Genomic DNA, 276650 nt, shown 5'->3' with positions numbered 1-276650 from the left:
CCACAGCCGGGAACGGAAGAACAGGCAAGACCCAAATGTGAGTGGGAAGGGAAATGCAGATTAGATTCTGAAAAACAATAAGAAGCCTGGACCAAGAAAGAACTTCTTGTGGGGTGGTGGCAGTTAAAACACATTTGTCTCCTGGACAGTATGACATTCTGCACTGCCATGCCAAAGCTGCAGGAAGGGGGGGAAAAAAAATTCCTCTGATTTTCCCTCCAGTCTACAGCCTGGGAAAAGGCTTGGACACAACATGGGCTAGACAGCAGAGCAGACAAAAATCAACTGCTTCAGCCAGGGCCTCAGTGCCTGAGGTGCAGAATGGGATAGCTCTTCTTTTCAGAACACAACCATGAAAACAACTGAGGTGGACCTGGACCAAAGGATCTTAGTCAAGCACACGCTGCCTGCCAGCAAATCCCTGACAGATTGAAGTGCAGCCACTTAGGATCCTCCTCCCTTTCACCACACCGAAAGCCTGCTGCACATTTTGGACACAGAAAACTGTTAGTCAACAGCTGGGTTGGAAAGAGCATTGCCTGAGAGGCAGCTCCGTGTCCCGTGTGAAAATCATCTGCAGTCAACCACATGGATTTATCTGTGCTCTGACAATCAGCTATCTGACCCAAACCTCAGCTATTGGACTTGTTTAATGAGAAAAAAAATCAAACATTCCAGTTTGCTTCTGATGCTGCAAGCCCAACCAAGAGTGCAGCAGTTCCCACAAGGTGGGAAGCTGCTCTGGGCAGACAGCTTGAGAAAAATCAGAGCTGTCAGATCACAGGGGATCAAAACCAGACATCAGCTCTGATGACACAGCCCAGTAGAGTTAAAGAGAATAACTTCAACTTGAGGGGAAAAAAAAACCCAACCTAACCATGTCAGCAGCTGCCACTCAAGGACCATTTATAGTAGAATCAGTTTTTATTCCTGCTTCTTTTAGAGCAATACATCTCCAACAAAGGAATGTCTGGAGTCAGGGAGCACTTGCCCATGTATCTGAAGGGGGCCTACAGGAAGGCTGGGGAAGGACTTCCCAGGATCTCAGGTAGTGATAGGACTAGGGGGAAAGGAATGAAGCTGGAGGTGGGGACATTCAGGCTGGATGTGAGGAGGAGGTTCTTCCCCATGAGAGTGGTGAAGCCCTGGAATGGGTTGTCCAGGGAGGTGGTTGAGGCCCCATCCCTGGCTGGCTGGCCCAGGCTGGATGAGGCTCTGGCCAGCCTGATCTAGTGTGGGGTGTCCCTGCCCATGGCAGGGGGGGTTGGAACTAGATGATCCTTGTGGTCTCTTCCAACCCTGACTGATACTATGATACTGTACTAAAACCTGGCTCTCCCTCTCTGATACTTCCTCCTCAATTCTAAACCACATGGTGAATGAATTCAGCTATGGGATATGCCAAAAATGACCTTAAGGAGAGAGAGTTGCCACTTCCTTGACTAATTTCTGCAAACATTTTCAAGTCTTCCATGTCTGAAGCAGGGACAAACTGGAATACACTAAAACATGAAATCATCAGGAATGGAGGGTAAGCAAACTCGCTCTGCTCTCACAAAGGGTTGCACACTGTCTAGAACTTACAGTTCTGCTTCCCTCACTTGCCAAGCTCTAAAGCCATTTAATCTCCCACCCTAAAAAGGCAAAGCAGAATGGGAAATAGGAGCAAGGTGCCACACTCTGTGCATTATTTTAAGCACCCATTAATGCAGGTAGGTCGTGGGGAGTTGGAGCTGTGAAAGCAAAGATGTCCTCTTTTGGAAAAGAATAACCACAGAATCCTTGAGATTGGCAAAGAATAATGCAGGGTGTGGATGTTGCTGCAATTAAGTTATGACTCTTAACCTATTAACCAGTGACATTTGACACTTGCAACACTTAGAGTAGTGAGAATCCCTATTAAGGAGCTCAAATGTGAACCAGAAATGCAAATGGTGATGGAGCAGAAGCCAAAGCAAGCCATGGAGGTTTGCATGGCAAGCAGGTGATATGATTTGTCCAATGTTTATAACTTCATTATATTTACCTTTCCTCCTTTGTTTTACCTTTCCTCCTTTTTTTTTTTAATGTTAGGAAAACAGAAAAGTTAGCAGTAAAAAGAAAGTAGTTCCAAGAACTGATCTGAAAGACCAGAAAGATGTTTAGCCCCAAGAGGGGATGCTGATATTTCAATCAACGAGCTAAATGCAAAACAGCAGTAAGAAAAATGAAGCAGGCAAACCAGAAAGAGCACCAAGGCTGGAAAAGTAAATACACTGAATTTCTATATTTAGGGAGCTGACATTTTTGCTCCTGAGCAGATGTCACAAGCTGTTGCTTGTTAAAAGATGTTGCTGATCACAGTGCACATAGCAGTGCTACCTGAGACCTCAGCCACAGGCCTCTGCTTCCCACAGGAGCTTCGGAAGATGAACAGATGGCATAAAAAGCAAAAACTCAGATCATGGCCCTTCCAAGTAAGCTTCTCCCTTGACTTCCAGATCAGACTGAGCAGGTGAGACTGCAGCAGAAACTCAACACTGGCCTACAGGTAAGAGTCAGGGCGTGCTTGTGCTCCCCACCTGCCGCAGGAGGTGCTGACCCTGTGCCTGCAGCTGCTGCTCTTTACAGTGAGGGTAGTAAGACACTGGAACAGGTTGCCCAGGGAGGCCACAGATGTCCCCTCCCTAGAGGTATTCAAGGTCAGGCTGGATGAGGCCTTGAGCAACTTGGTCTAGTGGTGGGTGTCCCTGTCCATGGCAGGGTTGTTGGAACTGGATGATCTTTAACGGTCCCTTGCAACCCAAATCATTCTATGGATTGCATGAAACTGCTGTTGTGGTCCCCTCTGGGTGCTTGCATCCTTCCATCTCTCTTACACCAATACTGAGAGTCTCACACTCTTGCTCTGCCCTTCCCCCCTCTCCAGATATTCCCACCTTCTCTGCTGGATTCCACACACCCCACACAAGCCTCTCAGACTATTCTGTCTTCCAAAGATAGTAGAACTTTCCATCCAGAAGGAGCACTCCAGTGCATTCCTAGGGCATGCGGAGGGCACTTCCACACCCACATGTTCTCTCGCAGAGTATCAAGCACCACCCCAGACAACATCACATGGATCAAGCCTACAGCATTTTCTCTATGTCCACTGCTGTACAGCGGTTTGCTGGCTTCTCCAGCTCTCCATGTAACAGAACAACAAGACTCTTGAGCACCATCTGCTCCACCTTCAGGTGTGCTGCCACAGGGAGGGCCTAGGTTGGTCCCCCAGAAGCTCTGCGCTTTGCTTCATCCCTAAGGTCCTTTCTCAGTCAGTGGTAAATACTGGAAGCATGCAGGGATCTCTAGGTTGAGCAGGTAAGGGATACTCCAGCCCCATGCTAACTCTTCTTTGACAGTCAGAACTGCTTAAGTCTCCAGGCATGACGTTTCCAATCCTTTTCCTAAACTGGGTAACTTTACCAATTAAAGCCTTGGACATTCTTAGCCAGGCAAAAGCCCACACACATTTATTTTTAATACATGTAAGGTTCCCTCATTCTCAACCTCAGCATCTCCCAGTGTTAGTGAATCCTCTGGCCCAATTATGCACTGTATGAAAACAACCTTTGCATCCCTTTGGCAACTTCTAACTTAACTGAATGTCCCTCTTTCTGTGTCGCAACACAGCAAAAGGGAGCTCACAACCTGCCTTCTCTGTGGCACTGCTGCATGTCATTAGTTTTTCCTCCTCTCTTACTCATCCCTTTTCTCAGGTAACAACCCCAATCCTCTCAACCTCTTGCCACATACTCATTTTCCTAAGCTCTGCGTGGTTGTCCTGCAATACAGAGCACCAGACCCAGGCTTTCTGGTTGCTGCTAAAACATGGCCAAGGTTTGGCTGAAGCAAATAAACCCTGGAGAAACTGAGTCTTTCAAAGCAGGGATTTCCTGCTGTTGCCCAGGGTGGCAGTCACAGAGGAAGATGCCCACATCCCTGGGGAAGACACAAGCAGAGCCCAGCACAATACATTCACATCCTCATGCCCCTTCCACTCAAGCAAAAGCTCCACCCTTCCTTCTCCCCTAACCAGACCATGGCTTTCCCCCTCTTTTCCCACCTTCTCAGCTCTTACCTTGGCTTCCTCCCCAACACACCTCTCCCCATTATCCTATTTCAACCCTTTTCACACAACTTGCCAATGAAAAGGATTCCTGCAGAGCAGGCTGAAACGTTTCACTTTCCTGCTGAAACTGAAACCTGGCAAATTTCTCTCCCTTCTTCTCAGGCTAGATTCATCTGAAAGCCACCCAAAAACAAGCTGAATCAATCTTACCGCGGCTCTGAACCTCATCTTTGCCTCCTGGCAGCTCCCACAGCACTTGCAGAGACTGAGTTTGCCCTGCTGCAAAAAGCAGGATCCAAGGACGAGTTCTCTCTTCTGTCAGTTGCCCCCTATTTGTTTTTTTTCACTCCACAACATTTTCGGTGCTGTCAGAACTCCCTCCCTCCCACCAGCTCCTACTGGAGCCTCCTGGAGAGGGCGTTTTCCAAGGAGGGAGAGGAACAACTCTCCTCCCCTCCCGTAGAGGAGAGACCTACAAGCACACACAGAGCGTGAGCGGCAGTTCAAGCGAGGAGCCAGCTGTCCTCTGCTCGCAGCCTGCCTGCGGAGTCCCGGCTGCCCAGTGACAGGGAAACACGGAAAGAAAAGCAATCACAGGCACTGGAAAAGCTGGTGCAGAGCCCAACGTGCAAAGCCACAGCACACAGGGCAGGAAGCGATGTGTTCCATCAGGCAAATGTTTGCACTGCAACAGCAGCAGCAGCCCAGAGCTTCCTGAGCCTACTCCCAACTCATCCCAACCACCACAAAACCTCTTGGGCTTGCCATTGCCGCTGGTGATCGCTCTCTCGGCGAAGCAAAGGACCACAGAGAGTCCAGGGGCAAGGTGTAAGTTTGCCTTACAAAACCTTCCAAGGACTTATCATACTGGCTCAGCAGTATTTTATTCCTGAAACATTTTGAGACCCCCGCCCTCAGAACACCCAATTCACTCTAGATGGAGGTCCCTGAGCTGCTTATCACAAGTAACCTGCACTACACCAGGGAGCAACCTTCCTAGTCAGGCACAGCCATAGAATCACAGAATTGTTAGGGTTGGAAGAGACCTCAAGGATCATCTAGTTCCCCTGCCACAGGCAGGGACACCTCACGGTACATCAGGCTGCTCAGAGCCACATCCAGCCTGGCCTTACAAACCTCCAGGGATGGGCCCACGGTCAAGCCACTGTTGCCCTCAGTCTCCATCCCAGAAGCTACAGAAGCAGCATGTTTAGCTGTCTCTGAAGCCACTGACACCACATGAAAAAAAATTAATGATCATAGCTACATCAAGAGTGTGAAAAACCACTCCCACCACCCAGAGCCCAGGGCATGCTGACCAAAAGCACAACGTCCATGCAGCCTTCACCAGGAACAGGTGGAAAGTGAAAGGACAGGAGGTAATCTACACAAGATGGAAGAAGGGAAATTCCAATGAGAGATTAGGAAAGTTCTTTCACCACAAGTGCTGTCAAATACTGGACTAGGGGCCCTGAGAAGTTGTGAAACTCCATCCCTGGAGTTATTCAACACTCAACTAGACAATGCCTGAGGAACCTCATCTAAACTGGCCTTGCCTGGACGCAGGCTTAGAACAGACAACTCCACAGGTCTTACAACTTAGTCTGTGACTATGTGAAATATTTTGCTCCTCAGTGGTCCCAAGCTTGACAGCTGATGCTTCATGATGGGCACTGCCTGGAGTCAGCTCTGCTTGAAGGGGGCTGTTGGTGCTTTCTTCTCAAAATGCTTGTTTTTCAAACCCTATCACAGAAAGGGTGAAGCCAAGCTTTAAAGTAAAAGCATTTTAAATCAAAAGCTACTTGCTTTCCTTTGAAGTGTTCTGAAGTAAAACACGGCCATGCATGGCCACTGCTCAGATGGGAGGCTATTTAAAACCCCAGAAAGGCAGCAGATGTTGTCAGTGGTTCAGTGCAGCACTCCTCTCTAATTAGCTGTGACCCAGAGATCCTGTGCTGTGGTGGATGCCATTCGTCACAAGAAGAAGGCGCCAGCGGTAACGAGGATTTGTCTTGATGCTTCTGCAGAGAGCTGTGGTGCCACCAGCTCCTCTGCCCTCATTAGATTCCATTTGGTAAAATTACTCATAGTGCCTTTCAATTCTTGCACAACTCTCTGGCATGATTCTTATTCACTTCTTATCACCAACCAGCCGAGGAGGTGGGTGAATTATTAACAGAGGCAGCCTCGGGATACATTTCGGAGGTGGGTTTAGCAGTGGTTTATTTCAGAGCACTGAAAGAAACCAGCAATACTCCAAAGCCCTGCTCAGTGCAGGAGCACAGGTGAGATCAAAGGTAATCTAAGCTACATTTCCCAAACAGAGCCACATTAGCCATTGCTGAATCACAACAGCAAGCCCTGAGCCGGGAGTTTACCAAGTATAATCAGAGCTGCAGCCTGGCAGCTGTAATTCTCCAGGAGGAGAATGTCACTTCTCCAGCATCATTTCCCCAATCAGCTTAGTTGTAGCCAAACAACAGAGTCAATAAAACTCACATTACAACTTTAAGTTATGTATTAGCAGAGAGTTATCTTCACAGGAACAACTTCACCTTTTCCCTAGTCCCTATCTCCTAACACAGCTCATCGCTGAAAATGCCACAGAAGAGGAGAAAATACAAGAGCCCAGGATTCACAAGTACACTTTTTACACATTCTCCTTAGCTTTTTTATTATGTAGGAGAATCCTTTTAGTTATTTATTTAATGGGAAGCTCTTTACTCAAAACTTTTTTTTGGAGTCAAACCACTGCACAGCTCTTGATGGTGAGGAAACTACTCCTGCCTGAGTTAGCCTAAATCAGGGGGGAAAGGGGGAGAAAATAATTGGAAAGCAGACATAATCAACATAATTTTGATTTAAAAGACCTTGATCTCAGACTATTAAGGTGATAAAACCAGGCTCTTCCTTTCCAGCAACAAAGCCCAGCCCTTGTGTGTGATTTCTGCTGAGGATGGCTGGCTAGGGCTGTAGCACTACTACAGGCAACTACAAGCAGAGGGATGAATCAAGTTTTCCAGGCCTCACCAGTTAGAAGTGACTCATATAAATCCTGGATTAGAGCACTGGGATTGCTCTGCTGGTTGCTGATAAGCAGCTGATTCCCTGCATACAATTTCACATTCAAAGCAAGGGGACTGGAAACCTTTCCTGTCAGCCCTGCTCCGGCAGGCTCCCAGAGCAGTGCGTGACTTGCTGAGCGACACCCGCAAGCAGCGGCCTTACTGAGAAAAACACAACAACAGAGAGTTTGGCATCAGCAAACAGCCTTCTCCTCTGCTCTGCTCTCAGTACAAACCTGGAGGTGAGAGGTACTGGCTTGGCTTGCCACTATTCCAAGACCAGTGTGGATCACATCTGCGTTATCCCAAAAGCAAAAGGCTGCAAGTTCCTCTATCTGTGCCTAATTATTTCTTTTTCCCCTGGATTTTGATGATAGTCATTATTTCTGTCTTGCAAAAGAGCTACAGAATAACACACATTCCATAATTAGAAAGCACTTGGCAAAGATACCATGGGAAACAAACCACCCTAAATAGGCCAGGAATTTGAGAAGCCCTTCCTCTCACAGGTCAGAGGAACATCTTAGAAAACAGAAGTTTCTTTAACCTGTCTGGTGTGTCCTCCTGCCCAGACTGCACTGCTCTAAAACTGATTAAAATGCCTCTCATTCAAAAGACAACCCACAGCAGGAAGTGGATGTTCTGCAGGACGTTTGGCCCACTGGTTAGGAAAAGCCCTGTTCCAGCACAGAGTGAACATCTGACACACAGCAACTGGAATAAACCAATGGCCTGCCCAAGAACTAACACTCAATATTTTAACAGCCTCCATAACGAGGCAGAGCCTCTTCCCCATGCCACTAGCTCTGCTAAGAATTGTCTCTTTTCTGTCCTCTCTCTGGTGTTACTCATTCATCTCCTCTTTCCCCATGCAGACAGTAGCCAACTGTCTCCCAAACAGGTAGTGAGGAACAGAAGCCCGGACAGAGAACACTGATCCCTGGAGATGCAACACTCCTGGGTGGTTATGAAACCACAGACCTGCAAAGGTTAAATCCAAAGCCCATTGTACTCACTCAAAAGCTGTCTCAAGCTCTCTAATTTTACTGTGTACTTGATGACATCACAAGTTCTCTGAGTTCTCAGAGTTCCCTCTGTGTGTGATAAGAGACAAGAGCTGAAAAATACCTTAGGTGTGGCCAAAAGGGTTCAAAACCCAGAAGACAAAGAATATTTCAATGATTTTTGGGGGGATTCTAATTGATGTTTTGTAATGCCTAAAACTCTCAGTACTGGTTTGGTTTGTTTCAAGAAAGCTTCAGCAGTGTGAACACCAAACTTCTTTTCTTCCCAAGCTTAGTCTTTCACAAATAAACAAGAATTTAACCCACAAAATGGACTGCAAGAGATGAAGGTGGAGATGCACACCTCCCCTTGGACTACTGCACTCTCTCTGGAATCAGACAATCATAGAATCAATAAGGTTGGAAGAGACCTCAAAGATCATCAAGTCCAACCTGTCACCCAACACCTCATGACTACTAAACCATGGCACCAAGTGCCACAACCAATCCCCTCTTGAACACCTCCAGGGATGGTGACTCCAGCACCTCCCTGGGCAGCACATCCCAATGGCAAAACAACTCTCTCTGGGAAGAACTTTCTCCTCACCTCCAGCCTAAACTTCCCCTGGAACAGCTTGAGACTGTGTCCTCTTGTGCTGGTGCCTGGGAGAAGAGACCAACCCCCTCCTGGCTACAACTTCCCTTCAGGGAGTTGTAGACAGCAATAAAGTCTCCTCTTCTCCAGGCTGAACAACACCAGCTCCTTCAGCCTCTCCTCATAGCACTTCTGTTTGAGGCCTCTCCCCAGCCGCGTTTCCCCTCCCTGCACACGCCCAAGAGTCTCAATGTCCTTCTTAAATTGAGGGGCCTGTAAGCACTGCTCACTGTCTTGATCCCTCTGCTGACAGATGCACTTGAGGCAGAGCAGATGAAAAAGCACACATACAGTGCTCTTACTTAGTTATGGCTCCCGCACACACACAATAATTCTGGGCCTGTGACGTGAGCGAAAACAGAAACTGGGTTAATCTAGCAAACCAAGATACATTTTCCTTGTTGTTGCTCTCTGCTGAACCAGTGAAACAGAAATGGGTGACTGGCTCAGACCATCAGAACAAAGTCCCACTTTATAATTACCAGATGCCCTTAATATGATGCCAGTTTGTCTCATGCATGTGGCTGCTCTTCCTCCATCCCGCTTACAGCTTGCCCTGTGTCACAGCTCTGCTGCAGGACTTCAGCTGACTTTACAAACACACTCTACCCACTCTGAATCCAGCAGCAGTTGTTGAACTAGCTTCAGGAGCAAGAGTATAAAAGCAACAGTTAATTCAGTCTGATTGCTTTGCCCTTACTTTGATACAGTCATTTTTTAAGCAGCTCCCCTGCAGAGTCCGTGGCAAGAACAAGAAGAGCCGTTCTGAGGAGCTGGTAATACAAACAGCCTGACTCAGTTCAGCTGATGTGCATTCCTCCCAACTGACTTTCTAAACAGTCACTCCCAGTGGCAGGACCTACATCTTCCTTTTAAGGGGAAAAAATGTTTTCACAGGAAAAATGAAGTGTTCAAAGCCTGTGCATCTCTCTGTACTTTTGGTGACCAATCTCTCCTCAAAAAAAACCCATTCTCACTGCACACAAAACAAAGCCTTCTGCCTGCTTTCATATAAAGTTGTTCCTCTTTTTTAAACAGAGCCCTTTGCTTTCTATCAACACCCTGGCAGACTCATGTGAAATGCCCCATCAGAGGTTTGGGGTTTGTTTGTGGTAGGATTTTTTTTTTCACTTACACAAGGCAACATGAAAAAGAGAATTTCCAAAGCATCAGGAGAGAGAAAAACGGGGCTGAGAAAGCAGAGGCAGAACTCACAGGCTGCAGACAATGCTCTGCAGCTCACATTGGTGCCTAACAGTTCCTAGGCCTTCAAATTTCTTTTCCTGTATTTCTGAAAAGAGGCTTAGTGTTAGAAAGGGCTTAAGACTGGAAAGCATATCATAACAAAAACTTCTTGTTCCATCGACACTAGATAAGGAATGAGTGAACACTGGTGCTTTGCCTGCATGTTAGATGAAGGAAACAGGATTTCCCCCTGCTACTCCCTCAGCAAGATCCCAAGGAAATGTTTCTAATAATAGGAAATTACTATATAAGGCCAGATCAGCACTAAACTGTTTGCAGTCTGGAAAAGAAGAGCACATAAAAATACTGAGGAGGGACACAGCTGGCAGGGGAGGGCTCTTCACACTGATCATCAGTATTCTCCAGGAAGGCAGCATGCAGTAACCTAAAGCTCTCCTCCACAGAAACAGACAGCATTTAACCTGTGACTTCTCTCCTGAGCAAGCCAAAATAGAAAACTAAAAGTATGAATCAGAGCTGCTGGATCATTTTTCTATCATGCCCTTGCTTTTCTTCACAGGAGAGAAAAAAGACAGAAATAACAGACTTTGAAATCTACAAAACAGCTCCTGCAAAGCAAGGCTGAGCACATCTCTGCTTTGGAAAGGGCAGGGAAAGGTACAGCCATGTCCTAAAGCATGGTGTGGGCAGTGCTGGTGCAGAAGGCTGGCTGGCAGCTCCCCTACCTGCTCCTACCATGGAGCACAACAGTTTGCTGCTGCATTTCACGTGGGTCTCAGCAGAGCTCTCAGACTGACTCCTGTTTGCAGCTGTCATTGTAGCTCCAGTGCACACTTTTTACTTCACTCCAGCAGACACAAAACCTGCAAGCCCAGTTAAAAGACAGATTTTCCTCCTCCTTATATACAAATGAGAGGGAGTTCCTGCAACCATGCCATAAAGATCTCGTTTGGATAAAGTGATATAACTGGAAAGTTTCCCTGTGATCCCCAGTGAGGGCTATCTTTCCATCTCTGCTTTGTCTATGGGTAAGGGCAGAAGCTCTCAGCTCCCAGTGCAGAGAAGCTTGCTGAGCAAACACAGCCTGACACAGTCCCATGGCTGCCACAGATGTGTACAATATAAATTCCTAGACAGATTTAGCACCCACATTTTGTTTCTGACAGCAACAGAAGTTTGTGACAAAATGCACAAACGATTTTGCAGCCTGTTACTCACACACCCACCCCCTCCTGTCTGCAAGCACAGCCCCTGCAGAGTTGCACAGCTTCTAGATGAACTTGAGGCCAAATCCCAGCCAAGAATTTCAACATGTTAGCTGGTAACATCTCCTTGAGCTTAAACAGTCAGCTTGCCACAGTCACCTCAGGCTGACTGCCTTAAAAAAAAGGCAAGCTAGGACAGAGAGACTCATTGATGAGACATGAAGAGTTCTGCCTGCAGCAGCACTCTTCTACACCACAGCATCAGGAGCTACATGGTCCTGAGGAGAATATGGCTGAGAGTTACACTTCCCTGGATTGTCTAGGACCTCCAGTTGTGCCAAGGGAAGACCAGGCTGGATATTAGGAAGAACTTCTTCACTGAAAGGGTTATCAGGCAGTGGAACAGCTTGCCTGGGGAGGTGGTAGAGTCCCCCATCTCTGGAGGTATTTTAAGAGTGGTGCAGATGTAGTGCTTAGGGATATGGTTTAGTCAAGGACTTGTCAGTGTTAGGCTAAAGATTGGACTCAATCTTAAAGGTCTTCTCCAGTCTAGGCACTTGTGTGGCTGTGTTGCAGAGGATTGCTCCAGTGTAAGCAGGCTCTCAGGTCCATTCTTCACCAGCTGCTCATACCTTGCCCTTGTGCCTGTAGCACTCAGCCAGAAACGAGAAGGTACTCAAGGGTGTGTTAAGCGCTCTGGGGCACACAGCAATTCCGCCCCAGGAGGATGTTTCCTATCTGCCTTATCTTTAGGGACATCTTGACTCTGAAGAGTTTTAAACTGACCTTTCATTTTTGTCCAGTTAGCTACGTCACATTCTTGCCTGTGCAGCGAGAGGGCAAACAAATGCAGGTGACAGGCAGGGGTTTGATCAGAACCAGTTAAGAGAAGTGGTTATGACTCTTAGAGAAAAGCAACTACAAGCAAGCATTTATGTTAAATACCCTTATGGCTCATGTCTCCTAACTGTTCCATGATAATTACAAAGCAATTCAGAAAGATGGCCTCTGCTGTGATCAGTGGTATCTGGAAGTTACTTAATCTTGGGGGGCAGGGAGCTAGTTCCTAGTGCATTAAGAGGATCACAGAATTGGTTAGGTTGGAAAAGACCTCTAAGATCATCAAGTCCAACCATTGACCTAACACCACCATGGCCATTAAACCATGTCCCAAGTGCCATATCCACATGTTTCTTGAACACCTTCAGGGATGGTGACTCCACCACCTCCCTGGGCAGCCTGTTCCAAAGCCTGACCACCCTTACACCAAAGACATCTTTCCTAATCTCCAACCTAAACCTCTCCTGGAAGGTTTAAGTCAACGTTTAAGTCTGGACCCTGGAGCTGTTGTCAGTAAGTAGCCAGTAAGTTGCTTGCTCAATTTCAAGGAGCCTGCTCCAGGAGAAATAAGATCATAGAATCAGCCAGGTTGGAAAAGACCTGAGAGATCATCAGGTCCAACCTACTACCTAATACCTAGCACCTCATGACAACTAAACCTCTAAACATAAACAACTAAACCAAACTAAACTTGACATCTCCTACTAGATCAGGTTGCTCAAGGACACAGACAGATATCCTAAGCAAAAGATTTCTCTCCCCCACAATAAGGTGGTCAATTTTTATTTGGTTATGTAGTCATAACTCCAAGTTATATCTGTCTTGGCTTTAAAAAGTGAGGAGCATCCCAGGTATGAGACTAGGAGTCTAGAAGCAGAGATCAACCATCCCTACTGATGTTGTACTCACAGGACCCCAAGTTTCCTCCACGACACCACCACCAATCTTTACATCTTCCTTTAACTGTAAGAATTGTCTGTTTAGAACTGCTGCCACCAGAACAGTAAGCTTGAGCTGCTTGATTTTCTTCAGCAGGCTCAAGCTGGAGAAGGCAATCTGAAGGAGGTTAGTCTTGTGTCAACATCTATCATTGCACAGAAACACAAGCAACAGATTTACCTCCTCTATCAGAGTGCTTTATAGGAAACAACTGAACTTGACTGCCTTGTCCTTTTTTTTTCCTTCTAATTGACAGCTTTCATCGATGCAGTTTTGCATTAGGACAAACCACACCCAAACCCAGACCCTTTGGTACTGTGAAAAAAAACCCCAAAGACCAAACAAAACAACAAAGCACCCAGTTTAAAAAGGAAACACCTCCCTCCAAAACAGCCAAATGAAAGTGTTGATTGTGTTGAACCTGAAGCTTTCGCCTTTTCATGAAGTCTAAACAAAGCTGTTGGTGCACTCTTGGGTCTGCTGACCAGGATGTAGCTTTTCTGCTACGTGGAGCTGGGAGCACAGGTAGTCTCTAGATTTGATTAGTGTGTTCAGGCTTCCAGTGTTGGAAAAATGAAGGTCAAATGGCCAAAACCTGCTTGAAAAGCACAGGAGAGAGATCACACATGGAATAGATATCCTGAAATTCTAAGGTGTTTTGAAAATTACCTTGGCCAGCCTGCTCCAGTGTGGGGTGTCCCTGCCCATGGCAGGGGGGTTGGAACTAGATGATCCTTGTGGTCCCTTCCAACCCTGACTGGTACTACTACGATACTAAATGAGTGATGCCTCAGCAACTCCTCTTACTCCTTCTGCTGGTGTCATGACAGAAATCCCTAGTATGGAACCTTTACAGCAGCATACAGATGGATAGATCAGGATGATTTGTGCCCCATATTCAGGGCAATGTCAATGTGAGCAACATTTAATACTACAGTGGCATCTGTCACTATGGGCTCCTTTAGGAAAGAAAATCCAGGCCAAGCCCCAAGTATTCTTGTGACATTCTGTTCTGATGCCAGAAGCAGGTGATTCCTGGGAGAAAGGAGTTCTTATTTTCCTTCTGGGTGTGACTCCTTTTTAATGCAAACTTAGCAATGCTGTAAGCAAACTGCAAACCACAAAGCAGAGCCAAGTTCTGCAAGCCCAGAGAAAGGGCACACTCAATCCTTCAGACATTCAAACAAGTGGAGTCGTTTTTGAGTTGATGATTTATAAGTGTAGAGTTTACAGGCACAGTTTGTACTTCCACCACTTTCTTTTTCCCCTGTCCCAAACTGACTTTGTTGGCCTAAGGCAGGCAGTTATTTTGGGACAGTGAAAAGTTCTAATTAAGTTCTAATAAAGCTATTAGGAGCACATATGGTACTGAACGGCTTTCAGACCCCTCTTTGTGAGGGAACAAAGAGCGTTTTGCACTTATTGTGGTGGCCTAAGTCCCCTATGAAAAGTTTAAGGAAAGGATCTCAACAACAGTCTGGAGTAAAAGTGGATCATGAAGCCCAAATAAGAACATCCAGTGATCCATAGAAATTCCAGATTGAGCTGAAAGAAATGGCCTAAGCAGCTTCCAAAAGCAGAGGGAAGAAAAGTAGACACAGAGTGCAGACTGGCTCGCTGGCAGCGTGTCAGGTTTGAGGCCTGGCAATCAACAGGAGCACGTGGGCAGATGATATTGCAGCTGGCTTATGTCTGAACTGCTTCCCTTTACCCTGCCTGTGCTGTTGCTTCTGAAAAGCAGGGGAAAAGCTACCAGATGAAGGGTATTGTCTGAGGGGATCTCCTTCTGACCAGCCTGACAGTATCCCCATCAGCCCAGAGTGAACAGAGGCTTCAATATTAGTATGAACTGCAAACATTTTTATGCTAAAATAGATATACTCCTCAATCAACAGTAAACAGGGAATGAGGAGATGCCATTGTGTGGGCAAAGATATTCCAGGATGCCTGGAAAACACAGACAATTTCAGAAGGACATCCCATAGGCATCAGCTTGCACTCAAACGATCCAGAGTCACAGAATCTTAGGGGTTGGATCCAGAGATCATTGAGTCCAACCCCCTCTGCCAAAGCAGGCAGCACAGGAATGCATCCAAGGGGGTTTTGAAAGTCTCCAGTGAAGGAGACTCCACAGCCTGTCTGGGCAGCCTACTCCAGGGCTCCAGCATCCTCACAGTAAAGAAGTGTCTCCTCATGTTGAGGTGGAACCTTCTGTGTTCCAGCTTCTACCCACTGCTCCTGTCACTGGGCACCACCAAAAAGAGCCTGGCTCCTTCACCTTGTCACCCACCCCTCTGATAATGATAGACATTGATAAAATCCTCTCTCAGCCTTCTCTTTTAGGACTGAAGAGCCCCAGGTCTCAGTCTTTCTTCACAGGAGAGATGTTCAAGTCCCCCACTCATCCCTGTAGCTCTCCACTGGACTCTCCCCACTAGGTCTCTGTCTTCCAGCATTTTAAAAATGGGTACTCCTACTCAAAGCTACATTACATTGAGATTATTTTTTGCAAGTAGAAGTAATCACATTGATGCTAATTTTTATTTCAAAGGATTAACTTGCAGCTGAATGAGCACCCTTTGAAGTGTGAGGAACCTCTCATCTCTAATGCCCTGCTTGCTCAGGAGAGCTGCACTAGCCTGCCACAGCATTCTCAAGATTTTCTGCATTATCAGGGACATAGGTTTAATCAAAACCAAAGACAAAATACACACTGAAGAATAACCAAGAGCCCATTCCTTTGTGGTTCCCAGGAATGCACGTTCCACATCTGGATAAACACGGGCCTGTGCAGCGAATGGAAACATTCATTCCCCAGCTGTGGCTAGGTCCAAATCCTTTCTCTTTCTCTGATTCACTTAAGAGTCCTCACACAGGGTGGCTGAAAAACTGTGGGAATGCTGCTGAGGCTGACAAAACAGGTAGTCACAGGAAGGCCCAGCAATCTTCCTGCTGACCCCTTACACCTACCATACAAACAAGAACTTCCCCTGGGCTGGGATCTCCAACTCAAACAAGAGATCCTGAAGGAGTTCCCAGAGCTCCTGCTACCTGGGTACAATCAGCTGGTTGTGACAGTTGTGGCACTAACAAAAATGCCACCTGTTCCACAGCACTCTGCTATCCATCAGCAGATGAAGACTGGCACCCCTAGGAGAGCAGGGAAGGGGAGGCATCCATTTGTGCTGAAGCAGATCATCAGCACATCCCCATCAAAGCAAAGCATCCTTCTGCCTTGAGGCCACCAGTGTGTAGGTGGGAGTCCTTCCCACACAAGGCCACATCCTGCTAGAAGTGCACAGATTTGGAGATCTCATGGAAGTTGGATGTCTTTTGATCTTTGATTCTAAGACACTGTCTGAGCAAACCTTACTGTCCATGATGACAGGAAGTGCCACAATTTCCATTCTGCTGGGAAACTAAGACTTTCCTTCCCCTGATCCAACAGCCATAGATTCTCCAGGTCTCCTTGGGGAAAAGCAAGAGATCCAGGGCCATGAGGGCATCCAAGCTCCTCAATGACAGAAGGGTCTGAGAGTCTCAAGAACAGGTATCTCCCATAGAAGATGCCATCATCAAAGACTAGGACATAAGAAATGCATACCCAAGGCAGGCAGCAGCTTTGGTTCCTTTGCTTACATTTTCTGTCCTGACAGCTCTCAGACCCTGCCAGGGCAGCATCATTTGCTGTTGCAGAAACAACATGAGCCCAGCCTTAGCCACTCTGCAACAATGAGCCTGCAAAAAGAGGAGAGCTGACACAGTGAGCACACAAACCCTAGATTAACTGTGCTTCACTGTGGGCAGTGGGAGCTCTGCCATCAGCTTCAGCTGTGTTGGAGGACACCTGTGGCAGGAGGGGGGGAAAAAAGGTTAAGCTCTTTTAAATGATCTAAAGAAAAAGCAAAGCATCATAACTTGAGGGATTTGTTTCAGGAGCTATTGTTTGTATTGCTGAACTAGAAAAACAGAGGCACACAGGAAGCTCATCATGGTAAATTATTGATCTGCTGCTTTCTAGACATTGAAACTGGTAATTAAACAAATGGTAAAAAGATACTTCATCAATTATAGAGGTGCCACTTTAAATTACACTTGCTCCAGGATGAATAAAACACAGAGGCTAAGTGCTGTGGGTACTTCCTCACTCAGGCTTCTTGTTCAAAATCCTCCCTGCACCACTGATTCTGACTCTCTTACAGCACTGCTTCAGAGCTGCAAGCTCTCTGCACATCTATTAAACAAGGTAAGGGGAAACAAGAGGTTTTGTTTCACCAATCTTCTTCCCACTATGTGCAGAAAGCAGAATCCCAGGGCCAGGAGAGAAGATTTGGAGCTGAGATAAGCAGGATCCCCGTTGCTGCTCAGCAGGATCAGTTATGTGACCATAAGCCAAGGCCACAGCCCCTGTGAAAACAGCTCCCCCTCCAAAATCAGACAGAAAGAGTTTTGTCCACCAGCAGGCAGTTGTGAAATCAGTGGAGTACAGGGCAGACATTTGATACTGGTTTGTAGAAAATGTATACATGTACACACCCTCCCCAGCCTGAAATAACACTGGCAAGCTGCTTCTGAAGCAGGATGAGGACAAAGACACCCCTTTAAGGAGAAATCATGTCACAAGCACAATGACCACTCTGATTCCTGATACATTTGTCTATCAGGGTGCATGCCTCACTGCATCAAGCATGAAGTTATCTCAACTTCATGTTCTGAATGTTATGTCAATGCAAAGATGTGCTTTGCTCCAATACTCATTTTGAAACAAAAGCATCTAAAGAAGATCTTGGTCATCTTGCAATTACTGGCACAGACAACCTCTAGAACCATTATTGCATCTCTCAAATAGGTTTTACTCCAGGACAATATTTATTGAAGGCTGAGTGCATCAATTGGTTGAGACAGGTCAGGGAGTAGAGATACTGTAAGGCTGCAGATGCAGCACAGGCAGACAGCTTAGAAGCACATGCAAAAAAAAAAATCCCCTAGCAGGGGGACACAGTTGGCATCCTTCACTGAGCAGAAGCAGCAGTGAAACAATAATGCCAAAAAGCAAGACCAGAGAAACACAAGCTGCTGCTGGAGCCAGAACAATCCTAGAAGTCAAACAACTTGTGATTGCCATGGTGAAGTGGAAAAGAAGCAAAGGGATAGGCAGGTGAGAGTTCAGTCCAGAAAGGAAAGAGAGAGGCCAAGGTGAATATGCTGTGGAAGCTGGAGACAAATGCATCATCAGCTGATGGAAACAAAGTGGGAAACAAAGGCTGGACAGTAGAAGTGCTGCAAAGGAAAGAAGCAAGGCTCCTGGTAGCAAGACAAAGGAATCAAAAGCTGAGCTGACTCTCCCTGCTGCTCCCCAAATAATGAGGCTGAAGCACAAGGAGAGCAAGCTCTCCTGTGGGCCTGATGCCAGGTGCTCTATGAAGTTCTCCTCACCTGTTCTGAGGGGAGTTACACAACACAAGGCTTCATGAATAAGTGCCTGATGGCATCCTGGGTACACAACAGCTCCTACCAGCAGAGCAGTGTTTGTGGGAAACGCTAGGAAGAGTGTCTAAGAGAGATAAAGCCTTTGAGTTGCAGACAAAGCTGCCAGTCCTCATTTCCAGCTTGTCAGAGCAAGTCCTTCTTGAAGTCAGCAGCCTGGAATGAAGAGAATCTGGCATTTGTGCATGTATGTATGGCTCAGCCAGCCAGGGCGGAGCGCCTGACTTTAATCACACTTTCCACAATGGGGGAAGGGGGGGAAGTGGCCAAGCACAGCGAGGGATGGACCTTATCAGCCATACACTCACAAATTCCTCCTCTTTGACTCTGTGTTTCAAGCCTGACCTCCCTTCCTCCTTCCACTAGCCCCTGGAGGAGGAGGGGAAGGGCGAGCACACCGAGCTGGAATTTGAGAGTCCATCACATTCTCAGGATTCCTGGTGTCTGTGATAGCACAAAGGCAGTGCACACTTGTCTGGTGACCTGACAAATTCCATGTTCTGGAGAATCACTGCAACAGCTGATGGCTCACAGGGGCAGCTACATGCAGGTACTACCCTTCTCTGCAGGGAAAATCCCACTATTCCCAAATCCACTAGCACAAGAGGTGTTCAAGAGGGGATTGGATGTGGCACTTGGTGCCATGGTCTAGTCAGGAGGTCTGTGGTGACAGGTTGGACTCGGTGATCCTCGAGGTCTCTTCCAACCTTAGTGATACTGTGAAGAGCTAACCTATTCCTACCTCTGCTGCTCCAGCTCACCTGCTGGGTGATAACCTCTGTGTGCAGTCCAAACATTTTCAAGTTGTTTAATTATTCCCCCTCCAGAATCTCTCTTTTCTAGGGCAAATAGCACATCCACAAACATGAGCTTGTGTTAGCAACTGCTGAGCTTGTGTAGCTTGTTATGAAGCCTCTTTAACAAGAGTGCTGTATGGCATCAAAAAGGAGTGAAAGCTCTGAAATGGTTTAATCCAGCTGCCCACCACAATGTCAGCAACAATACTCTAAAAGAATTCCACTTCAAACCACTTTTGGTTGCCTTCTACCCTCACAATGAGGCTACAGTCCACTGAATCACATGGAGCTTCAATTCCATCTGGAAATAGCCTCTTGAAGTTTCAGCTGCAGGGTGGAATGCCTACATTTTGTTTGCTTGGGTGCCACTGCTGGTGGTGACAGCAATAGCAGGTACAAATTGCAGGAACCTGCATGCATGCCCAGAAAGGGCACAGGTCCAGACCCAACCTCTTACACGAAAGGCTTTGGCAGCAGAACAAATTCCTTCTCCTCACCCTTTCTGCCGGTGTCGATCACATCACGCTGGGATACCACAACGCTGCAAGCCTGTCCTACTGCTCCACACAAATACCTGCTCAGAAAGCCCCACAGGGTCCTCAAATCCCTTGAATCTTTAGACCTGTTGCAGAGCAGTGCAAATGTGGGCATCTCTGCATGCTCAGCTGGGCAGGGTTCCTCCGTGCCCCCACTGCACCGGCTCTCTCCCAACATCCTTCCACACAGCAATGCTCTGGGAAGGGGCAGAAGTGTTTCTGCTCCACAGAGAGCAAAACACACCAATGCTGAAGTGGACCCTTCTGACTTGGGCTGTGCTGCCTGCTTTGAACCCCAGCCATCCTGCATGCTGCTGAGGCAAGGAGGAGAAGAGGCACCAGCTTCTCTTGGCTCAGTGGCTGTGTTCACCCTGCCTTGATGCCACCTTACTGAGCAGCAGCAAAGCAGGCACTCCGCAGGCTGATGCTTTAGGAGCTGTCATAGGTATTACCATTTGGGAATCCCCATTACAAGAAGTGAAGTAGAGATAGTGTGGTCTATTAAATGTTAATACAGCCAACATTTAGAAGACAGCTAATCACCACTTATGTTCCCAACAGCTGGCCTAGCTCCACATCCAAAGGCTGGGAGCTTTGAGTGCCAATCAGCCCACACACCAGGGCACAAAAGTCACACAGTATGACCGCAGAACCTTCTAGCAACCTCAAACTTGTCCTCAGTACCCTCAAAACCCAGTAGCCTAAGAAGAGAATGGCTACACAAGCCACCATTCCCACAGCATTACACCACAGGCACTTCTCCAAGCTGAAAAGAGCACAGAAATTGCCCTCTGAGGTGCCAGAGGTGCCAGTACTGCAGTCCTAGGCTGCTGGAAGTTGACCTCAACAGCTGACATTGCTGTGATGCAGCCCATCCTCTGCCCTCAGCTGTGCTTGCCCTGGCCCTCTCCCTCTGTACTGGGAGTGAGATCTGTTCAACTCTGATGAGACACTTCAGGGAGAAAAGCAACCAGAAAACTTCTTCCTTCTTTTCTCTTTTCTTCTTCATCATTGTTCATCATTGTTCATTGTTCTCCCAAGTTTGTTTCAATTGATTCATCAAAGGGCCAAATGGATGCTGGTTCAGGTACAAGGCAGAGAGCAAAACCAATTGAAATAGAACTTCATGCCAGTACAAGCTTGCCTTAGATACTGGGGGAATATATCCTCCTGAAGGACAAGTGAAGAAAGGGCATTTCATTGAGAGTGGCACAGATGGCTGCTTGCTTCTCCTCTGCCTTTTACACATGACTCCAAATGTTTAAACCCTTGAGCAGTGATGCACATAGATCATCACCACCTCCAGCAGCCTCCAGGACAAGCCCAGGAATGACACTAGAGGCTACAGACTGCCAGCTGTAAGCATTCCACCATCAGGCAGTCAGCAACAGAATGCCTTAACCTGACACACGTGTATCTGTGTCACAGCAGACTGGCCAGCAGAAACCTGCCTGGCTCCTGCCCTCTTATCCAACAAGACCATGAACAACTGACACTTTTTGGCAGGTGTTTTAGAACTAAGGGCTGCTGACTGCAAGCACCCAGGAGGGTGAAGCTCCCTGCACACACTCATCACTGTGCCAGTTGCTGACCCAAATGAGCCTTCTTCCCTTTCCCTATCAATCCACAAATCTCACTCGAGCCCACGCTAAACCCTGATTGATTTTCCTACTCCAACCAGCGCTGGGTCACATTTGTGTCGACTAACCATCAGGTCAGATAAGTGGTTTGCAATTAAGATAATTTGGTTTGGGGCCAGTGAAAGGATGGCCTGAAAAAACACTTTTGAAGAGTTCAGCACAGTGCCAGAGAGATTAGCCAGAGAAATTCACTGCTCAGAACAGACAGCTGGGTACCAAGCTGACAGCTACTTTTAGATCTTCCAGGAATTTACCTTTCCAGCATACTGAAAATAAAAAGGAAGATTTGTCACAACAAAACTTCTCCTTGGCAAGCAACAGCTTGCCTGTACAATGCTTGTACAAGGATTGCTTTCCAGACACATGTACTCAACCTGTAGCAACACTGATTTTCTTCTACCCCCCCACTTTCACTCAGCTGGCAACATGATCCTTTCACAGAGGCCACCTACTTCTGGTGGCAAACAATTAGCATCTCAGTAAAATCCCAGCTAGGACCCCTCAAGGAGGCTCAGGGGAGACCTTATTGTTCTCTACAACTACCTGAAAGGTGGTTGTAGCCAGGAGGAGGCTGGTCTCTTTTCCCTGGCAAACAGCACCAGAATGAGAGGACACAGTCTCAAGCTGCACCAGGGGAAGTTTAGGCTGGAGGTGAGGAGAAAGTTCTTCACAGAAAGAGTTGTTAGCCATTGGAATGTGCTGCCCAGGGAGGTGGTGGAGTCACTGTCCCTGGAGGTGTTCAAGAGGGGATTGGACATGGCACTTGGTGCCATGGTTTAGTAGTCATGAGGTGTTGGGTGACAGGTTGGACTTGATGATCTTTGAGGTCTTTTCCAATCTTACTGGTTCTATGAAAAAGATGTTCAGTGGCAAACAACTTACCTGAAGCCTCCTGAAAAAACCAAACAGTTACACAAGCACAGCTTTAGAGCTCCATGGGCTTCAGCCTGGACATAGCTCACATTCTCATCCTACACAGAGCCACTTGCAGAATTCCTCTCATTGCAAGCTGAACTAAGAAAGTGGTTTGGACAGCAGCAGTTGCAGGGCTGGAAGGAGCTCCCTTACGACCCCACCTAGACACAGAATGTCAGAGCAGAAACAGACACTTGGCAGCTCACCAGGTTTCAGTTTAAAGAGACACATCAAACACCCCCTTGAGCTCTGCAAGGGGTTTTTTTGCATACAGGACTCCACATCCCTTGCAACATTTCCTCTTCACATGGTGCCCTCATGACCAAGCTGCCAGAGCAGCACAACTTCTGCACCTGGCATCCCTTGCTCTGGTAGCTCTCACAACATAATCAAGAAAGGTTTCAAGGTGATCACAGTCTACAACAATCTCCAAGAAGCATAAATCATCTCTGACTCTTTTTATTTGCTTGTTTTGCTCTCCTTTATACTTCTACCTTCTATCAGCACAGAGAGGAGTTCATACTGGAGTCAATGTCTGAAAGCTTTACTCAAATATATCAGTGGCCCATAACCATCAACCCAAGAATTCTTTAATCATAGCAGGCAAAAAGACAAGACTTTGTGCTGACATGATGACGTCATCACATGCTTTTCTTCAATAATCTAGGGACTCTAACACACCTGCTTCAGAAATACCTCATAAAACTGCACAAATTACCCCTTCCATTATCCCACACCACTCCCAGCTTTCTCCAATCCCTGCACAAGCACTCACGGGAGCTCTGTTTCTCCTATGAGTTGAGGAGACATCATTGTGGTGATCTTAAAGGGACAGCATTTTAAGGCAGCCACCATCTTACTGACAGGTAGCACTACTGCTCCTCTGTACTTATAGTTTCATAGTTTCATTCAGGGTTGGAAGGGACTACAAGGATCATCTAGTTCCAAACCCCCTGCCATGGGCAGGGACACCCCACACTAGATCAGGCTGCCCAGAGCCTCGTCCAGCCTGGGCTTAAACACCCCCAGGGATGGGGCCTCGACCACCTCCCTGGACAACCCATTCCAGGGCTTCACCACTCTCATGGTAAAGAACCTCCTCCTCACCTCCAGCCTGAATCTCCCCACTTCCAGCTTCATTCCATTTAAATAAATGCTTCCTACTGGACAACTAAATTGTACATGCTGAAACTAAGCACCAGCTGAAACAATGAGAGCCAAGGCAATAGGCATTTGGCCCTAAGTTATTAAACAAGGCTGAGCTTTAAATTTTCTTCAGCTAAATAATCTGTGGATTCCACTACTTCAGGAGGATGCAGAAACAAAAAACCAGAGCAAAATAAGATTGGTTGGATCTATGACACAGGCTTATTTTGGCCTCCCAAACTTTTTCTGCCTTCCATGTCTCTTTATCCTCCTCCAACTTTCCCAGCCTGCCCTTCTTGGCCCCTGTTTTTCTTGCTGACCTCCCACACCATTTTGGCCTCCTACTCCTTGTTGGTCTCTGCTTTTCTCATTGGTCTTGCCCTCCTTTTCAGTCCCCACTTTTCTTTCTGGCTTCCCACATGTTTTTCAGCTTCTAGTTTTCTTCCAGACTCCCAGCCCTTCAGTCAGCACATTAATATTCAAATCCCCTCAAGGTTATGAATATGCAAGTTCAGTTACCAACCAACACTATCTCACCTTGATATGTGCATCCATACTTTGACTTCTTCTGTACCCTAGCTGACCAGAAACAAACTCACTTCCAGCCAGACATCCCACAGCATGATTTCAGGCCCAAGCAAACAAGCAGACTCCCTCAGTAACTCCAAACCCTGGTAGGACTCCCACTGCACAGTTAACAGTTAGTTAGGTTGGACTTGATGATCCTCGAGGTCCTTTCCAACCTAAGTTATACTGTGATACTGTAACTCTGTTAATGGAGGTACAAAACTAAAACACAAGAAATTCTGAGATGGTAAAGACTAGCATTCCAGAGCCACACTTTTCATGAAGTCATGGGGTGGTGCAAGCCCCCACCATGCTTACTCTACATAATAGATGCTCTAGATTTGGTAACAGCTTCACAAGCTACTGTTCCCAGTTCCTATCCACCAGCCTCCCAGACAGAAGATCAGCCAGATTAAAGTTAAAAATGTCATCTGCACTCCCTCAGTGTGCTGCTACCAGGCACACAAAACCACACTCTGTACTTCTCTGCAGAACTTGCTTTTGTTCCCCTCCCTCGACTGGAAGAGCAACAAAACCATGCACAAATCAAATGGGAAATTTGGTAGTCACATCTTTTGTCCTTGCCCTCATTTTTCACACAAGACCTTAAGTCTTCCCCTTCTATGTTTGAACAAAAATGTGGTCAAAAAAGAAAAGCAAGCTTGTGGCTTTAGAAGAAATCAACAAGACGTGGTCTGAAAACACTATTCAAAAGGCAGGGTTTGGTTGGTTTGAGAAATGTGATAGGTACCTTTTTTTTCCCCCCCCTGTTGTTGTTGTTGGTTTTGGAAAGGTGCAACAGGTATCAAAGCAGCTCTTCATTATACATGACTGTGCTTTGCCAGCAGTCACAGTGCTCTGAATCCTCTCTGAGCTGCACTGGTTTTTTAATTAGGTGGCATTCAGCAGCTCTGAAGGAAAACGAGAGAGAACTGACCACAAAACTCAGAAATGCATGCATTCAAAGCTTCAAAAGTTACATTTTAACAGTGCAAACATTCTTCCCACACTGTCCCTTCACATGCAAGTCAGGCACCCTTAGCTGCCCCCGCTTCATTCCCCAGGGATAAACTCTGTTACACTGCACCCTGTGCACTGGGTGGTGTTTGTTCTCTAGAGCCCCTGTGTACAGACCCAGGTCATTGTTATCATCTTCATAGATGCAGTGGGTGGGTTGGAAAGCTACCTCTTAAGATCCCTGAGAAAATAATGTACTGACTCAGAACAGTCAAGGAAAGGTGAAAATCTGCTCACGACTGAACTTCAGCGCTGGCTCACGTAAAGTAAGGCACAAGAAACATCTGGTTTGCTGTCTAAGTTCCAACTCTGTTAGAGAGAATTCCTGGCTTCCTGATGCAAAGGTGTGGCTTTCCCTCACAAGATGCAGAAGAGGCAATTCTGAACAGACTCCAAACATCCTAGGAGTGTAAGACAACCTGTTATTTAAAACAACAAGACAAGAGGACAAGGCTTGGTGACGTCTGATTTGGAAAGTTCAATAACACTCTACGAAACAGAAAACAAAACCAAACCAAAGGAAAAAAAAAACCAACCCAACAACAACAATTTGGGACAATCACCTTCCCTCTCCTCAAAACTGCAATCATCTTCCCTCTCCTCAAAACTGCACCACTGGGCACATCAGCCTTTGCTGCAGATCAAAACCTGAATGGCAGAATTGCTACTTAGAAAGCAACCTCGTGTGGTGTGGCAAACCTGTATCAATTTTTGTTCTGAAAGAAAACCACCCCACTGATTACAGTGTGCTGCCTTGTAATGTGTGGAACTGCATAATCTAGTTATTAAAGTTAGCAAACAAGTCTGGCTGTTGAAAGTCATTTCCCTGAGTAAACAATGACTCAGTGTGGACTGTATAATGTGGAGGTTATTAGTTAGCGTTAGCAAGTTTAAAAGACCCAGCTCACAACTCTACACAAAGACACACTTCAGACTAGAAAATAGTTTTCCCTCCTACTTCTATGCTCCCAGTTAGGCTGTTTCAGTGGAATTTAGTTTTCTAAAAAGCTAATGAGATCACTATCTCCTCATTATGTAACTGCACATTGACTTAACTGGCCCCTTCGGCCACAAACGATAAGAGCGCTGAGTTCGGCCTCTTCTCTGTTCTCAGTTTGTCATTATAACTCTGAAGCAAAGATGATTCTTTCTTGGACAGGAATATCCCATCTAGACCAGGCAGCAGGTGATAATGAGAACAGACATAAGGACAAGCCTCAAATACTGGTAATGAAGAAGGAAGTAAGAAAAAAAAAGCAACTGCAAGCTTACCAAAATCCTCTGACAAACACTGGCCTCTGGTTGAATTACAGCTCCTTCAATAATCCTCCTCCTCTTCATTAGTAAAATGGCCAAATACACCTGGTGATTGTCAGCTGGCATAGAGCCCTGCAGATCACTCTAACTAATGAACTGCAACCTCAGCTGCTGAGACACAAAGGTTTCCTTCAAGTCTTAAAACCACTACAAAGGTTGCTCTCCAGCTATGAGCATGTTCTCGCTCAAAGATTAGGACCACATCTCTCTATTACCTTTTGTGAGGGTGCAATCCCTGGTCAGGTGTAAGAGCACTCCAAGGAAAGAGAGTCAAATATCCATGGTGAACTTTTACTGGGAAAGTGCCTCTAAAAGAAATTACCAACATAAATTTGAAGGCCTTTTAGAGCAGCTATAACTCATGAGGTCCAGCCTACACGAAAACAGCAGGCTGAATGCCATCGTAGCTGTGGGTTTCTCCACATGTATCATTTTCTTGAGCAGCTATTTCAGAAAGCTCTTTTATGGAGAAGGAAAAAAACCTCAAGCTGTTTAGGACAGCATGGATGGAAGATTTTTTTTCTTTTGGTCATTCATAGATTATCCATTTCCTGGCCAAACAAAAAAAATCAGAACACACTTTGACATAACATTCTTTGCCTTCGACATGGACACTGCCCATTTATTAACAAACCTTTCCAACTGCTGCAGGCTGCTTTATCTTCCAGCTCCAGGACCTTATCACCTAGAAGGCAAACACCACAGCACTCCAAAGGGGCTGCCAAAGGCTGAACATTTATGTCCATTTATTACCAGCTGCCAAACTGAAGCACAGGAAGGGCGGTGGCCGAGCTGGACCAAGGTCAATGTACAGGTGAAAGGGCTGCAAGGGTCCTAGAGAAGAACAGCTCACTGGTCATTCACATGTGCTAAAGAAAAAGAGTCTGACAGGGAGAACTATCCATGCATGCATGAATGTCACAGGAGTTCTCACTACTGACCTTTACTGCCTTCCAGTATGGGAATTTAATATAGAACAGGCCCCACTGAAAATGTATATTAACAGAAAAGGGACCAGCCCTGCTGCTCCTTAATGTATTAAAGAGTATTTCAATAATGCAGGGCAGGACTTTAAAGAATACAAGGCCTTCCACCCCCACAGAACATGACTCAGTTGCAACAAATTACTTAGAGATTTCTTCACTCAGAACCTCCTGTCATAACAAACTTTGTCAGCCTCTCTCATCTACTTACACCGCTTGTCTACATCGTTATTAATGCTTTCTGGGAAGTGCTGGCCAACTGCTCCCCTAATGCATCAGCAAGGAGCAAAGCATGCAAGGGAGGGCACAAAATACAGAGCAGGATATTTTCCAGCAGAGAGATCATTCAATCCAGACAGAGGCACAGCGAAAGCAGTTCCCTCTGGGCAGCAAAATAACTGCATTACAATCTCCCAGGAACACAACCCATGCAAACCTCATCCGCTAGCAAGGCTGATAGAAGCTTAGATGTATGGTTTCTGTTGAAGTCAAGGATAGCAACCTAAGTCAAAACCAACCACATCACTCACAAGTTGGTTATGAAGCAGTATGTAACACAGTAAAACCTCTGATGGAAGACAAACACACGCTGTAATTGCAGTTGCTTTATGCCAGTACAAAGCACTGCTGCACCAAGAGAGCAGCCCCCACCTGACCCCAGCCATTTCTTCCTGTGCCATCCCATTCTTTGTGCAGGAGAAGTTCATGTGCTTACACCATGAGCTGCACTGGGAAACTGCTCCAGGTCATCTACCTCTTTGTTTAGCCTACTCAGTTTTAACTGGGATGGGTTCTGAAAAGGTGACCACGTTTGACTATCACCAATACAGGGAAGCCAAAGCACAATATGAATGGGTTTCCCCACAGCAACAGTTTAGAAGCAATAGAATAGAATAGACCAGACCAGACCAGACCAGAAGAGACCTTCAAGATCATCACGTCCAACCCATCAACCAATCCAACCCACCTAATCAACTAAACCATGGCACTAAGCACCCCATCAAGTCTCCTCCTGAAGACCTCCAATGATGGTGACTCCACCAATACACCTTCACAAATGGTTCTTTAGCTTGTATGAAAGGACAAGTGACTTAGCTCCATTTGCATCCCTCACAAAGGGCAGTAGGACACACCAGCCCTAGGAAAACCTGCAGTACCTAGGTTCTCTCCACCCCCTTTTCTGCAGCACCAGGAACAATTTGCATTCTCCCAAATATCAACCTGTCCTACAGAAGGCATTAGTTATTTGAAAGCACCTTGGGAACAGTCCTCACCCATCACTCCTTCAAACTGGGAAGCAGTGCTCCAGACCAGTGATCCTCAACATTTTGCATGCTGGAACTATTCAAAACCACCAGGTAAGAACACTGGGCAGAGGGAAGGGAAATGGACTGAAACATGCAAGAGCTGTGGTTTATTTGCTGCTCTGTGACTGTCGCCAGCTGCTACGGCTTGCTTCTCCTGCCTTTGGTGCAGACAGCCCCTTCTGACAGGGGTGGGGGGATTGGTGCAGTTCCTAGAAAGCATGCAGCTCCCCACACAGACAGGCAAGATCCTACAGCAACATGACATCACAAACCACAGAGAAATCCCTAATCTCTGAATGCTACCAGAAGAGGACTGAGACCTTTGCATCAAGGCATCCACAGGGCTTGAGCTTCTTTGTAGAAAGAAACACCCTATTTAATCTGTTATTAAGCACTCTTGGCCCCTACCTTTTCAATGTCCTTCCTCTACTGGGCTTAGTTCAAAATGAATAGAGGGGGGAAAAAAAAGTCTTCTCTCTGGCTTGGAGAATTTTGCCAGAATCTGGATAGTTACTATAGTTAGCTCTAGTTATTATACATTCTGAAGACATATCATTAATCACAAGTTTCTTTACTGTTTAGGTATGCAGAGAACAGACATTGCACGCTCTGAATCCCAAGTCACACAGCATCTCTCTCACTCCCCTTTAGCATATTCAGGCTTTTTTTTTCCCCCCTCTCATTAAAAAAGAAGATCTATCTTCTATGTCATAATCAATTAGGAGAGCATGTGTACAGCCTAGCACTCCACTGGTCCCTGCCAGGCAGAAGAGAAGGCGAGATTCATATTTACACAGCCCCTCCCTACAGCACAAGATTATACCCAGGATCAAAACTGAATATCCTTAAGTGTTATGACAGTGGTTGCCATATCAGGGCCTACTGTAAAAAAAAAATAGGAGCTCATCAGTTCTGCAAGCCTAAGGCAGTTTCTAAAAGAGTTTTGAAAAGGTGCTGACAACTGGTAATTGTCTATTGCTCCAAAAGCAGATGAAAGAAAAGTGCCTTTTCTTCCCAGTTACTCTGCTCTCCTGGCCTGTCCCACCAACCAAGCTAATTTTTTTCCCCATTTGCCATTTTCTAATGCTGCCTCTCTACAAGTAGCTCTGGAGGAGCCTCCCACCTCAAGCAACCGTCACAGAAAGAATAAACACCAGAATAATCTCTGTATTGTAGCTCAGAAGCATTTTTGCCTTCTGTAATCCTCCCAAACATGAGGACACAAGGCCACAGATCTTACTTGGACAGTTCAAGTTACTAGAATGAGACATTCATTCAGCAGACTCCCTCCATAAATCACTGTCGCTTACTTAAAGAAGCTAGCTCCAGGTAGACTGGCAAAGGGGGGAAACTGGCATAGAAAGTGGTACAACAGATGAGGACCCCCACATTTTAGTGGGCATGCAGACTTGTGGTGCAAGCTGGAGCAGTTATGGTGTTTGACAACACCTCCACGTAGGAGAGAGGACTAAATACCACGGCCTTCCTCATGAAGTGCTGTTAGGCACCTGTGCAAGCACTGCCAAACCAGGCTTACTCCAGTACAAACGTACTGGAGAATGTATCCACAGCAGGATGTTATCACCAGTAAGCACACAATATAGAACAAGTTGTGTATGTACCGAAAGTCATTCTTCAGAAGTCTAAGGCTGGACCTCCCCGGCACACCGGCGGTGACACGGCCACGTTTCAGCTCTGGAGCAGGCTCTCTCTTGCCCCCACGCCCAGCCACGCCCTTTCTCACTCCAGCCCCGGCTCCCCAGGCGAACCTCGGGAGGATTCATCCCGTCCCGGGCTGGAGCCGGGAACTCGCTGCATTTGGGGATGCAATCAGGGAAGCGTTACCGGAGTGTATTCGGTAACGTTACGGAAGGGGAGGGCCGGAGACACGCCGTGCAGCCGGCAGGATGCCGGCTGCTCTGAAAGGGTCATTTGTTTCTACCGTGGAAATTTTAAGTTTCCGGGAAGGTCGCTTGACTTCGCGGGGAACGGCCAAGCGGCGGCTGTCCGCCCTCCCCGGGGCGCCGTCTGCTGCCGCTCCTCGCTCCCCGTTACACCTCCCGGTACAGCCCCGGTGCCGGCAGCGTGCTCCCGGCAGCCCGCGGCCATGTGGCCCGAGCCCCGGCGCTTTTCGGCGATCACCGGCGACGGCGGATCGCGGCCGCGGCTACCTCCTCCCCGGGGCAGCAGCCGGCCCGGCCCGACCCGGCCGGCCCTGGGCGCGCCGCTGTCCTTCCACTTCCCCCCAGCCCCGCTCACCTGCGCTCCGCGCCCGCCCCGGGACGCGCTACTCGGGGCCCTGCGGCGGCTCCGGGAGCGCCTCGGCGCCGACTGCCCACGGGAGCCCGCGCCGCGCCGCTAGTGAGCATGTCCGAGCGCCGGGCATGCGGAGTGCGGGCGGGGAGGCCGCGGCCCTGCCTCCGCCCTCACCTGCCGTCAGCTTCGCGGGGCGGGCCGCGGAGACCGGCAGCTTGTCCCCGTCTGCTCCCCAGCCCGCGGGGGGGAAGCCAGCCGTGGGGAGTGGGGAGCGGCGGGTCCCGCTGCACCGTGACCCCGGGGACGACGACATTGCTCGGGACAGTGGCATTCCTGCTGCCGAGCGGCTGCACCGCACCGGCCCGCGGTCCCGCTGCTCGGACCGACAGACGCACTTGAGACACCGATGATTTTACCGCTGACTCCTGTCTGTGGGAGCCATCAAAAGCTCATCTTTCTGAGGCGAACACAGGGTGAAGTTCACTCTGCAGCGATTGCCCAGAACCAAAGTGAGTTCTGTCACCAAGTTTAGCTAACCATCCATCCACATCTTGGCTCATCTCAGGTACATGCACAGCACAGCCCAGGCGAGCAGGCAGCCCAGCCAGGATCCACAGAGAACTCTGCGTGTGATTTAATCCTAACAGACTGCAGCATACGGAACGGAAATAGCAAAGCTCTGCTCCTTCCATTCCTGCTGCAAAGTATCTCCAACTATAAGCTTCTGTTTGTATCAAACCACAGCAACGACTTTTCTCTGGCCATCGCTGCAGCACCAGCAGTACTTGACAAAACACCAACTGCTGTTCTCAGAGTAGCAAATTGCAGTTTTATGAACTGTTAATGACTATTCAAAACTTTTTAGAAAGCTGAACTAAAAGCTTTTCTCTCTCTGATGTCTCCCCCAGGATCCTGGCACATGCTGGTCGGGATAAGGTTTAAAGGAACAGTTCCCCCTGGGAAAGCCAACTCGGTCCCTCCAGTGTCTTCCACTGTCACTACAAATAAGTCAGTAACATTCCTCTGGATCGTTTACTGAAAACCAAAGAACACCAGAATCTCCTCTTCCAGCAAGGCAAAGCTCTCAGGTCTTTCTGAGGTAAAATGACACCACTGAACAACTGTGCAATCCTCACAGTAAATGTCTTAGCTAATTTTCAGATCGAGTTTCTGATTACTTACTAGAAAGACAATGCTAGGAAGCAGCAGCAACGTGCACAGATGTGCGCTTCGGAACACCACGGCTCTGCCCAAAGCAAGCTGCTATCAGAACTGAAGGTCTGTTAAAACACTTTGCAAGTATCTACGACAGACACAGATGCATTTAAACACAAGCAGGATTCACAAAGGTTTTTGCACAGCTCCCTTAGATTCTTCATTGACAAATATATAAACCCAGTTAGGAAACACTCTGAAGCAAACCACAAAGAATGGCCACTTGTTCCAAGCACTGAAGACTGAAACTGCTCTTAGAAGATTACTGTCTTTTAAACTATTTCCATCTACCATGTCAAACCAGAAATAATCTGCTCATGGATTTCCCACTTGCTTAGGTACAAACCCTGAACCCAAGTCAATAAAAGTCACAAGTTAACAGAGCATTCAGTTGCTCCAGATATTAGTAACAATCTGTTAGCATGGTCATTTACCACTGTTGTTTTGATGTGTGAATCTTCCTTTAACATTCAGGACATGAATCCAGTGGCAGCATGGACAATCAATACTGGAGAGGATCAAACACTCTCTTCAAAGCTCTTTTCCTCCCTTTGTAGTTTGAAAGTGCTTCCAGAATTCTGACTGAACAAAGGCAGCCAGGCCAAACACCAACTGCAGGACGCCCCAAGGACTGCAGGACGCCCCAAGGACTGCAGGATGCCCCAACAACCGTAGGACACCGACATATTTCTACAGGAAACACACTTTAATCATTCTCTAACCTCCCAATCACTTAATATTGACATTTGTGGCTACTAATTTCTCTCCAGTGAGATAAAACCGTTCACAACACAGGTACAGCCAGTCACTCCCATGACCAACCAGGCTTGCTGAAGCCCTGTATTTTGGCATGGGCACTTCTCAGCTCAGGACAAGGGTGACTGGGTTGGTCATTGTGTAACTAACACGACAAGAAGGGAAGAGAACAAGAGAAAACAGGCTTACAGTCTTGCGCTGTCCACTGCGGTCAACCACGCGGATGATTTCTCCGGTGGGAATACGTTCAATCTGCAGTTCCATCTTCCCAAGGTAAGTTTGTAAACCTCTCTATTTTTATTTTAATGGGTAATTCCAATTTCAAAGCACAACAGCAGAACTCCCCAAGCAGGCTGAGAGAAGACCGTGACTAACTGCAGAGCCCTGTTGCGAGAGGAAGAGACGAGCTTCTGTATTTATGCTAAGTGTAAGTGTGAACTGAAACAACAATTAAGTTCAAAACTAACTTCCAGGAGTTACAATGTGTCAAGACAGTTCCAAGAAGCCTAAATTTATGTTGGTGTTTATTGCCTGGACTTTGTTGATGTTCCACTTCAGTCCCAGCAGACTCAGAAGTGTCAGGCGGCAGCGGATGCGGTCTCATAGGTATTAGCACGAAACAACCACACCATGGACCTGACAAAGGTACCAAGAGATTTTATGTAGAAAACATTCTTCATCTTCACTTGGTTTAGAGAGAGAGCAAGAGAAAATTCTGATTGCTCCCATGGTAACTACAGGAAGTTCTTCAAATTGCTGCAGAAGGAAATCATTAATTGAATCCTTGAGTAGCCAACTAATCAGAACAAAGGAAACTCACTTGCAAGCTACTGCACAAAAATTCCTACTATGAATATGATAAAAATAATCTGATGAACACTGGTGCAAGTGCATTTGCTGAGCTGTGCTACAGCCATGTCATCCATGAATCTCCTATGAGGACAGACTGAAGGAGTTGGGGCTGTTCAGTCTGCAGAAGAGAAGGCTCCGAGGTGACCTAATTGTGGCCTTCCAGTATCTGAAGGGGGCCTACAGGAAGGCTGGGGAGGGACTGCTCAGGATCTCAGGTAGTGATAGGACTAGGGGGAATGGAATGAAGCTGGAGGTGGGGAGATTCAGGCTGGATGTGAGGAGGAAGTTCTTCCCCATGAGAGTGGTGAAACCCTGGAATGGGTTGTCCAGGAAGGTGGTGAAGGCCCCGTCCCTGGAGGTGTTTAAGCCCAGGCTGGATGAGGCTCTGGCCAGCCTGATCTAGTGTGGGGTGCCCCTGCCCTGCCCATGGCAGGGGGATTGGAACTAGATGATCCTTGTGGTCCCTTCCAACCCTGAATGATACTATGATATGATACTATGAATGCAATACTGCACCTATGACCCCCACACACACCCCCCATGAACCTGCCTGGGACTGGGCAGGGGGAGAAGATCAGACTAAATTTCAGGTGTTTTAAGGCTTGCTGTTAAGGGAAATTTCCTTCAGTCTGCTTGGAATAACCAATTTTAAGCTTTCAACCCTACTACAGGTGACAACTGCTTGTCAAAAAAAACCTACTTGATGTTTAGCTGAACAAGCACTTGGCCATTCAAGAGCTGACAGAGAACACTGTTCTGCTCAGTAACTGGAAAGAAATGGCCTATCACTGTTCCTCCTATCTGGAATTATTCTTACACTTCCCCTAGCTGTTATACACAAGATCATTCCAGGCCAAGAATTCTTTCCTTGACCACTTCCCAATATAGGGTTCTACTGAAACAGAGATTGTATCACATTAAAAAGAACCACAAACCCCTCACTTGTCACTTCCCCAAACAAAACCATCCTGCTCAGTAACGTAGAGCAGAGCTTAGCCTATCTTATCTCCCCTCCCTCTACAGAGTAATTGCAAAGATTAGCAGGCCAGAACAGCAGAGCTGGGTAACAGGAATGAGTTCTGTGACGCAGATAGAAGAATTGTGTGCAGAAACATCTTGGTCTCTGCCAAGATCAAGCAGCACACTTTAAAACCAATGTTGCAGCAAAGCTTGCGTTTGATAAATGATGCTGAAACTCTCCCTGCAAGGGCTGACGTCTCTGCTTTCGATAGCTGCCAGTGAAGCATGGTTAACAGGTCAGAATGTTTGCCATTATGTTTGGCTTCTTTTTGTGATGCCAGCAAATTCTTATTTTCTGAGTTGTTCCTGCACCTCTGCGTTTCCTCTCACCAGTCTGCAGCCCCAGATTTCATCCTTCCTCCAACTTCACTGTTTCCCAACCTATGCTCCCACACAGATTTCTCTTGCTACTTCCTAGATTGCACAGCTGAGATGTTCTTTTAACTGCAGAGATCTTCTAAGGGGAAGATGATAGTTCCACTGTCACACAGGAGGTGGGATGTATGCACACACATACACAAGGGTTTTTAAGCTGAAGCCATGGACAGACACATTCAGTAAGCTTCCAAGCACCATCAGTTTCCAGGGTTAACTCCATGTGTACTGCACAGGTTCATCAGGTGGTGAATGCCACTGCCTTGGCTGAACAAAACAGCCACACAAAGAAGAGCTCACTCTGCACTGTGTACAGCCCAACTCTCTAATGTTTGAGGTTGAGCCTGGAAAGATAGTTAAAGACAAAAGCAAGCTGTGCACACAACTGGCCTCAAATACTTCGACTTCTACACAAAAACCTTTCTCTCTGTTCAAGATTGGTATAAACAGGTATAAGAAAATGAGGATATCTGCTTGATGCATGAGCTGAAGTTAAATAACATTGGATGTGGCACTTGGTGCCATGGTCTAGTCATGAGGTCTGTGGTGATAGGTTGGACTCAATGATCTTTGAGGTCTCTTCCAACCTTAGTGATACTGTGTATTCATGCAGTGATGAGTACCAGGAATTTCCTGTGATCTCTACATCTTGTTATCACAGAAGAAATTGCTTCAACTTAATCCTTTTCAAACAGCAAATGCCCATATCCAAGGGCACATAGGGCCATCGGAAATATTCCTGTTAATAACGCAGAGCTCTCAAAAAAGGCTTCGTTTCCTCTCTCAAGGAAAACCTAATTCAAGCTTTGCTCAGCTGACCTTTCCACTGCAGTATATTAATTAAGACAAGTTCATCTGAGTGTCACTTGGTGTCCAAGAGCAGAGAAGGAAGTAGTGGTAGTAGAAACAATAGTCTTTATCATAAGGTATTTTTAGGGTCTAGCAAACACGCAAAGACATCTTAGAAATATTTCCTGTTTACACGGAGCTGTACTATCTGTGTGCAGTGATACACTGCACATCCTGAGGTTAGCAAGGAATCAGAAGTATATGGCAGTTAAATAAGGCTCCACTGGACAATATTCCTTGGGGGAAGACACATCCTATTTTAAAATAAACTCTCTCCCAGCAGGGAAGTATGAAAAGTTACCCTTCGAGGGAAACGAGCTGACAGCAAAGCTATATTAAACCCTACAGAACTTCAAATATGAAGCATAACGCAGCAGATCCTTCTTAAGAGATTGAAAAAAGGCTATCTCCAATCCCACTGTGAAAAATTCACAGTGAAAAGAAGTGAAATCTAAAGGACCTGTTCCTAAAAACGAAGGAAGCCATTTAAGTGGCTTGAGCAGTAGTGGCTTAGCAGTAGCGCTGGGATTGTGAGCTCTAGGTGAGTGGTTGGACTTGATCTCAAAGGTCTCTTTCCTACCTCAACAGCCCTATGATTCCATGATTTTTTTACAAGGTAAATATCAAAACCTCCTTAGTGGGGCAGGTAGAACAGAAAATCCAACAGGGGAGTCCATTTAATACTGGATTCATTTAAATAGGAAAAGAAAATAATAAAGAAAGGATTAAACTGCTTTGTCCAATAGGAAAATAGTATCTGTCCCTGCCCTTCTTTTGCAGCCCCAAGCCCCACCACATATGTTATTACTGACACCTTTTCCTTCTAAAACACTGCTGTGCCTGTGCATTAAACATGACCAAAGGCTCTTGGAGAAAGGTTACCATGCAGAAATCAGTCCTCCCCACCTGGAGCAATGTTGGTTGTTCTCAAATTAAAAGAGGCCACGTAGAACACGTCACTGTCAGGATTTATTTTAGTGGTACACGAAAAGAGAACACATGAGTATAAAAACATTTCCAGTGATTATAACATCCAGTTAAAGGTGTTTTAAGAAAGATAAATTTCATCAGAAATTGCATCATTACAGGTCATGGAATAGTCTGAAAAGCTACCATAGGTAACAGTAGTAAACAAAAGTGCCACTGTGTGCATAATACTTAAGAAAGAAGTAGAGAGTTCTGTGCAGCGTCCTACTAATGCACAAGCAGGTTCAATCACAGCTGCTGTGGGTATTTGCAGTGAAGTCCTGTGGTTCAAAGGATTGGTTTACAGAATGCAGCTTCTGTGTCCAGTGACTGAGAGAGTTATCATCTCTCATGTGTTAAGGATCTTGAGTTTCTTGCCCACATAAAGCGGCTGTATGGCTCCCCCTCTGAGCTGCTCATGAACAGCAGATGCACCCTGATTAGCAGAAACTGGATCTTGGTCCACAATGAATGAGCCAGCTGTGGTCTGGAATTCAGAGACCACTGTTCTTTGAGCTCTCCACAGAATCTCCTTGCATGGAGTACAGTCATACAGTTACACAAGTGAAACCCAAACCAGAGTCCAACTCAAGAGCTGCAAAGGTTCTTTGCAGTTCAGTAGGGATTTGTCTGATGCACTAATTGCCACCAAAAAAAAAAAAATCACACACCTGAAAGATGTAGTGCAAAACAAAATCTTGTAAGAGCAGTACAAATGTGAAAACTGTTCCTATTGTTGTTCCAAAGTGTAACAGGAATGTACAGACTGTAAACCCCCGAGGCAGGCCCCATCCATGCAATGAACACACAATACCCTCTGAACCTGCCCTCACTACTTCACAACTGGAAACACTTCCCAACACCAAGCACTAAGCTGAGATACAACTAAGCAAAATGTAGAGAGGCTAAGTGCTCTCAAACCCCACACTGCAACCATCCAACCAGTTAACATATGCCATAGTTTCCACGGTACACAAAGACAGCCAGACCGCAGAAGATTTTAGACAGTGAATAAGCAACTCATTGCAAACCAAATGTCACACCAAGGTGTTAACCTTCTATCTCAAAAGAAACCTGAAAAAAACTAAGGCTTTGAGGAAAGAAGCAAAAAGGAATCAGCCCATTCAGTTCTGAGGCAATTTTCCAACCCAAGGACACCAACACACTTTGCTTTGCAGTTCCCATTTGAATGCTCTCTTTTCCATCCAAAACCAACAGTGATTAGTAACTAATGTTACTTACCACACACAGCAGGAAGCTTGAAGCTGTGTAGCTAGAACATGGGATACTCACAAGTGCTCTCTTCCAGCACAGCAGCCTAAGATGCTGGGGAATCTTGGTGCCTCTTCCAACCCTGTCTGAAAATCTCCATTTCCTCATCCAGAAACAAACCAATGTCTAAAGCTAGCTACCTTCCGGGTTTTCAAAGGTATATGATCCTTCCTATTTTACCTCCACCTTCAAGTGCACAGGATATATGAAGGTCTAAGCACCTCTAGAAAACCAGAAATTTTGCAGATCAATTGCTATAAATTGAAAAAAAAAAAATTACCATTTTGGTACCATAGATTATGCTGTAAGAAAGAAATCTGTTGCACTGAAAGAATTCATCTCTGTAGTAATGATGTGGCAGGATGGTATCAGGGAAGTAATTAAGTAAGGGTTCAGTTTTCCATATTCAGTATGACAACAGAAAATCAAGGCTAGTACCACAATCATTAGCTCTTTGCCAGCAAGTGCTTCATGAGCCTGCTCACCTACATTAAAGCACTGCTCAGTTTAAGTGTGGGATCCTGGTTAACTCTGAACCAGGGACTAGTATAAAAAAATGGGTTTATTTTTCTTTCCTTGAAATCAGAGGGATAAAAAGCAACAGACACGTTGCTAAATTGTTTCATAGAAGAAGAACTTTAAAAACAAACAAAAAAAAATTAAGACCAGGGAAAGGGTGTTTTGAGAAATCTATCTCAGGGTGGAAAAATGTGAGAGAAAATCCTAAGAGCAGTCACCAGTAAGGCATGAAGGAAGGGATCTGCTACCAAAGGAGAATTACCACTCCAAAGATTTTTGTTTCCATGTGACCTGCTGCCACATGTTTTCCCCAAAAGGTAATTAGCTGAAGCTTGAAAGTCCAATAAAGTGTAAAACCAAGCTAACTAGCTGTGTCTAATAAATAATTGTTTAAATAACTTAATTTAAACTCAACATTTGGAAGTCAGTGTTAAAGTGGCTACGCGGTCAGCATTGTATTGTGAATAAAACAGCTCCTACCAAAACAAAAAGAGCAAACCTAAATATCTATTGCAGATCACAACCTGTTTAGGTTAAACCACTGTATTAGAAATCTATCACCTTCAAACATACAGCATTTATTAGGTGCTTTTTTAATAGCTCTCATCCAGTGCAAGAGACTTGCTCTCCCTGTAACAATAAAATATCTTCTTCCACAATAAATTATCTTCTAAGACCTTAAAGTTTCTGAACAATCCTACCTGTCTTGCACTGTCTTACTCCATCTTCTAAGAGTAAAAGCTTATAATGACTAAAACAAAGAACCATCTGACTCCTGAATCAGGACTACTAAATGCCCCTTTCTGCCTTCAGAACTCTTCCCGTGATTCCAGACTGTCCGGTTTCCGTGTCCAGCTGTTCTCCTCCTGTCTCAGATCCCCTCCTATTAATGTTCTGTTGGGCTGAATCTAGAAGAGAGAGCAGTTCACCAGTTAACACATTCAGAAACAGTGTCTTGCTCTAGATTATCCATACACTATTATAGAAAAGTCTCACACACTTATTAGAAACTTGGGGGGGGGGAATGAGAAGTGATGCAATTATGAATTAAATAAATAAAAAGTCCATTAAAATCCACTAAATTGATACCAAAACATTAAATGCCATGCAAAAAAAGAAAGGCCTATGGTGAGCTGTATCCACATGCAACTGACAATCATCCTGCAGAGTTTGTGGTAGATCTTAAGCTCAGAGAGAACAGAAATACTGGACAAAGAACCATGAACCATGCCACTGAGGTCAGTGACACAGTTCAGTATCACAGCTCCACTGTACCCCCTAAGGTACCAGAGTGTCACAGTCCTCTAAAACCTCTTTAACCATCAACAAAGCAGCATTTCCATTTTCATCATTCTACAGCACACTAACATGGCCATGACAGCATGGAAAATCATGCACAAACAAAATCATTTTGGCACAAATTGCCTGTGCAGAGGCAGCAAGGCCTGGCTGCTTCACCTGGTCTGTGCAGGTGAAGTCACCCTCTCAGAAGTTAAAAGCAGCAGCCTGTTAAAGAACTTGAGTGCCAGCTGCCCTGTCTTTCCCAGATTCAAGTGGCAAAATATACAGGAAGCATTTCTGTGCAAATCTACCCCAGAATGGAACACAAAGAGTTCACTTAGAACCTGTCAGAAACTTGGCAGCATTTGAGATGAGTTCTCATCTTTACAGAAACTAGGGGCCTAACTGACAGAGCCTGAAGTTCCAAAAAGGAAGGCTGAGATCAAGAAATCTGTCTTATTTCATTCCAACAGTGTGCTGCCATAATAGCTGCTCAGAGTCTTTTAGCATATCAGCAAATTCTTTTAGGGGATGTGAGCCAGCACGTATCCTTTCTGCAACTACTTCTGCCCACCACCTCCCCCAGGATGAACACAGCAGCACACACCTATGTTCAGTGACCTGTGAAAGCAAAAGGAATACAAATCACATCAACATTACTCAAAGCTTCCAAATATATTACCTGGAAAGGTTGGCTGATACCAACTATTGACTGCAAATTGTTGCTGTAATAACAAAGCACGAATTCTCCTCCTATATCAGGTATTTCTGCAGCACTCATGTAAACCTGCCAACAAGAATGAAAACAGGCAATGGGCAAGCTCCATAGAGAAAGCACATCTCTGTCACTCAGGACACCATAAAAATCAGGATTTAGTATTTACAGGCAAGTTTTAAAATGTGAGCTAAAAAGGAGGACAGAAATAAGTCAAGAAACCATCTCAAAACTGAATCAGGGCAGGAAAGTGAATATCTGTCACTATGTTAGCAGGCTGACTGGGCTCAGCAAGGAGCAAGAACCCTGGAGTTGCTGGAAGGGAAGTGACAAGGTCACACAAGCAGCAGGCAGGGAGATGAGCTGCCTCCTGGTGGCCATACAGCTGAGCAAACCCGACGCCTCAGTTCTGAAGTGTCCTAAAGATCCAGGGCTAACTGCAGCCTACAACATCCTGCTAAAACAACTACTTAGATGCCTAAGATGAGTGATAGAAAACCACGAGATCAGAGAAATGCTGACATTCAGAATATTGATACAATGCAATCTGGGCTCCTGTGGTAAGGCTTGGTGCCAACTTAGAAAATCTCCATCCATCCTGGTACTCACTGCCTCCTCAAAATCAAATTTGAGTTTCTGTTTGTTCAGATAAATACCTCTGGAAAGAGGCCACTTGTAGTAATAAATAAATAAGTATATCTTTGTTTGAAATTACTTTAGGCAATCACTACTAGAAAGCTATGTGTGACACAGCAGTTATTAAAGAGGGACCAGAACACTCAACAGCCAAAATGAAGACAACTCTAAGAAACTCCAACCTGCAGCTTTATTAGATACCTGGAACTAACTGTGTTAGTATCAGCAGGTACTTCCAACTGTAACAAAAATCACACAACAAATATTTAGGATACATTAAGCAACTTTGACAATCAGGTTAAAAAATAGCCAGTTACCTATTTTCAGTGGCAGAAACAGGCCAAAATATACAATGAGAGTAGGGGTTTTTTTTTAAAGCAATGAAAGAACAAATTGCTTTTCCTCATTTCTCTTAAGCAATATGATCAAACCTGAAAAGGTACATTAGAATACCTGGAAATTGATGACAATTAGGAAGAGGGACTTTAAACAACAATAGCACTCTGTCAATGGGCAAAGAGGACACTGAACCTTAAGAGAAAAGGGATGTGGAATAAACAGACCTTGAATGCTACTCTATGGGAAGCTACAACAGAAAGAATCCATCTGGCTTACTTGTTTACTGTCTTTGTTAGAAGAAATTTCATCATCTTCTACCCAAGCATAAGTAACATAGTCATTGGCATGCCTGAAAGTCACCTGCAAAGAAAGATGTAAACCATCAGCCTTCTGAAGGAAAGAGAGATGATGTTTACTACTTCACAGAAGGAATTAAAACATTTCACTTTCAGCATCAAAACATTCTGGGGGCATGTATGAATATTTTGGGTTTGATGTGTGAGTGCTCTGTTCTCTCACCCTTCCATTCACTCTGTTATTGCTCTTTCTTTGCTGTACAAATCTTCTGAACTGCAGGCATTAGAGGAGGACAATTCCTTTTCACATCTTCTGCATCATTTTACTTAAATAAATCACCATATGATCTTAGCAGAGAATGTAAAGGGTGTGAAAGAGTTTGCATGCCATGCAACTGAACTGCCAGCATACAGAACCTAACAGCATTTGAGGATACACAACTATTTCAGAGCGTTCTGCACTCCTCTAGTCACATTCACCATCTTCACTCAAAAGCCATGATGCAGTAACATTACCTTGAAGAGTCCAATCCAGTCCCAAGCACTGCTTGGGAATTCAGGCACTGCAGAATAGTTGATCAGAACGTCATGTTCTGCACTCCACTCACCCTCAGGACTCAGAGTGACTAAAGGCTCTGATAGAAGAGGCTTCAACTAGACAAAAGAACAGAATTTGAAGTCAGTCAGGTCAAATCTTTCCTTTGTTCAAGTTACTCTCTGCCACACCTGCTGTGGGACGCTTTAACTGAATGGAAATAACCTGAAAGCAATTTGCTGCCTTCACTATAATCAGAATGAAATAGAGATTATGACTCACAAAGTGTAAAAAAAACCAGCATCTGTAAGGCAAGACTCAATAAACCAAACTTTTTCTTGACAACAGAACTGGGACAGCACCTCAAGGCCAAATGTTCCTGTAACAGGTTTGTGATCGCTGATGCCATAGCTCATGTGACTGATATAATTATTCAAAGTAACAGAAATTGTCTGCTCTTCTTCAGAGAATTGGCCCTCTTTGGCTGCATGCTGGCAGAGATGTTTCACTCTCCAAAGAATTCTGTCAGTCCACGCTGGCTTTCTTTTCTTCTCACTGCAAAAGTGTTAAGATAAAAGTGAAATGAGAAGAAAAACATTGGCCAGAAACTCAGGATGTTGTGAAAAATCTACTCAAAGTTGAAAGACTGTCAGAGAAATATTAATAGAAGGCAGCAATCACATTCAAGCTTCATTTTACATCTCTGTTAATATGCTTTACAGCCAAAGTTTCCTTAATTTGAACTCAAGACCACTGACCAGGGTTTCTGCAAGAGAAGTAAAATGAAGGGGAGAAGGGCATTTCAATGGGTTAGTCAGCTTCATACAGGAAATGATGCTTTCTCCTAGAACACTCCACAAAACCACATGCAAGGACACTGAGACAGCTGCCCCAAGCTTCAAGTATAGAGTTATTCTGAGAAAAGGGGCAGGAAGTTAAGGAAGATGTAGACAAGAGCCTGAAGGATGTTTGAAATTATTGAAAATGTTTTGAGAGCAAGTTTCTTTTAACAAGAAAACCCCAAGCTTAGGTAGCTTACACTAATCACAGATGACACAGCGATGATTTAAAGTGTCTCTAACTTGTAATAGCCTGCATTTCAGGTTTGCAAGCTATTGCTGTCTTGTAACAGAAGGCTTTTAAAATTCCATTGGGCCTGCAACTTGCAACTGTGCTACACATCAACTGTAATCAAAATTCAGAGGTTCCTTTTATACCATATCAATAACAACAGATGACATGAGCCTTTCGTGGTTCTCTCTGTAGTGGGAGGAAGACTTAACAGCACCTCTCTGTATGGATGTATCCCTTCAAATTGAAATGGAGAAAAGATCATACCCTATGGAAGAGGAATTAGAATGGACTGGATTGAATCATAAAAGTTAATGAGCAGGATATGTGCAAGGAAAACTGTCAGTTTAATAACTCTGAATATCAAAATCACCATAAACTGGAAATGCCATTTCGTTTCATATTGAACATAATTTTGGCTTACCCCTTTCCCATATGCAAGTCTGACTCACCTTCAATAAGGTGGAAAGTCATATTTTAAATGACTAAGGGGCCATACCCCACTGACTCCAGTGATTATATAAACCGACAGAGATCTTTGTGAGCTGCCGTGTGTCTGCTCTGCTGTGCAAAAGAACAGCTCCAGTTAATTCACTCACTTCTTTTTTTTTTTAAGAAAATGGCATATTAAATGGGAAACAAAACCTCAAAATCCACACTGAAAAAGTATCAAAGACAACAAAACACTGTGTGCTTGCCTGCAGGTCTACTGATCACCACCCACCCGATCAAAATCTCTCTGCTAGCTTTCCAGCAGCAGAGCGCACACAGCACGCATCAGCACACTTTTTGTTCTCTAAATGAGCCAATACAGACACCCAGGCTATGGATCATTCTTAGAATGTCTAGGCTTGGATTATTAGAGGTATTCTTTTGTTAAGAGGATTTACTTCTGTTCCCATTCTATCTCTTCACACTCAATTAAGGAGCAAAATGTCTTCTGATCCAATGGAAGTGATTCCGATATCCAGTGCAACAGCAGAGTAGGTAACGCTACAGCTTTCGGACAGGTTCAGAAAATCCCTGAGGAAAATCAGCTGCCATCTGATTTTCAAATATTTCCACAAAAATCAAATCAACAGCTCAGGAAGGAGCCTTGTTTTGATTTGGAAATATTTACAAGTCTATAAAATCCAGAAAGTTTTCTTCTTACTTAAACCAAAAGAAGGACTTCCGCTCTCTGGAAGCAAAGAAAAAGATCAGTACAAAACCCTGTCTGGACAGGAAATTATTCTTCTTTTGCAACAAGACTAATAACAATAAACATTATAGTGTCAAAAAAAAGCTTTGGGAACTTAAGCTACTCCATTATAAATAATCTTAAGTAGAAAAAGACATTTAGATGTATGTTCAAATACCAGCAGTATCAAATCATATGCTTAAACAGAGAAGGAAAACAAAAATGGCAGACAGTTACTCTTTTCCTTCTGTCCACTTCTGACAATCAATGAGCACTTTTAGTGTTAAAGAACAAAAAAGAAGAGGCTTAAACAAGTGCTGGTTTATTTGACCACTCTAGTCTTTCCCAAAAGGAAGCTGGGTTGTTTCAGTATTCCCCTCATGCAGTCAGCAGACTCAAGCTTCTGCATCCAGAAATATTCACATCCTCAGATCTGATCACTCAATGAGCTGAAGAGAAGAGCTCAACAGCCTCAGTTACCCAGCACATTCAAGAAATCCAGATTTGCTTACTGAAGTGAGATGTAGTCAAGCACCACAGCCACCCTAATATTTGATGTCTAAACTCAGGTATTTGTGCTTTTACCTTGTATCATACACATCTGAATACAGGTCAAACTTGTAGGTGGGTTTAAACTGCAGAGGACCCTCTATGAATTCCTGAAGAAATGCTTCCTTCTTTTTGGCCATATTTAACTGCAGAAACAAAAAGTAACTTTTAAAGATTATGCTTAAAAAAAAGTCAGAGCTGAAAGAGCAATCAGGGAAGGAGATGAGAAAGCAAATTCCAAGGATTCAACATTCCAGCCCAGGACAACAGATTTGGAAAGGTAATTTCAGAAGTGCCTCTCTGTTACCGCAAGGATTTTTGATGCAACGTAGCAACCCTACTCTAAACCCAATTCTCTTGAAAGTAATTCTTGAAGAAAAAAGGAGGAGAAATGAAGATGAGCTACAGTTCACAAGTCATGAAGTTCAATGAAAGCTTCAATCCAACAGGAGCAGGACAAGTGAGTGAGAAACTAAACGAAGAGCAGAAAAAGTCTGCAATTAATTGAGGCTCGTGACCGAGAAGCGAGTGAACAGTGGGATGACTCAAGAGGTAATGTTAACTACCTGTTGTGTTTGCATGCACTGAAACAAAACCAAACCTCCAAAACAGATTAAAAGAAGGTACCTGGTCCTTTTCCCACAGCAGACTGTAACGCTTGTTGTTGATCGATTCACGGACAAAATGTATGCCGTAATCGGCTATCCGGAAATTCAGATCCCCGAACCAGAAGAGGACACTTGAAAAACACAGGAAGGTTTGCAAGAATCCATTAACACAAGGGAAGAACTCAACAGAATAGAACTCATTACACTAATTAGGTGCTCTAATCACTTACATTACTTAGTCTAAACAGGTCAAAACCACGCACTAAGTAGGTCCAGATAAGCTTGCAAATGAAAAACCTGCTGCTCAACAAAACACTGAAAAGGAACTGAAATACTAAATTAAGTCTCTTGCATTCTTGCCATTTGCTCATTAGTGCCTGGGTATTAACTCCTCCTGCATCTCCTGATGACTCACATCTCCATTACAGACAGATTTAGGATCAAATTTTAACAGCAATTTACAAAACTCATGGCCTGCACACCAGTTGGTTATGTTAAGCCACTAACTCTGAGCTCTGGTTCTGTGCCTCAGGAAAGAAGGGATGCATATTGGGTGTTCTGTTGTTATCAGGAAAGAAAGTTACTGCTATGAAGCCCTGGAGTGTGATCTCAGCAATGTTTTAAACTGAAACATGTCTCTTCAAGTGAATTAACTTCTCTCTGAAAATCCTTGCTTCCAGCATTTTGTCCAGGGGAGGATACCCCAAACTTGTTCTCAGGGAAACAAAAACTTTTCTTTTAATGCCGTTGGCAATTTGCAATAGGAAAAGGTCTGAACAACTCACTCGTGATCCAATGTACTTGGAACATTCTCTCCTTCAAACTGCATTTCCAGAATCTTCTCAAAGTCATCCAGTCGCTGCTCTGTGTTCTCCATGTGAGCTGGCAAGTGGCAGTTCATGAAACAAATGGTATGGCCATAGAGGGACATGCGAATGGTGACTCCTCCTTTGTTCCCCTGGTGTGGAAGATGAGCAACATCCTCTGAAACCAGTCAAAAACTGCAAACCTAACTAGTAACATCACCTAGAAACGACTACATTTTGCTATTTAGATGTAAATGGATTTCTTACTACATAAGTTGCTGTGGATCAGCTCATAAACTGGCAAAATTACAGTCTCTGCTGCAGACTTGCATACAATGTCCAAACAAATATCACTGCTCGAATGTTTATTCATTTTTAAGTAAATAATATACCCTCTTCTCCAACTACGAAACCATTTGGAGGCACACACACCACAAGGAGGTTTAGGTTGGATGTTAGGAAGAAGTTCTTCATAGAAAGAGTTATTGGCCATTGGAATGTGCTGCCCAGGGAGGTGGTGGAGTCACCATCACTGGAGGTGTTTAGGAAGAGACCTGATGGGGTTTTAGGAAGAGACCTGATAGGGTGCTTGGTGCCATGGTTTAGTTGGTTAGATAGTGCTGGATGATAGGTTGGACATGATGATCTCAAAGGTCTCTTCCAACCTGGTCTGGTCTAGTCTATTCCTATTCCTATTCCTATTCCTATTCCTATTCCTATTCCTATTCCTATTCCTATTCCTATTCCTATTCCTATTCCTATTCCTATTCCTATTCCTATTCCTATTCCTATTCCTATTCCTATTCCTATTCCTATTCTATTCTATGCCTGACTAACCAAGGTGATTCCATCTCTGCTCCTTCCTTACCCAGTATCCATAGAGGCCTGTGCGGGTGTAGTGGGTATGAATGTCCCGTATGAAAGGAAGGTGGACGTGCTTCACAAAGATCAGAAGCAGTAATCCCTGCATGCGAACAGAGGAGAGCTGGAAGAGATATGAAAGAGGGCATGGTCATTTCCAGGGAGGTGTTTGGAATTCTTTAGGTCTACTTCATAGGAGCTTTTAGGTGGAGAACACCACAGCAGAAGTCATGCCCTCACCAAGCCTGGATTCAACATTGTGACATAGGAAATAGGTTGCCCAGGGAGGCGGTGGAGTCACCATCCCTGGAGATGTTAAAAGAAATGTGTGGACATGGCACGTCAGGGCATGGTTTAATGGCCATGGTGGTCTTAAGGTGATGGCTGGACTCAATGATGTTAAAGGTCTTTTCCAACTGAAACAGTGTACTGAAATCATGGGTAACAATTCCTGCATATGCATGCAATCAGACATTTGGTGTTTACCAGTATTCTCCTTCCCATGGTAATGTTAATGAGGTACCAAGATCTTTCAGACCCTTATTTGCTACATTTCTTTCTCCTGTGAGCCAGTCCACAGATGTTTCTCAAGATCCATATCCAACTTCTTCTCCCTGTAGATCTTGAACATTAGAACACAGTGGATTCCCTCTCTGCTGAAAGTAGCACTAGGCCCACCAACAGGCAGGGCCAAATCAAGCAAAGACCTTTTACAGAGAGGACAAAATTCTATTCCTGGTGAAAGAACTGACTGCAACCAACTTACTGCTCTGAAAATGGCCCTTGTTATTGCAAGGAGAGAATGCCCTGGGGATGACAACTACCCTTCCACACCCAGCCTTGTCACAGCTCAGCAAAGAGGGCATAACTGTTCTCTCCCCTTCAGCCATCCTCCCAGATAAATCCTAGCATAAGATCTCCTCACTGCCTGGTTTGATTTTGACCTGGTTTGACAGTCCCCTCTTATTGTTAGCGCTAATCGAGTCCTGCTGAAAACCTTTAGGTGGCAGCATCCATTCATTAGTGTGCCCAAAGTGCCACATTTATAAATCAGAATTCAAAAGCAATCATGCATAGGGCTGGAATTTTTCTTAACTGTTTGTTTGCAGGGCCTGAATAGCAGCCCAAGACACGTTTTGAATCTTCATCAGCAATGACTTACACTAGAACGAACACAATGTGTTGGGCTTTTTTTCCCTTCCCTTTTTGTAATTCCCAACGGGTCCTTTGTTCTGTTTAATTACAGTTAAAAGCATGGCTCTGACTACCAGGTCTGATTAGCATGCAAATAATACAATCATCTCAGCAAAATCACCCTGAAATAATGCTTGATTTACAACACCAATACCACACTCAAAAGGCTTTTAATCTCTCTTTAGAAGAGAAATTCAGGATATCTTCCTCCATTTATTGCTTGCATTATTAAACCAGCTGGTACTCCAGCTGATCTTATGCCCCAGATACCACAAAATAGAAAAACCCTGTCATTTCAACTACCACACAGTGCTCTAGGGCTTGAATCAAAAAAGAAGTCCTCAGAAAATTAGCTATGCAAAGCAGGATTTCAGTGGGTATGCATGCAATTTGTTTTCACCTGCAAACGAGTTTAAAAAAGGAAGGGGGGAAAAAAATGGAAAAGAAACCTCAGCAACCTTAAGGAAAATCTCTGCCCCTGCTTGGATAGCTGCAGTGAAAGCAGGCACTTAGGCAGACTATGTCAGAAAGCTTTAAAAAAAACAGTTGTACAGAGCAAAAGGAATATTCTGAAAACAAGACAGAGACAGGGACATTGTGTCCATAAGAAATAGGCTGTTGAGTCTGTTTGCCTACTTCATTCTGAACAGCTTTCCTTGAGACTGACTTTTTTATTTTGATGGAAGTGGTTTTTCTACTCATCAGATGTTTCTGCACTCACAGGCCATGGTCAGGGTATCCCTCTAGCAGCTGAGCAGCAAAAGCATCAAAACTCCCCAGTCAGTCCAAGTGAGAAGTGAAAAGCTCTGTCCAATTTCTACTGCTAAAATCAAAGGTATTATAATAGAGAAAAACCAGAATTGCCTTTATCAACAAACCAAGACTCACTTCTACTGTGTGTGTCCCTATGAAAGTGACTGACATCTCCAAAAATCATCAACTTATCTTCTATGGAGAGCTGGGGGGGGAGGGGGGAATGTCTGAATGGAGCTGTGACACTTAAGAGACGTAAACAATTACCTTGATGTAGCCCAGTGGAGACAATACGGTCATGAAAAAAATGCTCCATGGATCATCAAACGCCAAGTCAGACAGAAAATTTGTGATTCTTGAGTTCACCTCCTGCAAGCTGAATACATCAAGATTACTGACACTGTATTGCTTGGTTTTGACAGAATTCACAGAACCTTTTCAGCTCACAGAGCCCAACAACCTAACAGATCTGTCTCAGTGCAAGTCAAGAAATCTCTTGCTATTCAGTTTCTCATTTACAAGCAGTTTAACCCACCCACAAGTATAACACATCTAAGGCTGAGAAAAGCAAAGTTAAAGAAGCTTATATACACCTGAAGACAGAGTTTGAGACAATGCTAGACTCCAGACATCATAGTATCATTCAGGGTTGGAAGGGACCACAAGGATCAGCTAGTTCCAACCCCCCTGCCATGGGCAGGGACACCCCACACTAGATCAGCCTGCCCAGAGCCTCATCCAGCCTGGGCTTAAACACCCCCAGGGATGGGGCCTCAACCACCTCCCTGGACAACCCATTCTAGGGCTTCACCACTCTCATGGGGAAGAACTTCCTCCTCACCTCCAGCCTGAATCTCCCCACCTCAAGCTTCATTCCATTCCCCCTAGTCCTATCACTACCTGAGATCCTGAGAAGTCCTTCCCCAGCCTTCCTGTAGGCCCCCTTCAGATACTGGAAGGCCACAATTAGGTCACCTGGGAGCCTTCTCTTCTGCAGACTGAACAGCCCCAACTCCTTCAGTCTGCCCTCATAGGAGAGGTGCTCCAGCCCTCTGATCATCCTTGTGGACATGTCATCACAAATAATCTGACTGTCAGATTCCAAGGAAGTTTGGAAAAGATGATGGCAGATTGTGCCTAATAAGCTTGTGCTAATTTCTTTTAAACATGCTGCATTTTGCTTAAGTTACATATCAAAATAAATATGTCTCTAGGTGCCAACAAAGAACAGCAGAGCCAAAAAACTTAGTGTGTGTGTGTGAGATATGCTGTACTTTGTGGGAAAACAACATCAGAGAGAAGCTTCTCTTGCTGTAAATCACCTCTAAGTCACTAACTCCACTCTTCCCCTTCTGCTAGCAATCATGTTAAACCACAAACAAGGCAAGAAGCTGTTGAGATTTCAGAGTTTTACAACAAAATTACAAAGCCAGCCCTCTAATATATACTTACCCTATAACATACATATCCATAGATGGGCCCAGAGAATCGAGCTGAAGCAAACTAGTGACATCAGGAGGTGGAGAAGCTGTGCCTACATTCCAGGTAACTAAATGTAGTCTACAAACAAACACAAACCACACAAACTCAGTGCTAAAACTGAAACATGAACAGGTAACCAACTCTAACAGTATTAGGTCAAGGGATAATGGATATAAACTACAGCACAGGAGGTTCCACCTCAACATGAGGAGGAATTTCTTCACTGTCAGGGTCACAGAGCACTGAACAGGCCGCCCAGAGAGGTTGTGGAGTCTCCTTCCCTGGAGACATTCAAGACCCATCTGGATGCATTCCTGTGTGACTTGTGCTTGACTCTATGCTCCTGCTCTGTCAGGGGGGTTGGAAAGGATCTTTGAAGGTCCCTTCCAACTCCTAACATCCTGTGATCCTGTGAAACCTTGGTATTGTATTCCATTCTATTCTATCCTGTCCTCAGAGGTTCCTTCCAACCCCTAACATCCTGTGATCCTGCAAAACCTTGGTATTCTATTCTATTCTATTCTATTCTATTCTATTCTATTCTATTCTATTCTATTCTATTCTATTCTATTCTTCTATCCTTTCCTATTCTATCCTATCCTATCCTATTCTATCCTATCCTCTCCTCAGAGGTCCCCCCTTCCAACCCCTAACATCCTGTGAAACCTTGGTACTCTATCGTAGTCTCACCTCGCCTCTCCTCTGAGGTCCCTTCCACCCCGTAACATCCTGTGAAACCTTGGTATCCTATCCTATCCTATCCTATCCTATCCTATCCTATCCTATCCTATCCTATCCTATCCTATCCTATCCTATCCTATCCTATCCTATCCTATCCTATCCCCAACCCTTCACACCCTGTGACCCTGTGTAATCTCCCCACAGAATTTCTATCTAGAGACTCTGAAGATTTCCTGCTGCTTTTCATCGCTCAGCAATCTACGTCTCAGCTCCCATTCCAAGAGCCCCCAACCCAGCGCTACCACAAAACTGATCAACTAGAAGGAACAAAACCTGAATTCTTGCCACTTATCCTTCATCTTTTTCCCCCAGAGAAGGAAAGCTTCATCTAGGGTGCGAGACACTTCTTCATGGATTTCATCATCGGAGCCGATGTCCTCTACACAAGCCATAAGCTGGGCGACTCGCTGCCGGAGCTGCACGCGCCCGCTGGAGCCTGTGCTGCTGACGCTCGCCGAGCGGCTGCGGAAGTTCTGCAGGCTCTCTAAATCGTTTAGGGACAGGGCTGCCGAATCTTGGAGAGCATCTTCACCGCTGAGGGATGCCATTTGCTCAAAAGAAACAGAGTAACTACGCTCCGAAGGACCGGCCCATGGAAAATCCTCAGCGTTAAGAGAATCAGAGGTGAAACTCGGGCGAAAATTCAGCTCAAAACGTCGCTGAAAACAAACCCCCCCAGCAGCGCTGCCACCGCGCTCGATGGCGTGTTGCAAAAGCTGCAATCACACAGTGAATTGTTTCCTCATAACAGATCTCATGTGGTTAATTCTAGAAGCTCAAGATTTAAAAGAATTCATTGTTGACTCGGATCAATCATGTGCCTCCATCTGCAGGGCTCCTAGAAATATAATCTCCAGCTCCCAGCCATACAAATACAGAGTGCTGACAAAAACTGAGCAGAGCTGCTGCTCCTCTCCAGCACTTTGAGAAGCATTCTTGCGACACAGGACTTCTCTGCTGTTGCTTTATAAAATGGTAATTTCATATCAAGGGCTTCTAAAAAGGGATTCACTTTACCATCAGCCTTGTTACATGTCAGACAGGTTGAAATAGAAAAAGAAAATTAAGCTGTTCATTTTCTGTCCACCTTAGGGTCCTACACAAACACTGACAGTTAAATTAGAGTAGAGTAGAGTAGAGTAGAGTAGAAGAATAGAATAGAACAGAACAGAACAGAACAGAACAGAACAGAACAGAACAGAATAGAATAGAATAGAATAGAATAGACCAGACCAGGTTGGAAGAGACCTTCAAGATCATCAAGTCCAACCTATCATCCAACACCATCTAATCAACTAAACCATGGCACCAAGCACCCCATCCAGTCTCTTCCTAAACACCTCCAGTGATGGTGACTCCACCACCTCCCTGGGCAGCACATTCCAATGGCCAATCTCTCTCTCTATGAAGTATTTCTTCCTACCATGCAGCCTAAACCTCCCCTGGTGCAGCTTGAGACTGTGTCCTCTTGCTCTGGTGCTGGTTGCCTGGCAGAACAGACCAGCCTCCACCTCTCTACAACCTCCCTTCAGGCAGTTGCAGAGAGCAGTAAGATCTCCCCTGAGCCTCCTCTTCTCCAGGCTAAGCAACCCCAGCTCCCTGAATCCCACTCACAGATCCATTATCAAAGCCATATTTCTATTCCTCAATCAACTGCCTGCTCAAGGTGACACACCATGTGTGTGGGAGAGATGGAAAGTGACCTTGCATACTGGGTTAAATGATCTGTAATTTCTCTCACCAATAGTTTCTCTTTGGCCAACCACACTAAAGGCAGCCAAAAGCTATTCTAAAACAAATTTCTAGGGGGGGGAAAAAAAAGAGGGTATGGGGTATGACTGGGGGGGAGTGAGGGGTTATATGTGCTGCAGATCTGATTCTGCCACCAGAGATGGATCACTTGGGAACACTCTCGTTACTAATTTTGCAAGACAGCTTTCTGATGAAACAAAGCTGAAATAATACTGAAGTCAACTAAAATCCTCCAAGTACCCAGTATCCACACTACAGACAGGAACACAGGAAAGACTGCAGTGCTAGAATGTAAAACCAAACATTTCCCCCCCAAAAAATGGTCACAAAAGTTTCGAGAACATCCTTAATAATTCAGTTTCACTGCAGATCATGAGTGTGTCCAAGGGGGGAAAAAAGCTTCATGAGGAATGCACATGCATCTGCAGAGCAACCCTTATGCAATCCCAAAGATCTGATGCCCCCAACTACTTCACAAGACTGCACAAGTACTGCCCTCAGGAGATGGTTGTAGCCGGGAAAGGGGTTGGCCTCTTCTCCCAGGCAACCAGCACCAGAACAAGAGGACACAGTCTCAAGCTGCGCCAGGGGAGGTTTAGACTCGAGGTGAGGAGGAAGTTCTTCACCGAGCGAGTCATTCGTCATTGGGATGTGCTGCCCAGGGAGGTGGTGGAGCCATCGTCCCTGGAGGTGTTCAAGAGGAGACTGGACGTGGCACTTAGTACCATGGTCTAGTCATGGGGTCTGTGTTGATAGGTTGGACTCGATGATCCTCGAGGTCCTTTCCAACCTAAGTTACACTGTGATACTGTGAGGGGAGATTAGAGCCACGCCAGTTTTCACCTGGTGCCACAAAGAGCCTTTGCCAAAGGGAGGAGGATGCTGATCAAGCCGTTCTGGACTTCCAGCACCACCAGAATCCAGTCTCAAGCCCGTTTGGTGCGGACACGTTCGGAAACGCGAGCAAGCTGCTGGTGACAATGTAGCCTGGCCGGCCCCCGAAATGATCCAACAGCAGGGAACGCCTCAGGGCCACGGTGCTCGTAACACGGCGCTGAGTTTTAACATTCGTGTGTAAACATTGGCACTCATTGGCCGATTACTTTATTTTCCTGTTACAGCTTCCCAACCACTCCTCCAACAGCTCTCTCTCGGAAGCCGAGCCCACAAGGGAGGACACGGCAGCTCGCCGGCACACAACGTGAGGACACGGCGTAAATAGCACCGTAACAGCAGCACCCAAAGGCTTCTCCGAGCCTCCGTCCTCCTCAGGAAAAGTGACCACAACTGAGGCCCCAGCTGCACTGACAGCACGGGCAGATCTAGAATCGTTCTGCCTGACTCTGCCTTGCCCTCATTCAACCTAAGTAGGTCTCTGGAAAGTCCTCAGGACCCAAGCACCACTCAGTAAGCCTCCCTGAAACGCCTCCAGTACCGAGGCGTTCAAAGCAGCTTTCCTCCCCTCTTTCGGACGAGTACGCAACACCGCCAATTAGCATTAACTCCCTGTCAGTAAGCACAAGCATAAGTTTCGCTAATTCTGAGCTAAGTGCGTCACGCCTTAGCTACTTTTCTCCAGTGCTGGCAAAAGCAGCCCCTCAGACCCGCGCCTCACGCCGAGCCGCCGCCCTCCGCCGGCTCACCTCAGCTCCCTCAGCGCAGAGCGGTGCGCCGGGCCCGCAGGCTCCATCCCGAGTGTCGCCGTCAAGAAACGGTGCGAAGGGGAACGGCAGCCGCAGCGGCCTCCCGGCCCGGCCCGGCCCGGCCGCGGCCTCCTCGCTCCCCTGCACCGCACCGCGCTCGCTGCCGGCAGCGCCCCGCGCTCGTTGGCCCGCGTGACGAGGGCGGGAACAGGACCGCGGAAGGAGGGAGGCGAGCTCCGCCTGCCGGGCGGGAGGACCGCGACCGCACCAAGCGGGCTCCTGCACCCCTAGCGCTGCAACCCCAAAGCCCCCCCTTATCCCAGCAGCACCCACGACAAAGGAGACGGAGGCACAACGCTCTGTCTAGTATTTTATTAGATTTCGTTTCCAATATGCCTGTATTGGAAGATTTAGGAGACAAAAAAGGCACAAACTCACATTTAAAGAAACAACGAGATAATCTAACCCATTCTACAAAGTGTGTGTTGCCAAAGGAAAGAGCAGGATGAACCCATCAGAACGCGTCGGGGAGGCCCAGCGGGGATGAACCCGGAGAGGTGCAGGGAGTGGGGGGGACAGAGAAGAAGCCCTGCCGAGGCCTGAGCCAGGCTGTGGCAAGGTATCTGCCTCTGGCCCCCCAAACCCACCCAGCGTGGGCTGGAGAGAGGGGCACAGCACAACCATCGCCCTAGAACAGAGAGAGAGCCCAGGGGTCCCCCCGCTGGGCAGGTTGAGGGGTTCTTGGCAAAGCTGATGAAAGACACAGCACGGAAATGCTGCGTGATCTTCACTATGCTCACTAGCAGGAACCAAGCATCGAGACTGAAAGGTCTTTATAGGATTTATCTATCCCAAGGCAGAGGGATGCTTTCACTTTGGATTAAATTGGAAAGAAAGAAAAGCAAGGGGCACAGGGAGGGGGGAAATATTCAGGCTGGAGTTCTTGGAGCTTTTTATTTCTTTCCTCCCCCCCCCCCCCCCTCCAGTTTTTCCACTAATCAGGAAAGCTTTGTGTAAAAGCTCTTACTCTGAAATCAGAGGATCAAAAAAAAGGATTGCATGGAGGAATGTAACAATCTGCTTCCACAGCGATTAGTGTCATCAGATAGAAAGCCTCTTGGATAACACAAACTGAAAGAACAAGTGTGCTATGTGTGTTCTCAGGTTGTCCTCAAGTGTAAGAATCCCTCGAAACCTAACTGACAAACAGGAACAGAAGTCAGTGCATAAATTCTGTTAAAAATACTTTGAACTGAAAGAACCAGAAGAACTGGGGCCTACACTCCTAGAATACTTCTTGAACAGCTATAGAAGACGCCATGAAACATCCTGGTCCCAAATAATCCTCATAGATTAAAATTTAGTTTCTTCATCTATTTTACAATAAATGTGTTTGTTGCTTTTGTTTGTTTGTTTGTTTACATCTGCCTGGTGAGACTGCTAAAAAATCCCTCAAACCCCACCCCCACCCCACAAAACCGTCTGAGGTCACTGAGAAGAGCCTGCCAGAGTTACTGGTACGATTCAGAGCTTATTGCACTTAGACATGAGTAAGGCAAAATAACAAACTAAAAATAAGGGGATAAACTGCCCCCTCCCCAGAAACCAAGCGCCATCCTCTTCCCCCTCCAGAGCACGCCTCATCTTCCCTCACACGGGAAACAGCTCAGGTCCCAGCACATCCTTGCCCAGCGTGGCATGGGATCCTTTCAGGATCTCCTGCTTGCAGGAATGTGAAGGGCTGAAGGTGTTGGGTGTATTACAGAATGCCAAGACGACTCCTCAAAAGTGGTGGTACACCCACGACTGTGTTTGGCATTCAGTGTTTCACGTTAGTGCTGCCAAACACAGAAGGAGAAAATAAAGTGATTACTACTAGAAAGAACAAAAAACCACAAACACAAAAAGAAAGAAAAACCAAACATTGGGCCTTAAGCACAAGCAAAGAAATTGTTTTGTTGGTTTTTTTTTCCTCATATGTATTTAGTAAAGCAGCATTTCTTCGATCCTGTTCTGCTTATTTGATTGTCTAAAGCTGATATCAATATAAGGACAGCTACAGTAAGTATTTGGGTTTATTAAATAACTGGATCTCTTCATGTTTTTGAACAGTATCCTCTATGATCTAGAGCAACTGACAGATATCCTAGAAAACAACTGCAGGACTTTGTTGCCTTTTTTCATAGCACAGAAGGAGATAATTTCAGTCAGTCTTGCAACGGGAAGAATATTATTGCTGAGCAGAACCACCAACCCAGGCACCTGGATGTAATCAGATACCAAGACTTTACTTTGTACACCAGCTTTTGCTACATCCAATTTTTTTTTCCAGGGAGAATGACATTATTATCAGTCAAAATTGTTTTAGCTTTGTAAAGTATGGGAAGTCCCAGTGAACAAAGAACCAGGAAGTTGCAACATATGCCAAGCGACTTGTCATAATGATTTTGTAAGACTGACACAGACAGATGAAGGACAACACAGCTACATGGGCCCAAGGCACCATCTACCACTAAATTGAAACTCAACAGTTATGCCCTGGAAGGCCCCAGCTTGGGGATGCTGGATGCAGCTTCTGTGCAGTCTTTAATTCATGTATGCTAAGACAGAACAAAGTAATGCCGTGCAGAAGCCACAGAGCACGATTCATCGCAGACCAAGAACTATATCTGGCTACTCCTGATTATGTATTAAGATTACATGCCACTAAATTTCTTACCCTGGGAGCAAGGGTCTGAGCATAGCATTTTGTGGAATAGTTTTGCACTCTAAAATACAGACAGTTTCCCTCTCCAAACAGACACTCAAAGAATGGTGAAGGGGCTGGGTAGGAACAAAGGTGGCAGTTTATCCCACTTGGAAAACAAAACCAAACCAAACAAAACCCAAAAAGGAAGAAGAAGATGAAGAAAATAATCTAAGTCACCACATCACAAGACTATTTTAGCTAAAAATGTCACTTGAAAAATCAAACAGGGCCACATGGAAATTGGTCTGAACACAATGAAAAAAAACAAAACCTAACAACAAAGGAGGGAGGAGTTGTAAATACAGAGGTCTCTAAGTCACACGTCTGCGAGGAGCTGGCTCCCTGGCACACGTGCTAACGTTGGAGTGCTTAGTACCAGACGGTCTATTTGCTCACAATATTAAGGGGCACCTAGAATTAGCTATGGGAGATTTAAAATCGCCTGCCGATTGGATATAGAAAGGCTTGATCCAGAGATGGTCCGTCGGTCAAGGGTGTGGATTCCCCGGGCCTTCCTGACGACTGTCTTGCAAACTACAATAGAGACAACAGGAAAACGTTTTAGAACCACTTTGGAAGAACAAAGCGCCAAAAGAAGCGTCAGACTGAACCTTCACAATGCAAATGTGAGCCACGCTGTCGCCGGTGCAGGCAATGGCAACGCACCACAGCATCGCCACGGCTCGGCAATAATTCAGAGCAGAGTTGTTCCAACATAGCCTGGAAATGACAATCAGAAACTGTAAGGCTGACAGGCTGAGGGAGCTGGGATTGTTCAGCCTGCAAGAAAACCAGGCTCCAGGGAGACCTTATAGTGGCTTTCCAGCATGTGAAAGGGGCTACAAGAAAGGTGGGGAGAGACTTTTCACGTGGGCTTGTTGTGATACATCAAGGTGAAACGATTGAAGCGGGTAGATTCAGACTGAATGTTACAAAGAAACTCTTTACAGTCAGGGTGGTGAGACACTGGAACAAGTTGCCCCGGGAGGTTGTGCATGCCCAGTCCCTGGAAGTATTCAACACCAGGTTGGATAGGGCCTTGAGCAATCTGTCTAGTGGAAGGTGCCCCTGCCATAGCAGGGGCATTGGAACTATGATCCTTAAGGTCCCTTCCAACCCAAACCATTCTATGATTCCAGTGCTCTAATTTAAACAATCTAACAAGTCCAGATGCTGCAACGCAATCCAGAGGACCACCAACTCCTTCCTGTAAGAACTAGAGAAAATGCCAATGAAGAGGAAATTGAAAATGTATCTACCAGAAGACACTCCTTCAGACACTCCCTCACCTTGTGTTCCCCCCCTTCCACCAACCAAGCAGCATACAACAAAGACAAGCAGAGGGAAACAGTCAGTCCTCAATAAAGCTGTGGTTCTGCTCCATGCCACTCCTTCCAAGGATAGCTAGGGTGGCTTTCCAGAAAAACTATGGCTTGTCACTTGGACTTCTCTACATAAATGGACAATCTCTTATTTCTCCTTGCCTTCCCCAACATTATGCCCCAGTTTTGTATAGTGTCTAATTAAAATTTACCAAGCTGATTACACAGTTGAACAGAGTAAGGTCCAACACTCTCAGCATGTTAGCATCCAGTGCACTCTCCAGAGTACAGGACCTGGCCAAAGGCAAATTCATATATGCTCCCCTGTATATGCTCTCCCTTGCCAGATTAATTATGAGCACGCTAAACAGATTAAAAACAAGTCAAAAAGCTTTAAAATTGTCATTGCTGCTTTTCTGCAATGTACAAGGGTTGCTCCAGGCCTTGGCCCATTAGCAAATGCTCTTGACAAGCAATGTGAGAAATGCATGCTGAGCACATTCAAAAGGAATTCTCAACCTCCAAATGTATTCTGAGTATTTGCAAGTCCAACTTACTCCTTTCGGGACTGACGAAAGTTTCTCTGCAAGTCATGCAAGTAACACATGCATTACAGAAATAAGAATAGCAGCAAAGTCTGCAAAATGTTCTAACACATTTTCCTTACACTTTTTCTTCAGAATAGTTCTGAAACAAGACAGCAAATTCACTCCTCAGCCTGTCAGCGAAAGAGCTTCACCATAAAAACAATTCAGACCACAGGGTTTGTCTGTCAGAAGCTATGAACAGGATAATTTCTTATTCAAATATATGGTTTTTTTCCCCCCTCCTAAACAGAGCAATACAGAGTTCTGTTAAACTCCCTTGATACCTACAGTGCACAGGGAAGAAGTCACATTAGTCATCTGCAGCCGACATTCCTTTCAATGGATCTTTTTCTCTCATCTAGAAGAGGAAAACACTGTTCAAGTATTGATTCTTACAATGGCAGTACCTCAAAATGTATTGGTATGGAATACATTCAGCTGCCTCCTTTATGTAAGGGCCTGATTACATCTGAGCATCCTGAAGCAGCATTTGTGCACATGCACGTGCAGGCACCATTTCTGGTTAAGCTGCAGGTCTGCTAGGGATCAGGAACCATTATCCAAAGGACAGAGTGTACACAAAACTATAATGAAATATCCTGAGGCATGAAGGAAGAGAAGGGTGCAGCGCAGGACACAAATCACAGAACAATGTACTCATTATTACCAAATTCCTGTTTCTCATAGTAAGCACCCTGTTACATGCCTCCCCCCCCCCACCTGCTTATGATACTTTGAGCTAAAAATCCTTTTACTGAACTGGTTTGGAGGAACTAACAAGGACAAAAATGATCATTCAGCTTTGGGTAAAAGCTAGCAGAAGATATTAAGGCAGTAAATAAATCATTGCCACTCATACCCTCATTACCTGTGGTTCAATACATTTATTGGCTCAACAACAAACAGAAGGAGAAGCCCATAATGATTAGAAGGAGATGCCAGCACAAGAGAGTCACAGGCAATCATTCAAACCACAAGCAGCATGACCTAAATAGCAGGAGGACAATACACACTATGCTGTGACAATGCTGCAGTCTTTCCCCTCTCTACTGTACCGGATAGAAAGAGTTTCTCACACAACCCACACCTGCCCTGCTTTTCCAACTGACCTCATCCAGCTGCCTCTTGGTCTCATCCTCCATCCTACGAATGTCCTCCATAGTCAGATCAACCCACTTATCCAGCCAGCAAAAGAGCTGCCGATGGAAGTTTGTGAAGAGACGCTTTTCTTGCTGCGAAAGGAGGAGGAACAGAACATGCAAGTGAGATTACTCACAGGGCAATTAATACAGATCTAAGCAGATCATAACAATTTGCAGAGATGTGTACACTGAAGAACCAGCTCCCTCGCCCACCCTTCGGTGTAACTGCCACAATTGGAAACTGGAGCTAGCTGATTTTTATTCTTTCAGCAGAATATCTGGAGCCTTGAATCCCCAGAGAAATGCCTTTCTTTTTTTCTAATCAAGCCCAGACAGCAGCCTGCACAGTGCACTGACAGAATTAGTGAATGCTTTAGTAATTTCCTTTGATTTGACAATATTGTTCCGACAGCATAAAGTGCTCCAGGTTGGGTTTACTTAAGAGCACAATAGTTGGCCTGAAGGTGCAGAAAATAGGAGAAAGAGAATAAAAGTATTTTTAAAATACTGCTTGGCTCAGTAATAACTGGAGGTTGACATGCAGAATAGGATAGAACAGAATTAACCAGGTTGGAAAAGACCTTTGAGATCATCGAGTCCAGCCTGGATGTTAGGAAGAAGTTCTTCACAGAAAGAGAGATTGGCCATTGGAATGTGCTGCCCAGGGAGGTGGTGGAGTCACCATCACTGGAGGTATCACAGTATCACTTAGGTTGGAAAGGACCTCGAGGATCATCAAGTCCAACCTATCAACACAGACCCCATGTCTAGACCATGGCACCAAGTGCCATGTCCAATCTCCTCTTGAACGCCTCCAGGGTCGATGACTCCACCACCTCCCTGGGCAGCCCGTTCGAATGACTCGCTCGGTGAAGAACTTCCTCCTCACCTCGAGTCTAAACCTCCCCTGGCACAGCTTGAGACTGTGTCCCCTTGTTCTGGTGCTGGTTGCCTGGGAGAAGAGACCAACCCCTTCCCGGCCACAACCACCCCTCAGGTAGTTGTAGAGGGCAATGAGGTCACCCCTGAGCCTCCTCTCCTCCAGGCTAAACAATCCCAGCTCCCTCAGCCTCTCCTCATAGGGCTTGTGTTCAAGGCCTCTCACCAGCCTTGTTGCCCTTAGGAAGAGTGTTTAGGAAGAGACTGGATGGGGTGCTTGGTGCCATGGTTTAGTTGATTAGATGGTGTTGGATGATAGGTTGGACTCGATCTCAAAGGTCTCTTCCAACCTGGTTAATTCTATTCTATCATCCAGCACCATCTAATCAACTAAACCATGGCACCAAGCAGCCCATCCAGCCTCTTCCTAAACACGTCCAGTGATGTACCTATCTTACTTCCTTCTTCTACAGTGACCTAAAAAGCATCTAAACTTGTTTCCCACTGTTGAAAGCCTTTCAGCAAAGGTAACTAACATGCATAAGCTACTTCAAGTTAGGAGCAATTTACTTCTGTTTGATAGGAGATAAGCTAGATAAAACAATTTTATCAGACAGGGGTATACAATGGTGTACCCTGCCTCTTGGAAAGTCCTCATTAAGGAGGGACATGCCAATTTCACATTTATGGTTTCACATCTGATAACCTGCTCTCATCAAGAGCAGCTCGACTAATGTGATGCAAATGTGTAGCTGAAGAGAGACTCTTAAAGGGATTCAAGTTACTCCTTTGTTCAGGGCTTTTGTTACAGGTATTTCAAATCCTGCAGCAGCACAGTCATTCCCCCTCAGAGTTATCTGTAAATTACATCACCAGGGAGTTGCTTTTGCAGGAGCAGCACTCTAGTTTATCAATATTAACCACTGCCAAGGCTCCCCGGTCTGAAGTTGTAAGCACTTGATGAGCATGGCCTGGAAAACTGCACATACTGGTTCCTAGGTCTGGCATCCTGCTGCAGTTCATGGCTTATGAACTGAAAAAAACTCTCACAGAAAAAGCTCTTCTCAGGGTACCAATTACTCGTGCTTTAAGTTAATAAAGTTTCCCACCATTTGCTTGTTTTTTAACACAGTTTTTTCAAGCAGCAGACTAGGAGAGGAAAACATGACTAGAGCTCTAGGACTTGCCAGAAAGATCCTCAGCTGATTGGGATCAGATAACTGAAGCCATAGCTCTCTCTCCACAAAAACACGTATACTAGAGTTATTTTGGTCAGGGGCAAGACATGCATGATCTCATCATTCACTAATCAACCACCAAATGACCACAGTTCTCAGGCTGATCTTTTAAGGAACACAAGACAGCTAGTTTAGCTTCACAGATCAGAGTAAGAACATTTTAATAGCTTGTTCACAGAACAATCAGCCAGCCCTGCCCTTGGATTGAGTCATCAGCCTTTAACCAATTGCAGTACAGCAGGCAGAGGCCTTGGCTGCATTGCCTGAGCTAACCTGACAGAGTTTCAAGTTAGTACCTCCAGGCAGGACACATCAGAAGCAGCTGATGCCTCTCTCTCCTCACTTACCTTCTGTATAAAGTTCTCAACTTTATTCTGCAGACCCCACCACTTGAACTTGACCGTTACCAGTTTGTAAGCACACATGTATGGGCAATCTGTCTGCTTCCCCAGCTCCTTCTGCAAAGACACAAGGGTGTTCCTGTCAGGTCTCACTACCTATACTCCAGACAGGTGAGCTGATACAGCTCCTGAACTCATGCAATACATACCTTCCAGTTGGGACCCAGAGGTCCACGTCCAGTCTTGACAGACTTAAATTTTGCTGGATCTTCTTCTGCCTTGTAATCCTATTGGACAGACACACCAGATTAAACAGAAATTATCCTACTGTTACCCAGCTGCTCCCTGTCACAAAGGATTTATTTTTCTGGTGGGCAAAGACTAACCTCTAACTGCCTTCTCAAGAGCTACTGTTTTCAGACTTCAACATAAGGTCAGGCACTCTTACAGGAAACATTTCTCCTTCCTGTGCTGTGTCCTAGACCTATGTGAAGAAGTGGTAACAAATTGATATGACCTTTGCAAGGACTGCTTTGGGGTAAGACTATCAGATGTGTAAACCCTCAGGATAATTTTTTTCACAACCAATTGTTCTTTGGGATCTGAACACTTCCTCTGTGCTCTCTGGAGCTGTGGTATGTAGCAGAAAGAAACAAGCACCAGTGATACCTCTTACTGCACAGGATTTGCAGCATTCCCTTCCTACATCTGGGATTAAACTGGGGTGTGTACTCTACTCCTACCCCCAGTACAATTAAAATGAAAACAAACTCAAATCATCATCAGTTTAGTACCAAAAGTGACCAGTTGGAAACACCATCTTCAGGAGTCTTCTGCCCCAGGTGAATTCTCCTTGCTCATTGAAAGCATTTAGTTTAGAGTAGTTTGTATTTGCAGATACAGCTTAGTACCTGCCTAAACTGTCAGAACCATATGCTACTCTTGTTCTACCAGTTCATCTTTACTGGATAGAAAAGCTAAAATAAGTACAACTTCTGGTTTAATCCTCTAGGCCAAGATTGAGAAAGGTCAATTAGTCATACTTGAATGGTATCAGAAATACTAAGTGGGAAAATGCAAACAACATTCCATTTTTATGCAGTTGGATTTTTTTCCAGTGCAGTACTGCAACATCCCCCTCTTCCAGTAACTGCAGTGATTCTTAGGACAAAGTATTAGCTGCATGGTTTCAAAATACACTGCAAAGCCATAGGCCAGTTTCAAAAGGAGGCAGTTTAAAAAAGGTCCTGTATGGAAAGAGCAGTGCTATTTCTTGCTATTCAAGCATTAGGATCAGCTGCAGTGCTGCAGACCTGCATATTTAGACTAATATGCACTGCACAGCCAGACAACATGTTTCACAGATAGCACTGGCATAGCTTAAGGAGTGCCCTTCCTCCTCTTCACATCCTCCTGTTTGCTCTGTTTCATGCAACCAGCTCTGTGAACACAGTTTGTACATTAACCCTCTTTTAGCACAAGGCCTCCCACACCAGGGAGCTCTTACCCACCTACCATACCTTGGGAAGTACTTGACTCCGATCAGCAATGTCTATATAAATAGCTTCTACATTCTTCCATACATCTGGCTCCAGTTTATGGACCTGCAGTGAAAGTACCAGGCTAATATAAATGACTCAACCACAGAACACACCCATTCTAAAGATGATAAAGAGCCAGAGATGGAGACACCCAGTGCTCCCCTTCCACCTCCAGAGAGGACACCATGGTAGACACACAGTAAGAGAGCTTCTAAAGAAGGAAAGGTACTCATGCAGAACAAGGGTTTGGGGGACAATTTTATTCAGCACGAGAAGCCCACAGGAGGGAGTCACTGCCCTGCTACTGCAATGAGCATTTCAAACCCAGGAACACAGCAAAGAGACAGTTCCACACAGCAGTTCTCTCATCTAGCATGGAAAGCAGCACTGTGACATTAAAGAGATGAATAAAATACACAACACAAGTACTTACATTCTCTTGTGTTCCAAGATCTGATTTATGCCAAGTTTCAATTTTGATCAGGAAGTCATCCTTCATATACTCATTCTGTCACCAAAATAAAGCTTCTTGTTAGTCTTTGGATATATAACTTGTCATCTTATTAGCTAGCTAAGCATAAGAAAAGTCAACTCAAAGAATTACAACTTGATTGGGGGCTGACTTGGGGAACTTCAGAATCATCTGTAAACACATCATTGCTGTTAGCAAAACTGCTTGATCACTAAACAGGTAAGTTCAGACAAACCACAAAGTACTCATGGGGGAAAAGAAAGAGTAAGTTCCACTGTTTTAGTGAAACATTTGCTTATAAATAGCTTTCTCTTTAAAGGACAGTATCTGCCACTCCATTTAGTTTGGAAGGAGCAGCATAAGTTAACCAGGCAGAATGTTTTTTCCCCCAAAGAGATTACTGTGTAGCACTGAGTACATGTGGGGATGCAGCTCTTCAAATGACACTGGAGAGGGAAGGGACAAGCAGCACAGCTTCGCTAAGTGAGCAAAAAAAAAAAACTATTTCCATTTCTCATTATTAGTGTGAGTAGAAAAGGAGTTCCAAAGGTAACCCTATCTTCCCTCAAGGGAGTAGAAACAAAAGCACGAGCCAGTGAAACACTCAGCACAGAAAAAAAGGAAATATCAAATTCAGAAGACAGATTACTCCAAAGGGACATCATGGTACAAGCTAACTTTCTTTTCATCAGTTTATGTAGGCACTGGTAAAGCTGAGCACTGGTGCAGTACAGAAAGATCCCTGTCCCTGGTTACAAATTGTTTCTGGATATGCCACAGTTGGTACAGAGGTTTAATCTACAAGATCTTACAGTGACAAAAGCTGAAGTACCTTTAGCTCAGATTAAGCCAGAGCACTTCATTTCAGACATTACACATGCTTCCATAGATCATCAGTAAAAACAATACTTACTGTAATAACTGCTCCAAGAAATCAACACATGAAAAGAAAGAGATACAGTACTTTAGTGAAAAAAGAATATACAGCAACCATTGCCCTCCTCCCACGACCAGCAAAACAGGGACACCTTCAGCTACCCAGGGGGGCTGCTGATACTACTGAGGAAAAAAACACTGGAAGTCTATAAAAATCAGCTAACCTCACCCCCTTCTCTCTCCTCCAGAAATTCTCAGAGGAGGAGAGACCCAGAGGAGCAGCAATTAATTATGTACTGCCACTTCTGCTCTCTGGACCTGGGCCAGCTGGATGAGAAGATGGAATAAGTATGTTCAGCTGACAGCATTTTACCAATCCTTTCTCAGCTTGCAGTTGAGAAACACCTCTGTAGTTCTGAAGCAAACACATGCTGGACTTCAGGCCAGTGCAGACCTCATCACTCCTGCACGCAGTAACCAGACCCTCTACATCTCCACTGCTCATGGTAACTAAATTCCCTGGACAGTAAGGCTCAATTATTCAACACAGAAAAGCAATTAAAGATCCTGTAACAGTCAGCATCTGCTCTACCTGAGCCATCAGAGGACATTAGCAACTCGACTCAAGAATAAGGATGTCTGAAGCTAGAGCTGAACTTCACTGGTTCATTCTGAAGTTTAACATGAGGGGTTTATAAAGGAACAACTTTGCTTTTAAAGGTACTATTACATTTTTGTAGGTTTCCAACATACTGCAGGCAGTATCATCCTGTATCACCTATCACACACATCCAGCCACCTTAATTGCCTGCTGCTAGGTCTTGGACTCTTCTAAACCCTGACAATTTGACAACTGCTTTTTTACAACAGCTCACAGAAGGCTAATTATTTAGGCTGACATGTTGGGGTGGAGGGAGAGAACAAGCAATCAGAGCTGAGGCCAGTTTTTAGAAGGCTGAACTTCACCCCAAAGAACACCTCATTATTTCTTCAAGAAGGAGGTGTTTTTTTTTTTCCCTGTTAGTCCAAACAAAGTACTGAAACCAGCAGCAATTACAAACCAGAGCCTTCCAGCCTTCCCATGACTATGTGCAGCTGCCATAAAACAGGTCCCTTCACCTTCATAAATTCTTCTCTGTGGGGAGGATTCCTCTTTTGTAAAGAAATTAATCTCTTTAGAAATGTCCAATAGAACTCAGATACTCAGCTTGCTACAAATTAGGGCCTACACTTGAGGTGTTAGAGCAGCAACTCCTACACGTTTCAGGTGCAGTTATAACTTCTCAGTTTCTTGACACTTGGCCACAGGCCATGCTGACATTTAGATGAGTAGAACACACATCAAACTGCTTTTCTAAAAAACATTTAAGGAACATTAATATTTCAGTCAGACTGCAGAAAACACTCTTCTCTCTGGCACCAGCCTACAGCTCTAACTGCTAGGCAATCCTCACTTCATTTTCACTGTACAAGCTGCAAGTGCATAGGACAATCTCATTTACAGCTCATACTCTCCAAGGAGCAAAGTGAGGCTTCCACTCAAAGTAACACAAACCAAACATATTACAACATAAACAAGTGTGCAGAACTGCAGAAAATTATCAGCCAGGCATTTAAATTCCCTCAATCTGTGGCACTTGGTTGTTGATGGTGTATAATAGGCATTATCAATGTAATAATGAAGGTTTTTTTCAGGAGACAGAGGGAAATATAAGAAGAATGATCTTGTATAATTAGAAGTAATACCACAAGGCTCAATTAACTGTAAGTATGGCTTTATTCACATTTCAAAGAGGGATTTGGAGGTGCTGGAACGTGTCCAGAGAAGGGCCACAAGGATGATCAGAGGGCTGGAGCACCTCTCCTATGAGGACAGACTGAAGGAGTTGGGGCTGTTCAGTCTGCAGAAGAGAAGGCTCCCAGGTGACCTAATTGTGGCCTTCCAGTGTCTGAAGGGGGCCTACAGGAAGGCTGGGGAAGGACTTCTCAGGATCTCAGGTAGTGATAGGACTAGGGGGAATGGAATGAAGCTGGAGGTGGGGAGATTCAGGCTAGATGTGAGGAGGAGGTTCTTCCCCATGAGAGTGGTGAAGCCCTGGAATGGGTTGTCCAGGGAGGTGGTCAAGGCCCCGTACTTGGAGGTGTTTAAGCCCAGGCTGGATGAGGCTCTGGGCAGGCTGATCTAGTGTGGGGTGTCCCTGCCCATGGCAGGGGTGTTGGAACTAGATGATCCTTGGGGTCCCTTCCCACCCTGACTGATACTATGATACTATGTAATAGCTGGTGTGCATGTAAGCCATGCTCCAGAGAGCAGCATGCTAATATCACTTTGGGACAGGGAGGCAGAGGCATAAGTACCACTAACTCCTACTCAGCCAAATCAAGTTTAGTTCTCACTGTGTCCCTGGTTCACAGGTTTCAAACTCTAGTGAGAGGGCCAAGAGCCACTTGCTGTTAGCCAGCATGGCACTTCATGTTGCACAAAGATTCACAGGACACCATCCAAGTCTTCTCACCTAAGACCAAAATACTCCAAGCATACCTCAAAGTCAAATGATAATGCACAAGGCAGCCTACACCACACACATGGGTTCTCCCCTCCTGCCCAGTACTAGCAAGTGAAGGTTTCAGCAACTTCTCTGAGTTTGCTCTTGATCCATGTCAGGCTGGCAGATTCTCTAAACAGATTTGTCAGCCTCCGCATCAAAAACTGCCTGCTGCTCCAACCCCCACAACAAAGCACTTTCTAGCTCAGATTATTTTGGTGTTTATTACAGTTGGAGGACTTTTTTTGTTTTTATGTTAGCACTTCTGAGCATAACAAACCCTGAAATCCCTTCGATTGTGCTCGAAAGTCTTCTGCTTGATTTAGCAGCACATTTTTGCCGTGAAAGCAGCATTCTAGCAGCGTGCAGCAGGAGGGTAAGGAGCTGAGAGGGATGCTAATGCCATACCTTTGCCTCACAAATTGGTGGAGAAGAAAAAGAGGAGGAGGAGGAGGATATAGGCATTATGTCTTACAAAACCTGCTGGAGCCAACTTAGTCAGCTCTGTTTCCACCATTTAAAGAACTCTTTCTGTACTTCACATGGGAACAAGCCAGACCTTTAGCAGCTAATGTAAGTAATATGCTGCAAGAATACTGCCTGCAAATGAGCCAAGTTGTAAATAACTGTTTCAAGACCTTGAATGATCATAGTATCATAGTATCATTCAGGGTTGGAAGGGACCACAAGGATCATCCAGTTCCAACCCCCCTGCCACAGACAGGGACACCCCACACTAGATCAGGCTGCCCAGAGCCTCATCCAGCCTGGGCTTAAACACCTCCAGGGACGGGGCCTCAACCACCTCCCTGGACAACCCATTCCAGGGCTTCACCACTCTCATGGGGAAGAACCTCCTCCTCACATCTAGCCTGAATCTCCCCACCTCCAGCTTCATTCCATTCCCCCTAGTCCTATCACTACCTGAGATCCTGAGAAGTCCTTCCCCAGCCTTCCTGTAGGCCCCCTTCAGATACTGGAAGGCCACAATTAGGTCACCTGGGAGCCTTCTCTTCTGCAGACTGAACAGCCCCAGTGATGTGACACAATGAGAACTTACTCTGCAGTTGATGACAGTATCTAAATTTTGTATCTGCAAAGCTCCCTCCACCAGGACTGCTGCTAGTACTGAGGTAATGTTGCCCTCCCTGCAAAGCTTCCTCCTCCTTTTAAAGCACTTCATTGCAAATTCCCTTCAGGAAATTGTTTAAGAATAAATAAATAAATAAATAAATATAATTTTCCATACTGAGTTTCAAGAAGAGTTGGAATTTTGAAGTTTACAGTTCCCATAGCAACTGTACCACTACCAAACAGCAGAAAATACATCCCTCAGGGACATAAACAGCAAAAAAAGAACCCAGCCAAAACCACTAAGTTTGGAGGCAAAGTTAAATTTGCAGTTCCTCCAGCAAAGACAACCAGAACACCACCAGTGGTTAAAGACTGCAGCTGATGACTTCAGTGAGTAAATCAGATACTACACACTCCTATAGAAAATGCACAGCTTCCACAGCCTCACCCCAGACTTTGCAGTGCTCACTTTAAGCATGCTGGATGAGATTTGGATGTCTGTGTCAAGCCTCCAACCCAGAAGCAATAGTAGTTTTTCCTCTTCAACCTTCACTGACCTCAGATCCTGCAGCTGAGCAATTATCAATCACATAACACTTGCTCCCACAAAACTGCACTAAGCAAGAGGCAACCAAGATTTTCTCTGTTCCCCTCTTGCATCTTCCATTGTTTTTCTCACCAGGCTATGCTGTGCTTGAGTACATAAAATTATCTCTCTCATATTCATTTCACTAGAGTTACCCATCTGTTCCTTTGGTAGCACTAACATCCATTTCTTGGTCTGTTCTCTTCCACTGTCATTCATTTAGCAGCACCTCAGACAAGGGCATTTAATTCCATGGCATTATATTTTGCTTTTCCTGGTCACAGAAGGGCTTAGAGAACAGAAATCCAAGATTTAAGAGCTGAAACAGCTTTCCTGCTGGCTGCCTCCTTCCTTATCCCCTCCTACCCACCCCTGCACCCCCATGAAAGCCAGCAGTGCTCAGTCCTTCCCAACACACTCACCAGTTCTGCAGTAGGGATAGGCATTCCATGCTTTTTCATGGATATTCAGAGCTCCTTCAGGGGCCAGCATTCTCACAAATGTTGGCACTTTGCTGCAGAATTTGGAAATGGAAAGAAGGGCACTGATAAGAACTACATGTAGAAAGATCTGTGGCCCAGACACTCTGAGGTAGCGTGAGCACCACCTGAAATGCAGACACCAGAGACCTCCACATGTCCACACTGGTCCCCACCCCCAGCAGAATGATTTCCCAAGGCTGCTGAATTGGAGAGCTTGTTCTAAACCTTCATATAATGAAGGAAAATAACAGAAGTGATTTAAGAAAAAGAAGGAGGCTGAAAATAGGTTGAATTCTAGGAGGCATTTTGCTCTTTAGCCAAATTCAAGTATGAAAATGCTGAGTAACAGGATCATATTTGCTTTGAAAAGCTCAGAGCCTGCCGTTCTTGGGACAACAGCCATGCTTAGAGAGGTGGACAGGTGCACCAGTACTGCTCACTTCCAGCTGTGCCCTGTGTCAGCTGCTGTTATGTTCCTCTTACCTCCATGTCTTTCAGCCTTTACATAATCTTTGATTTATACAGTTGCTCCAACCCTGCTGTGTCTTCCTCCACTCCTCTTACCCGAGGAGCCTTGCCCAACTCTGGGAAGAAAGAGTTTCACATACCTCTGTAAGTGGTAGATCTTGTGTGTGTACTGCCCACGCTCTCCATCTCTTTCATAGGGTTCATTCACCAGGACCTCCACTCCTTCACCTCCACCAGTTTCATTTTTGCTGGCTTCTGCCACAGAATACAGCTGGCCCACTTGATACTAAAGAAGTTGAAGGAATATTATTGTGATAGCTCTAATTTAGCAGAAGTAATAACTTGACCAGAAGAAGTAAGGGACACATTTCTTATCTGGGAAGGAGGCAGAGAAAAGGACATCCACTTCAGTGTCCAGATAAGCAGCTCATTTAATTTCATTTTGATACAGAAAGCTTGCACAGTAGTTAGGAGGAAAGCACTGCCAACAGGATAGTCACGGAATCCCAGCATGGTAAAGATTGGAAGGGACCTCTGGAGATCATCTAGTCCAACCTTCCTGGTCAGGACAGAGAACTTCACATTGAGTTATTTGACAAAATGCGGGGTAGGAGGGCAGTGAGTGAAGAACTGCAGAAGGGACACAGAAGATCAAAGGTACTTGCACCATCTAAGTATTCTGAGAAACGTACTTGTTAGATGTGCACTGCTGAGAAGCCCAAAGTCAAAGACGAGCATCCCTCAAGTGCAGTTCAAATAAAACTAAGTAAGAACCTTGAAGTAAGGAAGGTATCTCCACCAGCTGGCTTTCCAGTGAAGTGTTGCTGCCTCTTAAGGCTGAATATACTGAAGTTACCCTTCTTGGCCTTTATGGCAAAGTCTACTGACATACTAACATGCTTAAACCTCTCTTGTCAAGATTGACACCACGATCATATTAGGTCCTTTCTCTTCAGTGAACATCCATTTTCCTTCTGAACCTACCTCAAATCCTGTCAGGTCCTCTACAATCAAGCCTTTTCTTCCTTCTCAACTGTCTTTTTCCAATCCCAAACAATGTTTTGCTTCCACATAACTAACTCCATCCTGAAAACTTTATCTAATGCAACAACTGAACCAGCTAGTGTCCCAGATGACCAGCTGATCCATGCTGTCACTGTTCCCCTGTCAGCTTCACTTTGGGTTGGGCTTTTTTTGGTGTCACACTTCCTCTTGGCCATGATCTTAAATTGCTAACAGGGAGAACACAGAATTTCTACATGCAGTGAAATTCTTACCACAGGATCATTTCCCAGAAGCCTCAAACTCAAGCTACTTGATACTAAACAAACTCTTTCAAAAGAAGCATGCCCGAATGTTTCACAGGGAAGAGCAGAAATGAAAATGAAGAATGTGAGCAAAAGAGAAGATTCTCTGCAGAGAATGTAAAGATTAATACACTTGTCTCTGTGAGGTACAAAAAGTGCTCAAAAGAAACATGATCAAATGAGGAAAATTCACACAGGTCTCTCAAGTGAAGTCTGGTGAGCAGCTAAAGTTTGAGGATGAAGCAGCTAAGGCACTAAGTCAAAAGAAAGAATTCAATCTTAAACTTTTCAGAAGCAAAGCAGCATTAACAGCAACTATTGCCACAGGCAGTAGAGAGAAGCAGTCTGAAAAGATAATCCACAAAGTGTCGGGCTTCAGAAGTGCAATATCAACCCCCAAAAACCTGCAAAGCACAACCACAAAGCAGTGGAACACTGTTCAGGCCTTCTTCCTGATCCCCAGCATAGGGTACATGCACCAGAATCAGCAATAGCTTTTGCCACTCCCTGCACTGAAACCCAGACTGGAAAAACAGAACAGTGGACTGAGCTGACCACCCAGGAGCACTGCACTGGGCTGGGACACCTTCAGCAGTGAAAATCTCTACAGTGCTTGAATTTCATTGCCAGAGCATGCCAAATAAAAACAGTACCCAAGATACATGGTGTTTTGTACCATCTGGTGCTAACAAAGACTAAGAAAATATTTATTCCAATTGGAAGAGTAGTAAATGGCAAGCCCAAGTAATAAGGGCAGATATCCTAGCCTCAGTTAATCAGGGGCAGGGCCAAAAGCATACCAGACTGCTGCTGAGCTAAGAGCAACCGCTCTGCTGGATCTCCCCAGGAGGTACTGGCCCATGTTATACAAGCCCCTGCATTTGGCTCCACAGCTTCTGCACTGGCACCAGCAGGTTTGGTTTCAAGTCTGGATTTTGGGCTGCAATACAACTCTCTGCCTTCTGACATTTCATACACCATGCTGTTTTCCATATAACTCTCTGCCTTCTGACATTTCACACACCGTGCTGTTTTCCTTACAACTCCCTAGAGATGACCCACAGAAAGCAGAATACTCACCTCCCTCTAGGAGAGCAAAACAAGAGTTGTGAAATCTTAGAAGCAAGTTGATTTAGTGGAGCTAGAGCCACACGTACACTCATAAAGAAGAAAGCTTATCATGAGTTTGGCAACTGCAGCATTAGAGGGGAGAACTGAATGGCTTTGCAAGTCTCAGGACAGGTCTCCAGAGACACAAACTAATTCATCTCACTAACAGTCTCTCATTCACTCCTTCTCCCTTTTCAAGCACTTGGGTCAAAGTGCAGACACTAAGAGGATAAGCCCTTTGGTTTGGCATCTTCACCATTTAATCTCCCCTGTAATTTCTGATCCTGTAATCGCATTGATAAAAGAGGAAAAGGCCCAAATAAAACGGTCCCAATGAACAAATCCCACAGCACCTGCCTGCAACAGTTAATAGCAAAACAGATTCTGGCTCCATGAAGCCCCAAGTGTCAGACAGACCTATCCTTGCAGAGCTGAGAGCTCAAAACCCCTCTTTTTTTCCAGAAGTCATTCCTCTTGATCCGTGCCACCACACCTGACATCTTATCTTCATTACACCAAACTTCTTTCAGGAGGCCTGATCTCAGTGCAGCCATCTTCAAGAAGTTACTTTCCTGAAAGCAGCTTTGAACACAACTAATAAATAAAAGTCCTTTGTGTCTGGCAAGCTCCTTCCCATGTGAGAGGCACAAAGAGCCAGCACAGAACGTGTACACACAGCTCTAATCCATACCAGCATTAAAAAGTAGCAGCTGGCAAGACACCCACACGGCTGCTCAAGTCCACACTCAGAAAGCTGGCCCTGTGCAACTTGACACTGGTCAGAGTGCAAGAGTACAGGTTAGCACCCAAGACACAATCACTTTTTTTTTTCCCTTTCTGTTCCCTGCACATCTAGAACAACACAGGAGTGCAGCTTGCAGCCTGCATTTGAGCAGGACCACGTTTTGGCAGAGTTTCCTAGTAGAAGACAGACTGCTACAGTCTAACTCCTACATCTCAGCCTTCAAGTTTTAGTCATCACCAAGGCTCTTCTTCCACCGTTTTGTTCCCATCTTAGCAGTCCCTTGGTTAACTATTCAGCACTAATCTCTTTATTCATTAAGTCACATGTCCCTGACCACTACTTTTCTCTTTAATTCCTAGTTAAGCTCCGTATGCTAGGGGTGAAGGGGCAGAACACAGAATCTCTGGCATATCACAGAAAACCACAGGAGACTCCTTCAGCTCTATTACAATGCCTCAAAGTCATCATTCATTTCCTCTCCTATCTTACACATTGGCATCAGACTTTTGGCAACAATTTGCATGCAGAAGGTGTGAGCTTTTAAGTCTTTCAAGCAAAAATTGCCCATGTTCAAGTGAAATCAGAAGTCCTCTTGCTAGCCAAAGACACTTAATGAGCAGCTACCCGGTCAAGAGCCACAACGAGCCTCCAGAGTCCTGTTGAAGAGTTTAATGCACAACAAAATCCTTGAAAGCCATGATGTTTTAACAGCTGTTTTGTAGTGCAGACAGCAATGTAGTGACCAAGTGATGCGCAGATGTGTCAGCATCTTTCCACACAGGAAGAGCGATGAAGCAACACACAAACCCAAAGCAGCAGTCATCCTCTGAGTCAGTGCTGGAAATAACCTTTCTTCTTAAGCATACCTTGAAAACCACCACATCACGGAAGTATATATGCAAACCTAAGCAAACTCCAGCACTCCTCCTGCTGAGGGAAGTGGTTCCCACCACTTGAGAACCACCACACCCTGAAATGGGGCATCACTAGGGGGACACGGTAACAACATGCAAGTTTTGGGAGAAACCAAGTTTGCTGAAGTTGGTGGTCTACCTGCAATCCAAGCACACTGAGGTGCTCTCCCTAGTATTTTCATTCCTTCTCTTCTAATTGCTTTTTTAATCTGCTCTTCACTTTATAGACTTCTCAGTAGGCTACTCAACTCTGGAAATCCTGTGATCCAGAGGAGAGGAACATACCTTCTGAAACAGACAACCCCAGGGCATCCTCAGACAAAGAGGTTGCTAGAGACCCACAGATTTACACAGTGCCTGAAACCTCAGCTTTCCACACAGGCAGCCTACACACCAGGCTCAAATGCCTGGCACTGAACAGCCAGCCAGGGAGGGAGAAGAGCATAGCAAGGGACTCGCTTTAACTGGATGAAGGTTAATCCTAGTATCATAGAACTCAGAAAAACCCTCTGCTGGGCTCCATCCAGTCTAACCCACTCAAAGAAACAATCTGTATACTGATGCTATGACTTTCTCTTCACATGGCTGGATACCTAAAAGGCATACCACTACAAGGCACAGCTCCTGTTATTCAGGCTTAGGTCTTTTGTTTATTGAGCTCTGGAGTACCTGACCATTTACCCCAAACTTTCCCTGACTTGCAAATTTGCACCCTTCGCTTACTTGACAAAGCTTATTCTGTTAGTCCTTTCTTTGTCAAGGATTTCCCCACACTTAGGCACAATAAAAGAGCCAAACATTCCTCCTCTAATACTTTAGTGAGACTTTTGTTAAACTGCTTGAAACAGACTCAAGCATATAAGCTACAGGTAAAGAGTAAGCAACAGACAGACTTTGAGCATTAACGGTCTCATTCTTGCACCAACATACACCTAAAACCACTTTCCATCAGCATGTGATGCCTGTCACAGCAGACTGATCCACAGGACAAGAACTCAGCTTAGACATCACTTCTCTTTTACGAGCCAGCCTCATGGCTGCAGCAATGCACCACATCAAGCTCCAAGCTGTGCTCTGTCAAAAGAGAAGAGTTATAAACGGATATGCTTAAGGCTGTGCTGCCATGATCTGGCTCAGTGCTGTCTCTGCCACAGTAGCTGCTATGTTCACTTTTCTTTCCCTTGAAAAAGAGGGCTGTTATCACAGCTCTCCCTTAGAGCAGGCCCTTGATCAGAGCTCACAGACTGAAGGCTTTCAGCCAAGGATCACAAGAAAAAAAGAAAGAAAACTGAAACAAAACCAAACATCCAGAAGAAATAGCTTACTACAGAAATGCCACAGACTCAGTCACTCAAATTTCTCATGTACCTCACTAGTATGAACATGTTTATATGATCAGATTGTCTGCAAGAGCGGTAGGAGGAAGGAAAGGCAAGCTGCAACTCCCAGAGAAAACAGCAGGGAACCAGACAGAGACTTTGCACAGCCATTGATGGGCAGTTTGGCAATCTAAAGGACTGTCACCATTAAAAACTACATTTCTTCTCTCAATTAAAGCTTTAGCAGAACAAAAAGAACCTTTTCTTCCTGCAAAAGTTAGAGAAGACAAGTCTTAAAGAGCCCCAAGTAAGATATATACAATCCTGCTTTTGCTGTACCAGCCTCACAAACCAGAGGAAATTGTGGCTCTTTGTCCAAGAGGTTAAAACAAAAGAGTTCCAGCAAAACACAATTCCCAGTTTAAAGGGTAATTTAAATCTGTACTAAGGCTTCCTCTTCATCTCAAGAAAAACAAAACCAGAAAAGAACAACAGTATTAATCAAAAGGAAACTGCACTTGAGAACAGTCTGACAAGTCAAGATTTGTAATCAACACATCTGAAAGCACTTCATAGGAGAGACAATCAGTACCTTCAGGCCTAAAGAAATGTAATTATTTGGTCAAAACGATGGTGAATGAGTAACAGCTCACAGGGCTCCTGAAGACAGCTATGTCCTTCCCTTGCATTTTCCAGTTTTTGCTCATACAGACTGCTTTGATCACAAGCTTATTCACAGGCCTAAAGGAAGGAAGAAAGAAGAAAAGGACTTACCTCCTCCACAGACACAGGCAGGATAACACGGCTGCAAGGGAACACAGAAACAGAAGGTTAACAGAAGTCCCTGCAGCTGCAAAATCTACATGACACATTCCTCACAGCAAGGGTTACCCAGCTCTCCTCTCCCCCCAGTATTCCCAGCATCATGCTGTCATCCCTAGTGCTTACTCTTTAGTCCCAAGACTGTTTATATAAGAGCCTCAAAGTGAATCAATACATGAGAGAGCATAACTGCAATCCTATACGAAACCAGCACCACTCTCACAGACCCTGACTGGCAACACTTCACCAGCCTACAAATCCACACATCCAAACAGTTGCATGTTTCTTCTCACTCCATCCTTTCAGCAGTCACACCTGATTTCTCACCAAGCTGCTGTTAGAGCATCACTATGTGCTTCAGCAGCTTTGCAGAGGTCTCTGCTGGTCACAAAGCCACGGCATGATCTGCTCAGATGCCCTGTCCTGGTGGAAGCAGCACTGAAGAGGGCTACACAGGACGTTTTCTCGGAGCTGGCTGCAGAGGAAGGTGTTGCCATTTCTGTATGAGTCACTTTTTTTTTTTTCATGTTGTGGTTTCCTGAATACCTAAGTCAGCCAGCCAGACTACAGAGCAAGAAGTGCCACAAGTCACACAGATTTTTTTTTTTAAAGGCAAGCATTAAGATACATTTAAGGACTTGAAAACTGATAAAAATGCAGGTATGTTAAGGCCTTTCAAAAGATTGTATCTATCTCCAAAACTAGATCAGTATTTGACCTCTGCTTTCAGTAAGGATGATGTTGAAAAAAGGAACCAAAGCAAGAGACAGACATGGAAAGGAGATGGCTAAGAAATTCTCAATTCTTTGCAAATTAGTCTCAAAGAAATTAGGATGGAATGGGATCAGAGGAAAAGAAAAGTCTTGACTAATAAGCTGATTTTTAAAAGGCAATACTGGTGAAAATGTTGTTTTCTGCACTAGAGGAATGTTACCAGCAAGATGTAAGAACAAACTGTAAGAGGAGCAAAAGTTTGCAGATTATGCAAGATAACTTATGACAGCAATACTTTATGCTGGCTGCAGAGTACTGCAGAAAGAGCTACTGAGAAGTGCAGATAAAGTTCAGTGTCAACAAAACCAGAGTAAGGCACTGTGAGCACTCTTTTCCCCCGAGCACATGGGGTTAATGAGCCCTAAATTAGCAACAGCCAACAAATATCTTTGGTGTCTTTATGGAAAAGCATCTGGAAACACCAGCTCAGCAGCAGTTCAAAAGTAAACACAACATCAGAAATTAAACCACCATACACACATGCACAAAAAGACAGTCACATGCCACTGAAATCTCTCATTCATCAACATCTTGAATACTCCATATAGTTCAGGTTACTTCACCTCAAAGAGGATACAGAACAAATCAAGGAAGGCAAAAAAGATGGTAGGAGACAGGAAGAAGCTTCTCTGTGAGAAGTAGCTAGAGTAGGCTTTCCATCTTGGAAGACAAAACAGCTAAAGGGTTGAGATAGGAAGCATTAGAGTCATGAATGGTGCGGAAGTGAATGGAGAAGGAACAGAGACCGTGTCTTACAAAACACCTCAGGAAAGAATAAAAACCATTAGGCAGCAGATTTAAGACCTCAAATGTACTTCACATCATGCACACTTAAGTTAGGGGATTTCTTGCCAGTCACAAGCAGTATAACCAATTTTAAAATGGGATTGGATCAATTTGTGGAGGTCCACATGCCACTTGCTGGTGAGATATACTGAGCAACAATCATTCTACTCACCATTACATACTGTTTCCTAAAAATGTTTGCTAGAAGGCAAGATGAAAGAGGACCTTTGGGTCCAGCTGAGTATGGTATTTCTTACATAAGGGAGAACAAACAACAGAATATGGATTTCCACAGGTAGATCATGCCATCAAACATGACATTGAGTTAGTTAACTGTATCACAGTATAACTAAGGTTGGAAGAGACCTCGAGGATCATCGAGTCCAACCTATCAACACAGACCCCATGACTAGACCATGGCACCAAGTGCCACGTCCAATCCCCTCTTGAACTGGGTAACACTGTGATAGGAATGGAAGGAGGAACAAAGTAAAGGCAAACCACCAAGAAACAGGGAAAAACAACAGCTTTGGAGAAGAGTTCAAATACTTTTCTTTAGAAAATCTGGTGTAAAAAGATTGATGTAAGCGACTGAAATTCCGTTTAGGAAACCGGAAGACACTTGATGTGAGTATTATCTTTGAGTTCAACGTTCACAAAGAAGTTAAACAGTTTACAACTCAGTTAGCCTCACAAGCCAAGAACGTGGGGGATGACTAACGCTTGTAGATAGTTAGGTAATAAAGAAGGAGGATGGAAGACTACTTGAGAGGATCCAGAGGTAAAGCTTCACAGCAGCAGCAACAGAAACAGAGACTCCTAACTTTAAGACAGAACTTGATCAACTTATGAGACATTGTACAATGCAGTTGGCCTGAAAATAATGAGGAACACTTAAGATCCCTCCTAAATTAAAATTTGCCTCAAATGACAGCAAAGGGAAGTACAGCTGCAGAGAAGGTCGGTGTCATTGTCGTCACTTCACAGGAAAGGGAAGCCAGTGTCTACACTCTGATTCGCCTCAAGGTCTTCTGATGCAGCTTAAATCCAAATAAAGAGAGCAAGAAAGACCTTAACCAGCATTTCTAAACCCTGAAACCAAAGACACATAATCAACAAACTCATGCAGCCTATCTGTAACACAGATAGGTAGAACTGAAAGATAAGTCTCAAAGACTGATAGGACATCGGATGGAAATGTTAAAGCTGTCACTGCATAACCATCAGCCCAAGAAGCTGTGCAGAAAAGATGATACAGACTGTCTGACAATAAAAGATGTGACATCAGGTTTTTGTTATATTGCTCTATTTCTGTAGCATCTCCCAAAATACCTATGGAGCACATAATGATACTCATTGGATTTAGTATGGAGTATGTGACAAGGGGTCACAGAGATGGAAGAACAGTCTCCTCAGATGACATGCAGTTACAGCTCACTTATATTCTTACCACCTGCTCTAGGTACATAGGAAGGTACCTGTATGCAGTGGTGGGGCAACCAGAACTAACCAAAGCACTTCAAGTACCCAGGTCACATCAAAAGAAGTAATTTATATATGCTTTAAATAACTGCTTCCTGAACATGAGATTTAGTTAAAAACCATCTCAAGATAGCAAGGAAAATGGGCAACTTTTACATGCAACATTAAGGAAGATCTATACCAGAACCAGCACAACTCAGAAGGTGCAGCTGTTGGAGCTAGTTGGGAATCCCAAGAAGTCAAAAATGAATGCTCATTTCTGAAGCACAGCAGCAACCCTGACTGCCCTCAGAGCCACACAGGTCTTAGTAAAGACACCAAGAAAGTAAACACAACAACACAGCCAATGACAACACTTAAAAGGTTTGGTGACCCTTCTGAAAACAGAAATGGAAACCTGTAAGAAACCAATTTTGTAATTCTGGTCTTTTAACCTTTAGTCTTAACATTTACACTTCACATTTGGTTTCTGAAACAGACAGTATGCTGATTTGGTGACGTAAATGCCATCAAGTAGAATCACTTTTGGAAGTGATGCTCCATAAAATGAGCTTCTCATACTCTTGGAAGCCTGCAAATCCAAAGAATGTATGTTTCTATGTTAATGAGATGCCCCATTGGTAGCATAGCTCGCTAGCAAATGAGCTTGACTACAGTACAGGGCAATAGATAGTAAGGAGAAGCGTGAGAAAGATACATGAATGTCAATAGAAATAAACCAGAAAGGTGCTATAAAAGCTCATTAGAATTCATAGGAAAATATCAACCAAACAGATGCTATTGGAAAAAGTTAATTATCTTTTCATGCACCTGAGACTAAGCATTTAGCCTAGGTCTCTATCTGCTACCCGGTTTAACACCGCAGAAAGTAACAGTGTCTCTGTTACAAAGACCAGTCCTGCTGCTGCTGCTCTTAAATTCTACACCCTTATTGTTGGATAAAAATAGCAAGGGTTTAAGGGCTGCTGGGGGGAAAAAAAAAAGAAAGAAAAGGGGAAAAAAAAAAGTTAATCAAGTTTAAAGACAACTACAAGGATTTGTACAACCCTCAACATAGTTTTAGTATTTTCATCCACACCATGATCTGTGATTGCTATAAAGAGGACACTATCATGTAGGTAAATGTGCCTAAGAGAAGACCTGAAAACCCACTTTATTGTAGAGATCACTACTATCTTCTACAAGGTAAAAGAAACAAACAAAATATATCTAAAAAAAGAAGCTTCTTCCATCAGTAAAAATAAGTTGAAAAAGACAGAATGGAACCTAAGCTAACCTTAAGAACTCAGGAAAGAAAATATGTGCAGTCGTATGCAAAGCTCAGAGACAGCTATCCAAAGTGCACCCGTCCAAAAGAGCACACACACCACGTTAAAAAGCAGAGAGCAGCCGAACGGAAGACTGCGAAGCGAGGTGACTAATAGTTACACACATACACGACAGACGGTCCAGCCTGTTTTCCACCCCTTCTTCCCCATCACAGGGCAGAACAACCGCATCAGCCTCAGGGGCAGCAAAAAAACTCCAAGGTGAGGTTTCCACAGCAAAAAAAAAAAAATAAAAAAAACATTTTGGAGCGATCTTCTTTGTGGCACATCAGCTCTTGGAAATCAGACAGCCCAAGGAGAGGAAGGGGATCAAACCCACGCTCGCTACTTCTGCCTGCTACAACGAGAAGGGTGCAAGATGCTGCTGCTTCCCCCCGTGGCACTGACCCGGCGTCTCCCAGATGGGGTACGCGCCCGGCTCCCGGCTCCGGCAAGGCCATCGGTCCTCCCCCGGGCCACCGGGCACCCACACACACACAGTGCGGAGCCTGTGGCTAGGACAAGGAGCCGGGGAGGCCAAGGGAAGCACGAACCGAGCCGCTCGCCGTAAAGCTCCCTAAGCCGCCTGGCTAGGCACCGGAGAGCCGCAGCGGCAGTGCGCTGAGGGGGCAGAGTGGGAGGCCGATGCTCGCCGGGTGCCCGAGCGGAGGGGACCGCTGACAGCTGTCGGGGCGCCCCCACCCCGCCGCCGCTGTGACCTTCACTCTCGCCCCCACCGGCGCCGCGGCCCTCACACAGCGCTCCCCCCTCCTCCGACACCGCGGCCCGACGCCGGCCGCAGTGCAGGGCAAGGCCGGGCTGCCCTCCGCGGCTAGTCACCATGGCAGGCCCGGGCGAGCGCCACCGGGGGTGACCGGGACACAGCCAGAGGGGCGAAGGGGACCGGAGGGGCGATGAAGGGGGAAGCTCCCCGCACTCACTATTCCTTGATGAGCACCATGGCGGCGGCGCCGCGCACGTCCCGCCCGGGCCGTCCCTGCTGAAGGTGACAGGCTCCTGGTGGCCGCTCGGCTGGACCGCGCCGCACCGGGACAGGGACTGGGGGGAAGGGGGGGGGAAGGAGCCGGGGCGGCGGGAGGAGGGGCGGGGCGTTTCTGCGGCAACGGCTGCGTCACGGCGCCACGCACGCGTCTTTACCTCAGCAGCGCGCGGCAGGACGTGGATCGGGGGTGGGAGGGAGTCAACGAGGGCGGGGGAGTCGAGCGCGAGACCTTCCCGCCTTTTTTTGCGTCGCCGGTCGCGAGCCTTTCCCTCAGCGCCTTCCCTCCGCTGTCTGCCCCCCGCTCCCCTCAGCGCAGCCGGGGGGAGAGGCGCTCCCCGGCAGTAACACCCGCAGCCTCACCCTCGGGCTTTGCGGCGCCTCTGAATCATAGAATCGCCTGGTTGGAAAAGACCTTAAGATCATCGACTCACCTATAATCTGACACGTTCTTAAGCACCTCACGCAAACGTCTTGTAAACATCTCCAGGGATGATGACTCCACCACTTCCCTAGGCAGCCTGTTCCAGTGCCTGATAGCCTTTTCCAGGATGTTTTTTTTCCCCCCTAATAGCTAAGCCTCCCCTGATGCAACTTGAGTCTATTTCCTCTGGTGTTACCATTTGCTACCTGGAAGAAGAGGCTGACCCCCACCTGAGTACAGCCTCCTTTGGGGGAGTTGCAGGGAGCGATGAGGTCTCCCCTGGAGTCTTCCCCAGGCTGAACAACCTCAGCTCCCTCAGCCGCTCCTCGTGGGGCTTGTGCTCGAAACCCTCCAGCAGCCTTCTTCTCTGGGCACACTCCTGTGCCTCAACAATCTTGCAGCGAGGGGCAGGAGCTTTAAGATCTTTTCCAACTAAAACAATTCTATGTTTAAAACACAAGCACAGAACTCGTTGGTTCTGTTGTTTGGTTTTTTGTTTGACTTACTGTGTATTTGTGGGGTTTTTTGGGTGTATTTATTTAACAGAAGGATTTGTGTTTCAAAACGTACCTAAAGGAAGCCTTCATGGTCACTGCTATTAGGGAACTCTTTCATGGGCTATGGCCATTAGAAAAATCTACCTCCCTAAAAGGTTTGTCAAAGGCTGGAGCAGGCTCCCTGGGGAGGTGGCTGAATCCCTGTCCCTGCAGGTGTTCAAAAGAGGTAGAGAGGGGAAGCTGAGGGACATGGTTTAGCAGCAGAGTTGGTAGAGAATGGTTGGACTCAATGCTCTGAAAGGTCTTTTCCAGCCAAAACCAATTCTGTGGCTAGAAGCCCCTCTTTTTTTATGGTCAGGAAGAGGGCTGGCAATGACAGAGGTGTCAATAACCTAGGGGTCAAGGTTGCAGTCAGACAGGCTGAGTGTCTCCTGGGCGTGCTGCACCTTGTCCTGAAGTCATGATTCATGCCTTGACAAGTCCTCTTTCACTTTCAGTACTTTGAGCAGCAGCCACCCAAGGCATACTTAACATTAAGAACAACCCCAGATATTTATCAGGAAACAATTGCAAAAAGCCCTTCTGTGGGACTTGTACTCCAAAAACCAAACCAAACCAAACAAAAAAGCTGAAGAGCATTCATAGTATCATAGTATCATTCAGGGTTGGAAGGGACCACAAGGATCATCTAGTTCCAACCCCCCTGCCACGGGCAGGGACACCCAGGCTGCCCAGAGCCTCATCCAGCCTGGGCTTAAACACCTCCAGGGATGGGGCCTCAATCACCTCCCTGGACAACCCATTCCAGGGCTTCACCACTCTCATGGGGAAGAACTTCCTCCTCACCTCCAGCCTGAATCTCCCCACCTCCAGCTTCATTCCATTCCCCCTAGTCCTATCACTACCTGAGATCCTGAGAAGTCCTTCCCCAGCCTTCCTGTAGCCCCCTTCAGATACTGGAAGGCCACAATTAGGTCACCTGGGAGCCTTCTCTTCTGCAGACTGAACAGCCCCAACTCCTTCAGTCTGTCCTCATAGGACACCTTTGTCACCACACTCACAGAGCAAGGATTGTCTTTATTTGAGTGGAAAAATAAAACCCCATAAATTTAGCATCACCAAAACGAGCATCTTTCCTCCTGCATCTCTTTTGTAACATTCCCAGTTAAGGCCAGAGTTTTTTGTCCTTCTTTATTTGATTCTGGTTCACCCTCTGTAACTGAGCTCGCTCTTTCTCGACCTTTCTGTATTAAAACTGAGGTATCAGAATTTTCTCACATGGATTTTTTTGTTTTAATTAAAATGTGGCTGCCAGCCTCTAACCTAGAGAAGAAAGTCAAAGAAGAAACATTCAGCGTGCAGCCCAGCAAGTTGGCAGATGACACCATGTAACGCGTTCATGCTTACATAGCCTCGTTAGGAACCAAGCAATACCTTTATTATGTTCAGCCTCAAAAGGATTAACTTAATACCACATTTATTTTTAGACAGTACTGCAAGAATGCACATCACCTTACAAACACAGAAGAGATGACACAGGCCTGCCGCAAGGCGCTTACAGTTCAGCTTGGACAAACAAAAAAGATCTTGTGAACAGGAGGGGGTGGGGGAGGCGAATGCCATCAGGTTAGAAAAGGGAAGGCTTTCTGAAAAAGGGGGTTGTCCCAGGAGTAAAAAGCAAGTGACAGAGGGTCAGGCACATGGAAGTGGCAAGCAGCAGCAGGAAAGGTGACAAGGTGGACCACAGGACACTTGGTAAGAACAGATTGTGCAGAGACAGGCTGGGTAGCACAGGCAGAAAAACAAGGACCTGTGGGGTTTATAATTAACAGGTAAGAATGCATCTACCATAACACATCATTGTTTCAACCATTCCAGAGAAGATAGCATTGTGAAATAAAAATCAATAGTGGTGGAGGGGTTTTTTTCCATTAATAACAAAACCCAGCCCATTCCCATCAAGAATCCTACTGCAATACTAAGTTCCATTATGAATACTTTGCAGTTTTAAACTGTGAAGTAGGGAAAACCAAAACCTCTGCAGATGCAGAAAAGACTCAAAAAAACCCCAAACTAGTAACAAAACTCATAGTTACCCTACAGTATCTGCTTTGTATTTTGTGGCATATTTTCCCAGTTCATCAGCCTGTCGGGAGGGAAATCTCCTACTTGAAAACATTTTAGTGATTTACTGACTTAGTTAAAATCTCATCCTACAGTTTTCCTTTGTAGACAAAGCATGAAGAGGCCAAGCTTTGGTGGGGGAGTTGAGCATCTCAATTGCTGTAGCAGCACTGTGGTAAAGATGGAGCCTCAGCAAGATTTGCCCCCGTTTTTTTTCCCCCCCTCAGACACCTGTGTCCAGTTTCAGCTCAAGGATCCACATGCTGTAGCTGGCTGACAGTACCTGAATAAAGTTGTGTGTCCCATCAAGCAAAACAGCACGGATTTTTTTCTCTGCTACTGTTGATAGCATCATTGCATTAGTGCTGTGAAGGCTGTGTCAAGGGTGCTTAGGTACTGACAGAGTAGTGAAAGGAAAAAGCTGTCATCTCTCTCTTCCTCACTCTGTTCATTTTATTTTTTCAATACAGATGCATATTAAATACATGTGAGAGCCTGTCAAAGCCTGAGAGCCATGCTTCTAGAAGGTGCAATCACCTTCACACAGCAACACCCTTGGACTGAGGGCTCCTACAGACAGCAAGTACCCATAGATCAGGTTTCTACTTCATTACATTCAGTTGGGGATGTTTCTACAGAGTACATGTGGTCTTCTCCTATGACCACCACTTTATACTTCTCAGATGAATGAGGGTAAGGGGGGTACAGGGGGCACTAAAAAAAAACCCCAACACTACAAATTCTAGGATTTTGGAATTATAAAGGTAGTTAAACACATTGACCTATATTTCAGCTCTACAGGTAAATGCATTATTGATTTAAATTGCTGTGGCTCTCGAGTCTTTGGTAGCCCATTTAATTTTCTTTTCCACAAGGTGGCTCACGCACATAAAAGAGCACACCAGGAATTTTCTTGGTCCTGCATCCCTTGGCTAGAAAGCAGCACTGCTGATTTCCACTCCAAATGTAAGCAATCCACAATTAGATTTCCATGAGCATCAAAGAACAAGGCAAACTGCCCATGAGCAATCATGTATAACAGGACCATCCCAACAGTGTTTGCTTCTGCACTGTGCCAGACAACATTTAGAGGACAACGTTTAGAAGAGGCTGAAACCATAATGCTCTGTCCTCTGAGGGGCTCACCCCTGCTGGGTGTATAACATTAAATAGTTATGCCAACAATCAGTGGAGTATTTGCAGAGCTTGCATGCAGATGCAGAGGTTTGATAAATAAATTTGAGACTGCTTTTAAAATTAGTTTTGGTTCACAACTGGCAGAGAAAATTAAACCCCACAAGATCAGATCAGTGTTTCACCTAGCCCAGCATCTGTTTTCTCCATCTTTGACCACTTCTTGAGAGACAGAGCACGTAGAAAAGTAATCATTCCTTGGCATAACTTTCTTATTTACAGCAACTTAAAATCTCCCTGAGTTAGTGGATGCATCAGACCATTGCTCAACCAGCTCCTGTTTAAAAAATAGCGTTATACCTCTCTTCCCCACTATGTTCTGCACCAATACATTCCAGTTTGACTTCACACCACGAGCAAGCACTCCTGTTTGTCTGGCCAACCCTGAACAGCTGAAACTTCGTTGTGTATCCACTAGTCCTGACTGCAAGCCAAAGGCACGCTTTCCTGCCAGCCTGCAAACAGAGCCTGACACTGGCTCAAAGGCATGAACTCTACTCCTCACAGCTGACCAGCAGCTTCTAAACACCATGGCACACCAGCAGGGACATCAACCACATATATCCACTATCTTATCAGACAAAACTGGATTAAGGGATACTCCTAATAAAGGGCAGGATCTGGAAACTGCAGCAGGGAGGTAGATGGCAGGAATAAAAGGGTGTTCCTTGTTTAGCTGCACATACTTCCAAAGAAGCACCATCTCCAGTGCCACTTCATGAAAACATGCCACTCTGTATGCCACCATTTTGCAAGGACATTTGTATCAGGGAGAGGAGTGATGTAAGAGTGGAAGATATCACATTCAGTGTTCTGGCAGTAATGCTGAGTTAGCACAGACACCCTCCAACAGCTGTCTCTATTTTAAGACATTGTGAGCCTGAGGACTCTCTCAGACACTCACCTGCCTGAGCTCTTACTAAGAGCTATTTAATCTGTCATTGTCACGTCACAAATATCTTGGTGCAAGAGTAGGAATCTTCTCAAAATATTTAGAAGTAATATGAAATGCAGAAATCTGCAGAAAGCCCTCTGGAAATCTAAGCAAGTTGTACTACTGCTGGTAGATTTCTGAACATGTACTTGAGACAGGAAAATGAATCACAAGTCTGCTCACTTAAATTATTGCTCAGCACAAAAGAAAGAAAAAGCTGGAAGGTCACTAAATCACCAAATCTAGAGGCCAACAAACAAACAAAAGGAGTTCTAGAAGAGTAGAGTGTGGACAGCAGGCAATAAGGCTGTCTTGGAACAAACAGCTCATAAAAGGCAACACATTGACAAATTCCACAGATGTGTAAAATGCTCAAGTGGCAAGTCATTTGCAAACGAGTGACTGAAGGCTGAAAGGTACCATGGAGTGGAGTGGCATCTCAACTGCCCGCAGGAGGCTGGCTGGAGGTGGTGACTCGAGAGGGCGCTGCTGTCCCACAAAGCTGCCTCGTCATGCTGTGCTGGCAAGGCCACCAGCGAGGCACTTTGCAGGGCTCCCAGCCGTCCTGCCAAGGCTCAGTGCAAGAGGCCACCAAGCTTGCTATTTAGGGAAGGTGAAGCCTGGCTCGGCTGAGCGTCTGCATGCTTCAATCTAGCAGTAACCACCCAGTTCCCAGGTAATTTCTCAAAGGAAGGTCCAAGTGCAGTGTTGTTTCTAATCACTGTCTTAGAGCTAACAGGGTAGTGATTGAGTCTTGTGCTTTTCTGACCAAAAAAGGTGAATGACATACCCACTGCCAGGGCTTTGCAGTAATGCAAGAGATGGCAGTTCAGAAAGCACCACCACTACATCTTCATAACTGTTTTATTTCTGCCTCCAACCTTCCTGCAGCCACCAGCTCAGCCCAGGGCACAGGCTGCTGCACACCCACTGCTGGTGTTCATCCTCAGTGCTGCACAGTCCTGCTCCCAGCAGGTCCAAAGAGTGCAGTGGTTAACTCCAGTCACAAGGCTACAGAGGCTGAGCTACTGACCTCAACAAGAAGGTTAAGGGCAGAAAAGTTGACGTCAGACAAGACTTAGGGAAACCTCTACAAAACTAAGGAGGTTAAGAATTCTCTTTTTATTCCTTCCATGGCAAACATCTTTTCCCACATGTATTGCTCTGTAAGTCAGCTTCACCATACAATCAATCACCATGTACTCTGTCCAGACAGAGCATTAAAATCATAGAAGGCTCTTAAAACGGCCAAACCAGCAGCTTTTTGGTCAGTCACAGTTACCTGGTGTTCAGCAGCCTGGGGGCTATCATCACAACATTGTAGATAAGCTATGGCCAGGGAAGAAAGACATCAGCACATCATCCTGCTGTATGTCCACGGGATCCAGTTACCAGACACAAAGGAGTGTTCTGCACTCTTGACTCTTTTCAACAGCAAGTCAGCTCACAGCTTCTGAACACCAAGGTATTTGGAGCCCCAGAATTCAGCTTCAAGAAGCTTCTCCACTACTAAAATACACACTGCTGCTCCCCTCCCAGGGTCATGTTGGAGGGAGGAAGAGGCAAAAGGCAACAAGTCTGAAAGCACTTCATCGGTAAACATGATCCAATTCCTATCTCAAAGGCTCCAGGACTGCAGACAGCTTAAAACACATACAGGTGGTTTGTGGGCTGGGAAGAAGAATTCCAGGCCTTTGAAGGCTTGGTCTAGAACCAAGCAGTCCACTGGGCTCATCATTTCAGTGTGGAAGGCAGATCCTTTGCTCACAGTCTCTGTCATTTGCAGTAATAAAAGATTTGGGAGCTGTCAGTGCTAGCAGCCAACATTTAGCAGTACACTGAAGCTGTGCTCATACACATAGGAATAAAATCCCCTTCCCTGCCTCAGCAGCAGTCTGGGGTATGTCTGGATAGACAATTAAAACCACTGGGTCCAGCAACTTATCGAACAGAAAGACCATTATGAAGCCTCAGGGAGGGAAAAGAGTGAAGCTTGCATCTGAGACAGTGTCAGCCAAGGCTGGGGGAGGAGGGGAAGAACACAGACTTCAGTGCATTACATTTGCAAACTCATTTACGGTCTTTCTTCCCTCTTCCCCCATCCCTCTCTTCCTTCTCTCCCCAGTTTCCTATGCAGAGACTGCTGCTGGGGAGTGTGATCAGGGGATAATTTAAGACACAACATTTGTGTGGCCTTTATAATAATAATAAAAAAAACCAAAGAAAAGTGTCCTGTGTTCTGGAGTAAGGAGTGAGAAGTCTCCTCCTGCCATACATCTGAGGAAAGCCCAGTCATGATGTCCAGCCATCCAGTGATGAGCAAAGACTGGCAGAGCCAGGAGAGAAAAAACCCCGGCTTACACCACAGGTAGAACCCACGGATGTGGTAGGAACCTGTACAGGGGAGGTTGTGTTTGCAGCACCAGGTTAAACGAAGGCTTCCTCGTTGGGAGTGCCGTTGATTTTGAAGAAAAGTTTGGCATCTTCCATCTTCTGTTGTTTTTCTCCCTCTAACCTGCGTCTGTAGCAGACCAGGTAGATTGGAAGGCAGAAACCCAGTAAGCTCAAACCAAGCAAGCCAACGTTCACCTGCAGGAAGAAAGACAAAGCAGAATTAGGCAGGCTAGGAAGGTGACAACCCAGTCATGCATGTCCAAGTGTCAGAACCCAGCCCACGTCGCTCAGCTGCGGGCAAACCAGGAGACGCCCTGCTCTGTGTATTGGCAACAGCCTCCACTGTATTTACATTTACCCTGCCGTGCCCAGAGCTCCACATGTGCAAGATAAATGCTGCAAGAGTTTGTCCCCTTGGATCATGGCTGCAGGAGTCTGATTCCAGTGAATGGGCAGGGCTGTTTAGGCTGCAGTTCTTTTACACCACTGAAGAGCAATAAGCTGCTGGGGTGGACACAGTGTAGAGACCAGGACTCTCCCTGAGACCACCCACGTCATCATTTTATTGATCTGCCCAGACAGATTCTTGTCAAGACACCACATTAGCCCTACCCCCAGTAACCACTTGGCTTTATGGATACTAGCTTCAGCAGCCCAAAATTTACTGGTGATTGGAAATTACAACTCCCAAGGGCACAGAGTATTTCGACTGCATTTTGAAGTCCGCACAGATTCATTTTTACTTCACAGATTCAGACTCACCGTACAGGAAAGCACTCCTGCAGCCATCTCCCTTTCTCCCTTTCCAGACACCAGCATAAGGGTTAATGGCTTTCCCTCCCAGGGACTCATTACACAGAGAAGGGTCTCCTGGGCAGCACCAAGGTCACAGCAGACTGAGGGACATGTAAAATTCATCTGGTTTAACCTTGGTCCATGCACAGAAGTCCTTTTTTTAATCAATTAAAAATCATCTTAACCACCAGACTTTCACATTAAATTTGAGAAGAACTTGCCCAGAGAGGGTCTCCTTCCAAAGGTCCTGTCAATGCCATAAAAAGAGGCTGCTGCAGAAGGGCAAAAAGGGCACTGATGAGCGACTGCAACCCTGTCAGGCTGCCAAACTGGGTAGAGGGGTATCTGTCAACAGAGAAAGCAAAAGCATTATTATATGTCAGTTTGATTGCTCTGGTAACATTCCCAGTTGACTAACACAACAGACCACGGTCCCAAAACAGAAGTAATATGAACAACTTCTCTCTCCTGGGTTTATGCATAAACTGCCTCTCTTTTTATAGAGCATTTAGCTCAACCCAACAGTGTGCACAGTGCTCACTAGAGCAGGACGCAGCTGGTGACAAGGCCAGAGCCTTGCTCTCCAGACCGTTCTCACCCTGAGCTCTCAAGAAGCATCAAACTCAGCACTTGTTTTGTTTTGCAGCTGCACCATTGGCAGGTGGAAGGGCTTATACAACTGCTGTTCCTACTGAAGGGGGAGAGGAGCGCTGATGTTTATGAGTTAAAAGCGTGGCCTCATTGTCCAGATGACAGCATTTGTGGCTGAGCCATCATTTTCCTCTGGTCATAACAATTTGCTCCCTTTAGAAGTGAGCGAAACCTGCACAACAGGTTAGCAGGTGGTTTGTTTTTCAGAGGACAAGTCTGCTCCTACGTCAAACTACACAATACTGTTGACAGGAAAGTGCTGAATATCAGATCCTGCTAACGGTATAACACATCTCAGGAGCAGCCTCACATCTTGCTCTCTCCATGTCTGAGCGGTGTTTTAAAAGGGCCAGGTTAGACTAACCTTGGAAAGAAAGAAGTGGATCAAAAGCTTCAAATATTCTAAATCATCACACTCAAAACAAATACCTCCCCCTTGGATGTTCCAGAGAGTTGCAGTGGTCAAAGAGCACTGACGTACAAGCAAGCTGCTACGTACAGCAACAGGCATTTACGTTGCCCAAGACAAAAATCTTTGGCTTCTAGCTGCCAGGGAACCAAAAGTCTTTTGCATTTCTGAAGCAGTCTTAGATGGGTTTTCTTGTCTGGATTCCCCAGACACTGGGACCATAACCTTTGACAGAAGGAAGTCTGTGGAGTTGAGTCTCCATGCATGAACCCAACAGGAAGCAGTGCAGGGCAACCTGCTCTAGCTGACCTAGTTGAGCATAAGGGTTGGACTAGATGGTCTCAGGAAGTCCCTTCCCACCACAAAGATTCTGCAATTCTCTGCAAAATAACAGCTTCTTTCTGTTCCTCTGTCAAACAGCTCAGGACAGAGGGGCAGACCTAGTTTTCAAAGATCAAAACCATTGCTTAATAAGGAGGAGAATATTTAGATTCAGCTATTGATAAGCTGGAAACCAGATGGATGATCTGTCCTGGGAAAGGGAGGAGGCATCACTAATGGTATCTTGAGCAATGTTTTACCAGTGTAATTTCAGAGCAGACCAGTAGCAATGTACTCAATTATGTTAATATTTGACCTGGGCACATGCACATAGCTACTCATTGTAAGACAACAGCAGCCTGGAGTTTTTACTACACAGCCTTGCTATTGATAACCTAGGCTCACCTGAGGCCCAGAGATAGCTGTGCCTGTCTCGGGGCAATAGCTGTGCCAGAAGGGTTAGCTATTTCCAAACAAAGAAAACATCACATATGACATCAGTCCAACTACTGCCATATCCAGTAGTGACTGAGGAAACAAGTTGCATCATTTTTGCCCTCTGACAACGAAGACTTCACTTCCTGATCTCCCACTTGGAGACCTGGACAGCTTATCATCCCAAACCAGTTCATCTGGCCAGCCACATACTCTAGGTAAACAGAGACTTACACAGCTGCATAGAGTCCTCCCACAGCTGAGTGGATAAATCCTCTCACAATTGTGTGCAAAATGAAGGAAAGGATCTGGAAAGAGAAGCAGAAAAATGTCACATCCTGGGTACTACCAAGGTGTTCCAGACCCTAACACACAGCCATCCCTAAAAGCTGTTCTTCTTTCTAGGTGGGCTTAAGGAACCCAGACCCCAAACCTGAAAGATCAGCACAAGGGAAGAAATTTGTACTGCTCTCCAGAAGCTCTGGTTTTCCTTACTTTGCCAAGGAGAACATGTGGTGCCTCCTGAGGTTAACCACCTTATTTGTAGATGGCACTGCTGCAAGAGACATCCCCAGCAGCGTGTGGCCAGGTTCACAAGGCTTTCATTGTGCTTGTGGCTCACTGAGTTAATTTTCCACAAGTTATTATGGACAATAGGCAACCGTGAGCAAACTCTATCTGTTTGCCTACGTCATCAAGGCATGTTTAAGGATAGCATAAAGTGACTGAACAGCTCTGCCAGAACCAGGTGGTGCCACAAAATAAATATTTTAACAGGTTTATAATCCCACAGGTACCATTTGGGCATAGTATCTGACACAGGAATAACCTGCTGGGTATTTCTTCTTACAGCACATATTTCCTGACCCTCAGCAGCTTAAACCAAGTCCAGGTTAAATGTCCTGGCCCTGCTGAGAGTATCTTGGTGGGAAAGTATTTGTTGCCACACAGCTCAGCTGAAGAAACTTTGGAGTGTGAATAAATCATGAATCAACTCTGGCATTTTAACTCTAGCTGCTTCTTTAGGTTGGGAAGAAGTTCTTCATAGAAAGAGTGATTTTGCCATTGGAATGGGCTGCCCAGGGAGGTGGTGGAGTCACCACCACTGGAGGTGTTTAGGAAGACTGGATGGGGTGCTTGGTGCCATGGTTTAGTTGATTAGATGGTGTTGGATGATTGGTTGGACTCGATCTCAAAGGTCTCTTCCAACCTGGTTAATTCTATTCTGAAGGGATGCAAGCTGCATTGGTATTGTGGTTTTCCACTTTCAAGACTGAGGTTCCCAAAGCAGGACAGAAGATTCCCAGCAGTGCCAGAAATCCCTCCTGCCACTAGCTGGTGTCGCTGGCTGGCAGCACCTCCTGGCACTGCCCTGCCTGTTGTTCTGCCAGGACCCGCACCACCAGCCCCTCCAGCACACCCACCCACTTGCCCTATTCACCTGCAATGGTAGATTAGGAATAAGACAGGTGATTCCAAATCCAACCAGCAGGACATTTGTGAAGGCAAAGGCGTTGGTGGCGTTGGCAATTTTCTGGATCTGCCGGTCACGCTTTTTCTTTTTCTTGTCGCTTCTGGAAGGACAAAACTTGTGTTACACACAGCACTTCCAGCAGCTCCTGGAACTCACAGCAAGGTTCTCCACACATCACATCAACTCTATCTAAACCAGTTTGGCTAGAGGACTGCCTAAGGAGGTGGTGGGATCTCCATCAGTGGAAGCTGAGGAACATCTAGGCAATTCTTTCAGTGCTGTTACTCTTACTGTTAGGCTAGAAGGGAAGTCTGAGCCTCCTCTGCTACACTTTAAATTTGCTCTTCTTGACTGATCTTAGTGGACATGGAAGATAGTTTGGTCCTTTCCTCTGCAATTATCAAGTCTTCCTTCGGGCTTTCTTTTCTATACTGAAGAGCCAACATTCTTTCCAGGCTTTCATCACAAAACACATTATGCAGAGCAGAGGAGGCCTGCTAGGTGGCTGCGTGTCCCGTGTGGTGCACACTACGCACTGCTCAGCGTTGCTCTCCTCATTCTCCTCTGAGCCATCATCGCACTCTTTCATTCGCCAGTCCATGATGTAGCCGATCACAGGAGCTGTCAGCAAGCACAGCAGTTGCAATACCCCAAAAATGGAAGTGTAGAGAGCCACTGCAGGAGAGGGGAAAAAAAAGAAAGAGATTTTTCAAAGTCAGCCTCAGTGGTACCATAGCAGCAGAGAGGAAAAAAGAGAACAGAAACTGTTCCTCCCCACTCACCACACTCTCATTAAAACCCCAGATCCCACGTGCTAACAGGCAGGGCTGAAGGAACTGGGACACCAGAGGCCCACTTCGTTATTTACCCTCCCAAAGACTCAGCATTGGAGTGGACACACTGGGCACCCTTGCTTCAATCATTCTGATCCTGCACTAATGTTCTGAGCAGCCTCAGCCCAGCAGCAGGTAGGGCTCCAGAAATGGGACCCAGCAACTGCCTAGTGCCAGTGAGGTTTTATTCTCCCTAGAACCATCAGGGAACCTTTTTACATGCAATGTATCCTGCACAGGCAACTCTGCCTTAGTTATCTCCTCTCCTGCCTTGCTGGGAGTTGCAGCTACATCTCCTCCAGCTAGGAAGCCCCAGCAAAGACAAGCCAGGCAGGAAGGTGAGGACCAACGTCACCACCATTTTGTGCTGAGTGGACAACTTTAGAGGCCAGAGGAGGGGATGTTAGCAGAAATCCACACAGCATCTTAGAGCAATCATTACAAACTCAAATTGGTAGAAATTCCCCAGGGGTTAAAGACATGAGAAGTGCCTACATGGCCTGCTAAGGGACAGCTTATGCCAGCAGACTTAAGAGAACTGTCCCACCCTGCAATGCTTTTTCCACTTCCTCTCTGCCGCCCGTGTGATGGGTTTGTAGGCATTGCAGAGAAGGGCTGGTGAGTCATGGTGTACCACAGCTCTGAAATAAGGATGTAATTGTGAAACTGCCTGTCTCAGCACACAGCACTTACAAGCTACAGCACTGTAAGCAAAACAACCAAGAAGAAGTTGTTTTTGCCCATCCTAACACATTTCTGGAGGTAGCCAAAGCAATACAGCCAAGATTTACACCAAAGTCAACTTGGTAGTGCAGAGAAATTTCCAACAAGCCTTTCTCTTCTGTATAATTGCAGCACACCTCACCAGGGCCACTTTGCCATGCCCAGAGATGGCATCTGATGATACTTTCCTGGCTCCAGTTGCTGGCAAGGAGATCAAGAGGAACTTCCAACTCCAACCTCCAAACTTACATTCATGCCCCCATTAACCTCCCCACAGGCAAGTCCTCAAGTGGCCCCACATCCCATCTCATAGCAACTGCTGTAGCCAATAGAGACAGGTGGCATCACTCTCTGCAAACACTCCTGGAGCTGATTTGCTGCTGTCTGGTTATTTTTTAATAGAGGGTAAGAAGCAAGCCACGCTGTCACATTCTTCCTCTTCATGCTATTCTGAGCTCTTAATCTTGGGCTTTAAACAGCAAAAGCAGAAACCAACTTGAGGCATGGAATGAAATTCATGGGCTTAGCAAAAGAAGGAAAGAAAGTAGCTGCTGCAAAACAGAGCCTCCTCAGTTTATCATCTTAAAAAAAACCCCAACAACAGTCTTCCTGAGGAGAGGAAAAACAAGAAGAGAACACCACCTAGAAAATACCAGCAGCTTTGGCAGAAATAGAAGCCTGGATACAGCAAACAAAGGGTGCACACATGGGCACAACCCCTTGTGTCCACTGTTCTGTGTGCCTTTCCATCAAAACTATCCTGAGCAAGCACCTCATACAGCTGAGTTTTCCAGCCCATAGAACCACAGAATGTTTTGGTTGGATGAGACCTCTAAGATAGAGTCCAAACTTCAACCTTAGATTGATTCTATCCAACTTGATTTCCATTCAAGCTCTCCAAGTAGTACCAGATTTGAAAGCAGGGTGATAGTTTATGAAAGGTGCAGCCAGATTCCAAGGTCGAGAGACCACAGGTCTGCTCTCTGCTGCATTCCTACAACACAATTGCACAGTTATTTAAAGAGCTACTGAACTTCTTAGCCTCTCCCCCACCTTTTAAGGGTTTTAAAAGATAAGTAGCCACAGGCTGACTGCTTTTTCCACCTGTAGGTTTCATGACAGGTTTAAGTCACTATAATCTGTACAGGAAGCAGGGCTTTTAAGGTCACTGTGCCTCACTGCTACTTAAAGGCTTTACTCTATCTGAATGATTTTTCCCACATTTTTCTCCTGTTCAGCTCCCAGGGATATTTAAGAATTTTGACCATAACACTTGCAGGATTGACTCAACTCTCTTTTTTTCCCTTGCTGAGTGTTCCTGAAAACAGTTGCAAGTGAAGGCAACTCTCGAATCAAATAACATTCAGCTAAATAACTGCAAGAAGAAAGAAGAATCCAAGGGAGCAGCATCCCATCCTCTCCTGATCCACACAGATTACATTTCTAGAGAGTCTTGGAACTGCTCTTGTAGCATGACACTGCTGAGACTAGACAATATCACTGTTTTCCTGATGCCATGGAAACACCAAGACAGCGGACTGCACTGTGAGCCCAGGCTGCATTCAGGGGGAGGAGGTGGAAAACTGGAGGAAATCTCAGAGGTGGCACAGAAAAAACATAATACACCCAAGAGGCAGTGTCCCTTTCTTAATACAGGGCCTGAGCTAAACAGAATTAGAATTAATATCAGCTATATATGTTGCCAAGTACCGAGGAGGGGAGGGAAAAATGAACCAAACAACTAGAGCAAGCCAAGGTAAAAAGAAATTAAACAACCAGCGATGTAGAGGAGTTACAAGGCAAGCAAAAACCCAAGCTGTGTTGGGAAAGGTAGGCAGTGTGAAATTTGTCCTGTTTACTGTTTAATATCTAAATTGCCTCTTGAGCCAGCAGATAAAGAGCTGAATGCTGCAGGCTGTCAAAGGCTCAAGAAAACAAAGCAATTCAGGGAATGCCAGGGCACTTGGAATCTCCCAGTTCTTTCCCTCCCCCAGAGCTCACTCCTGTTTTCAGAGGAGTGCCTCTTGATTTATCAGCTCCGTGCAATCCAGATTTAACAAGTTCAAACTGGATCTTACTACAAAGGACAGAAAAAAAAAAAAAAGAGAAAGGCAGCTAAGCCTTGTTTTGCAATCCTGAGCATTCTCAACTACAGTAAACTAATGTACTCTTTCCTGTTTGCCCCGTGGACTGAGGCAGAGCTATAAATACGGCCGAGTCCGGCACCGCCAGCACCCCCGAGCCTCCCCGGCACTCACCAGGCTGCACAAAACAGCTATGACTTCACTTTTCCCACCCCCGGTTGCTGGGCTGAGAAACCCAGTCCAACCATTAGTCATGAGAGTCAGCTGCTCTCCTCTTTGTGCTAGCTTAGGGTAAGCAGAGCAAATACCTGATGGGCTAGGTTTGCAGATTTAAAAACAAAATTAGCAATGATCACAGTCCTCTCCAAGAGGCTCCTTCCAGCAGCCCAGCTGGGGAAATAACACACAAGAGGATTCAACAGACACTGGGCTAAAATTAGCTTGACATTCAAGTGTCCACCTCCCTGCCCCTCTGTTCTGGGCTAGTGCCAGCCTTCTGGTAGACCCTACCAGCAGCTGTCAACTGCACTCTGACACCACTAATTGCCATACAAAGTGTATCTGCTGAGTAATCAGGCTCGTTGGACTCTTGCAAGGACCAAGTCTGGGCCAGGTCTCAGTTCCAAGGATACAGATAAAAGCAGCTGGTTATCCTACCTTGATCCTCATCTCCAGACAGAAACTCAAGGATTGTATTCATGGCTCCCATGTAGAAGATGAGCCGAAGCTGAGTGACACACATGGTGATAAGGCTGAGCAACAAGATGGGACTGAAGACACTCTTCATGAAGGAGGGAGTAGCTGCAGAAGGAATAACAGAGACTTTGAAGAAGGCAACAGAAGCTGCAGAAGGAATAACAGAGACTTTGAAGAAGGCAACATATCTTCATAAACATGTTTAATTTCAGAAGAGGCTTCCACCCCTGGGTTAGCAGGTCTTCTCTTAGCTAGTTATTCCAACACTGCATGCCCGTGGCAGCTTCAGGGAGTTCACAGCTGGCAACTACCTGGTGCCTAGCAAACTTCTGTAAAGAACAGCTATGGATGCTTGGAGTTTGGCTACCAGTAGCTGAGGCAGGAGAACAGGAAACAAGAGTCACTTAATTCTGTGGATTAGAGCAAATGGAAACTTCAAACCATTTGCTTTTGCCATACTCCTGAGTAAGGAAGGCTTGGCCATGAGGGCAACAGTGTAGCTCAGAGACAGCAGTGACCAACGGTACTGTTCATTACCCATCCTAGTGTGCCAACCACTGCCAACTCCTTATGGTGTATTTCAGCAAATATACAAGGACAGGACTCCTTATATAACTGAAATTGCATTGAAATAGTGGTGGTTGGCACAGGGCCCTGGCAGCACATGGATCACATATCATCATCTCTTATAAACAGGTCGGAGGCAGAGCAGAGAGGCCGACAGGCTTGTGCCAGCACAACCATCCCTGGGGCACTCATGGAACCACACCTGCATTGTCAGGTTGGCACTTCACTTCTAGGTCCACTGTAGAGAGGCAGAGCTTGTTGTTCTCTTGCAAGGCTGCTGGCTCCTTGGGGCCCTTCATGGAGCTCCCCACGCTGAGACGGCGCCCCACAGTTGTTACTTGCTTGTAGAACTGTTTCCCAGTGATTTTGTGGTCAAATCCCAGCCAGCTGAACTTTATTTTCACCCTGGTGGGAAGTAAAGAGCATGAGAGCTGCAACACAGGGTGAGGAATCAAGAGGCAGCAAGATTGCAGGAGTCAGGAAGGCCATATGTAGATTTAAGGCACTGGTTTCCATCTACAAACTCACAAATGGTCTGGATCCAGAGCACAGCAAGATGCTTAGCCCAGGCCAGTTTGGCACAGGTCAACAGAGAAATACTTGTGACTACTGACTGATTATTTTTCCTTCATCATTCCTACACTTTGGAAAGTTCTACTTGCTGGGGTATTCCCCAGTCAAGACATAATGCTAATAGCAGGCATAAATCTAAGCCTAAGAAAGAATGGCAGCAATAAACAGCATACAAGGAAGTTCCTTGCTCACTCCTTTAAATTAGCCAAGACAGCACTTTCTAGAGGATTAAGAATGGGATTAGCCCTCAAGGCCAGTCTAGAGAACACTTACGAATAGTCCATGTCTTCTGGTCCTGGGAAAGGCTCCAGTGGCCAGTTGAAGAAGCAGTTGAGGAAAACTAGTCCTGCACAGCTTGCCCAGACAAGTAGAATAAGGATGAAGGAGACCCCAAAGTCATATATAACCTGGAATCACAAGGGAATATGTTTTTGGCTATAAGAGCAGAAATGAGGTCTGAAAGGAAGCTGTGGGAAAGAAAAACATGCTGCATTTAAAATGAGCTCAACTCCAGTGATAAGCAAACAGTTCTGTGACATGCAGGCTTGGAAAGAGATGTATATTCACAACTTCAGCAGCAGCTACAGCACCAAGAGGACCTCCAGCTGGAATAGCAAGCAGCTGTAGTGCAAATGGCTGCCATCAAAGGTTTGAATCCAGGATTTCCTCCTTGGAAAGCCAGCAGGAACTTCCCTGAATACCTGAACCTGGCTTACCTTTACTATATCCCCCTTATGCTAACTCTGCAATGGAATGTCTTGGGTTCAGAGAGTTATGTGCTCTACCAAGGCAGCTCAAGAGCCCATCTCTTCTGCCCTTCCAGTGCTGCTTGCTAGCTCTGAACTGTGTTCAAAGCCAACACCTGTGACAGTCACACAGGTTAAATATACACATGTATGTACTCCTCAGACTTTAAAAAACAAACAAACCAACCTACTCACCACAAAAATATATCTTTGGGCTTTCACTTTTACTAAACATCTTTGAAGTGTTGCTGTCTATTAGCAGCCAGGCTGTTCTCCCTGCAGTATTTCTTGGGCTGAAGCAGTCACTTGGCAAGTCAGGAAGAGACAGGGACTGAATCTTGCAAAGACATCTCTAAGAATGTTTTAGCAACGAGTCTCTCTCTTTCTTTCCACATTATTGCTAAATGGTGCAAGACTCTAGCACAACAACACTGGGCATGAGTCACGATCCCACGTCCTCACCTTGATTCCTGGAAAAGTCACAGCAGAGGAAGCATAGGAGCCAATCATCAGGGCAATGAACGTGGAACGAAGGTCGCCGAACATGTTGGGCAGCTGGTGGAAGAAAAAAGTTGGTTCAAACAGGCCGCTGCCAAGGGAGGGGGAGAACAGGGAAGGAGGCTTTCTTGAGAAGATAATGGCATTTAGGATTGAGAGTCCTGGATATCAGACTCTGAAGCAACCAGTTTTACTCAAGGATAACTTAGCTCTGCAGGTTGCATTGGCATCTCCGGTGTCAGAGAACATCTACAAGCCCAGACGTACGTGCTCCATGACACTGCTCCTTTCCAGCCTGACAGCATACTTTGCATTGGTTACCTTTAGCACAGGAGTGTTAGCTCCAGCCTTTGTGCTTTCTTTAAGGGCTCCTTAGCCAAATCTATAATCATCACCTCTTTTCCTCTCCAAAAAAAATGTGCCCAAGTCCTCTGCATATGACCCCCCCTTTTAGTCAAGACTTGTGAGAGACACGCTCTGATTGCTGCAGTCTTCAACACACCCTGCAACACCTTCAACTACCAGGTTTGTTTATGCACCTTGGGTCAGCACCCAAATCTTTGCAGCAGACCAGAAAGTTCCTGTTATAACAAGAAGGAACAGAGGAAAATATGAGCTGTGTTGCTGTTTGCATTTCCATTTCTAGCTAAGTCCCTGGCTCCGTCTGTGAGAGGGGACAAAGCTGATCATTTCTCCATCAGGTGGATGGCTCAGATCTTGGAGTAGGTGCAGGAGAGCAATCACAAGCATTCAAGGCTTTGCTGCCTGACCAAGTTAAAAGCCTGCTGAACTCTGCAGCAAGCAACTGCATCTCACATTGCTATTCCTGCCACCCACCCCACTTTGCTGCCTGGGCTCCTGTCAGGTGTGATAGCATTGCTGAGAGCAGAACAAGCTGGTTCTGCAAGGATCTGTTGGGAAAGCAAAGTTCTTGGTGGGGACAGCTAGAAGCAACTCACAGCAGCTGCTTCTGCCACCTCAACAGCAAAAGCACTCCCAGGCTGGCTTTCCAGCCCCTGCTTCCACTCAGGACCCTAAAGCAAAGTAGAACAGGCAGGAAGAGCTGTGAGACCTTCCCATTCTCCTGGGAAAGCAAGAACTCACTCTTTTTCTAAACAGCCAGAAGTGGACAAGTTTCCATCCCTAACCAATGATGGCCTGAAAGGTGAATATTACAGGGAGGAGCTTTGAAGTTGTAAGCTACAGAGAGATCATCCTAAAGCTGGTCAACAGGCAGAGATTGTGCTGCAGGCAGGCAGACAGATTTCCCTCCCACCTCCTTTTTCAGGTCACTTACTCCCCCCAATTCACTGTGGCATCACTACACGTCAGCCTCAGAGGGCCTTAAAGCAGGACACTGCAGGTGCCTTCTGGAACTGAAAGCTCAGCCAGCATTTTATCTGGTGAAAGATGCTGCAGAGCAAAATGGTTCAGAGAGAATATTAGGCCAAATCTGAGCAAGCAAATGCTGTCATCACATTCCCCTTCCACTGCTGAAAAACAAATCCATCTTTCCCAGGAGCAGCATATAAGGCAAGCAAATCTGGCCAGTGTCATGGCAGGACCGGGGTGTTTACAACACAACTATTCCTGTGCAGGAACACTCCAGGATCCATCTGGCTGTTTATCATCCCTCTGTCTCACTGCAGAGCTTCCTATGCAGTGCAGTCTTTAGGTCCTCAGATAACCCCAGCCAGGGAAGAGCAGCAGCAGCAGCAGCAGCGCTGTGCTGAGCCTGCTGCTGCTGGTGAACCCCGGGCAGACACACAGGGCCGAGGCAGAAAGCGCTGCGCTGCTCTGCGGCGAGGATCCCCACACCCATCCCCAGATCCCTGCATGCGGGAGAGCTGCCAACAGGCTGCTTTCAGGAGCTGCAGACAGGAAACGGCAAAGGATCCAAAGGTCTGTTACCAGGCACACACAAAAAAAAACCCTCTCTCTTCTTGGAAGCAGTGGCCTGAATACACACCCCAGAAAACAGCATCTGCAGCATACAGTATCTGCAGGTTCCAGAAGGGCTGCTCGCTGTCGCCAGGCAGAGTGTTCATTTCATCTCAAATGCCCCAAACCCAAAATAATCTCCAGAAATTACAACAAGCAGCTGCTCCTGCTGGGGAGCTCGGAGCAGGGCAAGAGCTCCACAAACACAGCTGCTTCTTGGCTCGGGCTGGTTTTCCCCAGAGATCACAAAAAGCCTTTTTCATACAGCTGACAAGCAACTCCCAGGTGGATCCTCCCTGCTCTGAGGGCTACTGGAGATGTAGGGCAGGGCTGAAGGCAAGCAGTCGTGGCTGGGAAAACCCAAGCCTGCTTCTGCTTTGATGGGGACAGAAGCCCTAGAAGGGTGAGAGATTTCCTAAAATCCTATTTGGCATCAAACAAGTAGCTAGATTTAAAAAAACAAGATTGGCCATAAGAGATTTAAAGTCTTATTCAATCCCATCAAGGGAGAAACTGCAAACACTGAGCACTTGGGAGGAAAAGAAACCTGAGACTACACAGTAGGGCAGTGAGAAGGCAAATGAAGAAGTAGTCCACACGCATACAGAAAACCTCTCAGACTGCAAGTGGCAGCACTGGCAATGCCTCTGCAGGTCTCATCTAGAGACCAGCTACTAAAATAACACACAATATTTACCAAGTCATGTTTCATGCTGTCTTCAGAGCAGCAGGCATTGGAAAAAATGAACCAGAGGGAGGAAAAAAAAGACCTAAGCCAGAGAGCAAGGAGGCTTTTTGTTTTCCTGCTACCGAAATGATCTGATCCTCATTCTGATCTTCCCCCTGCAAGCCAGAAGGGGCTCCCCCACTAACTTCTGCCCCTGCTGCTGTGACAACCCAAACTCTGCAAGACCTACAGTGACAGAAATTCCTCCTGTTTAAAGGTCACAGAATCACAGAATCAGTAAGGTTGGAAAAGACCTCAAAGATCATCAAATCCAACCTGTCACCCAACACCTCATGACTACTAAACCATGGCTCCAAGTGCCACATCCAGTCCCCTCTCGAACACCTCCAGGGATGGGGACTCCACCACCTCCCTGGGCAGCACGTTCCAATGGCTAACAACTCTCTCTATGAAGCACTTTTTCTTCACCTCCAGCATAAACTTCCCCTGGCACAGCTTGAGACTGTGTCCTCTCATTCTGGTGCTGGTTGCCTGGGAGAAGAGATCAACCCCCTCCTGGCTACAGCCTCCCTTCAGGTAGTTGTAGACAGCAATGAGGTCTCCCCTGAGCCTCCTCTTCTCCAGGCTAAGTAACCCCAGCTCCGTCAGCCTCTCCTCATAGGGCCTGTGCTCAAGGCCTCTCCCCAGCCTCATTACCCTTCTCTGGACACCTTCAAGAGTCTCAATGTCCTTCTTAAACTGAGGAGCCCAGAACTGGACACAGTCCTCAAGGTGTGGCCTAATCAGTGCTGAGCACAGGGCACAATGACTTCCCTGCTCCTGCTGGCCACACTGTTCTTGATGCAGGCCAGGATGCCATTGGCCTTCTTGGCCACCTGGGCACACTGCTGGCTCATGTTCAGCCAGCTGTCAATCAGTACCCCCAGGTCCCTTTCCGTTTGGCTGCTCTCCAGCCACTCCAACCCCAGCCTGTCCAATGTATTAACTTTATTCCCCATTAAATTTTGCTATACCCTAAATGGTGTTTTTTTCCCCCCTCCCAGAGTCCTTTTTTACAAACATACAATCCTAAACTGATAAAATAACTTCCTCTTGCAAATTATTTTCTCATCTGCCCTACAGTGAGTTTAAGACCTTGATTTTTCCACCCCCCCCCAGCCTTTTCCTGCAGATAATCCTTACACCAGAGACACCACAGCAATACAACCAAAGAGTGGAGCAAGGGCAAGGGACTGAGAACTTGACTGCTGGAGAATGGTGGGTTTGTTCAAGCTGCACTGGTTTCCCTATCAGGGGTGTATTTGGAAGTCACACAGACACTAAAAATATGTTCTCCAGGAAAGCCTCAGACTGCCTGCTTTGTCCACAGCCTATGGAAATTCCTGTTCCCGTTCTCCAGTAAACAAAAGATCACAGAGCCCCAAGCTGTATTAATATTTCCAAACAGAGATTCACTGCACAGTGATGCATGTGTCGTTCCCCCCACCCCCTCCCCCCCCCCCCCAGTTGAAGGGTGTTATTTGTAGCAGAAAAATCAGAGCAGAGCAGCTGTAATTCTTGAAAGGAAAACAGGACAGAAAACAATCTATAAAAGGCTCTTTGTGGCAATTTATCACACATGTTTATTTCTTTGCATGAAATAGCTTCAGAGCAGAACCAGTGCCAGATTCCTGTGTTGCTGTCAGAGCCACCAACACAGATCTGTTTCCATTTCCAATCTTCACTTATATTGGCTAAGAGCAAGTCACGAGGCAGAAGTCGCCCCTCTGCATTTGAGCAACAGGCACAGCCTGACCTTGTTCCCAGAACTGGGAACAGCACCACTCACTTGCTCCTCCCCGAGCCACAACGCAAGGCACCCAGGAACAAACAGCAGCTTGCTTTGGCTCTGCAGCTTGCCATGTGCTTTCGTGATACCCTGGAGACTTGTTACTGAAAAAGGCTTGGAACCCAAGAGCCAAAGCTTCATGGACTACTGTCCCAGGCTGCAGTCCTCAGAGATCCTGTTTATCCCTTGCACAGGCACTGAGGATTCATCTCCTGCCCTCCTATCAGATCACACCATGCCCACGCCTGCAGGTGTCCCAGGAGGTTTCAACACCCAATGAGGCTCCCAAGCTGCAGCACCTGGGGAGCATCCCAACCCCACATGCTGCAGATGCTCCCTTCGTGACCATCCTGCTACAAAGCAGCAACTGTAACCTGCTTGGGGTGGCCAAGGACCAGCTCAAGCACCAGTGGGTTTGACCCATTTCCTGGAGCGTTTCAGGTCACTTGCAGCTGGCAGGAGAAGTCACCTTGCTTTGACTTGTGCATGCACATGCAGGCTCGGCAGCCAGTGCCTGTGGCAGCCAGAACAGGCTTACTTGGCACCAGAAGTTGATCAGTGCTCACTGCCCCTGTGTAATGAATGTCCTCAATAAGGTCTTTGAGTCTCCTCTTTCAGCACTTCAGCCTCTCCTGAGCACACTGCATGCAAGCCTCAGCACCCAGAGCCCACAAGCCATGGATCTGTCATCCCTGCATCACTCTCTGTATCCATGGGCCACAGGTGGAAGAAGCCCACTAGAAGATGAAGATGATGACTCTTGAAACACTAACTGTGAGCACCCCAGCTTGCAGGCAGAACCATAGAGGGATAAAAGAGTAACCCAGCAATGAGCAAAACACACCTGCTTTTAGCAGTCACCACCACAGCTATGCTGTGATGCAGGTGAAGATCTGCTCCACTCCCACCTTGCTCTATTTTTAATCCATCTGTGTGCCTCAGGTACCAAAATGCCCATGCAGCTCTGCAGGGAGGCACAAGCAACTACATCTGAATCTGGATTTGAGAAGCCAAGCCTGAAGCCACCTCAGCTCTTTGCAAAGCACAGTGCTGTCTGGAGGGGATGGGCTCCACCTAAGGTTTCCCTATGGGACTTCACAGCATTCACTAGTTGCTTCAGACCTCCTCAAGGCTTGGATCTCTTCTTGGAAGACTTGACCTTTTTCCTGCCACTGTACTTCTCTGGTGCTGCAGAACTGGCTCACTAATGAGGGCACTCAGTTGCTTTAGCTTACTACTTCTTGTGCTAGAAGCCACAGGCCAGCACATCACATCCAATAAATTTCTGCCCTACCCTTGCCCTGCCTCCTATCATCACCAGTGACTCTCAAATAATCTGTGACCCCTTAATAACCACCCAGAGAGACAATAACCAATGCTGGCAGCAGCAGGATGGGAGTCCTCTCCCACAGCATTACTGATGTGCTCCTCTCTTTGCTTTCATTTGAAGCGTGGCAGGATGACATTTGCCCCATAGTTCTTTGGGACCACAGCCAAGGCTTCGAGGGAAGAACACTGGAACACATACTAAGGAGAGACTGACATCTGCATGGAGTTTTGAAAGCTTTGAATATAATGAAAGCAACAGGGACAGCAACATCACAGCACACACAGTGGTCTGTAAACCCAGCCTCTGCCAAAGTCAGGCCTCAAGGAGTTCAGCTGGTGTCTGAGCCTTGCTCAATTAGAGGTAACCTTAAAGTTTTACTTCAACAGCAAGTTCAAGGCAATGCAGTCCAAATCAGAAAGCTTTCAGCCACAACTCAAGAGCCATCAGTGCTTCTCCCAGCCTGTCCTGGGAGACTTGCCACCCAGCCCTGTTTCAGACACCCCGACAAGGATCAGGGTGAAGAAGTAGAAAATAAAGCAGCTACTTGGAGGATGATATTGCTTCTGTGTCCAGGCAAAAAGAACACCAAAATGTAGAGATTCAGCTGGCAGCTGCTGACCAATGCTTGCAAGACTTGTCTGGTCTATGGGTTGTATGAGGGGGCTGCACAGATGACGCTCAGTGCATTCAACAAGGCAGCTTTTCTAAAGAAACCTGGGAGGAGCTCTCACCCTTCTGAGAGCAAGAGCCTTTGTGCTCAGCAGCAACCATTTTGCTGGGGTGAGACACAAACTGCCTTTCCACAAAGCTGCTCATTCCCAGCTGCAAGAGTTTGTGTCCTGCTGATCCTTCCTGCAGTACGTCAGTGCTAAATCCAGAGCAAACATACCCAGCCTGTGCCAGGTGGCTGAGCACTGCTTGTACAGGCATATGACAAGTCCTAGACAAAGGCACTTCCTTTTTCCCCTCTCCTCCTCCACCTGAGATGCAAGGGGTGGGTAGAAAAAAAAATAACAACTGAAAAAAAACAGGGGTAAAAAGCAGCCCCAGAATACCATGAGGGTGGTGAGACACTGGAACAGGATGCCCAGGAGGGTGGTGGAAGCCTTAGCCCTGGAGGATTTTATGGCCAGGCTGGATGTGACTCGGAGCAACATGATCTAGTGTGAGGTGTCCCTGCCCATGGCAGAGGGGTTGGCACTAGATGATCCCTGAGGTCTAGTGTGAGGTGTCCCTGCCCATGGCAGAGGGGTTGGCGCTAGATGATCCCTGAGGTCTAGTGTGAGGTGTCCCTGCCCATGGCAGAGGGGTTGGCGCTAGATGATCCCTGAGGTCTAGTGTGAGGTGTCCCTGCCCATGGTAGAGGGGTTGGCACTAGATGATCCCTGAGGTCTAGCGTGAGGTGTCCCTGTCCATGGCAGGGGGGTTGGAACTAGATGATCCCTGAGGTCTCGTGTGAGGTGCAGCAGGGCTGGAACTAGATGATCCTTGAGGTCCCTTCCAACCCTGACAATTCTATGATTCTCTCTATGAATACCCAGTCAGAACTCAGCCTTTCAGGTAAAAGAGTGACTGCCCCTTTGTACCACAGGAAAACATGTGCTATTCAATCCACAGGCAAAAGAGCCACTTTGTTCTTTCCTGCTAGCCCAGCTCACAGCCACAAGAAGGAAAGAAAGAGTCAGGTAATAACTCTTCACTCACCGTCAGCGAGGTGAAGGTCATGCACATCCCACCGAAGCCGTTCAGAGCCAGCGCAATGAAGATCAGCACAGACAGAGCTGCAACAATACAATACCTGCCCTTAGCTTTGACTGGGGTGGAGAGGGAAAGCAGACAGAGCCCTCAAGGCTTTGGTCCTGACATGTGAAAAGCCTCAGTGAATCAACACCCTCAGGACATGCTATGCCATCCCTGACCCAGCAACCATCTGCCCAGCCACACAGAGGGGAAGGGCCAGGGCTTTCCCCCAACACTGAGTGCAGGATGGGATCATTTCTCTCCAGGATGGAAGGGTTTCATTTCTCTGATGCACAGACTTGCTGATACAGCTTGTCTGAATGGGCCTTAAAAGGAAGATTTACTTGAAGAAACTGTATTCAAAGTGTCATCTCACTATCTGGTCCTGAGAAGCAAACTCAGTTTATCCCTGGTGAGAAAACTGATTAGACCTCGTGTGCCATTCCCCAACCCTGGAAAGGCTTGCTTGAAGTTGCTGCTTCACAGGACCTGACCCTGCACAAATAGCCAGGCTGTCAGCTTTTTATCTCAGACATGTGGCCCTTGCTGTGCCACTCCATGTTGTGAAACACCAACCCTTCCCAGAGCCACTTCCACAACCAGCAGATGCTTGGCTTGTGCCCTCAGCAAGACCCCAGCAGAACACTGGAGATGTGACAGTCTGGGCATGTGGCAGTCAGAGCACACAGTACCATGCTCACTTGTCTGCTTCACCCCCAAAACAAGCAAGCCACAGCCCCAAAGCCCTCCCAGCTCAGCAGAGAGGTTGGTACTCACAGTCTGGGTTACTGGCACCATAGGCAATCAGCACACAGGACACAGCAAAGCAGGCACTGAAAGAGAACCACAACCATGAGTGTCTTGGCCCTACACACAGCACATGACAGATGCACCCACCTCCTCAGCACCTTGTTGAGTAGCACAGTACAGTGTCTGTAAAAAACTGGCAATTTGGAAAGAAATATCTGGCTATTTCCCTGGATTTTACAGGCAAACCTTGCACAAGGGCTGAGGCAGAAACCTTTCCTCCCAGTACTGACAGCTCTCACTGGACCCAAATTCCCCACTGATTTTCCAGCACAGAGCTTTGCCAGCCCTCACCTCAAGTTGACTGAAGCCAGCAGCAACCTTTGTTCCAGGGCTCAGCTATGGTCAAAGCACTCACAGTCCTCACCTGCTCCTCTCTGGCAGAATGTGAGTCTTGCCCTGTTTTTCCCATGCTGTCTGCAGGCCAGTTTGCTTTCTGGGACAGTTCAGTACATTCAAATTCAGCAGTGCTGGGGTCCACTGTGCCAAACAAATCACTAATCCCTACATACCATGACAGAAGCAGCTAACAACCTTGCTATCTGAGGCAGAAAGCAGCACACACCACATGGCAGAGAAGGGCCCTAGAAAAGGCAGGCAGGACGTGTTTATCCCCAAGTTAACTCCCCAGCTTGCAAATGATGATGTAACATCTTGGGTTTGTGCCTCTCAGGACATAGCTCCCAGCTCAAGGAAAAAGCTACCCATCATGACTCACAAATGACTCCACTCTTCCTCCAGGCTCCATCTGGTCAGGGAGCACAGAGCAACACTGGAGAGATGAAGTGTGGACACAGAGTCCTAAGCCCTTCCCTTATGGAGCAATCCACTGTGCTGGCCAAAAATCATCCCAGAGCTGCTCTGCTACCCTGTGTATAGCCAGCAGCTCCCAATAGGTCCCAGCCCCATCCCTCACACAGTTCCTGAGGCTGCAGAGATCCCATAACAGGCACAGCAGCAAAACAGCACCCATCTGCTCCAGCCAAGCCAGGAATTCAGCCCTCAGTTCACCCCAGGAGCCCAGGATACCAACCTGCCAAGCAGCCGCAGCTTGCGAGGGCCATACTTGTCCATGACAATTCCCAGGGGCAGTGTGATTGCACTGAGCAGGAAGGACCCAATGGTGAAGGCCAAGTTCAGCATTTCATCCTGGGCATTGCAGGAAGGCCATTTGTGCTCTGAATCTGTGCTGTTGTCATACTGAGGGCCACTGGTGATGTTTTCTACATGGGATGAGAGAGGACCATCGTGTTAGGATGTGACTTGGAGCACTGCAGGAGGGAGGGAAGAGAAAGAGCCACACACACAGGGTGCCACAACACACTGGGCACACATCCTCCTGCACACTGCATTTGTTATTGTAATCAGAAATGGAGAATGGAAAGAAGAGGAGCAGAAGGAGGAGCAGGGGATCAGTTGCTTCTTCTTAGGATCAGGTGATAGAACAAGAGGAAATGCCCTGAAATTGCACCAGGGGAGGTTTAGGTTGGATATTAGGGAAAATCTCTTTCCTGCAAGAGTGGCCAGGGATTGGAACAGGCTGCCCAGGGAGGTGGTAGAATCAGCATCCCAGGAGGTGTTCAAGCAACAAGCAGACATGGCACTCTGGGACATAGTTTAACAGCCATGGTGGTGTTATGTTGAAGGCTGAACTCAAGCTTAGAGGTCATTTTCCAGCTGAAACAATTCTGTGGCTCTGTGACAAGAGAAACCTGATGAGCTCAGCTGGGAGCAGGAAAGGGGTGCACAGACACCCAGGGCACAAGTACCCCAAGCAGAGTAACAACCTAAGGACAGAGATTCATTACTCTGTGAAAACAACTACACAGCAAGGCCTTGGCAACTCCAGGGGACTAAACCCAGCAAAGCCTGAGGAAACCAAGACAAAAACAAGGTCCTGCTAATCCGCAACTGGCACGTCCCAGCAGCTCTTCTCTGTATCTAAACTGGGAGTGATAATTGCAGCCAAATTGGTTATTTTAGGTCCAGTCACTGGGCTGACAAGACCTGGCACAGAGCTACAGCCTGCTCAAATGAAAAGCTTCCTACCCTCACTGCGGATCCAGGGATGAGAAATGGCTTTGCAGCAGCCACTCTGCTCTGCTCCTGAAAAATCCTTCCTGGATTTAACTACCCTGTTCCCAGGAGGGCTGGCAGCTCACCTGCCTTCTCCATTTGTTAAAGGACTGATGCCTCTTTAACTTCTGCCCCATAATTAGCATTTTCTATTCTTTCCAAGTGGGTTTAGGCCATACAGATCAATTGTCATCTCCAGCTTTCTCTTCTTGCCCTTACACGAGGAACTCTGCAAGCAAACTCCCACGCTGAACAGAGCCCACGTTGTGTGAGAGAGACAGAGACAGGACAGTTCAAAACAAATAAATAAATAAAAGAAAGACAGAAGTTCCCTTTTCTCTGCAACAGCAGTTTTACTGCCTCATCTCAACTCTGCTCCTGTCACAAGCCTACTCCAAGGTGGCTTACAACTCCTCAGCAAGCCCACGTGCCTGTGCCTTTAGACTGTTACCAGCTCAGAGCTCTGGTGCACTCCAGCTCTCCTGCTCCCAGAGCTTATCTGGCTTAGGAGCAACCTTTGTTGGCATGACAAAGCACTTGCTTTCTTACTGCTGCAGGCCAGTGACATAAAATGTTCTCCTCCACACTTAACAACACTGAATTTTCTCAGGTCAATGGAAAGAGGAAGTCACCCACACACCCATCCACATGAAGCAAGAACTAGAGGTTCCCAGGGAGCTGTGCTTAGTTAATTAGCAGGAATCCCTCATGTACAAGTGACTTCACATTCACCTCTTGATGCAGCTCATGGAGGAGATCTCCTTGGCTGCTTTCATGCTCCTGGCATCTCTGGAGATCACAACACCACACTTGCAGCTTCTCTTCTACCTAAGCCTCAGCACCTTTACAGTTGCTGGTTTCACCCTGGTTCTGTCTGGCCAAAACAACTCTCCCAGCTTTGTGTCCATTGCAAACAAATCGTGCTCCACCTTCCAGACATGAGGTATTAGCAGGAATTCAGGTGCCAATACCCAGGGCTTCTCAGCTGCTGCCTGCAAACCTTGCCCTGTCCCCTCCCAGCACTCCAGGGAAGGTGCATGCCATTTCTCACCATTTACACTGCTCCCAAGGTATTGACCTTGGGGAGTGCTCTTACCACACACCAAGATGGTCTCAGACTGCCTGTGGGCAGTTACAACTGTTTGTTCCTTCGCTTTGCCTTGTGCTACTGATTTGATAGCTTAATCTGCCCCTATCTTGCCCTGCTAGTCATGGATAGCCAGAGCAAGCAGCAGAGATATCCCTAAAAGGCCACATGTCCTATCAGCAGCCTTCCAGCCAGAAGGTCCCAAGTTACATCCTTAGAAATCAGTCCTGGACAGACTTGGGAGGATGTCTCCCATTTTCACACTACACCTCCATCCATTCTGCCCTCACAATCTCCTCATGGTGCATCCCAGGATCTTAAACACTGACTTCTGGCAGCACCTCAATGAAGCAGGCACAGCACACAGCTTCATACACAGCATTGAGGCTTTCTGGGCTCTCCACAAAGATAAATTCATAGGAAACAGATGTGGGTGAGAGGTTAAACTTGGGAAAACAAGGCAGGGGGGTGGGGGGAGTGGGGAAGAGAGACAAAGTAGCAGTGGTTTCCCTGTGTCAGCACTCTACAGAGATAGCTCAGCTGTGGAGTGGAAGAAGGGTGGAGGGACAGGGATAGTGCAGTGACCTTGTAACTCCGGGCTGCATGTGTTAAAAGAGCCTGTCAGCCCTCCCCAGGAAGGCATCTCAAAAGAGAAATATTCAGCATGTAGAGCTGGAGTGGATGAATTGCTGCTAATGTATTGACATGTACAGTTGCAACATGACCCCAAGGAGCTCCCTCAGCACATGCCTGCTAGCAGACCCTTTGATGGCACCCACGAGGAGCAACAGCCCCAGCAGGCAAAGAGGACACAGCTCAGAAACAGCAAGGAAACTTGGCCCTCTCCGAAGGCATGCTGAAGGCAGGAAGGCTGGGAACAGGGCAGCAAGCTTTAGTGCCTGCTTGTACCAACCACCTTGTTTACAGCTGCTCATTGCCAGCTCCAAGGAGGGGCAGGGCAACAGGGCTGTGTGGAAATACAAATGGTTTGTGAAAATAGAAGCAACCCCTGAGCAACAAGAGAAGATCCACTGAGGCGTAATGGCAATGATTCCAGCAGCCCCTGGCACTCTGACAGCCTCCGATCCTTTGAGCCACCTCCATAAATAGAACATGTCCGAGGGGCTGCAGGTGTGTGCAGCATGCACCAAGTCCAGCCAATAGCCATCTCATTGGGGAGCATAGATTCGTGTGCCAGATCACCAGCACAGGAGAGCAAGTGGCAGCAGATGACACACAGCTAGGAGGAGATTAATGGGCAGAGAACCTGCCTGACTACTCACCTACCTAACGCACCTGGTTACAGCAAACAGATCCTGCTCCCGATCAGCTCACACCACACTGCTGGAGAAAGTCTCCTATGTGCCTGGCTCCATCTGCAGCAGTGCTCTGGGGAAGGGCTGTCTGCATGCAGGCAGTGGTGCCCTCACCCAAGCTCTCCTGTCAGGGCCACCTGCATGCGGGCACGCCGGGCCTGACATGCCAGCGTGCCACCCTGCACGCCAGGGCCAACACGCCAGAGTGCCACCCTGCACACAGGCATGCCAGATCTGACGGGCCAGAGTGCCACCCTGCACACAGGCATGCCAGATCTGACACACCAGAGTGCCACCCTGCACACAGGCATGCCAGATCTGATGGGCCAGAGTGCCACCCTGCATGCGAGCATGCCAGGTCTGACACGCCAGCGTGCCACCCTGAACGCGGGCACGCCGGGCCTGACACGCCAGAGTGCTACCCTGCACGCTGGCATGCTGGGCCCGACACACCAGCGTGCCACCCTGAACGTGGGCATGCCGGGCCTGACACGCCAGAGTGCCAACCTGCATGCAGGCATGCCAGATCTGACACACCAGAGTGCCACTCTGCACGTAGGCATGCCAGATCTGACACACCAGAGTGCCACCCTGCATGCAGACATGCCGGGTCTGACACACCAGTGTGCCACCCTGAAAGCGGGCACGCTGGGTCTGACACACCAGAGTGCCACCCTACATGCAGGCACGCCAGGCCTGACATGCCAGAGTGCCACCCTGCACGTAGGCATGCCAGATCTGACACACCAGAGTGCCACCCTACATGCGGGCACGCCAGGCCTGACATGCCAGAGTGCCAACCTGCACACAGGCATGCCAGATCTGACACACCAGAGTGCCAACCTGCATGCAGGCATGCCGGGCCTCACACACCAGTGTGCCACCCTGAACGTGGGCACGCTGGGTCTGACACACCAGAGTGCCACCCTACACACGGGCACGCCAGGCCTCACACGCCAGAGTGCCACCCTGCATGCAGGCATGCCAGATCTGACACACCAGCGTGCCACCCGGTGAGCCAGCAGCACAGCCTCGGTCCACATGCGCTCGCTGCTGCCTCGCTGTCACGCCAGGAGAAGCTGCAAGTCTTTTATCAGTAATTACAAGAACACGCTGCCTATTTTTACAGCACTCCCCCTGCAAGCAGCAGGATTTCTCCTGCCCAATTAGTAGACCAAGTTACTATTTAAAGAATGACAGCTTAGGTGAGGGAAGGCTGCCTCAGTAATCATTCGTGTCAAGCCCATCGCTGGGATTTGTTCAGGCTGTTACTGGAACATTTAAAGCCAACCTGTCTCCCAAATTAAGTGCTGCAGGTTTCATGAGAGGGTCAATCATTAACTGCTCTCTGCTGACCTCTGCAAATCCCAGGCACACACCATGTTCCCAGAGGAACGCCTGGCTCTTTCAGGAGTGACTGCCATCTCAGACAGCAGAGAGGAGCTTTCCTTTCATCTTGTTTCGTGGATCAGGCTGAGCCAAGCAGGCAAGACACCCACAGTCACCCTGGCAATAGCTCTCTGGGACACAGCTTGCACAGCCTCACTTCCCTTTTTGTTTTTTTTTAATCATGTTTTTCCCTTTTAAAGGTGGGGGGAGAGGGGAAGATGAAATGAGGGCCAAGGAGTCTGGGAGCATTGGTTGAAAAGAAATTTAGAAGGGGGGGGGGGGCAAGGGGGGGAAAAGAAATCAAATCCCAGTGAAAGACATGTGCAAACAACTGATCTGCAGCCTGCCCACATAGGAACGTGTTTTTGCTTTTCAGGATGGTGTCATGCTTCTGGGAACTGGGAGGAGATGTTCTTGCTTTAGAGCGTTGCAAATGCAATTTATCCGGGTTTCCCTCTCCGCCTGTCCACCCACTCGCACGTCCAGGACCCCCACTCTGGGCTCCCGGCTGAAAGCTGAGGCGGAGTCCCCAGTTAAGCTCCTGCTCCCTCCCCAGCTGCGGTTTCATTTTGCAGCAATTCTCACCCGGGGCTGGCACCTTCCCCTGCAGCCCTCCATACCCCCGACAGCTGCTAATCAGCACACTGTTTCCTGTAGAAATTGAACATTTACCACATCTACTCTTTTCCTGTTTACAGGGTCACATGTGCAGACTTTCCACAAGCCACCATCACCGTCTTACCAACCTTGGAACCAACCTTCAGCCTGCAAGCTCCCCACCACAGACCCCAAATAAACACGGGCAAAGAGCCGTTAAGGCAGCTCCTTCCTCCTCTGCCCCTGTCAAGCCGTTAGGGAATTAGTTTATCATCCCTCTGCTTTTCTGCAGCCATGTCTTAGAGGAAAGCCCTCTGTCCAGCTGGCCCCTTATCTCTGCTCTTTGTGAGCAGATTATCAAACTCAAGATTATTATTTTTTCCTCCTTCTTAAACATGTCTGAGGTCCTGGAGTTTCCCAATCCCAGGTAGCATCACAGCAACGCAAGACCCTGGACAGATCAAGTTCCCCATCAGCTGATAAAGCCCAAATCCTGATAAAGAATGTGGAATCAGCACTCGCACCGAAGAAAAGATGCTGCTTCAGTTGGTTAAAGGCCAAGCAGTAGTGTAGTAAAAGTAAAATGGGAACAAAGTGCTACTACCAGACTCCTTGTCAGCAAATTTCAAACATACCTCTCAGGATGTGGCCAAACCTGCTGCCCAGAACGAGCACACCCCCACTCCCCTCGACTCCAACTCTGTTGCACAATTGCCTTAAGAATATTTGCCATTTTGATGTGCCTTTTTTTCCCCTTCTTTGTCCTAGGAGTCCATCTCCACCCTTCACAAAACTGAGGTAGAGTCCAGTGGACCCCACAGGTTTGCACAGTGGTCAAGTAAAATCCAATAGCAGAAGCCAAGGGCAAGGCAAAGGATTCAACAGGACGACAAGGAGCCCTTCATGAGCTGAGAATCACTTTCTGGGCAGCTGCTGCTACCTTCAGAGAAGAGCCTGCAGAAGGGACAAGGTCTAGCTCTCTCTTTCAGTGGAAGGCATCACAAAGTGCAAGAGCTTTTGCTGACAAATGGAAAGCCCTGCCAAGAACCTTTGGCTCATTAGGAAAAGTCCTTTTCTCTTTTTTTTTTTTTTTGCAATACTTCCATGCACACAGCAGCATTAGGAACAACAAGTGCCCAAGGGCTACTAGTTATTTGTTTGCACCAAGCTGCCAAGCCAAGCACCCGCTCAGCCTGCAGGATTCAATGGGTTGTGCTGAGGAAGGCAGCCACTGGGCCATCCTAATCCCAGCAAAGGTCAAACTCGGCTTGGTCCTGGTCATTCAGTGACTGCTGCAGGGCAGCTGTGAGGGAATCTTTGAGGGAGCTTGCTCTCTCAGCACCTGGACCTAGGACTCTTCCCTTCCAAGTCACTGAAACTATTATAATGAGGACGGGAAGGGAAGGGAAATGAATAAAGCATGGATGAACCTGGAAACCAGCATGACTGGTCCCTGCTGCTCATCACAGAGTTTAGCAGCGATGGCCAGATATTTGAGGACAATGAGAACATTTGACTACGTAAATTTCTTTACAGAGGTTAAGTTCTCTTGCCTCAGGGCACAGGCTGGTCGCTGGGAGAAGAAACTGCCCCCAGGGCAGCAGTTTCACCGCGGTTCAAACACGTGCAGCTTCCCTGTGGTCTGTGGCATGGGCACTCCCAAGGGGGGGAGCCAGACAAACCCCAGACTGGCAAACAAGGGTGAGGAGCCAAGGCGAATCTCACTGATTGGGCACAAAGGCAGATGAATTGACAACAATCAAAGCAAAGAGTAGGAGGTGGGCCCCAAGTGAAGTGTGGGGCTTTTGTCAAGCAGGGCACATCTCAGGAAGCAGAGAGGAAAATGGCTGCTGTCAAAGACACTCAGCATTTGCTTATCAACTCCTGTGGTTTATCTCAGTGGCAGAAAGCCTCCACCCGAGAGTTTTAATGAGATCTTACAAAGGCCTGTGATAAAGTCACCACACCTTAGCAAGGACTGAGCTGCCTTGAGCAGGAGCCCTCAATGGTTTCCAGCCTCTGAGAGTTCTCCCTAAGAGTTTGGAGTGCTGCTGGACACCAAGGGACATGGACACACCTGAAAGCATCGCTCTATGAGCAGAGCAGAGGATGGAGACCAAGCAGCTAAGCTACAGTTGGTAGAAAGCTCCTACCCATGCACGTTCCCCACCTTCACCAACCCAGGCTCTGCAGCCCCACACAAACACACACAAAGCAGAGGACTGTAACAAACTGCTGGTAAATAAGGAAAAGCCCAAACATACACAAAGTAGAAAAAGACTGTAACAAACTGCTGGTAAATAAGGAAGAGCAACAACAAAGTATTGTCACAACTATTCACAGTTACTTCTTGCTTGGATTTTGTTTCCCCACACTTCAGCTTTCCCCCACTATGCTCAGCCAATTTCCACTGAGGCTCATACAATCCTAGAATCATTTTGGTCCATGCCCTTATTTCCCACTCCTGTTCTTTCCCTGTTGCTTCCTCCTCCATCCCCCTACTCACCAGCCCTGAATGGGCTGCTTCACCTCCTCACCTCATCCACCACACATCTCTGGGCAAAGTCCAAACACCTTCCAACTCTGCTATTCCTTTTCTCTGAGCACTTGCAAGCCTTCTGTCACTAAAGCAGCTTTCCAAATCCATACCCTCAGGTTCCTTTCAACCCTGCCATCCACACTACCACACTGTGGGATTCCCCAAACCACAGTGCCCAGGATGGGGATATATGTACAGCCACACGTTGTTTCTCCCAGGGTTACCCTTCCCACACCATAAGATTGCCTCTTTCCCTGCAAGGCTGTGTCTGCAACATGAACAACTGCTTCCTCTGGCTGGGCCAGATAAGTAGATCTCAAGCCCTCAGAGACACAGCCTGGTTTGAGCACATCCTGGATGTTTGAAAAAGGAGACGAAGAAACCATCAGTAGCATTTACCTCTGCAACCTCTTACTGGGCTCCACTAATCTTATTGTCACCCACACTCTTCTCTTTCCTCATGCTAAGGAGAGAGTGCCTGTCATTTCCTTCTGCACACTCAGGACACCCTCCCTGCAAATCATCACCTTCCAGAACCCACTGGGCAACCTTGCAGAGGACAGCCAGGCCACCACGCAGAGGAAGAACCCATGGCCAAGTGGAAAAGGCTGTCAAAAAAACCCTTTTCCTAATCTTTAAGGCTTCTTTTACAGTTGCTCTGCAAATCAACAACAACTACAGGCACATTTCACCACGAGGATGCCATCAAGTTGGAAAAGGAGCACACATCCCTTCTACCCCGGGGCTGAGCTCAGCCCTGCTCTAGCCAGTTCCACACCACTCAGAGTCAGGGAAGCACACCAGCAACTTCTCCACACAGTATCCTTACCTGACTCATCACACAGGTAAGAGTAAAACCCTTCTGCTTTCAGCATGATGAGGAGGGACCCCCAGCCCAGCAGGACAGCAGAGAAGAGCAGGTTCTCAACGATGGCTGTGGATGCCATCCACCAGCGCCGGCGATGGGCGGTAGCAAGGGTCGGTGCCATCGCTGCCTGCTTAGATGGCCCTGGTCTAGAATCTCAACCTGCAGGGGACCAGAACAACATCCAGTCAGTGCCATTCCACAGCCACAGCACGTGCTACTCACAGTGAAAGAAAAAAACAACCCATAGTTTAAGAAGAGATCTCTCTACTGGAACACAAGCAAGCCTGCCTGCTGAATGTAAGGCACTCAGGTGTAAAACTTGTTTTAGCAGGTGCCAGCTTGCCATGTTACCTGGAGGGATAAGGGAGCACAGGTGCCCTTGAAGTAGCCCCTCCAGCACACACATCCCATGCAGGAGAGGAGCATTCAAGGTCTCCGTTCCACTTCCCAAGCAACAGGTATGAAAATGCAGCAGACACCAACTGCCTGGAGCCCAATCCCCCATCACCTGTATGGGACAGGTGGCCCCTCTGTAAGGCAGCAAGAAAACACATGCCAGAGCAAGGGGCTTCAGCCAGCACTCTGGTCCCCAGGCTGCTTGCAGGCACAGGCTGGCACTGGGGACAGCCCTAACTTTAGTGACCCACTAGACCTGTTCTGCCCCCTGCAAGAGCATGGATCTGCTCAGCAAGGTGAGCATGGATCTGCTCAGCAAGGTGAGCATGGATCTGCTCAGCAAGGTGAGCATGGATCCTATACATACCATTGGTCCTAGATACAGTTTATACCACAGATGGCTCATAAAAGGAGCCCTTTTTGTTAACTGCTGGGCTGCCCTGGTGGGATACAGGGTGGGCCACATCCTGCCCTCCTCCAGCTGTGCAGACAGCCAAGTGCACTGGCCAGGACAGCCCCTGGCACATACTGCTCCATCCTTGGACTGCACCACGGGTGCTGCACAGCTGGATCAACAGTCTCCAACTCCACCTGTCCCAGTCCCAGAGATCCATGAATGAGCAGCAGATTTGGGAGCAGACCTTGTTGGCCATGGGGCTGATCTGGGGAGCTCTGAGGTGCACAGCACCAGGGCCAACCCATGGTCATAAGGTGGGTGGCCATTTTAGACAAGATGAGTCTTTCCCCAGACCAGAGCATGCCTCAATCACACCCTGTGTAGAAATCGACTGGCTACACACCACGGCCAGGACAGTTTCTCAGGGCTTTCCATAGGGCAGAAACCCCAGGGCGCTTTGGGGAAGTGAAGGTCCAGCCCAGCTCCCTTCAAGGATGCCAGGAGACCAGGGCTGCCCTCCAGCCATAGCAGCTGGTACAGAGACCCTCTGCCCCAGGAAGCCAGCCTACAGCTCTGCCCCTCCACCCACGCACGCCCACCCACCGCGCAGGCCCACTCCCCCAGCACAGCCCACAACGCATTTCCTCCACCATCAGCTCCCCTTCCTCACCCCTGCCCCCATACGTCCTCTCCCCAGCCCCACATGTCCTTCCTCAGCACAGAGCCCCCTGTGACAAGAAGTACAGTCTGTTTCTCCCCTATAAGTCCCCCCCCCGCGCACCCCATTCCCCCCAACTCACCCCGCTCCCCACCCACGCATGCTGCCCTCCTCTCATCAAACCCCCATGCCCCCAGCTCCCCCCAAACAGTCCTGCTGCATCCTGCCCTTCTCTTCCCCGACCAGTGCACCCTGCTCCCTACCCACAGCTCACGTACCCGGCTCTCCTACACCAAACCTCTCCTCCTCCAGCGCACGCCACTCCCACGCACGAATCCCCCTATGCACCCTCCTCTCCCCCTGACCCCCAACACCCCCCGTTCCCCCCAGAAACACCTCTTCCCTCCCCACACCTCCCTTCACGCAGTCTGCTACCCCCGCTCCGCTACAGACCTCACCCCACGCAAATCTCACGCAGATCTCACCCCACTCTCCCCCTCACGCAGAGCCCACCCACCACCCTCCCCCCCGTACAAACCCGACCCTGAACACACCAGCGCATCCCCCCTCCTGCACCGCATGCAGCCCCACGGCGCCCCCTCCGCTCTCTTCCCCCCCCCCCCCCCATCCCCCTTCGGAGCTCACCCTGCGCCGCACCCCCCGCTCCGCGCCGCCGCCGCGCTCCCACCCGGGGTTTTTATCCGTCCTCCGGAGCAAACAGCCACCGCCGCTGATTGGTTGTCGTACCGGCCAATGACAGGGCGCGCCGGTGCCACTAGGGCACGTGCCGGGCCTCTCGCCCCTCCCGGTACCCCTCCCGGTATCCTCCGGTACCCCTGAGTACCCCTCCCGGTATCCCTCAAGTACCTCCCCGGTGCCTCCAACCGGATATCCCTAGGGTGCGCCGCTCCAGTACCCTTCAGTACCCTCTCCAGTATCCCCCAGGGACCTCCCCAGTACCTTCCTCCCAGTACCCGTCAGGTACTCTCCACTGGTACCCCTCCGTACCCCTTTTCGGTATCGCCCCGGTATCCCTCCTGGTATCTCCAGGTACCCCTCCCAGTATCCTCCGGATACCTCCCCAGTATCTCAACCCCTCCGATACCACTCGGGTATCCCTCCCGGTACCACCCAGTGCTCCTCTTTAGTATCCCGCCGGTACCCACCCTGGGTACTACCCTCCCGGTACCCCTCGCACCGGGATGCCCCCGGGCTCTCCCGGGCCAGGCGGGCACAACAACGGGCGGCGCTGCGGGGTTGGGTACGGGGCACAGCGGGCGGTGCTCCCAAGCAGCCTCGGCACGCTCCCCTCAGCGCCGGGGACAGCGACACCGGAGTGGGGATGGGACTCGCCGCCTTCCAGGGAAAAGGGAGGAAAACGGGAGGGGATGCCGGGCGCGGCGGAACGCCTTGAGGCCCCCGGCGGCCCGCCCGCTCCACCTCCCGGCACGGCGCGGTTCCGCAGCGGCAGCGGGAAATTCCCTGCGGGTTTTGGGGCTGGTTGCTGTCGGTCTCCACCGGCCCCGGGTGGCAACCGGGAGAGCTGCACTGCGCTGACTGCAGAACATCGGAACGGGCCCCCGCCGGGCACACGGAGCCATTTCGATCACGGCACCGGCCCTCTGTCGAGGCACAGGATCCATCCTGAAAAGCCCTCCTGCTCCCGTGCCTGCGGAGGGAGCCGACAAGCTGCCCCCTGTTAAAGGGCCAACGCACGGCCCGGGGCTGGCAGCTGGGGAGGGGGTAAGGGGCCCTAGAGAGCCCCCAGCCCAGGGGCACAGCTGGTGTTCTGGGAAATAAAAGCAAAATTGGTGGAAGCCACCAGAGCAGCTTCGCATCCCAGCTCTCAGAGCAGCTTCGCATCCCAGCTCTCAGAGCTCTGCTCTCTTTTTACACTGAATCATTTCCCTGAGTGTTCCTCTGCAGGATGTCTCATCCTGCACAAACCCCACCACACATCGATGAGGCCTTGGGCCAGCAGGGGTGGCCATACACCCCTGGAAACAATGATGGGGAACTGTTTCTGTGCCAAAGGAGATGAAAACAGTGCTTGCAGCAGGTAAACATCTCTGAGTCCTCAGCAGCAGCCGAGGGCCTGGACAGACAGATGGACGTGCACCCACCACTGCATCTCTGAGAAAGGGGGAGGCTGTGGTGGGTGGGGAGGAAACTCCTGGGCTCTGGGCTAAGGGTCAAACGTTGCAACAGCTGGGAAGTGGATTGAAGCCCAAAGCAAACAAAACAAAAAGCCCAAAGGAAACAAGGCAGCCTGGATCAGCGCTGTGCTGCTAGAAGAGGCAGAGGAAGGCTGAGGCAGCACAAGGCCACAGGAGACCTCAGCACCCAGACGTGGTCACTGTGCCCAAGAAACATGAACTGCAATAGGGAAGAGCACGAGGAGAGCTCAGAGGCTGTTTGAGGACACAGGAATGCTCTGCTACAGCCAGAGCATGGGGCAGCTCAGTTTTCCTGTCCTAGAAGGAGAAAAAGAGCCATCAGGTGATCTGCTGCCATCTATAAATACACCCAGGGGCTGGGTAAACATCGTAGAGAGAAAAACAACATCAAGTAAAGCTGAAGAACAGCACTGGCACAAAGACACACTTACAGAAACTGGCCAGGAGTGAGGTTAGGCTGGAAGGGAAGTGACAGCTCCTGCCTGGCTACCCAGGTACCTTCTCAGCAGGCTCTGACAGAGCCACTGTGGTCGTTTTCAGAGACAGAGCTCCAGAAAGTCGATGACAAGGCTATGGGAACAGGGGACACCCCTCTACGGCTGTGGGGGGAGAGCTCAAGCCTTTCTTCCTACCTCCATGAGGTCAAGAGCTGCCTCAGCAGAGAGAACAGACATCTTTGTTCACAGAGAGGACCTGAACATGGGAACTTCTTCCCAGCCCCCAGCTTGAAAGGGTTTGGGAAGCCAGAGAACCAGCACGGGAAGACATCAACCCTCTCTTCTCACCCTCCAGCTCTGGCTCTTGCATCCAGAATTAATACCAGGGCAAAGCTGGACCGAAGCATCCTTAGCGAGGAGACACTAGCGCAGCCACGCTGCAGGCGTGTGCACGGGCAGCCCCGGGCTCGGGATCCACCGCCTGCTTCCCTTGCACCGCCCAGACAGGGACAAGATGCTGCTTCATCTTCAAGCAGGGGAAACATCCTGCCTCACGGCTCAGCCCACGGACATGAAAGGTTCTCAGCAGCAGCGGCGGTGGCAGCAGTGGCAGCAGCAGCGGCAGCAGCGGCGGCAGCGTTGTCTCAAAGCTGGGTGCTCGTTTCAGCTCAGGGAAGGCTGTCAGGTTGTTGTCAGCTCTTTCCATGCTGTACCCAGGGCAGAGCAGCTCACGTGATGTTCACTTCTGGCACAACGCTGCTCGGCTCACAGGCTGAAAATATCCAACTGATGAGGGAAAAATGGCTGCTTACAAATAAAATGTGGAACTGTCCCTGCCCCTGGAATAAAAAACACCAAACCCAACCAACCAAAGCGTCAAAGCCACAATGAGCCTGTGCAGAACTGAGATCTGGCCAGGCTACAGCTTAAGACTTGCCAGGATGAGCATTTTTATTCGTGTGCCCCAATATTTGGTGGTGTGATCACGGCAGTGATGCCACTGCAGGGAAGAGTGCTGCAGCTGCCTGCAAAACTGGGAGCCTCACCCACGTGGGACTGTGAGGATTCAGTGCCCTGCACTGTGGAGGAGCACCTCTGAGGAACAAAATGGAAAAAGCCAAAGCCACTCTGTTTCCTGAAACCCCCCAAATCTTGAACCCCAGCTCAGCAGTGCCAGACCAGAAGAAGAATTCAGACAGAGCTCCACGCATGACAAGATGCAGCCCGCGGTGTAGGGGCTCCAGATGCTCACAGCCCATCCACATTCTCTCTGGTCTCCAGCACTGCTCTGGGCTCAGCTCCATTAAGTGAGAGCTCAGAATTCAACAGAGCCAGAAAAAAAAAGCAAGCAAACAAACAAACCCAAACCTGAAAGCCTAAGGCTGCCAACAATTTCCACACTTTGGAGAATATTTCTGGCCATGCCTTTGATTCAGAGGGCAGCTGGGAAACCCAGCTCCTGAAGGACTTTGGTAACATTTAATTCTCATTCAGAGGCTTTCATGCCACATGAAATGTCAGGGGAAACAAACCCAACAACACAACCCCCCCAAAAAACCAAAACATACAAGAAACTTCTACAGCTTGGATACAGCTAAAGCCAGTTCATGCTGCAAATCCCCTTCAGCATCTCAACCACCTTCCAGAGGCAGCAGAGCTCTCATGCTCATCTCTCCATAGCTGCACAAGGTCCTCTGGCTGTGCTGCAGCATCTTCCTCTCTTCTGTCCCATCCTTGGTGACATGTTGCTGCAGCAGGAACGAGGTGTGGGAGGTGGCAGGAGCTTAGGGCACCGGCAGAAATGCCATCTTCGGTGCAGCTTCTGTCCTTACCGTGGCCAGCTCAGCACTGGGTGCACAGGTTGATAGTCACAGCCCAGCTGCCACGTTTGTTCTTGCACAACTGCAGCCTGCCATCGTGCAGAGTTTAAAGGGCTGTCAATAAACCCCATGCTGTGCCATGAGCCTCTCCATGTGCATAGAAAAGAAGGCAGCCAGAGCCTGCCACAAAAGCCAAAGCCATGCAGCTCAACCCCTGCAGACCCAGATACACTTCAAGTTAAGCAGCTAACATTAGTTTTTGCTGAAGCTGCTTCTGACAGCCCATCATCATCTCACCCTGGCCCAGCTCCACAAAGCAATTCCCTCCAGCAAGAAGCACCTTGAAAGCAGAGGCTCCTCCGTGCAGCATTACCACAGCTGGGACAGGGAAGGGTGAAAGCTGATGGAGTGAAACTGTGTTTTGCCTGTGCAATTCCCAGCTAAGCCCCCAGCAGTCCCAGTCCCTTTTACAAGGAGGATGTGTGTCCCCAAGCCTGGTGCTGACAGTGCCACCACTGCATCTCTCCAGTCTGTGGCACACAAAATAGAGCATGTAGGCCAGGGGGGTAAAAACCAGCCCTGAAGCACTGCAACCCCATGGGGCTGCCACCACTGTGGCTCTCAGTATCACCTGTCCCACCAGCTGCACAAAGGTCCACACCAGCAGCGTGGTGCAGAGGAAAGGGGAGCAAAGAGAAGGCTTCTCCAGTTGACAGCTCAGAGTGGGACCTCAGCTCCCCCCATGCTAGGGTCAGAGAAGTCTCCTGGGCTCTGTCTGCCCCAGCTCAGGCAGTGGTTGCTCAGGTGGCTGCAGGGGTAGCTGACAGCTCCTTGGTGGGGCTGGAGGGGGATTCGGCACTGCTGCTGATCACATTCTCATATTTGGGCTCTTCCTCTTGGGCAGCTGGATCCAGGCTGAGGACTAACTCAGGGCTTTTGCCCTTCTCTGTGGCACCTACAGCATCACTGGCTGCATCCTGGGGCCCAGTGCTTTTCAATGAGGAAAAGGCAAGAAGGAAAGACTGTCTCTTCCCAGGCTGCTTGCCAGGGGATGGCTCTGTGGGAGAATCCAAGACACTCTCTCTCTGCTTGCAGCTATTCACTGAGTCTCTGTTCTGTGCCAGAGACCGTCGAGGTGGTTTCTGGATGGCCTCCATGCTCCTCCTCACCTTGGGCTCCTCTTTTGTAGCCCACTTGCCCTTCTGCAAGCTGCCCAGCCGCTTGAGCACAGCCTGCACTGGTCCCTCGCCACCTCCTTCCATCTTGGGGTCCTGCCCAGCTGTTCCCACCATCATGTAGATGGTGGTGACATTGGGGTCCTTCCTCTTTGCCTCCCAGCTGCCAGACTTCGCAGCCGCTTCAAGTGCCTCCACTCTCTGCGCCACGTGCCTGGTGCCGGAGACCACGCGCCGGCGTCCCCCCGGCGTGGCCCGGGGAGATGGTCGGTGGCTTTCCTCCGCCTTGCCAAGCGGCTCAGGGCTTTCGTAGCAATTGCTGGCTGGCCGTTCAGCAGGGGGCTCAGCCGCTGCATCCCCCGGGGATGGAGACAGCTTGGATGGGCCCCATGGGTTCTTGGGCTTCCGCCCAGGGCTGGGGGTCTCTGCTGCCCCAAATTTCGTCCCCTCAGCAAAGGACACAGAGGGCCGCTTGGCCTTGGCGATGCTGGACGTACGAGGGATGGTGAAGGGCTGTGACACGTCCTCGGAGTTGAAGGCAGATGGGTCTGGGAGCACTTCCTCAGTGGGGGACACCCCCTCCTGCAGCTCGGCACCCCCCAGCAGCGGGATGCCTGCAGGAGAAGAGGACAAGAGTTAGGGCTGCTAGAGACCTCCCCTGTGCCCAGGGTCATGCTCAGGGAAGTTGGGCCAGGGGTTGATACAACAGAATTGTCCCTGGGAGTGTTTCCCTGGGAGGAGGTTGTGCAATGGGGCTGCCCACACCAGGCACATCCCATCACACGAGGCCGAGTGCAGCCCTGGTGTGTCCTTGCAGACAGGAGAACTAAGGGTATGAAAATAAATACTGCCTGTGGCCAGCACCCACCCCTGGGATGTGCAAGGTTGGCAATAGGGCAGGGTTGACAGTGGGGAACCCAGAAGGGAGAGAAGGAAGAGGAGCCATGGACATCACCTTCTCTGGGAGGAACAGAGTATTCAGGTCCCTCGTTGTCAGTGTCAAACGAGGAGAAGGAGCTGTCCGAAACCCACGCAGCTGATGGCGACTCAATGAAGCTGGGGTTGAAAGGGATCTCTGTGTCGTGGTGGGAAACTGGGGAGGGAGAAGACACTCAGCTGAGCTTGGGCACCCCAGGGTGCTCAGAGTTGGGGTAAGAGAATGATGCCTGCCCTGCCCAATGGGTAGAATGAGATGGGTTGCAGGCTCCCCCCAAAATGGTGATGATGCAGAGAGCATGGGGCACAGGTGGCATCCTGGAAGGGCTGACAGCAGCTCTGCCTTTTTTACCTGTGACTTTGGGAAGTTTGTAGCCACCCAGGGCAAAACAAGGCATCATGGCACTGAGGTTGGCCAGCACCCCTTGCACATGGTGCTTCATCCTGGCCACCACATCATCGTCCGGCACGGCCGCCCTGTGCAGGGGACACAGATGTCATGGGACAGGAGAGATGGGAGTGTGCACTGCAGGGGATGGAACAGAAACAAGTACCTGTCTGCAGCATCAGCTGGGTTGGCTCCACAGCAACAACAGCAGGTGACACAGAGCAGCAGCAGCAGGAGAGGGACGACAATGGCAGCTGCAAGGGCCCCGTGGTCCTTAAAACCTGTGTGGAGAGCATGGGTTGAGCCCAGCGTGACCTGCAGCTGTCACATCCATAAAGCCATCCCACACAGAGAGAGCAGGAGCTGGCAACGTATGGTGGTGCCAGGAAGCACCAGGTAGGACTGGGCTGCATTGCAGCCCCCTGGCACTTTCCCCAGTTACACTCCCTTGCCCAGTGCCAAAGACTACATTCGAGGTTGCTCTTACTCAACACGCAGTCACCCTGAACGGGGTCGCAGGTCCCCCGGGAGCAGTGGCAGGGAGAGGAACAGTTCACACCAAAGTATCCCTCTGGGCAGGTGTCATTGCAACTGGAAAAGAGAGGAAAGGAAGAAAATGCCTCTGGGGAGAGCAGGGCCCCAGTCCTGCCCCAGTCCCAGCTTTACCTGGGTCCCCAGTAGCCTGCCTGGCAGACGCAATCTCCTGACACAGGGTCGCAGCTCCCTGCAACGCACTCGGGGCAGAGGAACCGGCATCCATCGCCAAAGGTGCCCACGGGGCAGGAGATGTTGCAGCTGCCGAGACAGAGAGGCATCAGCCCACTGCACCCCAGATCACTGACCCCATCTGAGGACTGGTGGCCAGATCCTGGGCATACCTGGGTCCCATCCAGCCAGGCTCACAGTGCAGGCAGAACCCGGTCTCGGGGTCACAGGCGTCCCCATGCCGGCAGCGGGGACACGGCTGGAGGCAGCCCTCGCCGTGGAAGCCAGGCTCACAGGGCTCCTTGCAGAGGGTCCCGTTCCAGCCGGGTTGGCAGGCCAGGCAGAAGCCATCCACGGGTGAGCAAGGCTGGCTGCGCTTGCAGCTCCCACAGCTGCATGGGCAGAGGGACAGTGAGGCCTCAATGCCCACCCCAGCCCCTCCAGACACAGGTTTAACCCCACACCAGCACTGAGCATCACTTTGGACCATGGATAAATTTGCTGAGGTGCCTAACACTCTGTAGTAGCAAGAGAGCAGGAGGCAAGCAGGGAGAGACGCTGCACTATCCTCTTGGGGAACGGGACCAAGGACAGATAGACTTCAGGATGACATCAGCACTTCCTGCTGGCGCTACTGAGACTTTTCTTCTGGACCAACACTGTTGCTGCATTCAACTAGGGATCTCTAAGCCCCCCAGGATGTGTCTCCCTGCCCAGCCAAAGGGACAGACACAACCGCGATGCCTTTCCCCCCGAGGTGTGGGTACCCGCTGGATTCCCCTGCCGCTCCCGGCTCACCTGTGCACACACTGAGCCCCGTACTTCCCTGCTGGGCAGGGGTCCCGGCAGCTCCTGCCCTGGTAGCCGGGGCTGCAGCTGCAGTGGCCGGTGAGGGGGCTGCAGGAGCCGTGCAGGCAGTCACAGCGCCGCTGGCAGGCCGGCCCCCAAAACCCAGCCTTGCATTCGCACTTGCCGGTCTCCTGGGCACAAGGCGAGACGTTGCAGGAGCATTTGAAGCTGCACCGCCTGCCCCACCAGCCCGGCTGGCAGCGGCAGTGGCCGGTGAGGGGGTCGCAGTGGGAGCTGGCCAGGTTGCACTGACATTGCTTCTTGCAGGTGGGGGTCCACCAGCCCGGCTCGCAGCGGCAGGCGCCGGTGAGGGGGTCGCAGCGGCCGTGGGGACCACACTGGCAAGGGAACTGGCAGAGCTCTCCCCAGTGGTTGGGGTCGCAAGTGCAGTGCCCGCTGGCCGGGTCGCAGTGCCCGTTGGGGTGGCACGGGCAGCTCCGCTTGCAGTCGGGACCCCAGTACCGCTCGGGGCAGGCTGTGGAGGGAAGCAGGTGGTGAGGCTGGGAGGTGATGAGGAAGCCTTGCAGCCCACTGAGCATCCAGGCTGGCAAAGGGGATGGCAAGGGCTGAGCCCCGGGAAAGTACTCACGAGAGCTACAGTCTGCTCCGAAGAAGCCAGGTTTGCAGAGGCAAACCCCGGGTCTCACACACACCTCATCTGCTCCACAGGCTTCCTCCCCCTCACACAGTGCTGTCAGCAGCAGAGCAGAGGCATCAGCACACAGCAGCTCCCCTGGCTTCGCACCCTGCTGCCAGACCACCCACCACCTGGCCACCTCCTGCAGAGGCAGCCTTCCCAGGGACACCACCAGCCCATGTCCTGATCCATCCCTCCAGCAGAGCCCCAGCATCATTAGTGGCTTGCTCAGTGGGTGCTTGGGGATCCCCATGGTGCAGCACACCACCACCACCTCCTGAGGAGAGCTGTAGGGCTTCCACCCACCACCCCCCCAGCTGAGAGCAGGTACCAAGCTTTGGGTTTCGTCACTATAGAATCACAGAATTGTTTTGGTTGGAAAAGACCTTTAAGATCCTCAGGTCCAACCATTATCTAACTCTACCAAGTCTGCTGCTAAACCATGTCCCTCAGCACCACACCTCTGCATTTTTTAAGCATCTCCAGGGATTGGAATCCAACCACATCCCCAGGGAGCCTATTCCAGTGTTTGAGAAGCTTTACAGTGAAGAATTTTCCTCTCCTGTCCAACCTAAACCTCCTCCTGTGCAACTTCAGGTCCTTTCTTCTCATCCTATTGCTTGTTAGTAGGTAGAAGAGACCAGCCCTCACCTAGCTCCAGCCTCCTTTCAAGTAGTTCTAGAAAGTGAGAAGGTCTCCTCTGAACCTCCTTTTTTTCAGACTAACCAACTCTAGTTCCCTCAGCCCCTGCTTGTAGGACCTGCTCTCCAGACCCTTCATCAGCTTTGCTGCCCTTGTCTGGACCCAGCCATCCGTCACTCACCAGCTGTGCACTCCTGCCCTTCCTGCTTCCAGCCGGGGCAGCACGCTGGGCCGCTGGGGAGCCTGTGGAAGAGACCCGGGGGCCGTCAGCTGGAGCAGAGGGTGTCAGAGCTGCTGTGGGTCTGTGCATGGCTCCACAGCCTCAGCTAAGGTGAACTGACCGTGGGTGTTTGCCCCTGCTGGGCCCGACAGGCGGGGAAGCGGCGTGGCCCCAGGGGCATTGCTCCGGAAGGAAACCAGCAAAATAGAAGGAAATTTAAGAGGCTGCAGCCTGAGCGGGTGGCAGGGCCGGGCAGCGGGGCAGAGGTGCTCAGCTCTGCTGCTGTGGAGCCTGTGCCACGTCTCCAAAGCTCTGGGAGCAGCTCAGAGCTTTGCCAGCAGTGCAGAGCAGAGGCATGGAGTGAAGGTGATACAAAGTGGTGGTGCTGCTGGTGACCAGCAGGACAGGCAGCGCAGCAGCCACGCAGAAGGGACTCAGCTCCAGAAGCCCTTTGGGTTTTCTATGCCTACATTCCCCACCTGGGGCACAAGGAAAGCTTTGCCAATGCTCCTGCATCCCCCCCTTCTGCTGCACACTGTGGATGCATGAGAATTAACCCCTGGAGAGGGGGTCTGGGCGCCCCAAGTGCCCATGTGCATCCCAGCCACACTCCCCAGCGCCATCCCAGCTTCTGTACCCACACAATGCCAGGCCACAGATCTCTGCCAGGGAAGGACAGTTGGGCAATGATCCCCTGAGGAAGCTGCTGAGAGGCACCAGGAGACAGAGTGGCAGAAGTAGAGACCCCCATGGCACCTACCTGCAGACATTCTTGCCATTGAGGTCGAGCTCCTGGGCAGAGCTCTGCATCCACAGCCACAGCTGGAGGCAGAGGATGGGCCGGGCAGCCCCCATCCCCGCGGGGTGCGAGGCTCCAAGTCCCAGCAGCTGCCCCGGCCCTGTGCCGGTGTCCGTCTGTCCCCTCTGTCCTGTCCCGTCCCTCCTGTGGAGCAGCCTCTTCCTCCCACTAGCCTTGGGTTTCTTCCTGAGGAAATGTGGGAGGAGGCTCCCTGATCCCAACGTCAGGGGTGCAGCAGGAGGGAGAGGCAGGGAATGCCACCACGGAGGCTATTTTTGGCCCTTGCTGCCACCCTAGCAGCAGAAATGCTCATCCAGGGGCTTGGTGTGGCCATGCAGGGGCTGGTGCCTGCCTGAGCATCACACCTGCGGTCATCCCACTCCCACTGTGCCATCCTCAAAGCTGTTTTAGCCAAGGTTGCCCCAACCCACATGAGGTGTCTGTTGTCTCCTCTTGCCCTGACCCTCGTGAGCTGCTCCATGGTGCTGCTGATCCTTAGCAGGGGCAGAGAGGTGGGGTCCCCACATTCCTCATATGGACATGGTATGCTCCAGGGTGGCCTTTGAACCACTGCTGGCTGCCATCCCACCTCAAAGTCTCCCCAGGAGCTTTGTGTCAGCAGATGCACAGGAAACACCTTTTTCCTACCCAAGGCCAAGTCAGCTGGGGAGGGCCCTGGGCTGGAAGTGCTGCTCCCTCCACCATGCAGGGCTTAACTCCATCATGCCCAGCAGTGCAGCCCTTGCAGCCCTGCTCCCCATCATAGCTTCCCACTGAAATGGGCTCTGGGGTCTGGCACAGTGCAGCTGGCCTCAGCCCTTGGCACAGTGATGGCTGTGCTGAAGAACTGCGACTGCAGCCCAGCAGCATCACCCAGCCCTTCCCAAACCAGGAGAGAGTGGAGGCTACAGCAGGTACCTCAGAGAATAAAGGAGATTGATTTATTTCCAACTCCAGGTCTAGAGCTAGAATGTACCTGATTCAAGGGTCTGACTTGCTCCTGTGAACATGAGGATTATTCCAGTCTTGAGTCCCCAGCAGCAGCAGCAGGAAGAGGTCCCAGTACCAAACTGATTCATCCCATGCCTGAAGAGTGCAGGAGTGGCACTGACAGTGCTGATCCTGACTGGACACCCGGTGCAGCATGCCCAGCCCCTCCCAGATGTGTGGTGACCCTGGGACAGTGCCCAGCCAGCCTGAGCACCCTGACTTGACCTTCACATTGCAGGGATGGGGGAAGGTATGAAAAGAAAGGAGTGAGGTGAAACAGCCCCACAGGGCAGGATCAGGCAGTGGGGTCCTGGGCTGTGAGCAGAGTAGGTTAGTGGGAAGAACCACCAGCAGACAGGAAGGTCCCTTTTGGGGTGCAGCAGCAGAAAGAGGGTGCAGATTCCCACCACACTGAGCTGGAAGCATGGAGAAGCAGGGAGTGAGGGCATGGCTGTGCAGGACTCCCATGGTTCAGCCATAGTTCAGGGAAAGGGTAGCCAGCAGGTAAAGATTCCTGGAGGTGCCAAGCTGCCCCCTGCCAGGGCAGCAGCCCACAGCTGAGTGTTCCATCGGGTTTGCAGGAAAGCTGCCCACACTCCAGTTTTGCTGTCACCGTGGTATGGAGACATGGCCAAGGCTGCCATGCTGCTCCTGAGGACAGCAGGACAAAGGGAGCTGGGAGGCGCTGCTGCGAGGCCATCTGCAGCTCCCCTCCAGGTGGGGTCAGAGGTGCAGCGCGGCTCTGTCCGGGGAGCTGGCTGCTGGCTCGCTCTCTCCCTCAGGCTCCAGCTGTGTGTCCAGGGAGTCAATGATTTCCCAGGCTCCGGAGCAGCTGGCTCTGGGGGCGTCTTTGGTGCTGCCCTGATACCACAGCCCAAAACTGCGGAGAGAGAGATAAGAGCCGTGGGGGAGAGGAGCTGTCCCGGGAAGCAGCCGGATCCCAACCCCCCTCTGTGTTTGGTGGCAGCAGTGGGCCTGGCTGAGAGTGCCCTGTGATGTGTGGCACCCCAGGGTGGGAGCAGCTTCTGCACAGGACAAAGCAGATTCTCCCTGAACCCAGCAACCCCCTGTGGCAGAGCCCTGCCAGACCCATGCAGGGCAGCCTGGCTCTGTCCCTCTCACATCCAGTGGTGTAGGCACCAAGCTCAGCAGCTGTCAGCAACACAGCCCAGCTCTAAACTCCTCTGCCAGCAGATCCACCCATCCCTAGCAGCAGCTGAGCTTGGGAGAGAACTTACAAGCTCCTAATTTTGGATTCAGAAGGCTGAGCATCCACAGAGTCTGTGCCATGAGCTGGGAGCCAGGAGCCCTCTTCTTCATCGCTGCAGCATGAACGAGTCAAGAAAAACCTGTGCTGAGTGACAGGCTCACCACCAGCAAGCACCAAAGCCACCCTAGGGTTCCTTCTCCAGCTGAACATTGTGCCCCATGGAGCCAGGAGTCTTGGGGCATCTCACCCCCCACAGCAAGTGCTTGCTTCTCTAGGGCAACAGCCTGGCAACTGACACCACCAGCTGTAGCTTGGGGCTGAGGTGGGTGATATCCTGGCACCAAGGCAGGTGACAGACCTTGCAAGGGAGCAGGGTGACACACAGGAGTTGGCTACAGGGTAGCATCCATATGGCAGCATCTATTACCAGGCTGGGAGGAGAGCAGGCAGGACACAGCATCCCCAGACCCCACTCAGTGCCAGCAGAGGTCTCAGTGTAAGCAAGCAGCAGATTTCAGTAGCACAGAAGAGCTCAGTCCCCTCCAGACCTTTATTAAAGCCCCCAAAAGCCAGTGAGGTCCAGTTCCCCCCATGCCATACAGCAGTTTCAGCACAGGCCTTGCTCCCCACCACCAGCAGACATGCAGAGCCAGGGCTAGTGCTTGCAGGGTCCTCCCCTCCCCATGATGAGAAGCTTGTTGGAGCCAAGGCTGCCCACGAATGTCTTGCAGAGCTTCCAGGGAACATCCCTACTGTCATCTTCAAAGGCTCTCTGCTGGCCAGACTCCAACTGTACAGCACAGGGACCAGGCTGCCTTGTCCAGTGGTCCCAGTGCCACCACCTTGCTTCCCTTTTCCCACATCAGTGCAGGGACAAGTGGCATTTGGCCAGGCCATGTGTGACCGGTGACAGGGACACCCAGGGCTAAGCCAGGCCAAGACAACAACGACAGACATTAAACCTTTGATCTGTGGAGGGAGGCTGGGAGGAGGCAGCTCTTGACCTGGGGGAGTTGCCTTCCAGGGCGTCAGAGCACAGGGAGCCTGCCAGCCAGCATCCACCCTGCAGGGGAGGCTCCCTGTCTGCCCTGGCCAGCAGGACTCACCTGCTCTCCGGCTCCTCCACCGTCCCCAGCATCTTGGCCCTGATTTTTTTTCTCTGTCTTTTGATAGTTGACTTCATTGCATCCAAGAAGAAGCTGGGAACTCTCTCTTCATTCAGCAGCTCCCTAGCAGAAACACAAAAGCAAACAGCTGATTAAGTGATAACCTGGCAAAGAAATCTGCCCTGACTGTGCCAGGAGCAGCCTCTGACAGGCCATGGACGGATGCTGGGACAAGAGGGAGCCAGCTCACTGCCCTGTGTCACCACAACCAGGACTAGGTGCAGGACTCACCGCTGGTAATAGGCCAACTCCTCCTGCACCAGGAAGAGGTTGGTCTTGAGCTCGTTCCGCTCTTGCAGGATCTGCTGCAGGTCTTCCTTGGAGAAGCAGCAGTGAGCATGGCTCTTGCCCACATCCCCACCCTGGTGCTGCGGCTCCTCCGTGGGTGACGGTGCTCCATCCTGGGGGGCAGAAAGAGTCAGCAAGCAAGTGGAGACCCCAAAGCCCCCACCCAAAGGCTGGGTGCTGCATACAGACAGAGATGGAAGCCCCAGAAAAGTTTGCTAGCCTGGACCACAGATGGTCCACAGAGCATGCTGCTCCCCAGCTCAGCCAGCACATGGCAAAACCGCAGAACCACAGAAACATTCAGGCTGGAAAAGACCCTCGGGACCACCAAGTCCAACCGAGAACCCTACTCTACAAGGTTCACCCCTAAATCATATCTCTAAGCACCACATCCAAAACAGAATCACAGAATCCCCTGAGTCCCACCCAGTTCTTCCTCCCACCACCAGCAGTCAGGGACGAGCTGCTACTGTTTGATTTTCAGCAGTAGGGCTGACCCAAGCAGCCAGTGAGGGTCAGCATGAGCCATGTCCTACAGCAGCAGGGCCATGGGCTTGGATTTACCAGGCTGGGCTTTGGGTGCTGGCTCTCAGGGGTGCTCCTGCTCCTCTTGCTCATTTCCTTCTGGGTTTGCAGCATTGCAGCCTCCAGGTCTGACTTCTTCTCCAGTGCACTCTTGAGCTGAGCCTGCACCACGGCCACCTTGTGACGCAGGTCCTCGTTCATGGCCATGAAGCGATGCAGTTGCTCCTGCAGCTGGAGGGCCAGAGGCAGTTGGGAGTAAGGCACAGCAGCAGCTCTGGGTCTCCATCCAGGGACATCAGCACATGCAAAGCCTCGGGAAAAGCATCTGCCCCAGCAGGCTCACCAGCCACCGGGACAGCCCCAGGGGGAGGGGACATGAAAGCAGTTCCCCAGGCCTTTCACACACCACACCCACAAGCTCCCACACACTCACTGCCTCTGTGTCTCTGCTCTTGCAAACGATCTCATGGGCCTGGGCACGAAGCTCATCCCTCTGCTTGTCCACCACCTCCTTCAGCCGCAGCATCACCTCCCGCTCCTTCCGTGCCGTGCTGTCTGAGCCCAGACATGGGGGGATAGGCATGAGTGTGGCCCCAGGACACAAGGACTCCCCCAGACTCCCCTCAGTGTGGGGTTTCTTGATGCTTCAGCATCCTTTCTGGTAGGCAGCAGAGTAGGAACAGTGCAAGGAGGTGAGGTGGGAGCTTTAGGCTGTGTGATGCATCCTTGTGCTACCAACAGCAGCCTGCACTATGTGTCTGCCTCCATCACCCTCCTGGGGGTGCTCTAGGGGCTTGGGGTCTCCGTGGTTTGCAGACCAAGAGGGCATTTGTGCTCCCCAGTAAGACAGGTCTTCAGGGCCGGGCAGCACAAAAAGCAGGTTCAGACTTGCACCCAGCCCGCCGTCCATCCCCCATGAGCATACCCCACGGTAGCAAGGGACTCCAAACTCGCTGGAACCCCCAACCTCCCTGGGACATCCACCTCCCTGGGACACCCACCTTCCTGGGACTGGCTCTCTGCAAGCTGCCCCAGGAGCTGCTGGTTCTGCTCCTCCAGGCGGGCCAGGCGGCCCTGCAGGGATCGCTCCCGGCGCTCAGCCTCCCACAGCCTCTGCTCGGGGTCCTGGGGGATAGGAACAGCTGGGTCAGAGCTGTCCCAGGTGGACAGCTACAGCCAAGTCAGAGCTGTCCTGAGGGAACACGGACAGCCAGGTGAGAGCCATCCTAGGGGATGGGGACAGAGGCATCCCCGGGGAGAAGGGATGGTTAGATCAGAGCCACTGCAAGGGGGACGGGGACAGTGGGATCAGAGCTGTCTCAGGGGATGGTGACAGCCAGTTCAGAGCCACCCTCGGGGAACCATCAAGAACTACCCCAGGAGGGACGGAGACAGCGGACCAGAGCCATCCCAGGAGCTGACAGCCGGGTCAGCGCTGTCCGCACGGGAACTCCTGCCAGTACAACCCCGCAGGCGACCCCCGACGGAAGAGCGGCCGGACAAACCCCGCCCCACTCACCTCCGCCTCCTGCCGCCCGGCCGGCGCTGCCGGTGTCGCCACCTCCCCCTCGACGCCTGCCACGGGAGCCACCAGCGCCTCCAACAGCTCCAGCAGCCGCACCACGGGCGGCACCAGCCCGGCCACGGCCTCGGCCCCGAAGCGGGCAGAGAGGCGACGGAGCTCGGCGCCCAGCGCCCCCGCCATGCGGTAGATGTGCGGCGGGGCCAGGCGGCCGGGCGGCGTCCGCCACAGCGGCTCCGATCCGCGCCACGGATCCGCCATCAGCCGCCGCCGCCGCCCGCGGCCCCGCACACGCTCCGCCCTGTCCCGGCCCCGGCCCGCCCCGCCCGGGCCCGCCCCCCACACACCTCCCCGAGGCGGGATCTCGCCGGCAGCGCTCCCGTTCGTACAAAATTTATTGAGGCTAAAGACACAACAACAACCGTGACACCGCACCGAGGGGCTACGGGGGCGAGCAGGGGCCAGGGCAGCGGCACGCACACGCTGTTGAATATCAACAGTACTAAGAGTCGGGGGCAAGGGCAGGACACGGCGTGAAGGACCAGGAGCAGGTGTGCAGAGGGGCCCAGCACTAGGCATAGAGGTCCTCCCGGTCGGCAGAGTAGACCTCCCCCTCCTGCAGCAGGGCGAAGTTGAGGAAGTGAGAAGGGCGATGGACCTCGTGGTAGAACTCCTTGGGGTTGGCCAGCTGCAGCTCGTACTTCATGTTGGGGTCGTGACGAACACCTGGAAGAGAGAGGCCATGACCCACCTGAAGCCACTCCTGCCTCCACCACTCAGCAGGAGCTTGGTGAAGCCTTCTACCCTGACACACTCCCCATTTCCTGACCCCTCCTGCAGCTGTCTGGGGTCCACCATACCAGGACCTCCTCTTACTCCCCTAGCAGGCACAGCTCTTCTCTGCCCTGTTCCATTATCACCTCTCCTGCCTCTCAGGGATTCATTATTCAGTGCCAACAGACCCAACACTACAACCCAGAAAGAAAGGATGACTATTTCTGCTCTCTATCAGTTTGCTCTCTTACAAACCAAGAGAACTGACATCCCAGTGCTGGTACCAGGGAAAGGTCAGACCACAATGCTGCAATCCCTGCCAGCCACTCCAAGGAAGCTCAGCCTTTGGAACAGGCAAGAACGATCCCAGGAGCCATTTCCTTCTCCCCAAGCTATTCACATTCCCTCCCTTCCTGTCCTGCTCACCCATGAAGTTGTAGTTCCAGGACCCCTGTGCTGGGACCATGAAGAAGCCGAGGAAGCGATCTGAGAGCAGCATCTGCACCCTCTCATAGTGGGACGGGAGGTAGCCCTTGGGGTTGTTTCCCTTGTCCGTGTTCTGCCTGCCCCACTCATAGCCACTGGGGGTCAGCTTGTAGGCTGTCAGCGTGCAGGAGCCTGGTGTGAAACTGAAGGAAATGAGAGACAGGGCAAGTCAGACTCATCTGGCATGGAGGAGGGAAACCAGAAATGAGCAAATGCTCCCTTTCTGCCACATGTTTAGTTTGAGACCTCAACATATCCCCAGGCTCCCTCAGCAGCCAGGGCACACAGGCTCCTCACCTGCAGGTGATGATGATGGTCTTCTCCCCATCCCAGGAGGGGTTGTCAGCCATGACCTTGGCATGGGTGGTGACATCCTGTGGTGAGAGCTGAGGGGACTCATTTGGTTGAGTGTGAATCCACCCCAAAGGTTCCATTTCCTGACAAAAGACAAATAGAAGATATTTCAAACAAGGCCATCCCAAGCAAGGCTTCCCTTCCACCTGACCCCAGACCAGGATGGCTTTGGGCCAAGCTCTTAAAGCCCAACATCTTCAACAGGCCACGGGAAGCTGCTCCACCACCTTAGGTCCCCATTACTGGAGATGGGGATCATCCATCCACACCAGGAGCAGAAGTCCAACTCACCTTGAGATACTCATGCTGTGGCAGCTGCCCAGGGAGATGCACAGTCTGGTGTGTTCCCCACTGGGGCACCATCACAATGCATCTGATCTCCTTCACTTGGGGGTTGTCAGGGGGGCTCACTCCATACAGGTACCCTGCAATCTAAGAACACAGACACCTGCCTTAGAAGGCCAGAAGAGACCTCCTTGTATCTGTGTGAGAGTAAGTAGGCCCTGCCCTTAGCTCCCAAGAAGAGGCTCTCTGGGCCAGCAAGTTCTCACCAGAGGAGAACATCAGTTTCATTCATTAATGATTTTCCCCCAAGGATGGACCTCCAGGAGCCACCAGGATGTAGTCAGAACTTGTGTGCTCAGCCTTATTACCAATGTGACTCGAGCACAGAGGGCTTCACGTGGCTGGCAGCCAGCTCCCAGCCCCTCACCACTGCTTCCTGACCACTGGTGTGAGCCCCAGCAGAGGGGGTTTGGCTGAGGCAGGCTCCCTGCATGCTCACCTGGGCCCGCAGGTCTGAGATGCAGATGAACTTCTTCAGGACATTCTTGGGCAGGATGTAGGTGTAGCCTGTCTCCTTGATGTCGTCTGAGGAGACGTAGATGTGGTTTGTTCGCAGGTGGAGGTTGGCAGCAGAAATTGCTCTGTGAAGGGGAGGCCATGCTCAGAAGGTGCACACAGCAGCAGAGTTTCACAGGCTCAACCAGGTTGGAAGAGACCTCCGAGACCATGAAGTCCAACTGATCACCCAGCCCCATCTAATCAACTAGACCATGGCACTAAGTGCCTCATCCAGTCACTTCTGAAACACCTCCAGGGACACTGACCCCACCGCCTCCCTGCGCAGCCCATTCCAATGGGCAATCTCTCTGTCTGTGAAGAGCTTCTTTCTATGATCAGGCCTAGACTTCCCCCTACACAGCTTGAGACTGTGTCCTCTTGTTCTGTTGCTGGTTGCCTGGGAGAGGAGACCAACCCCCACCTGGCTACAACCACCCATCCCTTCCTGAGCACTCTGACCTGTTGCACCCCCTGCCAGCCCTGCCTGCTGTCCTACCTGACTCGCCACTCTGTCTTGGAGGAGAAGGTCTGGGTTTCGTAGTTGCTGGTTGTGGAGGTGATGATTTCATCCCCGTGCTTGTTGACGGTGCGGGTCTGCGTGGCTGTCAGCTGGGACTGCTCCTTGGTTTGCTTCTCAATTTCTGCAATCTGCTGTCTCTGCTGAGAGGGGGCAGAGATCTCCATGCCCAGGATAATGTCTCGGATCTCTGACTGGGTCAGGGACGCAACGTTCACGCTGAAAGAGAAGATCCACCCAAGTCAGGCGTTTCAGAACGCATCCTGGACCCTCCCACTAAGGCACAACTCAGAACATCCACTCGAGACACTAAGAAAAATGAAACCACAACTTTTTAGACAAAAGAAGGGACCAAATCACAATGTGCAGATCAGAGGAGATCTGGCACAGATATTTTTATCTGCAATGAATAGTAACAATCATTTTCCTCTCAAAGCTGACAGCTCGTGGCCAAAGCTCCCTGAAGTCTTCTGCCCTCCACAAGTAGCTCTCTGGCTACACTGTCTGCAGAGCAGGAAGGAAAAACTGCAGCTAGACAGTGTCTTACTTGTTCTTCTTGCCATAGTCAGCAAGGATGAGATCCTTCAGCTGCACCTCCACCTTGATCCACTCCTCATCTGTCAGGGTTGGCCAGATGTGGTGAGGCTCTGTTATGGTTGTCTTGTCTGGCTTCAGAATGACTTTGGCTCGGTCGTTGTTCACATGCAGTGCCCGGAGAATCAGAATCAGACGAGAGAATGCCTTGGAGAAGGAAAACAGATGTGGTTAGGAAGAAGGAAACCAAACCAACAAAGCCCTGGGCATACTGACATTGATTCTATTGGCACTTCCCATGCAATGTGAAGGCAAGACTTGGAGCCAGGTGATCCCCAGCAACACACTGTGAGTGATCCGTGATGCCTGGGCTCTTGCCCCTTCCATCAGTGGCAAAGCAAACTGCAGGCTGGGTGTACTGTGCTCACCGTGTAGGAAGAGATGGTTTTCAGCCAGTCATCATACAGATTGAAGAGAACCATCTGGGGTTCAGTAGCCTTCAGGATGAGATCACCAAACTTTTCCACTTTCAGACAGGCCTGGAAGGGCAGCTGCAGCTCTGAGCCTTTGATCACAATATTAGGGAAATCCAGCAGGTGCACCTGGAGTTTGTCAAGAGGAGGAATTAGCTCACAACTACTGCACAGTATTAGTCCAGATCAAGTCCTTCACAGAATCCAGGACTGTTCTGCAGTCTCCCAAAGATTCTACAATGTCCCCATGGAGCAGTATCTGCATTGTTACCTCAAGTGGGTCCAACATGCCCTTCCGTGTCACTATGATCTGCTTAGGCTGTTCCTCCACAGGAAGAGACCGAATCAAAGCAGCCACTTCTTCAGCAGTCTTCCACTTAGCCAGCTAGAGAAAGACAGCAGGGTTAGAGAAATCTCTCAGCTAACAGCAGCCTCTCCATGTCTTTGGGACTCAAGAGAGACTCAAACCAAATCCTACAAATACAACTGGAATTCATGGCTTGTTTCAGAGCAGTGGCAAGACCCAGGACTTCCTTCCTACTGATTAGAGGGCAGCCTCTGTTCCTGGAGGGGAGTGACCCCTGACTGGCTCAGAAAGAGCAGCTGGCTGCACCACCTCCCTGGGCCTGCTACCTGAGAGTCCCCCTCCCACTGCACTGCATGTATGGCCAAGTGTGACTGCTGTAACTGCAACTGCTCCTCAAGCCCTGCTTGAAGATCTGAGCTATTGACACTTCAGAGACAAAAACCTCACACCGCCACTGCCTGCACCCCTTCACTCTCACAGCCAATGCTCAAGCTTGCTTCAGCACAAGTTACACACTGGAAAGTGGAACTCCAAACTTGTTAAGAGGAAGGAAGATGAAGACCTTCATGATGTTTTCTGCTCAAGTGAATGTCCCAAGCAGTCAAAGCCCATCCTCAGCTCACAGCCCAAAGCACAGCCCGTAGCCAGATCCTACCTGTCCTAGACGTTTCTGTCCTGCCCACACAGATGTATGGATGATCTTCAGGAAGAGCTGTCCAGTTCTGGGGTTGAAGATGAAAATGGCTCCATTGATGGGCTTTGTGGTCAAATTCCCTTCAAAAGTCTGAAAAAAAACCCAAAACCAATCAGAAGTGTCATGTACATGGAGCTAAACAGAGCCTGCCCACACCCTGCCAACAGCCAGCTCGCTGTGTGACCATGCTGATGCCTGCATTTCCATCACACAACCACCCTGAGGCACAGGGCACCTCCAGTTCCTGCCCTTTCCCCCCCTGCAGATACACCTGTGGCCTCACCTTGTGTATGGTCACTCTGTACACGTTGGTGTCATCTACAAACCAGATGATCTGGTTGGAGAAGAGCTCTCCATAGTTCTGGGAGGAGAGGTATGGCTCTGTGGGCTCGGAGGAGTACAGCTGCAGGCCCTTGCGGATTCGTTCTCTCAACACATACAGGGCAGGGTTTGCCTTCATGATTTTGGCCATAGCCTGCTGGATCAGAGGTTTGCTCCCTGGGAACCAGTTCCCATAAGCACTGAAGAAGAAAACAAGGACAAGACCTAGTTGTTACTGTCAGCTCTGAGATGAGGAGACAACAGCCCTGCACAAGTCTTCCCATGTAGCAGCCAAGTGCCTTTCTGCCTGCTGCTGCCTACTCTGTGGTTTCTCTTGTGATGCACTTGGGAGCTGTTCACCCTGCACTACCTCTCAGTAGGAAGCCACAGCACATGTATGCTGCAGCCCCAGAAAAGCTCCATCCTCTCCAATAAGCACACTGGAGCAAAACTTTGCTTGCTAGGACTTTCCCCCTAGGTCTTCAGTGAAGAACAGTCGTCTTCACTTGTAGGTGGACCTTGAAACAAGGCCTGTCCTTCAGCTCCAAGAACAGTCTGATAGAAATGATTAGTGAGCTGGGAGAAATGAACCATTAATTATTGAATGAGCAGGCACAAGGCAACCCCAAAGGACTGCCAAGATGCCTCATCCCATCCACTGCCTGCCTCCAGCTCCTGCCTTCTCCCCTCATCCCCTTGCCTGCAACACAACCCCATCTGGAAATGCACCAAGGCAGAGCCATGAACTCCCAGCTGAAGCACAGCAGGTGCAGCTCTCACCTGTGCAAGTTGTAGGCCAGATCAATGGCAATGAGCACACCAGTGGGAGAAGGGTAGATGCTCATGTTGTCTGTGGTGTAGTCCAGGAACTTGGCTCTGGCGTAGCGCTCGATGTCGTGGGAGTCGTAATCTCCCCAGCGCAGCTGGATGTCTATCCAGTACTTCTGAGTGGTGGTGCTGTCCATCACATCTCTGAGGAGAAAGCATGCCAGAACAACTTAATCTTCAACTAAACCCTCCTGCAGCTGTTGTGATGTCTTTCACAGAGTAACTGCCACCAAGTGTGAGCGCTGAAGCTGGCTACTGTTTGTGTATCACCCTGAGAAAGGCTTCTGCTGCTCTTTTCACACAGCAGCTGAATGTAGAAGCTGTGAAGAGAAAACCTCAGCCAGTGGGGCTCAGCTGCAGGTTTAAACAAAGCAGCACAGTTACTGTTCTGCTGTGGAGTCATGAGAGTCATCTCCCCCAGGGACTGTCTGGTAAGGATTCAGTTGAGCTGAACATAGCACCAGCACAGTGTCCCATTCGCTCCACATTCTGGTCCTAGAGAGCAGCAGAGCTTTGTGGGGCTTCCTGAAGAACCTTTTGGAACTCCTGAGCTCTGGCTCAGGGGAAAGGTAAATTGGAAGAGAGAACAGGAGCAAAGGCAGTCCTCATGTTCTGCAGAAGGTAGTGCTAGGGGGTGCTGTAACCATCTCCCAAACAAGCCCTGCGCTCTGCCAGCATGGCAGTGTCCTGTGTCACCAAAGAAAACCAGCCCCAGGGGCCCAAGAGGCAGGGCTTGGGAGGACAAGCTGAGCAGCTCTGCTCTGCAGCAAGACTGAGGAGGGGAAAAGAGAAAGACTCACTTGGAATCTGCAAGCAGTGATGGACGTGACACATTCCACTTGTAAGAAGCAAAGAGGAGGATATCTGCACAGGAGGAATTCATCTTGTATGACTTCCTGGGATGGATTGTCTCCTTCTGCACTGTCTCAATCTCTAGAGCATCCAGCTCTTGATCAAACACCTGGGCAAAAGGCAAAGACAAGCTGTATCCAACCAACCCAGCTAAAGAATCTATCCTCAACACAGAGCTACAGCAGGCATCCAGGAAAATCCCATTCCCTTCCCTCCTCTGCCAAGCTGCTGAAGAAGGGGCAGCCCAGCCACAATCCCTGGGACAACCTCTGCTGCCAGCAAGAGGCTGCTGGTGCACAAGGGAGCATGTGTGCACTGCACAGACACCAACCTGACACAAATCCATCACAATGCTCTCGTGGATCTTCTGCCACAAGTGAGCTCGGAAAATCTGAATGAGAGAAATCTTCAGCGTGGGGATCTTGCCGTGCATGAAGATGCCTGTCAAATCCAGCTGCACCTGAAACCCAACATACACCTGCAAAGGAAAAGCAGCTGTGAGAACAAGGCAGCAGCAACACAGCTCACCCAGCTCACAAAGCACAACAGCTACTGCTAAGGAGGTTTAGTTCACAAGAGCTTCTCCAGAACCAGCCTGAGCAACTGCTCTCATTGTGTGCAAGTTCCTACAGGTACAAGCTTGAGGTACTTACATTAGCTCTGTTAATGGTAGGAGACCACCACAGGGTGAACCTTCTGTTTGGAATCTGGTTCAAACCCGACCTCTGGGCATTTGTCAGCTTCTTCCACTTCATGGACTCCTCAAAGCCGCTGGCCTTCTCCCTAGAAAGGGGCAGACAGCCAGTTGTTTAAGATGTTCCTCATCTCTACTGACTGCCATGTGGCACATGGAATAGAGGCAGGGAGCACAGAGGTGCTGTGTTCATGCAAAGGTTGTTTCATGCAAAGGAACTTCCATGGATCTGCATGCTGAACTTCAGCTACAGCCCAATCCCAGGTGCCCTCACAACTGATCCACAGAGTGTGCTCCAAAGACAACTGCAGAATGGCAAAGCCTCAACAAGGTCAGGGCAGCCTGAGCTGAGGGCTCCTGGCGCACTACTAAGCTCCAGTTTGCAAGACAAGGTCACATCAAGGTTTCTCTCACCAGAAGAGACCCTCCCATGTTGGGAAGTAAGTGCCCTTGAAGAGAGTGTGCTCCAGGATGCCTTCCACTCCCCCAAGTGCCTGGATCATATCCGTGCGGTAGTTGTTCAGGTTCCAGAGTTTCCCATCGTGGCGTTGATGTGTCCACCAGAAAGGGTTCTGCTTCAGGACCTGGAGACAACAGCACACTAGTGAGCAGCTCTCTACTCCCATCATTTAACCTGGCTGCACTCACTGTAGGAACCAATGACGATGATGGTGTCAGCAAGTAAGTAAAAAAGCTACACGGCCTCAGTGTCGGAGGGCAGAGTTGAAGCACATGAGCTCAGTCACAGCTCCTGTGCAAGCAGGGCAGTACTGCTGGATGGAATCTAAGGTGATGCTTTTATCTTTCAGGGACTGCCCTTCTACAGAGCTACCATCACAGGCTATAAATAAGACAACTTTCTACTGTTATTAAAACTTAAGACCTTGAAATGTTTATTTTGGGACCTTTTTTTACCCCTCCCAGAACGTGTTTCTTTCAGAGCTGCACTAGGTGTGGTGCTCTCAATCTGTCAAAATGCTCCAGAAATGGACAGCTACACATTTAGGAGAATTTGGGTCTCAGCAGCCTCTGCTAGGCCCAGCACATGGATCTAAGCTCTTCCTGCAGCAGACAGACCAGGATGAGCACCTGCAGTGATGCAAGGTGAAAGGGCATTGTCTGGAATGTGAGCCTCCCACTTAGCCAGAGAAAACCCCAGTCAGTACCTGATACTGTTTGAAGTCAGTCCTGACTCTCCATCCTTTATCATAAGCCAGGGTATGCCTGTCCTTCTGGAAGAGGGTGTTGATACGAGGGATGCCCCTGTCCCAGGAGTCCTCCAGGTCCTCCAGCGTCAGACGCCTGCACAAACAGAATGCCCACACCTGGTTGTCTCTCAGTGGCACAGCAATGCAATGTTCAGTCTCTGAGTCATCCTCACAGCCCTCCTTTGGACACTCCTGAAGTGGGGAGCCCGGAACTGAACACAATACTCAAGATGTTATCTCACTAGGGCAGAGTAGAGGGGGAGGAGAACTTCCCTTGGGCTTGATGTCAAACAACCAAAAGAAGCAGCCTGGCTCTGTAAGTGTGCAGAACTAGCTGCAAGTGGGTCTGATGCCAGCTTTTCCTGGCAGCACCATTTCCCTTCAGCTGTGCCACAGCTGCACTTTTGGCCTGCACAGCCCACACCTCCTCTAGAGGTAGGACAGTAGCTTTGTGGGCAGCTTGTAGCACATTATCACAGGGCCAGCAAGGCCTCCAGAACCCTGAGACAGTGGCAGACCTCCCAGCAGAGCCTGTGCTCAGCCCCAGAGACAAGGCCATACCTGTTCTGGGCAATGGCCTCCTGCCGCTTCAGGGCGTACTCTGCCCACACCCTCTGCGAGTCGATGAATTCGCTCTCCCAGGGCTGGATGTAGCGATACAGATTGGGGATCAGCTGATCCTCCTCGTGACTCATGCCTGAGCGGAAGTGAGTGATGCCAACATCTGTCTGCTTGGACCACCTGCAGCAAAGAGGCACAAGAGTCAGGTGGGAAAGGCAGAACTTCACAAGGCCACACTGTCACAACCTGCTGCAAGGGCAAGCAGCTGCTGTAACTTGGCAGAAGTCAGCATTCTCAGCTATTGCTATGGGAAAGAGCATCTAACAGATCACCACTGCAGCTGTCAGAGCAGCACAACTCACCTCAGGTCAGACTGGGGGATGAGAACGTGGCCCATGGAGAGCATGCCCAGGCCCCCCAGCTCTTTAGGGGTGTAGAACACCACGGGTGGGAAGCGGCTGGGCATTTTGGAGTTCAGACCAATCTTGATCCGAGTCTGGATTTTATTCTCACATTTCACCAGCAAATCAAGCAGCTCCTGAGTATTCACAACAGCTTCCCTGAAGTATGTCATCAAGCCAATCAGAGCTGTATTCCATTTATTGACAATCTAGACAGGAAAGCAAAGGATCAATGCTCAGCCTGTGCTCCGGACACCTGCAGAAAGCTCTGTCGCACTCCTTCTTGCCACCCTACCTTAGTGAAGGTTGTGGAGCCAGATGCCATGAGGATCTGCCTCACTCTGTTGTGGAATCTCTGCATAGACTCATCATCCACACGCAGGAAGCACTGAGCTGTGCGCTCCTTGGTGACCTGCAGGAGCACAGGAACATCAGCTCCTTCCTGGGGGCTCCCTCTCCAATACAAACCCAGTAGAACAAGCTCTTGCTATCAGACATTTGTGAACATGGGAAGAGATGAGGCTGAACAGCATCTCTTCAGCTTCAGGGCCCCCAGCATGCCCAGACAAGGAGTTCTCACCCCTCCCAGCAAGGAAAGTTCATATTGAGTCCATCTGTGCTGTTCACAGTATCACAGAATGCCAGGCTGGAAGGGCCCCCAAAGATCATCTGGTTCAACCTTTCTAGGTAATAGCAGAGTTAAAAGGAGCTGACCCAGCACCCTGTCAAACTGAGCCTTGAAACTGTCCAGTATAGGGAAATCCACCACTATCCCTGGGAGGTGATTCCAATGTCTTACTGATCTCATGGTGAAACATTTTCTTCTGGAGTCCCATTGGAACCACCCCAGGAGTAACCTGCACTCATCACCCATTCCCTTTTCCAAGTGACTCCTTACAAAAAGGGAGTCTCCATACTCTTGGTAGCCAACCTCTAGGTACTGGTATGTGGTAATAAGGTCTCCCCTAAGCCTCCTCCTCTCAAGACTGAACAAATCCAGCTATAAGCTCTGCTCTCCCAGCCTGTTAAACCCTCCCCCTACCTCATTTTGCAGGTTCCAGACACCGTCCTTGTGGGTGAACTCCTCGTAGCTGGTGCGGCACTTGGGCAGGATGCGGCACTCGAAGCCGCACATGTTGAACAGGAGGTTGGGGTTGTCCTTGCTGTACACGGACACGAAGCTGTTCTCCCACTGCACCGTGGTGACCGACCGAGGCAGGCGGTTCTTGATATCCCAGAACACGGCACGACCACTGGGAAACAAGATGTGCACAGTGAGAGGCTGGCTGCTAGTGAAGCAAAATGCAAACTGAGCAAGTTCCCAGTGCTCCCCTGGCTCTGCAGCCCCTAAACCCACCACACGCTGTCAGAATTACAGAGCAGACCCCTATTCTCTCTTCCTGAGCACCTATCAGTCGCTAATGGACACTTATCACAGCTAATGTTCCAGGCTGCAGCACTCACAGGTTCACATCATGCTTCATGAGGCGCATCCGAGCGTCCCGGGGCCAGCACTTCTTGTTGTTGTAGCCGACGATGTTCTCGTTGTTGGGATCGGGATGCTCCGTCAGGTATCGCTGAATCAAGTCTCTGGCCTCGTCTGCTGTAAACCTGCAAATGCACAGACGTGCATCTGGGGTGACACCACCAACTCCTCAGAACACCACCCTGTCCAGACAGATAAGGACTTGCCCAGGGAGGTCGTGAACGCCCCTTCCCTGGAGGTGTTCAAGGCTATGTTGGGTGAGGCCTTGAGCAATTTGGTCTAGTGCAAGGTGTCCCTGCCAATAGCATAGAGGGTGGAACTAGATGATCTTTAAGGTCCCTTCCAACTCAAACCATTCCATAAATCTATGGATAGGTGATAGCCATAGCATGTTTGAGGGCAACCTGCATCCAATCCCAGCATCCTCACACTGAAGAAGACTTCAGTTTCATTAGCACTGAACTGAAAAAGCCAGAGGAGGCATGTTCTGGGAAGTCTGTCAGTTCAGACCATTCCCTTTGCTGAGAAAGGTCAGGAACCAAAACATGGAACAGGAGCATACTAATTCCCACCTTCACAGCATCTGCTGCAAGATGCCAGAACTGGAGTTCACCTGAGGCAAGCAGGGCCCCGGGGGTCTCACCTGAAGAAGATGTGGATACGGTCGATGTATCTGCAGAAGAGGCGGATGGGATGGGCCACCTCGGTGGCAATGTCTTGGAAGCTCAGGAAGTCATTTGGCATCTGGGGAGGCCCAGCCATCTCACTGGCACGGTGCAGACCCAGCACCAGCAAGTCCATCACAAGCCCATAGTACTGGACAATGAAGGAGGCAAACTGCAGCCCACGAATAATTCCGTAAGAGTTTGTGTGATTCATGTCCTGAGGAAACGAGAGGGAAGAGTCAGAACCTGGCACAACATACCAGAGACCTCTGACCTGAGAGATGCTCTTCAGCAGGACCTAGAAAGGTTTTTCCCTCATCACTTCTTTTCCTGGCAAGTCTTAAGTGCCTTCCTCCTCCAACAGTCTCCAAACCCTCTCTATTTTACAGCCCACATACTCCCTTTGCTGCTAGCACTGGTTACCTTGTAGTTGATCACCACGTTGTTCTTGGCTGTCATGTAGTCAGCAATGTTGTGATCCACAATGAGACGCAGCAGCCTGTTGAGCAAGGTCAGGTCAATCTTCTCATACATCTTCTCAAAGCGGGACTCCAGCATCACGTTGCATTCACCCTCACTTGTTTCCCAAACATCCTGGAGATTGTTAATGCCTGAGGAGACAAACAAGCTTGTCACACCATCTGACACATCAGAGTGCAAAAGCATCCTCCTGGGCACAGGAGGTCAAGGCAAGGGCTCCTATTCCTGCAATGCCTGATTCATCAGCCTCTGGTCCTTTCAGGCTACCCAGAAATGGAAAAAGAATCATGTCACCAAGCACCAATGCTGTGGAAGTTCTCCTCCAGTATATGCACAGGTGTATTAACCTACAAAATAGTCTCTGATTGCAGTCACTAACCTTGGCACCACTTGTACACCAACAGTGGAGGAGGTTCAGTGTCAGCAGGTTTGATCCACGGAGGGAAGAGCCTTCGCTTATCGGCTTCATACCACAAGTACTGATCCAGGTAAGCATCTGTGATTTTCTCCAAGGGCTCAACATCATAAACAGGAACTAAGTGGCTGTAGAGATCCATGAACTCAATACCCACCTGAAAAAGAAGAGGCAAAACTGAGGCTTATGGCTGGCAGAGAACACAAAGTCTTAGGGCTGTTTAGTTCCCGAGTGCACCATGTGGCATTCAGGAGCACACTTACCTCCTTGAAGGCTCTCTGAGTTAAAAGGTGTCGTTTGATTCTGGACAGAGCTTCATGGGGGTTATCATAAGCCTGTTCAATCAAGCCCAGCTCCTCTCTCTGTGACTGATTCAGGCGAGATTTCACACTGAAAGCCAGAAAGAACAGCTCATGCACCTAAGCACGAACACACTAACAGCCACTGCATGAAACTGCTGAAAGCCATTATTTGACCCAGCAGATCAAGATCTGAAACTCTTCCCAATCCACATCCCCAAGCTGAGGAGCACAGCAATGGTTTTGCCCCAGATGGCAGAGTCCACAAAGAATCTACAGCCTTTACCAGCCCACTGGGGGAAGTTTAACCACACACTCGATTCCAGGAATAACAGGGAACAAAGCTTCAGGAGCCTTTCCCAGTGCAGGTGTCTGCCCCTGAAGAACACAACTGCTTCCCACTGCTTACCTGTAAGCTTCCTTCAGCCTCTCCAGGGCTAATATGAGCAACTTGGTGTCGTGCTTGTAGGACAGCGGGGGGAAAGGAATGGGCGAGAACCTCCTGCTTTCCAGCCAGTGCACTGTGGTGGTGTACACAGCAACAGCCTCTTCCGCAGTGATGTAAGGCCCGTCCTGCAGAACCACATCACCACTATTAGTCAGTGAAAGCTTCCCCATGAAAACAGCACCAATTTGGGCAACCTCAGGCTGGACAGAAGTACCTTCAGGTAATTATGTTGCCGTTCCTGCTCAGCTTTTAAGTAGAGCCTGGTCAGCCGGCCCAGGTTCTTCTTGCAGACGGTTTTGTCTACGGTGGCACCCCGGCGGATCCGCTCCCTGTTGTAGTGAGCTGTGTTTGTCCACCAGTCAGCTTTTGCCTTCACATACCTCAGGATCATGTTCTCAATAGGAGTTGGCAGCCCTGGCACCTGGGGAAGAACAGGAACTTGAGGAAAATGGCAGTAGGAATCTTCAACAAGAGCAGATCCACCTGGGAGGTGCTAACATGGAAGGAAAAGGCCAAGCCAGAGACTGACCTTCCAGGGGATATTGGCTTTCCAGCACCGCCAAGCCTCGCTCAGATGCTGCAGGATGGTTCTGGCTTTGTTCTGTTTGATTCCTTCTGGCATCATGTCCAGGATGTCATGCATAACAGCTGCCCTCAGCTCCAGGTCAAAGTGAGACTCCACACGCTGCTTTGTGACAGTCTTTGCTACACCCTTGGAGTGACGGCCTGAAAGAAGCGAAGTAATTCAGCAGCTGACTCTGTCAGAGTGTCACTGCCAGTGACCAGTGTCACTGCTCCTCTTCCTCCCACCACAGGAGTGTATGGAGGTGCAGGAGGTCTGCAGAAATTACACCACCACATCAGTGATGTGTTTGGAACAGATGATTAGGAGGCTATGAAACCCACAGTGCTATGGAGCAGGGAATCCCACTTCCATTTGGAATCTATCCTGGGCACACTGGTCTCTTAAAGAGCTCTGAATCAGTCACTAGCTCTTGGGACTGACACGGAGCATGGATACAGATCACCATTAGGAACAGAAAACTGGAGCTCCAGCTGGCATCTAATCAGCATTAATCTTTAACACACTCTCCTCCCACATCCAAAACTGACAGAGTGTGCTGACCTTCAAACTGCCTGGCCAGCAGATTCCCCAGCCAGCGTTCCAGCAGCGGTGTGATGCCCCTCATGAAGAACAGCCACACTCTCCATCCTGGAGCCCAGAAGCCACAGCCAGGACCTTTGCCCACAGGCCCCTGGAAGAATAGAGACACAGTAGTATCAGGTCACTTCCTGACACTCTAGAACCCCTCCTTTGCTGCTCAGTTTACCTGGGGCTACCATCACATGGAAAGGTGGAACTTACTGTGTTAAACCTGTAGTAGATGAGATGTTTCAGGTCCTTGCACATACGGATCTGCCTCATCAGCTTGTACTTGTATCGGTACATTCCTGTCAGCTGACCCACGTGGGCAAAGATGTACTGCAAACCATCTGCCAACTGGAACACAGGGAGCACAGTCAGAGGACAATAAACACCACACACACTGCCTCAAGAAGCCAGGTTTGTTTTACAGCCAGGGGCAAAGTGTATGAGGCCAGATAAAGCTCCTGACATTGACTCCTGTAACAATCAATGCTTATCAGCTGGGGTGAAGAGCAGAACTTCACACCATGCTGAAAGTTTCCATGGTTCTCCCTCTTCTTCATAACACTGCAGCATTCAGTCATTTTCATAGGATAGTTTGGATTGGAAGGGACCAAGATCATCTAGCTCCAACCTAGACAGCTTCCACTAGATCAGGTTGCTCAAGGCCTCATCCAACCTGGCCTTGAACACCTCCCAGGAGCATCCTACTTTGGGCATCCCTGCCCTGAAGTGCCCTGTGTAAGCCTACCCAGATACCTGACTCTTCCTCTCAACCTCCCCTCCTCCCCCTTCAAAAAACAAGCAACAAAAAGGAGAGCCCACCTGGAAGGCATCCACATTTCCAAGTCTGTATTGGACGTGGCTGTCCACCACCAGCTTTGTCAGCCGCAGAACCTCTCGGCACAGATGGAAAGCATTACCAAAACGAGATTTCTTCCTTTCCTGGAAGAGTCCAAAAGGCAGAATGTATGTAAACATGTTATACAAGAGTGGAACAGCTCCAGTTCAGCCCATCTGTACAGCAACTGCTTAGCAATTTTCAAGTACACTTCGCTTTGGAGTGAAATAACACGTGGACCAATACCTTAGTGGTGAGGGTCTTCACGGGCTTCAGGTTGAAGTTGTAATCCAAGTGCAGGTAGTTCAGGTTCTTTCTGTGGATCAGCAAGTTCAGCATATTGTAGCCCTGGCGACACACCTGCAGGCCAACTTCCACCCAGTCCAGCTTCGTCGACTGGAAAAACTTCGTAGCTTTGAAGGAGCGGAAGAGGTACCTGGAGAGAGCAAAGAGCATCATCAGCTGAGTCCCTCACACAGACCAGTACTTCCCCACTGAGCAGACCCCACCACCTACCTCTTCTTCTGGGCCTTGGGGGGTCTGTGCTTGAGTGCATTTAGAACATAGTATTTCAGTAACTTCTGGTAGGAGACTCTCACTTTCACGGGCTGGCCTGCTGGGCAGTGCTCACGATACCTGGGGATAAACTGGACTTCAGTTTCTCAGGGAACTCACATTCCTTAGAGAACAACCTCTCCCAAAATCTCTAGAAACCAGGAACAAGTCTCTAGAAACTCTCCTAAAATCACTAGTCACCACAGGATTCTTGTGTCAGGATCACCAAAACATTTCTTCCCCTAGGACAGAACTCACCAGTTCTTAACCAGTGGGATATCAAGAGCTCTCCGAGTCCTCCCAGACCTCAAGTTGAAGGGTCGTGGGGCCCACAGCAGAGCAATGCCATTGGCTGTGTTATCTGTGTAGAGTGGGGTATCCTTCAGGAAAGGTTCCACAAACTCTGGCAACTCAAACTCTTCATCATCATCAGGCAATGGTTCCTGGCTCTGAAATGCACAAACACCACACAACATTTGCTCCCTGGTTACTTCAGCTCAGTTTCCAGAGTTAACTGAGTGAAAAAACAGTTCTTTGCTGTCAAGGTAGAAGTGTGACAGTGCTGAATATCAGAGAAACAACAAGCATTTCACAAGGCCCCAGTGGGCCTAAGGCCTAACTTTGGCTGCTAGATCCTGAGCTAGGTACTATGGAGGTAAGCAGCTCCATAAAGGGCAACCAAAAAGGTAAAGAAGCTATGCAAAATGACTGTTAATTATGTCCTGGGGTTTATCCTAGAGACCAAAGGAGACAGCTTTGTGCAACTCTGCAAGTAGACAGTTTGTAGTCAGTTAAGGGGGGTTTTGTTTGTGGAAGGGCTACTGCTTTCTCCTGAAATGCCTATGGGTGCCACTATCAGAGGCAAGGCTGCAAACAAAGCCCCACCACCTCCACAGGCAGGGCTCTCCTGGACAGTGACTCACCTTGACAGAATGTCTGTGTGAGATAGGGTTGATCAGTGGATCAAAGTAGAAAGCTGGGAGATCAGGATCCTCTGTTTTAATGAAAACCACGTTTGGAGTGTGATACCTGAAAGACAGACATGCATTGGAGCATCCCAACAGCTGTCCCCTGCTCTCCTTGCTCCTGAGGCTGCTGCACTTACCAGGTGAGGTGGACGTGGTGGGGCAGGTTATTGTACAGGTATGGGAAAGCGATTTTGTACTCTGTCCTGATGGGCTGCCTGATGATGATCTTGTTGATGTCATTAAATTCATTCCAGTCTTCATCCCTCAAATGAGACAAGAAGAAATTGTTGTAGGAGTGCTCAGGGGGACAGAAAGGCAAACATTTCTGATGCAAGACATGACATCAGGGCTTTTAGAATAAACCTTTATTAGAATAAACCAAACCAGGTTGGAAGAGACCTTCAAGATCATCGTGTCCAACCCATCAACCAATCCAACCCACCCAAACAGCTAACCCATGGCACCAAGCACCCCATCAAGTCTCCTTCTGAACACCTTCAATGACGGCGACTCCACCACCTCCCCGGGCAGCCCATTCCATAGCGCAATCACTCTTTCTGTATAGAACTTCTTCCTAACATCCATTTCTTTTAGCCTTCTCTTCATGCTAACAACCATTCAGTGTCCAAAGCAGCAAGCACATCACAGACTGAATGCTGAAGTGAGCAAACACCCAGGAACAGCTCACCCAAGGCAAGACACCTGATAACACATGAACCTTCCCAGCCCTTTTCCCAGATAACCACTTAACTTTTCCTCCCAAACACAACACTTACTGAAGGTTGATGTCTCTGACAAGAGGCTCAAACTTGGGACCTCCAGGAATAGCCATGTTCAGTGCCTTGGAAGTAAAGAAGGCCTTCAGGTCAAATAAATAGAAATAGTTGTCATCCACGAGGTCGGTGAGCAGCTGGTTGGCCAGTCGGTACAGCGTGGACATCATTGGCAAGGTGAACTGCCAACGCTGGTAGGTGGAACCATTCACATACCTGCAAAAGAACAGGGCACAGGCACTCAGTAGACAGCCAGAAGGCAACTGAAGCTTTAACAAAGGACCAGAGATAATCAAACACCTTTCACCACCCACTGTTTGCTGTAAACAGCAAGGACAGCCAAACACACAAGCCCCTCTAGAGAGAAACAGACCATGGACTACATCTACCCAGAAAATGACCAACTACACCAGCTCCTCTCTTCCTCCATAGCCAAACTCAAACACAACATCTGTGAACTCTTAAGCAAATGTCCATTCAAATTTCAACTAGACAATCCAGGTTGTCATCCTTATGGCATGCTAAGTAACATCAGTTTTAGTTAGCTGGGCACCAACCTCCCGGACAGTGAAGCCTTGTTTGCCCTGGCTGGATGCTGAAGACAAGAGGTAGAACTGTACCATCATCAGGTTCTCCCTCTCATCCTTGAGAGGAAGTTTTTGTCTCCCCATCAGTATCACACACAGAGCCCACCACAACACAACCAAAGGTTATATGCTGCTATACACAGGTAGTTTATGCAGTGCATTTATTTCTCTCCTCTCCCAGTGAGCCATCAGAGCGGCACGTACTTCCTGTTGTCCTTCAGCGGCTGGTGGTCATAGAACCAGTCCAGTACAGGGGCATCCTCCTCTGGATCCAGCTCAAGCTGAATGGCTTCCAGGGGCTCCACATCCAGGATATTATCAGCATAATCCAGAGGGGGTTCTTCATCATCAAATGGGGGGAACCTCATCCTCTTGAAGTGACGCCGATCCCTTTTCTCTCGCCTCATCATAATCCACATTGACCTGGTGGAAACAGAGACCATCAAATGCTACCTGTCCTGTGGATGCACAAGCGTTTGCCTACAAGTTCCCAGCAGGGTGGAGGAAGGAAGAAGGCACTTACCCCCACTGAGCAATGTACACCGGCTCTATGACCCAGGGGATCTCATTCACAAAGGAGATGGCGCCTGTGATATGGTACAGAACTGGAACATCTCTGATTTGCTCCCAGGGCATGGGCATGTTCTCCAAGAGCTTCAGAACAGCATGGGGCATGTACTTCAGAGCACTGCAATCACAAATCAAGAGTTGGAAGGGATGACAAGAGAACAGCCACCCACCTGACACAAGCCCAATTACCTCCACACCTTTCACTCCTGGAAATTGCTCATCTAACCTGTTAAGAAAGGCCTCCAGTGATGAATCCAGGAGCTTCCTATTCTAACCTTGTGCTTTATGCAGCTCACCACGAAATGTTTATCTGGTGGTTTGGATTCTGAGAGACTGTCATGCATTAGGTGTTACAAATGCAACAGAAACATTTCAAATGAGTTTGTGGAGGTTTTATGGGTAGCTGTAAGTTAGTGCAGTGCATCCTGAGCTGCACTGATGGCTCTCTGAAACCAAGCAGCAAAGAAGCACTCACAGTACTTTTTAGTCCTGCAAAAAACTGCATGCTGCCCACATTATAGTCTCCTCCAACTTCTAAGACAAAGTGTTATCCAGGGTGGCTCTTATAAATTCAAAGAAGCTTCCTTTGCTTATCTTCTGCACTGCTACCCTTGTGCAACTGGTTATCCCATCCCCACTGAGCTACCCTGCTGGTTTTTATGCACAATCGATATGGAAAGCTGTCTGGAGAAGAGGCTCTCCCTCCAACCATCAGTGAGGAGCTCTGACAAGCCGGTGGAGGAGGCCTCGGCTGAGCTCTGTCACACAGCGGGGGGCTCCCTTACCCCAGGTAGACGCGTTTGTCATGACGGAATTTCCTGTTGGTCATGTCACCGTGGTCGCGGATGATCTTCCGGACGTGCTCGGGGGGCATGTCCTCTTTCTGCGCGTCCACGAAGCCGAATTTCCTCTTCTCTGCATAGCGCTTGGCCTGCAGCTGCTGCCACTTGCGGGCTGCGGGGACAGAGAGAGGCAGCGGTGTCAGGCCTGAACCCGCTCCAGAGGATGTGACTGAGCAGGGGACAGCCCTACCCACCTTTTTCCTGCAGCTTCTCCTCAGACATGTAGTCGGGCAACGGCGCCAGCGGGTTGGGCACCGGGGCGCAGCCGCCGCGGTACGGGAAGACGGCAGCCATGGTGACGCACCTGAAGGGGTGGAAAAGGGCTCAGGGCGCGGACAAGACCATCCCCGGCCTCCCTCGCGCCGTCCCCACAGGCATCCCCCGCCCGCCCCGGATCCCCATGGCCTCCCGTCCGCCCTCACCGGCTGCCGCGACGCCCCGCTCTCCCCCACCACAATGGCGGCCCAGGGCCGTTGCCTCCGCGCCTCAGAGACCCGGATGTGAGCGGCGCGGACGGGCAGGGAGTCTGTCCAATCAGCTTTCGCGCTGCCTTGGAGACAGCAGGCGCAGCCCATCAGAACGCGGAGGAGAGGTGGGAGGCGGAACCAAAGAGGGACGACAGAGGAAGTTGTGTCCGGCATACTCTTCCGGTGGGGTGCTCGGCTTTCTGCGGTCCCGCCCTTTGCTACTTTCGATTGGCGGAGAGAAGCAGCGGTGACAGCTCAGCTCCCTCTCTGATTGGGCAGACCTGTGGCGCAGATCGGTCCACGGGATCTGTAGGAGGCGCTGTGGCGCAGGGGGTGCACCGTGGGGTGTTTGGGGCACGGGGGATGCCCCGCAAAGTGTGGACTCCCCGCGGGGCGGCAGGGACCTATAGTGTCCCCATCGGTAAGGGCAATACCCGCCTCGCCTACCCTCCGTTTGTGTCGTTTTCTCTAGCCCAGAGTTCCCCTTACAGCTGCAGGCAGGAGGACTCCACACCCCAGGGGAGCAACCCTAGCACTGCACCCGTGGCCGTACTATAGCTCTTAGCCATAGAATTGTTGAATTGCTTCCCTTGGAAAAGACCTCGAAGATCAAGTCAAACATAACATCACTGTGACCAATAAACTATGTCCCAAAAGGCCAGGTCTGTGTGGTTGTTTAGACGCCTCCGGGGATGGTGACTCCACAGCCTCCCTTGGCAGCCTGATCCAATGCCTGACCGCTCTTGCAGGAAATAAATGTTTCCATATACCAAACCTAAACCTCCCCCGGCACAATTTCAGGCCATTTCCTCTTGTTTCATTACTTGGTACTAGGAAGAAGAGACTGACCCTTGCCTCACTCCAGCCTCCTTTCAGGTAGTCGTAGTGAAAATGAGGTCTCCCCTCCACGTGGTGCCCAATCCCTAGCCCCCAGGCACTGTGTGCTAGGCTCAGTGAGTAGCCACAGGCCACCCAGCAACTCATCTTAGGGCTTTGGCAGAGAGAGAGCTCCCTGGGTGTTATGCAAGCTGCAAGGAATATTGTCTCTCAGGATGTGGGATAGAGTTGAAGGAGGGTGCAAGCAGGTGACAGGTTGAGGTATATCTTCCTGGTGACTAATTCCCTCATGGGGACGTTCCCTTTAGCCCTGTGAATCCCTGTATGGGGGGATTAGAAGCAGGTCCCTTTCCAAAGCCCCTCAAGCCAAGGCCAGGGCATTTTCCATCAGGATGGATGAGCACAGGGTACTCCCATGTCTGGCCACAGGGATCTGTACAGCTGCTGCTTAACCCACCATAGCTCTGTAGGGAAATCACATCTGACAAGAGGCTCCCAAGACAGGCTTCCATGGCCCTTAAACCCACGTGCCCGGGGTACATGAGGTCCACGTGACAGCAGGAATGTGTTAACACAATCCAGGCCTTGAGAAACATCCCTGGTGTGGGCAGAGGCTGGAGGACAGAGCCAGCATTGCTGAGCGGGTGCAGAGACTGCATTAAGGACAGGGATCAGTGGAGCAGCTCCTGAAAAACTGGATGCCAACGACTCAAACCAAAGAGAAATCCCTTGCTGCCAGCTCTGCTCCACACAGGAGCTGTGAATGCTACACGGGCAGCTGCGCACTGCTCGAGGTGACAAACCCAAACACAGAGCATGAATCTCCAGTACCTGCAAGCTTCCCTGCACTCTCCACAAATAGAAACATAAGCAGCTTTGGCCACGAGTCATCTCCAGCCTCCCACTGCCCACATGTATCACTTGTCTTTCCCTGCCCAGGCAGAAATGTGTCTGTTCCCTTGTTCTCCTCCTCGGAACAAGTGCCACCCGCTCTGAGCAGTCTGTTGTTTCATCCTGTCCCCCAGCTTTTCAAAACTGCAGGAGAGACTTTGAGTTAAAGGTTGCTTGCCACACAGAAAGCACGACAGATCCAGTGGATTTCTCAGAACCATTACACATAATCCTGAGTGGGATGATCTTGCTTTTATAAATGGCACATGGGCTGCTGGGGAACAGCTCAGTGTGTGGGAATTGGTGGGGAAAAGGATATGTGGGGTTAAAAAAAGAAAAAGTTAATAAATAAATAAATAAATGGCAGACTCTTTGTCCTAGGAAGCCCAAGAGTGAACCCCAAGGATCCTAGCTTTGCTGTGGGCTGGCATCCAGTGTTGGGAATGAGAGCAGGGAAGCCACGTGCTGGGTGCTCTGCCTGCAGCCTGCCCCATTTCACAGCCAGCACCTCCCTAACCCCACAGGTCACAAGCAGCTTGGTGCAGCAGGGCTAAAGGCAGAGCTGCTGTGGGAGCTGGCACACATCCTGCCACCATTTAGCCTCCCAGTTGCCAGCCCCAAGGAAAACACAGCCTCTACTTGCCTGAGAGGGCAGGGAAGCATCAGCAGGGACAGGAGAAACTTTCATCTTCCTCCATAGAATGGAGGGGGTGGAAAAAGCCCAGGAGAGGTAGTCTGTGCCGGCATACAAAGTATTTTTACTCCATGGTGGGGGAGATATAGGATCAGAAGCACCATGCTAAGCAGTGGCACCCCTGGAGCAGGCTGGGATGCAGAGTCTCTCTTGTCTTCCTCTAAGCCTCTTCCCCTCAGGCAGTTTCATTTGCAGCCATTTATTAAAATCTTGTGTTAGTAAGAGCTCTTGCTGCTGGGCAAGAGCATTACACTGGGCTGTGCAGCAGAAGTTTCCATTCCTGATACAAGCCTAAATCCCAGCAGATGCCTGTGCCTGAAAACTCCACATCTGTGGGAAGTGACCTTCGTACAGCATCATCCCAGCCAGCCACTCATGCTCTCCCATGCTCATTTGTGGGCACTTACTGTATCTGGGAGCAAAACAGCACAGAAAAAGCTCCAGTTGTCAGGAGAAGCTGGCTGCCCATCCCTGAGCACAGCATTGCAGCATCCACTGCCCTGTGCTCTGGCCCCAGTCTGGCCCCCACAGCGGGCAGCAGCCCAACCTCAGCCTCTCCCTCCATCACCCACCTGGGACAATCTCCTTGGAGAGGACTCAGGAATGCAGGATTTGGCTTTTACTGGCCCTAGCCTCGAGGGCAAACCTTGAAGAGTCTCTTTCCTGGTGGTGTTCCCATGGGAAGTGCCTCAGAGAACGCAGGGCTGAGCACATCATCCTGTGATGGATGGGATGCTGTGGGCTGCAGCACCAAGGGGGTTAGAAACACACTGTGGTGTTTGGATATCCAGAAGAGCAGTGGAGAATCAGTGCCCTTCAGCTCCCATCTTAACTCAGCAGTGCTTCAGGGAGCTGCAGGAGCTGCTGAGCAGCTCCCAGTCATCCAACCATGTCATCCAAAGGTGCAGGGGGAGCACAGCCTGCTCCATGAGCACCTTCTCTGCCGAGGGCCAAGGATCTGCAGCGACCAGCTCACATGCTCTGTTAGTGTGGACCCTCAGCTGAAGGTACTGAAACAGCCACTTTCCACCATGCTTTGCTGTCCTTCTCCTCCACAGGCTGGGGGCTGCTCATCCCCTGGACCCTGCTGGGTAGGGAGCTATTGCTCCTTCTCCTGCTGCACGTCCCGGCTGGACTTGCAGAAGTCACTCCGCAGCAGGCGGTAGAGGAGGATGATGTTCATGGGCATCATGATTGCCATGCCCAGCGTGCCCACAGCGTAGGCTGCTGGGGGCACGTTCTGCCGGTTGAGGAGCAGCCAGCGAGCCATCCAGGCTAGCGTGGCGATGCGGAACACCACGTAGGTGCCCAGGTTGATGACGCTGTTCAGGCGGTAGCAAGCGGTGTGCGCCAAGTTGGCCATGAGCAGGATCTGCCGCAGGTGGAGGAAGATGGAGTTGATCTCCACCAGCAAAGCCACCAGGGCGAACCCCACGTACTGGTGGAGCAGCACTGCAATACCGAAGCAGACAATCACCTGCGAAGGAAGAAAGAAGACAAGGCTGAGCCCAGGGGATGGTCGCTCGCAGCTGCTGCGAGCTGGAGCCCTCCATGCTTGGGCACAGTGTGGTGGAAATGGTTATCATGGCAGTGCCAAACCACTGGTAATCACCCCACACAGAATCACAGAATCAATCAGCCAGGTTGGAAGAGACCTCCAAGATCATCAAGTCCAACTGATCACCCAACCCTAACTAATCCACAAGACCTTGGCACTAAGTGCCTCATCCGGGCTTTTCTTAAATACCCCCCAGGGATGTCAACCCTACCACCTCCCTGGGCAGCCAATTCCAACAGCCAGTCTCTCCTTCTGTGAAGAACTTCTTTCTAAGATAAGCCTAAACTTCCCCCTGCACAGCTTGAGACTGTGTCCTCTTGTTCTATCACAGGGTGCCTGGGAGAAGAGACCAACCCCCACCTGGCTACAACCTCCCTTCAGGTAGTTGTAGACAGCAATAAGGTCTCCCCTGAGCCTCCTCTTCTCTAGGCTAAACACCCCCAGCTTCCTCAGCCACTCCTCACAGGGCTGTGCTCCTGCTCCCTCACCAGCCCTTCTCTGGACACATTCTAGCAGCTCAACACAAATCACTGCAGCATTGCAGCCTCCAGCCCATGCTGCGGGCTCAGGGGTGAGATAAAGCCTCCCCACTGCTGCATGAAACCTGAGCAGGTTGTTTTGCTGTTGTTTTTTTTTCTTTCCAGTGGGAGTAGAAGGAAACACTTCTATAAACTCTAGGTTGGCAGAGGAAACAGTGCAGCCAGACCTGCTTTTGTGACCTGGGGAATGCAGCTGGTTGTGGCCCAGCAGGTTTTTCTGTACACAGAGAACTGCAGAGTGGGGCAGGAAGGGAGATGTGTAGCTCGGAGCTACAGTTGCTGCAGGCAGAGGGATTCTCCCCAGAAGAGGTACACTGAAGGGGCTGAGCGGCTAGAGAGCCCCATGGGATGCCCCAAGCCTGGGCTGAAGCACCCTGGGGCTGCTGGATGCTGCAGCAGAGGACAGAGCTGCTGGGGGCAGAGCAGGGATGATTCCTGCCCCGCACCCTCCCTGCCGGGCAGAGGAGACAGGCGCTGCCTGCCCACGCTTTAGTACACTCAGTCCTTTCTTCAGTTTATACCATTAATGCTGCTCTCTGTATTGGCTCTTTAATGAGATTATCTGCTCCCTGCTCGTTAAGTCACTGTCTTGGCCTGAATTAGCTCTATTGTGGAGATGAACTTTTAACTCACAAGCAGCAGTGGCAAAGCCACAGGCTCGCTGCACTCTGCAAGGCAGCAGGTCTGACTGGCATGTCTCATCCCAGGTAGGTCCCAGTGCTGTCCCTGTTCCCCAGTCCCCAGGCCCAGTGGATCCCTGTGCCTTTCCTGTACCCTGAAGCATTTTTGCTGCTCAGCTGCAGGCTGTGCCACCACTCTGCCCTGTGGCATCCACAACGTTCCAGCATCCAGGCATGGGAGGTGATCAAGCAGAAGCCCTCACCAGGCACAGCCAGCAGCAAGGCAGGCAGAGTGTACTGGTGTGGGGCTCCTGCACTAAAGCTTCGCCAGTCACCTCAGCCCTGTGGCCATGGCTCTGAGGACAGCACCCCGGGGAGTGGGAAGTGGAAGAAAGTGATGTACAGCCCTTTCTGGCAGATACTCAAGTGGCCAAGAGCCATCAGGAGCTGAACTGGTGCCAGCAGGGACACCTGTGTCACTGTCTTTCCAGCCCTCTCCCCCCTACTCTCTGCACACAAAGCATTTTTTTCTTACCCCATCTTTGGGTGCCTTTCTGCAGACCTCCAGAGAGTACACAAGTCCTGCTGGACCAAGATGAGCTCCAAACCTGGTTGTCTGGGCTCCTTTCCCCAAGCAGAAAACTCCAACAGATTGTTTTAACAGGGAGCAAATACCCACAACAGCAGCAGCAGGAGCCCTGCAGGTGTTCCCCACCGCAGTTTCCCTGGAGGCACAAGTGTCAGGGTCTGTTCATCATAGAGCAGCCGAGGGACTCACCACAGAGTGATGGAAGAGCAGCTCCCAGGACTGGTGAAGTTTCTGATTGCACAACATGTCCACAAAGTCTTCGAGGAAATAACCTGGGATCAGAGAGGCCATGAGCAAAGAAGGGAGACAGGAAGGGCTGTGCCAAGGGTAGCCCCAACCCCCACAGGCTCTGCAGCCAATTGAGCTGGGCAGCCCCTTTGTGGAAACGATGGCCACAGCTCACCCCAAACCCTGAGTGGGTGGTGAGTCATGCACAGAGCAGTGTCACATAGAGCAGGAGAAGGAAATTGGTGTGGTTTGGGTCCTTCCTGCAATCACTCTGTAGGACATTCTCCTAGGGACAGGCACGAACTGACTGATGACTTGGATCTGTTCCCAGAGAAAGGTGGAGTGAAGGCAGCACACAGACCCTCACCCACGTATTCCTCCCAGGATGAGATCCCACCCCATGCAAGCCTTAACAGCTGAAGGATTCTCTGCCATCAAACCAGCCCCATGTCAGCATTTTAGATGTTCAGGCCTCCCATGCTGGGAAGCCTGTTAGCACTGCCCACAGAGCTGGTGACACCTACAAGAGGGTAACAAGGAGGTAGGAAGGCTTCACACAGCCAGGGGACTCAAAGCTCCTGGCCTCCACAGCAGGATGTTTAGCTTGAGACTTTGGGGGGACGTGCATCAACCTCCTATCACAGGCGGTTTGGGGGATGCCCCAAGCCCTGGCTGTCCCATGGGGATGGTGGCAGACAGCCTGGTGCCCAGTACCTCCTGGCTGCGGGTGCCGTGGGACAGAAAGGAGCCACTGTTCTTTGCAAAGAATAGAGCAATTGTCTGGAGTGCCTGAGCCATCGCAGCCTGCGACGTGGCTCTGCTGTCATGCACTGCTGAGCCCCTGAACACCTCCCGATGGTGCAGAACAGGGGGTTGCCTATTCCCCCCATCTCACCTACAGATACAGCAACCAGGCTGTGCGCCCCGGGCGGGTGCGTGCCCACCAGGTCCTCAGACAGCTCAGGATGGAGACAGAACCTGTGGGGAGAGGGGTTATGAGTGGCAGGCAGTGCCTCTGGTTCCCAGTTTCCTTCCAGTGTACACCTGGTGCTGCTGACACCCCCTGGAGCCCTCCTGTCCCCTTGGTCCCCCCATGGCCACCGTTGTTCTTCTGTTCCCCCCAGAGTCTTCCTATCCTCTTGGTGCTCCCGTGCCCCGATGCCCTTTGGTGCCTTTCAATCCCTCTCCCATCTTCCAGTACCTCCCAATTGCTAGGTCCACATCCCTCAGGGTCCTCCAAAACCCCATTCCCCCTCCTTCCCGGGTGAGCTCAGACTCCCTCGGTCCCTCAGACTCCCGCAGGTTCCCGTCGGATCCATCGACGCCTCCGTTTTCCCCCGGCAGCCCGGTGCCCTCCCCCGGTCCCAGGTGCCCTCCGGGGTTCCGTGGTGGCGGGGCCGCTCACCCGGCCAGCGCCCCGCCGCCGCTCAGCACACTGTGGGCCAGCGACGTCCAGATGTTGCGCCACTTCCAGCGGTTGCGGCGGGCCGAGGGCGGCGGCGGCACCAACCGCTCCAGCTCCCGGTTCAACAGGCGGAAAGCGGCAAAGGAGCCGGCCACCACCAGCAGCCCCGGGCTAAAAGCCATGGGCATCCACCTGCCCGCAGCCTCTCCCGGGCTCCCATCGGCATCGGTCGCGCTTCTCGACGGCTCCACCTCGCCCTGCCCCGGGGCCCGCCCCGCCACCGCCCCGGGCACTGACACCACCCCAGGCACTGGCACCGCCCCGCCCGGCCGCCGGGGCCCGCCCTGCCGCCGGGGCCCGCCCTGCCGCCGCTCTGCCGCCGCCTCGGGCACGGGCACCGGCCCCGGCACCGCCCTGCCACCGCCCTGCCGCGGCTGGGATGCACCGCCCCGGGGAAGGGAGCAGCGAGCATCGTCCCTGCAGGGCGGCGGGAATCGCCGGGACAGGCAGACACCCACTGAGGACACCCAGGGCTGTCTGAAGGAGAGGGAAATGGGAGAAGGGCACCCCGGGGGATGTCAGCCTTCCCCGTGATTCACCCGGCAGAAACCATGGCAGCCCAAAGGCCAGAAAAGGAGCCTGGGTGTCCCGTCTCTGCTGGAGCTGGAGACACCTTCCTCATTCCTCTGAGGTTCCTCCTCCACCTTGGTGGCACTGGGTGGGTAAACAGCTCACCTTTGAGGTGCTGTGGCCAGCGGTCTTTCAGCCCAAAGGAACCTCAGCACATGGTGCCAGGGAGGCACCTGCACCGTTGTAATGTGCTAAGAGCTGTCCCTCACCCGGGCAGGGACCCATACAGGCACACACGGCTGGTGCTCATCACACATCAGGCAAGCAAAAAGGTGCAATCACCCTGCCAAAAAACCCCAACAACCCACAAACCAAAACACAGAACCCTCCATCCCCCTGTCCCATGTCTGGTCCCAAAAAGGATCTCCTCCACGTCTGGGCTACCCCAGCTCTGCTCTCCTGCAGGAATGCAGGATCCCATACCGACAAGTTCTTTAGTTCCATCCCACAACTTTGCTGCTTTCCCAGCTTCCTGTAATTTGGTCGCTCCCTTGCTGCTTTCTGATGTCTCCACCAGAAGTGTGGCTGCTGCACAGACCTTGCTTCTCCTCTGTGGACAGACTGAGTCACCCTGATTGATGTCAAACTCTGCCTCTCCTTTGAGGTATTAATTTCAGAGGAAATCTTCTACTTTCTCTTTGTTGAAACAGAAACGTGTGGAGCCCGAGCTCCCAGGCACTGCCCTGGCTGAGGTGATGGACACCAGAACACCAGGCAGCCATAAAAATGCTGATGGAAGAGATGCTGGGGAAGGGAGTGATTAAATCAGATCTGAAGGAGAGGAAGGAGATAGTCCCAACTGATGGAAGAGCAGCTGTTCCTGATGCAGAAATGTGCCTAAAAGCTGGCCAGGACAATGTAATTTCACAGTGGTTAAGTGGTGGGGAGACGCTGCCCGAAGTAATCAGCAGAGCTGATTGCTCAGGGGATTATAAATAATCTCATGTATTAGGACTTGAAGGATCACAGAGGCTAATCTGTTACTGAGAAGGCCAAATGCAGAGACATTTCTGTTTAGCAGAAGCTATGCCAAAGAAAAGGAGGCAGGGCAGGGCACCGAGGAGAACATCATTCCACAATTAATTGTGGTATAAAATTGCAGAGAGCTGGTTGCCTGAGGAGGAGCTGTCTGCAGTGTTTTGGCCTCAGAAATCTTGCCTGACCCTTTCCAAGATGACAACTCTGCTGCTTCTCCTTCCTGCAGGTAAAACCCCAGAGCATGGAACAGCCCTGTTGTGTCCCCAGGGCTCCTCCATTCTGGTGTTATTCTTCCAAAGATGAACATCTGGCTCCAGTCGGGGACTGGAAGAGTTAAAATGTTTCTGGACGCTGGAGAGCTTTTACCTGCTACTTCCACATATAAGGAATTTAAACCATGATTAATAGAGACTCTGGTTCAGGGGCTTTGATCCCACTGTTGGAGCACTAGTGGCAGCTACATAACAAAGTACTTCTGAGTTACCTTCAGCCCAGATTTCACTTTATTTTCCCTGCCATCAGGCAGCAGTTTCTGGCAAACTCTTTTTTTTCCCAGCCATTTCTTTTTTCTGCCTCCCTCTCAAGCAGTGACATTAAGCAGGGATGGGTTTAGAGCTGAAGACTTCCAAGCCCAGTCACAAATAAGTCCCTCGACACCAGATCAAGCCAAATATTCAGCCACGTCCCCCAGGCTGGGCGGCCAGGCTTCTCCAGAAAGCAGAACAAGGACGGGAGCCGTCGGGCACGGCTGCCACAAGAGGTCCCTGCGCACTCGCCGGAGAGCTAGGGAGAGCAGTCCGGTCTGGTGGGACTCTCCTTTCACACCTTATTTGGAGATACTGCCTCTTTTTTTTCACCCAGATTTCGAGAGGTTTTCCAGCAGTCTCCCGAAGGCCTCATTTCATGCAAGGAGGCAGCTCAGCCTGGTGACGGGCTGCTGCTGGTGCCTGCTCCCAGCAGGGCAGGGGACTCCTGCCAGTTGTCAGCAAGGATGTGTCTTGATCCATCCCATAACTCCATGGAGACAGTTCACCACAGTCAATCCCATAGCAGGGGCTTGGCAGCAGCAGCCAGGGTGTCAGTCGAGGGTACAGCACGTTTTTCAATAGCTGGGCAGTGGCTTTTTTTTCCTCCCTCTCACAGGTTGGAGTTTCCCTGCAGCACATCTGGGGCAGATAATCCATTTTCCACGAGCAAGAACCATAGAATGGTTTGGGTTGAAAGGGACCTTTAAAGGTCAGCTAGCCCAGCCCTCTTGCAGTGAACAGAGAGATCTTTAACTAGAGCAGGTGGCTCAGAGCCCCAAACAACCTGACCTGGAATGTTTCCAGGGATGGGGCATCAGCCACCTCTTTGGGCAGCTTTGGCCAGAGTTGGCAGTTTGTTGACATATCCCCCTGTGAATTCTGTCAGATAAACTACTCTCTCCCCTGGGTGCTCCCCTCTACTCCTGGGTGAGGGTTTGAGTGTGCTTTCAAAGTTCTGCCATCCTTTACACGAGGAGGAGCCTGCTCTGCTCCCAAGGACCACACACAGAGATGTGGGAGCTTCTGACATGGCAAAGTCCTCCTGGCAGAAGTCATGCTCTTGTTTTTGGAAAGCCTTGCTTCCTTAATGTGCCTCTCTCCAGCCAAGGAGGCATAAACCCATCTGCTCATCTAATGCTAGACCTGGCTCACACCTGAAATAATTTGAGGAGTCCAAGATCTCAGATCAAGCTGCTTGGCTTCCAGCTTTAATTAGCCTTCATCTCTCATTAAGGTGTGTCATTGCTCTAGCTGCTAGACCATAGGAACTCAGATGATACAGGCAGGGCTTACTCTCCATATCCATGTTCTCATTCACAAAGTCTGTAACTCCACACTTATGAAAGAATCTACTGTGCAAAACTCATGCTGTGAATGGCAAATCACACCCAGGCATTGCAGAGGTAGCTGAAATCAATGCAGACTCCAGTGTCCACCCCTTCCAGCTAGAAACACCTTCCTGAAGTGGAAGCCGGGTATTCTCCAGGTGGAGCTGGGGAAACACTTGCCATAGCCACAGGAGAAAGGCACACCAGCCTCTGGGAGCATGGTGAGCAGGGGAAGAGTTTCAGCTGGCACTGACAGTACAGAGAGCTTTCACTACCTTAGTCCCCAGTCCTTAGCTTCATATCACATAGGCAGCTCCAGGATTTAATGCAAGAAACACCAAAGTATAGGCAGATTGCTTTGGCTCTTCCTGGGTTTGGCTGTTTTTCTTTTTTCCCCAGGACTGGGAGTATTTATGTTTTTCCTCAGGATTTGGCACAAGGGACCCATAGGAAAAACCTGTGACAACAGCACAGCCTCCCCAAGGATGCTGCAGGCTCAGCCTTCTCTCCAGGGCTCAGGCTGGACCAGCTGCTGTGATCTGGTTGTGCAGTGGATGCACTCACTCCTCCTCACTCTGGTTGCACAGGTATGCCATGGGACTGAAAAAAATTCTTCTGACAGACACATTGCCTGGCAAAACCCCTCCAAGCACAGCAGTGTGGGCACTTTATAGTTCTCCTCTGCTTACAGTAGCTGGCATGCCCCAGATTTGTCTGCTTCCCCCAACTGTTTACCTGCTGCTATTAGAAAGGTTTCAGCATCCTTCTTCCCTTGTGGTGAACAGCAAAACGTGGAGCCAGATCTCTCTTCTGCCTCACCATCACCAGACACGAATGCTTAGGAAGACAACCTGAAACAGCACCTATAATTGTTCTCACCCTCGAGCAAATATTTCATTTTCCATTGTCCTTGTGGGACAAACACTTTTATTTTCCTCTGTTTAGTTCACTCTTCTCAAGCTTAAGTCATTTTGAACTGTGTGCTTTCTGCTTCCATCCTGACATATTTTTGACCTCATGCTTTCATTTTTTTGTTTGTTTGCAGTTCAGACAGATTCAGAAGGAGCCCTGCAAGGTGGGAGCACGTCTCAGGCCCCCTCCCCACCCCCCCCATCACACCTTGCTGAGCCCACTCAGTTCCTCCTGCAGTATGAGCATGAGCACAGGAGCCCCCTAACTGTGTCTCCTGCTGCTGCTGGCAGCTCCACAACTCAGAGCAGGTTAGGTTCCCTCCTGAATTCTCTCATTATTAATATCACAAACCAAGCTGCTCTGAGAGCTCTGTCCCATTAATCACTTTAGCTCTGCTGCAGCTTTTACCTCGCTTCCTCTTCCTGTGCCTGAACAGTCTTCAATAACATTCGGCTCTGTGAGTAATGCTTGCTGAAATCAGGCAGGGCTGCTGGAGCAGGGTGGGGGCAGCGGGGACCCTGATCTGAGCAAGCTGGGGGCAAGCAAAGGTGGGCCAAAGATGCACCCACACAGCCACAGCTGCATTTCAGCATGAAAAAATCTGCTACACCTGCTACTGGTGGTAGGGACCTGAAGGAAGGAAAGCCATTCCCCTTAAACATTCACCTCCAAACTTGAATTTCCTGGAGCACTGGAGAGACACAGCAGAAGTCAGGATACCTAATGAAATATCAGGTCAGCTCAGCAGCTCGTGTGAGTCAGCACCAATGTGGGCAGGAGGTCTGGTCTGGGATTTCTGATGCCTACCTGGGCTCTGTTCATAGAATCATAGAATGCTTTGGGTGGGAAAAGACCTTTAAAGGTCATCCAGGCCAACCCTCATGCAGTAAGCAGGAACATCTTTAACCAGATGAGGTTGCTCAGTGCTCCACCAAGCCTGACCTTGAATGTCTCCAGGGATGAGACATCTACCACCTCACCTGTTTGTGTTTGAGGGCACTGCTTCCTTTCACTCTCTCCCTATGTTTGCTCCTGCTGTGTGTTACAAGCAAACTAACCACGCCGAGGATCCACCTCTGGGTTACCTAACAAAGAGCCAAAAGATGCTTACAGAGCATCTACTCAGAAGTCTAAGGCAATCCCATGCTTGAGTCCCTCGAGGGCATAGTGTGTGCTCATAGGTGCTGGCTCTCAGAGAGGCAGCAACACAGCATCCCACAGCAAACCCAAACCTTCTTTCTTCCATCCAATGTCCTTTTCAACTTTCTCTCCTTTGCCATCAGCCTTGCCCACCTCAGAGATGGGCATTTCAATATAGTGAAAGGGGTCCCTGCCTATAGCAGGGGGCCTGGAACTAAATGTTCCTCAAGGTGCCTTCCAACCCAAACTATGATACAGATGATTCTGGGATTTTGTTTTGCCTTTCTCCCTTTGCATTTCACAAAAGCCCCTCCTCAGGTGCTTGGCTGCATCCATCAGCATCCCCCAGCTGAATTAGCTGCTCTGCCCCTCAGTGTCAACAACACCCTGCAGAGCCAAGCTCCACCTGAGTCATCCCAAAGCCTCCCACAGCTGCACACCTCTGTGCCTGCTGCTCTGCTGCAGCTTTCACCCATCACCAAGCAAGGCTCTCCTGCAGTTTCTGCTGAGTCAGAGAATGCCTCCATGAGGGCTGCTGCTTCTCCACGTGGGAACACGCTCCTGGGGAATAATGGCAGAGAGTTTAAAGCAGCAGCCAGATTGCTTCACATTCAGGATCCTGGCCAGGAAGGCAGAGCCCAAAAGCTGCTTGTTGGCACTGTGAGAAAATACCTCAGACCTGTGCCCATCGTGGGCGTGCATTGCCCGTGGGCTAGGATGACTCCTTACCCAGAGCACCCCGGCAGCAAGCACTGGAAGGAGGTGTCTTCACGGCTTGGTGGTTCTGGTGGACTGAACTGCTTCACAAATCAACCAGCTTGCACTTCCTCAGCATCCCTGAGCATGTCCCCTTCTCCAGGCCATGCCCACCAAAGGGCTTTTATCTGCCCACTCACCCCACCTTGATTTGGTGCTGCATGGCAGAAAGCTGGTCCCTGCGAAGCTCCAGCTCTGTGAGGGAGAGGATGGAAGCACACTGCTAGTAACTTTCCCCACACCCCCCTCCTCCCCCCAATACATTTTGAGGCACATTTTGAGGTTGTGAAACATATTGACTGTGAGAGAGAGATAAGAGCTGGAGTAGACACAAACAGCGTAGGCGTTACTCTCGGTTCTTTGCAACTCCCACTCCCTTGCAAAAATAGTACAGCAAGGAGCCTGCTGCTCTCTGCCACCCTTTGGGGACCAAACAATCGATGGGACCACCTGCCTGGATGTCAGTGGATCGATCCAGAAGCAGAACTGGGATGTAAGGCACATGCAGAGGCGCTGAACACTTCACGTTCCTTAAAGTCAATGGAGGGAGACCAAAAGATCAAATTAAATGGTTTTAAATATTATTGAAACACATGCAAAAAGTAGTAACACTGCTCCAAAGATGCTGCACTGAGCTCCAAAGATGCTGCACTTGAGCTCCAAAGATGCTGCACTGAGCTCCAGAGCTTCCCATCGAGACAAGGGGTGATGGGAAGCCACAGCAGAGTATCAGTGTCCACTTGAGTTTCTGTTCACGCTGCCCACGACGCACCCAGCCTTCAGACCACACCTGTGCCATAATTCCTTAGTGCCCTTGATTCTTCTGCAATTCTAACCCTGAGTGCTTAATTAGACACAGATCAGATGCAGCAATCAGATAAGACTGGCTGGCAGGCTGCTTCCAGGAGATGTGTCTCCTGACAGTCACAGAGGTTGTGCAACTTCGGGAGAGCATCACCCACTCGTGGGCTGGTGGTGTGGAGAGCACTCGCAGTAGTGTGCCAGGGTGTCACCTCGGTGGAGGAGAAGCTTGGGGACAGCAGTGGTGGTGGCTCTTTGACTCAGGGGACAGGTGCCTGAACACCCCATGCTGGGACCAGGTGAGTACCCACCAATACTTCTCCTAAGGGACCTGGGAGTGGGGCAGCAGCATGGTGAGGATTTGCAGGAGCAGGGCACCACACCTGCATTGAAACCTGCCACAAGCTCCTTGTCTCAATTTATTGCCTTCCCCCACCCCCCAAAATGGAAAAGGAGATTTCTAACCAGCATCTCAGCTGATTGCTTAGGCAGGGACAATGCTAAGGAGCAAGAGTTTTGAGCCCTCTGTAGCCCAGGAGGCATTTTGGGCAGGGATTCCTGCTTTTGTTGCAATTAGTGTGAGGAACATCTCTGCACAGATGTTGGAGAGGTTTCAGAGAGACTGAAGCAGCTCTTCAGACCCTGATTTGGGAAGCCACAGGATCTGGCAGCAGCACCTCACCATAAATAATTCTATTTATTTACAGCAGTCATTAATGACAATTGCTCACTCACCCTGAGCTGCAAGTGAGTTTAATGGGACACGGGGCTAGAAACAGAGCATGGACTGAGTTGGAAGAGAAAAGGGCAGAGGAATGGACTAAGTTTGGACACAAAGTTGAAAAAAAAACCATGGGGAGGGGGAGGGTGTTAGGGGAAATGTTTGCTGCCCACCAGCTGAGGGCTTTTTCTGGCTGTACCATGAGTTTGGAAGCCCTTGACTGCACGATGTTGACTTGCTCCCAGATGGGGGTGGTGGTGGCCCTGCTTTGTGAGGTAGGGTTTGGCAACAGCAGCACAAGGGTGTGTGTGGAGGATCATCCATCAAGGGCTGAAAGACAATGCCCACAGGCAAGAGCATCCCTAGCAGCTGATCCTTCCCTCTGCTCGCCCACAGCCACCAGCATGGATGATGATATCGTCACTGCCGAGGTCTGCAAGGAGGAGGATGTTGGGGACGGAGAGTGAGTACCTGGTGGAGAGGAGGCCAGGGTCTGGTCTGCTGCCATGAGAGGTCTTCAGTCTGCAGGGGTGGCACTGCCATGGCAACAGCCCCCTGTTGGTGGCCATTATGCTGTTAGACTCATAGAATCATTTTCTTTAGGAGAGACCTTTAAGATCATGAAGTCTAACCATTAGCCCAGGTCACCTCTAAGCCATGTCCTTCAGCACCACATCTCCATGGCTTTTAAATCTCTCCAGGGATGGGGACCCCACCACTGTCCTGAGCAGCCTGTTCCAGGGCTTGACAACCCTTTTGGGGAAGAAATTAACACTAACCCTAACTCTAATCCTAACCTTAAACCTCCCCTGGTGCAACTTGAGGCCATTTCCTCTTGTCCTGTCACTTGGGAAAAGGCACTGAGGTCCACCATGCTCCAACCTCTTTGCAGGGACATGTAGAGAGCAAGAAGGTCTCCCCTCAGCCTCCTTTTCTCCCAGATTAACAACAGCACTTCCCTCAGCTGCTCCTCACCAGACCTGTTCTCCAGACCCTTCACCAACTTCACCTCCCCTCTCTGGACGTGCACCAGCACCTCAGTGTCCTTCCTGTAGTGAGGGGCCCGAGAGTGAACTCAGTATCTGAGGTGTTGCTGTTGGTTGAGGGGGTGACTTGTTGGATGCAAGTGGCCAAGCCTCAGCTCCCCAAGGTGTCCACCTCTCCCCCTCTCCCACAGGCTCTTGGATGTGATGGTAGCTGGCTACCCAGTGCTGCTGGTGAGGAACAAGAAGGAGTTCAGGGCTGTGGGCAGCAAGTGCCCCCACTACGGTGCCCCGCTGAGTAAAGGTGACCCTGGCTCTGGGCAGAGGGAGAAGCCATGCCAGGGAGGTCAGCTCTGAGCACTCAGTTGTGTGGGGACTTTTCTGTTGCAGGATACTTGAAAGGGGAGAGGCTGCGCTGCCCCTGGCACGGTGCCTGCTTTAACATCAAAACTGGGGACATTGAGGAATACCCTTCTCTGGACTGTCTTCCCTGCTTTAAGGTGACTTCTTGTCTCTTCTTCCTGCTCCCAGCTTGAGCCACATCCTCCATACCACTCAGATTCATTCACTGCCAGCTGTGTCCCTGGCATCAGCTGAAAGCACCCTGCCCTGGCCACAGCTCCATCATCCAGGTCACACAGAGCTACAACATATGGGATGATTTGTTGGGATCATGCAACTCCCTGCCCTAAAGCTCCTTTCAGTCACAGATGATGCCATACATCCTGGTGTCCCTCACAGCCAGCACAGAGCTTTTGGAAAGAGAAAGAGAATTTACACCTCTTCCTGAGTGCTCTTGGGATGAGAACAAAAGCTCATGAGCTCCTCAGCATCATAGAATCAATGAGGTTGGAAAGGACCTCAAAGACCATCAAGTCCAACCTGTCACCCAAGACCTCATGACTACTAAACCATGGCACCAAGTGCCACTTCCAGTCCCCTCTTGAACACCTCAGCAGCACATCATTTGACACCCAAGAGCCCCACAGGTTACTCTTGGTGTATCAGAGACAGACAGCCCACAGCACCAGAACTACCCAGGGAATCTCCTACCACAACCTTGGGGATGCAGCACTTCAATGTACTCTCCTTCCATCCCTCCAGGTAACAGTGAAAAATGGAAAGGTGTTTGTTACAGCAAAAAAGAAGGTAACTGACCTTACCTGCTGTCACTAAGCACAAGCAGCACCTTGGGCTAGGGAAGATTTCACCCTTTCTCATTTTCTTCTAGGACCTTGAAAGCAGCCAGAGAGTGAAAAGCACAAGCAAGCGATGCCTCCTCAACAGGGACACTGTGCTGCTTCTGGGGGGAGGTCAGAGGGGTGCTCTGTACTCTGCCTTCCCCATGTTTGCTGGGAGCTGCCACTCTCTTCTCCAGGGAGTACTTGCTGCCTTCCTCCTGCTCCATAGTGCTGTGTCAGAGGGCTGAGGGGAGCATCTCTTGCAGGTGTGGCTGCCCTGGTGTGTGCAGAGACACTTCGCCAGGAGGGCTTTACTGGCAGGATCATCATGGCCACTAAAGAGAGCCACGTTCCATATGACAAGACCAAACTGAGCAAGGTTTGTACATGAGAAGGGCAGGACTGTGCCTGAGGACCATGTGTGAATTAGGGACAAGGCCCACTCTCATTTCCAGGCTGAGGAACTGAGTGTGAGCTGTTCAGGCAAAGCAGGAGGAGTGCTGAGACACCCATGAGGACAAGGGTTATGATCTCCAGCCCACATCTCACTTCCTCCTCCCAGAAACTCTTTGATCAAGGTCCACCATGAGCTAGTTTTTTATCCCCTTTCATGAGTTCTTCCCAGCAGAGTATGACTTGATGGTTTTTTCTGAAGAGGAACAAGAAGGTGATGAGGATGGGGCAGTGTGGGGGGCTGTGATTTCCTCATGCAAGATTGACCTCTCCTGCAAACTTACTGCCTGGTGAAGGCTGCAGGAGCATTGCTCTCTGCAAGAAGGGCTCCACTTGATAGCTCTCTTTTCTTTCCAGAAAATGAACTTGAAAGCTGAGGAGGTCTACCTGAGGAAACCTGAGTTCCTTGAGGCTCAAAACATAGAGCTCTGGACAGAGAGAGAGGTACAAGAGTGGCTGAGCTCAGCCCTCAGTGGGTGGTCCTTTTCCTGCCATGGGGGGGATGTCCACAGCCTGCATGTGTGGAAATGTATAGGAATGAGGGCTCTACCTAAATCCATCCATCAGCTCCTGGGACAGCATCCCAAGGGTAGGCCTTGGGTATAACACTGATGTGTGCTACCCATCAACATATGTGCTCATCACATGCAAAGAAAGGGACCCTTGATAATAGCCTTCTGCACACCCCTTAGAGGAACCAAGATTTGGTAGCGCTCCTAAGACCTGCAGGGAGTGAGAGAGAGGCCCCCAGTATTCCTCACCTCTCCTGAGTGTCCAGAACTAGGGCAAGCAGAATGGATTGGTGTGGCAGGTCACCAAAGGAACCTGTCTGATCTGTGCCTCCTTTCTCCTGCAGGCAGTGTCAGTGGATTTCCAGAAGCAGAAGGTCCACTTTATGGATGGATCCTCTCAAAAGTACAACCAGCTCCTCATTGCAACAGGCAGCCAGTGAGTGCACAAAGCATTTGCCACACAGAATTGTAGACAGGACAAGTCAACACCTGGGTGTGGGAGTCATCTAGAGGTGTGTGAGAGGGAGGTAGTAGGAGATGAGATAAAAGGACAGGATGGGATGACACAGCCAAGAGACTGCATGGGGTTGTGCTCCCCCCTCATTCTTTCTTTCTTTCTCTATTTCTGATCATGAGACATATCTGGATTCTCTCCCCATCAGCTCCAGCTTCCTCAATGTCCCAGGTGCAGACCTGCAGAATGTGTGCATCCTCCAAACCCCAGAAGACTCCAGCAAGATCTTAGAGCTGGCCACTGGGAAGAATGTGGTGATCATTGGAGCTTCATTCATAGGTACCAGGCTGGAGTGGGTATCAAGTCAGCCTTGAAACCCACTTTTGTTGCATGTGCAGATTAACTAGAGGCCCTCAGGGAAGGGATGTTCATTCACTACCTGGCTGGGTTCCTCCAGGAGCCCTGTAGCTGGTGGGGGGATGTGTTACAGCATGCACTGCCTTTTTCCTCTGATAGTCAGAAACTTTGAGAGCTACAAACAGTTCCTACACATGGACAGAGAGAAATGTGCCTTATGAAAAGGTCACTGTCTTTAGAGGAGCTGGATTCACCAGAAGCACTGGGAAAGGGAGGGGGGCAAGGCACAGAAAGAAACCTACTTTGTGCAAACCCAGGAGCTGTTCTTTATACCTCCTAATATCCAGGAACATGAGAACAAAGAACAGGGGGAACTAAACACCTCAGCCTAGAAATGCAGTTCAACACTGGCAGTACATCAGATTTGTTCTCCCCACCTGGAAGGGGACAAGGTTTCCAGGGAGAAGGGTGCAGGTTCATGCTTGCAGCAGGCTTACCTTGGGCATGCCTCTCCCTTGCAGGAATGGAGATAGCTGCCTTCCTCTCAGACAAGGCTGCTGCCATCTCAGTGGTGGAGAAAAATGAGTTCCCTTTCCAGCATGCTCTGGGTCCTCAGGTTGGAGCTGTCACCTTGAAGGTTAGGAAAACCTGGTGTGAATTTCTAGGCTGGAGAACATATGCTGTCCACCAGCCCTGTGAGCTGCAAACAGCCCAGGAAATCCAGCCCCTGTGCTGAGTCAGAAGCCTGCATGTCCAGCCAGCTCACACAGTTCACTGCAGGAGCTCTGCACACATGGCTGCTCCCAACCTTCCTCACACATCACACTCCTCACTTCAGCTTCATCCCTGAGCCTAGATCCTCCTCATGCACCAGTTCTGACCTGGACAGAGAGCAAACCAGACTTCCAGGCATCTTGCACACAAATGAATGCTGTCTGCAGCAGCAGCTGAGCTGCCAGCCTGGCTGGGTACAGCTGCTTTTCCAGCAGCACAGCCTGGAATTTCCTAGTGAATCCTCAAACCAGCTTTTTTTCCCTTGCCTTTTCAGATGCTGCAAAAGAAAGGGGTGAAGTTTCACATGAAAACAGAGCTCTGCAAGCTGAAAGGAAAGGATGGCAAGGTCAGTTATGCCATTGTGATCCCTGAACCACTTAATTACAGGGGAAAGCAAAAGACAACTGAGATATAACCCAGTGCCTGCATCTAGGCTTTGCTCTCTCCAAATTTAGGCCCTCACATTTCTTTTCACTGAGCACAACTCTGGGCTCAGAGGGCACCAGCATGTGCTTGTGTCTCAGGGACAGCAGTGTGATTTTCCCTCACATTTCTGGCAACACACATTAGTTGGACAAGGTGATCTGAACCTGAAGAAGAAAGAAGACAGGAAAGAATGAGGCAGCAGGGAGGCTGCAGGAATTAGGACAGGGTTTTTAACCCTTTGTTAACAATCCTTCTTTCATCCTAGGTCACAGAGGCTGTTCTTGCCAGTGGAAAGAAACTACCTGCAGATGTGGTAGTGGTGGGAATAGGTAAGAGACCCCAGGTGGGAGAGGAGGCAGCTTTAGGAAGGGGGAGAACAGCCATCAAGCCCAGAGCATCACATGTCATTCCCAGGACAGTGTTCCCTGCAGTCTGTCTCTCACTCTGTTATCACCCAGCCTTTACTCTCAGCCCCAAGCACATGGACAAAGACAGCAGTCCATGAGCAAACACTTGGTGGGAGGAAAAGAATCACCTAGGCCCTCGGTGTGACTTCGGCACACTCGCTGAGCTCCGTAGGTCACTGCTGTGTTCTCAGAGTGTGCTCTGGTTTCATTGCCCCTGGGTTAGCTCAGGACCAGTGCAGGCACTGGTGACTGCTATGAGCTGCTCTGCTCCAGGCAGCAGTTCTTGTTGTAGGGCCAAGTTTCCTCCCTGCCTTTGCAGAGTTCTGCTGCATTTGTCCTCTCCCTGCAGGGGTGTTCCCCAACTCAGCATTTCTGAAGGACACCTCCCTCGCCAGAGACGACAGCGGTGCCATCCTGGTGGACCTGGTAAGTGCCAGCAGAGCATCCCTGCTCCACACTCAATCCTTCTCCTCTCATCATTGCACTGATTGCTTTTTTGTGCCTTTAGCACATGCGAACCAACATCCCAAACGTCTTCGCTGCGGGGGATGTGGTCTCCTTCCCTGTAGCACTGCTCAATGGGGAGCAGTCCAGCATCCATCACCAACAGGTGGCTGAGGCCCATGGTAAGCCAATGCAGCCACCTCCCTGGCCAGCTCCACTCGGAGACAGGCAGGGAGAGAACTGGGCGAAAAGGACAGCAGGGTAACGAGAGGTGGGAGACACTGAGGACCTACAAGAAAAATCTTTCTTCTGCCAATTCATCACAGGCCACATTGCTGCCTTAAACATGCTGAAGAAAAACCAGGAGCTGCACACTGTTCCCTACTTCTGGACCACAATGCTTGGGAAGAGCATCCGCTACACAGGTAGGAGGGGGCAGAGAGATGGAAACAGCTGGACTGGTTCCTAGCTCACCTGCTCATCCACCAGCTGGGGCTTGTAAACACACACAGGATGCAGAGTTTACCTGAAGCGAGCCAAGTGTTGGACTGGCTGCCATAATGAGTTTGTGAAGCATGTTTCTGAGCTCTTGACCTGAGGGCTACAGAGTTGTTCTTTGGTGATTTCCAGTGACTCAGAGGTCACAAGGAGGCAAACCCTCCCTCTCCAAGCCAGGAAGAGGCTTGGGATTGTGGTGCAGTCTTGCACCTCTAGGACAATTCTGCTTGTCCTAGGCTCCCTAGCCCTGTCCCAGCCCAGATCACTGCCCCAGATAGTTGCTGTTCCCTCTGGACCTACCTGTGGTGGCACTGAGGTGAGACAGGTGGCAGCTGCTGTGCCAGGGCTCCCTGAGCTTGCTGCGATGCTCTCTTGCAGGCTGTGGGAAGGGATACACAGACACTGTTGTGAAGGGCAGCCTGGAGCAAGAGACTTTCCTGATCTTTTACATCAGGTGAGTGAATCTGTGGCCAGTCTGTGCCATGACACAGCAACTCCTTGAGAACAGGGCATATTCCTCTCCTTATGGCTTCTGGAGCTCCCACAGAGGCTCCACATCACCTCCCAGCAGTGAGATGGTTTCAGAGAAAACCAAAGCAGGGAAGAGGATGAGCTTCAGTGAAGGCACCAGCTGGGCAGGGAGCCTGGGACACATCCCTTCTCCCTCTGCCTCACTGCTCTCAGGCTCGGTGCCCAGCTCCCAGCAGCACCAGGAGATCTGCCACAAGTCCCTGTGCACCCTGCAGTACCCATAGCCCTCCAAAGCACAGCTGGCCTCCAGCCAGGGTGCCACAGGGATGGTGTCCTGAGGAGTTACAGATGCTGAAGAGATCCACGTTCTTCTGCTCTCGCTTTCAGGGACGGCTTTGTGACTGCGGCTGCCAGCCTCAACCGTGACCCCATGGTGTCTCTGATAGCAGAAGTTTTGTACTCAGGGAAGCAGATCTCTAAGGAAGAAGCAGAGTAAGTGACACTCTGTCTGAGCTGGTGGGGGTCTCTGCACTGCTTTCCCCATGACAGCAGAGTCCACTGAGACACAAAATCAAGGTGAGCTGCTGCAGATCCCCAGTGTGTCTCTCGTTTGCAGGGCCTGCGACATCTGCAATGTACCCTCACTGGCAGAAACCTAAGCTCAGTACATGCCCTGCTGTGAGGGGCATAGAGTCAACCTGGTGTTAACAGCTCCACATCCTCCTGTTCTGGCACAAGAGAAATAAAACCATGAGCAAACTGAACCCAGAGCCTGCATTTGATGTTTGCAGACAGCCCTTGGCTGCTCGCTTGCATGCTGGGGCAAAGCAAAGCAGTGCTTCCCCACTCTCTTCTAGGTGAAGACCTGCTGGGCTGGATAAGAGGAGGATGTTCATGTCTGGAGCTCAGCTGAGGGTTTGAGCAGTCAGAAACAGCCATACATTCACAGCTCCAACCCCTCCTGCTCCTCTCACTGGCTGTTGGCAGGAAGCTTTCATTCAGCACACCGGTCACGCTGACCTTCTGCTTTGCAGCAGCACATTTTCCCAGCAAAGGAAGCTGTGACCAAGGCAAACTGCTCTCCCAGCTGGGAGGTGCATAGTCTGGGGTGAGTTCCTCTACACAAATACCCTACCCCTCAGGACAGGGCTGCCATCCCACCTCTGAGTGAGCAGCACCTGCTGGTGTTGCTACAGCTCTCTTGAATATTGCATTAGCTGTTGCAGGCAGCGCTCCCACCCCCGACAGCAGCAGAGAAATCCCAGCCCCAGTCAACATCTCTGTCTCCTGCTGTGTCCCTGCATGCTGGATGCTTCGAGGAGGTGGCCAGCCACTGCAGGAAACAGCCTGGGTGCTAGAGGCAAGAGTTACTAGATTTTTACAAGTCAAGAGCGAGCAAGGCTGTGCCTTTTACAGGAAACACTGCACTTACTCACCGGTCACATGAGGCTCTGGAGGAGGAAGGGTAAGCCCTGAGAGCCCAGCAAGTTCCCACAAGGACACTTTGTCAGCCCCAAACCCTTCTGCTTCTGCACTAGGTGCAGGCGAGCCAGAGCCTGAGCCTGTTTGCTCAGCAGGTGAGGCACTGCAACGCCACTGTTGGGCTGAAGGCACAAACTTGCACCCTGGCACCTCATGTAGGAACCTGACCTGAGAGATGGCATTTCACATTTTCTGACCTCAGGTATGGTGCTGCTGCTGCTCAGGGCAACTCTCTGCTCTAGAGCAGCCACTGAGGAAAGAGCTGGTTTTCAGCAGAGCAGGTCAATCCTTCACCCTGACAGGAGGAAGCAGCAGATCTCAGCCTTACCCATACACCAAGGCATGTGAAAGCAAAGACACTGTTGGCCAGAGCACACAGCTCCCCTCCATGTCAAGCATCCACAGCACTGCATAGGAAGGGGGAAGCATGGCCCAGAAGCTACTCCTCCTTGCCCTCGAGCATGCTGCAACACACACACCCACGACTTTTGCCCCCTCAGTGCGCTCCAGAACTTGTTGAGCCCTGAGCAGGTGCCAGGTCTTTTGTATGGACTTGCAGCAAGCAATCTGCACTGGAAGAGAACAGCTCCACCTCAAGCTGGAGGTGTTCATCCATGGTCCTTTCTGCTCAGAGAGTGATCTGAGGACATTCAGCAGCCCTACTCTCCCCAGGTGACAATGACCCCAAAACCTTGTCTTCTCACAGCTTCCAGCAAGCACACACCAACCAGAGCAGGTCCAACACCAGGACAATGTATTTGCTCCACTTTCCTTTTTCACACATCAGTGGGTGCCAAAATTTGCAAGCAGCCCTGGAGCTGGGCAGGCAGATCTAGTTGCAACAGTACTGACTTCAGCACAGGGTCCTTCCTCCCTGCCTCCCCTCAGAGCAGGGACAAACTGGGCTCTTCCTGGTGTTGCTGCTTGGAGCCTGCCCAGATGCTCCTCAGCCTCCCAGACACCAAAGCAGCCTGAGAGGTGGTCATCCTGGCAGTCCTGTGTCAGAGGCACCTCCTGGGGTGCAGAGGCTCCCAGGAACCCTTGCTGGGTCCACAGAGACACATTTCACTGTGCACTGAGCCATAGGAGAGCTATACAGCACACAGCAGGGACATCTCCATCTGAGGAGAGAAGCTTCCAAGTCCCTGTCAGGGCAGTCTTCAGCTTCTATCCACCAGGAAGACAGAACTTGGACCAGAGAGGAGCCCAGCAAGGTTCAGCTGGGTCCCTGTCAGCACTGCCAACTCCAAGTATCTGGAATTTGGTGCTTCCCCATTCAGGGGTGCCCAGCTTTGTGGGATGGCAATTCCTGGAACAGATGTCTGGGGCCATGCGTGACTCGGCCCTGAGTCACCAGCTCCCGGCAGCCCAGCCCCACCACGCCAGGCCCTGACCCGCAGCAGGGCAGCGTGGGTGTGGAGCCAGCCCTCTCCTGCAGCTCCTTCCTGCTGCCTGGAGTGTTGCAGGACTAATCCTGCTCCTGAGCACAGCAACTGGGCAGTCTTGCAAGCTACACCCAGTCTCAGGTCACCTCTTCTGCTGGGGACAAACCAAGGGAAACTGAAAAAAACCCAACATTCCACCTGCAGATCCTGGGGTGGCATCATCCAGGGACTAAGTCCCCAGTGCTACAGCTCCTCTCACCCAGCCAAGTCCACAGCCCCCACCATACTCCCACCAGGCAGATCCACAGGTAACAAACATCCCAAAACTGAACTGAGGAACAAAACAGAAAGTTTAATGCCTCTTTTGCTCTTCTCTAATCACCTCTCATGCAGTTCAGTGCCACCCCACGAGCAGGGAGAACCCTGCCAACAGCCCCACAGGCAGGACTACTTGGCAATCCCCCAGCTGAGACTGTCTGGGGGTGGTGAGGAGTCTTCTTCAGCTTGGTTGGGCTCATCTTCAGCCCACAAATCCACAGGATGCTGCAGGCTGGCTCGTTCTGGTCACTTGGTCCAGCTGCCATCCAAGGTCCCGGTGATGAGAGTGGCTACATTCAACAGTTCTTCAACTGGCAGCTTTAGTTACTAGACAAGGACATAAAGCTTGCCACTGAAGAACTGCTGCTGGTTAGCCAGGAGTGAGGCAGCAGGGCAGCACCTGGGAAAGGAACACACACATCAGAGCCAGGGTAGAACCACACCGAGCTGAGACACCACCCACAGCAGCCACCCAGGCAGCAGAGTTGCTCCTCTCCCCCATCCCAGCACCAAGCTGTGATCCATCACCTCATCTTTCCCTCCTAGGAAGCTCCTCTGAGCTGAGATCCCGCAGGATCCTCACCTGGCACAGGGGCTCTAGACGCAGCTCCAACCTCAACTCTCCCCAGCCCTCCCCTCTCCCGAAGCAGGTGGGGTATGTGAGCCCCAGCAGCTGCTGCTGGCCCTAAACCCGCGTGTGACAGGCAGAGACATCAAGGACATCTATAGCAGAAAACAAGGATAAGACAACCTGGTCTGGCAGGGACCAGCGGGGAGGCCACGGCAGGTTACGGCATTCCCTGGCTGCTCACCTCCGGCATCCGCACTGGCAGGGTCCCACCTGGCCAGGGGCCAGCAGCTGTCTGCCGGGGAAGACACTTTGGCAGGCGGCTGAGCCAGGCCAGCACCAGGGGGAATTTTGGGGAACGCAGCCTTCTTCTGTGTCATTTTGTCAGACACCAACCCCAGGGCCTGGTGTGGGATCCCCCTTCTTCCCCCTCCCCCTAGGATAAACCTTCTTTCTTTCTGCAGTCTCTTGGCTGCAGGGATCGACTTCTGGGAACCCCCTGGGGGTCTGGTCCCACCGAGCAGGGCACACAGACGGCCCAGGGAACCTCCCAGTCTGCTCACCAGGGCAGCTGCCCTGCATCATCCTCCTGCCAGCGTCACCTCAAAGGCACTCGAGCTCCCGGCTGGCACCGAGCCTTCTCGGGAGGGGGCTGGGGGGAGGCCGGAGTCCCGGTGGGTGTCGCGGCGGGGGGCTGCGGGGAAGCTGACGGCGCGGGGCCGGTGGCGGCAGCCGGGGAGCAGCAGCAGCAGCGGCGGCGGGGCCTGGCTGGGATGCCGAGCATTCCTGGCGTGCCGGGTACATCTGGTCCGGATTCCAGCGAGCGGGACCCGGCCCTGCTCCACCCCCGCCGGCCCGTGAATCAGCACCCGCCGCTGAGCCACCGGCCCCGTCAACACCGGGGGCCCTGCAGACACCGACAACTAAGAGTGGAAAATCTTGCCCGTAATACGTCTCTTTCCCACCTCTTTTAGGCACCGTCAGAACCCCCCAGGCACTGGGAAAGGCCCCGGTGGGACCTCGCCGCGCTAATAAAACCCGCTGAAGCCCCAGCTGGTGCTTCCCACCCGGTTTAACCGGGTCACCCCCTCCCCCCAACGTCTCCCCTCTCAGTAAAACCAATTCCTCCTTCTCCCCCTAAAGGAGACAGCTTCCCTCCACAGTAACGCTGGTCTCTTCGCTCCCCCCAGGACACCCCACCGATCTCCATGCCCCCTATGCTGCTCGGGATGCTCCGGTCCATGCCCACGACCGGGAGCGGCCTCAGGTCAAAGTCTGCCCAGCCCGGTCTCAGAGTGAAGGTCACCCTCGGGGCGGCCACCGCCCGTCGCGAGGCGGCCTTGGCCACGGCCCCGCCCGCCCCGCCGGGACCCCCTCGAACGGGGACCGCGCCCCGGTCCTAACCCGCCCCCCCCCCCAGCCACCCCCGCTACTCCGCCCCGACGCCACCGGGGGCGAGGCCGCCTGGCTCCGGCAGCGCCCACAGAGCCCCAGGAGTGTCATACAGAGGTAAGTACTCCCCCGACCCCATCACCACCCTATCCCGAGAAAAGGTGACCTTCCCCGCGAGACTATAGGGCGCGGCGGAGCTGTTAAGCCCTTCGACACCCGGTGAGCCGGCGACCCCGTGCAGGGGTTCAGCTGTCCTTAATGCACGCCCCAGCACAGCCCCATCAGACCCACCTGCGCGGCGCAGCCAAACGGCAGCTGGCGGCGGCAGCGCCGCCGGACTACCACCACCACCGACCCGGACCCGGTGCCGCTGCCTCCCCCCGCCGCCGCGCGCGCCGGCTCCCGTCTCGGATCAGCTGGCGGAGTCATGACGCAGCCACCCACCGGCCCCACCCCTGGCCAATCACCTCCCAGCACAGGCAGTGATTGCCCCGCCCCCGCCGAGCCCGCCCTCCGCTAAGATTGCTGCAGTCTCTCACCAATGACCACCAAGCACAGATCGCCGTTCGACCAATGGAAAGGCAAAGCCGGTGCCTTGCCCTGCCCCCTCTGATGGAGGAGCACAGGACCAACCGGCGGTTGCCTAGGAAACAGCTAGGCCCACCCCGCCGCGGGACATGCTGGGAGGTGTAGTGCAGAGTGGCGCTCCCGGCATGCATCGGGTGCTGTGAGTTGGCATTTTCAAGAGGGTGAGGAGGCGGGGGGTCGAGGTGGAGGAAGGCGGCTCTTAACAGGGCCGGCCCTGCTTGTGGGCTCATAGTGAGGCGCGGCGCTGTCGCGGGGCCGCCCTATCCGTCCCCGCCCGCCCGCCCTCGGGCGCCTCCGCCCGCGTCTTTCAGCGCCGGGGCCGATGACACAGCCCCGATTCCGAGAAGTTGCTCTAAGTCGGCAGCCAATCAGAAGTGAGCGCTCGCTGCTCGCACCAATGGGTGGGCGCGGAGGGCGGAGTCACGGGAACTCGGCTGACCCCGATGACTTGGCAGCGCCGCGCGATGACTGGACAACTTCTTTAAAGGGGCTGCGCCTGCCGTGCTCGACCCAGGACGGAGTCCGGGGCACCGCAGGGCAGGGGCAGCCCGGCCGGGCAAACCGGGGACCTGCGGGCAGCCACGGTGCTCCCGCTGCCGTCCCGGGTCCAGCGCGGCGGGCGCAGCCCCTTCAAAGAAGTTGTCCAGGGGCCAAGTCGGTGTTTTGGGGGGGACATGGAGAGTGTCGGCTCTGTGGGATCCCTTTAAGGACGTTTCCTGCCCTTCGCCCTAGTAACAGCTGATTGCAGCAGGCAGGGGGCGGGGAGCCAATGGGCTGCTTCCACGTCCCACCCACGTGACTCCCACGCGCTGTCGCCGCCGCCGCGCCATGCGGCGCGGCCCGGCGGGAGTCTCCTGCACCCTTAAAGGGGCCGAACGGGGTCCGGCCCCAAAGGGTATCTAGGCAGCCTTCTCTGGGGATAACGCCGCGATCACCAGCCCCACGCTGGGCAGCAGAGCCCAGTCGTCACTCAGGCGCTGGCCGCAGGACCCAGCTCGGCTTACAACGACGAAAGCCAGGCAAAACCGGGGCCGCTCCGCCGCGGCCCCCGCAAACTTGCGAGGACTGCGCTGGGTCCCACGGAGAGGAAGGCAGGAGAGCCCCGGGGCAGAAGGGGCGGCCTGGCCCCACTGCCTTGCACCAGCTTGTTCCCCGGCACTCACCTGCTGCCGGTGGGGTCCGCCCGCCGCAGGGACCCCTTTAAGGCTGGCTGCCTCGTCAGCGCGGCTCGCCCGACTCCAGCTGACAGCCCGGAGCGCCTTTGACGTCACGGTGACCTCAGCCAGGCGCGTCATGCCCCACTGTCTGCCCATCTATAGGCACCGCGCCCCGGCCTTGCGCAACAACCTCCCCTCTCCCTTCCTCCCTCGCACGCCGCACGCCCCGGTGGCCGCTGGAGGGAGCCCGGCCCTGCATACCGAGCGGGGCTCCGACCCCTGCTCCCTGCTGGGGCATCCCCTGGGGGCACCGGGCTTAGTGGGGTCTGTGTGTTGTGTCCCATTACTGTACCCCCCCCCCCCACACACACACACTGCACACCCCGCACCCTCCGGGCACATGGCGGCGCGGCGGCCGCATGTGACCGCCGTCACCTGACCAACATGGCCGGGGCCCGCGCCGCCCCCGCCGCCGCCCGCCGCGGCTGAGCCCGCCGCCGCCAGGTAACGCGGGGCGTGGGCCGGGCGCTGCCGGGGCCCTGGGGCGGTGAGGGACCCTTCCCCCCGCGGGGTTGAGGGTGAGGGCCCCCAAGACGAATCCTCGAGCCGGTGGGACTCAACCTGGCTCTTCTCCCCGCGCCCAGCAGCTGGGCCCTGGGGCTTGGTCCCGGTGCCGGGGGCTGCCACTCCGGCCGTGACCTCTGGCTTGGTGCTTGGGAATGATCCTCGGTGATGGGCATGCTCCCTTGGGCATCTCCGGGGGCTGCCTGTGCCCCTGGCCCTGGGATTGTAGGGGTACCTCATATGATCACCTTGCCCATCACTGGGGCTGCGGAGGACACATCATATCGTGTCCCTTGCACCAGCTCTTGGGGCTTCGAAGGCCCCATTATGTCCTCCTCCCTAGCTACAGAGGTCCGATTGTGTACCCCGTACTAGCCCCAGGGCAGTGGAGGTGCCATCATGCCCCTTCTCCCTGATGCTGCAACAGTCCCATTGTGTCCCCTTCCCCAGCATGGTCACATTGTGTCTTCCCACCACCTGCAGCAGTGCTATTATGTTTCTCTCCTTGGCTGTGGAGGTCCTCCAGCCTTGTGGCTGCGGAGTTCCTATCCTCTCCCTTTCCATGGCCCTGTGGCTGTGCAGGCCCCAGGATATCCCCCTTCCTGGCCCCGAGAGCTATCGAGGTCCCACTGTGGCCCCCTTCCTGGATGCAGAGGTTCCCATCTTGTCTTCGCCAACTGTAGCTGGTTCCTTATCACCCTCGCCCCACTCAATACAACAACTTTTGACCAGGCTCCTAAACCCAGTATTTTTTCACCCTGGGGTGATAACGGAGAAGTGAAACTTCCTACTGGTGCCTGTGCAGCCTGGGGATCTGGGGGAGGGCAAGGACGGTGTCACATTCATCTTCTCACTCTTGGACTCTCTGGGCCACTTTTCTTCCAGCAGAAGCCAATATGGATGCCTTCCTCCGGAGTGTGGAGCAGGACCTGAACATTGACCACCGGCAGCTGGCTGCTGCTGCTGAGAGGACCCACGTCACTGCCTTCGTCCCGGTGAAATGGCTGGCGAGCCTCCGAGAGCGCCGGGTGCTGCCCAGCCTGTGCCCACGCCCGGAGGGGCTGAGCGACGTGGAGGTGAGGACATTCCTGCAGCACTCTGTGCAGAAACTGCCCACGGGCTGGACCCGGGTGGAGATCCACGGCTTGCGGAAGGACCGGTTGGCATACCTGCTGCGGGCGCAGCCCCCCACCTCCGAGCAGCATAACGGCAGCCTGGAGACCCTGCACGGCTTCATGCAGAGCGTCGCCTCTCAGAACTACCGGAACCTCTGGTGCCAGGCTCACCGCCTCTATGTGCAGCCCTACCAGCATGCCCACGTGCCGCCCACCCTGCCTGCCCTGGATGTGCTGCGGGCTGCCCTGCAGAAAGCTTATGGCTGCCCTGTCCTTCAGGTGGGCAAGAGCGTGCCCAGTGCTTCCCCTGCCAAGGAAAGCGTGGCAGCCACCAAGGGGGTTCCCTCCTGCCCCAACGTGCTGCAGGCAGAAGCTCTGCTGGAGTCAGCTGACATGCTGTATGTCATCTACCCTTATGTGCAATACTGTTTGCATGACATTGTGACTTTCAGCCCGGCCAAGCTCACCAACAGCCACGCCAAAATCCTCTTCCTCCTCTTCCACGTGCTGCAGGCCATGAGGGCTTGTCACCAGGCGGGTCTGGCTTGTGGTGCCTTCTCCCTTCGGGATGTGGCAGTGGATGAGAAGCTGTGCAGCCGGCTCCGCATCAACTTCAGAGACTATGAGGGACCAAAGAGGGAGGAAGCAAATCTGGAGGCTGGCTTGGAGCCAACGAGTGAGCAAAGCAGTGCTGGCGTGCGAGGGCAGGAGGCAAGGTGCACCGCCTGCCAGAAGGACCTCCGAGACCTGGTGTTGCAGTGGGTGCATGGGCAGGTCAGCAACTTTGACTACCTGATGCGTCTAAACAGTTTGGCTGGGAGGAGAATGGGAGACCCCAATTATCACCCAGTTCTTCCATGGGTGGTGGACTTCACTACCAAAAACGGCAAGTTCAGGGACCTACGGAAATCCAAGTTCCGACTCAACAAGGGAGACAAGCAGCTGGACTTCACCTATGAGATGACCAAACAGGCATTTGTTGCTGGTGGGTCTAGTGGGGAGCAGCTCCATGTCCCCCATCACATCTCTGATGTCCTTTCAGATATCACCTACTACGTGTACACGGCTCGGAGGACACCCAAGGCGGTGCTGTGCTGCCACGTGAGGTCCCAGTGGGAGCCCAACGAGTATCCAGCCAGCATGGAGCGCATGCAGAGCTGGACCCCAGATGAGTGCATCCCGGAGTTCTACACGGATCCCTCCATCTTCCGATCCATTCATCCAGACATGCCCGACCTGGATGTGCCTTCTTGGTGCAGCTCCTACGAAGAGTTCATTGAAGTCCACCGCATGCTGCTCGAGAGCCGGGAGGTGTCTCAGGACCTCCACCACTGGATTGATCTCACTTTTGGGTACAAGCTGCTGGGGAAGGATGCTGTCAAGGAGAAGAATGTCTGCCTTCATCTAGTAGACAACCACACGCATCTGACCACTTACGGGGTCGTGCAGCTCTTTGACCAGCCTCATCCCAGGCGCATGGTGGGACCTGCCTACACCCCTGCTGAAGCTCCAGCCATTGCCCGGCCTCTTCTCCAGAACATCCGGGAGACTGTCTTCGTGGAGGATATCCAAGGGCAGGTGATAGATGCAGTTAATGGTTTGGTCCTGGAGGCTACCCCCAGTGAAACCACCTGGTCTGGGGAGAAACCCATGGCTGGTGAGGATGATTTAGAGCAAGGCACAGAAGCCCTGGATTCAATTTCTGCTAGCAGTAGAGCTGCTGACCAGCCCTGTGCCACTGTGCCTTCAGCACAGCCCTCCTCCACCCTCCCTGCTTATGCTGCCGAAGGTAAAACCTCAGGTGTCCGACCTCTCCGTCGGAGCAAGCCAAGTGCTGTGGATCAGGCTGACATGAAAATCACTCTTCCTGAAGGCTTCAATCCACTGCAGGCCCTGGAAGAACTGGAGAAACTGGACAATTTCTTGGTAAAAGGCCTAAGCAGTGAAATGCAGCTACTGGAGCAGCCATGGGAAGAGTCACCCCTGGGTATCTCAGACCTCTTCCAGAGGGACATGCAAGCTTTGGGCATTCTGATAGCTGAGATTGTATTTGCACCGAGGATTCGTCCTTCCAAGCCTGACGCATCCCTGTTGGAGCGGTTCCTGATGGTGCGCAATCTGTGTCGCTACTATCCCAAGGAGATCCCAGCCCCACTCCAGCATGTGCTGCAGGTCCTGCTGCAGCTGAGAGTGCCAGTGGAGAAGCTTCTGAAGCCCAGGCTGGGCAAGGGCACAGTGCAGTTATTTGAATACAAACCCATCTCCCAGGGCCTCCCCCCACCCTGTCCCACACAGCTCCTCAGTCCCTTCAGCTCTATCATTCCCTTCCCCACATACTTCCCAGCGCTGCACAAATTCATTTTCACCTACCAGGCAAAGAAGATCGAGGATGAAGGCCAGGGCCGGGAACTTGTCTTCCAGCTGTGGCAGCAGCTTGAGGGGATCCTTTCTGAAATCACTCCTGAAGGTTTGGAGATTCTTCTGCCCTTCATATTGTCTCTGATGTCTGAGGAGAACACGGCTGTCTACGCAGCATGGTATCTCTTTGAACCCATTGCTAAATCCCTAGGTCCAAAGAATGCCAATAAGTACTTGCTCAAGCCATTGATTGGAGCCTATGAGACCCCCTGCTACCGCCATGGCAGGTTCTACCTCTACACAGACTGCTTTGTGGCCCAGCTGATCGTGCGCTTGGGGCTGCAGTCCTTCCTCCTGAACCTGCTGCCACACATCCTGCAGATTCTTGTTGGCATCGAGAGCTCGCGGGAGGAGAGCAAATCCCTCCTTGGCACGGCTGAAGATGATGAAAGTGGAGGGCAAAGCCCTGTGTCGTGTGTGTTTGGGGAGGAGATCAAAATGGATGTGGAGCACAGCTCTGCTGCTCTTGACCTCCTTGACTACACCTCTGGTGTCAGCTTCCACGACCAAGCCTTCCTGCCTGAGAGCGAGGACTTCCAGAGTGGCCTCTATGTCGGGGAGTCCCTGCAGCCTCAGGAGCAGGAATCGCTCAGCCTTGGGAGGCTGAGTGACAAGAGCAGTGCCAGTGAAGTGTCCCTGGGAGAGGACAGACCTGTGGATGGGGACTCTCAGAAGGACAAGAGCAGCTTGAAGTCGATGGACAGCAGCCAGGACCTGAAACAGAGTGAGGACTCTGAGGAGGAGGAAGAGGAGCATGAGGAAGAGGAGCATGATGATGCTGCAGTTGTTGCAGAGCTGGCAGTGGCTGTGGATGCTGGTGCCTCTGTGGATGTCACCCTGGCTGACGACAGCAGTGAGCCAGAGGATGGAGAGGGAGAGGAGCTGCCAGATCACTGCGATGACAAAGAGCAGACAATACTCCTGGGTAAGACCCTGCTGGCATTGAGCCTTTCTGCTGAGCATGGCAAACACTCCGTGAAAAGCAGTGAGGGGAAAAGGGACAAGAAGCGAGTGCAGATTTGGGGGTGCCCACGGTCCCAGCTTGGGGACAGCAACAAGACCAGTGTAAGAGGCCAGGAGGCCAGGCCTCTACTGAAGTGTATAGATCTGAGACCTGGTAAGCTGCTGGTGGGGCAGGCAGGGTCTGGGCAGCAGCAGGGTGATAGCTAATCTGCGCCGTGCCGGGCTCTGTCCTTGCAGCTGGTTTTGTTTTGCAGACACAGCCTGTAAGATGGTGAGGTGGCTCTCAGCCAAGCTGGGCCCTACCGTTACATCCCGCTTCATCGCCAGGAACCTGCTCCGTCTGCTCACCTCCTGCTACGTTGGTAATGTCTGCTCCTCCTTGGACCCCAGGGTCCCAGGGTGGGCTGTGCCCCAGACTGCTCTGCTGGGTGCCTGGTGGCTTGGGTTTAGCCCTGCTGCTTCAGCTCATGATGTTGTCTCTGGGCAGGCCCTACCAGGCAGCAGTTTGTACCGAGCAATGATGAGAACAGTCCCCTGAGTACAGGAAATATCTACCAGAAGCGGCCGGTGCTGGGAGATCAGGTGTCCAAGCCTGTGCTGGCCTGCCTGCTGCATGTGGCATACCTGTATGGAGAGCCTGTCCTCACCTACCAGTACCTGCCCTACATCAGCTACCTGGTTTGTATTTATTGCCTTTTCTCCTCTTCTTGTGTGTGCTGGGGGTGGCAGCTCTGTCCAGGCACAGGAGGAGGATCACCGAATGTTAGGGGCTGGAAGGGACCTTGAAAGATCATCTAGTCCAAAGCCCCTGCCAGAGCAGGATCACCTAGAGCGGATCACATAGGAATGCATCCAGGCAGGTCTTGAATATCTCCAAAGAGGGAGACTCCACAACCACCCTGGGCAGCCTGGTCCAGGATGCACAGTAAATAGCCCAGCCTCACCAGGAGAGCCTCCTGCATCAAAATTTGTGCTTGGCTGAGCTCCATTTGGGCCAGTGTGGGCCGAGCAGCTTTGGCTGCATTGGTTCTCTGGAGGGGCTGTGCTGATGCAGCCAGAAGTGGCACCTTCAGGGCTCTCATGAGCTCCAGCCTGCTCCCAGCGAAGCACGCAGCTGCATTGGTGGGCTTTGCTCTGTAGCAAGCCTTGGCCACCGTGGATCTGCGTGGGGCTGCTGCAGCTCCTCCTGCACCATTTCAGCTGGGGGTTTTCCCTGTCAGAGCTATCACTGGTGTGGGTGAAAGCAGACAAAAAGCTTTTCTTTTGCTTTGCTGGGCAAGTGTGCTGAAAGAGAGCTGGCATCAGGGTGGGATTGTGATAATGGGCAGGTGGAGCAGCTTGGGCTGCTGGGGCACTGCTGGAGCAAGGGTTTTTGAGAGGTCTGTGTGGGTAGATAGGGGATGAATTAGGGAGAGGCTGAAGTTGTGGGTTTTTTTTTCAACTGTATACAACCTGACCAGGCTTACAAACTTCTCAGCTTGAAATTCATGGCTGAATAGCAAGAAGAAAACGTGTGTGATGCAGCTTGGTGGAGAAAACAGGTTTTCATGTGTATAGAAAAGAAAACCCCAACCAAACCCAAGGTTTTGAATGTTTAAAACAGACTTCTTCTTTCTTTTTTTTTCAGTGGCTGCACACACTTGGGCTATGGATTCCTGGTTAAATGGAAAACTTCAATAGCTTTTTTCTCCCCTTTTTTGATAATTTAGACCTAGAGGAAAAGAGGCCACAGCTGTTCATTTAAAGAAAACAAAAAGGCATTGTCAGTTTTTCCAGCCTTGAAGGGGGAGATTTGGTGTGGGTTTTTTTTTTCAGGGGGAAAATTCTCCACCCAGTTGCAATCATAGCTCCAGCTGTTCTGCTTTGCTTTACTAAACTCACTGCTTGGGGGTGCTGGGAGGGGGGGGGGGGGGGGGTATTAATACCCCTGTGACCAGCATCTGGCAGCCTGATACTAAAAGCAGTGAAACTCGCAGGTCACAGATAGGATAAAGTCAATCCTTCCTGCAGGATTTGGCAGAGTGGGTATTGAGTGAGAGGAAGAGCCTCTGTGATGAGCTGGAAGATGGCAGGTGTACAAGAAATAATAGCAGAGACTGGGAATTGTTTGTGGGTTTTATTGGCTCTCTTTTCCCTGGGTGTCTGATTTGTCTGGGAGTTAGGAAATAGGACAATCTAGAAAGGAATCTTTGAGCGTTGCTGCTGATCTTGTTAACTCTTTGGCTTTGCTCTAACCAGCTTTGGAGCACTGTCAGCAAGAAAAGGATGTGCCTCATGCTGTTATTAGCTGCTGGATTTCTAGAAGTCAGCAGCAGGTTTGCTCATCATTTGTGCTTGGATGTTTATTAAGCTGGGAAGAGGGGAGATTGAAAGTGGATATTAAGAAGAAATGCTTTACAGTGAGAGTGGTGAGACACTGGAAAAGGTTGCACAGGGAGGTTGTGGATGCCCCCTCTCTAGAGGTGTGCAAGGCCAGGTTGGATGGGGCCTTGAGCAACCTGGGCTGGTGGAAGCTTTCCTGGAACATGTCCCTGCCTGTGGCAGGGCGTTGGGACTAGATGATCTCTAAGGTTCCTTCTAACCCAAACCATTCTGTGATTCTATTTCATGCAAGGGCTGTTCCCCTGCAGTATGTGCATCCAGGCTCAGTGTGGCATGGGATGAAGACCCTGATTCTTGCTTTTAGTGCCCTGTGTAATAGGTTTTCCCTCTTCCTGGCCTGGCAAATTATGCTTGGAGATATCCAGGCTGGTGATGGTCTGAGCCAGTCTGAGGTTGTCTCTCTCCCCTCATGAGTCTTTCCAGCTGTGGAAGCGTCCTGCAGGGAAATGCTCTCCAAAGGGTGCCTGTGAGCTTGGGGATGTGGTACCCCACTTTCAGGCTCACCCCTTGAGCACAAGACAGCAGTCACTATCGAGACTGAGCACTCAAGTTGGTCCTGCCGGGGCTGTGACCAGCACTACCATGCTGGGTTTTGAGGCTGAGCTTGATGGTGTGCTGCTGGGGTGGCACTGAAGGACTCCTCTTGCAGGTGGCACCCAGCAGTGGGGCCGGTGGGGGCCGGCTGAACAGCCGGAAGGAGGCAGGGCTCCTGGCTGCTGTGACCCTGACTCAGAAGATGGTGGTGTGTCTCTCTGATGCCACACTGATGGACATACTCCCCAAGATCAGCCAAGAGGTGCTGCTCCCAGTGCTGGGCTTCCTCACTTCGCCGACCATCGGGTGAGTGTCGCAGCGTGCTGTGCCTGCAGCGGGGACTGGCTCACCCAGGGATTTGGAAATGGTTCTGTGAGGGCCTTAATGCTCCTGGGGTTGTGGGGCTGCTCTTGCCTTCATGTGCACCTCCTTGCCCTGGTACACAGCATGCACATAGAGCATGTGGTGTGGGAGAGCTTCTGATGACACAGACAAGGCAGGAAGCACGAAGCAGAGGAGGGGAAAAAGGGATCTGTGGAGGGCAAGCTGGTAATGGTTGTCCTCTCCAGTTTCCCCAGTGGTGCCCAGGCCCGTACTGTCCTCTGTGTTAAGACAATCAGCCTGATTGCCTTGATCTGCCTGCGGATTGGGCAGGAGATGGTGCAGCAGCATTTGAGCGACACGGTGAGAAACTTCTTCGGGGCCTTCTCACTGCTGCAGGAGCTGCAAGACCAGGTCAGTGATGTGGTCCTCCTGCCATCCCCCAGTACCCAGCTGCATGAATGTGGTGGGCATGGCATACCTGCATACACCAGTACTGGTGTCAGCAGCAGCCAGCCTAGGCTGTGTTTGTGTAATGAATGATGTGGTGAGGGCATCTGATCTTCAGCATCTTCCTGTTTGCTCTTGTCCAGGGCTTGACAGCAGAGACACTGAGCACCTCTGAGGTGCCGCTGATGGAGGTGCCCCTTTCAGATGGGAAGCTGCTGGCCCTGGATCCATCCATGCTGATGGAGTTACAGAAGGTGTTTAACCCTGAGATGGCCTACATCACCTACATCCCCTTTTCCTGCTTGCTAGGTATGGCTTGGCCACCATCTCCTAGGATTTGTGAGAGCTCCATGCTTTCCACACACATCCTGGACCTGAACTCAGGAGGAGTTAGAGGGCATGCTGGGGGAACCCCACAGCTTGGTCTGCTTGTTGGGTCAAGAGCCCATTGGGCTTCAGGCTGCTTTGGCTGGAAGCAGCTTGTGGCTGGCTTGTGAGGGATGTTGTGTTCTCAGCTGACCCTTGATGGTGGAGGGTGGTGGTGGGGAAATTCCTTGCCTTGAAGCCATCTTCTCTTTCTTCAGGTGACGTTATCCGGACGGTTGTGCCCAACCACTCGCTGGTTGAGAAGTTGGCCAGCCTCTACCTGGAGAATGTGAACCCCAAGAGCCTGCAGGCCGTTAGCCTGGAGCAGACAGCAAGTGCAGCGTGCTCAGACCAAGATATGCGAGGGACTGAGCCCTTCTCTAGCCCCCAGGAGGACAGTCACTCCGGCACTTTTGGGAGCGTGCTGGTGGGGAACCGCATCCAGGTCCCTGTGGACACGCAACGTGAGGGCCTTGGCTTACTTCGCCTCAGTGCTGGCACTGATGGCTTTATCCCCAGCTCATCCAGCGAGGAGAACACCCTGAAGCAGGACCTCCCTCGCAGCACCCACATGTTGTGTGGGAACTGGCTGGCCTACTGGCAGTATGAGATCGGGGTGAGCCAGCACGACCCCCGCTTCCACTTCCACCAGATCAAGCTGCAGAGTTTCTCAGGGCATTCGGGGGCCATCAAGTGTGTGGCACCACTGGGCAGCGAGGACTTCTTCCTCAGTGGCAGCAAGGACAAAACCGTCCGGCTCTGGCCCCTGTACAACTACGGGGACGGCACGGGCGAGGTGCCCCCGCGCTTCACCTACGCCGAGCACAAGAAGTCTGTTTTCTACGTCGGCCAGCTGGAGGCACCGCAGCACGTGGTGAGCTGTGATGGGACTGTGCACATCTGGGACCAGTTCACGGGTAAGAGGGACAAGGGTGAGGGCTGCCTCCAGTCTCTAAAGACAGAGAGAGGCCATACTGAGTTTTGATGGCCCCTGTTAAACAACCAGTGCAGGACTGGAGGTTTGCTGCCTACCTTCTCTCTACACCTCCAGCTGTAACCTCTCTGTCACGCTTTCACAGGCAAACTCCTCCGCACTTTCGATGAACTAGACAGCAAAGTCCCCATCACAGCTGTGGCCACCATGCCACCTCCCTACCACAGCATCTCAGTGGCCAGTGCAGACTCTGTGCTGCGGTTCATTGATCACAGGAAGCCGGGACTACAGGTAGGGAGTCCAGAGCTCTGTGAGCCACCCTCCTCCGCCCCTGTGGTCCGTGCTGTGATCGTGGCTGTCCCAAAGCCAGCTCTGCTGACTCCATGAAAGCCAGCTGGGCCTTGTGCCCTGAACGCTGGGTGCCCTAGGCCTTTGTGGCCACAGAGCTGGTCTGTCTTGCAGCAGGAGTTCCGGCTGGGCAGCGGGGTGAGCGCGGGGCTGATCCGCTGCCTGGCCGTCAGCCCCAGCGGGCGCAGCGTCGTCGCCGGCTTCTCCTCTGGCTTCATCGTGCTGCTGGACACCAGGACAGGACTCATCATGCGGGGGTGGCCTGCCCATGAGGGGGACATCCTGCAGATCAAGGTGAGAGGTTCAGCTGGGATCAGGCTGCTCCGTTTCTGAAGTTGTGTTGAGCATCCTCCCTCCTTCTGGCACGTGCTGCTCGGCAGGGTTTGTCTGCTCCGTCCTCTGGGCCTTCGTCCATCTCCTGCTGTGTCCCTAAGAGGCTGCTTAAGCTGTCCTGCCCCATGGTTAGTGCTGTGGGTGACTGTTTTGGTCCAGCCTGTGCTGAATAGAGATCAGCCCTCCCAGATGTCAGTCCCTGCTGAGCTGCTCTGCGGCAGGGGCACGGAGGAGACACATCTCCTGCGAGGCAGTGGATGTGTCACTTTCTCCACAGGGCTCCCAGCCCCTCTGGGAGAGTGTCACTCTAATGAGTAACTCTTGTCCATATTTACCCTCAGGGAGCAGCGTTGGAGCTCCAATGTCCTCGACCCAAACGCAGGTTAAACAAAGTTCAGTGGTGTGGGTTGTTTACCCTCTCACTGCCTCTGCTAATAAGCACCTCCAGGCTCCTACCCTCAGCAGTGTGTTCTGCTGTCAGAGAGCCTCCCAATTCCTCTTCCTGAGAAGGAAAATAATCTGGCAGCTGGAGAGGGAGACTGCATGATGATCTCCTTACCCACTGCAGTAGTAACAGATGATAAATCAGTTGTGCTGAGTATCAGGAGGTTGGTGAGACGAGGCACAGCCCATCTCTTGGATGATAGTGCTAGAGAAGGTTGCCAGCTACCAGAGAGTTCTATAGCTTCCAGTGTCCACCTGGATGCTTTGTTACTGCTACTCAGTACCATCAGCTGCCTGGAAACAGCTGGGACTGTCCCAAGGCATTGGACTGGGACTGTTGGATTGTTGGCAGTTACCTGCTGATTCCATTTGCAGGGTGGGCCTGGGAAGTTGCCCTGCAGCAGTGTTGGCTCACTGGCCTTTCCTCTCCTGCAGGCTGCAGAGGGCAACGTGCTAATCAGCTCCTCTTCAGACCATTCCCTGACTGTCTGGAAGGAACTGGAGCAGAAACCTTTGCACCATTACAAGTCTGCATCTGAACCCATCCACGCCTTCGACCTCTATGGCAACGAAGTGGTCACTGGCACTGTGGCCAACAAGATTGGTGTCTACTCCATGCTGGAGTCCTCAGCTCTGCCCATCAGCACAACCAAACTGAGCTCAGAGAACTTCCGGGGTACGCTGACCAGCCTGGCAGTGCTGCCCACGAAATGCCATCTCCTGCTGGGCTCAGACAACGGAGTCATTCGCCTCCTGGCTTAGTCACCCCCGGCCCCAGGAGCTGGTGGTAGAGCTGAAAGCCGGCAGCAGCACTTGTGGAGGAGGCAGAGTTAGATGTTTCTGAGCAGAGGATGCAGGGAGGAGGTGCACTTCATGGTGAGCACTTGGTAAAGCATCTCTAACCTCTTTCTGTGTCTTTAAAAAGAAAAAAAGCCATAACTGAGAAACCTCCACTGCTGCTGGGAGAAACACTGGGCATTGTAGGTCACTGTCACCCCTGCAGAGAGGCCTGGAGCTTTCCCTACCGTCTGTGCCTGATCCCCAGGGGACTGTGAGCTGCCCTCCAGAGTAATATGGACCACAGGTATCCTTCCTCCTTCAGCTGAGGGGCAAGAGGTGCCCCTTGAGAAGAACACAACAGTATAGCTACTGCCACCTGCACATACCCTTCACTTCCACTCCTGAACCACTGAACAGTCTTACTAGGATAGCATAGGATGGGCCAGGGAACTGCTGCCTTTGGAGCTGTGTGGTGCCAGACATCTCCTCCTCCTGTGCTCTGTCTTCAAAGAGCAGAGAATGTTCTCTGTTAGCTCTAGGTTCTGCTGGCTGAGTGAGCCGGTATGGGAGGAGGAGAGGTTAAGCAGAGCACTTCTGCTGCCTTACTGGCTCCAGGGCAAAGACTGGAATGGAGGTCAGCCAAGGCACAAACCCCATCTGCTCCACCAGTTCATTTAGGAATGGGCTGCTGCAGAGGGACAGTTTGGGAAGGGAATGTGATCCTCTAGGGAGCCCAGAACTAGATGCTTCCATGAGGAGTTTGACGTCTAGAGCACTAGGGTAGGGATGGACTGTTGTTACTGGTTCCTGCCCCAGCAGCACTGCATGCTGTGATGCAGGGGTGAGGAATGCCCTTTTTTGCCATGCACTGGCAGTGTTTCTCAAGAAGTCCTCCTACTCCTCCCCCTTGTCCTGGTCAGACTCCTGGGGAAGACAGGACAGCAAAAAGGTGCTCAGTTTTGTCCCCTCCTGCCCTCGTAGGGTGACAGCTGGGACAGTCGGGAAGCGCGATCCATCATGGTCTCCTGTCCCCTTTGGAACAGCACCATCTGTTCCAGCCCCAAAGGTGAGGATTGTGTTCTTTGACCTAGCAGCAGGAGCAGTTGCCTCACTTCTATTGCAGCCTTTTTCCCATCCATCCTGCAGCCTAATCAGAGCCAGTATCAGGGGAGCGGGAAGCTCTTATCTTGGGCAGAGGAGGAGCCTTCTGTGAGTTGTCCTGGGAGGGGAATGGGCTTTCATCCAGCTGCTGCTTCATCTGAGCCACCTGCAGCTGGGAAGGCTGCCCTCTGCTTCCAGGGAGGATGGGGAGGTGAGCAGTTGGCCCTTGCTATCCTTCCCTACCCAAGGGGAGCTCTCAGCCCCGTGTTGCCTATTAACCATTTGCAATAGATGTAAATATTTACTTCTAATAAACTCTTTGAAAGAGATGCAGAGATGAGTGTGTGGAGAAGCTGTGGGCTGGATGGGGCCCCTGGGTGGTGCAGGGCTGGCTGTGGCTCTGCATTCAGCCCCCTCTTGTGTTCCTGGCTGAGCTGGAGGAGGGATGCTGGGAAGATGCTGTGCGTGTACAGTGGGACTCTGCTGCACAGGGCCTTGGATCTGCTTTCTAAGGGGAGATAGCTCCCCATGATACAGCAGCATGTCCCGAAGCAGATCCTGGTTGCAGAGCTCAGACCTTTCTCTACTCCATTGTCTGGGGTGAGTTTGAGAACCAAGAGCTGCTGCAAGGGATGGACGACTTGAAGTGCTGCAGTCCTGCAGACCCTTGACAATTCCCCACTGCTCCTGGGCACTGAGGACATGCACAGAGCAGGGAAGGGTCACTGCTCCTTGGCACTGAGGACATGGACAGAGCAGGGAAGGGTGCCCCTTGTTTGTGCATGACACACAACCACACAGGACAGGACTGCTGGAGTTCTGCCCTTCCCTGAGACTCTTCCTCTGTGCCACAGCAGTATCCATGCCACGGAGCCCAGCACTGGGGCCAACCCCCACTGCAGAGCTCTGGTGTGTGCTGTGCCCCCAGGGAGGTACCAGCTGCTCTTGGCTCAGCCCAGCCTGAGCATCACTGCCTCTTGCTTGGGTACATGGCCCCAGGGCCTTGGGCACCAGCCATCTGTTAAAACTGGTGCCTTGTGCTTGCTGCAGAAGCAGCTGGGACACTGGGAGTAAGTATCTGGGAGTTTCTGCAAAGAAAATTGCCAAGGCAGAGAGAGCCCCATGGCAATAAATACCCAGCCCCATATTTTCACTGAAGGCCATGAATAAAAGATTGCATTTCCAGCATGGGGAGTACATGGAAAGCAGAATCACTGCTAGGGCCAACTGACTTTTGGACAGAGTGTTCTGGATCTGGTAAACTCAATGTTGTCTTGGGGGGGTCTAGCAGCCCAAACTGTGTTCCCATCCCCAGAATGTGCCACAAATTCATTCTTGATCTGCAAACATTTAACTGGATGCTGGAAGTCAATATTTGCCTGACAGATTCTCAGATGGGGTGGTGCTGAAGGTCACTGTTGGTGGGTAGGAGAGAGGGGCTGGACAAAAAGCTGTTTGCCCCACACAGAGCAGCTCCCATGTGGACATGAACCACCCCAGGTAAGTGGCAAACAAAGGAGCTGACAGTAAATGGGGGCTCCTCCAGTAAACAGTTATTGTCTTCCTGGCAAAGCAGGGGTGAAGCTGGCAGAGGGTTAAAGGACAGGCACCACCAGGGAGGAAAGGGGTATTGAGGATTTGATGTGGCTGCAGCATTTGGGGCGAGGGAGGAAGGAGAATGAAACTGCCTCAAGTTTTGTTTCTTCTGCTTGGCAACTGAGATCTCAGCCCAGCAGTTTCAGGTGAAAGCAAGGACTGCTTGGAGAGTGGAAGCAGCCCCAGCAATTAAGTGCATGGCAGCTGTGCCAAAGGCTGGGCTTTGGCATGGAGGATTTTGTTAAGAGAAAAGAGGTGTTATTTCTGTTTAGAAGGGGGGTGGGGGGGAAGTGGCTGGGTGAAGCAGTGGCCAGGGAATTGGAGAGGTTTTATCTATGGCCTTAGAAGCCCTGCTCCTGCTGCCCCATGCAGGAACTGGACTGTGGGGGTGGGACAGGCTGGGTTTGCCAGCAAAGGGGGAAGGTGAGTGCTGGGAAGGGGAGGACTTTCTGCTCCAGGAAATACTGCTGAGGAACTGCTGTGGTATTTCATCTTCTCCCTGCAAAATCCCTCCTGGCCAGCACTTGCTGAGCGCCCGCAGCCCCGCCGAGGCAGGTTGGTGTCTCCAAGAGCCCAGGGCACAGCTGAGGATGCTGTGCCCATACCTCGGAGGTTTGCATGGGAGAGGAGCAGAGGCTTTTGTCTTCTTCCAGAGGCACAGTGTGTGCTGGACTAATGGAGTAAATACCACTTGCAAGCCAGAGAAATGAGGGCAGTGGGGTCAGAAATGCAGGATTCGAGCTGGGGAGCGTCATGTAGGAGCCTGGCTGTGGTTACAGCTCTGCTCTGGTGTGGGTTCCTGTTCCTCTCTGATTTCGCTGCCTTGGCATTGGACCCAGGAGCCCTGAGCTGTTTCTTTGCAGCATTGTTCATCTCCCTATTGCTTTCTGCAAGCTCCTGCGCCAACCTGTTTGGCCAGGTTGATAATTTTCTCCCTGTAGACCTGAAGAGGCTCAGCTCCCTGCTGCCAGGCAGCTGGAAATAACCTCTCTCTCTCTCTCTCTCTCCCTCGGCTGGTCCTTCTGTTCCAGAAATATGGTGTCTCTCTGGGCTCTGTGGCTCCTCTGCCTGTCTGCTCTGCACAGTCACCTAAGGGTAAGTTGCTTTCCTCCAGCCATGGTGGGGACCTCTGTGGTGTGAGTACAGCCAGCAAAGGGCAGGGGGAGCGAGGGGCACCTCCTGCACCAAACTGTGGGGCGGGGAACATTCTGCCTGAGAAGCCCTGGAAGGCAGAGCGGTGGAGGACTCTGCTCCTCTGTGTCCCAGCACAGCAAGGTTCCTCAGCTTCATCCCAGCTAACAGAGCTGTGGATATTCTCATTATTCAAGAGGATTTCTGTAGAAAACCTTTGGAAACTTGGCTCCAGCTGTGTGTGGTGCCCATGGCCTTCAGGGGTTAACAGAAGGTTGTTCAATAACAGCTTTTTCCCCCCCCCCCCCCCTTCTTACTTTCCTCCATTTTAAATCTGGATCCCTGTCAGATGAGAGATTGCAAAACCACACAGCTGCCTCCCTAGAGGAAACATTATTTTGTACCATTCTGGCATGGTCCCTCTCTACACAAATCCAACATTTGGAGCCTCTCCCAGCTCCTGCTCACTTCCACCTCACCACGGTGGACACCACTGCCTCTGGGTCTAGACCCTCGAGTCCTTGCTGTGCTGTAGCCACGCAGGGACTGCTACAGCCAGGCTGCTGGCAGGCTCTGACATGGCCCCATGGGAGTGTGTTAGGAGTGGGGGCAGAAAAGACTGACTCTGGAGATCCAGAGGAAATTATTTGGGAGCTGACTTAGTTTCTTTGTTGGTTCTTCCCCTACCTACAGTTCTCCCCAGCACAGGCCAGTGAGCAAAAACGTCTCTTCTTGGACAGAGATGGGGAGCTGAAGGTAAGCAATGCCTGGTTCCACCCAAGGGGACTGTAGTTAGGCTGTGGTATTTGCAATGGCTTTCCAGTTTGTCCTGAGATAGGACGAGTCCAGCACCAGTGCAATGTGAAGGTCTGTCCCTGGGCAGGCTTCCCTCCTCACCTCACCCAGGGCTGCTGCTCCTTTGTGTTGGAAGCTCCAGCCTAAATATCTGGGCAGCATATGGAGTAAACATCAGTAGCTGGTGTGTAGAGAGGCTGGCAAGGGGATTACTTAATTTCTGATTGATGAGGGAAGATGAGGAAAAGAAGCTATGAATGGGGCAGGGAGAACAACCCACTGAGCCTGGCTCTGGCAGAGCAGCTCTCCTGCACTAGGGGAACGTCATCCGGATGCTGGTGGGAACAGAGAGAGCTGAGGCTATAAGCATGTCTTTAAGACCATGCAAATGTGAGGCCAGCAGTGCTACAGGCTAAAGCTTAGAGAACTGGAAGATGGGAGGGAAAAGGGATGGAGTAGAACAGACAAGTTGAGACAGACGCCTGGAGGAGGATTTGAGCCAAAATGGATGAAGGCTGTGACAGCAGCAGAGGTGCTGACCGAGGCATGAGGCAGACGGGCAGCCCTAAAATATGACAGAGGAGGTGGTGAAATCAAGGCTGAGGATGATGGAGCTATAAACGTTGAAGGCACAGGACATGTGCTGAGCAGGTGGGGGTTCCTGTTGGACTCATTTGCCTGGGGCAGGCCCTGAGAGCAAGTGGAGGGTAAGACCCTCACCCAAGTCCCTTTTCCCAGGGTACAAGACCTGTTTTCCATACTCATTGAGGTGCTTTTAACTTCAGGGTTAAAAGGCAAATTGAAGTGAATACAGCACCAGAGCAGAGAAGCTGGAGAGTTTCCTCAGCTCATGCAGGTGTGCAGTAAAACCCACGGGGGAAGATGGTGCCATGTTTCTGCTTTCCCTGTGCTCTCCTTCCTGTTTCTCCCCAGGACCTGAAAGGTGATGGAGATGTAGAGTCTGCTCTGCTGGGAGCCATCCCACCTGTGCCAAATCCAGAGTTGGCCCAGGTCACCCAGGACACCCAGGACAACTTCCAGGGGTTTGATGGCCCCGTGTTACCCTTTCCTACCACCCCACCAGGCACAGGGAATGACTGGAACCCAGATGATGCAGTCCTAGCTGGGACTGTGGGCTGTGATGAACAGCAGCCATTTGGGGACATTTCTTCCTCTGAGGAGGAAGGAGAGGCTGAAGATAACAGCTGTGAGATGACTTTGAAGAAGAGCCAGAGGCTAGCAGATGGCTTGATGAGATTCAGCATCGATCTCCTGAGAGAGGTCCAGCTGGAGTCCAACAGCACCAACGTGATCCTCTCACCCCTCAGCATTGCCCTCGCCCTGTCTCACCTGGCACTGGGTAACTCCTTAGTTACAGAAGCACCGTTTCCTGCCCTTCCCTGTTCCCCCTCCTGGAGGCACTAGGAACCAACCTAGGCTAAGATTCACTACGGCACCTTCCACTTAACCTTACTCCTGCAGCTTCCCTTAGGCACAATCACAACCGAAGCCACCCTCCCTGGCCCTGCTCTCAGGTTTCCCCAGCCTCTTTCCTAAAGCACAGACTGTTTCTAGCAGGAGGCAGCTACAGTAATGTTCCTAATTTCCATTATATGGCCATGAACCTAACAGGAATTCGACTTTGCTTTTTAGGAGCAGCAAATGAAACCGAGAAGCACTTGCTGGAGGTGATGCATCTGGAGTCGGTGCCCTGCCTCCACCACATGCTGGGCACCCTTCGTAGCAGGCTCACAGGATCCACCCTCAGCCTTGCCTCACGTCTCTACCTGCAGAAAGGTAAGAGCTGGCACCACTCTGGTGCTGGCACCTCTCTGGTGCTGGCACCTCTCTGGTGCTGGCACCTCTCTGGTGCTGGCACCTCTCTGGTGCTGGCACCTCTCTGGTGCTGGCACCTCTCTGGTGCCAGCTGGAGATGCGGTGTCCATGCTGGTGTAGGATAAGGTTCTCAGTGACAGAGTGATGGAAGCACACTGCCATGCTGGGAGAGCTCTCCTAGGGAGTGTCCTGCCACTGCCTGAGCCACTGGGTAGATTTAAGTTTTTTTTCAATGTCTGATGGTTTAATGTAGAATTCTTCCCCTCTGGCAGGATTTGAGGTCAAAGAGAAGTTCTTGGAGGATTCAGAGAAATTCTATGGAGCAAAGCCTGTGACCCTTTCTGGGATCAGTAAGGACGACCTCATAGCCATAAACAAGTGGGTAAAGGAAGCAACTCATGGGCAAATACCCACATTCCTGCAGCAGCTCCCTGCAAACACGGTGATGCTCTTGCTCAATGCAATCCATTTCCATGGTGAGCTCCACAGGCTTTACTTTTCATGAGGAACAGTTAGAGATCTACTCATTTTCTCCTCCCAAGCAATGGCATCTCCTTTCCTCACTTCCTGCTACTCAATCTGCTTGTTCTTGTACATCTGCTGTTCCTCTTGCTTAGATTTCTTTGCAGTAATGATTCCCAACTGTTTCATATGTGCTAAAATTGTTCCTGGGCAAGCAGAGCCAGAACCTGCAGTATTTTTGCCTCCTGGTTCAGCAGCCACCTTTGTTCATCTTAAGCAGGTCACATGCAACTCCCTACACAGCAACCATAGAGCTCAAAGGCAGCTACAGCACAGTGGTCAGGCACATCTTCCTCTTTTAATTCCCCAAGGGTTGTGCATCAAAACACAGATCAAGCACTTGCAGTGTAAAACTGCAGCCGTTTTAGCTGGGTCTTGGAGCAGGGTTTCACCCTACACAGCACAAAGGCAGTACTCTTCATTTTCAAAGCACAAACATCCATTACCTTTATCTTCACAGCCTTCAGTAATCTCCCACTCTGAGGCAGGAGGATTAATCCTTGTTCTTTTTGTTATTCCAAAGGCCTTCTCTGGAAGATAAGAGCTTCCTGCCTGTTAAGGCTTTTCCAGCCTTGGTGTACTGACTTCTCTATGCTCTATTTCTACTTGCCTGGTCACTATCTGCCCTGCTGGGGCACTCATGATAGGAGAAGCAGTGTTAGCCAGGCAGTTTCTGATTTCCTGCTCAAATTTAACTTTGTTGATATCTAACATCTTTATTTTGGTAGGGTTTTGGAGGAATCAGTTTGATGCTAGCTTGACTGGGCCAGATGTCTTCCACCTTGACGATGATTACGTAGTCCCAGTCGAGATGATGAAAGCCCACAAGTACTCCTTGAGCTGGTTTGCACTGGAGTCCCAGGACATTCAGGTGGGGCTCTGTTAGGAGCACTGCAAGCATTTGACTGGAATTTCCTCCTGCTATTGCATTTCACTGGCTGCAACTATTCTCTTGAAATAAAATCTTTTAACAGGAGCAGCACACACACACAAAATTAACAAGCATCCTTTGCCCTTGCTTTTAGCAAGAATGTTGAAGCTTTACTCTCAATCTTCAGGAAAAAAACCCCACAGAGATGCTCAGCCTAAGTGGAAATTAATGGAGTTGTAAAGCCCTGAGTTAAAGATAAGCAAGGAAATAGGGAAAGGAATTCTCTCAGTGTACTGTTGGAGCCCTTCAGAATTCAGCTGCTGCCAGAGTGGGTGCAAAGCAGAACAAGAGGACACGGTCTCAAGCTGTGCCAGGGGAAGTTTAGGCTCAAGGTGAGGAGAAAGTTCTTCCCAGAAAGAGTAATTGGCCACTGGAATGTGCTGCCCAGGGAGGTGGTGGAGTCACCATCCCTGGAGGTGTTCAAAAAAGGATTGGATGTGGCACTTGGAGCCATGGGTTAGTTAGTCATGAGGTGTTAGGTATTAGGTAATAGGTTTGGACTTGATGATCTCTGAGGTCTTTTCCAACCTGGTTGATTCTATGACTCTGTGAATGTGGGCTTCCATTTTGTCATGTGTTCAACTTCCACCAGTCAGTGGCTAAGTACTGAAATCTAATGCTGCCACTCCAACAAGCTGTCTCAGATCCCTCCTTCCCACCAGGCTCTTTTCATCCCACAGCTAGATTGGCTCTGCAGTCCAACTAGAAAAAGACTACATCAAATGCATCACTTTCTAGACTGACTTCCCTCTGCCATAAATGCTTTTGGTTGGTTTCTATTTCCAGGTGGCCAAGTTCCCCTTTAAGAGTAACATGAGTTTTGTGGTCATTGTACCAAACCAGTACACTTGGAACACCCCTCATGTGCTGGAGAACTTCCCTTACAAACAACTATGCAGGCTTTTTCCCAGAGAGGTACCCACCACAGTGAAGATCCCCAAACTAAAACTGGACTACCAGCTGGAACTCAACAAGGTTCTCAGTCAAATGGGTAAGGCCTCTATCAGGATTTGCACCCAGTAAGTGAAGCTGCTCACTCTCTATGGCATCTGCTCACTGACACTAAAAACTGCCACCCTTGTTTCTAAAGCTGTGCCTCACAGCTTGCTCCAGATAACATCCAAACTCTCCTCTCTCTCACTTCTCTCCTCCTCCTTACTCTTTGCCTGCCTAGCACCAAATGTTTTGCTCCAACAAGATGATACTACCGAGAAGGCAGCATTCACAGCTCCTCACAGTCTTTACAAGATTCTTCCTATCCCCCCTTTTTTGAAGCCAAGACCAACTTCTTCCCATGCATCAGCCTTCATCTTTTCACTCTGCTGTTTAACATGGTGTCCAGGACACAGAAGTTGCCAGCAGAGAGAAGGCAGATCACAAAACCTGGAGCTGACAGCTTACAGAAATAAACCACCACACACTGCATTTCCAGAGGAGAATAAATTAAGAGTTCACTTTGGTTTGCAGAATTGCTTAAGAAAAAAATAACAACTAAGAATCTCTGCAAAAGGCTTTCCAGCCTAGCAAGAAAGAACCTTCATGCCTGGTGCTGCTTCTTAAGGAAGGCTTTAGGTACTTCTGCTGCTATTCTAAAAGGGGTGGACAAAGCTTGTGAACACTGTTCTGGTTTTGGCACCCTCAGCTCTTCACACAGAGAAGGACTGGGGAACCTGGCTGGGTTGCAGCTTTTGTTTCTGTTGCCTGCTAGTTCTCCAGTCCTCCATGATGGACAGCACACATGGCAAGAGATGAGGGAATTGCTTGCTTTGGGCAGCTTTGAGAAAAAAATCAGAGCTGGTGGCACCAACTGGGAAAGGTTAACTTAGTCTCATTTCTCTGTAGGCCTCCAGGAGCTCTTCACAAGCCCAGATCTTCAGAAGATCACAGAAGAGCCTCTCCTTGTCTCCAGCATACAGCATCAGTCTACCTTGGAGCTCAAGGAAGATGGGGTGGAAGCATCTGCTGCTACCAGTGTTGCGATTTCACGCTCAGTCTCTGCCTTCAGCCTCGACCGCCCCTTTGTCTTCATTATCTTTGAAGATCAAACAGGCATCCCCCTTTTCATAGGCAGTGTCCAGAACCCCAACTCCAATGCTGCTCCCCAGCTAAAGGACCCACAGGACTCACATGAAGCAGCAGATGTCAATGAGCACCCCATGCCCAAATAAGACAGGAGCAGAGCCTAAGTGTTCTGGGACTGCTACCTGACCCTTTGGACCAGCTAAGAGAGGCCTCCAGTCCTTGAGGACCTTTCTCTGAGCCAGAGGAGGCAATCTCTTGCTGTTTTCCTTTACAGATCCCTAGAGACCAGGCCTGGGATAGCCCATTCCATCCTTGATGAGCTTCTCCAGGCTGAGGTTCCCCTCTGTAGGACCTGAATATCTTGCTCTGCCTGGATTTCTCTTCCAGGGCTCTCAGTCCCGGGAGACTTCCTTGTCCCCAGACTCTTATTAGAGTCTTTATTAAGCTCTTATTAGAGTCCCCTGTAGCCTGGAATCATCATTAGCATCTGGCAGCTTGGACAACAGCCAGAGCTATTAATGTGGCTCTTCCTTCCGCAGTTCCTGTGAACGTCTCCCTCAGAGCGTTCCTCTGCAAACCGTCTGTACCCACCTAGAAAATGACCTCTAGCTCATCTAGACTGCTAACAGTTGTCTTCTCTAGGATGCATCACAGCTATTTCCAGGCACAGGCTCTTTCCAAGATTCCATTTTCCCACTCCTTGCCTTTTGGGATCTGAAGTGGGAAGGTCTGCAGTGGGGAAACCCCTTTGGATGCTTATCTCCAGCCCTTTTCCAGGGAAACTGGGTTCTGGGGTAAGGTTAGATTTTTCAGGACGTGTTTTGTAAAGTGTTTTTTAGTAATTTTTATGTTGGCAGAATAATAAAGAGGAAAGCAGAATGTATTTGCTTCAAGTGTTGCATTGAAAGACCCAACAGAGAAAGGGAAAATGGCACAGGACTTGAATAGCTGCAAAGACCTGGGGGGAGGAAAAAGGTCTGGGCGTGACAGATGCAAAGAGAAGAGGGCCTCCTGCAAAGCTGTTGGCTGCACCTCATCATCAGGGACCACAGGGGCTGAGAGATGTCAAGACTGTCCAAGGATGGAGTCAACTAAGCTTTGGGCATCCCAGCTGCAGGGTGTGCAGAGAACACTCACTGGGTCATAGCTGGCTTTGTGAAATGGGCACAGCTCCTTGCACTGGGGCATGAGCTGGGTGGCAGAGGGACAGGAGGGAGTTTTGCCTGTGAGCAGCAATACCACAGTAAGCAGGGATGTGACAGTCTTTAACCTTGCTCTTGGGCTAAGTCTGACCACTGATGGTATCTACTAGGAGGTTCAAAGGTGCTGACTTGGCAACTGCTACCTCTAATTTGTTCTAGTGAGACACTCCTGGCTCCACAACACAATGCTGTGGATGGCTGGGACAGGTTCCAGGGGAAGGAGGGGCAGATTTTGACACCTGTAGCTGAATGCCACTGTTTTGGGCCTCTTGTGGCAAAAGGCAACATCTCTTCAGCTTCTCTTTCATCTGAGATGGGCACAGCTCCCTGGGTCCATGTTCTGAGGTAGCAATGCACCTCTGAACTAAGCTACAGTGAAAAATATTTAGGAACCCCTGAGCCCCACCAAGCCATCCTACCACTTAAAACTGTTAGTCTAACTCACCATAGCCTACCACACTGCAGCTATTTCTGTACCAAACAGCTGCTGTCCATAGTGGATTCTGCTCCTGGACTCCCTCAGCTGCTGGGCAAGAAGGATGGTGCTCTGTCTGTGTGAAATAGCAGTTAGGGAGCAGCGGGGCCAGCCTCCTGGCAGGGCTCTCCTGGCTCGGGAAGTCTGCCTTCCCTCAGAGGAAGGAGCAGAATGCTTCTGGGAGCCTCCGTCCCTGAATAGTCTGCACCATCTGCTGGAATCAGAGGAGGACTGACTCACTAACCATGAATTTTGGGGATGCAAAAGACTTTGGGGAATAGAAAGTCCTGGCTCAAACCTGCAATTACACATCTCTTGCAGTCTAAAAGGGGAAGACCAGTGAAAGATAATGTCTACCCCTCTAACCAAGGCAGTGACACATAGCCTTCAAAAAGAGGCTGTAATTATGGGGCTGTGCAATTTTAACGAGTAAGCCCACAAGAATTCAGCCCTACTATGAGGGCACAGCTCTAGCCCACAGGGAACACTTTAGCTTATTTATTTATACAGATTCATTCCTACCATTCTGGAATACCATCTCCTGCCTTAGGTAAGTCTTGCTTTGGCTACTGCAATCTCAGTGCCAGTCTCCTCCTTTATGCCTCTGCCCTCCAGCTCCCCCTTTATCGACAGCTCTTTCCCCTCCTTGTTTCCTGAACAGCTTGGTTCTTATTTCCTATGTCCCATCTTTCTGCCATCCCTCCTCCTCCAAGCTATTCCTGTCAAACTATTAGTTTCATCTTATTTGACAGGACAGCAGCCCTCCACGGCTGTGCTTTGCTCAACAAATTACCAGGAACACCAACCTTACGACTCCTTTTCACTCCATCAGCTCTCCAGGAGAGGCAGTTTGTAAAATGCAAAGTGATAGGAAGGTCTCTGCTCGGGATTTTCCATTTTGCATTGCTAAGCTTTCATTCTGACTGAGCTCTGTTCTGAACAGAGATGACTGGCACGGGGTGTCTGCTCTACAGCTCATCTGCATCACTGCCTGAGAATACTAAGCACACCTCAGTATCTTTAATATTAGATGCCTTTCTTTTTGTTTTTAACTTGCCAAAGCAAACTGCCATGAACATGATCAGGACTTCCCCAGCACTGATGAACACTGTGCAGACAGCATATTGCCTGCCTATTGTCACACACCCAAACCTGGGCAGCACTGGAATGTTTGCATTGATTTAACACAACTGATTCGAGCCCTTGCATTTAGATGAGCACAATGCATCATTTCTGGGATACCCTTCACCCACAGGAATAAAGCTTGCTTTGCTCTATAATGACATCCCATGCAATTGCCACTCTGATTTAAATGGTTTAAAACCAAACCTGGGTTTTGTTTGAAGACACAAATGAGATGGAAAACCTCTCTCTCGGGGTCCTTCCACCAACGGCATTTTAATACCACAAGTAAGGCACCAAAAAAAAGAGAGGTGAAAACCACCAGGAGACATCTCCACAGCCAACACCCCTATTCTTGGGCCAGTGATGGAAGATTAACAAGTACAAACATCTGTCTGCAGACAGTTTCTCACAGTGCAGGCTGAGAAGCAGGGGAAAGTGGAGCTGCTCCTCTCCTTGTTAGAAAGGGTCACCTTTGAAGCGCTAATGACAGGGCAGACTACCTGATTTGCTTTCCTGGCTTGCAAAATCAGACAGCCAATGCTTCTCTACACCCATCCCTTCCTCTTTGCTGAGGGCCTCTGGGAGCTCAGTGCCAGCATGTGTAACTCCTCATTATCTGTTAGTGGCTGCCCCAAAAGAGGTGTCCCAGTGCAAGCCTAGACTGAGGACACTACTGGTGGCTAGAATTTACCTCTAGCATTTCCAAGTAGGCAAACATGTCCAGTTAGCCCCAATACCCTGGCTCCCTCATTAGCCAGTAACTAATGACTGGGGGCAAAAAAAACCCAAGAATGCCTAGGGACAAGGAAAACCAACAGTCCTCTGCTTGCACTGCCCAGCTGCTGAGTCTGACGTGACATCTGACCATTGTTAGCCTTCAATGGAACTGCCTTCCACTGATTTGGGTTGGGTTTATTAACACCCCCCCCCCCCCCCTTATTTATCTCTCATCTCCTTCCTTATCTAGTCACAAGGAGTTTTACAATGTAATACCTGTGAAAAATACAATACTCTCTTGAATGTGCCCTGATGAGTGCTCCCCTGGAATCTTCCATCACAGAAATACTGAAACCCCTCTGCCCCTCTCCCTTCTCCAGATCATTTACTCTCCTGTAAGCATCTACAACATTCCCTTAATCCATCTTTTTTTTTAACCAAGAACCCCTAGCTTTTTAGTCTATTTTTAGCCAAAACCTTCAAGTCAATTATGCTAACAATTTGTTAACTAGTAACTATCACTGGGTAGAACCAATTCTGGACACCCCTCCCCTTAATTGCTCTAAACAGCAACAGAAACCTGCTTCCACTTTATGAGTCTCTCTCCTTTAAATCCTGGACATAAATCCACTAAACACTGCTGCATTAACCATGCCTCTGAGATAGAAGAAATTCCCTTATGTGACATATGGCCCAACTGTGGGGATAAAACACTTGCCCTAACAGGGCAGGAAGCTTCTGCCTCTCTGACCTCTGCCTTACCCCCTCGACTGCCCCTACTGCAAGGAGCACTTTGGGCTTGTTAAGAAGGGTTAAAAACTTGCTGCAGTTCAGTGGGAAGGTGGCAGCAGTGGAAAATGGGAGCAGAGCACTTTAAGACAGCTCTGGTAAGCTGTAACCTGAAGCCTGCCGAAGGCTGGGCTGGGGGAAGCAGCAAAAAGCAGATGTGGCTGCACCAAACCCGCACTGTCCTCGACTCACACCCGCTGGGAGCCTGCGACAGCAGCGAGAGGAGCCCGAGGTAAGGGCAGCTCAGCCTCGCTCAGTGCCAGCGGCGAGGGGAGCAGAGGGCAGGGGCTGGGGAGTTCTTGGAGAACCTGGGAAACAGCAAGAGTGGTTCAGCTGCAGGTGTTCCAGGGTGAGATTCTCACCAAATCAGAGATCTCATCAAGGGTTGGGAGCCACCAGCATCCTAGGGTGCACCTCTGCCTCTGGGGCTGCACGGTGCTTGGGATCTGAAGTGGTTTTCTATCCTTCTAGGGTCTGTGCTGCAGCTGGGAACAGGCTTTTTCTTGGTGACAGTCAAACAGTTTCGGTGACAGCCACGTTCTCTAGAGCTAGTGGCTGCAAGGTGCTTCAGGAGTTAGGGCTGTGGGGTGGAGCAATCACAGGGAGCAGTCTAACCTCATGGGTGATGTTTCATTGCACCCCTAAGATCAGAAGTGTGTATAAATGATGTGAGACTTACACTGCTACAGATGGAAAGCAAAAGATTTCCTCTGCACCTGCAGGCCTTCACAAATAGACAATTCCCAGACACAAAGCTCCTTCTTAGCTCATTTCTTAAAGTCTTCCTGACTGTACCTTCCTGACTGTAACATCCCATGCTGCATGCTCTTGCTCCTTTGCTTCTCTTTAAAGGCAGCCATGGATTTTAATATCATGCCTGAAACCATCCCACCTCTGTCCAACCAAATTCTTTTCTCTGCATTTTTGGCTGTGGGCTAAGAGACATGCAAATAGAATCCAGATGTTCAGGCCAATTCAAATGCAAAAGGCTTTTGTCTTTTTCAAATGGAAATTGTTTTTTTGGCAAAGTGTGAGAAATATGAAGCTGGTGACAGTCCTGGCAAAAACAATACAGCTCTGCAAAAACAATCTCCTCTCTCCTGCTCCCAGGAGCTTGGTGTAGTTGGAGGCAGAGGTTGTGTTGAGGCTTATTTATTTTTTTATATGATTTTTTTTTCCAGAGAAAAGGTTATGCTCCATGGAAAACCTTCATCTCTAAACTAGATGGGGCCAAACCCCTTCAGCTCAGCAGGCAAGAGTTCTGCTTGGTGCAAGCATCCCCACAAAGCCCTCCCTAACTGTTTACACTGCAACTCACACAGGGCTTCTGCCATCTCTCTGTCAGCATGGTGCCTGCTCACTGTAAAACTCTGCAATGATATGAGCAATCCCAACATCACTGGGTGTTGGAAGCTGCACTGCTTTGTTCCAGCATACTAAATCCTCTTGATCCCCATCTTCTGCACCAGAACACCTCACCTACTCAGCAGCTAGGAGAGCAGCAGGTCACAGGATCCAAGCGCACAGGGAAGGAGGGTACCACTTCTGTGTTACACTGCCTAAACATAGTTGAAAACTTAAAACCTCCACTGTGACACCTTGATCTCCAAGGCAGAGCAACCTCTAGAAGAAGAGGGAAGGGGAAGAGGGAACTGCCTCTCGCTGAAGCAAAACCTCTGCCTGAACACCGGGTCCTGAAGCGGGGCTGCTGTGGCTGTGTGGCTAAGTTGTGTTTCTACCAGCAGGCATGTTTTCTTTAGAGCTGAAGTTAATCTGAAACACATGTTTCCCCCTACTTCACAGGGGTTAGTTAAATACAACCCTCTTCCTTTAATTTCTGGGAATCTATATAAACATTGCTTCAGAGCAGCCTCAGTGGCGTCTGCTCTTGGGGGCATGACACTGGTGCAGTAGCTCTGGTTTACCCACAGTGAAACCCTCTGTTACTTGCTGCCCTTTGGACCAGACAGAGCTGTCTGGAAGGGCCACATCTGCCAGTGCTGGAGGGATTCAAAGTGGAGTCCACCAAAAGAACAACTCTGGGGAGTTTGGTACTTTTCTCCCACCTCCCTCAAAGAGATTGGATAAACCAAGCTCTGTCTTTCCCCTCTTTAGATCTAGCTCAGTGTTAGGTATGTACTCCTTGCCCCTGTCAAGAAAGTTCCACTCTCACTTCATCAAATTGCAAAGGACACATATGGGCTGTACAGCCTTCCAGGTACATGCAGGCACAAGGAACATGACAAACTACAGCTTGAGGCAGGTAACTTGTATAGCAGAGCAACACACAGTCACTTTTGTCTTCTGACCTATTCATCGGTATGGATTTGCTACCTTTTATAAACAAAATATTGAACTTCTTAAAACCTACAACTCAGAAGGTACTAATTAGTGCCCCTCTTGACCTTGGCACTCAGTAACTGCCAGCATCAGCATGGTTTGGGCCACACACATCTGCTTTTGTGCTCAGGCACACCCAGGCGTGTGTGTGGCTGCCCAGTTTTGAAGCCATTGGGGTCAGGCTGGATGAATACTTCAAACTGGAGAAGAAAACCCAGCTAAGATCAGGTGTGTGTTTCACAACCAGGCAGGACAAGCAGCAGCATGTGTTACTGCAGTTCCTGTCACAACCAGGGAGAGTCAATAGCAGTGGTAGAGATGTATTTGCTCTGTTGCTCAAAGTGCTTTTGTCATGTTCTTGCTCTGTAGCTTCAGGCATGCAGGTTCCAGTGATTCTCCTTTTCCTGGGTCTCTTAACTGTCCCAAGCAGATCCCAGAACTCGGCTGCTGAGCAGGTGAGTAGGAGACAACATGCAGAGCGTGAGGGAGGTGCTTGGAGCAGGTAATTTAATTTTAGAGAATCTTACAGAAGGATTAAGCACTACCCTCCTAAGTTGCTAGGATTTTATTTAGCAACATAATAAGACTAACTCCTACTTTACCTAGATAAAACCACACTAGTTACATCAGGGGATGATTGTGAAGGAGAAACAGTGGGTTCCACTCTGAGTGCTGCCTTTGGCTTTACTGGGACACCTTAAAGGAATGTAACTGTTCCTACCCTCTCTGTGTGTAAGCTGAAGCCAGTATTTCTGTAGATCCTAGGAGAGTGTCTGTCAATTAGCCTAACTTGGAAGTGTTTGTCACAACTCCACCTGCCCTTGTCAACTGTGAGTCTAACCAAAGTGCTCCCTGTACCTGCCAGAACTCTGCCACTGCTGATGGAGGCCAGGCTGGTGAGGTGGAAGAGGAAGATCCCTTCTATAAGACCCCTGTAAACAAGCTGGCAGCAGCAGTCTCCAACTTTGGCTATGACCTGTACCGGCAGCAGTCAAGCCGGACAGCCACTGCCAACGTGCTGCTGTCTCCATTCAGCCTGGCTACTGCACTTTCTGGTCTCTCACTTGGTGAGTTCTTGCCTCTTTTCCCCCTTTTCCTCACACACAGTTTGGTGTGACAGCCCCTCCCTCACACTGTGCCCTTCTTGTTGGCAGGGGCTGGGGAACGAACAGACGACGTCATTTCTCGTGCTCTCTTCTATGACCTGCTTAACAAAGCTGAGGTCCACAGCACTTACAAGGACCTCCTGAGCAGTGTGACTGGAGCAGAGAAGAGCATGAAAAGTGCCTCTCGTATCATCCTGGAGAAAAGTAAAAGTCCCTCCCCTCTGCCAAGTTTTACCTCAGTAACTAGCAGCAGGTAGAACACACTGAGTGACACCACACTAACAGCTTAGGCTCTGACAGAGGGTTGAGCCACAGCACAGACAGTGCAGTGGAATGCTGCTGCTGCTGCTGCTCCAGAAGAAGCCTGGAAAGTTTCTGTGCCCATAAACAAAAGGCCAGATTTATGCACACAAAGACTCTGCTGACTGAGCAGCTAACATGCAAAAGGTTCAGAGGAACCTTGCTGAGAATTTTGCCTTCACCCTAGGTTTTCTGGCAGGTGCTGCTAACTTCCAGGAACCAGAAATCACATTTTCTATTTGTGATAGCATTCAGCCATATTCCTGTATTTAATTCCTTGCAGAACTATTTGAAATGTCTGCTTTTTGGCATGCAATAAACATCTGCTGAGAAAGCCAAGAGCTATCTTTTGGAACCTGCTGGTTCCAAGAATCCAATAGGTTTGAGTAAGCTGTACTCATAAAGCAAGCTGGAGAAAGAAGAAAGACTGATGTAGGAATAGCTGTGTCTGAGCCTTCTGTTCTTATCAGAAGAGTTTCAGAAGAGCTCTCCCATACTCCAGCATGGGTAGCTATAGGATTTGGAACAGTTTCCTCCAAGTCAGTCACTCTTCTTCAAAGCAGGTTTCTGTATACACACAGCCACAGATGTTTTATGAAAGAACTGCTGCTGGGCTTTGGATTGCAATCTGCTGCCTTCAGATTGTTTTGATAAGGGAGCTAGCTGCAGTATCAATGTTTCTATTCCCCAGGACTGAGGGTGAAGCCTGGTTTTCACAGCCTGCTGGAGAAGTCCTACAAGATGCGTCTGAGGGTACTCAGTGGCAACAGCCAGCTAGACCTCCAAGAAATCAACAGCTGGGTCAGACAGCAGACAAAGGGAAGGATTATGAGGTTCATGAAGGACATGCCCACAGATGTCAGTATTCTCCTTGCTGGGGCTGCTTACTTCAAGGGTAAGAATGTTATGTACTTTGTTGTTACAGAGAGGGTCTATTAAGCATGTGTTAGGAGAGATGTGAGGGAATGCTCTGCCAGACAGACAGAGTGTAAGGACAAAGTGTTTGAGTGTTTACTAAAATAAAAACACATGCTACCTGGACAGAGATAGTCCTCAAAGGAGGAACTGTTACTCTTGGGAAGCTGAATCTTGATCTGTTTGCAGCAAGAGACCAGAGAAGGAAGTTTAAGCTCACAAAACTCCATGGCAAGAGCCAGAATATTGCGATTTAGGAGAGGCACAGCTTTTTTACCACCATAGAGGGAATGGAGGGAGATGCTTGGGAACTGTTCTAGAACTTGCTGTGAGCCAGTATCCTGGAGAATGATTGCTTTGAGACAAGGAGCAAAACAAAGGGTGGGGAGAGCAGCACTTTATATGCATTGACACAATTGTTACCCTTTAGAATAGTTTTGTAATTACATAAGTAGACATCAACTTCCCAATAGCTACTCCACCCATACACTGGCTTCATTTTGTATTTCCCATCTAGCCAATTCTCAGATGAAAAGGAGGGGCCAAAGAGTGGCAGTAAACCAGTAGCTCCAATCAGCCTATTGCCGTCTCCAATCATTTATGCCTCGACTCTTAAAGCACAAATGCTGTGTACACAATTCAGCCACAGACACAAGCCTGGCTTCCTATGCTGCTTTCCCACAAATTCCTCCATTTTATCTTTGATAAAACAGGGACATGGAAAACTAAATTTGACACCAAGCAGACTGCCCTGAAAGACTTCCACCTGGATGAGGACAGAACTGTGAAGGTGCCCATGATGTCAGACCCCAAAGCCATACTGCGATTTGGTTTTGACTCAGAACTCAACTGCAAGGTCAGAGAGCAAATATTGCACAAGATCTCCTAAACCTGCTGAGGAACAGGCTCAGCTACACCTACCTGTGAAACCCTGCTTCTCCCATCAGGCTAGTTTTGCAATCCCTGTTTTGAAAGGCAATGCATGCTGATCCTTAGAATATCCCAATTCTACACTGGCTATGTGACAAGCAGTCCACAACTTAAGTAATGCACAGGTCCCTCTACTGCCTGACCTAAAGCTGGGCAGGAAGGGCAGGTCACACTTGTCCAAACTTTTCCATCTCTACCTCTTTCAACAAATCTTTCCCTGCAGGAGCTCAGAGGTGTTCCAGCTGAGAATTCCCCCAAAGCAATGCTGCAGTTCAACAGGTGACAGTGAGGCCTTGCCATGTAAGAGCAAAAGAGTGCAGCATGGTTTCATGGACACCTGACCACCAGAGGTGTCAGGAGGCATATCTGATAAAAGCAAACAGGGAAGAAGACCAAGTGTTAACTAGAAAGGCTGACCAGACAGTTGGGGCTCAGGCCTGTGCCTATTATGGGATGGATAAAATTACTTATTATTGCTGTGACCCTTGCTCACTTGTAACTGGCCTTCCAGATTGCCCAGCTGCCACTGACAGAGGGGATCAGTGCCATGTTCTTCGTGCCTACGAAGGTGACTCAGAATATGTCTCTGATTGAGGAAAGCCTTACTTCAGAGTTTGTCCATGATGTAGACAAGGAGCTGAAGACTGTCCATGCTGTGCTCAGCTTGCCCAAACTAAAGCTGAACTACGAAGAGGCACTTGGCAGCACACTAAAGGAGACAAGTATGTACACCACACACCCTCTCCAGACTGCCAGGGCTCAAAGCAGTGGGCAAGTTGCTTCCTGCTCTCAGAGACTATGAAGCTGGTGGGGTATTAGTCCTGCTGTCAGTCTGTAGAGATCTCCCCAGCAACTAAATCACCTTGGTCCAGGACTCCTCAACTTTTTACCACATCTTTCCACCAAGCTCATACAAGGCTTCTGAGACTGAGGGAGAAGCTCAGTACAAAGAGACGTAAGCTCCTTCTCCCTCTTACCTCAAAACAAAACTCTACCAGAGCAGCTATGTGCCCTCCTGGACCACAGCATTAGCAGTACTGCTCCCTGACTGGCAACCTCTGCTTTCAGTAATGGAATTTTCTTTCTTTCTTTCCTCCAGGGCTCCAATCACTTTTCACATCACCTGATTTTACCAAGATTTCTGCCAAACCTGTTAAGCTATCTCACGTGCAACACAAGGCAGTTCTGGAGCTTAGTGAAGATGGGGAAAGAGCCACCCCAAATCCTGAGGTGAATGCTGCTCGCCTGACCTTCCCCATAGAGTATCACGTGGACAGACCTTTCCTTTTTGTACTGAGAGATGACACCACTGGAACCCTCCTCTTCATTGGCAAGGTCCTGGATCCCAGGAACATTTAGATCCCTTCACAATAGTCTGCAATGGTAGGGCTCACATGGAGCGGGCGGTACTGGGAGGGCTACTGGCTCCCTGCTCTGCTGCACAAAGACACAACTTGCAAATCTTATGCCTTCATGCTGCAATAAAAGAGCTTTTGCTGTTAATCTCAGCAAGCCCCAGTATTCTCCTTTGAAGGACTGTGTCACATGCCTTCACATTCCCATTTTCCCCAATGAGCCACAATGCAGTTCTGTGTCCTATATGCAAGTACCACCTGCAGTTTCCCTTATCCAGTTCTTTATACTGGATCCCTCCTCACTGAGAGGTCTGTGCTGCTAGCCCTTCAAGTTCTGCAGTGTCCCCTCTTATAAGCTGGCAAGTTTGCACTTTCCAGCCTGCTGCCTCACCCATTCCAACCATTTCTGTTTCAAACTGGCAAGAAGAAAGGTGCTTCACAGCACCAGAAATTAAAGGTAGCGTGGTGTGGGTGACTGCGCATTCAAACCACACATGGGAGGTTCACATCTCTAGGAGCACAGAAACACCTCAAACATTTGCTTCAAACCCACAGGCAGAAATGACAGCACAGCATCTATTCCCAGCATACCACACACACAGACCCCACATGTCAGAATTGGTCATTTTATTTGCAGCAGTCTCACTGAAGGGCACTTCAGGTCTCAGTTTCAAGCTGTTGTTACACATGATTTTCCAGCTTACTTAACACACAACTATCTTACCACATGAAACTTAGCTTTGATGAAAGATCACACTGCAGCTTCCTTTGACAGGGAAATTAAATCCTCTGAAGGATGCTTCTGGGAAGGTCTGACAGACAAGACTTCATCTCTTGTAGTTCCTGGATCTGAGTACTCTGAGGACCACAGTGCACTGCCAAAATTTCCTCTGCTCTTTGGATCGTGCTCAGAGCTTCAGAAACTGCAAATCTGAAATGGGAAGAGAATGAGAACAGAATATACAAAATCCTTAGTTCAGCTCCTTGACTTCCACAAGGTTCCCCCTCCTCAACACAAAACCTAAAGCTGTGTACAGATCCTATCCTCCTCTGCCTCCAAGCAGCAGGCAAACAGTGTGAGCTTCAGCTGCAAAGGGAGGATGGGGAGAAAAAATGGTAAAGGAGGGACAAATCTTAAAACATTATTTTTGAGCACAGGTACCCACCACTTCCTCACTGCAGCTCCCACTAAGATCAATTCAGTTACAGAGAGGTGTTGTGAAGGGTTTAGTTAGGGAATCTGCTTATCAAAAGAAGGCCAAAATAGAGCAAAAGGACTCCATTTCCTCTTTTGAAAAGAATTCAGCAGCATGATAGAGCTGAGGTATAAACACCAAGGGTGATGAGCTGTCAAAAGAAAACAATAGGACAGGGAATAAGTGGAACCAAGGAAAAGAAAAGGACAGGCACAAAGCAGAGAAATAGGTCCAAAGAGAGTCACGAGGTCTAACCCCAGTGGGGTTAATGAACTTACACTTGAGGAATGGCCAACTTCTGTACCTGTGCCAGGCTGACCCTGCAAGGTGCCAAGGACCACCTGCCACGATACTGTGCCAGACACCCCAGAGTGGTGCAGGGAAGGGACAGAGAATGAAAGCAGATTTACCCATTGAAGAGAACTTGTGCCAGCTTGAACAGTTCGTGACCTATTTCCACGCTCGATGGCCCATGATGCATTTCCACAATCTTAATACTCTTCTCCAGGTGTCTGGCTGCTTCCTGCCACTTCCCTAATGAAAACAAAACAAAACAACAAACAAACAAAAATGAGTAATGAATAAATACTTTGTAGAGCTACTGCCACCCAGAGCCTCTCATAGCATTTTGCATAATGTGATGAGCTATGTCCACAGCATTCTTGGGAGGCTGCTGACCTTAGGACCAGGACAGGAAATCGAGAAGAACATGAGCTCACATTATTATTCACTGGCTGCAGGGAAGGCAGTTTTGGCTGAAGCAGTCTTTGTGAGAGCCCTGCTGTCAAAACTAGAGAACTGCAGCAGGGCAAAACTGAAGGGGCTGGTCTGAGAAAGGCCAGGCATGTTCAATTCAAGTTCAGACAACCAAAGCTAATGAGAAGACAATGCCATACCAAGAGTAGCATAGACTTGTGCCAGGTGATCCTCCATCTCTCCCATCAGCAAATGCTCTGGAGACAAGAAGTTTCTAGCATCCATCTGACACTTCAGGAGCATTTTGATAGCCTGATCTATAACAAAAACAGGGTATAATATTCATCCTACTGGCCAGCCTCCAGCTTTCCATGACCCATGAAATAAAGTCAGTCCAATCTCATCTGTGCATCTTACACAGCTGGATTTGGATTTGGTTAGAATTCAGCACTGACTTGATCTGCAACCCTGCCTGGCCATTGGAATGGGCTGCCCAGGAAGGAGGTGGAGTCATCACTGGGAGTGTTCAAAAAGAGACTGGATGAGGCACTTAGTGCCATGGTTTAGTTGATTAGATGGTGTTGGGTGATGGACTTGATGATCTCAAAGGTCTTTTCCAACCTCCTTAATTCTGTATATTCTGTGTTACTCTAACGCAGTGCTGGCCCAACTCACTTCAGAAAGCAAGCCCTGGGTACACATAACTCCCATGTTACCCTGAGCTCTTTTAGTTACCATGCAACAATATGTGACTTAAGATTAACACCCGGATCAGGGGTATAAAACCCCTGATGCTCAAGTCCCCAGAGACAGCAGGCTGCATGCCAGAAGACCCCAACTGCATAAGCAACAGTGCCATCTCATGGCTAGAACTACAGTTCCCGATGTGTATTCATTAGCTGTGACCTTAAAAGCAGAAAGCTGAGCCTTACCAGCCTTCCTGCCTCTCAGCAGCTCTAATGCTGCGTTGATTTGTTGCTGAAGGGCCCCTAAACGGCGTGCCAGGCTCTCTCTGCTCGCTGAGGTTGCACAAGCTTCCTCTGAGCAACAAAGTGTATCTTCCCCCTGTGGAAATCATCCCTGTGATCATTATGGCTCACATTCAACTCAGAGCTTACTTTCCATCTCTGTTATCTCTGCATTGTGCTGTAGAAGGGCTAAATTGTTTCTCAATTGCATCCATTAACCACATTGACTGGCCTGTACATTGCTATTAGGTCATTCCATTTCATGAGAAACTTCCAGGAATAGCTCTGACTGTGAGCTATGGATTAGGCCAAAGCAAGGGCACAACTAACAAAAGCATACAAAATACTGTGGTGACTTCTCCCTGTCTCACCTACACTACACACTGTTTTCCCTTGCAGCCTGTGAGCTGCAGTGTGTCTCTCTCCATACACCCCTCTATGCACCTGTTCTGTTCTAGACTCCAGGCCTCCACTTTCTGTGGAGCTATCTCCCTCAGTTCAAGGCCATGATATTCTGGAGTTCCTTCACTGAGTTCAAAGGATTTTAACTTCCTGTTAAGGCACTCTTTTCCCTACAATGCTGGAAGACTGATATGTAAGAACACCACAAAAAAGCTGCTAAGAACAGTGAGACACTGCATTGACTCTACGAGGCCTCAGAGATCACAGATTGAGCTCTTAAACTCTTGGCTTTCCCAGACACCCAAGTTCTACACATCTCAGTGAGTAAAACAGTTACAGCTACAGAACTACCTGCATTGGAGCCCGGCAGCTAGGACAGCAGAATGAGTTTCTTGTGGACACCACACTCTTGACATCAGCCTTTAACTCATCAAGGCAGGCCTGACAGCGGCACTCGAAGAAATACTGGCTGAGAAGCTGCTGTCTCTTTGCAACTCTCATCCTACATTGGTGAGGTCCTGCAAAGGGATGGCAAAGGTAGAAATCTCTAAGCAAGTAAAGTTCTTAGCATCAGACTCAATTTATCTGTGTTATAATTGAGACTTATAGGTTGGACTCGACGATCTCAAAGGTCTTTTCCAAGCTGGTCTGGTCTATTCTATTCTATTCTACTCTATTCTATCCTACTCTACTCTATTCTATCCTACTCTATTCTATCCTACTCTACTCAACTCTATTCTATCCTACTCTACTCAACTCTATTCTATCCTATTCTACTCTACTCTATTCTATCCTATTCTACTCTATTCTATTCTACTCTACTCTACTCTATTCTATTCTACTCTACTCTACTCTACTCTACTCTATTCTATTCTACTCTACTCTATCATCTTTTAGAGAGGATGCAGCTGGAGACTGAAAATGTTAACAGTGGGCTCAGGAGTTAAAATCTTGCACTCCTATCTTTGATTAATGCTCAGACATAAACAAAGACTCAAGCACTGCTACCCTGGGAGTTATGACATTAATGGTACTCAGAACATGCCAGCTAGAGAGGAAAGGATGGCTGTGCCTTGAGACAAATAGGGAGTTAATACTCACCATAGCAATGGAAAATCTCTTGGCCACTTGGGATGGACTGTGATGCCCTGACAGTGGCAGCTGTCCCACTAAATGACACACTGGTATTGGGACAGCATGAATGGTTCAGAAGGCTGAGGACGGGGAAGAAGGCTGTGGCCAGGCGCACAGGCTTCTTACTGACAACAGCACCATCTCCAGACCCTAAACACAGAGGAAAAGCAAACAGGTTGAGAATGAACACTCAGGAAACCCACACAACTTATGCAAGAAGCACTGTGACCAAGTGCAGAGAGCAGAAGTTTTCTGGTAAATTGCTACAACTGAAAAAAAAGAGCTGAATAGCCTCTGGATGGGCACCAAAGAACAGACCAGCAGGGGACATGCCATTTAATTTTAAGCAAGTTATTCCCATCTGGAATGGAAGCTTTGGTACAACTGATAAATCAAGCTCCTCACATAAGCTAGATGAGCAAGAACAACAGAGAGGGCTTAAAGGTTTTATTCTTACCCGACTCCTGCATTACAGTGATGGCTTGTGCATTACACTGCAGCTGCAGCACATGCCTCAGCATTGCTTCTGCCAAAGTCTTCAGCCCTGGAGACAATTCACCCAATGTTTGTTCACATGTGTTTGGTTTGGAGCCCTTCTCAGATGATCTCTGATTCAAAACAGCAGCCTCTAGGCCAGCTTCTTGCAGTTGTTTGCATATAGCTACTACACTGAGCAGGCAAAGGAACTTGTGTTCAGGGCTGTGCTTCTCAGTGTGTGGCAAAAGGTTGAACACAGCTTGGTAAGAACTCTGGTACTGACCATCATCATCACAACCAGGGATACCTCTGGAACCAGCTCTTGTATCAGGTGCCTCACCAGGAATTCTGCATCTTGTCTCGGGCTTCTGGAGGTCTTTGTCACCATCGTGGGACCATTCCACCAGCCTGCTAACCTCTGCAAATCCTGCCAGTAGAACAGTCCTCAAGGCAACATGGCAGAAGACCCCTAATGTGAGAAGCAGTGCTCCCAGGGGGCACTCTGTCCCGTGGTACTGCTCCCACGCCAGGTCTGCACAGCTCTGGCTGCAGTACTTCGCATAACTGCACCCACGGCAAGGCACTGAGGCTAAGAGCTGCCTCAGACAGCAGTGGCAATAAAGATCTGCATTGGTGACTTGGGTATCCCATGCTCTTTCACTGCTGTCCTGCAGACAAAAGTTCTCCCCTGGGCAGAGCACACTTACAAAGGCCTCCTCTTTCAACAGTCTCTGTCCAGGCAGGATGTCCTGGGAAGCCACCAAGTGACGTCCTCTCTCTCTATCAAAACTCAAGCTCAAGGATGAAGATGCACCTGAAATACTAGCATTCTCTTCCCAGATCTCTGACTTCCTTTGAGTGTCACCACATGCTTCTCCTGCAGGCTCTGGACAGCTCTCTCTCCCATGTATTTGATCCTTCAGTTGATTTAACTTCTTTAGCAGTGTCTGGTGTGTAGAACTTGTCATGTTCCCATCCACAGCAATTTTATTCTCCACCACACTGAGGGTGCCTCCTGCATCCTGTAACCTCCCCAGGCACAGCAGACATTCAACTTTCCGCAGCAAGACCTTGGGAAGCAGCCTGTCTGGATAGCCATGGCTCTCAGCCCTGGCAATATCTTCCAAACAAACCTAGAAGCAAAGACAAGACCTCTTAAATGCACTTGAAAACCATGTGAGACCTGTGCTCTTTTATTCCATCTAAGATACAGGTGATCTGAAAGATGGAGCAGATCATCTTTAAGGTCCCTCCCAACCTAAGTCATTCTATGGTATTTTATTAAGCAAATTCCATGTGCAGTGCCAACCTGTTGGCCTAACAAAGCCTTCAGACATAGAACAATAAGGAAAACAAGAACCCTTCTGAAAGTTTAAGTAATGCTGGAAGCTTTAGCACAGCTTTGGAAGCACATCTGATCTACAACCTCTTGTTCTACCCTGTCCCCACAGGGTTTGCAGAAGCACCTCAGAAGGTGCTTGGGCTCTTCCTTACCCCAGTCCCTGTCTCTTGCTACACAGGAGGCCTCAGACCCCACTCTGGCTATACAGACTTGGTCGAGGGCACCCAGGAGATCGGGGGGGACGTGGGGAAGGCCGGGGTGCAGCGCGCCCCACTGCCCCACCGCTGCTTACCTCAAAGCACCCAAGGTGGAAGAGGGCGGCGGAGCGGTTGGCGAAGCAGATGGCCAGGTCGGGGCTGCCGGGGACCTCGTGGGAGGCGGCCTGCGGAGACCAGAGAGCTGCTGCCTCAGGGGGCCCCGCCACGGACCCTCAACAGGACCCTTCCAGCGAGGGTCGCAGATCCTCTCACGGGAGTGGACTCTCACCGGGCCCACCGGGACCCTCTCCAAGAGCCATTCGCCAGCAGCCCCGGGCCGTAGTAGCCGCCTCAGGACTACCTCCGCCTCACCTACCTGCGAGTAGAGCCTCACTGCAGCACCGTAATGGCGGCGCCCAAACAGCCGGTTTCCCTCCTCCCGGTAAAAGCAGGCAGCCGCCGGCTCCTTGCCCGTGCGCGCCCGGCGGCACAACCGCCGCAGAACCGCCGCCTCCACCTCGGGCCTGCGGGACACGGGCGTCAGCTCCGCGCCCCCATCCGCCCCGCTCCGTCCCAGTCCGCCCTGCCCACTGCTTACCGAAGGAGGCCGCAGCCCAGGTGCACGGTGTCGTGCAGTGATGCCACCTCCAACCGCTCCCGCAGCCCCGGTTCCAGCGCGGCCCAGCGCCGGGCAGCGCATAGCTGCCACTCCTCCACCGGTAGCGCCATCACAGAGGCTTCAATGGCGGCACTCAGCACAACACACCTGAAAGCGCTTCCGCCGTACAGCTCCAGACAACCAATCAAAACGTGATACTACGGTCAGCTGGAGCACAGACGGAAGCAACGTCAGAGCGCGCCGGAAGCGGGAGGCAGGGCTCTGGGCGGCGGGAGGATTTGGCGGCAGTGGCGGAGTGCGCGGGAGTCACGGCATCATGAGCGTGCGGCTGAGCGAAGGGGCCATCGCGGTGAGGGGCCTGCGACGCGGAAGGGGGCCTGGGTTGGACTCGGTCCGGTGGTGGGGGGGTGAGGACTGCGCCGGACCTGGGCCCGGAGACATGCGGGCCGGGCACTACATCTGGCCCAGTCCCGAGAGGAGAGAGCAGGCCCGGAACTGGGCCCGGCCCCGGGAGGCAGGGAGAGCACTGGCTAGGTCCATCGGTAACGACTGTTCCCGTGTCTCTGGCCGTTCCATGGCTGTTCCTCCCTCACTATGGGTCTGGAAGCGTTCCTGAGTGAGGTCGTGGCACTTTACTGAGCGTCACTTTTTCTTTCCTCTAGGCCATAATGCAGGGGGAGAACATTAACAAGCCCGTGCTGCAAGTCATCGTGAGTACCCTCTTGTCCTAGTCCGTTAGTGACTGCGTGCATTTCCCTGCAGGCTTCTATCTGCAGCCAAGTTTCCTCTGCAGTGGGGCTGAGCAAAGCTGGCGTCTGCTTCACTTCATTTTACATGGCTTGGGCTATGCTGCTAATACCAGCATTTAAAAGAAAAAAGCTGGCTGGATAAGCTATTTGGTAACGCTGTCAGTTTGTGTTTCTGAAGGGTTTCTGAACAGAACTCATGTTCTCCTATTTCCCCACAGAATACACGGGCTATTGCTACGGGAAATGGGCCACCACGTTACAGGGTGTTGATGAGTGATGGGGTTAACACATTGTCATGTAAGTATGAGAAGCTGCAGTGAGATTTTAAGTGTGGAGGTACTAATGGTGCTAAAGTTTCCTCTTCGGTGTCTAGGTGCAAAGTGATGAATATTGAAGGAGGAATGTGGCATACAGGAGCCTATGAGCTAAAGTCTGAAGTGTGCAACTGCATTTTAACAATCACATAAAATCATTCTCCTCTGGAAATCTTTTTTGTGAGATTTAAGTGATTGGCTTATTGCAGGCTATAATGAAAACATAGAAACCCATACATAGTGTGGTAACACTGACTTTTAAGGCAATTTTAACTCTCTCTGTCTTCTTTGGGATATGCTCATTCTAGCTGTCACTGCACTCTGCCGTTCAGGGATTTAATCCCATCTAGTTTTTGCTCAGCTTTGGTGACTTGTTAGCACTTAAGATTGTTTTCTGTGTGTTCTCTGAGCAAGTTGTAGATCTAATGCAACACTAGACTGGGTTGGAAAAACTGTGGGCCAGCCACAGTGGCCTTTTTTTTAAGGCTGGGATGTGTTCATTGTTTCAATGCTTCACTTCTGTTTCTGTAGCGTTCATGTTGGCCACGCAGCTGAACTCTCTGGTGGAAGAGCAGCGCTTATCAGCTCAGTGTATTTGCCAGGTTAACAGATTCATTGTCAACAGCCTGAAAGATGGCAGGTATGTGAGCTTCTTTCAGCATCATTCTACAGAAAGACAGTGGCACTGGTGGGTGCTCAGTCCTTTGTGACTAAGAATAGGCCAAATACTTTTGATTTGGATTATCTGGAAATATTCAATCGTTGGAGTGTAGGAGGGAAAGTACACAGCACAAACAGTAGGAGAAAGAAACACAGTGCAGTGGGTGCAGATATGGCTAGCAGAGTGATTTAGTGATTGAAGGCTTCCAGTTGGAATGCACCAATTTGTCTAAAGCTTTATGAAAATTTAACTTCAGATGATCTGCTGTGGAAAAGAAAACAGTGAAGCTTCCTTATTGCTTATTAGGTGTTGTGGAATGTGGTCTTTATATGAAAATCTGAGGGAAGAGAGGCAAGATACTGAAAAATGAGAGAGGATCTGAGTGAAGTGATTATAGGAAAGCTACACAGGTATCCAGGGAAAATAAAAGGTTCATGTTATTCATTGTTTCTGTGGAGGGAATATATTTTCTTTCAAGGCAAGGAAAATACTCTCTTCTAAAATCTGCATGGTTTTGTTACCTTTGAATGACTATGTTGTTTTTGTCATTTTTCTGTGCCATCAGCTCTCATTAAGGAAATGTCTTACTGCTTCAAGCCTCTCACAGGAGGTTTTGCCTTCCAGATCCCCTGTTCAAAGACTCAGCCCCTGATGGTTTGGTCTCTTACCTGCCTCAAAGGATATTGAGAGCTGACAGACTTGCAGAGGGAGTGGGAGTCTTGATTGCTGTCTGTTCTGTGTTTGTAGGAGAGTGGTCATCCTGATGGAGTTAGATGTTCTAAAAACTGCTGATCAGGTTGGTGGGAATATTGGCAATCCAGTGCCATACAACGAAGGTGAGTGTCTCCTGTAAACCAGAACCTTTCTCAACAGACTCTGTTATGGCAGCCTTTCAGCTGTGTTTCACTTCAAAAGCAGCAGTCAGACAGGTTCAGCTTTCTTATGCCTGGAACAGCCATGTCCAGATCCTGAATATCCTTTCTGGTTATCTAGCAAAATGAGGTGCTCATATTTTAGCAAGCATTATGCCACAGCTGAGGCTTCAATCCCCACATGATCCTGGCAAGTAATCATACCTCATGATAACATTGTCAGGTCTTTATTACGTTAGTGGTCTCTACCTAGAGTTCCAGTAAGCATGCAGAAGCTTTTTCTGTGGCTTCTCCTAATGAGTAATCAAATAGATGATAATTTCTCCTGTCTGGAAAGAAAACAGCAGGAGGAAGATGTAATAATGATCTATGAAAGTATAAGATGGCGTGGAGGGGATGAATAAAGAATGATGAGTCTCTCTCTCTCTCTCTCTTTTTTCTACACTCATTTGATGCTCTTTAGATCTCATTCTCTGGTAGTGGTTTTAAAACACAGGCTGTGCTGCACCCCCAAACAGTGCATAGTTAAATGAGGTAGGTGCCAGAAATTGGCACGGGTTCAAAAAGCAATTAGACGTGAAAGAGAAATCCATTAAAGGCTGTTAAACATAACAATACATCCCCTGCATGAACGTTAGGTTCAGGAAGCACTAAAACTTAAATTGCTCAAAGTACATAGAGCAGTTGAGACTGGTATGAAAATGCAGCCAGCATGCAGACTTCCCCAAGCACCTCTTCCTGCCCTGCCATCTCAAAAACGAGGATGTGCTGAGTGGACCTTAATCTGAGCTGACCCCTTGTGAATCTTCTGGGTTTGTTGTGCTGCCTGAGGAGCTGTGTGCTTCATTTTCTTGTGCTGAGCTTACAGTTCTCAGGCAAGCATTTTTTGGAACTAATAACATATTTTCCTTTGCAAACCACCCCCCACCCCCAGTGTATGTTCAAAGGCATGTTCTCTTCTCTGGTCTTCAAAAAGAGAAAAGATTATAAGCACTTGAAGAAAATATGTGTACAGATAATGGCTGAAATGTAGTAGCAAAAAGCTCTTCTGGAAGAATTACTTATTTGATCTTTCCTACTAGCAGAGAAGACTCTGGGGAGACCTTATAGCTGCCTTCCAATACCTGAAGGGATGATACAGGAAGGCTGGAGAGAGACTCTTCATGAGGGTGTCTAGTGACAGGACAAGAGGAAATGGTTTTAAGCTGAGAGTAGATTTAGGCTGGATCTTAGGAGGAAAGCCTTCAGGGCCCCTCAGTTTAGGAAAGATGTTGACTTGCTGGAAGGTGTCCAGAGAAGGGCAACAAAGTTGGTGAGGGGTTTGGAGCACAAGCCCTATGAGGAGAGGCTGAGGGAGCTGGGGTTGCTTAGCCTGGAGAAGAGGAGGCTCAGAGGAGACCTTCTTGCTCTCTACAACTATCTGAAGGGAGGTTGTACACAGGCAGGGGCTGGTCTCTTCTCCCAGGCAACCAGCACCAGAGCAAGAGGACACAGTCTCAAGCTGTGCCGGGGAGGTTCAGACTGGATGTTAGGAAGAAATTCTACACAGAGAGAGTGATTGCCCATTGGAATGTGCTGCCCAGGGAGGTGGTGGAGTCACCATCATTGGAGGTGTTTAGGAGGAGATTTGATAGGGTGCTTGGTTTAGTTGATTAGGTGGTGTTGGATGATAGGTTGGACACAATGATCTTGAAGGTCTCTTCCAACCTGGTTTATTCTATTCTACCAGAGTGGAACACTCTAGAATAGGCTGCCCAAGGAGGTTATGGATGCCACATCCTTTGGGGTGTTTAAGACCAGGCTGGATGAGGCCTTGAGCAGCTGAGCCTGGTTGAGAGGCATCCTTGCCTATGATGTGGAGGTTGGAGTAGGTGTTCTCGAAGGCCCCTGCCAACCTAAGCCACTCTGTCATTCTCTAGTTTTTACAGTAGTGGTAGCAGTTTGCAGCAGGAGATTTTGGGCAGTCCCTGATGGTAGGGGCAGTGCCCTTTCTGGTTTAGAAACCTGCCTTGCTAATCGAAGCCAAAACGAAACTTCATTGCAAAGGCGAAGACATCTTTCTTCATTAACTTTCCTTTCTCCCAGGGAATTGGAGGGGCGTTTGTTAAATGAGCCTAAAGAATCTTTTGTTCCTCTGATAGTTACTTAGCTAATTGCTGTTTAAAAAATGTGTTGACATCTCAGATTTTATGGTTTAATCCCACAGTTGCTGTAGAGACCAAGGCTTTCAGAATAGCTCTTGAGCAGACTGTTTTGTGCCTTTCTCTCATTTCCCTTCTATGATACAAGAGCTCGTGAACCATAGTGGTTTTCATTTATCATACTGTTGCTTAGAAACGACCAGGAATGTGATATTTTACAGAACTGAGCTGAAAATATACCTTTAAGACTATAAATATTGGCCAAATTGCCATGACTTTGATTGAAGTTCTCCATTTGGCCTCACAAAACTACTTGACAATGAACTTTTTCGAGCCTGACTGCTTCTGGGGATGTCACAGGTCTGGGATCATGGTAGGTGTGGTTTTTGCACTAGGTGGCTAAGAAGTGCTAAATTGGGGGTGATTTGTGTTTCATTTTAACACTGATGTTGTTCTGCAGCCTTCATACCCTTTGATTTGAGGCTAAATAAGGTTTCCCTTGCAGAAGATGCTGATAGCTTAGGTCAAGTGTGCTTAACCCAGCCTTCCTGCTCTGCAGGGCTGCCTGCTAAGGCAGGCCTTAATAAAATAGCAGAGGTGTGTTTCAAGTTGCAGGTTCTTTGAGTTCCTGTAATAAAATAGCAGAGGTGTGTTTCAAGTTGCAGGTTCTTTGAGTTCCTGTATGTATTGAGAGGTGGTACTTTTGAGGAAGGCTTAGCTAATGCAGAGTGAGTATCTAAGAGCACTCTGTGGAATTTGTGGCCAAAAGTTCAGGTATTCAAGAAAAAGAATGTTTAAGTCTTCCCTTTTGGTCTTACTTGAAATACAGATCTGAAGTTGCTAGATCTAGGATTAAGGAATATTCTTTCCTGGGCTGCAATAGCACAGTAGGACCCAGGGAGAGAGAAGCTGGCTTTTGGCTACTTTACACTTGAGCAGTAGGTGGTTAATCTGCCTAACAAGGAAGCTGGAGACACAATCTTCTTAATACATATCATAAAAACTTTTTAGGCAGCATAATAGTACTGAAAATTAAGATGGAGAGGTCTAGTTCTTGTTGAAAAGTGGATGGTAATGTTATTACTGTCATTAATCTCATTCAAATTACTCTGATGCTGGACTTTCTTCTCACTATGACAATTACTTGCTACTTATGTTTAACTTCTGCTGTTAATCTTTCAATGGGGAAATGTTTGTGCAACTCCACATTGACTTGAACTCTTTCTTGCCATTCCCACCAGCATAATTTGCTGTCCATGCTTTCAAAGTGCATTTCCTCCCCTCCTCTTACCCTCTGCTCATGCTACTGCTCAGTTCTGGGACACATCTGTGGTAGTACCTCACAGATTCACAGGATGTTAGGGGTTGGAAGGGACCTCTGGAGATCATCTCATCCAACCTCCCTGCTAAAGCAGGTTTGCCTAGAGCAGGTTGCAAGGAACACATCCAGGTGAGTTTTGAAACCCTCCAGAGGAGGAGGCTCCACCTCTCTGGGCAGCCTGCTGCAGTGCTCCAGCACCCTCAAAGTAAAGAAGTTTTGTCTTGAGTTCAAGTGAAACCTCCTGGTAACATCAAAAGCAGAGAATTGCTGTTACATGGCTGCCAGATCAGAGTGGGTCTGTGGTGAGCTTTGGCCAGAGGTCTTGGGTTTGTCTAACTCAGTATATTTAGCAGAAATGTGATTGAGTATTTCAAGATTATGATAGGGTGGTGGTGTTTTAATCTGCTAATAAAAGCTGACAGTGAAAACCAGGCAGAAGAGTTGATTTTCTGAGCACCTTAAGTGACCTGTAGGCCACCATAAGTCAGAGTTTAGGAGTTCCTAGACTCTGCAAGTGAGAAGATTGGAGAGATATTCCTGCATTTGAACATGTGCACAGATGTGTTGCTGTGCTCTTAATCTGTTGAGAAACACCAGGCTATGGGTAGGCAGCCATTGAAACATGAATTTGTTTCATAGAACACAAAGGTTCTAATGTGAGTGGTGGGCTTTTGGTGTTGGTTTTTAAATGAAGTCCTGGGGGGAAAAAGCAAACAACAAAAAACCCAAGCCCAACCAAACATTGGAAGTATCAAGGATGTCCCTCACTATTTCCAGTGTACCTTCCTGTTCATAGGATGTTAGGGGTTGGAAGGGTCCTTTGAAGATCAAGTCCAGCCCCTCTGCCAGAGCAGGACCACAGAATCTAGCACAGGTCACACAGGAACACATCCAGATGGGTCTTGAAAGTCTCCAGAGGAGACTCCACAGCTTCTCTGGGCAGCCTGCTCCAGTGCTCTGTGACCCTCACAGTGTTCTTCAACAATCTTTCCCTGGGCAGATGTATTTTCCTCTTAATGTGTTTTCTGGGTGTTTGTTTTTTAGCTTCTCCTCTTCCACCAAATGAATTTGGGGTGTTGAGCACTGGGTCCTCTTGAGTACCTGAGGCAGCTGAGTGAGGGTCAATGAAATCTCCATCTAGTGGCTTCTGCAGTAAATGCACATCACTGTTTGACGTCACTCTGTTGCCAGGGAGACTTCTGTCACCGGTTCACCGATGTGACTCTACTGCGGCAAGTTAGGGGAGCAGGTTGGGTTTTGTGCAAGGACCTTGTTTTGGATTGAAAATAACCAGAGGGTTACCTTTGTGGACTGTACAACATCAGGCAACACTCCTCAGGGTTTCCTTGGGTTGGTTCTGCTCTTTCACCTTACTTCTATGCCATCATTTCTTTGTCTTCTAGGAATCCCTCTGCTTTTGTGCCTCATTATTATGGGCTTGGTCTGACCTTTTCCACTTTCTCTCACCACCTTCTTCCTCACATCCCAAGCTGGGAGGGTTAGGGGCTTTGCCTGCCCAGGCCTAGGACTAACTACAAACTGATGGCTTAACAATTAAGCATGTTCAGAAAGATGAAAAGGTTGGGTATTTTCTCATCTGGAGGCATTATATGACAGGATAATTATTCTGTAAAGGAACTGAAATGTTTGAATGGTAGAGGAGTCTTCCAACTGAGTATTTCTGGTCAAGGAAAAGCCCTGGAATCTAGAGAAAAATAAGATAGATATAAAAAAAGGCACAATATGTCCTATGGCATCACTTTGCTCCCTAAGCAATATACTGCTGTGTCCCAAGAGGGACCCTCCTGAATGCTGAAATGATGACTCCATCACCCCCACATTAAATGTCTTCATATTTTGGCAATAAAATACAGCAGGTGTTTGCTCTGCCTCGTGTTAACTTCAGCTCTGACTTTACCCATTGGGTTTTTTTGGCCCTTTCTGAGTTTCAGGAGGGAATTCTCCTAAGAGTTTTTATCTTGACTGTTAGTTGGGTAGTGGCAGAAACTACCTGTCAGAGCAAGAGAAGCCTATAAAAAAACTGTGAAGTTGTCAAGATTACTTAAGTGCTGTCCTTCTAAATAACTGTCAGCCCTGAATTCTTTCAAAGTAAAAAGCAGTTGCTTGAGGAAAGATCTGAGTGAGATTCCTCCATGGTAATATTGTTCAGCAGATAGCTTGCTACTGCTGTGCCTTAGAACACCTGAATTTTGGCATGTGTTGGAGAGTAATTTGTTCATGCAAGTCTTAATGCCTTCAAAAAGGCTGAAGGGTAGTTTTGGTCACTGTGCTCCCTACTGCACTATGTGGTCTCTTTCCATTTGCTTACCAGGACAAGGGCAGCAGCGTTCTTCAGCTCCAGCAGCAAGCCCAGCACCCAGCAAACCACAGCAACAAAATGGCAGTTTGTCAGCAGCAGGTAAGAGGCATTCTGGGCAGGGATTCTGGTTCCTACTTGGGCAGTGCAAAACTGCAGCTTAAAAGGAAAAAAAGATCACTTCTAAATGGTTTTGCACAAGAAACCACTCCATTAAAGACTAACCTGTAGCTTGACAAGGTGAATTCTCTCCAGAGGCTGCTGTACACTTGGGTTTAGCAACACCTTTGTTTTTTTAAAGGGGAGAAAAATTGTGTCCCACATCCCTCTCCTTCCTCAGGGGAGGGAGGAAAAGAAAGGAAACAATGTTGGCAAAGCAGAGTGAAGAGATCATCTAATCTGCTGCAATTTTGTATTGTTGAAACAGTGCTTTGTGGACACCCAAGCAGGCTGCAGCTTGGAGCTGGCCAGCAAGGTGTGTTATTGATGCTGAGATATTGAGGGCAAATGTTTAGGTGGTTCAGGACTGAAATGATTTGATAGTTTATCTATACAAACAGGGGGGGGTTTGATCAAGACTAGTGAGATACCAAATAAAAGAGTCAATTTAAATGTCAGCCTGTGGATTTATTTTGAGCAAAAACAAAAATACATTGTCAGTCCCAGTTCTTGGTACTGCTTCACCCTGTGGTGTTTGTCTCTATATTTAAGGCACATGAAAATAGTTCAATTTTTGGCACTTTCTTGTTGCAGCAGGAAACAAGAGCTCTTCCTTCCTATACCAGAAGCTGATTGTAAGAGGTCCATGCTTATACATGGACAAGATTCAGCTTAGAATTAGCTGTATTGGATTGTGGGATACCAGGACAGGGACCTCATGGAGTGAGTTCAGAGATGGGCCATGAAAATGATCAGTGGTTGGAGCACCTCTGCTGTGAAGACAGGCTGAGGGAGCTGGGATTGTTCAGCCTGGAGAAGGCTCCAGGGAGACCTAATAGCAACCTTCCAGTACCTGGAAGGGTCTACAGGAAGAATAGAGAGACTGGTTACAAGGGCCTGTAATGATAGGATGAGGGGCAGTGGTTTCCAACCAGAGAACAGTAGATACAGATTAAATGTTAGGAACAAGTTCTGCACCATGAGGGTGATGTAACACTGGAACAGGTTGCCTAGGAAGGTGCTTGGGGCCCCATCCCTGGAGATACTCACAGTGTGGCTTGACAGGGCTGTGGGCAACCTGATGTAGTTGAGGATGCCCCCACTTACTGCAGAGGTAGTTGGACTGGATGACCTTCAGAGGTCTCTTCCAACCCAAACCATTCCATGATTCCTTAGTTGTTGCTCCAGGTGCTGTAGATCTGCAGCTTGATGTGCCATGTTACAGAGCTGACTAGTTGTTTCCTGTTTAGACTCTGTACAAGTGATTGACTCTGGACACATCTCCACTTAGCATAAGTGCTCTAAAGGTCTGAGAGTGTCTCTTCTGCAGCAGTTAGCAGCTTAGAAAAGTACTTGTCACCAAGAGCAGGAGTGATTCAACAAACTTTTAGCCACGCTGTGGTGCCCACCTAGCACCATGAATTAATGGAAGTGCCAACCCAGCATTAAGTGTAACTCTTTGCCTTCTGTGCAGCTCCCCATGGCTCAATGGGAAATGTTCTGCTGGATCTTGCACCATGAGGTGGTTTTCACTTGACTTCTCTCTGCAAGGCTGACATTCTCTATGCTTTGTTGTGGTTTACAGGTCCTGCTGCTCCAAAGTACCATGCACCCTCAAACCAGTTTGCTAAACCCACTGCTCCCAGCACAGTGAAGACACCAGGAGGATCTCAGGCCAAAGTAGTGCCCATTGCCAGCTTGAACCCATACCAGTCCAAGTGAGTTTTCAAGGTTTGCCGTTGCCACAGGCATGAATATAGCTGCTTTTTTTGCTTTCAAAGAATTCTTTGAGTGCTTTTTAACTTTTATTGGGTAACTTCAAACAAACAAAACCACCAATGGCAACCAAAACCAGCCAGTGAAAGAAGCAAAACCAAAAAGTCTCCATAGAAACAGCTGAAGGAGTTTTTGGGTTGTTTCTCCTTTGAGGTTTTATTTTGGGGTTTGTGGCTTTTTGATTTCATCACCACTGCAGGAAAGATGGGAAGGGGACTTTTAACAAGGGCTTGTAGTGTTGGGATGAGAGGAAACGGATTGAAGCATGAGGAAGGGAGATTCAGGCTGGAGATTAGGAAGAAATTCTTTGCAGTGAGGGTGGTGAGACGCTGGAAGAGGTTGCTCAGGGAGGTTGTGGATGCCCCCTCCCTGGAGGTGTTCAAGGCCAGACCAGGTGAAGCCTTGAGCAACCTGATTTAGTGGAAGGTGTCTGCCCATGGCATGGTGGTTTCAACTAGATAACCTTTAAGGTCCCTTCCAACCTTAACCATTCTATGAATCTGAGATTCACTTTTGCACTGTCTTGGTGGAATTACCCTGCCAAGCTTGGTGAGTTCTTATTGTTTTTGTTCCAAATCAATTGGCTTTTTTTCCCCCTCTTTTTTCTTCTTTTTTTTTCCTAAAGCAACCTCCCTTTTGGTACCTGACAAAACAGCTCAGTGAGCTATTCACTCTGGCTACTGTTCTCTTGAAGAGCATGAGGATGTAATTATTTTGTGAATGACATTTTGAAGCTATGCAAACTGATTTGATTACCCAAGTTAAATGTGGATCCCGTAATTGAGCTCTTGAGTTCTAGCCTGGCTTTTCAGCCCAAGCAAACTGCTGCAGGAGAAAGGTACCCTAGAAGAGTAAAAGATTTGAAATCTGTCTGCTTCTATGCAGAAGGATTGTTTGCTGCTATTATCATACGAGGTGCTTTATGGCTGCCTTTGTTGCTTTCTCGGCAACTTTTTGCCTTTAATGGTCTAGACCATTAAAATAGAAAGCAGCAGAAAAGCAGGCAGAGTTGCTGAGGTACAGTGGGAAGAGGCTGGCTTTTAAACAGTGACATTCCAGTTCCAAAGGTTTGTCATTTCAAGCTCCTCTTAAAAAAAAACCCAAAACCCCAACCCCCCAGGCTGAGCAGTGATTCCTTGCCCGGTTTCAGGTGGACCATTTGTGCTCGCGTCACCCAAAAAGGCCAAATCCGCACGTGGAGCAACTCCCGGGGTGAAGGGAAACTCTTCTCCATAGAGCTGGTTGATGAAAGTGTAAGTATCATCTGCTGAGGAAAAAAGATAATGTATGCCACATGCTGATGAAGCCTTCATAAAGACAGAATAGGGGAAATAAAGTGTGTTATAGGAAATCGGTTTTTTTATTACGACTGAAGCTTGTTATTCCTCTGTTCATTAAGCTGAGCTGCACCACCCCAGTTTGGAGCCAGAATGAAGTCTTAAATGTATGACACTGCTGCTTCTGCCTTTTTGGGTTTCATCCTTCTCTCTTTTTTTTTATTTCATCAAAGTCTATAGTGTGTGACTGGATTTTTGCAGCTTCAGAATATAGCTGTTTATGGAACCTGACAGCCTAATGCTGAGGTCTGCGGTGGTTTCCCCGTAGACGGAGAGCAAGGTCTCATCCTTGCTCAGACACACGTTGGCAAATGAGGAGTGAGAGGAGCCTGCAAGTTAAGAGGCTTTCATTTTCATAGTACAAATGGTTGTAATAGTAGGAGATTTCATCTGTGGTTTGTTTGGGGAATGGAATCTGGTTAATCCAACTAAGCTTGCAGTTTGTCAGACCTCTTATCAAATTATAGCCTTCTGTCGTGGAGAGGGGGGGGAGAAAAAACAAACAAACAAGATTCTGCTAGATGATGTTGGGTATAAAATGTGAGGTTAATAATCTAACACCTTGTCATCAGCCATTTGTTTTCTCTGCATGCTGTGTATTCAAATGTTCTCTTAAAAAAACCCAATATTTACATCCAGTGAGCTTATCATTGTTATTAATCCTTACTTAAAGAGCTGACATCATGGATGAGTGGGAGCCATCCCAATGTACTGTGTGCTGACTTGAAGAGCTGGGGGATCTATGTGATTTTTCTAATGTCTTTTTGTTTGTCTGTTCCATGCCGTGGCAATTAATGCCACTTTTACAAATGCCTTTTCAGAGCTGCCTTTATGATCTCTAACTCTTCAGCGCTTCGTCCTGAAGCTCCAGCTGTAGCAGCAAGACTTCTGAGATGGGATTTGATGGTCAGGTGTAGAATGTGTCATTTTTAGCTGTAACTACAAATGCAAGGAGGATGTTGTTTGTTTCTCACATGCCTGGAGCTAGCCTGGCAGGCCACACTTGTCTACAACTGATGCCACTTAACATTGCAAAGATTTCTCTTCCTTTTTTTATTGCTTCATGCCAAATTTCAGTTCTGACCAGCTCTCCTGTTTTCCTGCAGGGTGAGATTAGAGCTACTGCATTCAATGATCAAGCAGACAAGTTCTTTCCACTCATTGAATTGAACAAGGTATGGTAGCATTGTGCTTTCATAGGCTGACATGAGCTAGGGAAGAGGAACTTCAGCTTAGCAAGGATTTTTTTAAGGGGAGCACAATCTATTGTCTCTGACTTCTGACAATATCCTCTGTTTCATTGCTTTCTCCTGTAGGTGTATTATTTTACCAAAGGCTTTTTGAAGACTGCTAACAAGCAGTATACAGCTGTTAAGAATGACTATGAGATTACATTCACTAATGACACTTCAGTTGTGCCCTGTGATGATGCCCAGCATCTTCCATCTGTTCAGTTTGAATTCGTATCCATCTCTGCCTTGGAGGAAACACCCAAGGACTCAATTGTTGGTCAGTCTAAGCAGCCAAATAGCAAGCTCTAGAGCTTTGAAGTTTTACTTTTGTGTCCTGAATACTGGGTGGGTAGTGAGCACACAATGAATGCTTTGATTGTTGTGAGCTCTTGAAGTGATTCGGTGACGGTTGCCATGAAAAACACCTCGGGTAGCTTTCCTGTGAAGATGTCTTTACCCCATTCTGCTAATAATACAGGATGATTTTTTCTTCTTCAAACTAAACTAGGAAATGATACTTGTTTATTGTGCTGTGATCATTGTTTTCCCCAGAAAAGGGCTGAGAGGAAAACGGCCTTGCTCAGCACGTGTGCATTTCGTACCTTTCATGGGCTTGCTTGCTTTCACTATCTAATTATCGCTGTAGTGATTTTGGCACGATCCACTGCATCCAAGTCCAAGTTGCATGACTGTTTTGGCTTGCTCTGTGAAGTATTGGAGGTTTGTTTTTCTGTAATGTGTTGGGCAGAGTACTCCGGAAAAAAATCAGCGGCTTGGGTGGGGGCGAGGGCTCTCGGGTTGCACAGGCACAAGATGCCTGTGATTCAGAGGCGCTCAGCCAGGAATGTTAAAGGTAGATCTCTAATATTAGAAATGGCATCAATTTCTTGCTTTTTTTTTTAAGGGGTGCAAAGGGGATTGTGTTAGCTCTGACTACCCAGAGGTGCAGGCTTGTTAAGAACTGCAACCTGGGGTCGCAGGCATAGAGTTTCAAAGTTCGGAATCGCTTTGAAACCCTTTGCCTGAGAGACTCCGCGCTTCGGCAGCGCGAGTAACGCGTTACAGGATCAGTGCTGAAGTTCTTTGACAGGATGTGATGGGAAGAGATAGTACAATGCCTTGATCTTGCTAATGTGGTGAGGCTTGCATTCATGAATATCTTAATGAATTCGTCAACAAAATTAAAGCACTGAAGGGTTCAGCCCTGGAACGTTCCTACCATAATGCACTTCATTTCCATATCAGATTCCGTGTGAATTAGGGAGCTCAGATGCAAGGTAAAACTCTGACAGGAGGTTTGAATTCTTCTCTTGTGATCTTGTATTCCCCATTTGTGACCCTCAAGTAGCTCTAACTAAATTGTAACTGGTTTTTTCAGATGTAATTGGAATTTGTAAGAGCTATGAAGATGTCACTAAAATCGTAGTGAAAGCTAACAATAGAGAGGTATCGAAGAGGAACATTCATCTGATGGATGCATCAGGGAAACTGGTGACAGCTACGCTGTGGGGAAATGAGGTATGTGCTTTCTTACCTGTTCTTGAGCAAAGGTTCCTTTTGTGCAGGGTGAGGAAAATGAGTGTGCTGTTGTCATCTGAGATGGGCAGAGCACCGAGGCAGGTCTTGGGTGTTCAAGGATCAGGGGCAGAGAGAAGGTGAAAGGCTGTCTGATTTCATTCAGGTGTGATGTTCTTAACCTTTCTCTGACAAACTGCTGACATGATCTGACTAATGTGTTCTGAACAACTGCAGACATTCTGTCTCAAGCCCAAAGTCTGAAGATAACAGGCTCCTGGTTTAGGAAAGGAGATGAGTTGCAGTTTGATTATGGAAAAGCCCAGTGGCTACAACTGTCTCGTTTGAGATTAATTCTGTTGGTAGGGTGGGATACATGTTACCCTGCATAAATTCCTGCTTAACTAGGGGGTTGAGAGGCTGTATCTCAGCCTGGGAGTTTAAAGCATCAGAGCCTTGGAACTGAAAGTTTCAGTAGTTGCAGTAAACTGCCTTTTCCCTTTAACAGGCTGCTTTGTTTTCTGCTGGCGTTGTAGATACTTGAGGATTTATGTTGCAGTCTATAAAAGGGGAGTGATCCTACCAGCTTGGCAGTGTTGCTTTATGGCTAAATGATCAGGTGCACTGGTGGTGTAAGTGGTTAATAACCATTAACCATTTACTGAGAGAAATGAACTAAGCTGAAGTTCAGTATCAAAGGTTTGAGTTTGAACCAAGTTGTCACAGGAGAGGCAATCTTACAGGTAATCACCTCCTGGCATAATGCTTCCAACAGAGATCAGGGTCTGCATTTTCACTGAGCCATCAAATCATAGAATGGTTTTGGCTGGAAAAGACCTCTAAGATAGGCTGATGGTTGGACTCTTAAGACCACCACAGCCATGAGACCATGTCCCAAAGTGCCATGGCCATACCTTTCTTGAACATCTCCAGGGATGATGACTCCACCATCTCCATGAGCAGCCTGTTCCAATGCCTGACCATTCTTTGCTAAGAGAATTTATTTCTCATATCCAACCTATCCCTCCCCTGGCACATTTTCAGGCCATTTTACAGGGCTGCATCTGTTTGCTGACTTGCAGAATGGAAAGAACAAGAAGCATTGAGGGGAAGTGAGGTAACAGTTAAGGTTAGCATCTGCATCTCCTTAACAACAGCGATTGCCCTAACTGCTGGTCTGTGGTGCTCCTGCATCTCATGGGTAGGGTGAATGCTGCTGCTAATGCCAGCTCAGCTTGTTTGTAGTCTTTAAGCACCTGATCCTCCACTTGCTCGCTAAGTGGTGTGGGGTCCAGAAAATCTATACCTTTCCAAATGTCTCTCATGCCAAGAGGTTCTTTGTTAGCATCAGACATTACTCAAGATAACAAACTGATGGCAACTGAGCAGCATTAAAGCAGCTTTATGAGATTAAAATGGGAAGTTGAGAGAAAATGTTTGGTCAGCAGACCTCCACTTCTGCTCTTTAAAAGGCAGTGGAATAGAGAGGATTGGCTGAGTCGAGCCAAGTGAGTCGTTTCCTCTCTTGAAGAGTCTCATCTGACCAAATTTCTCTTGTTTAGAGAACCCTCCATTCCTATAACCCATCTCCCTGTCTAAAATCCTTGTGTAAAACCCACAATGGAGACTTCCAATCCCTTTTTGTTTTCCAGACCAGTGACACGACTTAGGGATTCCCTGGTTCCCTGGGACGTGGCTGTCAGGATTACAGCTTTAACTGTTAGTTGCCTTTTCTTAAACCCCTAGGAGGGTTTAAAACCTTATCTTCTGAACACAGTAAGGTAGTTTTGGTGCAGATTTGATCTCCTCATGATCTGTCAATTCTGACCACCAGTGCAGTACCTTTGCTGCAGCGTGCTGCTAATGTTTTTCCCCTTTTCTTCACACGTGCAGGCTGAGCGGTTTGATGGTTCCAGACAACCTGTGGTAGCCATCAAAGGAGCCAGAGTATCTGATTTTGGTGGTAGAAGCCTATCTGTTCTGTCCTCCAGTACAGTTATCATCAACCCTGATAGCCCAGAGGCTTTTAAGCTCCGAGGATGGTATGAGTGTGTTTATGTTGATTCGTTCCAGCTTGCTGCCGAGCATTTTATTCTGTTTCTCTGGCTGGGCAGGCTGTACAGCACTGAAGGAAAAAAAACACAGCAGAGGATGGGGGTCCCAGGGATATAGAAACTTCTCTTCCTTGAAAAGGACTGGAGCCTGAAAGGCTGTCCTTCTTAAGTTGTTCAATTCAAAAACTTCTAATTCCATGACAGACCTTGAAAAATTGCAATGGGAGTAGTGCATGCTGACCCAAAGCCTTGGAAGGCAGCATGAAATCAGACTTGACCAGCTCTACTTTCTGAGGCATGATCTGAGGGAACAGTATTTTTTTGTTATTATTTTTCTTCTGAACAGTTTCTTTCCATTGTGTGGAATCTGATCCACACTCTGTTAGTTCTGGACTGGAGCAACTCCCCTGGCTTCTTCCAGTGTCCACTCCATACCAGATGTTTTTCAGTAGCAGAGTAAGGGGTTTATTGCTGGCAGGAAAACAAAGTGGTTTCTTGGTGGCCCTTTGCTTCCGCTGCAGGTGGTAGTTGAATTGTCTGCTGTAACTAGCAGTGTGGTGAGAGGTGTTGGAAGTATGAGTAGGGTTAAAGTGCTGACAGCATCAAATTAGTGAATCCTGGGGCTTCAGGTTCTAGTTAATCACCCAAACATGGATGAAATACAATGGCATACTCCATTTGTCACTGTGCTGTGCTGCTCCCATACTTCAGAGGGTCGTTGAAGATAAAATGGATTGTGGGCCTTGGCTATTACTGTCACACTTTAATTAAATTCAGGGTGGGTTGGGGTTTTTTTTTGAGTCTCTGGCTGGTGTTTCCTCAAACCAGGAGCCACCACAACAGGATGGCAGTGCAACCTTTGGCTGAAAAGCTTTGCTTTCTTGCTTTCCCAGAAGCAGCATAATCTTTTCCATGCTCTTTCCCTGTCTCTTTCGAAGCTGCTGCGAAGATAATGGCACCATGTAATTTAATTTTAATTATGGAAATATCTTGATGCCCTTAAATCTTGTTATCTGCCTGCCTTTGAGGAGCATGCAGTGCGTGGTTTGACCACTAGCTGGCAAACAAATTGCAGTTATATAGAACAAAGCTTGTCCTCCTCCCGTGGCTGCATGAAATACTGGGCTAATTAAGTCGGAGTAACTTATCCCGAAGTGCTGTTTTTGTTTGAAATACACACAAATTACTGGAATTGTTGCCTTTGCACTCATTGACTTGAATAAACAAAGAGAATCCCTCATGTGCATGAAACTGAAATGTAAGGCTGAATGGCCTGCTCTCCCAAAATAGAAGTGTATCTTGATGGTTCCAGGTTTGACTCCGAGGGACAGCTTCTGGAGTGCGCCTCCATCTCTGATGCGAGGGGTGGGCCAGCATCTGGAGTCAATACCAACTGGAAAACTCTGTATGAAGCCAAAGCTGAGAACTTGGGACATGGAGATAAGGTAAAACACGGCCAGGGGAGTGCTAAGCCTTGTGTATAGGGGAGAAAATACAAAAGGTAGATGCTGTGCAGGCGTTCTGCTGCAGCTGTTGAGCAGTCCATGCTTACTCGGAATTCATGCTGCTAAATAATGTTGGGGTGTTGTAGTGGGTTGGGGGTGTGTGTGTGTGTTAATAAATTCAAGGTAGTTGCTGATGTTGCAATGTGTTCCTATGTTGGCAAGAGAATTCTAAGCCTGCTTATAAATGGGAGAAGGGAAGAGTTCACCCCAAAGATGTTCACATAAATAGCACAAAGTGCTCTAGGAGAAAGAGGCACATTAGGAGGAAGTGGTTTTCAAGGGTGCATGTCTGGTCAATAGAAAAGCTAGGAATAAAACCCAGATCTCTGACATTCCAGTCCAGCAACCTCTCTAGGCTTGTACTGTTCCTTGACTTATTTTTAACTTCCCCCCCTCACCCCCAAGAAGTGCTAAGCCATTTGAGATATGCAAGATGTATCCAGGGGGAGGAAAAACCCCAGACTTTCCCTGTAACTCAGCTATTTGCTGTGATATTTTTTTGCACCACCTCTGTATCTGTTGAAAGACCTGGCCATGGTCTTTATATGCAAGATTCCAACCTGGTTTACTCTATTCTATTCTGGGGGGGAAAAAAAACCTTCTGTAATTCAGCTATTTGCTATGATTTTTTTTTGCACATCCTCTGTGTTGAACCTGACCATGGTCTTAAACCATGTGCAAGATCTATCCAAGGGGAGGGGGAACCCCCAAACTTTCCTTGTAATCCAACAATTTGCTGTGGTATGTTTTTGCACAACCTCTATCTCTTGAAAGACCTGGCCATGGTCTTAAACCATGTGCAAGATTTATCCAAGGTGGGGAAAAACCTCCCAAACATTCCCTGTAATTCAACTATTGGCTGTGATGTTTTTGCACATCCTCTGTATGTGTTGAAAGACCTGGCCCTGGTCTTAAATTATATGCAAGATTCCAACCTGCTTTACTCTATTCTATTCTGGGGGGGAAACAAAACCCCTCTGTAATTCAGTAATTTGCTGTGGTATTTTTTTGTGCCACCTCTGTATCTGTTGAAAGACCTGGCCATGGTCTTTATATGCAAGATTCCAACCTGGTTTACTCTATTCTATTCTGGGGGGGAAACAAAACCCCTCTCTAAATCAGCTATTTGCTGTGATACCTTCTTTTTGCACATCCTCTGTGTGTGTTGAAAGACCTGGCCATGGTCTTAAACCATATGCAGGATCTATCCAAGGAGGGGAAAAACCTCCCAAACTTTCCCTGTAATTCAGCTATTGGCTGTGGTATTTTTTTGCACCACCTCTGTATCTGTTGAAAGACCTGGCCATGGTCTTAAACCATGTGCAAGATCTATCCAAGGCAGGGGAGGAACCCCCAAACTTTCCCTGTAATTCAGCTATTGGCTGTGATATGTTTTTGCACATCCTCTGTGTGTGTTGAAAGACCTGGCCATGCTCTTAAAGTATAAGCAAGATTCCAACCTGGTTGGGGGGGGACACACCTCTCTAAATCAGCTATTTGCTGTGATACCTTTTTTATTGCACATCCTCTGTGTGTGTGTTGAAAGTCCTGACCATTGTCTTAAAACCATCAGGATGATTCTTTTAGTATGGTGAGTATTTTGTTCTTTAGGCTATAGTTTAATCAAGTGCTTATCTGTAACATTACACAGTAGGCTTTTCTGGGTTTTGTATTGGCTCCCAAAAGAAGCATTGGAAAAATGCAGAAATCTTAATCCTGTGGAGGGGGGAAGAAAAAATAAGAGTTGAAGATTTGAACCAGACACAATAGAGAAGCAAATATGCTTTATCTAAAAGAGAGATGGGGGGGTGGGGGTGGGGGGAAAAAAAGCACCAACAAAACTCAACCCTAGCAACTGGAGTTTCCCTGCAAGGGAAGCACAAAATCATCTTGCTGCAGGGGCTTTATTTCACAGAATGGGAAGCCTGAAAAATCATTGCAACAGAGTGCTTGCTGCTTTTACAATTTGCCAATAATCCATAGCTGTTCAGCTTCCTAATCCTAGCTATCCAAGCAGGGGCTCCTGGCTTTGCAGCTGAGTTCGGGGGGCCTGGGGAGCGCTGGGAGGTTAACGTTGCGCGCTCGCTCTCCCAGGCGGATTATTTTAGCTGTGTGGGCACCGTCGTACATCTGCGCAAAGAGAACTGCATGTACCAGGCCTGTCCCTCCCAGGATTGCAACAAGAAAGTGATAGACCAGCAGAACGGCCTCTACCGCTGCGAGAAGTGCGACAGGGAGTTCCCCAACTTCAAGTACCGCCTGATGCTCCTGGTGAGTCCGGGGCGGGGGAGGAGAGGGCCTTCTGGAGCGCCCCGGGGGTGTTTGGAGACTGGAGGAGGCGCTCGGCGCCGTGGTCTGGTTGGTTGGTTGGTTAGTTAGGGTTGGGGCTTGAGGATCTTAGAATAGAATAAACCAGGTTGGAAGAGATCTTCAAGATCATTGCGTCCAACCTGTCATCCAACGCCACCTAAACAACTAAGCCACGGCACCAAGCACCCTGTCAAGTCTCCTCCTGAACACCTACATTGATGGCAATGCCACCACCTCCCTGGGCAGCCCATTCCAGTGGGCAATCACTCTCTCTGTGTAAAACTTCCTCCTGACCTCCAGCCTGAACTTCCCCTGGCGCAGCCTGAGACTGTGTCCTCTTGTTCTGGTGCTGGTTGCCTGGGAGAAGAGACCAACCTCTGCCTGTCTACAACCCCCCTTCAGGTAGTTGTAGAGAGCAGTAAGGTCTCCCCTGAGTTTCCTCTTCTCCAGGCTAAGCAACCCCAGCTCCCTCAGCCTCTCCTCACAGGGCTGTGTTCCAAGCCCCTCACCAACTTCGTTGCCCTTCTCTGGACTCGCTCCAGCAAGTCAACCTCCTTCCTAAACTGAGGGGCCCAGAACTGGGCACAGTACTTGAGGTGTGGCCTAACCAGTGCAGTGTACAGAGGCAGAATGACCTCCCTGCTCCTGCTGGCCACGCTGTTCTTGATCTTGGAGGTCTATTCCAACCTAGTTGATGCTGTGAGTGTATTTCATTAGTCAGAGAGTGGCCTGCATTGGAAGGGAACTCTGAAGGTCATCTAGTCCAACCCCCTCTGCAGTCAGCAGAGCCATCCTCAACTAGATCACAGAAACATTCAGGTTGGAAAAGAGCCTCAGGATCACCAAGTCCAACAGAGAACCCTACTCTGCAAGGGTCATCCCTAAACCGTATCCCCAAGCACCACATCCAAACCACCAGGCATCCAGGCTTGGTGACTCCACCATCTCCCTGGGCAGCACATTCCAATACCTGACCACTCTGAAAAAAACTCTCCTAATACCCAGTCTAAACCTGCCCAGTTGTAGCTTGAGGCCATTCCCTCTTGTTCTCTCACTAATTACCTGTGAGAAGAGACCAGCACCAGCCTCTCTACAACATCCTTGCAGGTTGCCCAGAGCCCTGTCTAGCCTTACTTTGAATATCTCAGTCATTGGAGCAGGCTGCCCAAGGAGGTGGTTGAGTCACCAACCCTGGATGTGTTTTAAGGTGGTTTGGATGTGGCTCTTGGGGATATGGTGAACCTCATAGAGTAGGGTTAATGATTTGACTTGGTGATCCTGAGGGTCTTTTCCAACCTGAATGTTTCTGTGACCTCCAGGAACGGGGCCCCAGGCAACCTGTTCCAGTGTTCCACTAACCTCATGGTGCAGAACTTGTTCCTAACGTCCAGTCTAAATCCATTCTTCTCTAGTTTGAAGCCATTGCCTTTCTTTCTATCACTGCAGGCCTTTGTAAAGAGTCTCTCTCCATCCTCAGGTTAGGAAAGATGTTGAGTTGCTGGAACATGTCCAGAGAAGAGCAACAAAGCTGGGGAGGGGTTTGGAGCACAGCCCTGTGAGGAGAGGCTGAGGGAGCTGGGGTTGCTTAGCCTGGAGAGGAGGAGGCTCAGGGGAGACTCTACAACTCCCTGAAGAGAGGTTGTAGCCAGGTGGGGGTTGGTCTTTTCTCCCAGGCAACCAGCAACGAACAAGAAGACACAGTCTCAAGCTGTGCCAGGGGAGGTTTAGGCTGGATGTTGGGAAGAAGCTCTTCACAGAAAAAGAGATTGGCATTTGGAATGTGCTGCCCAGGGAGGTGGTGGAGTCCCCATCACTGGAGGTGTTTAAGAGCCTGGATGAAGCACTTGGTGCCATGCTTTAGTTGATTAAATGATGATGGGTTGGACTCAAAGGTCTTTTCCAACCTGGTTAATTCTATTCTATCCTTCCAGTACCTGAAGGAGGTACTGGAAGGCTGCTATCAGGCCTCCAGGGAGCCTTCTCTTCTCCAGGCTTTTCTCCTTCTTGTTCTATAGCCCAAACAAATCTGGGGAGAGGTGGTGCTGTTCACTCTGTCTGTCTGCACTACCTGTGAGCTGGAGGATACTTCAGTGGCTCATGTGGCTGCACCTGAGTGAGGGATGTTTCATTGAGCTGATTAGCAGTTTGTTTTCCTAGTGCTCCAATTAAAAGCTTTTCTCTTTGCCAAAAAGTTGATGCTAGCTGGGTTGATTCTGGTTTCCAAGTGTACTATGCAGTGCAGAGTACAGATGGCCTACGCCTCTTCAGTAGTGAAGATAAACTGAAGTAAAATGGCATTTCTGGAGAGCAGTAATTGCACTTTTACAGCTGCTACCTATATTTAGTACATTTTTTTTTTGGGTAGGTATTGTTCTCTCTCATGCTTTAATGGAGCCTGCTTCAGAAAGTTATCTGAGATTATTGTGATGCTCACTTACACCATAAGCACCGAACCTTCTCCTGGTTTACACTGTGAGAGTTGAGTCTGCTGCTTAGAAGGGCTGTGCCAGGTGGACCTGCAGGGAGAGGAGACCTAGCCCAGCAGTTTCACAAAACCACAAACTGCCTCTTGAGTAACTTCTGACAGGTTACTTCTAGGAATGCAGGGACAACTTCACACAGCAGAATCCTTGTAGAACACAAAGGGGGTGCTGAGGGCACAACCAAGGCCTTCAGCACAGCATGTTTTCCATTTTCCCTATCCCTAGCTGTCAAAGCAGCTGGGAAATGCTTGTGAGGCTAGTGCATCATCTTTTCACTGCTGTCTTTTCCTTGAATGCTTGGATAAAGGGGGAAATTGTTACCAGGTACCAGCACACAAAGGGTGGTTACCAAGAGGATGGAGACTCCCTTTTTACCAGGAGTCACGTGGAAAAGACAAGAGGTGATGGGTACATGTTACCCCTGGGGAGATTCCCATTGGATTCCAGGGGAAAAAATGTTTCACCATGAGAACAGTCAAACATTGGAATCATCTCCCAGGGGAAGTGGTGGGTTCGTAGTATCATAGTATCACAGTATCAGTCAGGGTTGGAAGGGACCACAAGGATCATCTAGTTCCAACTCCCCTGCCATGGACAGGGACACCCCACACTAGATCAGGCTGGACAGAGCCTCATCCAGCCTGGGCTTAAACACCTCCAGGCACGGGGCCTCAACCACCTCCCTGGACAACCCATTCCAGGGCTTCACCACTCTCATGGTGAAGAACTTCCTCCTCACATCCAGCCTGAATCTCCCCACCTCCAGCTTCATTCCATTCCCCCTAGTCCTATCACTACCTGAGATCCTGAGCAGTCCCTCCCCAGCCTTCCTGTAGGCCCCCTTCAGATACTGGAAGGCCACAATTAGGTCACCTGAGAGCCTTCTCTTCTGCAGACTGAACAGCCCCAACTCCTTCAGTCTGTCCTCACAGGAGAGGTGCTCCAGCCCTCTGATCATCCTTGTGGCCATTCTCTGGACACCTTCCAGCACCTCCGTATCCCTCTTGTAATAGGGGCTCCAGAACTGGAGGCAGTACTCCAGGTGGGGTCTCACCAGAGCTGAGCAGAGGGGGAGGATCACCTCCCTCGACCTGCTGGCCACACTTCTCCTGATGCAGCCCAGGATCTGATTGGCTTTGTGGGCTGCAAGTGCACACTGAGAGCTCCTGTTGAGCTTTTTGTCCACCAGCATCCCCAAGTCTCTCTCCTCAGGGCTGCTTTCCAGCCAGTCACTGCCCAGCCTGGAGTTGATTCCCCTACACTGGACAGTTTTAAGGCTCAGTTTGACAGGGTGCTGGGCCAGCTCGTTTCTACTAGGCTATTACCTAGAAAAGTTGGAGCAGATGATCCTTGGGGTCCCTTCCAACCTGGCATTCTGTGTTTATGCTCAAGTACTTGGATATGTGCAAAGCAAGTCTTCCTGGTGTCCCCTCGGTGGTTGTTTAGAGCTACCTGTTCTTGCTCACAGCTCGTGAGTGACAGCAGAGCAGAGCTGAGCGTCCGTCCTTGTGATCTTGCTGGCCTTCTGTGGCACAATGTACTGTCACTGTTAACTTGCACTAAGTTACTCTGACATTCCATGGAGCTTAAAAAAAGCCCAAAGATGCTAAATCAGTGCCTTCCACCCTTGGTGATGGAAAGCACCTACAGTACACAGAGCTCTGGTAGTTACTGGGAGCTTAAAACTCTCTCCAGCAGATGTTCCTCTTTTGCCCTGTCTTCCTTGAGGAATGGGCAGCTGGATGAAAGAGCCTTTGGGGGTGTTTTCATTTGATTTTTTTTCTTTTCCAGGTGACTATTGCAGACTGTCTTGACTATCAGTGGGTGACTTGTTTCCAAGACACAGCAGAATTCATTCTTGGGCAGAATGCAGCTTTCCTGGGAGAACTGAAGGAAAAGGTCAGTCAATTAGCTCATTCTATTTTTAGCCGATGCCTAGCACTTGAACTACGTTTCACACATCTTGTTGTTGGGCTGCCCTCAGATTTCTTTCTTTTCTGATCCTCCTGGTGAAGAAATGTTCTTGTAGTGCTGACTTTTGAAGGCAGCTTGGAGAAGGATGTAAGGCATGTGTGGAACACCGGTGCGGATCCATCAGGGAGCGTGACCTCGCCTTGGGGCGCACGTGGAGCACTCCCAAGCCAGCAGAGAGGGCAAAGGCAGTGGATTGTGTTCATGTAGCTGCTGTGGAAATTAACAGCATTGCTAAGTATCAAAATGCCCTGTGAAAGAAAGGGATATTCTTCATTTGGCAAGAAGCTGGTCTTGCCCAGTCTCTGGGTGACAGGCCAGCTGAGTAGCTCTCTCCCCGAGCTTGCTGTCCAGATGCTGGACTTCACTGTCTTTTCAAAGTTCACAAATCATTGCTTCTCCCTAGCCTGAAGTTCTTGGCAGGGACTTGTTTACTCTCCTCAGGATTGTTTTCCACAGGCCATCTGCCTGGAGAACAGAGACTTGCATGGTTTCCCCCATAGCTTGCTCCCACAGTCAGTCTGTCTACCTCTGAGCTCTTTTGGCTGTTAAAAGCTGTCCCTGTCACCTGGGCCTTGAGAGCCAGCTGCTTACTTGACTGGTGCCACAGCCTTTAGAGGGCTGACAGCTCTAATGTTGACTCCAGCAGAAAGGACAACCTGTTTTAGCCTTCTACTTAGATTGGAAGAATGTGCAAACAGGCCCTTTTGTAGCCATGAATGCTAACAGCATTATCCCTTATGTGTTCCAAAAACCTGTTTACAAAACTACTAAGTTCCAGAACACTTTGTATGTATCTTTGGAAGTAGGCAGGAAGCTTTTTGAACTCGTGTGTTAGCTCAATTCTGGAGGCTTGCCTTTTTTCTTTCCCTTTTTTTCCTCCTCCTTTCCCCCCCTCCCACCCCCACTAAATACCATCAGAAGCTTTGTGGGTCATTTGCAAACCATGGCTTGTGAAATGGATCGTTGGCAGAGATGCTGAAGTGGTCTTTCTTTGACAGATTAGCACAATTTTAAAGGTTTTAAGTCATTAAACACTAACAGACAGTATTTGCTTCTCTCATCTCTATCTTGCTGTTGGAGCAAGTCCAGGAGAGGGCTACAAAGATGATCGAAGGGCTGGAGCACCTCTGCTCTGAGGATAGGCTGAGGGAGCTGGGGTTGGTCAGCCTAGAGAAGAGAAGGCACTGGAGGGGATCTTAGAGCTGCCTTCCAATACCTGAAGGCATCCTACAGGAAGGCTGCAGAGGGACTTTTCATCAGGGTGTCTAGTGATAGGATAAGGGGGAATGGTTTACAGCTGAGGGAGAGCAGGGTTAGAGTGGATTTTAAGCAGCTCTTCAGTGTGAGGGTGGTGAGACTCTGGAACAGGTTGCCCAGGGAGGTTGTGGATGCCTCCTCCTGGGGGTGTTCAAGGCCAGGTTGAATGAAGCCTTGAGCAGCTTAGTCTAGTTGAGAGGTGTCCCAGCCCATGTCAGGGAGGGTGGAGTAGGTGATCTCTGAGGTGCCTTCCAGCCTAAGATTCAGTGTAAGCTTCTCTGCTGCTTTTTCCTTTAGTTCAACAAAAATCATCTTTTCCTGACTTTTTTTCAGTTGTTCACTGTGTAACCTGGGGGCTTGGGGGGGTGGTGGGAGTGGAGGGGTTGGAGTGGGGGGGGTTTGGGAGGAGTGGGGTGGGTTGGGGGGGGTTTGGGAGGAGTGGGGTGGGTTGGGGGGGGGTGGGAGTGGGGGGGTTTGGGGGGAGTGGGAGTGGGGTGGTTAGGGGGGATGGTTGATTGTTTTCTTCCAGATGGTGATACAGAAAGCATCACTTCTTGAGTTGTGTTATGAGCATTGCTGTGCTCCCAGGCTAGGGCTGGTTGCTCCTGGGGCTCCATAGATAGAGCAGTCGGTGGTTAAGCCATTGCTTGGCTGTGGGAGGGAGGTGAAGGGGGAAGGTCTGCAGAGCCTGCAGTTGTGGTTGTCCTGGGACACTGTTGTAGACCTCATCTGCTTCTGCATAGCAGGGCTAGTTTTCATGTAATCTACACACGAGAATGGGGCTTGGAAATTCTCTGCAGTGTCACAGAAGGGGTTGGAAGGGGACCTCTGGAGCAGGGTCACCCAGAGCAGGTTGCCCAGGATTGTGTCTAGGTGGGTTTGGAATCTCTCCAGAGCAGGAGGCTCCACAACCTCCCTGGGCAGCCTGTTCCAGTGCTTAGTCACCCTCACAAGAAAAGTTTTTCCTCAAGTTCCAGTTTGTGCCCTTTACCTCGTGTCTTGTCTGTGGGCACCACTGAGAAGAGTCTGGCCCCACCCCCTTGCCCTTCAGATATTGATCAGCATTGGTAAGGTTCCCTTCTCCAGGCTGAAAAGCCCCAGGTCTCTCAGCCTCTCCTTGTTAGAGTTGCTCCAGTCCTTTCATCTTTGTATACTGTGCAGTGGTTCATTGTCTGCTTTGAGCTGGGGAGCCCAGAACTGGACCCAGTACTGCAGGTGTGGCCTCACTAGGGCAGTGTGAAGGGGAAGGATAATTTCCCTGAACCTGGTGGCCACGCTCTTTGTGATGCTCCCACCTGAACGCACCACCCAAAGGCTTTGGCTGTGTTAAGATAAGTGGTGCCAAGCTTGTGGTTCTGGGATGCTCAGCTTCTGTGTTCTGAAGGCTGGACACCCCTGCTCTGTAGGAAGAGGTGTTGCTGGAGCATCCCAATTAGCTGTGCCTGCATTTTTTGCATTTCCATTTTCAGACTTTCCTAACTTGTCAATATTTTCTGACTCCAGTCATGCTTAATCTCAGCTAGAGTTCAAACAATTTCTTAGTCACTTTTAGTGCTTGAAGAGAACTGGGTGAGGAAGGAAGAGACAGCAGACCCTATGTAACAGTACAAACATGTAATGTCTTTTGAAGAGCTGCCTAATGGAAATGGCTGAGGGTAGAAAATGGAACATAATACGGAATGAGCCCTTGAGCGGGGAATGCTTTGTGTTCCAGGAGAAATTGGTTTTGATTTGACACTTTTATGAGCCTTTAAAAAAGGAAAGGAAGGAAGGGGGAGGGGGTTGCTGCATTTTCTGTAAGCTGTTCTTAGTTGTTTTTCTCTGAAGACCTGCTGCAGTACCCTGTGAAGTTGGTGGGAGTCTTTTCCACTCCTCGCAGTATGCATTGAGTCCACGTCCAGGCGGTGACCACGCCAGGCATAGATATGCATGCAAGGTTTTTCATCTCCTTCTCCACTGTGCTTGTTACTGAAGGAGGGTGATGTAGGGTAGCAGTGACTGGTGTGCTAACAGCATTTTTCACTCACTAATGGTTAGCATAGTTTGTGGCAGAGCTGGAAACAGAAGCCAAATGCTTTATGAGGCAAGTTTCTTATCTTCTAATCCAGTGCGATGGCCAGAAGAGGCTCTTAATATGCAGGGAGGATATGCCTAAATTTTGTTTGCAGTCTGTGAAACCAGCAGCTCCTGTTCACCTCCATTTGTTGTGCTTTTCTCAACCTGTAGGAGAATCACTGTGTAGTGCAAAATAGTGCTGTGCACATTTAAAAACCAGCAGATGTAACACTTGGAGTACGTGTGAAACCGAGGTGGGTTCAATTCCAGATCAGATGCTCTGTCTGCTGCTGGAGTGACTGATCAAGTCAAGTGCATCTGGTAGGGAAATGCATTAATAATTCCTTGGCTGTAGCATTGTGAGGCTGCAGGATTCCTGTGGAATGTCAGCAAAAGGGGTTTGGGTTTGGTGTTTTTTTACAGCTAATTTTTACAGAAATAAACTTCTTCACCACGGTCTCCACAACTTGTCTGCTGCTTTCCTACTGTTGTGACAAATTGCCTGTTATAAATGATGATGATGTTTAGTGTTCATATGGTAATTAGAATCACCTCCTGTTATAAATATGACAGTCTTCTGATGGGTACAAAAGCATGCTCAGAACATGCATCTACTCGTGATAGAACATCCTGGAGCAGGTCCAGGGGAGGGCCATGAAGATGATCAGAGGGATATGGAGCATCTCCCATATGGGGGCAGGCTGAGAGAGTTGGGTCTGGGGAGACTGTGGAGTGGCCTTCCAGTACTGTAAGGAGGCCACAGGAAAGCAGGGGAGGGACTTTTTACAAGGGCTTGTAATGATAGGATGAGAGGGAATGGATTTGAAGCTTGAGGAGGGGAGATTTAGGCTGGAGATCAGGAAGAAATTGTTTACAGGGAGGGGGATGAGACACTGGAGCTGGTTGCCCAGGGAGGTTGTGGATGGCCCCTTCCTGGAGGTGTTCAAGGCCAGGCTGGATGAGGCCTTGAGGAAACTGGGATGGCAGCAGGTGTCCCTGCCCTGTCGTTGGAACTGGATGATCTTTAAGGTCCCTTCCAACCCAAACCATTCTGTGAATCCATGCTCTTAGGTCTGTGTCAGGATGTGAAGGATGTGTACAGCCTGAAGGGGGCCTACAGGAAGCCTGGGGAAGGACTTATCAGGTAGTGATAGGACTAGGGGGAATGGAATGAAGCTGGAGGTGGGGAGATTCAGTCTAGATGTGAGGAGGAGGTTCTTCACCATGAGAGTAGTGAAACCCTGGAATGTGTTGTCCAGGGAGGTGGTTGAGGCCCCGTCCCTGGAGGTGTTTAAGCCCAGGCTGGATGAGGCTCTGGCCAGCCTGATCTAGTGTGGGGTGTCCCTGCCCATGGCAGGGGAGTTGGAACTAGATGATCCTTGTGGTCCCTTCCAATCCTGAATGATACTATGATACTATTAATGGGGAAGCAGAGGAACAGAATGGTCCAACAGGCCAATTAACAGCTAAATAGTTAAGCTCTGACAGTGTTTGCTCATAGCAGCACATCAGCATTAGCCACTTGAGCAGCGTGAGACACCTCCTGTAGATTTATAATGCTCTCGTTCTCTCCACTTGGTTGCAGGTTTGGTGCAGCTCTGTGTCCTTTTCCTTAGGTAGCTGAAAAGTTTTCACCTTGAACTGAACTTTTTGTTTCCTTAAACTAAGTTATGAGTTTGGCATCTGCAGTTTGATGGAAGATTCAGCTCTCTTCCTACGTGATCCAGTTAGTGCCACTGGTTTTGCCAACGTCAGCAGGAGATGAGCTGCTCTGAAAGTTCATGGTGCTCCTGGAAGCCTGGGCTGCCTGCAGCTGATATCTGTCTTTGTCCTTCTTGCAGAACGAGCAGGCATTTGAAGAAGTGTTCCAAAATGCAAACTTCAACACCTACGAGTTCAGGATCAGAGTAAAACTGGAGACTTACAATGTAAGTATTCCCCAAAAGGCAGCTAATGGAGCCTGTGGCTCTTGTAGTTTGACCTGTCCTCCATCACAGGCTTCCTCCTCCTCTGTTTGTGGGGAGAAGTTTCCCAAGATTCTTGCTCACAACAGGTATCCTTGCTCTTGAGCACTGAAGGAGGGATACAGAGTCATTAGCATGGCTCTGAAGCCTGGCATGTTTTAAATGGCACCACCACAGCTGCTCTGGGAGTCAAGTTTGCATTTCCAGCGAACTCTGACACCAAGAGCAAGAAGTCACTGGGGCAGAAGTGCCTGGAGTGCTCAGACACCTTTTACATGCCATTTTTCTTTCTCATAGGATGAATCTCGTATTAAGGCTACAGCAGTGGACATCAAACCTGTGAACTACAGAGAATACTGCAAGAGGTTGATTGCAAGCATCAGGAGAAATGCTTTGCTGAAGTGAGGCAGCTGCTACTGACTGCCTGGAGCTAGATCTTCCAGGGGAAGCGCCGTAGATGTTGTTACAATGACTCTTACCCCACCTTCTGTGTGACAATTTGGCACTAGTTACACCATGCATGGTAGTCCAGAGTAGGGGGCTGGGTGATCTAATGCTTATCTCTGAAGATATGCCCCTGAAGGTAGGATGGCCATGATGTTGTGGTCTGTTAAGCTGTGCCAGCTCTAAAGAGGAATCCCTAGCCAGGTTACCAGGGTCTTCAGGCAAGCCATGCAGAAGGTCTGAAGTAACTTTGCTTTCTTACTCTCTGCAAAAGCTGAATTGTATAACCATTGTCTCCTCTTTGCCAGGAAGTAGTGACAACCTTGACACTTGGAGTTGTTGAGCAGAGGACTCTCAGAGAGGTGTGAAGCAGAACATGTCTATTAGCACAAGTTAGCTCCTTTCCCCAGAATTCAAAGGCTTTTCCCTTTCCACAGGTGCCATGCAGTTGTTAATGCTTGGAATGGCAATATGGTAGAATTATTAATCAAAGACATATCTCTTATATCTGAAGAATATCCTTCCTTCAGGGTTTAATAGACTGAGTCAGATGGGTCTGATATTAATCAAAATTGTCTCTTCTGAGGAAGGCAGATAAGCATTGACTCTCCATGCCCCAGGGAAATCTAGGCAACTACAAAGCATTGCTTTAGTTTTTTTCCCTTCAATTAATACTATGGATTTTTTTTTTGACTGGTTCAGCTCACTTTTTCTTGCCTATACATAGTTTGCCTGCCTGTATGTTCGGTTTCTTTGGGTTTTATTTGTAATGGAGTTAATCAGAAGCAGGTCTTTAAACAGGGGGAAATCTTTGTTTCAATAAAGGCTGTTGAATTCCTGCACAGTGAATTTTTGCTTTCTTTGAACACCCAAGACTTTATCATTACTGGAAAGCAATTAATTAGCTTTCATAATAAGCATTCACTGGGGGGAGATGTTACCTTATTACAAACTCTAAGGTTAGGGCTGGAGAACGGAGCCTTCTTTGCCTGATGTTAACAGCATGGAAATGCAGTGATATTTTCCCCCCATTTCTGTGCCTGGGAATGCTGATGAGCTGGCACTTCTGGGATTTTTATTGACGTTTACACAGCAGTCTAAAACTAACCAGGCTTTGAGATTTGCTCAGACATAGAGCTGCTACAGAAAACAGTAATTATGCTACTGGGCTTTTCAGTCAGCAGAGCATGCTAGCTCTGTGTGCTCCTAATCACATTAATTATGTGTTCCCCGGCTGCAGCTCGCGCAGCTTGGCATTTGCTGCACAGCTCCAAGCATCCAGGCAGTGCTGCAGTGGGTCTCTGCTCGCAGAAGTGAGCTTTATTTATTTATTTAGCCTGGTGGAGCGCTGTTCCTTCATGCATTCACTTGGTGCCCTTTTGCTGCTCCCCATTTCCTGCTTCTCATCTGAAGTCTCTGTGTGTAAGGGCTGCAAAGGCCATTCCTGTTGATGGACACGGAGGATGTTAGCCTGGGCCCATTAATTGTAGCAGCAACCCCTTCCTCCCTTCTGGATCCTGAGGATCATGAGTGGGTTCTTCTGCTGGTGTCTTGCACTCCTTCCTTATTGACACACTTGTTCGCCTGACCTTGCTTGTAAAGTGTTGATTCAGTATTCAGTATGAGTAGTATGAGTACTCAGTTGAGCAGAAAATGACAGTGCTGAGCACGGGGCTGGGTTGACAAATGCCAGTTAGTGATGATTATCCCTTTGCTAACCAGTCCTTTCTGTTCTGCTCCCCCCTTCCTAGCCCTTCTTCCCAGCCTGAGACTTGTAGGCCACTGGAATGGGCTGCCCAAGGAGGTGGTGGAGTCACTGTCCCCGGAGGTGTTCAAAAAGGGATTGGATGTGGCACTTGAAGCCATGGGTTAGTAGTCATGAGGTGTTGGGTGACAGGTTGGACTTGATGATCTTTGAGGTCTTTTCCAACCTTACTGATCCTGTGACTGGTAACAAGTGGTAATATAAAATGTTGCTTGTGGCTCCTTCCAGTTCTCAGGCTTCGTGGGGATGTTTGTGGACCCATCTGCTGGCACTGCAGCTTCCTGCACACCTGCCTCTGCAGGGGCAGCTCCTTTTTCCCCAGGGAACTGCTCTGCATCCATATCCCTGGGCTTACCGTGCCGTCAGGCAGAGCACTGGAGATGGAAGGTATCAATACTCAAGGAGTATTAAGGTATCTTACAGGATCAGCTGAATGACCTTGGGCAGGAACAGAAAATCGACTTGAAACAGTTTGTGTGAAAAGTCATTTATTTGAGGACCCAACCCTCTGCTCTGGAGTGGATGCTCATTAGTGAACTGAGGAGTTGGAGGGTTTTAATCATGCTCTAATCAGCTAGTATATGATAAAAACATCAAGCTATGTAAGGCAAGGTATTTCTAGTGTAGCTATACAAGTACCAGAGCATTATATAAGCCTCTGCTGCGAGATCTCATCTCGAATGCGATGTGCAGCTCTGGTCTGCTATGCATGGAGGCAAAAAAGGATCTCAGCTGGGGCGAGTACAGAGGAGGACTACACTGCTGAGTAGGAGAATGAGAAGCTTTTTTAGGAGGGGGCCTAGAAGAGCTAATTTAGCCAAATGAATCCTGAGAGGGGGATATGATAAAATAGATGTGCATCTATCTGCATGCCTTGCTTCCTTCCCCTGATCACAGGCTTGAAGTGTTGAAGATAATTGGTTAATAAATAATTTGTCAATCAAGAGCAGCCATCTAGGTGAGGAGCAAGGGCAGGGAAGCTGGGGAAGCGTCTGCTTTATTCAGTATTCCTAAGGTTGGAAGAGACCTCAAAGATCATCGAGTCCAACCTGTCACCACAGACCACATGACTAGGGTAGGGCAGACACTACTGTCCACTGCAGGTTTGAACTCACAACCTTCCCATTAAGGGTCTGATGTGCTACCAACCTGAGCCACCCTGTTGATTGGAAAGGGACTGGATAGGGACTTTAAAAGGTCATATAGTCCAAGAGCAGCATTTCCCCCTCTTGAAAGCTCGATGAGCATCCAAACCCCCCACCACTGTCCCTGGGAACTGTTCCTCAGCTGTGGGACCCAGCCCAGGGTAACACAGTTCACTGAAGCTGAATGAAACTAAAATAAGCTAAAATACAAGGTGAAAAACTTCCTAGTAGCTTTCTCTCCTCTAACCTCATTGCCAAGTGCCCATGGCTGTCCAAACCCTGAGGCCACTGACACGAGCCCTGGAAAATGGGACTTCAGAAGGCTCTGGGCTCTTTTGACTGTGCTAATTAAGTAGAAGTGAGTGGACTCACAAAGCTAATTGGGATTATTGGCAAACCAGCCTGTGTCTGCCTTCCTTTCATCACCAATCTCCCCCTGCTAGTGTCCTGGTTGTTGCTGGATGGCCTCAACCATTATCTGGGCTGGAGGTGTGTTTGTTCAAGTCAAAGGATGCTGGAACTAGATCTGGGAGGTGAAGATTCCTAAGTTCAATGTATAAAAGCCAAGATGCAGTTGGGAGGCTGCTGGTTCCTGACAGTAAGGACAATTACAAGAGAACACCCAATTCTGTGTGGCCAAGGGGAGAGCTGGAGAAGGCCTGGATGTGCCCCATTCAGGTAGTTTGCTGTTGGTAGTAATTCTCAGTTAGGATTTAAGTTTGCTCAGTGGTTGTGAATTTTGAATTAGTTTTTATTGAGCTTTAAGAGTCTCTGGAGGACAGACTCAAACCATTTGAGTCAGATCTTCAGCTGCTGCTTTGGAGTTTTGGTTGGTGGTTGGGCTTTTGCCTTTTCTCTGTGTGTGCGTGGCTTGTTTTTTGTTCCTCCAAACAAAAGCTTTGACTAATAGATCCTCCAAGCTGTTGTAAAAGAACAAGTGGTGGTCTTGCACAGATGAGGAGTGCCTGCTCTGCATGTGTTTGGTAGCTGGTTGCTTTACCCTGGTTACTCTGTGCCTGGCAGCTTGGATGAGTGTGTGTGTGTGGGCTTCCATGTTCCAGCACCATGGGATTGTCCTTTTAGTGCAACGGGTGTGAGAGTGGAAGTTGATGAGTCTGATGTTTTGATTCCTAATTCTCAGTGGTATTTGCATTTGCTGCCCATGATACAGCATAACATCTTGAGGGAGGGAGGAAGACATGCTTTCCTTCCCTGTCCTGTGTCATCAGCTTTCCTTTTACCTGCTTTTTCTTTTCATTTATTTTAATTAGCCCTTGAACTGGCCACTTTGGAGAAGAGTGGCCACCCCACAGCACTTCAGCCTCACCATGACTCTTCTAGGTCCCCTCCTAAAAAAGATTCCCACTTTGAGTACTGCATCCAGTTCTGGAGCCCCTGTTACAAGAGAGTTCTGGAAGGTGTCCAGAGAAGAGCCACGAGGATGAGCAGAGGGCTGGAGCTCCTCTCCTATGGAGACAGACTGAGAGTTGGGGCTCTTCAGTCTGGAGAAGGAGACCTTATTGTGGCCTTCCAGTATCTTAAGGGGGCCTACAAGAAAGCTGGGGAGGGACTTTTTAGGCTGTCAGGTAGTGATAGGACTGGGGTGACTGGAGCTAAACCAGAAGTGGGGAGATTCAGATAGGATGTTAGGAAGAAGTTCTTCCCCATGAGGGTGGTGAGACACTGGCACAGGGTGCCCAGGGAGGGTGGTGGAAGCCTCATCCCTGGAGGTTTTTAAGGCTGGGCTGGATGTGGCTCTGAGCAACCTGAGATGTCCCTGCCCGTGGCAGGGGAATTGGAACTCAATGATCCTTGAGGTCTCTTCCAACCCTGACAACTCTGATTCTATGATCTTTCCTTTTACCTTGTTTTTTATTAGCCCTTGAACTGACAACTTTGGAGAGGAGTGGCCACCCCAGAGCACTTCATCCTCCTCACAGCTGGTCTCACTGCCTGGAGGAGTTGCTGTAGGGCTGCTGAGGTGACAAATGGAAAAGGGAGAGAAATTTCATATCACATTCATAGCAAAGGCTCACACACACACACAAAAAACCCAACTCATGAACATGTCCAGAGAAGGGCAGCGAGGCTGGGGAGAGGTCTTGAGCACAGCCCTATGAGGAGAGGCTGAGGGAGCTGGGATTGTTTAGCCTGGAGAAGAGGAGGCTCAGGGGTGACCTCATTGCCCTCTACAACTACCTGAAAGGTGGTTGTAGCCAGGAGGGGGTTGGCCTCTTCTCCCAGGCAACCAGCACCAGAACAAGAGGACACAGTCTCGAGCTGCACCAGGGGAAGTTCAGGCTCGAGGTGAGGAGAAAGTTCTTCCCAGAAAGAGTAATTGGCCATTGGGATGTGCTGCCCAGGGAGGTGGTGGAGTCATCATCCCTGGAGGTGTTCAAAACAGGATTGGGTGTCGCACTTGGTGCCACGGTTTAGTCGTCATGAGGTGTTGGGTGACAGGTTGGACTTGATGATCCCTGAGGTCTTTTCCAACCTTATTGATTCTATGAAATGGAGCAGGCTGCCTACTTCCAAAGGCTGTGTCTGAGGCAAAGGAGTGGTCTGCAGCATATTGTGCGCTATAAACATTGGGATGGTGCAGTAAATATCAGCAATCTTATTAGAGGGTAGAGGAAATTCTCTTTAATATGTTATCTGTGAGGATGCAAGAGGCCCACAGTTTCCTCTGCTTCTCATGTTTACATTTTTTGCATTTCACTCATATGCATATTAAAAACAAACACCAAAACAAACCAACAACCCCAGAAGAGGGAGGGCTTTGGAGTTGCCAGATGGAATCTTTCACAAGGACTGTTAACGCATTCTCTGTCTGTTTTGTTTGAGTACTGAGGTGTTTGTGTTTGGGGAGCAGGGTGTTGGTTTAGTTTGCTGTTGGTTTGTTATTGTGGGTTTTTTCCCCCCCCCCCCTCTGTTTATAGTGCATTGATTTGTTGTTAAATTCAGCCTCTCTGCCATGCCAAAAGCATGCCTTTGGGAGTGTTTCTAGGCTGCTTGTAGTAATCTTGGCTTCTCTTTTTCCTTTCCATTCTTGTACATAACTGCTCTTGCAAGTTATTTAAAATAAACTGGACACTTGCAAAGGCTTTTTCATTTTGTCCCAGACTTCTTGCCCTTTAAAAGGACATTTTAAGCAAGCAAGCAAACAAAAATATCCTCCCAGTCTCCTTTTTCTGTTGGCCGATGTGCTCAAGCCCGGCTGAGTTCAGCGAAGGTCCTGCGTGAGTCTGTTCCTGGTGACTTTCCAGGGACGGCCCAGGTTATGATAAAGGCACCTCAAAAGCTGCACTGCAGCAGCAGGGATGCACCAGGAATGGGTCCTTGGCTCTGGAGAGCTCCACCTTGGAGAGCTGGCTTGCTGGTTTGTCTGCTGGAGAAAGGAAAGCTGCGCAGGTTTGCGGCGGCCGCTCTGACATCACCGTTGAGCAATCAAGAGCAAGCAATCCAATTTATTTTGCTTGCTTATTTATTTGGCCATCAGTTTAGCTCTTGGAATTCCCTCGTGGCTTATTGTTCAAAAGGCTGAAAAATAAGAGTAATAATCTGATTTTTGTGTGTGTGTGTGTGTCTGTTTCTAGTGTTTTATGTTTTCCATTAGAGCCTTGCTGCGATGCTGCACTGACTTTTTGAACTGCAGGATCAAAAACTACTCCTCCCTCTCCTCTTCTTTTTTTGTTGTTGTTGTGGTGTTTTTTGAGGGTGGGTTTTTTTTTTCAGTGAAGACTGTCTCTGAGAAGGATAAATATTATTGATTGAGGTATTTAATACACTAATGAAACCCACAATTATCGACTATGTAATTAATATACTGTCTAAAAGTAAAGTTTGACAGCACCATATAGGAAAAAGCTCTATTGACTTGTGCTGCTTTGGCACCGTGCCTCACAGGTTGTTATTTATAGACACCGAAACACGTTCTTCTCCAGGCAATGATTCAATCCCACTTTCTGCTTGCCACGAGCTAGAAGGTTGCCATTCTTCTTGCTGACTGCAAGGCTTTCCTATTATCTGTGGGGAACTTAGATTTGGAGTCTTCGGCTTTGCTACCCTCTTGCATTAGATTTGCCTTTCGGAGCTAGAGCTGCCATGTGTGTGGTGCTGTTCCTTCCAGCTGGGAAACCAGACTCTCCCAAGCAGCTTTCTGCTTTTTGCAAGCATGTTGGTAGAATTATTTAATATTTTTTTGGACTTGCTTTTGGTTTTGCTGACCTTGACAAGCAATAGAAACACAGGAAATCCAAGGGACATCTTGATAGACCTGGGAGAAGGCTATCGGAGGATTTCCTATCAGTGTGGCTGTTTGTGTTTTTTAAAGCAGCCCCTGTGTATGCTTGGTGTAGGCTCAAGGTGATAAACATATCAACTGAAGTGGCCTTTCTTGAGCCCAGCAGCAAGATTTAGTCTTCTCCCTGAACTAACAGATGATCAGCAGCTTGTGTGTGCCCCTGCCTTAATTCAGGCTTCAGCGACGCTGCGTCCCCATAGTTTTGGTTGACCTGTGGGTGATAGCTCACCACATCCCCCTTCCCCTTGCTCACCTTCCTCTGCTGGCTCTGCTTGCAGCCCAGCCTCGGCTGCTGCTTAAGTTGCCATAAACTGCTTGTAAATTGCCAGGAAGCTGAAGCTCCATTTGGCTTTAAGTAGTTCGTGTGCCCTGTGAAATGTTAAACTTCTTAGCACCAGGTGAAGTTATTTACCTCCAGCTCAGAAGCTGATAATGAAGGTTTTTTTAGATTTCAAGTGATTTAAAAAAAAACCCCTTCCAACTCCCAAGTGTATCAGCTATCTGGTAATTGGAGCTTGTGCTGTCATTAAAAATGACAGCTTTCTCCAATAACATTCTTAGTGCTTGTAAAATGCAGCTAACATAACCTATATTTAACTTGTATTAGCTTAGAATTTCCTTTCTGTGCTTGCTTACTTTCAGAGCTTTGGTGACAATACCAAGGTCCTTCTCTATTCATGAACCACCTCTTACTTCACCTGCTTGGAGGACCTGAAAGCTCTTCCCCAGCACTGGACAGCCAAGTACCTTTGTTATGATTTTTCCCCATGGAAGTTGTTTGGCTTTTTTTTTCAGCCAGCAAGCAGAAGCCATTCTTTGGGCAGAAACAAACCTCAAGCAACAAAAAGTGTGGCAGGAAAACCCAGCTTGGCTTTTTGCAGATTAGTAGACAGCTCTTAACCCTGCTGAACAAACAAAACCCCTCCTTTCCCCCTCCCCTTCTTTTTTTCCCCCTCTTTCTGGTTCTCTGCGGTCAGTTGACAACATTTTGCACGTTGAATCGCTAAGGCTCTGTCCCATAATTGAGATGCTGGGTAGCAATCTGCTCCCCTCCTCCGCCTGGAAGTGTTCCACACAGAGCCCTCTAATTAAACAGAAAATGGTTTGTCATATGTAACTGCCTCTTCTGAATGTAACAAACTCATTTCAAGAGATGCCAACACCATCTTTATAGCTGTTTTAATAATCTTCTCTTGAATCAGAGAGGGCTCTAACCTCGTATTCCGCTCCGCCAGCTGTTTATTTCGCTGCTGTGGGGTTTGGGTTTTGGTTTGTTGTGGGTTTTTTTTTTTCCCCCCCCTCCTTCTTTCCTTTTGCACTGATGATGTGCAGACTCTCTTTTTTGTGTGTGTATGTGTGTGGAAATCCTCATTAGAGTAACTGAGTTCAAGTCTGAAGCAGTCTGCATGGGCTGCTGCTTTCAAGCATTTACCATTTACAGTGGGAGCACGTGCAGGCTTTTCAGCTCTGAGCCCTGTCAATCACCTGCCTGCCACGCAGGGAGGGAGCCCAAAAAAAGCTCTGCTGCCGTCCCCGTTTGCTGGGGAAATGAAGGTGTTTAGGCAGTTCCTAAAGCTAACATCTATTTTGCAGACAGATGTGCATGCCACAGCCACCCTCCCCACACGCCTGTAATAGAAACCATTAGCTTCGCCGCCGCCCCAGCACCGAGGAGAGCTGCAGTGTGTTCTTAATGCATGAAGTGTGGTCTGGGTAGGACACAAATAGTGCAGCAGATTACCAGGTAAAATTGGCTTTTACCTCTCCCCCATCCTTCTCAGACACTTTCCTGCCAAACTTCAGCTTTCAAGTCGGCGCTCAAAGAAATTCTCTCTGTGTAAAAGGCCTCTTGCTGCCTTTTAAATTGGCTAATGTTTGGCAGAAAATCCGAATAGCAGGTACAGTTATTTAGTGCCTTCATTACTTACTGCCTGGAGACTTTCTCTGATACTACTGCCTCCTGTTTATGCAGGGTGTGCTTGTGTCTGCCTCTCCTCTGCCTGCCTTTTAGGTAGGTGAGGACCTGTAGGATCTCGCAGTGGCGTGCCACAGCCTCATGTCCTGGGAAATTACTTTTGCTGTGGACAACCCTCATCCCCTGCGCTGGGAACAAAGACCCTCCCTTGCTGTAATGGCTTACTGCATGGTAGCATCAGCCAGAAGATGAGGAGTGGTGTTCTTCCCATGAGCCATGTTGTTAACATCCAGCTGGGATGTGAAATTCACTTCTAGGTTTCTGTCTCTGAATATTGCAAGCCTGATGCCACCATCTTCAAAAAGGGAAGGAACAGCAAGCCGACTCCTGTCAGTTTGTTACAGCATATTTATAACTCACATGCTAATTCCTGCTCTTGACTCATAATAGCTTCTGAATTCTGAATCTTTAAATTCTGGATCTCATATTTTGAGGCTAATCCATTCAGATAGATTGGGAAGCAGAATTTATAATTTGGAGAAGTGATGTCAGTCCTTCTTTTCTTCAGCCACTCATTTCATGTTGGCAGTAGGTCCCACCAGCGAGCCAATACTTGACCCTGTCTCATAGGCCAGTCAAAAGCAGTGTGTTCATTTTATCTGACTCGATGCTTCAGCTTCCTTCATGCTCACACCCTGGCCCATAAGCTTAAGAGTCACAGTCACTGGCTGTCAGCATCCTCCCCTGATTCTGATTTAACTCATTCAGCTTATTGTGAGCCTTAACCTATTTTCCTTGCTGTCTCCAAGCGTACAGCTCCTGCAAAGAGATTAATAAGACAAAAAAGCCCCTCCCTTAATTTTCAGACTTCTCCCATGAAGCCAGAGAGACTTGCAAGGTTTGAAGAAAGGAGCAATATTTAATGTAGCATCCATCAGTGGACAGAGCCTTTAGCATCAAGCCCTTAAAGCAGCCTTTGTGGTAGGAAGCTTCTCTCACCACAGCTCTTGCTGATGCTAAAGCTCCAGGAGCTGCCTTCACCTTGTGGAAAGCTGTGCTTGCCCTGCTGTCATTATGCTTCAGCCTCGCATCGGATTGTGGGGAGAGCAGGCTGGTTACCAAGCAAAGTTTCAGGAGAAAGAGTAACTTTCTGTTTCTTTCTAAGAAAGAGAGTAACTGTATTTTTACCAGAATTATAATTTACCCTGCTTGGGAGCAAATGCAAAAGGATAAAGCAGCGACTGTGAATTTCTTTTTGAAACTTTCAAATGCAGTTTCTGATTAATTATTTTTTTCCCCCTCTCCCCTCATTTAAAGCTGGTGGAAGATCACAGTGTTTTAATGATCCCTGTTGGTGTTATTTCCTATGACTAATGAGGTGTCATCTGGTGTTAATGATGGGTCCAGTCCCTAAGCAGCAACCTCTTCCTATGCTTTGCCTCCTATACTTTGAGTGGTTTGAGGACTTGTGTATCTTAGGGCAGAAGGTGCACTGTGCCACTCTCTCAGCTCAGGTGAGAGATCTGCTAAACCTGAGGTGGGTGATTTAGCATTCCCCCCCAAGGGATGCTCCTGAAAACAAACTTTAGACTCTGCTTGAACACTTTAGTTTATTGTGGTGGGTGCCAAGTGCTTACAGGGGGATGTTCATCCCAACTGAAACTCACAGAACATAGCGTGCCAGCTGTGTGTGACTGCGCCCATAAATCCCCCTTCCAGGAGCTCCTGGCTGTGCACTTCCTAAGTAGGCTTGTAGCAAACACCTTGCGATGCATATTCATTATTATGGCTTTGCTTAATGCATGCGGCTTGAGGGGGGAGAAGGAAGTGACTTCTCTCACCAATTTATGTTCCCTGAGCTCTAATCCTCCTCCCCTGTTTGGCACAGTTAACTTTTCAGTTGCAATATTTTGTATCTCACAGCAGCAAGTTTTAATTGCGCTACACAAGTCCCCTTCTGCCAATAGTTCATTAGGCTTCGTGAATGCTCCAACTGAAGAATAGTCTCTCTGGATTAGCATCATCTTCCAACACACCCTTCTTGCTGGATCACTGTCAGCTGAATTGATAAAAGAATGTTTCTGGGTTGAGCCAAAAAGTACTGGGGGTGAGCTACAACAACCTCCAGGCTTCCAGACAAATGAGCAAAGCCCAGGGAAAGTCATCATTCTGCATTCAGGACGTCACAGGCATGGCAGGAGCTTTGGAAAGGCTAGATTAAAATGTAGCTATTTTTCTTCAGGAAATAGGAAGAAGGGATTTGGTGCCAGTCAGAAGCAAAGCCTACCTGATTCAGGCAGGAAGCTAAATTCACTGTAACAGTTCCTCTAAGAGCCGGAGAGCAGCCGCAGCGCCTAATCAATAGGCAGAATCCAGAGGTGCTGGCAGAAAACGGCTCCGATATGCCTGTGGTAATTAACTGCCTTATCAGGTGCACGTCTGAAAGCTTTAAATGATCATCCTAAGATTGAGCAAACAGTTTTGTGCAGCTACGTGTTGCCTGGGCTGCTCTTCTCCATAAAGCTGTTAGTGACCCCCCGGTTTGCATCAGCCGGGGCAAGCGAGCTCCGCGCTGCTGCCGAAGCTGAAGGTGATCCAGCAGTGCAGCCACTGGAATAACCCTTGGAAATAGGGTTTAGGCTATAAACCTTGTTTCAGCTCTCTCATAAGAGCTGCTCATCCTGAGAGATAAGTCATCGTGAGCCTGTCTTTAAAAATCACTGCCTCAGCTGTTGCCTGCGGAAAATCACCTTTGTTTGTCGTGCATTTTCGAATGGCTCGAGCAGCAGAGTGAAATTTAAATAAGTAATTATTGTGCAGAAGGCAGCAGGCTAAATGGAACGATTTCCCTGGCTGCTTTTGCCCTTTTGGCTGCACTCTGAGCACAAGACAGCTCCCTCCTGATCAGGTGGGTTCTAACAGGCAGGTTTTGGCAGCTCACTCGCCTTTCGCTCTGGGAGCGCTTTCGCTGCTCGAGGGCTGCCTGAGCAAAGGTACATCAGCTAAATTATTGGCACAACCCAAGGAAAACATGGTCTTAGGGCTTTTGTTGTTGTTGTTGGGGGTGGGTTTTCTGGTCTTTTATCTAGGGAGAGGTTGCTGAATTTGTTGGTTTTGGTTTGTTTGTTTTGTTGGGGTTTTTTTTAACTCAGGCAGTGAAGAAGCGCAGAACCTGGGTGTGGATTTTGATTCTAATAACAATGCAGGGAGTTGGGTTTTTTCCTTGTCCACTTGATGTCCCTCCAAAAACTGGCCCCTTCGGAAGCCACCAGCACTACTTGTGGAGCCAGCAGGTGGAGCTTTAAGAATAGCATCATTTTCCAACCCCACTTGTGCTACAGAGCCCATTGAGTGGGAAGCTATCTTGTGCCGAAATCCTGATTGAATAAAAATTGTTCATTATGCAAACTGTCTGGTTCAGTACACAGAGGCAGCCCCCGGGCACAGACCCCAAGTAGCTGCTTTCTCTTTCCCCAGATTAAAACATATGAACTGCTTTGATGTAATCTTATAACAAAGCCTAATGGAAATTTTATATCCTCTGAAGTTGACTGTCATTTCTCATTGCCCTGCTTCCTCTGGCCTATTAATACTCCAGCCCAGAGAGTGGTGCCTGAACTTCCTCACTCCTTTTTCCATAGAATCATAGAATCAGTCAGGGTTGGAAGGGACCACAAGGATCATAGTATCATAGTATCTGTCAGGGTTGGAAGGGACCACAAGGATCATCTAGTTCCAACCCCCCTGCCACGGGCAGGGACACCCCACACTAGATCAGGCTGGCCAGAGCCTCATCCAGCCTGGGCTTAAACACCTCCAGGGATGGGGCCTCAACCACCTCCCTGGACAACCCATTCCAGGGCTTCACCACTCTCATGGGGAAGAACTTCCTCCTCACATCCAGCCTGAATCTCCCCACCTCCAGCTTCATTCCATTCCCCCTAGTCCTATCACTACCTGAGATTCTGAGAAGTCCCTCCCCAGCCTTCTTGTAGCCCCCTTCAGATACTGGAAGGCCACAATGAGGTCACCTCAGAGCCTTCTCTTCTCCAGACTGATCATCTAGTTCCAACCCCACTGCCATGGGCAGGGACACCCCACACTAGATCAGCCTGGCCAGAGCCTCATCCAGCCTGGACTTAAACACCTCCAGGGACAGGGCCCCAACCACCTCCCTGGACAACCCATTCCAGGGCTTCACCTCTCTCACGGTGAAGAACTTCTTCCTCCCATCCAGCCTGAATCTCCCCACCTCCAGCTTCATTCCATTCCCCCTAGTCCTATCACTACCTGAGATCCACTGTTGTTGCTCTCACATGCATTCCCCACCCCCTGCTCAAGTTTTTACTTACAATTAAGTGCTGTTAGATGACATCACAGCCCGTTTAATCCCTCGGTTTGGGTTTGCTGTTGGGGGTTTGGTTTGGTTGCTCGTTTGTTGTTGGGTTTTTTTTTTTCCACAGCTATTTATCATTTTAATGGAATGCTGCAGAATATTACCCTGTGCAGCACGTTTAAATTGATAAATTGTATTTAGGGAAATATTGGATGGGAATTTTTTTTGGTTATTGTTTTTATATTTATTTTTTTAATGGTAAGTGGGGTTTGTGGTGTGTTGGGTTGTTTTTTTTTTTAGCAGATATATTTTCTCATTAGTGGACTAACTGCACCCAGACTGCATGAGGCTGGAATGCTAAGGATTGGGGGATAAGCTATATTTATGACTTATTTGACTAATTAAGGCCCAATTTGTGTCGTAAAGTTTTGCCTAGACTTTGCTGAGCAGGATGAAGGAGGAAAAACTTGCCCCAATGCAGTTACTCTACAGCATCAGTTGCCATAACAACTTCATGCAATACTATATTTTTTACTTGAAATTCCTTTTAAGACTCAGTTGCTGTAATAATTTGTTTTAGCTGCTAAAAGGCATGTTGCTCTTTGTGGTGGTTTCAAGGCTCTCATTACAGTAACAAAAAAGTGGCGGTGTTAATATAGACTCTTTTCATTCCAACATATGCAAAAGTTCAATAGAGTCCAAAAATAGAATTAAAGGGTGGAGGTGATGAATCTGCTATAAAATCTCTCCCAGTCCTTAGGAAGGAGGATTGGGCTTGGCTGGTGAAGGTGAACTTTATTAACAGCCTTAAGGAGAGACGCTGCTGCTCCTTTGTAACCCAAAATTATTGCACCCAACGGGGATCTAAAAATGCAACTTGATGTTGTGCGTCCTGCTGCCTTGCCTCAGAGCCGTGCCACCGAGCTTCAGCGAGAGACAGGGAGTGTATTTACTCTCCAAAAGAGTTGAAGCACCAGCTCGACATCTTCCCAGCTGTTGCTGCTGGGGTGAAGCTGGGTGGCTCCTGAAGTCTTTGCTCAGGATAAAAAAACAGCAGAAAGGAGCTTCAGCTCCTCCTAATGTATCTGCTGCTTTAATTCATCAAATAATCACCTGGTGCTGAACATACACTGCCTAGGTTTTGGCCATGGGCGTACTAGAAATGTAAAAACAATTTTCAGGCAGCCTGGAGTGTTGTCTGATTTCTGATTCCGATGTTAATTTAGTGGAAGACAAGGAGTGCGTGCTAAGAAAGTTGCTGGGTTTTATTCTTAACCCTTTCCCACAGCTCTGGGGACTGCTGCTTCCTTCCAGGAACACGCTGTGCTGTAGCTGCCCCTGCCCGTTCAGCCAGCCTTGCACCATCCCCCATCTGCCTTTTGGCATCTCGTGGTTGAGGCAGCAATTCCTCAAACAAGTTCTTGTTCTAGTTCAGCATATGGGCCCTGCTTCTGTTGGTGCCAGGCAAATAACAAAGTTTGAAGCTGTTTGGTTGATTGAGGCAGCCAAAATACAGCTTGGTTTTCATCGCCTCCAGGCTTCTCCGGGCCACAGAGCAGGACTGGGAGGTGTCCTGGTGATATCTCCAGGTATTTCTTCTAGGACCAGTGTGGAGGCAGTAGGGGATTGTGCTGTCTCCAAATATATGTGCTGGCTTGAGAAGGAAGCTGAGCTGGTGTTTTAATTTTGGTGCCATCCAAGTGCCAAAGGTCTGTGACCTTTCTAATGACAGCACTTCTGGAGCAAGGTTGTGCTGTTCAAGGTGATCAAACTGATTTCCTTCCAGAGCAGAACCAGTGCATTTGCTCTCTGGAGCTTCTGGTCTAAGAGCCGAAGCCCACCTCGATTCTTTGGCTCCAGAGTGGGTAGAGGAAGCACCTTCACTGCAAGAAGGAGAAAACACCAAACCTCTTTAAATCTGCATAGATCCCACCCCTCTGCCTCTTTGACATGACTCTGAACTCTTCTTTGCCAGCTGCACCAGGGGAAGTTTAGGCTCGAGGTGAGGAGTGAGGAGAAAGTTCTTCACCGAGAGAGTCATTCGTCATTGGAATGTGCTGCCCAGGGAGGTGGTGGAGTCCTCATCCCTGGAGGTGTTCAAGAGGGGATTGGATGTGGCACTTGGTGCCATGGTCTAGTCATGAGGTCTGTGGTGACAGGTTGGACTCGATGATCCTCGAGGTCTCTTCCAGCCTTAGTGATACTGTGATCACAGGCTTCTGATATGCTTATGACTCTCTTTTCCCTGCATTGTTGGTCTTTTTTCACTCCTTTTCCCATCCCAAGTCTCTCTGTTGAATGGAAAGGGTTAAAATGGTCGTATTTCACATCCCTTCTCTCTGGCCTGTTGCAGCCTGGACCCTTGGATTTTTAATAACAGCAGAGATAATGGTCATTTAATGCAGCCCCCTGCCTGCAGCAAAATCTTCATCAAGGTTTTCCTGCAGCCTCCCTCGGGCAGCTCATCTCATTGCTTAATTGTCTTTATGCTTTCTCACAGCTTCATGTTTTAACTGCCTTTCCCTCACACTGCAAGGCTGTGTGCTTCGATGGTGTGGCTGGCCAGAGCGACCCTCCCCCCCACACCCCCCTTTCCCCTCCCCTTTACAACTCGCTGCCTGTTAAGCCCCGGCTGCGAAATTTGGGCTGGGCAAATTCTTTTGGGTGAGCGGAGATGATAGAAAAGGGCAACGCCTCACCGTGAAAGATGAATCATTCTCTCTCTCTCTCTCTCTCTCTTTTTTTTTTTACTCCTTGTTGTAGTAACCTTATTCCCCAGGAATTCTATTTATTATTTAGCTATTTATATGTTTGTCAGATGGAATTGCCATCAGAGTTCTACAGGAATTCAGCACAAATTAGCGGCCACTTAACGCTGCAGAAGGAAAGCTGCGCTGAAAATGCACTCCAGGATCTCATCTACAACTCAGTCCTTAGCTGATGCTTCAAGGTAGAATTTTTTTTTTTTGCCTCCCCCTAAAGTGGTCATAAATTGCAACCAGTCATTGGACTCCCTCCAGTCCTAGAGCAATTACTGGGCCAGTTCAGCTGAAGGGTTTGATCAGGTGTTTTACTAGCAGGGTTTTATTTCACTAAATGAACATCTCCTAAAGAACCAGGAATGTAATATTTACACGTTAAAGTGCTGCTGTAATGGCACTGCATTTAACTTCACTAGGAGACCAGGAATCCCGTGGTAAAATGCCTGATAACTGCTGCATTTACCAGGGGAATGAATTTATAGCAATTGAATTCCTCCAGCAGAACAAAGGGCTGTGTTATGAAAGCACCCTCTTCTCTCCAACAACAGCTTGGAGCCAGGCCTGTTCCTTGCTCTAGGAGACCCTGCAGTGTTGCTTTGCATTGTTGTGGTTGTTGCCTTGACCAACTGCCTGGAAGTATTTTGGCTAAGTAAAGAGGAGAGGGGGATGGTATCCTTCTGCTTTACCCTTGGTTGGTTGCATGTGACTTCATCTTGCTTGGTAATTCTGGGAGAGGTTCTCCATGGAAAGCAGCTATTATGTGCGAGCTCGGAATGTGGAGTGGTGATGTATGTGGGACTGAAATCCACCTACTTCAGCCTGCAGTTACCCATCCTCCTGGTGAGCAGGAGTGCCTGTGACACAGTTGCAGAGCTTTTCAAAGACCATGCCTCACTCAGGGACCCTCCCTTTCCCCCCTCTCTGGGACTGAGGCTTGGGATGAGCACATTTACACCATCTTAGGAAAGATTTCTTTCCTGCAAGGGTAGCCAGGCATTGGAACTGGCTGTCCAAGGAGGTGGTGGAGTCACCACCCCTGGAGGTGTTAAAAAAAATGTGTGGACGTGGCACTTTGGGACATGGTTTAAAGGCCCTGCTAGGCTTAGGTTAACGGTTGGACTCGATGATCTTAGAGGTCTTTTCCAACCAAAGCAATTCTACTCCTGGCTTGCATTAGCCACCTCTGTATAAATAACTCATGTTCAGCTCTGTGGCTCCCCTTTCCCTCTATTTTCTTCCATTGGTATTAATAGTAGCTAATTATTGCTTTTACTATTAGGTCATGTGTTGTAAATACACTAAATGCAGCAGGCAGCCCGCGCTGGCTGGTGCGCTAATGCCTCCGTGCTGCCTCTTAACATGCAGCCTAATTGCCTCCACGCACGGTGCTGCCTGACATGCTTTTTTTGGGGGGGATAATTGCTCCCAAAGTCTCAATGTTTTAATGTAGTCTGTATTACAAGGTCTAGCTAAAAATTGTTCCAAACAAACCTTTGGGTGCCATTCTAGGGGAAAAAAAATCGCATTGGAGCTTCACAGGAAAAGCAGAGAGCTCCTCCTCCAGCCTCCCTTCTTCTTCTTCCCCCTCCTCCAGCCTCTCTTCTTCTTCTTCCCCCTCCTCCAGCCTCTCTTCTTCTTCTTCCCCCTCCTCCAGCCTCTCTTCTTCTTCTTCCCCCTCCTCCAGCCTCTCTTCTTCTTCTTCCCCCTCCTCCAGCCTCTCTTCTTCTTCTTCCCCCTCCTCCAGCCTCTCTTCTTCTTCTTCCCCCTCTTCCAGCCTCTCTTCTTCTTCTTCCCCCTCTTCCAGCCTCTCTTCTTCTTCCCCCTCCTCCAGCCTCTCTTCTTCTTCCTCCTCCTCCAGCCCCTCTTCTTCTTCTTCTTCTTCCTCCTCCTCCAGCCTCTCTTCTTCTTCTTCCCCCTCCTCCTCCAGCCTCTCTTCTTCTTCTTCTTCTTCTTCCCCCTCCTCCAGCCTCTCTTCTGCTTTTTCCTCCTCCTCCAGCCTCTCTTCTTCTTCTTCCCCTCCTCCTCCAGCCTCTCTTCTTCTTCTTCTTCCCCCTCCTCCTCCAGCCTCTCTTCTTCTTCTTCTTCCCCCTCCCCCAGCCACTCTTCTTCTTCTTCTTCTTCCCCCTCCCCCAGCCACTCTTCTTCTTCTTCTTCCTCCTCCTCCAGCCTCTCTTCTTCTTCTTCTTCTTCCTCCTCCTCCAGCCTCTCTTCTTCTTCTTCTTCTTCCTCCTCCTCCAGCCTCTCTTCTTCTTCTTCTTCTTCTTCTTCCTTCTCCTCCAGCCTCTCTTCTTCTTCTTCTTCTTCTTCCCCCTCCTCCTCCAGCCTCTCTTCTTCTTCTTCTTCCCCCTCCTCCTCCAGCCTCTCTTCTTCTTCTTCTTCTTCTTCCTCCTCCTCCAGCCCCTCTTCTTCTTCTTCCTCCTCTTCTTCCTGCAGCTCGCTGCGCTGGGATTAGTGAGGCTGCAGAATCCCCTCGGAGAAGAGCCCTGCGACAGGGCCCCAGCTATCACTCTGCTGCCTGCATCCATGGGTGGCTGTGAGCTGAGTCAGTGACAACCTGGTCACCAGTGAAAAATCTTTTTAATTATTTAAGGGCTGGTAAAGGCCTGCTCTTATTGGTGTGGGCATAAACTGTAGCTACGCTAATTTTCCTCTTTAATCTCTCCTGGAAGAGCTGAGTGCCTGCTCTCCTTGGCATTGTGTTTCCCTGAAGAAAGACACTTTGAAGAAGTCAGCTCCTTGCTCAGGATGCTGATGTGAACGAGTCCCTCAGCAAACAAGTTTTAGGCTTTTACCCTAA

General features: G+C 49.3%; 14 protein-coding genes and 2 long non-coding RNA genes across 33 annotated transcripts in view; 6 read left to right on the top strand and 10 right to left on the bottom strand.

The window, feature by feature from the left end:
* Positions 1-31075, bottom strand: part of MYO1C (myosin IC) — a 63898-nt gene extending 32823 nt beyond the window's left edge. The window contains exon 1 of one of the 2 annotated variants that reach the window (XM_068154637.1): positions 30976-31075. Coding sequence is in view for 1 of the 2 variants with exons in the window: in XM_068154636.1 (XP_068010737.1) it covers positions 4301-4318 (18 nt within the window). In the remaining variant the exon portion in view is untranslated. Of the gene's footprint in view, positions 1-4300; positions 4566-30975 lie in introns of those variants that run through there. The other variant, XM_068154636.1, reaches the window with a different exon arrangement.
* A 5911-nt stretch (positions 31076-36986) lies between these two features.
* INPP5K (inositol polyphosphate-5-phosphatase K) lies at positions 36987-55391 on the bottom strand. 4 transcript variants are annotated; one of them, XM_068154634.1, is made up of 13 exons: positions 55239-55391; positions 51073-51180; positions 49888-49996; positions 47681-47797; positions 46792-46964; positions 46026-46137; positions 45435-45544; positions 44823-44849; positions 42961-43153; positions 42580-42717; positions 42044-42127; positions 40760-40864; positions 36987-39704 (listed from the first exon to the last, which is right to left on the bottom strand). In XM_068154634.1, the coding sequence occupies exons 1-13, from the start codon at positions 55283-55285 to the stop codon at positions 39606-39608; spliced, it is 1422 nt and encodes a 473-aa protein (XP_068010735.1). In that variant the 5' UTR covers positions 55286-55391; the 3' UTR covers positions 36987-39605. The 4 variants fall into 4 exon arrangements, with proteins under 4 accessions (XP_068010735.1, XP_068010733.1, XP_068010736.1 ...); XM_068154632.1 differs by lacking the exon at positions 55239-55391 and adding an exon at positions 52117-53077; XM_068154635.1 differs by lacking the exon at positions 44823-44849.
* A 204-nt stretch (positions 55392-55595) lies between these two features.
* On the bottom strand, positions 55596-78457 carry PITPNA (phosphatidylinositol transfer protein alpha). Its single transcript, XM_068154631.1, has 12 exons — positions 78086-78457; positions 77711-77741; positions 71682-71827; positions 71014-71105; positions 66423-66430; positions 65471-65545; positions 65017-65100; positions 63706-63783; positions 63503-63613; positions 61006-61128; positions 60185-60254; positions 55596-58521 (listed from the first exon to the last, which is right to left on the bottom strand). The coding sequence occupies exons 1-11, from the start codon at positions 78283-78285 to the stop codon at positions 60207-60209; spliced, it is 996 nt and encodes a 331-aa protein (XP_068010732.1). The 5' UTR covers positions 78286-78457; the 3' UTR covers positions 55596-58521; positions 60185-60206.
* A 6628-nt stretch (positions 78458-85085) lies between these two features.
* SLC43A2 (solute carrier family 43 member 2) lies at positions 85086-122454 on the bottom strand. Of its 4 annotated transcripts, none has more exons than XM_068154628.1 (14): positions 122303-122454; positions 119647-119844; positions 110847-111036; positions 109784-109839; positions 108971-109047; positions 101444-101536; positions 100509-100642; positions 99865-100067; positions 99057-99200; positions 95296-95434; positions 94727-94859; positions 93520-93593; positions 91691-91814; positions 85086-90869 (listed from the first exon to the last, which is right to left on the bottom strand). In XM_068154628.1, the coding sequence occupies exons 2-14, from the start codon at positions 119804-119806 to the stop codon at positions 90708-90710; spliced, it is 1689 nt and encodes a 562-aa protein (XP_068010729.1). In that variant the 5' UTR covers positions 119807-119844; positions 122303-122454; the 3' UTR covers positions 85086-90707. The 4 variants fall into 4 exon arrangements, with proteins under 4 accessions (XP_068010729.1, XP_068010728.1, XP_068010727.1 ...); XM_068154627.1 differs by lacking the exon at positions 122303-122454 and adding an exon at positions 121782-121808; XM_068154626.1 differs by lacking the exon at positions 122303-122454 and having other exon boundaries at positions 119647-120406.
* LOC137449279 (uncharacterized) lies at positions 115622-116954 on the top strand. Its single transcript, XR_010989343.1, has 3 exons — positions 115622-115778; positions 116058-116213; positions 116380-116954. It is a non-coding gene; the product is annotated as an uncharacterized lncRNA (long non-coding RNA).
* A 2761-nt stretch (positions 122455-125215) lies between the features above and the next one.
* On the bottom strand, positions 125216-132769 carry SCARF1 (scavenger receptor class F member 1). Its single transcript, XM_068154623.1, has 11 exons — positions 131883-132769; positions 131084-131145; positions 130213-130314; positions 129573-130098; positions 128948-129166; positions 128736-128864; positions 128557-128660; positions 128236-128350; positions 128034-128158; positions 127701-127838; positions 125216-127359 (listed from the first exon to the last, which is right to left on the bottom strand). Exons 1-11 carry the CDS (start codon positions 131975-131977, stop codon positions 126371-126373), a joined length of 2604 nt encoding a protein of 867 aa, XP_068010724.1. The 5' UTR covers positions 131978-132769; the 3' UTR covers positions 125216-126370.
* Positions 132770-132840: 71 nt separating this feature from the next.
* Positions 132841-137922, bottom strand: RILP (Rab interacting lysosomal protein). 2 transcript variants are annotated; one of them, XM_068154624.1, is made up of 8 exons: positions 137620-137922; positions 137102-137225; positions 136534-136655; positions 136140-136331; positions 135519-135688; positions 135228-135350; positions 134150-134233; positions 132841-133791 (listed from the first exon to the last, which is right to left on the bottom strand). In XM_068154624.1, the coding sequence occupies exons 1-8, from the start codon at positions 137881-137883 to the stop codon at positions 133635-133637; spliced, it is 1236 nt and encodes a 411-aa protein (XP_068010725.1). In that variant the 5' UTR covers positions 137884-137922; the 3' UTR covers positions 132841-133634. The 2 variants fall into 2 exon arrangements, with proteins under 2 accessions (XP_068010725.1, XP_068010726.1); XM_068154625.1 differs by lacking the exon at positions 134150-134233.
* A 77-nt stretch (positions 137923-137999) lies between these two features.
* PRPF8 (pre-mRNA processing factor 8) lies at positions 138000-158056 on the bottom strand. Its single transcript, XM_068154622.1, has 43 exons — positions 157968-158056; positions 157740-157849; positions 157489-157657; positions 156657-156821; positions 156338-156556; positions 155550-155762; positions 154911-155036; positions 154729-154834; positions 154064-154254; positions 153767-153886; positions 153497-153686; positions 153235-153354; positions 152629-152763; positions 152389-152518; positions 151792-151988; positions 151477-151683; positions 151224-151387; positions 150779-150905; positions 150480-150672; positions 150044-150231; positions 149599-149837; positions 148934-149080; positions 148512-148722; positions 147765-147881; positions 147431-147678; positions 147069-147248; positions 146466-146601; positions 145714-145883; positions 145259-145388; positions 144937-145083; positions 144554-144714; positions 143706-143897; positions 142888-143125; positions 142566-142694; positions 141875-141988; positions 141559-141732; positions 141144-141337; positions 140576-140815; positions 140021-140162; positions 139528-139668; positions 139180-139319; positions 138823-139025; positions 138000-138348 (listed from the first exon to the last, which is right to left on the bottom strand). Exons 2-43 carry the CDS (start codon positions 157837-157839, stop codon positions 138194-138196), a joined length of 7008 nt encoding a protein of 2335 aa, XP_068010723.1. The 5' UTR covers positions 157840-157849; positions 157968-158056; the 3' UTR covers positions 138000-138193.
* Positions 158057-160478: 2422 nt separating this feature from the next.
* Positions 160479-165634, bottom strand: TLCD2 (TLC domain containing 2). Of its 2 annotated transcripts, XR_010989396.1 has the most exons (5): positions 165374-165634; positions 164864-164946; positions 163930-164012; positions 161007-161911; positions 160479-160846 (listed from the first exon to the last, which is right to left on the bottom strand). XR_010989396.1 is itself a non-coding variant. In XM_068155020.1 (4 exons), exons 1-4 carry the CDS (start codon positions 165559-165561, stop codon positions 161534-161536), a joined length of 732 nt encoding a protein of 243 aa, XP_068011121.1. In that variant the 5' UTR covers positions 165562-165634; the 3' UTR covers positions 160479-161533. The 2 variants fall into 2 exon arrangements, 1 of the variants encoding a protein (XP_068011121.1); XM_068155020.1 differs by having other exon boundaries at positions 160479-161911.
* A 6888-nt stretch (positions 165635-172522) lies between these two features.
* LOC137449272 (apoptosis-inducing factor 3-like) lies at positions 172523-180890 on the top strand. Of its 2 annotated transcripts, XM_068154620.1 has the most exons (19): positions 172642-172744; positions 173563-173629; positions 174344-174453; positions 174540-174649; positions 175254-175298; positions 175381-175462; positions 175597-175709; positions 176141-176227; positions 176640-176731; positions 176958-177088; positions 177628-177743; positions 178155-178226; positions 178572-178635; positions 179063-179139; positions 179222-179339; positions 179484-179582; positions 180034-180109; positions 180514-180618; positions 180743-180890. In XM_068154620.1, the coding sequence occupies exons 1-19, from the start codon at positions 172732-172734 to the stop codon at positions 180783-180785; spliced, it is 1620 nt and encodes a 539-aa protein (XP_068010721.1). In that variant the 5' UTR covers positions 172642-172731; the 3' UTR covers positions 180786-180890. The 2 variants fall into 2 exon arrangements, with proteins under 2 accessions (XP_068010720.1, XP_068010721.1); XM_068154619.1 differs by lacking the exon at positions 174344-174453 and having other exon boundaries at positions 172523-172744.
* A 2435-nt stretch (positions 180891-183325) lies between these two features.
* On the bottom strand, positions 183326-187195 carry LOC137449273 (uncharacterized). 3 transcript variants are annotated; one of them, XR_010989341.1, is made up of 2 exons: positions 187023-187195; positions 183326-183711 (listed from the first exon to the last, which is right to left on the bottom strand). It is a non-coding gene; the product is annotated as an uncharacterized lncRNA (long non-coding RNA). The 3 variants fall into 3 exon arrangements; XR_010989342.1 differs by lacking the exon at positions 187023-187195 and adding an exon at positions 185563-185695; XR_010989340.1 differs by lacking the exon at positions 187023-187195 and adding an exon at positions 184443-185254.
* WDR81 (WD repeat domain 81) lies at positions 186421-200421 on the top strand. Of its 4 annotated transcripts, none has more exons than XM_068154615.1 (11): positions 186421-187520; positions 188466-192038; positions 192331-192438; positions 192564-192754; positions 195108-195298; positions 195562-195727; positions 195907-196072; positions 196348-197046; positions 197209-197354; positions 197526-197705; positions 198624-200421. In XM_068154615.1, exons 2-11 carry the CDS (start codon positions 188477-188479, stop codon positions 198948-198950), a joined length of 5736 nt encoding a protein of 1911 aa, XP_068010716.1. In that variant the 5' UTR covers positions 186421-187520; positions 188466-188476; the 3' UTR covers positions 198951-200421. The 4 variants fall into 4 exon arrangements, with proteins under 4 accessions (XP_068010716.1, XP_068010715.1, XP_068010717.1 ...); XM_068154614.1 differs by having other exon boundaries at positions 188469-192038; positions 198624-200420; XM_068154616.1 differs by having other exon boundaries at positions 188469-192038; positions 197529-197705; positions 198624-200415.
* A 1074-nt stretch (positions 200422-201495) lies between these two features.
* On the top strand, positions 201496-209785 carry SERPINF2 (serpin family F member 2). Of its 2 annotated transcripts, none has more exons than XM_068154612.1 (9): positions 201496-201569; positions 202697-202760; positions 203490-203552; positions 204525-204951; positions 205245-205388; positions 205700-205903; positions 206678-206820; positions 207667-207871; positions 208723-209785. In XM_068154612.1, exons 1-9 carry the CDS (start codon positions 201556-201558, stop codon positions 209046-209048), a joined length of 1590 nt encoding a protein of 529 aa, XP_068010713.1. In that variant the 5' UTR covers positions 201496-201555; the 3' UTR covers positions 209049-209785. The 2 variants fall into 2 exon arrangements, with proteins under 2 accessions (XP_068010713.1, XP_068010714.1); XM_068154613.1 differs by lacking the exon at positions 201496-201569 and adding an exon at positions 202144-202220.
* A 3552-nt stretch (positions 209786-213337) lies between these two features.
* On the top strand, positions 213338-220304 carry SERPINF1 (serpin family F member 1). The gene is made up of 8 exons (XM_068154611.1): positions 213338-213442; positions 215920-216005; positions 216416-216617; positions 216705-216860; positions 217648-217851; positions 218585-218727; positions 219313-219523; positions 219901-220304. Exons 2-8 carry the CDS (start codon positions 215928-215930, stop codon positions 220158-220160), a joined length of 1254 nt encoding a protein of 417 aa, XP_068010712.1. The 5' UTR covers positions 213338-213442; positions 215920-215927; the 3' UTR covers positions 220161-220304.
* A 464-nt stretch (positions 220305-220768) lies between these two features.
* Positions 220769-227297, bottom strand: SMYD4 (SET and MYND domain containing 4). 2 transcript variants are annotated; one of them, XM_068154609.1, is made up of 10 exons: positions 227167-227297; positions 226945-227092; positions 226664-226753; positions 225010-226162; positions 224520-224702; positions 223770-223936; positions 222981-223113; positions 222249-222365; positions 221763-221886; positions 220769-221087 (listed from the first exon to the last, which is right to left on the bottom strand). In XM_068154609.1, exons 1-10 carry the CDS (start codon positions 227295-227297, stop codon positions 220937-220939), a joined length of 2397 nt encoding a protein of 798 aa, XP_068010710.1. In that variant the 3' UTR covers positions 220769-220936. The 2 variants fall into 2 exon arrangements, with proteins under 2 accessions (XP_068010710.1, XP_068010711.1); XM_068154610.1 differs by lacking the exon at positions 226945-227092 and having other exon boundaries at positions 227167-227289.
* Positions 227298-227441: 144 nt separating this feature from the next.
* RPA1 (replication protein A1) lies at positions 227442-258476 on the top strand. Its single transcript, XM_068154608.1, has 17 exons — positions 227442-227536; positions 227850-227897; positions 228155-228233; positions 228782-228890; positions 229659-229747; positions 235578-235664; positions 237307-237439; positions 238648-238750; positions 239941-240009; positions 240151-240343; positions 241445-241584; positions 243475-243623; positions 244948-245080; positions 247235-247411; positions 251725-251832; positions 257061-257147; positions 257481-258476. The coding sequence occupies exons 1-17, from the start codon at positions 227504-227506 to the stop codon at positions 257586-257588; spliced, it is 1845 nt and encodes a 614-aa protein (XP_068010709.1). The 5' UTR covers positions 227442-227503; the 3' UTR covers positions 257589-258476.
* Positions 258477-276650: the final 18174 nt, after the last annotated feature.

The sequence above is a fragment of the Melanerpes formicivorus genome, unplaced genomic scaffold (assembly GCF_026170545.1).
Source record: "Melanerpes formicivorus ecotype bairdi unplaced genomic scaffold, bMelFor1.0.p_v2 SCAF_29, whole genome shotgun sequence".
Lineage (NCBI taxonomy): Eukaryota > Metazoa > Chordata > Aves > Piciformes > Picidae > Melanerpes > Melanerpes formicivorus.
Note: the sequence above shows the minus strand (reverse complement) of the source record. Positions and strands in the feature narration are given on the sequence as shown.

Coding starts and splice junctions, on each gene's coding strand:
- TLCD2 (XM_068155020.1), bottom strand. CDS start 165,561: ATGCCCATGGCTTTTAGCCCGGGGCTGCTGGTGGTGGCCGGCTCCTTT. Junction 164,947..165,373: donor GGCGGCGGGGCGCTGGCCGG/GTGAGCGGCCCC, acceptor CTCTCCCCACAG/GTTCTGTCTCCATCCTGAGC. Junction 164,013..164,863: donor CCTGGTTGCTGTATCTGTAG/GTGAGATGGGGG, acceptor CTCTGATCCCAG/GTTATTTCCTCGAAGACTTT.
- SCARF1 (XM_068154623.1), bottom strand. CDS start 131,977: ATGGGGGCTGCCCGGCCCATCCTCTGCCTCCAGCTGTGGCTGTGGATG. Junction 131,146..131,882: donor AATGGCAAGAATGTCTGCAG/GTAGGTGCCATG, acceptor TCTCTTCCACAG/GCTCCCCAGCGGCCCAGCGT. Junction 130,099..130,212: donor CGGAGCAGACTGTAGCTCTC/GTGAGTACTTTC, acceptor TTCCCTCCACAG/CCTGCCCCGAGCGGTACTGG.
- SLC43A2 (XM_068154628.1), bottom strand. CDS start 119,806: ATGGCACCGACCCTTGCTACCGCCCATCGCCGGCGCTGGTGGATGGCA. Junction 100,068..100,508: donor CCAGAAGACATGGACTATTC/GTAAGTGTTCTC, acceptor ACTTCCCACCAG/GGTGAAAATAAAGTTCAGCT. Junction 94,860..95,295: donor GAGGAGAGCAACGCTGAGCA/GTGCGTAGTGTG, acceptor TTGTCCTTCCAG/AAGCGACAAGAAAAAGAAAA.
- RPA1 (XM_068154608.1), top strand. CDS start 227,504: ATGAGCGTGCGGCTGAGCGAAGGGGCCATCGCG. Junction 240,344..241,444: donor ACCCAAGGACTCAATTGTTG/GTCAGTCTAAGC, acceptor TGGTTTTTTCAG/ATGTAATTGGAATTTGTAAG. Junction 251,833..257,060: donor TGGGAGAACTGAAGGAAAAG/GTCAGTCAATTA, acceptor TCCTTCTTGCAG/AACGAGCAGGCATTTGAAGA.
- RILP (XM_068154624.1), bottom strand. CDS start 137,883: ATGGCGGATCCGTGGCGCGGATCGGAGCCGCTGTGGCGGACGCCGCCC. Junction 136,332..136,533: donor AGAGCAGAGACACAGAGGCA/GTGAGTGTGTGG, acceptor CTGGCCCTCCAG/CTGCAGGAGCAACTGCATCG. Junction 135,689..136,139: donor AGCACCCAAAGCCCAGCCTG/GTAAATCCAAGC, acceptor TCTGCCCCCCAG/GATGGAGCACCGTCACCCAC.
- PITPNA (XM_068154631.1), bottom strand. CDS start 78,285: ATGAAAAAAAAAAAAGTGACTCATACAGAAATGGCAACACCTTCCTCT. Junction 71,828..77,710: donor TGCCTGTGTCTGTGGAGGAG/GTAAGTCCTTTT, acceptor CAACTTCTTTAG/TATCAAGTGGGCCAGCTGTA. Junction 71,106..71,681: donor AAGATCTACCACTTACAGAG/GTATGTGAAACT, acceptor CAAATTCTGCAG/CAAAGTGCCAACATTTGTGA.
- PRPF8 (XM_068154622.1), bottom strand. CDS start 157,839: ATGGCTGCCGTCTTCCCGTACCGCGGCGGCTGCGCCCCGGTGCCCAAC. Junction 150,232..150,479: donor GGTGTACAAGTGGTGCCAAG/GTTAGTGACTGC, acceptor TTGTCTCCTCAG/GCATTAACAATCTCCAGGAT. Junction 147,679..147,764: donor GCTCCACAACCTTCACTAAG/GTAGGGTGGCAA, acceptor TTTCCTGTCTAG/ATTGTCAATAAATGGAATAC.
- SMYD4 (XM_068154609.1), bottom strand. CDS start 227,297: ATGGCGCTACCGGTGGAGGAGTGGCAGCTATGCGCTGCCCGGCGCTGG. Junction 224,703..225,009: donor CACTGTAATGCAGGAGTCGG/GTAAGAATAAAA, acceptor CTCTGTGTTTAG/GGTCTGGAGATGGTGCTGTT. Junction 221,887..222,248: donor ACAAGTCTATGCTACTCTTG/GTATGGCATTGT, acceptor TGTTTTCATTAG/GGAAGTGGCAGGAAGCAGCC.
- INPP5K (XM_068154632.1), bottom strand. CDS start 52,391: ATGGCATCCCTCAGCGGTGAAGATGCTCTCCAAGATTCGGCAGCCCTG. Junction 51,181..52,116: donor GATAAGTGGCAAGAATTCAG/GTTTTGTTCCTT, acceptor GTTTGTTTGTAG/ACTACATTTAGTTACCTGGA. Junction 46,138..46,791: donor CCAAGTACATTGGATCACGA/GTGAGTTGTTCA, acceptor GTGTTTTTCAAG/TGTCCTCTTCTGGTTCGGGG.
- LOC137449272 (XM_068154619.1), top strand. CDS start 172,553: ATGTGTCTCCTGACAGTCACAGAGGTTGTGCAACTTCGGGAGAGCATC. Junction 179,140..179,221: donor GTGCCATCCTGGTGGACCTG/GTAAGTGCCAGC, acceptor TTGTGCCTTTAG/CACATGCGAACCAACATCCC. Junction 180,110..180,513: donor TTCCTGATCTTTTACATCAG/GTGAGTGAATCT, acceptor TCTCGCTTTCAG/GGACGGCTTTGTGACTGCGG.
- SERPINF2 (XM_068154612.1), top strand. Junction 203,553..204,524: donor ACAGAGATGGGGAGCTGAAG/GTAAGCAATGCC, acceptor GTTTCTCCCCAG/GACCTGAAAGGTGATGGAGA. Junction 205,389..205,699: donor ACGTCTCTACCTGCAGAAAG/GTAAGAGCTGGC, acceptor CCCCTCTGGCAG/GATTTGAGGTCAAAGAGAAG.
- WDR81 (XM_068154615.1), top strand. CDS start 188,477: ATGGATGCCTTCCTCCGGAGTGTGGAGCAGGACCTGAACATTGACCAC. Junction 192,039..192,330: donor AGAGCAGACAATACTCCTGG/GTAAGACCCTGC, acceptor TTTGTTTTGCAG/ACACAGCCTGTAAGATGGTG. Junction 196,073..196,347: donor CCCCTTTTCCTGCTTGCTAG/GTATGGCTTGGC, acceptor CTCTTTCTTCAG/GTGACGTTATCCGGACGGTT.
- SERPINF1 (XM_068154611.1), top strand. CDS start 215,928: ATGCAGGTTCCAGTGATTCTCCTTTTCCTGGGTCTCTTAACTGTCCCA. Junction 218,728..219,312: donor ACTCAGAACTCAACTGCAAG/GTCAGAGAGCAA, acceptor CTGGCCTTCCAG/ATTGCCCAGCTGCCACTGAC. Junction 219,524..219,900: donor CAGCACACTAAAGGAGACAA/GTATGTACACCA, acceptor TCTTTCCTCCAG/GGCTCCAATCACTTTTCACA.